The sequence below is a fragment of the Balaenoptera musculus genome, chromosome 8 (assembly GCF_009873245.2).
Source record: "Balaenoptera musculus isolate JJ_BM4_2016_0621 chromosome 8, mBalMus1.pri.v3, whole genome shotgun sequence".
NCBI lineage: Eukaryota > Metazoa > Chordata > Mammalia > Artiodactyla > Balaenopteridae > Balaenoptera > Balaenoptera musculus.
In genome coordinates, this window is record NC_045792.1 from 56,194,596 (window position 1) to 56,482,953 (window position 288,358).

General features: G+C 42.9%; 5 protein-coding genes and 2 pseudogenes across 14 annotated transcripts; 3 read left to right on the forward strand and 4 right to left on the reverse strand.

Moving 5' to 3' along the window:
- Nucleotides 1-9,014: 9,014 nt before the first annotated feature.
- On the reverse strand, nucleotides 9,015-28,380 carry NEU3 (neuraminidase 3). 4 transcript variants are annotated; one of them, XM_036861521.1, is made up of 3 exons: nucleotides 27,992-28,380; nucleotides 23,474-23,685; nucleotides 9,015-14,690 (listed from the first exon to the last, which is right to left on the reverse strand). In XM_036861521.1, exons 1-3 carry the CDS (start codon nucleotides 28,014-28,016, stop codon nucleotides 13,611-13,613), a joined length of 1,317 nt encoding a protein of 438 aa, XP_036717416.1. In that variant the 5' UTR covers nucleotides 28,017-28,380; the 3' UTR covers nucleotides 9,015-13,610. The 4 variants fall into 4 exon arrangements, with proteins under 4 accessions (XP_036717416.1, XP_036717415.1, XP_036717418.1 ...); XM_036861520.1 differs by having other exon boundaries at nucleotides 23,474-23,776; nucleotides 27,992-28,378; XM_036861523.1 differs by lacking the exon at nucleotides 23,474-23,685 and having other exon boundaries at nucleotides 27,992-28,378.
- Nucleotides 28,381-38,251: 9,871 nt separating this feature from the next.
- SPCS2 (signal peptidase complex subunit 2) lies at nucleotides 38,252-63,319 on the reverse strand. The gene is made up of 5 exons (XM_036861593.1): nucleotides 63,170-63,319; nucleotides 50,681-50,764; nucleotides 49,917-50,077; nucleotides 45,208-45,342; nucleotides 38,252-39,144 (listed from the first exon to the last, which is right to left on the reverse strand). The coding sequence occupies exons 1-5, from the start codon at nucleotides 63,281-63,283 to the stop codon at nucleotides 38,958-38,960; spliced, it is 681 nt and encodes a 226-aa protein (XP_036717488.1). The 5' UTR covers nucleotides 63,284-63,319; the 3' UTR covers nucleotides 38,252-38,957.
- Nucleotides 63,320-63,590: 271 nt separating this feature from the next.
- XRRA1 (X-ray radiation resistance associated 1) lies at nucleotides 63,591-148,320 on the forward strand. 4 transcript variants are annotated; one of them, XM_036861587.1, is made up of 20 exons: nucleotides 63,591-63,643; nucleotides 66,188-66,243; nucleotides 68,859-68,956; nucleotides 73,905-74,086; nucleotides 77,339-77,410; nucleotides 78,599-78,671; nucleotides 81,791-81,888; nucleotides 87,121-87,254; nucleotides 101,439-101,567; nucleotides 102,325-102,542; nucleotides 113,544-113,584; nucleotides 116,904-117,029; nucleotides 134,494-134,587; nucleotides 135,357-135,472; nucleotides 138,250-138,594; nucleotides 141,133-141,331; nucleotides 142,099-142,214; nucleotides 142,425-142,530; nucleotides 142,925-143,405; nucleotides 148,231-148,320. In XM_036861587.1, the coding sequence occupies exons 3-19, from the start codon at nucleotides 68,863-68,865 to the stop codon at nucleotides 143,179-143,181; spliced, it is 2,400 nt and encodes a 799-aa protein (XP_036717482.1). In that variant the 5' UTR covers nucleotides 63,591-63,643; nucleotides 66,188-66,243; nucleotides 68,859-68,862; the 3' UTR covers nucleotides 143,182-143,405; nucleotides 148,231-148,320. The 4 variants fall into 4 exon arrangements, with proteins under 4 accessions (XP_036717482.1, XP_036717483.1, XP_036717485.1 ...); XM_036861588.1 differs by lacking the exons at nucleotides 78,599-78,671; nucleotides 81,791-81,888; XM_036861590.1 differs by lacking the exons at nucleotides 63,591-63,643; nucleotides 73,905-74,086; nucleotides 77,339-77,410; ... (1 more) ...; nucleotides 81,791-81,888; nucleotides 87,121-87,254 and having other exon boundaries at nucleotides 66,226-66,243.
- A 2,644-nt stretch (nucleotides 148,321-150,964) lies between these two features.
- RNF169 (ring finger protein 169) lies at nucleotides 150,965-237,595 on the reverse strand. The gene is made up of 6 exons (XM_036861592.1): nucleotides 237,072-237,595; nucleotides 206,566-206,639; nucleotides 182,407-182,553; nucleotides 176,877-176,995; nucleotides 152,625-152,724; nucleotides 150,965-152,172 (listed from the first exon to the last, which is right to left on the reverse strand). Exons 1-6 carry the CDS (start codon nucleotides 237,571-237,573, stop codon nucleotides 150,988-150,990), a joined length of 2,127 nt encoding a protein of 708 aa, XP_036717487.1. The 5' UTR covers nucleotides 237,574-237,595; the 3' UTR covers nucleotides 150,965-150,987.
- On the reverse strand, nucleotides 191,809-194,283 carry LOC118899703 (annotated as a pseudogene).
- On the forward strand, nucleotides 196,404-198,959 carry LOC118898971 (annotated as a pseudogene).
- Nucleotides 237,596-252,336: 14,741 nt separating the features above from the next.
- Nucleotides 252,337-285,902, forward strand: CHRDL2 (chordin like 2). Of its 4 annotated transcripts, XM_036861139.1 has the most exons (13): nucleotides 252,337-252,853; nucleotides 263,369-263,481; nucleotides 267,551-267,644; nucleotides 269,909-270,051; nucleotides 272,298-272,391; nucleotides 274,089-274,144; nucleotides 275,993-276,161; nucleotides 277,095-277,289; nucleotides 278,645-278,818; nucleotides 279,654-279,708; nucleotides 283,199-283,291; nucleotides 284,026-284,128; nucleotides 285,743-285,902. In XM_036861139.1, exons 1-12 carry the CDS (start codon nucleotides 252,772-252,774, stop codon nucleotides 284,114-284,116), a joined length of 1,359 nt encoding a protein of 452 aa, XP_036717034.1. In that variant the 5' UTR covers nucleotides 252,337-252,771; the 3' UTR covers nucleotides 284,117-284,128; nucleotides 285,743-285,902. The 4 variants fall into 4 exon arrangements, with proteins under 4 accessions (XP_036717034.1, XP_036717037.1, XP_036717035.1 ...); XM_036861142.1 differs by lacking the exon at nucleotides 279,654-279,708; XM_036861140.1 differs by lacking the exon at nucleotides 285,743-285,902 and having other exon boundaries at nucleotides 284,026-284,188.
- The last annotated feature ends 2,456 nt before the right edge of the window (nucleotides 285,903-288,358 follow it).

Here is a 288,358-nt window from a genome sequence, read left to right on the forward strand (position 1 = left end):
CTTCTGGCCAGGGAAGCTGGGTGAATAGAGGGAGCACGGGAGGAGGAACGGGTTTGGGAGCAGTGGATGGGTTTGGTGGTTGAATTAGAGGTCAGTTGGATATCTGGGTGTGGAGCCAAGCCCTAGCCTGGAGACAGAGATTTGGGAATCATTGACAAACAGGTGGTCGCAGTTGTGTGAGTAGATTAGGTCATTAGAGGGAAATGTATAGCAAATGGAAGATTGAAGCTGCAACTTTGGAGAATTCCATCCCTTAGAGGATGAGAAGCAGGAAGATTTATAGGGAGAGTGGTGCAATGTGACGTCAGCCCAGAAGGAATGGAATTGCTACAGGAAGGTCAAGGAGTAAGTGGTTCCTGATGCTGCTGAGTGGTCAGAAAGGTGAAAGCCAAAAACTGGGTTTAGGGACCAGCAGGCAGCAGGCACTGGGAACCTTGCAAAGTAGTCTTCATGGGCACAGTGTTACCAAATGGTTGGAGGGGCCTATACACACCCTACCCATGGCCCTGGGGGCATTTTTGACCCTGGCATACTGGTGAATCCTACCCACCCTCTCCCAGAAATCCTGAGTTGGGTGAGGAAGGTAGTGGTGTTAGGAAGGGATGTAGAGATGTGAAGGGAAGAAAAAAGAAGACTGAGGGAAGGAGAGAAAAAGGCTGGGGAATACATAAAGACTGTTATGGAGGTATGATAACTGAGAACCCCCCAAGAAGAAAAGGACACTTTAGTTTGATGCTGTTTTCTAATAAAATTGTAGTTAGCAGGGAAGAAGCCATAGCCCACTGTGGCTGAATGTTAAATGAGTGAAGAAGAGCAAGAACTATGTGTAGGGGCTTCCCTGGTGGCGCAGTGGTTAAGGATCCGCCTGCCAATGCAGGGGACATGGGTTCGAGCCCTGGTCCAGGAAGATCCCACACGCCACGGAGCAACTAAGCCCATGTGGCACAACTACTGAGCCTGCACTCTAGAGCCCGTGAGCCACAACTATTGAGCCCGTGTGCCACAACTATTGAAGCCAGCACGCCTAGAGCCTATGCTCCGCAACAGGAGAAGCCACCACAGTGAGAAGCCTGTGCACCACAATGAAGAGTAGCCCCTGCTCGCCGCAACTAGAGAAAGCCCATGCACAGCAACGAAGACCCAGTGCAGCCAAAAATAAATAAAATAATTTTCCCCAGAGTGGGTGCCAGGTCTACATAAGGCCCAATAATCTCCTTGGAACCTCACGTCTTCCTAGTAAAGTCAGCACCGTCATCCCCAATTTACAGCTGGGGAAACTGAGGCTCAGAGACATTAAGTCCTTCCCAGGACTACATAACCAGTAAGCGACAAAGCTGGGATTTCCCCTCTGGCCTCATGAGTCCAAGTCCAGGCACCTCCTGCTGCTGCAGCTGCCTGTCTTCCCCAGGAATCAGCTTCATTCAGAGAAGAGCTCTCGCCCGGCGCTGCTGTGGAACAGCTGTGGCTCTGGGCCAGTTGCCTCCCTCTCTGGGTCTCAGCTGAGTGCGGAGGGGTCCACTGGATTTCTAAGGTCCGCTCGCCTGCTCTTCCAGTGGGCTACAGTCTCCACCGCCCCGGGCGTCATCCAGGCCGCTCCCCCTCCTCCCTAATAATTAATGTCCAGCCAACAGTCCCAGCTGCAGTGCTTTCATCATCCAATTACTGGAGTTGCTGGCACAATAAATCTTGGTCACACAAATGCAGGCAAATCTGCAGCTATTTTCATGGCCATTACTGTGCATAGGACATTGGGACTCAGGTCATTTGCCTTTCTGACGCGGAGAACTGCCCCCATCCCCCCCTCAGCATCTTTCCTGTCTCTTTCATTTCTCATTGGTAGCTGCCCCACCCCTCCCCTGTCCCCTTTCACTCATCATCCCCCTAAGCACACACTCCTCCTGTCCCCTCTCCTATCAGTAGGCAGTGGGGTCAAGATCAGAAGACTCTGTGTGACCTTGGCCAAGTCAATTCGCCTCTCTGAGCTTCTATTTCTTCACCTGTAAAACCTCATAGGGTTTTGCGAAAATGAAATAACCCAAGTGTGGCACACACCTTACGGGTGGTACATAGGATGTCCGTTGGTGGTCTCTGCTATTTGTTTTAATGGCTACATATTTATTGTGTATTAGGAAAAATATAATTAACATATCAAACTTGTCATCTCCTGAGTATTATTACTTGGGAGACAGTGAAATTAGGTATATACATAAAATGTGCTAAAGAAAAATATTAAGAGTAATACATGGATTTAGCAAAAAATCATGGAGGAGACATGAGACTGAGAGAAGCTTGGAAACCCTGAAATGATAAATATTTGTTCTGCTCTCCACCCCGCCTTCCTGTGGAAGGGAGTGTGGGGAGCTACAGAGCGGGGGAGGACTTGTCCCGCTCTGAGAAGTGACCCGATCTAATCTCAGAGCCCTTCATTCATGTGAGAAACCTTTCCCGATGCCTGTTCTCTGCAGGCCTGTGATGGGTGCTGGGGCTACAGCTCAAATGGCAGGTCTCTGCCCCACTGACGGTGCTCCCGGTCTCCCTCACTTCTGAGTGAACCCCTTTCAGGATCTGCCAACGTTGCTGTCATGACCTTTACCTGACAGGATGTCGAGTAGGCCCTCCCCTGAGCCTCCCATTTGTGGAACTGCCTTGCAGGCCCCAAGCTGAGGACCAGAGGCTCTAAGACCACATACACTCTGTCAAGAGAGACATGAAGGAGCGTGTAGGACACATGACAGGACGTAGGAGGCAAAAGGGAAGAAGTCAGCAGCAGCCTTACTAGGAATGCTCTGTTCATGCTGAGAAGTTACTGCCATGACGGAGGTAGAGAGTGTTCCAGAGCTCCTCAGAGAGATGGGCGTGCCTGATCGTGCGCAGAAAGCTGGGGGCAGCTGGGAAGCCCCAGGCCCACCCTGGGGTGGCCCCTGAGCAGCACAGGGACCGGGACGAAGTTTCTGGTAGAGCTGTCCAGTGGCAGGGCTCCCACGGAGGGCGTCCGTCCCAGCCAGCCGTGATGAAAGGAACACAGAGCGGTATTCCAGGAAGGACTCAGAGGACTCCCTCCCAGTTCTTCTTGGCCATAGGCAGGCATGGCAGGCGATCACAGCAGTTCCCACGCTCCACGCAAAGAACACGCAGGTTACAACAGGGGAGGGATCCGTGGACCGTTCAGATGACCTCCGACCACATAAGGGTGACAGCATCCGTAGAAGGGGCTGCGCCTCGGGCCTCTGACAGAGTCAAAGGAAAGCTCAGCTGCCATCTCTGAGTGAGGTCTTGGCAGCAGAGGGGGCGGGGTGGGTGGTGGGAAAGAACACCGTGCCAAGAAAACCATGCCCACTGGCTCTCAACTGATGACGACGGGTCTGCGGTCTCAAACAGAACAGGACTGAAGCAGATCCTTTGCTTATGCACACCCAGAACTTCCTCCTCTAGAAAGCCACCGCCCATCTCAGGGCATCTCAGTTTCTCCTTGGGGGCAACAGAGTTAATAAGTGATGCCTCAGGACAGTTTTGAAAGACTGGCAGAGACTGCTGTCCTGCCACCACCCCCAGGCACGGCTGTTTAAGATTCCAGGTTGTCTGTGGCCAGCAGGGAGTTGGGGGAGATTGCCACCTGGTGGTCAGTGTTGGCAGTGCCATGGAGCTACAGGCAAAATCCTGGTCTGGGAGACCCCACTCTTAGATCCAGGCCTGACTTTAACTGTATGACCTTGGGCAAGTCACTGATACCCTCTGTGCCTCACTTTTCTCATCTAAAATATGGGATAATGATGCCAGCCTCACAGAGCCATAGTGGGCATTAAACTAAACAACTGTGCTGATGTACCTCTCTTGGGCAGGCCCCTCAGTAAAGGTTTGATACACCTGGATCTTGTCCTAGCCGGACTCAGGGCAAGGGTCAGCCCCAGGAGACAGAAGAGGAGGTGAGTTCCCCATATTTAGATGCAAGGCAGGCATATCCTAGGCCCAGGTCAACCTCTCTCAGGCATGGCAAGGAGGAGAGCCTACCCTTGGCCCCAGCATCCCCCAGAGAAGCCAGGCATGGGCTTCCCAGCCCAGAGCCCTCATGCAGCCATGCTCAGCCCAGCCTCAGACACCCAAACCCAGGGTTTCCCAGGACCACCCTGTACTAATTAGAAGAAGGTGCACCCTCTGGGCAGTTGCAGCCTTACAGGTACATGGCTTGGGGAGCTCTGCACTGACCGGATTTCAGGCCCCACTTGCCCCTCGGCAAGGCACTTTTGTATGATACACCAAAAGCAGCAGTGCTTCCCAAACACATCACTTACCTGAGCCCCTGACTCTGAGACCCAGATGCCCCTAGCTGGCAGGATCAGCCTCACCTCCCCAGCAAGTCTAAGTGTGTCTACAGCTGTGGACCCTAGTCAGGCCCCATTTGGCTCAGGGAGGTCTGATGAGGACCTGAGCTCAGTATGAGGCTTCTGCCCTCCGTCTACAACTCCTGAAGGACTGGGATACTCACTGGCCTGGAAAGCAAGCATGGAACCCTACCCCCAAGCCCGATCGCACCCTCCTGAGAGTTGTGAGAAAGTTGTTACTCTCCTGCAAAGAGAATCTTCACATAAGGGGTGGAAGGCAAGTGACACATCAGACTTTGGCCTCAAGATTCAGCTTCCCCTTTGGGTCTTTTCTCACTGATTCCTGCAGCCACCACCACGCTGGCCTTTGGGAGCCTTGCTCTCCACTTCCAAGGCTCCAGGTCAAGTGTGCTCACCCAACCATCCTTCAGTACCAACAACCCAGTGGAAGCCAGGCTGCAGTGTTAGATCAGGCTTTAGGAAAGGTTTTTGAGTAACAGCACAAGACGTGGCATGAACCTGGATTGCTGGAATGGCAAAGAAGTTGTTCCTCAGCTCTAGCCTGGGAGCCACTTAATGGCCCCTCCCTGAATCCAGGGTTCACTTTAACATGGGCTACCAGGGATCATCCTCTGGGTCATTTAGATGCCATGAAGTCTTTTTTTTTTTTTTTAATTTATTTATTTTTGGTTGCATTGGGTCTTTGCTGCTGTGCGCAGGCTTGCTCTAGTTGTGGCGAGCAGGGGCTACTCTTCGTTGCTGTGCGCGGGCTTCTCTTGTTGTGGAGCATGGGCTCTAGGCGTGCGGGCTTCAGTAGTTGTGGCCCGCGGGCTTCAGTAGTTGTGGCTCATGGGCTCTAGAGCGCAGGCTCAGTAGTTTTGGTGCATGGGCTTAGTTGCTCCGCGGCATGTGGGATCTTCCCGGACCAGGGCTCGAACCCGTGTCCCCTGCATTGGCAGGCGGATTCTTAACCACTGTGCCACCAGGGAAGCCCTGCCATGAAGTCTTGACCAAAGGAATGAGGTCAGGAAAGGCAGAAGTGTCCTATTCTGCCTAAGCCCCACCTTTGAGTTCCCAATTTTGGAGAATCTCTACTTCTCCAAATAATTGAAACTGGAATGGCCATTAATTCATTCATTGAACAAGCATTTATTGAGTACCTCCTAAGCTAAGGGATGGAATAATATTGTGAACAAATGGGCGTGTCACCTTCCCCTTAAAGCTCGTACCTGTCCATAGGACTTGGCCTTAACGTGAACTCCATGGCCTAGAACCATCATTCAACTTCAGTAACAGGAACTTGAACTTTTAAGCCAGGCACATAGAGTAGCAGGATGGGTGCTGCTGCTTCCTGACCATTTTCCAATGTCTTGACCCCAAAGAAACCTGGGTCTGGGGCCCCTGAGAGGGAGTTAAAGAGAGGGGCATCGGGAAACAGTGAGAAACTTTGCCTTGTGGCCACAGTGTGACCACCAAAGGCAGAACATGACAATTCCGACCAGACACAGGATCAGATTACTGTCTGACTGATGGGTACTACACGAACATTAGTGCTAGCAGTCTCGGTTCCTCCCACCCCATGGGCCTGGCGAGAGTGTGAGTACGAGGGGGGTGAGTGATAGATGAAGAGGTAAGTACCGTAACATAGTACCACACAAAGAGTAGTCCATGGACCTCCAGCATCACATTATTTGGGGGCTTGTTAGAAATGCAAATTCTCAGGCCTCACCCCAGACCTACCGAATTAGATTCCTGGGGTGGGGCGGGGAGCAGGAAACTATTAAGAAAAACTCTCCAGATGATCCGTATGCACACATAAGCTTGAAAAGTACCTACTACCACACTGTGTGCATGTGATGGGCTAACATAATTACTACAGGGGAAGATCATAATTATGGCAGTTCCCATTTTTTTAATATCTGCTATGTGCCAGGCACTTTCATCTAAGTTTAAATACCTTATCTTACATAACCTTCACAGCAACCCCTTGAGACACTTTTATTATCCTAGTTTTTGCAGGTGAAGAAATTATAGTTAAGATAACTGCCTGAGTCCTTTAACCTTTATGAGACTCGGTTTCCTTGCCTGTGGGTAGGAGACAATGTCTTGCCTCCCTGGTTGCTGTGAGGATTAGAGACAATGTATGGAGGTCCACCCACATGGTGTGATGGGCTCAGACCTGGCACTGGTGCAGCCCCAGGGACTGGCCCACAGTGGGGAAAGGCAGAGGCAGTGTTGCTATCTCCAACTTGTGGCTCAGTTGGAGACCTGCCCAGAGCGCCTGCAAGCCCTGACCTCACATGGCACTAAGTCAGCTTCACCTGCTATCAAGTTCTGTTTACCCGTCAAGGGAACCTATGCTCTCATTTCTGATTCTATTCCTAGTTGATGACAATAAAATCTATGTTTAGGATGATGCTGGGTCTTGGAAGGCAGCTGCTCTGGAGGTTGAGGGTACTGGAAAGTAATTTCCAGCTAGATCTAGGCTCCCAAGGAGAGAAATTAATGCATTTCTCTTGGATGAAATAGAAGGGGAAGACCTTTGGTTTGAGAGGCCACTGTAGCGACCTTATTACTACAGGGATCATCACAAGCAGCCTCTTACTAACTGCTGAATACCCACCATGTTCCAGGGACTTAAGAGGCACTATCTCTGCTTCATATCAACCTGCAAGGTAAGCATCACCCACAGTTCTGCCTCTTTGCCACATGACAAAAATATAGGTTTGGAATCAGATCTGACTTCATCACCTAAGTTGTGTGACATTGGAATATCTCATGTAATTGTTGAATTAAAGGAGAGAATGTATGTATAACTCAAAACACACAGTAGGCACTTTATAAGTGTTACTCCCCTCACATCTTCTTTCCTGTACTGTGCTATGCCTGACCCTACGGTGGGCACAGGAGAACAGCAATGACTCAGATCAAGTCCCTTCCTACTTGGGGTTGAGATTTCCCTCTTCTGTATACAGACTGGGACATTCCTTCCTAAGAGAGCAAAAGGTCTGGGGCAAAGTCAGAAGGTTGGGCAAAATTATGCGGCCTGTGGTTTGCTAAGGATGTGACGGAGATGAAGCAAGATGGCTGTGCAGCCTTAGAGTGCCCTCCTCAGTGGGCCCTGCCTTCCTCCCCTCCATCTATCACCCTCTTTTTCAGCATTCTACTGTCCAGTGTTGCCAATGAAGAACAATGGGTGAAAGGTAATTTATCCCCTATTTACATGAAATTGCACTATTTCCTCAAACGCTTTTGAGGACTCACTAGGTCATCAGATCCACACAACTCCCTGGTGGCAGGGCTAGAAGCATGCTCCTGCTGTAGCTGAATAAATGGGTTCCCAAAGAGGGCCAGTGGCTGACACAAAATCACCCATCAAGCCAGTGTCAACCCAAAGACAAAGACCCTGGACTCCTGACTCCTCCTAGTCCAGTCTTTTCTCCATTCTATCCCAACGTCTCTCCTGGTAATGTACCCTTTTGGTAATACTGTCAATCAAACGTTAGTAGACTATACTGAAAGTTAATTTCTCATGGCTTGTACTTCTGCTCCAGGTAGTGACTAACAGGTTGTAGTAACAACTAATCAAATTTTCTCTGAGTATGGGTATATTCTTTTGGCTGCAAGCTGTATACATCCAGCCCAAACTGGCTTAAGAAATAAAATAATAATCAAACAATGGTTGGGGGTTATAGGTTCCCATAACAGGGAGGACCCTAGTGGATATCATCGGGACCGTTGCAGCCTGGCTCCAATCCTTTCAGGCTTCTGCCGCATCATCCACCGGCCAAGGAGAAGGTGGCTATCTGTGTTTCCAAGCCTCCAACCTCTCAGTTTAATGCTTCCGGTAGAAAAGAGAGCTTATCTGAAATGGTATTCTTTTTCCTTTGGATCTGCTATTACTAAATCCCTAAGAAGGTAGGGGAAAAAATCTTAAAGATACTAAAACTCCAGAGAGGTTTGAACGTTAGAATTCCCAAAAGGTGTAATAACAATACGTATCAAAGTTAAAACCATGGTATCAGCTTTTTTTTTAATTAATTAATTAATTTATTTATTTATTTATTTTTGGCTGTGTTGGGTCTTCGTTTCTGTGCGAGGGCTTTCTTTAGTTGCGGCGAGCAGGGGCCACTCTTCATCGCATTGCGCGGGCCTCTCACTATCGCGGCCTCTCTTGTTGCGGAGCACAGGCTCCAGACGCGCAGGCTCAGTAGCTGTGGCTCACGGGCCTAGTTGCTCCGCGGCATGTGGGATCTTCCCAGACCAGGGCTCGAACCCGTGTCCCCTGCATTAGCAGGCAGATTCTCAACCACTGCGCCACCTGGGAAGCCCCGGCATCAGCTCTTTTGTACTCTGTTTTGGTATAAGGATATGTTTTATACTCATTGGATTTGTGTATGTTTTAGCTATTATTTGGAATGTTCAAAAGGATCAACTACACTAAATTTGTAACTGGTATTTATGTTTAAGCCAGTTTAATCAAATTTGCCATTGTTTCAATATTCAAGAGGTTTCCAATGTTTTATTGAATATGAGTTTAATAAATTGAGCACTAAAGTTTATGTAGTAGTGCATATTCCTCTCAAGCTCAGAGGTCCTTCAGACATTAAGCAATCTAAAAGAACACACAAAAATAAAATAGATCACTGGATTTTAAAAAAATGATTATATAAATAATTTTTGTAGAACAATTTTAAGAGGTAAATTAGCAGTTCTCTGAACTTCATTTATTCTTTCATCTTTATATAACTCAGTGTTATGACGAAAGGTAGGCCCATTTGAAAGTTTGTCAGTAGTCAATTTGTTTTAAGAGGAGCAGACTAACCTACTGATAGAACTTGAGTTATGTGGAAACATGTCGAAATTCAGCCAGTGCATTGAGCATTTCAATGGAACAAACAGTCAAGTAAAAATCATGAGTTAAGTTAAAGCTATCACCCCACTTCACTGAGGTAAACATTTGCGGACTCTCCAGCTTCAATTTGAGAACCTCAAGGTTATTTTCAAAATAGAAAAAGACGTGCAGTGACAGCACGGGGCTGGTGTCAGACAGGGGTGATTCTGTGCAGCCCAGTTCCTCCACTTAACAGCTAGCATGTAACATGCAACCAAACCAGTCATGCTAATCTCTGCCCTGCTTCCCTCGGTAGGTAACTATGTTCAAATGACAATGTGTAAAAATGCAAAGGATTATGATTAAGATTTTCTGAAAGTAAAAGTTCTTATGAAAAGCAAGAAAGTGCTTCAAAATCCATTTTTTGAAAGAAGCTGGCTACACACTAGACATAAGTATTAGGATGATAATCATCTCAGTTTCTTTAACAAAAGCAACAAAAATCAAAAACAGTAGCCATCAGAATAAAGCTCTTTATTCACCTTCCTTGTTTCAAAGAGTCATGGTAGTTCTTACAGTAGAGAGAGCATTTCTGGCACGTGGTAGCACAGAACCAAGGCACGCTCAAACACGCTGAGCCCCAGCATCTCCCTGGAGGAGTGACAGCTGCAGAAAACCCAGTCAGGGACAGAGGGGAAATGCCAGTGAAATGAGAATCCCAGGTCAAGGCTTGGCTTTAGACTTGGGCTGTGATCCTGGGACATCCAGGCAGGACCAAGCTCAAGCCAGAGAGCAGCTCATTCCCAGGAAGTACTGTGACTGGCCTGGATACAGGCCCCACAGAGAAGACTGATTTAGGACAAGTGTTCAGCAGGCTGAGAGTGCAAGCCACAGAGGGACGCAACATGCTTCTCCCATGGGGAAACTTGCCCTGGCCTCTCAATTAGCTCCAGAAGGCCAAGGGCCTTTGACTTCTTTGTTCATTCAGCATAACTTTACTGCTGTCTATTCTGTGCCAGGCCCTGTGCCGGCTGCAGAGAACTAAGAGAGGAATCAGACACAGTCCTTACTTTCAGGGAATTCCGAATATGAAAGAAAAATCATATATTTATAAATAAGTCATTGTGACTCAAGGTAAAAAGGATGCAGAAAGGAGTCAGACAAACTTGGCCCTTGAGGAGTTCACAGCCTAGCAGAGGCCTAGGCTAGGTTGCAACACGGACAATAACACAGGGCAGCCTGTGATAAGGACCAAAGAGAGGCTCAGGCCGTGTGCTCTGGCAGCACAGGGAAGGATGACACAACAGCCACTGGATGACGCAGTGGGGAAAATTCACAGCTTATCAGAGAAGACTGAGCAGCCTAATCTGGCCAAAGTGGAAGTAATGAATCCTACTGCCTCGGGGAGGGGATTGTGCAGCCTCCGGCTGACCTCTGTGAGTCCCCTGGGCTACCCAACGGGCAGGGTGCAAGGTCTCTTATCTATGGATGCAGCTGCGTGATATCCTGTGGATATCTGAGGGGAGACTGGTGACCAGGAGGAACAGGTCCAAATAACAAGGGCCCATGGTAAAGGTTAGGAGCCTAGGAGTGAGTGAACCAGGAGGGCCTCTGGGGTCAAAGGACCACAGCCTACACAGTCCTCTCTTCATGCGCTAGATTAGCGACCTCCAGTCTGCTTTCCTCTTTTCTTCACAGCTGCCATCACCTGCCCTATCTTTTCCATTCTCCCAACCTGACAGTGGCTGAAATGGGCTCAGTTAGGGGACCAGTATCATGGTATAGGTCCCAGGGCCCTGAAGACCTTGGGTAACTGACACTAACAGAGTTGGAGAGCCTACAGCTGTTTCTGTTGGTCACCTGGCACAGAGACAGCTTAAAGTTACAGGGTTGGGTCGGAACTTGTCTGCAGCCTAAACTGTGCGGGTCTCTTTCCCTTCACACACATTTCGGGGACGAGCTCCAGCCTGTTGTCATTTCTTCTTCACAGCGGCCACCACCTACACCAGCTCTCCAGCCTGGGCTTCATGTCTGCACCCCTTTCTCTCCCTTCCTAAAGGTGTCAGGACTCCTACCTGTTGTTCTTTTCCTCCACAGCTGCCATCACCCCTCTGTTCCTCTCTCTAATCCTCATTCTGGATTACCCCTGTCCCCAATCCTCTTTTTTGGCTATTCCTGAAATATGCACATAGCCCCTGCACCTATTAAGAGTTTCATTGCTAGTCACCAAGGAGAAGCAAACATGAAGCAAAGGGGAAGGAGAAAGGGGAGGGCAACTTAGAGATGGATGGACTTCTTATGAGAACTGGACATCTGTGGTCCACACTGGCACGTGACTGAGCTCCCTTCTTTGACTCCCTTCTTGGATGGCCCCAAAGAAGTCTTTGTATTCTCATTTTCTCCATCCTTTAACTCTGGTTTTAGAACTTAGCCACCTTCCCTATTCCTGTCTATTTGGGGTATGGTGCCCATGACAGCTTTGCTGAACGAGGTTTCTACTAGTCAGGAGGGGACTGCCCTTTCAGTCCTCTCCCCTCCCCAGTTCCTCCCTGTACCACCAACTCTGCCCACTCCCAAACCCCCATCCCCTCCACTTGCCAACTTGACAGAGGCCTTCTCTGATAGTGGCTTCAATATAAAGAAGTAGAGATGAGTATTCATTATTTTGCCCAACAACTGAAGGTCCTACATGCCAGGCTAAATGTAAACACCCTTTAGTAGGCAATTAGGAGCCACAAATGATTTTCAACCAGGGAATGGCAATAGAAAGTATCTCACATTATGCCTAGACACTCAATTATAGAAATATTTAGATAAATGTATAAATGAGTGAATGAATGATCATAACTGTGTATTGGGAAGATAACTTTAGCAAATGTATGAGAGGCTAAGGGGATTTTTAAAAGCCCCTCTAAGCCCTGGGCTTAAGCCATACGCTAAAGTAGGTGAAGTTAATCTCTACTTTCATCCTGTAGGACTCTCTACCATCTGACTGGTATGACTGCAACCCCCAGCCTCCTAGGCTGTGTTCCATGACTAAGACTTGCTCCCCAGGGTCATTACTCAGCACGAAATATATTTACCTGATGCCTGTTTAAGGCATTATCCGCCCAAAATAGGGACAAAAAAGATATCTCTCATGATAGAATATCTGTCACAGTAACAGGCTTATGGGGGAAACAATCAAAAGTAAGAGCGACCATCTGCTTTCGTCTGAGAGAACCAGCACTGGCAAAGTGCAGCCCCTAATCTGCTAGACAAAGAGGCATCCCTACTTCCCCAACAGTGATTTCAGTAGGTCCGAACAAATACGCCTGATTCAGACCTTTGGGAGACCCTCCTAATGGTGAAGACCTTCTCCATGGGTAAAGGAGTGGCTGGGCCAGGACAACATTCTGAGAAAAACAAACTGAGAAACCCAGCAGCCTGGGCAAGCTCTGGGGCAGATGACTCCAGGCACAATGAAGACACAACTGAGATAATGATGTCAGGAGCTACCATCACCCCAAGTTAGAGCCCAACATCTACAAACTACCCTACCAGCTGCATTTATTTTCTTGACTTTTCTCCCTCTTCTAGCCCCATAAACTGTGAACTCCTTGAGGGCAGAGACTGTGGGAAGTTTTGTCCAATGCTTTAAAGTCCTAACCCATGTCCATTTCCCATTAAGAACTATCCTAATAAATGAACTTCAAGTTGATCTTTCATAGGAGTCATGCCATCAGAAACAATAAGTACCATCATCAAGGACCACTGACATTGAGCTTCTCATTTTCTCCCTAGGAGATAATGCTTTCTGGATAAGGGAAGGTTGAGCAGAGCTGCAAAGCTGGAGAAGGTAAGTGACCTCATGATTCTACTATTTTGCCCAAATCCTCTCAAACAGTGAGCCTGTAGAGCTCTGAGCATGATTAGAAGGATGTGTGTGTTTTTGTTATTAAAAACAAAACAATCCACCCACATCTTCCTTTGTGCCATGCCACCTGCTTGTAACCTCATACTTGGATGAGTGGCGAGTCATTTGAAAAGCTGAGTCCTCTGACTTCCATTTTGAGATAAGAGTCCTATATGCAGCCAGGACTTGCTGATCAGGGAGCATGCAGGCACTCTGCCTTTCCTGGGGATGGGAAGAAGAGAAATCACAGACCCAATCCTCTCATTTTACAGATGGAGACCTGAGGCCCAGAGAGTACAGGTGACATGCCCAAGGTTCCAAAGCAAGCCAGTGGAAAAGCCAGGACTACTCTCAACTCACACTTCAGTGCCCTTTCGACTGCAGTAGCTATGGCAAAATTTTCATTTTGCTCTTTGGAGAAGTGAAAAAAGGTAGGGAACAGAATATTACATTTTTGGATTCTCTGCAGACTTCAGTAACCTCTGTTATCCTGGCCTCCACTGTCCTGGCTGTGGTTGCCTCCTATGGTAGCCCTTCTATGGAAAGTTGGGTCCTAAGTCAATTAGTTTTGAGTTGGCTCAGAGTTCCTACCAGGGCTGGTGCAGTCCCCTTGCACGTGGCTCAGGATCTCTCGGTCTGTAAACAGGCGGAAGGCAATCTGCTCGCACTCCCGCTTGGTCCCACATTCAAACAAACACCCAAACAAGGCCTCCTTCTCCAGAACAGCCAAATCAGAGTAGCCACAGGGCCCGCAGTGCAAGATCCAGGGGCGGGACCAGCAGGCAGCCTCCAACGGGCTCTGGTTGAGGTAGATGCCTAGGTCGACCCTCCGTTTCTTACTGGTTGGGTGTGAGTACAAGAGCCATGATTCTGACAGGGTTCCAGCTTCTGGCTCCAGCCTCAGTGAGCCGTCCAGCAGATGGCTCTGCTGAATGGTAGGAGCATCTTTGCCAGCAGGGTGCTGGCACCCATCTGGGGTCTCCAGGGACCGGAAACTCACCACACTGCCTTGGCAGCCACGAGGGGGCTCACAGAGCTGTTGGCTCAGAGCTAGTTTCTGAAAGCATTCACCATGGTCGGTGCTGAGAGCCTCTGCCCGGCACCTGTTTGGTGTCCGGGCACTGCAATACAGCACAGCGTGGCCAGCCTTCCCAGTTACCTCTGCCACTTCGCACTCCACTGTCACCATGGGCTTAATGAGCCTGCCATGGTGCCATGTGGTTCCTAGGTCATCACTATAGATCATCAGGGAATGAGGCCTGGCTTTATATGGTAGCCGAAAGCAAAAGAACCGGTAAGGGATGTAGTAGGCGTATGCAGGGATGATCAGCCTCCCCGACTGCAGCTGGATGCCATGACCTGGGCCCACAGCAAACGTGGCCCAATGCTCCACCTCTGGGCCAATGACCTCCTCGGTCAGGTCCCTCACCTCGCTCCATGAATAGCCAGCATCCTGACTGCAGATGAAGCAGAGGCGGGTAGCATTCCTGCCTGACACAATCTGTTGACGCTCAGTGACACGGCCCCGCACACAGATGAAGAATAGGTACACACGGCCACTCTTCTGCTCCCACACAGGACAGGGGTTCATGGTCCGATGCCCAGGTAATGTGGCTTCCATCAGTGGCTTCAGGGGTTCCCACTAGACAAGGGGAAGGAAGAAAGAGCAGGAATGAAAGACTAATAGGAAGACATGAGGTTCATTAAAAGCATTAATACTGGGGACTTCTCTGATGGTCCAGTGGTTGAGAATCCGCCTTCCAATGCAGGAGACGCGGGTTCAATCCCTGGTCGGGGAACTAAGATCCCACATGCCGTGGGGCAACTAAGCCCGTGCGCCACAACAAAAGATGCTGCATGGAAAGATCCCGCAACAAAAGATCCTGCATGCCTCAACTAACACCTGATGCAGCCACAAATAAATAAACAAATAAATAAATATTTTTTTAAAAAGCATGAATACTTCTCAGAGATAAGACATAAATGGTACTGAAATCTATAAAATCATGAAGGCCCAAGTGTTCACTGAATTCTCAAATATTATAGGCTAACTTATCAGCTGCAAAGAGGCAATGCTAGGTATTGTACATGCTATCTCCTCTGGCTGGAACACTCTTCTGCACTTTGTGTACATGCCCAATTCATCGTCCAAAACTCAACTCAAAGTCACCTTCTTTATGAAGCCTTGCATGAGGCTCCCTCCCCCCACCCCCATTACCAAAGACAATCGGTGGCTTCCTCTTTTTTATTTGTATTCATTTATTTATTTTTGGCTGTGTTGGGTCTTCGTTTCGTGCAAGGGCTTTCTCTAGTTGCAGCGAGCGGGGGCCACACTCTTCATCGCGGTGCGCGGACCTCTCACTATCGCAGCCTCTCTTGTTGCGGAGCACAGGCTCCAGACGCGCAGGCTCAGTAGTTGTGGCTCACGGGCCCAGTTGCTCCGCGGCATGTGGGATCTCCCCAGACCAAGGCTCGAACCCGTGTCCCCTACATTGGCAGGTGGATTCTCAACCACTGCACCACCAGGGAAGCCCTGTTCCTCTTTGTACACACAGAAGAGTCATAGCACATATTATATATCGTGCAGGCACACCTCGGAGATACTTGAGGTACTTGAGATACTTGAGGCTCAGTTCCAGATCACCGCAATGTCGCCATAAAGTGAGTCACACGGATTTTTTTTGTAAATTTATATTTACACTAGGCTGTAGTCTATTAAGTGTGCAATAGCATTATGTCAAAAAAAATAAACAATGTACATACCTTAATTTAAAAACACTTTATTGCTAAAAAAATGCTAACCGCCATTCAGCAAGTTACAAGCTTTCTGCTGGTGGAGGGTTTGAAATACCGCAAGAATTACCAATATGTGACACAGAGACTCAAAGTGAGCAAACGCTGTTGGAAAAATGGTGCCGACCTGCTTGATGCAAAGTTGCCACAAACCTTCAATTTGTGAAAAACGCATTATCTGTGAAGCACAGTAAAGCGAAGTGCAATAAAATGAGGTATGTCTGTAATTTTTTATGTGACTGGCTCCATTCCTAGATTATCAGTCTTTTGAAGGTAAAAACCAAATTATTCTGATTTTGTGTTGCCAGTGCCTAGCACATGATAGGAGCAAAATAAATATTTTTAAAAAGAAAGGACACCTCCCCCCCCCAAAAAAAAAGAAGAAAAGAAAGAGAAAAGAAAAGAAAGGCCAACACATAGGGAAGTTTTAGGCAAATAAAGGGAAATTTAAGACAAAGATTTTTTTTTTCCTTCCTCTACTACCCCAGGAGGCAATTCATAACGACGTCATTAAAAACTCAAGCATGGAGTCAGAGACACCTAGTTCAAACCCTGCCTTCACCACTCATCATGTGATCTTGGGCAAGTTACTCAATCTCACTTTTCCTCCATTTCCTCATCAATTAAATGGAGGATGTAATAACATGCTCACAGAGGGGATGTAAGGATAAAATGAAATAATGCCTAATCAGACATACCACAAAGACCTAATTTCCTTAATATATTTTTAAAACAATATTAGAAATTGGTAAGAAAATTTCCAAAAACCCCAAGAGAACTGGGCAAAGAGCAAGATCAGACAACCCAACAGAAAGAGAAAAAAAAAATGAAAATGTGAAGGAAAAGGACTTGCAATTACAACAAACTAGGTAATTTGAACCAAACTTTCTACTGAGAACTAGGATAGATAAAAAAAAATTAAGACAAAAAAATCATTTGAAAGCACCAGAGAGCAAACAAGGCCATGAAGAATTATAGGCCAAGAACTGAAAGTTCATTCAGAGCAGCTGACTTGGTATTTTGAGTACCTTTTCCCCTCAGGTATCTCTACTAATTCTCAAAGAGGTAACTGAAAAGCTGAGAAACCAAGCAACTCATTTGACAGCCCTATGGGGCTAGTAGGACAAAAATTAGAGGCCCTGGTAAACCCACCAGGCTTTGAGTTGGAACCTTAAAGGGCTAAGTCCCAGAAGTGCAGATGAAACTGGATAGACCAGCCCTCACAACCACCACTCTAGAAAACTGGTTGGCATTACCTACAAAAGTAGAATATAAACATACCCTATAATCCAGTAACGCCATTTCTAGATATCAACCCAGCAAAAAGCACGCACATAGTACTGAAAAACATGTGCAGAATATTCAGAGCTGCAGTGTCTATACACATAATCACTAACCTGAATCGCCAACAGCAGTAGAACGGATCAATTCATTGTGTATAGTCATACAATGGAAAATTATGTAACAATGAAAATGAACAAATAAAGCTGTATACAACAATCTGGATAAACCTCAAGAATACTGAACAAAAGAAGCCAAACATAAAGAATCCATAGACTAAAACCAAGCAAAACTCTAGAGCTATAAATCAGGCTAGTAATTACCTTTGGGGAAGAAGAGAGGGGGCATAAGAGAAGCTTCTGAGGTGCTGGCAATATTCTATTTCTTGAGCTGAGTGTGAGTCCGCAAGTGTTGGCTTTGTCAATTCACAGAGCTGACATTTATGTTTTGTGCATTTGACAATTATGTTGTTTTATGTTTTCTGTATCTGTTATCACTTTACATGAAAAACATTTTTAAGGTAGTATTAAGACTATATACTTGGACTTCTCTGGTGGTGCAATGGTTAAGAATCCGCCTGCCACCACAATGTAATAACTCTAATAGTTACATAACTGTGGAGTTACAGAGTTCACTGAGATTGGTCATGTTGTTTGACTTCACTCATTTATTTATATAAAAAACATATATTGTGCACCTTTAACATAAAAGGCACTGTGAAGGCTTCTCAAGATGTAATATTTAGAATATATTAAAGTTACTCCATCTTTAGTTTCAATGTTATAAATTAACACAGGAAGTACAGTGTTATGATCAGTTGCCTGATATCCTGTCTGGAAAGGGGTTAAAAAAAAAAAAAAAAGAATCCGCCTGCCAACACAGGGGACATGGGTTTGAGCCCTGGGCCAGGAAGATACCACATGTCACGGAGCAACTAAGCCCGTGTGCCACAACTACTGAGCCTGCATGCCACAACTACTGAAGCCCGCGCGCCTAAAGCCTGTGCTCTACAACAAGAAGCCACCGCAATGAGAAGCCTGCGCACCGCAACAAAGAGTAGCCCCCGCTTGTTGCAACTAGAGAAAGCCTGCACGCAGCAACAAAGACCCAATGCAGCCAAAAATAAATTAAAATTTTTTTAAAAAATTTAAAAAAAAAGACTATATACTTGTACTTCGTTTCTGTATGAAGAAGCACTAAAAGGATACATAAGAAACAATAGTGACTGCCTATGAGAGGCAGAGGACTGGGAATCGGATGTATATACCTTTTTACACTGTTTTTATTCTTCAGCAATATGAAAGTATTAACCACCCTAAACAAAAAATAAGATTTTAAAAAATTAACTCCTGCATGAATGAGCAAAGCATATTATTAAGCAAAGCTCAGATCACAGAATCTGAGTTATAAGGACCTTGTGCTAACTCACATCCTACAGAAGATTCTCCTCTAAGTCTTGTGGATAAAGGCCATTCAGTCTCTCCTTGAACTGGTCTAGGGACAGGGAACTCACTATCTCTGGGGCAGCCCATTCTATACCAGAGTGCCTTGTACATTGTAAACACTTCAAACATTATGTGCCAAAGTCAACTTAATTATTGGGCAGAAGCCCACCTTCCTCCATGAAGCTCTCCCAGATTGGCTAACTGATCAAGGATTGCTTCCTAAGTCCTCTCAAATGGTTTTCTTCCTCTCTGGAAACTATATGCATGAGAAGTCCACATCGCTGTCTGATCTGATTGCATTTTAAACCAATGGAGGCAGGGTCCTCAGTTCCTTGTGACTCTTGGGTAATCAAAACTCAGAAGGCCACCAGCAGGAAGGGGCAGCCAGGCCTGCCTCGAGAGGGAGAGAAAAGGCACCCACAGAGCTGACTCCAGAGCCTTGAAGACACCACCAGAGAGAGGAGATAAAGAAAGCACTGTGGATGTCAGAGAAGGAAAAGACTGTGTCTGGATATGGGAAATCCAGGGAGAAATCACCTTCTATTCTGCTCATTTTTAACACACCCACTTCAAGTATCAGCTTAGATGCCATGCCCTGCACAACAGCTTCTCTGATCCCAGCTGCATTTGAACTCCTAAGGAAACACCTCACTCTGCATAAACCTGCCTTGTGACACTTTGTGGATTCTGGGTGGGAGTTTTGGACAGTTATATCTGTGCACAGCTTTGTTTTCTCTCTATAATTTGGTTGTGCAAATTCTTCCCAAAGAGGGGTCAGAGTCTATCAATTTTTGCATCCCCCTCCCTTCACAACATCCCCTGACTTAATGCCTGGTACTTGGTAGGTGCTCAATAAATGTTGAAGGGAAGAAAAAAGGAAGGGAAAGAGAAAGGAAGAAAGATGACAGAGGGAGAGAGGAACGGAGGAAAGTGGGAGGAAGGAAAAAGGGATGGAAGGAAGAAGGATCACAGAAGTGCTCTCAGATGGAAACAATAATCTATAAACAATGTATGGAGGCTCTTCTCCACGTTCCTCCAGTACGTGTCTCCTCTCCCTTCCAAGTGCCAACAAGAGGGTCTGGGGAGCAGATTTAATTTTCTATTGTCACCTTGGGGATAGTACCCCTGTGTCCTTAGCACCCTGTGGGAAACCAACACTTCAGGGATAGCACTGAATATGTGATCTGATGAGAAGTAACAGCTGCAAACTCATTTGGATGGTTAAGATTGCTCAGATCAACAACCTTGAGCAGGATCCAGGAAGATATAAGAAATCCATTAACACAGATACTCCCTTTAAGAACAGGAAGAAAAAAAATTATTGGGCAGTCTAGTCATTGGGAAGTCAGAAGCTCAGCCATCCTTACTAGCTGAGAGGAGAAAATGAAATGGGCCAGATATGTCTAATATAAAGTTGACATGAAGCTGGAAAAAAATGTGAACAAAACATGAAAGCGTTAGAAGCCAAATGATCTCAACCAGGTGGAAGCAATGGCACGCAAACAAGCTGAGGCTTGACAGAGATAAAACAAGTCTTGGGCTTAAAAATTTAGATGGAGAAACGTGATTAAAGAACAACAAATGTAATGGCCAACAAGCATATGAAAAGATACTGAACACTGCTAATAATTAGAGGAATGCAAATCAAAATCATAATGAAATCAGTTCATATCCATTAGGATGGCTACTATCAAAAACCCCCCACAAAATGAAGTAAGTGTTGGTGAGGATGTGGAGAAATACAAAATGGTACAGTCACTGTGGAAAACAGTATGGAGGTTCCTCAAAAATTTTAAATATCAATAGAATTACCACATGATCACCTTCTAGGTCTATATCCAAAAGAATTGAAAGAACCGTCTTGAAGAGACATTTGCACACCCATGTTCACAATAGCCAAAAGGTGGGAGCAACTTAAGTGTCCATCAACCGATGAATGGATAAACAAAATGGATAAAGGAATGAATGGATAAACGAAAGGGATAAATGAAATAATAGATTAACATACAATAAGAAGGAAATCCTGACATAATGCTATGACATGGATGAACCTTGAGGATGTTATACTAAGTAAATAAACCAATCACAAAAAGACAAAATATTGCATGATTCCACTTACATGAAGTATCTAAAGTAATCAAATTCATAGAAACAAAGTACAATAGTAATTTCTAGGGGCTTGGAGAGGGGGAAATGATTTGTTCAATGAGTATAAAGTTACAGTCATGCACTGTTGAATAAGTTCTAGAGACCTGTTGCATAACAATGTAATACAGTTAACAATACTGCAATGTACACTTAAAATGGTTAAGATGGAAAGTTTTACATTAGGAGTATTTTACCACAATTAAAACTGTTTTAAAAAGAACAAAAAATGTGGAAAAGTCTTGGAGGTTTTAGTTGACCATCTACTTAACGTTTATGCAGCTACCAAAAAAGTAAATGTCGGACTTCCCTGGTGGCGCAGTGGTTAAGAATCCGCCTGCCAATGCAGGGGACACAGGTTTGAGCCCTGGTCGAGGAAGATCCCACATGCCGCGGAGCAGCTAAGCCCGTGCACCACAACTACTGAGCCTGCGCTCTAGAGCCCGTGAGCCACAACTACTGAAGCCTGTGCGCCTACAGCCTGTGCTCCGCAACAAGAGAAGCCACCGCAATGAGAAGCCCACGCACCACAACGAAGAGTAGCTCCTCCGCTCACCACAACTAGAGAAAGCCGGCGCGCAGCAACGAAGACCCAACACAGCCAAAAATAAATAAATAAATAAATAAATAAATTTATTAAAAAAAAAAAAAAGTAAATGTCACTTTACCTTAGGCTGTATTAAAAGGATACAAGATGCGATAGCCACCTCACTGCTGAACTGGTCAATCTATCCCTAGGGTCTTAAGTTCAATTCTGAGTACCATACTTTGAAAAAAGACACTGACATCCCACACCAGGTCCCAAGGACAGTAATCACAGTTTTCAAGGGACCAGAAACCAAATCAAGACTGTGGTCTAAGAAGCTGCTAAAAGAACTGAAGCTGTTGAACCCAAAAAATAGAAGACTCAGAGGGTGTGAATACCGTTTTCAGATACATCAAAGAGCAGTTCTCCAGAAAAGGGACTTTACCTATATAATGTACAGAAGGCAGAACAAGACCAATGGGTAATTATAGAGAAGTACAGATCGTCTCATTCAAAAAAAAAAAAAAAGTTAACAGTTGCTACAGGATTAAGTTCCTCATTTGAGGAGTTGTGTAAGTAGACCCTTAATAGAAGATGACTAATGTTGAGTTCCTACTATGTAATTGCTATTATTAATTATATTTTGCAGACAATGAAACAGAGAAGAGTCAGGTATTCAAGTTCACAGCCAATAAATGATAGGTCTTGCCTGACTCCAAAGCCAGGCTCTTAACCACTAAGCTATTAGTAGCTACCAATGGAATACAGAAGATTTCTATATTGGGAAAGAAGTTGGGCTGATAATTCTAACTTTAAGATACTACAATTAAGTAAATGAGAGAATTAATGTGAATAAAATAAAGAGAAGAGAGAATGAGTTAAAGTGGACACATCTGTGAATGTGTGTGACTACTGGGCAGTGAGGTTATGTAACAGGTATGGTCTGATAAAAAACGCTTAACTGCCCAACTGTCTGTGACAGAAAGCAGGGCAACATAACCACAGGCATTGCCTGTCCTGGAGGAAACAAAAGAGCTAGAACTCCAAGTAGGGCTACAGGACACCCGGGATATAAGCAGAGGTTTGACCCTGGGAAGCCACAAGAAAGACTTGTGACAAGGTGTAAGAGCAGGGAATGGAAATTCCCTGAAGTAAAAAACTTCCCTACAGGGAAATGTGAGTAAGTCATCAAAAGCAAAGACAGGAGTTGCTGGCAAGGGCCACCCTCAGCAGAATAGCATTTGCACTGTAACAGCAAAACAAGGCATCCCTATGGACATGAAGTTTTAATGGTGAGGTTTCTGTGAGTAGAAAAGCAGAGCAGGTTAGAGGGATTAAAGTAACTCTTATAAAAAATATATGTATGTGTGTAACTCTCAAATCCATTGTCTCACCTGATCCTCACTTCAGCAATCTCTGAGCGATAAAAGGCAACAATGAGAAAAGTGGGATCTGAAGTAACCCTGTAGTTCATAGGCCCAAGGGCAGCAACCATTCTCTCCCCCATAAAAACACAGTAAACATGTGCTACTTAGGGACAAGGGCACCAAACCCATTTCTGCCTCTTATTAGGTGTGTGCCTAAGGCAAGTCACTTTACTTCCGAGCTCCAGCTTGCTGTTGTAAAACGGGCATCATAATATTTACCTCACATAAAGCATAGGGGAGAGGAAGAGCAGGAATGGGAAGAGGAGCGGGAGTATGGGTGCTGTCATCCTCCCCCGCATCTTCTGGTAGTTGTGGTCTTGAACAAGCTACCTACCTGTTGGAGCACCAGGATCCCTCATCAGCAAAACTGGATTAACAATGCTTACTTCTTTTGATGACTTATGAGGATAAAAGAGAATGTGAATGAAAAAGAAAAGCACACCACATGTTGGCCAAACTGAACAAACCATGGAGGCCTCTAGTCAGAGACTGAGTTTGAAGCCTGCTTTTACTGCTTTATTATAGCTGTGTGACCTTGAGCAAATAGCAACCTCTCTGGGCCTCAGTTTCCTCATCTGTAAAATGTGACTGACAATAGTTCCTACGTCACAGAATGGCTGTGAGATTCAGTGTGCCCCTGGCACACAGTAAGTACTCAGTAACTGACAGCATTGCTGTTACTGCTTTTTTTCCTCCTCAGCTCTGACACAGGGCTTTTCTTGCACTGATGGGAAAAGACACAGACTCTGACATACTCAGAGCAGTGTAGAAACTGAGGCCCAGGCTCAGATCTGGGATAAGCAGTCACCTGTACTGAGTGCCCAGTCCTCAACCCTCGCCTCAGCACCAGGTGGAGAGCATCCTCATCCCTGCTCGAGGAGCGCTTCTCTGCAAAGGCCAGGAAGGTGTGGGTAGGGGGAACATAGAGCAAGGCTGGGATCCGGTAGGTGATCCCTCTCTTGTCCTCCTGCTGGAACAGAGGGCTGTTGATGGAGCACGATGTCATTTCTTCCATGACCTCTGCAAGGATAGGAGGCAGATAAACGTGTGTCCACATTCAAATGCTGGCTTGTATACAAGTTCTGCTCTATCATTCCATTTCTGGAGATCACTGGGAGGCAAAGATGTACTCAAATGTTTATTTTTTTATACAAAAGTAACATCATGATCTCAACAGTACGAAGCATGCAATAGGCATTCTCATCTAACAAGAAGTCTATCCTCCAGACTCTGTGGGAGGCTCCTATGCAGCCTGTGTCAAGTGTCTCTCCAGAGAGATTCTGTATGTGCTTCTGCCAAGCATTCAGAGGTATTACCAGCCCGGATGGTTTCTAATGTCAATTTCTTGGCGTGGAGTTTTTAGGCCATTCAGGTAATATAAACATAAACCCAAATCCATATGAGGGAATGCCTGTGGTTAAGAATTCTCCAGGCAGGTAGATGGGGATGATGTGTGCAAATTGGTCTCAAGTGATTCTGAAGAAATATTAGACACACACATTTATGTGTGTATGTATGTATGTACGTATGTATGTATGTATACATGAAGAGACAAGGACAGAGATAGAGATAGAGACAGAGAGGAAATGATATAGCAAACGGGGTAAAATGTTAAAAATTGGTAAGTCTGTATGAAAGTTATATGGGAATCTTTGTCCTGTTTTTTTTTAATAAATTTATTTATTTATTAAAAAAAAAAAAAAAAAAGAATTCTCCAGGCAAACTTTTCCCTTCTATTGGAGCCTAGAAGAGGCAATCTTCTTTGTCATCTCTGTCAGTAGTACGATTTCTTTTTCCTACTCCACTTGATCAGAGGATACAGATTTTCAAGGCATCTAGCTTCATGCGGGGATCTCACTTCCAACCAGAGTCAAACCCAGGTGGGCCCACAGTTTCATTCACTGTAACAGCAGGTATATTAAAGCCCAAGCTTCTAGGTAAGTGGGACATGCAAACATCTAGGGCAGCTGAGGTCAGGTAAAGGGGCTAACTTCTCCAGTTTTCAGTTTACTCTTGGTTTTTAGGCCTGGGGATTTCTCTTACTTTCTTGCAAATTCAGCTATAAAAGACTTTGTTATATTTATCCACCATTTTACAGGTATCCACCATTTTACAGGTTAGCTAGCCTGCCATAATGCTGAAAATGGAAATCTCTAGGTACATTTCTCACAGAAAACCAGGTGTTCAACTTCTCAGAGGCCCAAAAAGGGAATCCAGTCAGACAGACAGAACCAAGCTTAGAATTATTATATTTTCTCTCACCACCTGTCATCCAAGCTCTGTCTTCCAAGTCATTTGTAAAAATAGTCAGGCTGTAAGAATGAGGCCCATAAGGCCTTACTCATTTATTTAATAAATATTTCTGAGTGCCCACTCAGAAAGTTAGGCCATAAGGTAGGTGCTGAGGAGACAGAAAGGAATCAGAGGTCCCTGCCCTCAAGAAACCCACATCCAGGTGAGCAAAACAGACATATACATAGACAATTACAATATCATGTAGTAAGTGCTACTTTAGAGGTCAACATGAGAGCATGCAGGAAAACAGAAAAGGGCAACTGCCCAGATGAAGGCAGCAGTGGTGGAGTTTTGGAGGGGTAATAAGCCACGGGATCTCCTGTCTCATATCCTTATACTCTGGGCCTGGAACATTCAGATAGGCACAGACCTCACTCGCTCACCTCCTTCAGCTCTATTCAAACATCATCCAATCAGCGAGGCCTTCCCTGACAACTCCCTTGCCCCTCTCTATCCTCTTTTCCTGCTCTATTCTCCATGCCACTTACCATCACCTGTATATTATACTTATTTAATATACCCCACAGAATAGAAGTTCCATGAAGGGCAGGGATATGTCTGTTTTATTCCCTGATATGCCTCTACACCTAGAACCTTGCCTGGTAATTCATAGGCACTTGACAAATATTCATTGAATGATTGAATGAATGGGTGAGCTGGATCTTAAAGGATGAATAGTGGGTTAGCCAAATGAAGTGTGAAAAGAAGGGCAGAGGGAGTGGATGTGAAAAGCCTAAAGGTCACAGAAAACACAGTGAGCTGTGGGGACTCGCGGTAATCCAGTATGACTACAGTGGAGTGCAAAAGCTGTGAGCAAAGGTGGGACTGAAGGGGTCAGGTGAGTGCAAATCCTGGGAGGCTTTGATACCTTATTAAAGTGTTTATTCCCACAGGTAGGGAGCCACTCAACAGTTTTTGGCAGAGGAATGCCAAGATCAAGTATGCACTTAAGACTTCTCTCTCAGGTAGCCTTCTGGGCAATGAACTGAAGGGGAAAGTTGCACTGCTTTGGGCTACAGCCTCATAGTGTCAATCAAGACAAGCTATGTCATTGACAGTATATGAATGATTTATTTAGCATATGAATTCATTTAGCATAGGAATAATTCATTTCACTTGTTTCTAACCTAAAGCGAGAAGAATCACAGCTCACTATCTGAGGGGGTGGGGAGGTGGCCTCCTAAGTCCGGAAGAAAAGCCTCCCCTCATTCCAATTCTGGGCTCTCAGTTGTCTTCCTCACACCATTCCTCACACCATACTTGAGCACACCTCTCTCTCCCCAATTCAGGCTCTCCTGCCAGAGGGTCAGGCTTTCTTCTAAGTAAAGATCTGTCCCTGGGCCAAGCTGGTGTAATGGTTTAGAACATAAGGTCTGGACCAGGCCAGGACTGCATGAACTTGGGCATGTTATTTAACTTCTCTATGCTTCTGGATCCTCATTTATAAGATTCAGTAGAATGGGTAAAAGAATTAAGTTAAAAAGTTTAAGTGTCTGTTACAGGGCCCATGACACAGTATGAGCTCAATATAGGACAGTTACTATTTTTAGACTGTCAATCACTACATATTCTAGTTTTACTCCTTGAAACCTGTGGATGATGATGATGATAACGACAACCACAATTACAACTCCCCTTCTTAAAAGTATTTAAATCCCTCGGCACCTCTGGGAGAGGTCACATTTTAAACTCTTATAAGATATGTAAGTTAATATCAATACTATTAATCATCAGCCAACACATGATTATTGGTTAACACCAAAACAGGATGTCTCTGGGTGGTAAGAAGAATGAAGCACAGAATAAGCATGGGAATGGGCAGAGAGGACTAGGAAAAAAGAAAAGGAGAGGAAGGGAAGAGAGCACGTAAGGAGAAGCACAAGTTCTTACTGCATGACCTTGTGCTAGTCAGTTAATCGCTCTAGGTCTTGGATTCCTTGCTTATAAAATGTGGATGACAATAATACCTACCTAAGATGACTGAATGAAGAACCACTCAAAAATGTTTTATAAACTTTAAAGCACTATGTAAGTAAAAGTATTATAAATTCAGATGTCCTCACAATTTCACTTATGGCTTTGCTATCACTATAACAATTAGAGTCCCTATCATTACTTTTTATTAATTATGCTGATCATGTTGATGACAACGGTAACACAGGTGGTGACTCTGGCATTGATACCCAAACTGCTTTGCACAAACCGTAAGCCGGGAGCTAGGGATAGAGAAGAATCAGATATAGTTCTGCTCTGGAGTTGTTCATTTTAGCAGAGAACTCAACGTGATTAATTGCCGCTTTATATAATCACCTTTCAATCAAGCCCTCCTTGCTCCCTCACTGGAAGAAAGTATAGTGTAGCATGGACTTTGAAGACTGACTTGGCTTTGACACTAGCAAGTTAAATTTACCTCTGAGCCTCAGTTTCCTCACTTGTAATGGAGATAATACCGCCTATTTCTCAAGCTTGAAGAACAGTGTAATTCCACAGACTCCAATGAATCCAGAGCAGCAAGCAGCCTCCAGTGAAGCCTGGAAGGAGGCCTCCTTTCTTTATTCACTGCTAATTACTAATACTTAAGGAGCACCCGTCACACGTCAGGCCTTTGAAGATCCTGTGGTCCAAACCCTTCTCACGGTACACATGGGAAAACTCAGGCCCACAGAGGGGAATAAACTCCTCTAAGGCCACTCAATGAGTCAGTAACAAAACCCGGACCAAGGCCCAGGTCTCCTAAGTTTCAGCTCAGGGCTCTCTGCTGCCCACAGACCCTCTTTAGTAAGAAGGGTTTTCCCAGTCTCAGATCCCTTTCATCTCTAAATAACTTTGGCTTCTGTCGAAGGAAAACAAAAACAGACCTAGCCAAGAATACTTTCTGGCTCTGTCTGAGACCCTAGCCAACTGGGGTGTGTCTGACCCAATATTCCCCGCAGACTGGATTCCCTAAGCCCAGATAGTGCTGCCAAACCTGTCCCCAGAGTCACAGCGCCCCACGTTCTGGGGGGCTCTCCAGTCTCCCAGCCCCACTCACCTGCGCGGGACCCCGGCTCCTCCATGTCTCTTGGTAGGTCTGGGCGCGGGGTCAAGCCCTCACGTCTCGGACACTGAAGCCCGGGAGAATGACCAACGCTGGGGAGACAGGAGAGGGACTGCGGACGCGGACACAAACCACGAAAAGTAAAGAAGCAGGCCGACAGAGACCTCGAGAGGCCGGCACCGGGGCTGACAGACCCAAAACACCGAGAACAGCAGGTAGGAAAGCCGGTCCCGGACGCGCGGAGGCCGCAGCTCGCCGGCGGTTGGGACAGGCCATTGGCTGCGGCGGGGAGTCGGCCCCGCCCCCTCGGGCCGTTGCAGCCAAAGCCCCACCCGTCTCCTTCCGCCGCCTGGTGCCTTCGCGGCCCAGGCTGGGATATCCCTCCTCTCTCCGGCCCCCACTCCCGACCCAGCCGTGGCTTAGGATTTGCCCCTTCCTTCCCACCACCCGACCACCACCCCCTCCAACGGCTGCGCAGCTCCCTGGCGCCGCCCCTCACCCCTCCATTCCGCTCCTCTCTGTCTTTAGCCCCCTTTTCCCACGCTCCCACCTATTGGTTGCAGGTCTGTTGATGGGTATCACGCTTAAAACTTCCCTGGACAGCTTGAGAGTGGAGCGAAGGTTCCGGGCCTCAGAGGGGACTCAACTAAAAGGTCCAGAGATCCAGAGCATTGGGCAACCCACCCTTAAGAAAATAAAAATTATATTTATGTGTTATTTTATATATGTATGTGTGTGCATGTGTATATATTTTTTGAGAAAATAATAGTATTAGATTACGACCCTCTGAATAAGATAAAAACCCACAAGTCCACATTGATATGCACAATTGAATAAATATTATAAACAGGGGAGAAAGGAAAGCTCTTCCTATAGTAGAATTCCAATTTATGAAAGTAGTCCGTGCACAGGCTATTCGAACACATTACGGTTTATGTTAAACACCTGCTTTCCTTCTGAGAGTCTGGAATTTTGAAACATGTTGGGAAGAGAGTGCCCACGTGGCCAATAAAAACCGTGGGTGCTGAGTCTCTAATGGGTTCTCTAGACAGAAACATGGCACACATGCTGCATTTGTGCTGGGGGAAAGTGTGTGCTTAGTGTGATCTCTCATGAGAGGGAGAGAGCATAAGAAAGCCTATACATGGATTCTTTCAGACTCAGCCTGCAGTCCTTTTCTCTTATGATCCAGTGTGTGTCCATACTAAATACATTGCTGTAATCAATCTTAGCCGTGAGTACAGCTATAGCCTAGTGCTGAAACCGTGTAACTCCAACTGGGACTTGAACACACCGGCCGGGACTCGAACCCAGCCAAAATCCAGATTGGGACTTGAACCCACGGTCTTTTAACTGAGATCACACACCTGGTCTCAGGACTTAATGAAGCTCAGGTTCTTGATGTCTCATCACAGAAAGAATTCAGTGAGAGACAAAGTCAGAGGTAAGAAGTGAATTTATTTACAGAGAAACACACTGCACAGACAGTGTGGGCCATCTCAGAAGGTGAGAAAGGCACCAGGGTATGGGGTTGTCAGTTTTTATAGAGGTGGGTAATTGCATAGGCTAATGAGTGGGAGGAGTATTCCAGCTCTTTGGGAGAAGGGGTGGGGATTTCTAGGAACCAGGCCACTGCCTAATTTTTTACCTTTATGGTCAGCCTTGGAACTATCATGGCGCCTGTAGGTGTGTCATTTAGCTTGCTGATGTGTTACAATGAGCATATACTGAGGCTCAAGGTCTAGTGGAAGTTGACTCGTCTGCCACCTTGGACCTATTTGGTTCTAATCAGTTTATGTTGTGTCCTCGGGTTATGTCATTCTTTCAAAGGTTGTGCCCTGCCCCCTTCCCTCCTGTTTCAGTCCTGTGAGTACTTCTAGCAAATCTCTGAATCTAGGGCTGAATCTGAATCTTGGGAACGCTCAACCAAATACAATATATAAAGTTTTAAAACATGTAAAATAATAATACTATGTATTGTTAGTGGACACATGTGTGAAGAAAATGCAAAGGAATAAGAAACAGCAAATTCAGGATCATAGTCACTTCTGGGAGTGCAGGAAGTAGGGTGTGATTAAGAAAACCCAACGGACTTCAATTGTATTGGTAACATATATTTTTTAAAGGTGGCAGTGGGTTCATGGGTGTTCACTTTATTATTCTTTAAACCTTATTATTTGTCTAAAATATTTCATTTTTAAAGATTGCTTCATACAAAGTCCTAGGGTTTTTCACCAGACCTCTCCAAGCACACAATCACCAACTTGGATCACCAAGTCAATTTTAGAAAAATATCTAAAGCTAATGCCAAGTCTCTCTCAGTTCTTCTTTGCTGGTCTCAGTCTAATGCCTGAGGCAGTGAAGTTTAGTAGCAATCTCTATATTTGGAGGTGAAGCGATCTTGACTCCAATCCTCACTTCCCACTTCCTAGCTGAGTAAGCTTGGCAAGTTGTTTAACTTCTGTGCCTCAGGTTCCTCATCTGTAAAGAGGGCACCCTTGGCCCCACTCCTCATCCATAGCTCAGATCAAATACATTTCATTTCCTGTATAAGGACCTTCCAGGCCTCCATGCTAAACAGTTATTCCTCTTCTGTCCTCCACAGCACTTTGTACAGATGGCTTCTGATGACTTTTCTGAGTTTGCCACTTCATCGGCCACTCTGATTAATCTGATGGAGATGGAACCAAATCTATTCTAATGGTCTCATACAGCATTTAATTAAGGATACTATCCAAGTATACATCCAAGCAACAGGATGAGACCAATCTGCAGATTGACCTCAACTACAACCAAGGGCCTGGACCCAACCAGCTGGAAAAACAACCGAAAAACCAACCGTAAGCCATTAAGATCTATCTTGGAAAGCCAGGTGGTATTCTCTAGTTTATGCATTGACCTTAGTACCCTGCCTGAGGCATTAATCCAAGTACAGCAGGTTATATTAGCCATTGCAGACTTTACCTTGGCCCACAAGGAAGTCAAGAACAATTCTATCATTCATAACCACAGTGGCCAGTGAGTTGAAGTTCACCTGAATGCCTTCCAGGGCTGAGGTATATTATTGATGGCTTCAGCTAAAGTCGGGAATGAATTTCATATCAACATTTCTAATAGGATGACTCTCAAGATAGGGATAACCTCCTGCAGAAGTGCATAAATGAGTAGGTCACCCCTCCAGGAAGCTCCCCTGTGTAACCAAGGGTAGCCTCACATTGGAGCCATCTCCACAGTCATCTGAAGGCTACATGATCTGCTGGTGGTGCTTCCTTAAACGCTTGAAGGTTGATCATGACCCTCCCTATGGTGCAAGATACCATGTTTTCAGGGAGGAAGGCAAGTTAATGGCTGGCTTCCACAAAGGAAGTATAGTCCTGGGGACATATATGATGTCCCTGTTTACAATTGCTGGGGCCTCCCAAGTGGGATCTACATCACTCAGGGGACACAGATTGACAATGTCCCTAATGTAACCTCCTGCCCACCTGGTAGGCCTCAGAGTTCCCAGTTCATTTATTTATTTATTTATTTAATTTTATTTATTTTTGGCTGCATTGGGTCTTCATTGCTGCATGAGGGCTTTCTCTAGTTGTGGCGAGCAGGGGCTACTCTTCGTTGCGGAGCACGGGCTCTAGGCACGCAGGCTTCAGTAGTTGTGGCTCGCGGGCCCTAGAGCACGTGGGCTTCAGCAGTTGTGGCGCACGGGCTCAGTAGTCACAGCTTGCGGGCTCTAGAGCGCAGGTTCAGTAGTTGTGGCACACGGGCTTAGTTGCTCCATGGCATGTGGGATCTTCCCAGACCAGGGATCGAACCTGTGTCCCCTGCACTGGCAGGCAGATTCTTAACCACCAGGGAAGTCCCTCCCAGTTCATTTAGAATCATTGAAACCAGTCCTTATTTTTGGAAAGACTGCCTGACAAGTTAGTCCAACCTATCCCATGCATCCACGCCACAAGTCAGGTAGCATCTGTCCATTCCACAGGATGACTGAGCAATAGCTACAAGAATGACGATGAGGGACACATGTCTAGAGCCTGTGACATGTGTTTTTCACGAGACTATAGGAGCTGAAAGTACACCTGATGTTTCTGATAAGACTTCTCAGTAGGTTAAAAGGAATGGTTAAAAGGAATCAAACCGTGGTGAGAGCCATCTTGTGGGGGATAGCAAACCTAGCGGTTAGTTGAGTTTTAAGGAGCTTGCAGTAGTTTGAGATAGTTGTACTAGGCCATTTTCCTTTGAGGGGAAGGCTCCAGGGTTGACTCTTTTTCCAAATGTTATGATCTAGGACTATGTCAAAGCAACAAGAGAATCCAGGTGGCTGAACCAGAATTAAATGTGAAGACTCTAGGCCTCCTTCTGGCTTAGCTGTCACCCGGGGGATGTAGCAACTAGGCTGGCCTGCAAATGCTATTAGGGCAAAGAAACATCATGCCCAACAATGGTCAGGGCATATACTAAATTTTCAAAATAAACCTGTACAACAATCCCCAACCCTTCTCATTCTGATCATTACTCAGTAAACAGCTGTGATAGTTAATTGTATGTGTCAGCTTGCCTGGGACAGATATTTTGTGTCAACTTAACTGGGACAGTCCCCAGATATTTGGTTAGGCATTATTCTAGGTATGTCTGAGGGTATTTCTGGAAGAGATTCCTATTTGAATCAGTAGACTCAGTAAAGCAGACTGCCCTCCCCGATGTAGGTGGGCCTTATCCAATCTGTTGGAGGCCTGAATAGAACAAAAGTCGGGGTAAGGGAGAATTTACTTTCTCTGCCTGATTGCTTTCAAGCTAGGACATCAGTCTTCTGCTTCTGGAATGGAGCTTACACCATTTGTTCTCCTGGTTCTCAGGCCTTTGAATTCATACTGGAACTACACCAGCAGCTCTCCTGGGTCTCCAGCTTACAGACAGAAGATCATGGGACTTCTCAGCCTCCATAATCATGTGAGCCAATTCCTTATAATACATCTCTTTATATATACACAAACATATCCTGTTAGTTCTGTTTCTCTGGAGAACCCTAATACAGCAGTAAAGAGGAAGCAATTGATCTAGGGACAGCCACATTCAGGGACCACACTGCCTTACCAAGATGTATTGACTAGAATGAGATGAGAGGTAGAATCGGAAATGTTTTGAGTACATTTTTTGAGTAGGCTGGTCCAACACTCAACAACACTATATGCTTGTGGATGAAAGAGTGGAAGGTCCATCAAATACCTTGACTATTAGCCCACTATTGGGTGACTTTTGCAATAAAAGTTGTACCATTGTCAGACTGCATATAGACAAGAAAAACATAAGGCAAACATAAGGCAGTTTGGTTTCAAGACCAAAAATAGTGTGGTTGGAGTTGGTGGATTGGACTAGAACAACACCATAACCTGAAAAAGTGTCAAGAGTGGTGAGGCACTACTGGTAATCAGCCAGGAGTGGGTGGAGGCCATGCCCTGTGCTAGGTAGCCTCACTCATGGCTAGACAAACAGGAGTCACAAGTGTGGTATGCAGTGGTAGCCTCTGCCTCAGAAGCATAAGCCATTTAACTTTGTGCCAAGGCTGTGATGGTACATTTAATGCCATGTTTGGTGTGATGATGGATCCATTGGCAGCTTGATTGTAGTTGGCCCCCACTGAATAGGCCCCCACATAAATGACCCAGACAGTTCAATTAATAGCTGTAATTCATTTCTATTTTGGGGCCCCAAAGAAGAGTATCTTTGACAGTCTGTAATCTTCCAAGTGACACACCAGAAGACCAGGCCTTTGGCAATAGCCAAGAGTCAGTGAAAATATAACCTGTCTGGTCCCCAGTAATATTGTTTAGGGTAAGAGTGACAGTTTTCAATTCAGCCCTTTGTGCTGATCAAGCTCTTACTGTAGTCAGTCTTCCAGAATTGTCACTGGACACCAACAGCTTTCAACTTAAATGGACCATCAGTGAAATCAGGCCCAGGAATTTGATTGGAGAAATCCCTTTGGATCAAGGACCCCAGTGAGTCAGTAGCTTTACTTCAGGCAGCCAGGTGGGGACTACACTTCCTCCGAGGGAGTAGCTGTCACTTTTTCATGTAAAACTAAGACGGTGAGGCTGGCTGCATCCCAGAACATGCCATTTCCTCTTGACTAGGGGACTGGTGGGCTCCTTTTTTTTTTTTTTTTTGTCTGTGTTGGGTCTTCGTTGCTGTGCGTGGGCTTCTCATTGCAGTGGCTTCTCTGTTGCAGAGCACGGGCTCTAGGCGTGTGGGCTTCAGTAGTTGTGGCACGCGGCTCAGTAGTTGTGGCTCGTGGGCTCTAGGGCACAGGCTCAGCAGTTGTGGCGCACGGGCTTAGTTGCTCCGCGGCATGTGGGATCTTCCCAGACCAGGGCTCGATCACGTGTTCCCTGCACCGGCAGGTGGATTCTCAACCACTGCGCCACCCGGGAAGCCCCTGGGCTCCCTTTTGTTAGTTGTCAAATCTGAGTTAATATGGCCCAAAATGGGGATGTTAGGCCAGAGTTATGAGGCTTCTATGGGTCAGGTGTTTAGTTTCAGCAGTAGCTCTGTAGTAGCCTAACAGCTGTCCACCTTTTTAAAAGGAGGTACTTGGTGCCTGCAAAGTACACTGCTGTACTGGGAAATGGCCTGAGTACTCCAGCAGTCACCAGGTTTTCAACTAAATCTGTGGCTTTCATCTTTCCTCTTAGAATTCTGTATTATTTTTGTTAGACTACCCAAGAGGAGACAGGGGTCCCTTCTCTCTATGCAGTAGTAGCCCCAGAATGGGAGACTTAAAGAGCATTCACAGTTCAATCAAATATCCAGTTGCTCTCAATAACACATTGATGTGAAATCCATAAAACATTAGTACATTGAATCCGTTTAGAGGCTCCCTCTACGGGTCGTTTTGATTTTCCTTTCCCATTGCAAACTGCGTCCAAACCTCACCAGTTGAATTCAGGTACTTTCCCCCGATCACAGGAACCCAAACCAAGTAGTTTAAAATAGGTATGTTGCAGGTCACAGCCACCAAGAGACTCTGCTCTCTCCCAGCCAAGAGTGTGGGGACATCACAGGAGTGGGAGAGGCTAACCTACAGGGGGGAGGCTGGGTCCGTGAGAACTTTGCTCCTGACTCCTCCTCCAGGGTCAGTGCTGCCTCTTCCCTTGTGTACCTCTTGGCTCCGATAAGCACCTGCAGCTCAGGGACTGTTATTTGGGTTTTTTTGCCCCCCTGCACACCACTGTGCATCTGCCTCACAGTCCTTGGCACTTTTGACCATTCCTGTGCCCAGGGCTCCCTGTCCCCATGGGGCGAAGTAGGATGGTGACTTAGATACTTATATTCAACAGAGCTAGAAAAGAGGAATCCCTCCCCTCCTCAAAGATCCCCCAGCATACACAGTTTCTTTCCTTAAAGTAGGAGAGGGAGCAAGAGGGATCAGGTCATGTACTACGTTTGCTTCAAGTGGTTACCTGCTTGGACTCCTAATATTTTGGGTCCACTCAAAGCTCTACATCCTTATTGCTGACACCACTTATTTCACCTTTGGGGAAGCCTTTACTCATCAGCCAGCCATACTGCCTTCAGCTGGGGCCACAGGCTTGCTGCCTCACTGTCAAAACATCCTTTCCTCCTCCTGCCCCAGAGAGAATGAGCAACAACCTAAGTACCAGGTGGACAATATGTTTCAATCCTACCTCTCACTGCTCAGCCTCAAAACATTCATTAACACGTAGGACAACTAGGGACCCTTATTCCTCTCCTCGCTCAGCAACATGTGCTACCATACCCCAGGTTATCTTCTCATATCCTCACCTGGCCCATGACCTTTCTCTTCTGGAAAGCCTTGTCTGTCAGGATCCCATCCTTGTTACCAAACTGTCAAGAGTAGCCTATGAAGGGTCTCAAATCTTATCCTATTTGCAAACTAACAAGTTAACCTCTTATTTTTTCATGGATACTGGCAGATGACATGAGACTCCTGGATCAAAGAACTTTATTACTTATAGTGCAGCAAGCAGCAATGCCAGTTCCCCCTACCCCCTCCCCCAACAAAAGTGACGCAGATAGGCCTTGATGGATGCCTACACGTGCAGTGGGTTGTACATTGGGAAAAGAACCCTGAGCTTGGGGGAGTCAACACTTATAGTGAACAGTGGGCAAACTTGCTCCCAGGGAAGAGACACTACCTCCTCTCTCAAGATGGCTCACTATCAACAGAACACTGAGATACAGCCCAGCAAAACAGTGGTCAGGGTCTTGCATTCATACGAAGCCAGAACGTGCAGGGATGCTCAGGGCTCATGGCAGATTGCCTCTCCCAACACTTTCTCATTCTCCAGTGGGTCACCTTTGACAGCATTATAAACCAAATCCAGGGCACTAAGAGCCTGAATACTGATACTGAATACTATTCAATACTAATCAGCAGTTTCCCAGAGGAGTTTGTCAGTCACAGGGAAATCTCCCCCAAAGAGCCAAAGCTCCCTTACAGCAGCCAAGACCTACTGCAAAACATTTTGAGACCTTTACTGTTGTCTCTGAATGGATCTAAGGTTGGCACGATAAACTGCAGGAGGGGGCTGGCTGCCAGACAATCTAACAGCTGCCATCCCTCCTCACCCAAGCAAACCAGCCGAAGTTCTAACAATTCACCTGGTTTCTGTTCACAGAAGCAGGGAACTTCCCTCCTTTCATGCTTGTGTAGATGTGTGTCTCTGTAACTGCTGTCTGAAAGGAAGAGGAATCTGCTGCCCGCCAGGGATGAATACTAGTGTCAGCAGTTATAATGGGGCAAATCCGAAGGTGACTGCCAGATTAGTCAGGAAGTCCTCCTGCTCAGAGGAAAGTGAGCACCAACCAGCACACCTTCTGAGCAACTGTCTTTGAACCTACTTCCCAGTACTAAGAGCCTACAACCACCTCCCTAATCCTCATTAGCAGGCAATAATATATTTAAAACATTATTCTGAGAAGGGGGTCATAGACAACACCAGACTGTCATAAAAGATCCATGGCATAAAAAGAGGTTAATTATCCTCATCAATTATTCTTGAATAATTGTGGATATCAGAGGAGTCACCTGAGCACATGTGCTTTCAGGCTGGATTAAGAATATTCTATTTAATAACATTAGAGGCTGTCCGTGGGGACAGGATATTTTACAAAAAATATTGTGGTATTAGCAGTTTCCCCAGATAACTTCATCAGGGAGACAAGGTTTGGGTCAGGGAAGGGGTGTCTAGCCAGGAGTGGTAATATGACAGAGAGTTGGTGAGAGAAAGCTCTAAATTGAGTGGGAACTTGGACCCAGAGAAAAATACAACTTGTGTGTATTCAAAGGACCTTTTGCATTTTCTTCCATTCCATTTGCTTGTTCTGAAGCAAAAAGATTGTTTCTAAAAATACATACAGCACCAATTGTCAAATACACATTAGCAGCTCAAATTTGCAAATAATGAAAAACACAGCTGTCTTTCCCCACTCTCCTCAGCAGTCTTAAATACTTGGAAGACCTAAGTTCTTCCTCAGCAGGTGTGAGGAGTTGAGTCAAGAGGAAAATGTGATGGATGTCAGGGGGAGAGGAAACTAGAAGCTCAGAGAATTACAAGGCCTACCCAAGGTATATGGAAACAGAGTATAGAATCCAAGGCTTCAACTCCCTGTCTAGTGATGTTCTGCAGTCCCCTACTGCGTGGTGCTAAATAGGGCAACATTCCCAAGTAAAAGAGGAAAATGTGATAACTGGGATTTCTTATAAGCTGATTACAGTTTTAGGTACCAGGCTCAGCTGGAATTGTATTTATGTAAGACTAGAGGGACAATATTCCTATAGGTCACAGGATCTGGGCAACTGCCCAGTTCTTCTCTGACCATAATGGGAAAATACTAGAAACGGTGCTGCTCACAACTCTGGAGCCAGACACAACAGGTTCAAATCCCAGCTCTAACGTTAGCCATGTGACAAATTATTCAATTTTTCTGCCTCTGTTTCCTCATCTATAAAATGGGGATAATATCAGTACCTACTTTCTTGGGACAGTTGTGAGCACTAGTGAGTTAATACATGTAAAGTACCTGGAACACTACCTGGCACAAAATAAGTACTGAGTGTCATTACTGTTATCACTGGAAAGCTAGCAGTTCCTCACCTACAGGTTCTCAGGGGCCTCTGACCAGTGAAACAGCCTAGAAACAAAAGGAACCTATAGCAGTAAGACTGTTAACATGCGCTGCTCTGTTCCTTCCATTAAGACTATGACTCCATTTTTTCACATCTTCTTTCCTTTTATTGAAAAAAATTTTAGAAAATGGCAGTTGATAAAGGGCACAAACAAATCAACAGGGATATACTAGTGGAAAACATAGACAAAATAAAACTAAAAATGCCATTGGCTTCTTTAATTGGTTAAGAGCACAAAATGTAACAGGCAGAAAGTCTCTTTTAAACAAATTAAAAAGCTGTGGGTTTTTTTCCCCCAATTCTCCCCAAGTCAGATATATACACACCCACAAAAATGGTGTGTGAAGGAAAACTGTCATACACAAGAAGTTGTATCCTGAATTAAGGGAAACAGCTGTTGAAATGGGAATTAACACAATAAAGTCAGCAACAGGTTAACAATTTAAAAAACTGAGTCTTCAAATGCTGCATGGCACAAAGCTATACTATATAAAGTACTGCTAGGTATGAAGGAGGAAGTCTGTACGGTTTTTAGCAAAAATGCTTTTCCAGAAAAGCAAATCAAAACAATGCAATCAGCAGACCAAAGAGGCTACAGCTAGATATCAGAGCTACAACTTCTCATATCTGAGCTAGAAAATTCTATTTATACAGAATGGACTAAAATTTCAAGACAAAACGGACATTTTTTACATTTCTTACTTTATCCATATTAAGTTCTCTGTTTCTTTCTCCCTCACCCCTCAATTCAGCATGATCCAGCCAAAAGATGGCTGCTTTTAGAAGTGGCTATTTTATTTTTCTTTCTGTGGCAAGACTGTCATGAAGCCTGGATATCTCAGGCTCATATGCATCCATGACCAGGGTCCCGCTGTGGTCAAAAAACTTCGCAATGGACTTGGTGAACTCGGCTTCCCGTTGCTGCTTTGTTCTTCCACTGATGAAGGTCAGCTTCAGAGTGTATTTGTCATCGAACCTAAGCAAAGATAACAAATCAAAAACCAAACACAGACATTCAGCCAGTAACAACAGAGCACCAAGTGTTTTTGAAAAATAGGGCTGAGCTGGCTACCAGTGATATAGGGAACATACAGCATTATCCTTTCCAGAAAAAAAAAAAAAAAAAATTCCAGGGCACCTTCAGGATAGAAGTTCTGGTTCAAAGGCGTTGCCATGTCTTCCCTGATTTAATTACTGTGTGCCTCCTTTACCTTGTCATAGATTGTTAAACCACACGGACCATCTTCTCTTCACTGCTGGCCTTTGCTTCGTTGTTATGCTAGAAGGGTATTCCTAGTAGACACTTTTCTCCAGTCTCACCTGATTAGTGAGACTAATTTGTCTATAGCAAACGTTCCCATTTGTTAAGTTCATACTTGGGCATGAACTTTTCTGGGAAAACCTTCCCAAACTGGGTTAGATGTCTTGCCTTTGTCATCCATGCACCATCAATTAATAGTCAACCCGAATACTGAGTGCCTATCATCTGCTAGGTCTAATGACAGGCTCCTTTGCTGTCAGTGAAATTACCTATTGAAATGATAATTACGTATTTTTGTTCTTCACTAGTCTCAGGGATTCTTTTTTTTTTATTTTTTATTTTTCACGTATCACTTGTGAAATTTATTTTTTAAATTTTTTGGCTGCACCATGCAGCATGCGAGATCTTCCCTGACCAGGGATCAAACCTGTACCCCCTACATCAGAAACACGGAGTCTTAACCACTGGACCAACAGGGAAGTCCCTGTCTCAGAGATTCTTGAGGGCAAGGATTTTGTCTTATTTTCTATTCTTAGCTTGGAGTTTGTTGGGCAATCAAATTTTTATTAATAAATGAAGAACCCTTGTTTTCACAAATGTTCCCCAATTCCAGGCTGCTCAGTCCTTGTTCCCTGTAATCAATCTAGCTCCAGGTTCTACCCTGATCCCAGGCCAGGGATATCTTTTACTACATGAACTCCAGAGATCCCTTAGCTACCTACACCTTAAGGTATCTTGAAGGCTTTTACTATCTCTACTCATTCAAGAGGGTTTATAACATCAACCCCTGGCAGGCTGACATTTCTCCCCGCAACTCCACCTGTTTCTGTCTCCATTTAATTAGGGCATATTCGGTGGACTGTCAGGCTGGTATTATCTTCAGAGGAAGCAGAGGCTTGAGCTTCTGCTTTTTTCTGCATGTTTAAAACAGGAAAAGCACCATCTACTTTTCAGGATCACTGTTATGGTTATAAGTGCCTATCATTAACCAGTGCTCAAAAAAATCATAGCTCAATAAATTGTTGTCTAGCCAGTTACTTCCAACCTGGATAGCCAGGAGTAAAGGTCCCTGAATATTTTCGACACCTCAAAAAATTTTCTCAAGCTCTGATCAACTGCTGCTAACTGATATCACAGTAATTTTTGGACTTTCGAGCCCAGTTCCATGGCTCTGATGGCAGGACACGATCTAATGCATTTTTTAAAAGTTACTCATTAATTCAACAAATATTTATTCAGGACCAACCATATATGTCAGGCAGTTTTGGATGCTAAGGATATACATCAGTGAACACAACAGACAAATCTGTCTTTGAGACTTTTATTTTGCTGTGTGAGGGAACCAACAATAAAATAAAAATTATGATATTCTTTTAAATATGGAAAGTCTTCACTAAGCAGATGTTTGAGCAGAGCCTAAAGAGGTAAGAGAACAAGCTATCTGGAAAAAGAATATTCCAGGCAGAGGACACAGTAAATGCAAAGGCCCTGAAGCAAGCACGTGCCCAGAATGTCTGAAGAACAGAAAGGAGGCCAATGCAAACAGAATGGAGAGGGAGAGGATAAAAGCCACAGGAGATGCGGAGTGTGTGTCCATGGGTGTGGGGCTGCAGAGAACAGATAAGCATGGACTTCTAAGCTATGCTTAGGATTTCGGTCTTTCTCTACGTGAGAGGATTTTGCGCTGAGGATTGAGTTGATCTGCCTGACGTTTTAAAAGGATCATTCTGCCCACTGTACTGGAAAGAGACTGTGGGCAGGGAGAGCAGCTGCAGAGGTCCATTAGGACATTATTACAGTAACCTAATTGAGAGATGATGGCCGCAGTGGAGACAGTAAGTGGTTAGAATGAATATAATTAGAAGGTAGAGCTGACAGAATTTGCTGACAACCTATTCAAAGGATTGAGATAGAGGAGTCAAAATGATTCCAGAGTTCTGGTCTGAGTAACTGTAAGGATGGAGCTGCCATCTATTTAGATGGGGAAAAGCAGGTTTAGGTAGGGGATAGCAGAGTTAGGTTTTGGATATGTTAATTTTGAGATGCTTTTTAGGATCCAATGTCAAACAGAAAGCTGGGACACAGCTGGAGTTTGGAGAAGGTCTAGGATGAAAATACAGATTTAGAGATCTTCATCATTATAGATGGTATTTAAAGACCTGAAAGTCTGGGTAAGATTACACATAGTAAGTGAATATAGACAGAGAAGAGCTGCTAGGAATGAGCACTAGTGGCATTTCAAATTCAGAGACAGGGGATAATGAAGAATCACAGAGGACTCTAAGGAACAGAGACACTAAGATAAGAAGAAAATCAGAAGATTACGGTATCCTACAAGCCTAGTTTAAAAAAAAAAAGTTTAACAAGGAGAGGGTGATCCACTGTTCAAATGCTGCTGACAGGTCAAATACAATGAGGAAAGAGAAGTGAAGATAAGCAAATCCAAGAGATGATGGGAGAAGAAAAAAGGGGAGCAGAGAAATGAGAAGACCATGTGAGGAGAATATGTGAAAAGAAAAACAACTTTTTCAGGTGGGAGAAATTACAACATATTTGTATGCCAGAAAGAATAACCAAGCAGAGAGGGAAACATCAAGTAAATGAGAAGGGATAGAATCTAGTGGACAAATGGAGAGGAGAATTCAGATAGGAACTGAGAAGGAAGGTAGAGTATGATGAGCACTGTGAGTGGGTAACGATGGGAGAATTCTGACTGCTGCTATCTTCCCGGAAACAAAAGAAGCTGAGAGTGAAATGGGGGAGGAGGGCAAGAGGTTTGAGGATAGAGAAGGTATGAAAGATCCTCTAGGACAGTGAGAGAGTAACCGCACTACAGAAATGCCACGGAATCTAAGCTAGGTAAGGAGGAAGTGAGACAATGAAGAGAAGAGGACCAGGGAAAAGGTGGCAGGCTCAATGGATTATGGATGCCATTGGGGCTGAAGAACTGTTTGGACAAGAGAACAAGAAGGAGATAAACTAGAAAAATATAAAGCAATGGTCAAAGAGTGGGATACTTAAAAATGAAATTATTGAAGGTAATTAGTTATCAGTAATAGCAAGATCTAGGGTATGTCCAGGGAAATAAGTATTTAAGACATGGCAGAAAACAAGATAATCAGAGGAGAGGAAGTAAAACTAAGAGGCCAGAGTACTGGAATAATCATCTACTTGGATACTGAAATCATCAATCAAGCCTTCTGAAAGGAGCTATGTTAAAGAGAGTGCCAATGAGCCAGGAGCCATCTCTAAGGAAAGAGGAGTGAGCCTGTATTTCACTACAACAAGAAGGAACAGAGGTGGCATATTTCCTTTCCACAGGCACCAACAATATGGCAGTTGGTAAAAGTGAGCAGTGAATGTGAAAAAAATCAGAACCCTCATATACTGCTAGTGGAATTGTAAAATGGTGCAGTTGTTTTGGAAAACAGTCTGGCAGTTCCTCAAGCAATTAAAAAAGAGTTACCATATGATCCAGCAATTCCTCTCCTAGGTATATTATATGAGAATTTGTCCACACAAAAACTTGTACATGCATGTTCATAGCAGCATTATTCTTAAAGGCCAAAAGGTGGAAATGACTCAAAGGTCCCTCAATTAATAAACGGATAAACAAAATGTGGTATATCCATGCAATGGAATATTATTTGGCATAAAAAGGCATGAAATATTGATAAGATGGCTGAACCTTGAAAACATTATGCAAAGTGAAAGAAGCCAGTTACAAAAGATCACATATTACACGTGATTCCATTCATATGAAATAAACGGAACAGGGAAATGTATAGAGTAGACTAGTGGTTACTTCAGGTTGGGAGAATGAGGGGATAGGGAGATGATTGTTAAAGGGTACAGAGTTTCTTTTGGAGAGGATAAAAATGTTCTAAAGTTGACTGTGGGGGACTTCCCTAATGGCGCAGTGGTTAAGAATCCGCCTGCCAATGCAGGGGACACGGGTTCAAGCCCTGGTCCGGGAAGATCCCACATGCTGCAGAGCGACTAAGCCTGTGCGCCACAACTACTGAGCCTGCGCTCTAGAGCCCACAAGCCACAACTACTGAGTCCGCGAGCCACAACTACTAAAGCCCGCACGCCTAGAGCCCGTGTTCTGCAACAAGAGAAGCCACCTCAATGAGAAGCCTGCGCACTGCAATGTAGGATAGCCCCCGCTCTCTGCAACTAGAAAAAGCCTGCGCACAGCAACGAAGACCCAACGCAGCCATAAATAAATAAATAAATAAATAAATAAAAGTTGACTGTGGTGATGGTTGTAAACATCTTTAAAAACACTAGAAACCACTGAACTACTTTAAATAGTTTAACTATGGTATGGGAACTATATTTCAATAAAGCTGTTTAAAAAATACTTAAGTCAGAATGTAAATAATGAAATCAAGATGTTGCTAGGGTCTAGAATTCTGCAACTCTGCTTTAGGGGCCTGGCACAGGGTGCAGATTTATGACAGCTGAGACCAAAATGGCAGCTATGAGTCCTGCCAGGAGATAAGAACTCAGGTGCAACATCAGAATGAAGGTCTGCTTCTCCTTACAGATATCTCCACAAGTTGGTAATGAGAGGCTGTTTGGCGTTGATGCTATACTTACCTTCATATATGTGAGTAACTGCACTTAAAATTTGAGAGCCTACTATGTGCTAGGAACTATACCATGTGTTTTTAGGATAGTGACTGAGAGCATGAGTTCAGATGTGGGCTAAATTCACTTTTGGGCTCTATAACCCTGGAATAATTCATTAAACCCTTTGGGCCTGGGTTCTTATCTTTAAAATGGGTTGTTCTAAGGTTTAAATGAGACAGTGCAGTTGCCACAATACCTAGTATATAGTAAATGCTCAACAGATGCCATCTCTCATAATGCTTGGTATACAGTTGACCCTTGAACACTATGGGGCGGGGGGAGGGTGTTAGAGGGTATTAGGGGTGTTGATGCTCTGCGCAGTTGAATATCCATGTGTAACTCATAGTCACTCCTCCATATAGGTGGTTCCTCTGTGTCCACAGTTCCGAATCTGCAGATTCAACCAACTGCAGATTGTGCAGTACTTCAGTATTTACTATTGGGAAAAAAAAGCCCATGTATAAGTGGACCCACGCAGTTCAAACCCCTGTTGTTCAAGAGTCAACTATATATACCAGGTGGCATCCTCACAAAAACTGTATGAGTCATTTTTTACTCTATTAAAGCTCAAATAGTTTACCTGTATACCAAAAGTCACACAGCTAGAAAGAGACAAGCTGGAATTTGAACCCAGTTCTAGATACCTAGAAAGACCTGAGGTGTCAGCTGCACAAAGTTACACCCATTGCTGACTGAATTGTGCTTCTCTGAGTTGCCCAGTGCATTGTTTCAGAGATTCCTGATTGCACAGACTGCAGTCAGGATCACAGAAGACATAGAAGCTAATAGGGTTCTTCAAAGACAACTGACTTCATACCTTTGGCCTTTACAGTTACATATATAGTTTATAGTTCTGCTCTCTAATTGGCTCAGTTTATTGGCCACAAGGAAAAAGAGAATCATTCTTTATTCTTCCACCAACGTACTTTCTCCCACAGTTTATCCTCAGAGCACTTCTGTGATAATGGAATCTCAGAAGTGCAATACTAAGGAAAACCTTCTAGTTCACAATCCTTTCTTCATTTTATATGACTAGCACTATGATCTGCAAAGAGTAGGTATACAATAGTCTGTTGATAATGACTAACACGCAGAGAAAACCCAACATCAGGATTTAAGAATCTGTGAGGATAGTCATACCTTTTGAGACTGGATGACAGCTGCCAAATATCATCAGGATCCATCCCTGTGGGATCTTTCCTGTGGGCCACGAGAAAGATGCTCTTCTCCTTATATGAGGTATAAATGGTCAGGATCCCCATCATCACAAAATAGGTTCAGATAAAGTTAAGGGGAAAATACACAAACATACACACAAAAGAGAAATAACACAAACTGACAAGCAAGGGCTACAAAAACTTTCATAATGATAGTCCTAAAGAAGACAGTTTTGTCTTGCTATAAAAACACTGAAAATTTAACTATTTCATTTTCATCCTTATGTTTATGCAAGAGAAGCAAGGCTCTCTCTGGTTAGTTCTGCAAAGAACATCTCAAAAAAGAAGAAAGGAAAAAGGTACAGGGCATAAATCAGCTCTCATCTTTTCTGTTCAAGGACAACATATATAAAGAGATCCTCCAACCTAGTTTGTCAAGACTTGTGCTTATTTCTCCATACAATACAAAACCAATAATCACAGTGGATTTGACCACACTCAACCAATTCCAAGGGTCATTAAAAGAGGAAAACTGACTTCAAATTAGTTTACTATAAGAGTCTCATGCTCTACCAAATGAGCTAGCTGGGTGACTACTACAATTTAGTTTACTATAAGGACAATTACTTCCTCCATACATGTAGGCTTATTATTATACTCAGTTTTTGACAGTATTAACTATCATACTTGAGTACCTGTGTGCCAGAAACTGGCATAAGAGCTTTGTGTACATGTGTCATTTAAATTTTATGAAAGGGACAGGCAGGAAAGTACAGTACAAAGTGTATGAGCTTTGGAGTAAAGCAGTCCTAGATTTGAACTCTGGCTTTTAACCAATGTAACCTTGACAAATTACTCCTTATCCCAAGGCTTAATATTGTCACCTCTAAAATGGAGATAAAACTGACTTTTTAGAATTGTCATGAGATTTAGTGATGGTATATATATTTTTAGTGTACACCACACAGAAGACATTTATAATGGTACTATTATTATGTATAAAAATGACGTGATTATAAAAATGGCAAGATCTTGTTTTGTTTTAAACAAATATAATCAAACAAATGAAATTCCATTAAGGCCATTCTCTTGGGAGGCCATATAACTATAATAAGGTTGCTGTCATTGTTCAAACATCTTTGGAACTCTTTTGAGAACTGTCTCTAGAACCTATGGCATATTCTTTTGAACTGCCTTAATAGTGAAAAAGTTCATACTGGGATGATTTATCTGATACTGTAAGCAGTCAAGGTGCAAATTCTGTGACTATGATTTGAGATCAATTTGGATAATACCACTTTTGATCAGAACCTGCTTCATTCAATGGCTTTCTAACTGCCTCTGAAGAAAAATCCCCGAAGTGGAATTTTTAGAAATATTTCAGGTAGTGGTAAGATTGTTATGAAAAGTAAACTGCCTACGAAAATGATCTGTTTTCAACAACTAGTACATAGCAGTACATAGCAGACATGCAATAGCACGAGGTGGCTATTTAGAATGAGGTAGTCCTATTTAGAATGAGGTAGTCCTATATATACTAATATGGAAAGACATTCAATATATTTTTTAAGTTAAAAAGAAAAGTTCAGTATGTATAGATTGACTTGGGGAGGAAGGAGTGGGGACCACAAGAAAACTATCAACATATTTAACTTTATACTCTAAATATAGTATAAAATCTCTCATTTGATCTTTATAATAATTCTAAGTGTGTACTACTCATATTTATAAGTAAGCAGCATTCAAACAGTCTCCAAAAAGTAATTATCACGAAAACAACTTGAAATTTCAAACCCAGGTTCTCTAGCTGTTACACAAGCCACGCCTATACCTCATGCTCAGTAACTCCCAGTCTAGCCCCTCAGCTTCAAGGAAACCTGACACAGATCTGAACCTCCAAAATCTGATCCTTTCCTAAAACAGGTATACCTTGGAGACATTGCGGGTTTGGTTCCAGACCACCACAATAAAGGAGTGTCACAATAAACTGAATCACACAAATTTTTTGGTTTCCCAGGGCATATGAAAGTTATGTTTACATATACTGTAGTCTATTAAGTGTGTAGTAGCATTATGTCTAAAAAAAACAATGTACACACCTTAATTAAAAAAGACTTTATTGCTAAAAAATGCTAACCATCATCTGAGCCTTCAGCGAGTAGTAATCTTCTTGCTGGTGGAGGGTCTTGCCTCAACGTTCAGATGGCTGCTGACTGAGCAGGGTGGTGGTTGCTGAAGGCTGGGGTGGCCGTGGCAGTTTCTTAAAATAAGACAATGAAGTTTGCTGCATTCATTGACTCTGCCTCTCATGAACGACTTCTCTGTAGCATGCAGTGCTATTTCATAGCATTTCACCCACAGAACTTCTTTCAAAATTAGAATCAATCTTCTCTCAAACCCTGCTGCTTTATCAACTAAGTTAATGTAATATTCTAAATCCTTTGTTGTCATTTCAAAAATCTTCACATCTTCACCAGAAGTAGATTCCAGCTCAAGAAACTACTTTCTTTACTCATCCACAAGAAGCAACTCCTCATCTGTCAAAGTTTGATCATGAGATTGCAACAATTCAGTCACACCTTCAGGCTCCACTTCCAATTCCAGTTCTCTTGCTGTTTCCACATCTGCAGTGTCTTCCTCCACTGAAGTACTGAACCCCTCAAAGTCATCCATGAGGGATGGAATCAACTTCTTCCAAACTCCCGTTAATGTTTGATATTTTGTCTGCTTCCCATGAGTCACAAATGTTCTTAATGGCATCTAGAATTGTGAATCCTTTCCAGAAGGTTTCAATTTACTTTGCCCAGATCCATCAGAGGAATCACTATTTATGGCAGCTACAGCATTACAAAGTGTATTTCTTAAATAATAAAACCTGAAAGTTGAAATTACTCCTTGATCCATGGGCTGCAAAATGGATGTCATGTAGCATGCATGAAAACAACATTAATCTTGGTGTACATGTCCATCAGAGCTCTTGGATGACCAAGTGCATTGTCAATGAGTAGTAATACCTTGAAAGGAATCTTTTTTTCTGAGTAGTAGATCTCAGCAGTGGACTTAAAATATTCAGTAAACTATGTTGTAAGCAGATGTGCTGTCATCCAGGTGTGCTGTTGCCCAGACTTTGTTGTTCCATTTATAGAGCACAGGCAGAGAAGATACAACATAATTCTTAAGGGCCTTAGGATTTTCAGAATAGTAAATGAGCAAGGACTTCAATTTAAAGTCACCAGCTGCATTAGCCTCTAACAAGTGAGTCAGCCTGTCCTTTGAAGCTTCTCTCTAGCTATGAAAGTCCTAGATGGCACCTTCTTTCAATATAAATCTGTTTCACCTACATTGAAAATCTGTTGTTTAGTATATATAGGCACCTTCATTAATTACCTTAGTCAGATCTTCTGGGTAACTTGCCGCAGCTTCTACATCAGCACTTGCTGCTTCACCTTGCACTTTTATGTTATGGGGATGGCTTCTTCCCTTAAACCTCATGAGCCACCCCATGTTAGCTTCAAACTTTTCTTCTGCAGCTTCCTCACCTCTCTCAGCCTTCTTGGTATTGAAGAGAGATGGCACCTTATTCTGGATTAGACTTTGGCTTAAGGGAATCTTGTAGCTGGCTTGATCTTCTATTCAGACCACTAAAACTTTCTCCATAGCAGGATTAAGGCTGTTTCATTTTCTTATCATTCATGTGTTCACTGGAGTAGCACTTTCAATTTCCTTCAAGAACTTCTGCTTTGCATTCACAACTTGGGTAACCAGCACAAGAGTCCTAGCTTTTGGCCTATATTGGTTTTCAACACACCTTCCTCACTAAGCTTAATCATTTCTAAGCTTTTGATTTAAAGTGAGAGACATGTAACTCTTCCTTTCACTTAAACTCTTAGAAGCCACCGAAGGGTTATTAATTGGCCTAATTTCAATATTGCTGTGTCTCAGGGAATAGGGAAGGCCCAGAGGAGGGAGAGATGGAGAGATGGAGAGATGGCTGGTCTGGAGCAGTCAGAACACACACAACATGTATCAATTAAAATGTTAGTTGTCTTACATGGGTGTGGTTTGTGGTGCCTCAAAAAACAATTACAATAGTAAAATCAATGATCACTGATCACAGATCACCATAACAAATATAAGGATCATGAAAAAGTTTGAAACATTGTGAGAATTACCAAAATGTGACAGAGATACAAAGTGAGCAAATGCTGTTGGAAAAATGGCGCCGACAGACCTGCTCAACACACAGGGTTGCCAAAAACCTTCAATTTGTAAAAAAAAAAAATAATGCACTATCTATGAAGCACAATAAAGCAAAGTGCAATCAAGTGAGGTATACCTATACCCTGGAATGAGTGGCTTGAAGCAACCTGGTCTAATGGGTTAAGTTCTAGGCTAGAAATGAGAAAAGCTGGGTCTCACTATTCCTTTGTGTTTTCCTATTAGGTGCTCACACTTGGATTATAACCTCTACATTAATAACTAAACAGAATCAAAGATAAAATAACTGCATTGAATCTAAAATATCAATGATAATTATGACATAAATTTACAGATGCTCACATTTCATAATGTTAAATCCTAACATGAGCAGGCCCCAAGATGAAAGTTTGTTTTTTGTACGGAGCAGAGAAGAGTACCAGTAGGGATTTTAAAAAACTGTCAGTCGAAAACAAACCCGAGCTTAAAGGATATGATATAACGCACAAAGCCAAAACAGGTTTGGACTCTGGAAAGGGGTGCATATAATCCCAAATCAAAGCCACTATGGCGAAGAAACAGGAGATGGTACAGATGGTGAGGCGACCGTCAATTAGACCAAAATTCTCCACATACTTGTACTTTTCCAGAAGTACCTAGTGAGAAGAAGAAGGAAGCAAGCTAATAGGAATACCTCCCTCTTTGTATCTGCTTTTATTCTTAATTTCCATGATGAAAGTTATGTTAATCATATAAATGACCAAGTTGTTATCTCCAATCAGAATTTTGCCACTCCAAGCAAAAAAAAGATTCAACCTGTTTACAAAGATCCCAGAGAAAAAGTTCATCAACTTCTCATACATTTTTTTTTTTAAATCCTCATCTTCTTCCCTAGAATGAAGCTAAACTTTTCTTTTCCCTTTTAAAATACAGAGATGACCCATCATGGCTGAATGTCCTATATTCCCTCAACCCTCTTGCCTCTAGGCTAATTAACCTCAAAAATGATAGATTACCAGCTTTCTGGAATTCAAAAATTAGAGACTCTGAAGAGAAATTTGAGGTAACTAACAATTATATTTTAACACCTGTTCCCCTATATACAGTGTAAGGATTTTAGAAAATGCTTTCTGGTTCAATTCCTAACACTGAAAACTAAAGTCATTCTAAGTCATAGAAGGAAAAAACCCTGCAAGAGATGTGCCATCAGCTGTATACATACTAACAGGCTCCCCGCTCCCCACCCCCAAAGAAAGTACCTTTTTGGCAGAATCATCCAAAGAATTTTTCACAGCTGATCCATCCCATTTGTCAATTTTTACAGGCTTATCATCAATCTTCCACTGTAAAACAAACAGATAAGTTGTGCGTTAAGAGATATGGCATCTTACTAAAAGTAAAATGAACTACTTCCTTAAGAGCATTCTCAAGTATATATAACATTTATTCTCTCTTCTGATGTTGGACAGCTAAAAGACAAGACACTTGAAAATGAAGTTGAAGGAGACTAGGTCACTAGAATCAGGTGGTACTCGTATGATGTTGCCAGTCTCCATGCTAGAAAGTCAAATGTACAAGGCCAAAACCAGAACACTTACATAGGCTGCAGAGACTACAGTGTGAACTCAAATATCCCATCCCCATTTTACTAAAATGTGGGAATAGAAAGGAATTGCACTTGTTCATCCTTTCATTCTGTGACCACAAAACCCAGACAATATACATCCATGAACTTTCGGATGCTAACAAAATGACGAAGGTCTCCTTTAATACATTTTTGTCTGCTAACAACTTTTATATTTTATTAGCATGTCTTAACTGTAGAAAAACAGCAAATCCAGTGTAGTCTGTTGGAAAGAACATTTTGAACTGAGTCCTATCACCAGTTAGGTACATGACTTTGTTCTGACTGAGAACAAGTTCAGAGATGCTGCATACGAGAAATAAAGATGGAACAAACATCTGTAAAACGTGAGAAGATTTTAAAGGAGTGTAGAAATATAATTCATCAAACTTAATTTTGTGATTCTATATACTATTACACAAAAAAGAAAAACTATTCTGTGAAGTTTGTTGGGGGAAAAAACATGAACTAAAACAGTCATACTTCAAGTGATTAAAACTCAAGCAAGGCCTTTCCCCTTTGTGTCTCATAAAAACAAGAATTTTCTTTGAGAAAATTACTAGTGGAAGCATGTTGTAATAATGATTCTCATAGCCTGCCAGCCTACAAATCAAACATGACACTTAATTTTAAAAATACAAATTGAACCAAGAAGAAATTCACAGGCTATCTAGCTAAATAGCTCACTTACACTTAGTTTAGTAAATCCCATTTTGACAATAGCAAGCAAAAGAAAGAACTTGTACAGCCAGAATCCATAACAGAATTTGAATTATTTGTGAATCAAAGTCATTAAAATTTTTTGGCTCGTTCCAAAAAAAAAAAAATTATGTTCTCATAGAAACCCAGCCACACATCACTACCTGCAGTGCATCACAGAAAAGAAACTTGCCTCTACAATTCAGATGATAACTTCTTGGCAATTTGGGGGGATAAAACACAGAAGAAGCCATTACAACATATGCTAAAATAGTCTCAGCTCTAACTCCACTGGTACCTAGAAGGATCTTCAGTAAGTGGAACAGGAACATTTCCAGTGAATTACATAAACAAGAAAGTTTATAATTGATTTCTGAAGAGATAGGAGCATCATCCATTCTGTGTATATGAAAAACCTTAGCCTATATCAAAGCAAATACCACCTCTGCTGTAGTACAGAGACACATCTGGAAAAAAGGCAGGAGGATGGACATTTTCTATCATTCTCAAAAACTGCCCATCAACTGAAATGTACGATACTGGTCATGTACCCTCTATTGCTATTCAGGGTATTTTAAAAACTATCTCCTCTTCCTCACTCTTCTCTTCCTCAACCCTAAGTGCAAATTACCTTCCTTTTGTAAGGATGTGGTAACTCTGCACACAATTCTTCTTCCCCTCATTCCCTCCTGTGTATTATAGATATGTGTATATTGAGCACAATCAACAATCACAAGTATTGACTTATTTAGTTATTATTTGCACCAACATCATATATACACACACACACACACACACACACACACACGGTTTAAAGAGTTCTGTAAGTTATAAAAAAAAAACAGCAGTCCTGCTTCCCCTCCCCTTAAGACTCTTTCTATTGTCATTTTCCACTCCCCAGAGACAGGCACTAATTTCAACTCCTTTGGCTGATTTTTTGGGTATCCACATCTCTGGGGGGAAAAAAAAAAGTTTATATTATTATTTTCAGTTCTCAGCATTAAGTCTATTGACTTTTCACCATGAAAGATGAGATTTAACTACTTCATCCCCTGCCACTTTCACATTTATTTTTCCTGCTCCTCCCTCACCATCTTTTTAATATAGTTATAGTAGATCAATATTGATTTGGTCTTATACCTTAGTTTTTGCTAGATCATTATTTGGAGTTTACAATATGACCATAAATGCTATTGACAGATGAGTCATGTATATTAGGATTATTTTTTCTTTCCTGCATAGCTTTTTGCTTTTCTTGGAGCTACTATTGTTTTTGTTGCTGTTTTTAATCATACAACGTATTTCTCACCAATATATTCTCAAATTCTCCCTCAATTGTTTAACTCTCCTTTCAATATTTGCAATCATATTCAGCATTCTGTGAATTTCATCTTCCTGGAGAAATCTCTCTTGGAGCCTTCGGGACTGCTTCAATCTGGGTGGATTTCTTTCCAGTCCTGCTGTATTAACTGTCATCCTGGAATCTCCCTTTACTATGACCGGGGGGTTCCCTTAACCTCCTCTTGGGCTAATTCTCCTTTTCTTAGATACCATGTCTTACTCTTTTCTTGGTTTACTTATTCCAGCCTCTGTCCATCATCTCCACCCTCCTCCCGCCACCCAAATTCATAAGTTGAAATCCTAAACCACAATGTGATGGTATTAGGAGGTGGTGCCTCTGGGAAGTAATTAGGTCATGAGGGTAGAGCCTTTGTGAAAGGGATTAGTGCCCTGATAAAAAGACATGAGAGAACTTGCTTTTACTCTGTTTTAACCATGTGAGGATACAAGAAAGTTGTCTGTAACCAGTTAAGAGGGCTGTCACTAGACCCAACCATTCTGGCACCCTGATCTCAGAACTCCCACCCTCCAAAACTGTGAGAAATAAATTTTGGTTGTTTAAGCTATCTAGTCTATGGTATTTTTGTTAGAGCAGCCCAAACTGACTAGCATCCTCCTTTTACAGATAACACTAAGGGTTTAAGAAATTTGCCCAAGGTGAAAGCTAGGAAGTGGTAAAGCTGGGACTCAATCAAGTTTTCATAATTTCAAAACCTGTGCTCTTTCATTATTCTACACTGCTTCCCACAAAATATAAGGAAAGGAATTATTAGCCATAAAAAAAAAAGGACACAGACCCCTGAAATGACAGCCATACAAAGTATCTTGATTCTTATCTAATAAGTTATAGTTAATAACAAAAAAAATCTTAAAAAGATTTTAATCTTGAATATGCCAACAAAACCTGCAGGATACAAAATATTTGGAATTTTCCATTTTCCTCCATTTAAAACCAACTGCTATTTGACTGAAAATATAGTTCAAAAAAAGGCCTATCTTAAAGAAATTACTTCCCTGCCACTATCAACATAAAACACTTTATCAAACCAGCACACTGATGCCAGACCTGGATGATGAACCATACACAAAAATTATGCATTTGATGGCTTTGATAGAACATTACAAAGACTTACTTCAGTTATTCTCCACTGCAAATTTGAATAATAAAAAGATTTTAGTAGCAGTGAAAACAGAAGTAAAGTTATGCAGTGATAAAGATCTCAGTGGATTGGTTCATAAAGTTCCTTAGCTTGACAACTGGGCAGTAAGACTCAAAGGATTCCTCAATTCACACTGAAGAGATGAAGGATTCCAGAAGTGAGCTGTGCCAATGGAAGGACCCTGCTCTGATTTTAAAAGAACTGAACATGGCTCTAAGAAAAATTAATAAACCTTTTTTCTCTCTTCTTTGGTCTCTCTCAGTTTACAAAGTGGATGTAGGCTGCAAAGGGGGAAGGTAGTAGGAGATGAGGCACATGACAGAGGGAGCATATTCTAGATGGCCTTATTTACTAGGCTAGGGGACTTGGGACCTTATTCTGAAACAAGCAGTGGAGAATATTTTAAGTAGGTGAACAACACAATCAAACTTATGTTTTTTAAAAAAGTCATTTTTAGTGGCAACCTAGCAGATGGTCTGGAGGGGAGTAAGACTGGAGATAAACACATCAGATGGGGTCTGATTTAGATGCAGGGCCTGAATTAGAGCAGCAGCAAGGGGATGAAAGGGGATTATTTATGAGGTAGAACTGGCAAGACTTAACATCAGACTAGTTATAAGAAACATGAAAGAGAGAAGATAGAGATGACCATTCTACTAGAATTCTGGCTTAGATAACTCTCTGAGCTGCCATATTGTTTTCCAAGAGAAGGAACAGAGGAGGAAAAAGGAGAAATACCCATTTGTATATGATGAGTTTGAGATGTTTAAGCTCTACAGTTACATTGATTTCAGAATTTTCTAAACCAAAATAAGATTATGAAAACTGATGGCAGACTCAGAAGCTGAGATACTTTTTGAGTTGGAAATATGCACCCCTACCTCCCATATGCACTTATTTGGGAAAAGATCAGAAAGCAGTAAGTTTAAAATAAGGAAAAAATGTTCAATTTGGGGAGCAAACGATGTCTGTCTTGAGAATGCTTACTATCATCTAATTTAGATTCCAATTCAGAAATACCAGGATAGCTCAAAGAGAGATATTATAGCTCCTGGCAACATACTTCATCTTCAATTTCCATCTATTTTTTATAAAAATGGGCAAGAAATACTGCAAAGAAAATTACTTGCTTAATAGTGGCTTATTATTGGCTACAGTTATCACTGGAGTTAAGTTGGAAGTTAGAAATGACCACACGATAATTATGAGCATGAGTATTAGTGGCAACACCAGAGTAACTGGAGGTAAGTAGACTGGCTCTGGCTACTTAAGTCTAATACACCTAACAGATATCAAAGTGGAGATGACAAGTAAGCATTTAGACATATAAATCTGGGCTCAGAGGAGACGTCCAGGTTGTAAATATAAATGTGGAAGTCATCAACTTAAAGATGGAATTTAAGCCATGACACTGTTTATCTCCTTGGGATGAGTGTACATGGAGAGGGCCAGGGGCTTGCTGATATTTACAAGTCAGAAGAAAAAATAACAACAGTAAAGACAGATAAGTGGAGAAGGAGGAAAACCAGGGCACATGGTGTTCTAGAAGCCACATAAAGATAATATTTCAAGAAAGAAGTGATCGATGAGTCAAATACTCAAGGCCAGGTAATAAGAAAAACCACTACTGAGATTTGACAAGACGGAGGTCAGTACAGAGAAATGGTGCAGGCAACAGCTAAAGAAGGGACTTGGGCTGATAGAGGTTGTTAAAACCTTTGATACCACTGTGTATATAGTGGTAAATAGTTTAAAAAAATAATAGTTTGAAGCTTTAAAGGGTACTCAATAAACCCTGTAAAAATAAAAAGAATGTTTTTAAAATTGAGATCTAATTCACATATAAAACGCACCATTTAAAAACGTACAATTCTGGCCTTCCCTGGTGGCACAGTGGTTAAGAATCTGCCTGCCAATGCAGGGGACAAGGGTTCAAGCCCTGGTCTGGGAAGATCCCACATGCCACGGAGCAACTAAGCCCGTGCACCACAACTACTGAGCCCATGCGCCTAGAGCCCGTGTTTTGCAACAAGAGAAGCCACCACAATGAGAAGCCCGCGCACTGCAACAAAGAGTAGCTCCCGCTCACCGCAACTAGAGAAAGCCCGCGCAGCAACGAAGACCCAACGCAGCCAAAAATAAATAAATTTATTTTAAAAATAAATAAATTTATTTTAAAAATAAATAAAAATGTACAATTCAGTGGTTTTTATTATAGTCACAAGGTTGTGCAATCATCACCATCTAACTCCAGAACATTTTCATCACCCCCAAAAGAGACCCTATTCCCATAAGCAGTCACTCCAATTACCACCACCCCACCCCCAGCCTTGGCAACCACTAATCTACTTTCTGTTTGCATGGATCTGCCTATTCTGGACATTTCATATCTATGGAATCATATAATATGTGGCCTTTTGTGACTGGCTTTTCTCACTTAGTATAACATCTTCAAGGTTCATCCATGTTGTAACATGTGTCAATATTTCATTCCTTTTTATGGCCAAATAATGTTCTACTGCATGGATATACCACACTTTTATGGGTTGCTTCCACCCTTTGGCTATTGTGAATAATGCTGCTACGATCATGTGTACAAGTTTTTGTGTAGACACACATTTTCAATTCTCTTGAGTTTATAACTAGGAGTGGGATATACTGAGTCATATGGTAACTCTTCTTAACTTTCATCATTTTACATTTCCATCAGAAATGTAGGAGGATTCCAATATCACCACATCTTCACCAATAATGGTTATTTTTCTTATTTTATTATAGCCATACTACTGGTATCTCATTGTGTTTTTTTTTTTAATTTTGAACAATTTACCAGCCATTATTGTAATCTTTTTTTTTTTTAATGATAGTATTTTTTTAAAATTAATTAATTAATTTATTTATTTTTGGCTGTGTTGGGTCTTCGTTTCTGTGCAAGGGCTTTCTCTAGTTGTGGCAAGCGGGGGCCACTCTTCATCGCGGTGCACGGGCCTCTCACTATCGTGGCCTCTCTTGCTGCGGAGCACAGGCTCCAGACGCGCAGGCTCAGTAGTTGTGGCTCACGGGCCCAGTTGCTCTGCGACATGTGGGATCTTCCCAGACCAGGGCTCGAACCCGTGTCCCCTGCATTGGCAGGCGGACTCTCAACCACTGCACCACCAGGGAAGCCCCTCATTGTGGTTTTGATTTGCATTCTCTAATAGCTAATGGTGTTGAGCATCTTTTCATGTGCTTGCTGGCCATCTGTATATCTTCTATGGAGAAATGTCTATTCACATCCTTTATCGGGTTTTTTTGCTTTTTTTAAAATCAATGTTGGGGAAGCAATGACAGGTTCTTTTTTAAAAAAAAATTATTTATTTATTTATTTATTTTTGGCTGCACTGGGTCTTCATCGCTGCACGTGGGCTTTCTCTAGTTGCAATGAGTGGGTGCTACTCTTTGTTGCAGTGTGCAGGCTTCTAATGGCAGTGGCTTCTCTTGTTGTGGAGCACAGGCTCTAGTAGTGCAGCCTTCAGTAGTTGTGGTGCATGGGCTCAGTAGTCGTGGCTCGTGGGCTCTAGAGCGCAGGCTTGGTAGTTGTGGCACATGGGCCTAGTTGCTCCGCGTCATGTGGGATTTTCCCGGACCAGGGATAGAACCCATGTTCCCTGCGTTGGCAGGTGGACTCTTAAACACTGCGCCACCAGGGAAGTTCGACATCCTTTATTCTTTTAAAAACTGGTTTGTCTTTTTATTATCGAGTTATAAGATTCTTTATATAGTTTAGATACTAGACCCTTACCAGATATGATTTGCAAACATTTTCTCTCATGCTGTGGACTGTCTTTCCACTTTTTTTTTTTTTTTTTTTTAATTTTGGCTGTATTGGGTCTTCATTTCCGTGCGAGGGCTTTCTCTAGTTGTGGCAAGCGGGGGCCACTCTTCATCACGGTGCGCGGGCCTCTCAGTATCGCGGCCTCTCTTGTTGCGGAGCACAGGCTCCAGACGCGCAGGCTCAGTAATTGTGGCTCATGGGCCTAGTTGCTCCGCGGCATGTGGGATCCTCCCAGACCAGGGCTCGAACCCGTGTCCCCTGCATTGGCAGGCAGACTCTCAACCACTGCGCCACCAGGGAAGCCCTCCACTTTCTTGATAATGTCCTTTGACACGAAAAGGTTTTTAATTTTGATGAAGTCAAAAATAATGAGTTTTGAGATGCTTTTAAAGTTTAGTTTGCAAAATAGTATTAAAAGCCTGCATCTTGTTTCTTTAAACACAAACACACATATCACAGTACTGCCATAAGACTGTTCGCCCTCTTTGTCAGAGCTGGGTTAGGGTACAGGCATACTACCCTGTTCGAGTCTGGCAAGCTAAGATCCCATCGAAGAGAGCAAAAGAGTACATATGACCTGTCTAAGGACACACGTTGGTGGGTGACAAAGCCAAGGCTTCAGCCTAGGTCTTCCAACCTCAAAAACAGATGCTCTTTCCACTACTACATTAGCTAGCACATAGTCTGCTCCAGTATGAGAGGCAATGTACTAAGTAAGGTAAGAGTACTGGATTAAGAGCTGGGAAGCCAGGTTCTGGAATTGTAACTAACTCGCTGTGTGCTCTTGGACAAGTTGCTTCATCTTCCCCTCTCCAACTGTGTCCATGTCTATAAAATGAGGAGGCTGAACACATGAACTTCAAGGTCTCCTCATTATAAACATTTTAGAGAAATCACTATTGATTAAGCAGAATAGTTAAAAACCAAACAAGAAAAAAACCCCTTAGTTCTCAACCTGGATGTAACTGTTAAAATGTAGAGGAAATAAATAAATAAACAGCTATGTGTGAAAACATGCAGCTGTCCAGGCCCCACCCCCAGAGAATCTGATTCAGGTCTGGGATGAGGTCCAGAAATCTGTATTTTTAACTAAAACCCCAAGAGCGTCTGATGTAGAGTCTTCATATGTTATAAAAAATATTATCTAAGGAAGCTGAAATCCAGAGTAACAAGCTAGTTAGTGGCAGCTATACATGTTTTGCTGAGTGCTTACTATGTGCCAGAAACCACTTTTTAAGGTAAATACTATTATTATTGCCACTTTACAGATGAGGAAACTGAGATACAAAGAGATTTATTAACTTGCCCAAGAACATATATCTGTTAAGTGGCAGAGCAAGGATTCAAAGCCAGCCAGCCAGCCTGGCTCCAGAACCTATGTTCTCAGCTACTAAGGTATAAAAGCTGTACTTTAAGATCAGGTTGACAGTTCAGCCAGGAGACAGAAATCCACGTATGAAGTTAAAAGGGCCTGGATATAACTTCTAGAAAGTATGGTTTAATACCACATGTCAATTTTAATAGCCAAAACAATTTTAATAGCCAAAAGAAATCCAGCCAAGAGACAGAAATCCAACTATGAGGTTAAAAGAATTTGGATATAGTTCTGGAAAGCATGCTTTAATGCCACATGTCAATTTTAATAGCCAAAACAAATAAAGCAAACAATTTTTATAGCCTGCTACGTAGAACAAAATGCTTTGATGTATTTTGGGAAAAATAACTTACTGCAATGATCTAAGTTATTCTGTGATGGAAGCTGGAAGGTTATATTTGCATACCTATCTTTAAGATCAGGAAACTAAAATTGCTTTGTTCTCAAAGTCAGTTTCATAGAAGCAGAAACTCACATCTGCTTAGGGAAAACTACAAGCACATTTGCATCTCTGTTACATTTCTTCATGGCAAGTAAAACCAAAGCTGCAAGAAATAAAATAAAAACCCTCCAAAAAATCAAGACAAATCAAATTAAAGAAACTGTAAGGTAACAGCCTCTCATTCCCACAGAGCAAAAGCGTCTGTATTCATTCAGCTCCTGCTCCACTGAGAGTAACATTTTTTCCCCATTTTCTCTTCCACAGTACCCTCAGTTTTCAGACAAATAGAGGCATCATCCTCTAAGGCAGTTTCTGAAGACTGGGGTGGCAGATCTGAAGTTTTTTCTCTGCTAAATTCAATGCTGCAAGTATTTATTCTGTGTCGATCACTATAGAGAACGTCTCATGGGAAACCGGACAAATTGGTAGAACAATATAAAACAGTATGTCATATTAAGTGACAGCTTAATTCCCATGTGCAATAAATGCCAGAGACTTCGGAGGAAAAACAACTCAGTGTAAGGCTGAAATGAAGCTCTCCAAGAAAAAGCACCTAAACAGCTCCTGACTTATTTTCTCTCTCCTCGGCCCCTCACTTCTTAGTTAATTCTGCCAAGTGCTCCTTTCTGAGGCGTTTTAACTCAAGTTAGGGTTCCCCTCACCTTATCATTCTATTTTTATAGCCCTGTACAAAGAACATTTACCAATATTATGACTTAATATTGACAACAAGCCTGCAATATGTATGGGCATCCACAATGTACACATAAGGAAATTTAAGTTCAGTGATATCATAACTTATCCAAAACCATGTAGTTTTTAATATGCTGCACTAGAACTCAAACTTGTCTTTCTTTTTATATTAAACCCCATATACTAGTATGGTATGAGGCCTTATTAGAAGACTTCTAATTTCTACCACTCCAAACTATTTGAATAACTTTTCTAAAACCACTTTATATATTAGGTTCAAAAACCTTCAACAGGCTTCCTTCTTACTTCTACTTCAAGCAATCCATGCCCTTCTTCATCTGATTCTACCTATTTGTCATTACAGGTCTCTTAGAGCAGCGGTGCCCAACCTTTTTGGCACCAGCGACCAGTTTCGTGGAAGACGATTCTTCCACAGACTGTGGTGGGTGCACGGGGAAGGTTCAGGCAGTAATGCGACCGATGGGGAGCGACAGATGAAGCCTTGCTCGCTGGCACCCCATTCCTGCTGTGCGGCCCAGTTCCTAACAGGAACTGGGGGTTGGGGACCCCTGTCTTAGAGATCAGTCAGTCAACTCAGTACCTGAGAAACATCAGGCACCGTGTACCTTTGTTCAAGGACATTCTTAACTCGTATGCCGTCTGTCTCTGTCTCTCTCTCAAAATAAGGTCCCAGTTCCACTCTCAAACATGAGGTCTTTCCCTAGGGCTCTCATCCCCGTCTCAATTAGATCTCAGGGATCATTCTCTCACTTTAACTTCTGTAAAAAGTACACAAGTGAATACCAAATAGTTTTATGTTTAATATTTTGGGTACCTCATGTCCTATACTCAGCTATACTGAGTACTTTCTGACAGTAGGATTCTCGATTTTTTTCCTCTGCCATCACACCTCTGTATTAGATACTACAGGTTACAGAGATCATTAACGTATATCATCTCATTTGATTCTCCCCAAAACCCTAATATTTCAGGTGAAGAAAGGGAAGCTTGGTGAGGTTAACTGACTTGCCAGTCTTCATACAGTTTAAAACTAGCAGATCTACGTCCAAGCCCAAATCTTATGACCCCCAAACACAGGTTCTTCCAAAACACACTGATGCCGTACACTTTTCAGTAATCACTGCCTTAGCAGACTGTCCATGCTTAATGTTTGCTGGTGATGATCCAAGTGGAGCAAAGAGCAAGAGCACTCAATGGGACAGAATGAACATAGGCCGTGAGGTGTTCACCCAGCAGGAAGGCAGGATCTGTGTATGAAAATGACCGTCAATTCTCAACACTTTCACATACCTTGGAGCGATTTACCATCCCAACTCCCAGAACATGTTCCTATCTCTTAAAAAGGGTTAAGAGTGTGAGAACCATGTAATTCAAAACCAATGACACCCGAAAAGAGAAGCAAAAAGATCTGGATCCAAACCCCTCGATATGATCATGTATTCATTTCTTAAGCACCTACCATGTGTTAAGTACAAAGAAGTCTGAAAGCTGTTTCCAATTAAAGTAAACAATCCTGACTATTTACTATGTTAAAGACCCCATGCTTAACATTTCTCATCAAACTGGCTTAGGGCCCTACAATGAGAGAACTGGAAGGAACCTTAGGGTAAAGGCTAAGTCCCTCATTTTACAGATGAGGAAACAAAACACAGGGAGAACAAGCACATTTCAAGGTCACACAGCTAATCAGAGGCAGAACCAGTACTAGGACCCAGACCTACACGCAATTGTTTCTCTCAAGATGCTATGCAAAGGGTAAGAAGGGCCAACCCAGGAAAAGAATCTTCCTTTTTTTCTTTTCTTTTAAGCCCTTGTTGTTAGGACCACATTAACACAAACAAACAAAAAACAAAACAAAAAAACACAACTGGATGGGTGGAGAGGGAGAAGAGGTAAACCTGAGCAGGCAGCAAGCTCATGAATACGAGTCACCTAGGGCACTTGGTGGCAGGCGTGAGGGGGGAGTGAAGGATGGGGGAGGGTGAAGAAGGAGAGAGGAAAAAAAGATAAATCTTAAAGGCTTCCTGTCAGCGCGTAGGGGAAGTCAATACTCGAAGCTCTGTATTCGGGGTACCGAGATAAAACGCCTAGAAACTTCAGTAAGCAAAAGGCCAAGAGCACTCTAGAATCTGTAGCAGCACACAAGTGTGGCGGTCGTGATGGGGAGATTGGAGACTAATGACTTCGAACATTGGCTTTCATTCAGTCAGGATTCACATTTCCCTATCGGTAAAATGGGCACATTCAACAGTGGCCCCCAGCACCACCAAGGAAAAGCGATGGCCGCACTGAAATGTGAGAATAATCGAATATTCCTAAGAAGCTGTAGTGGCCGGCATTAAGGACCAAACACTTCCGAAAAGAAAAGAAGTCCTAAAAAGGAGAGAGCCCGGGTTTGAGGTGTGTTAGGAGCGGACTACAAGCGCCCGTAGGGCTCTCACGGTGGGCCAGACGAGAACTCCCCCTGGGAAGCCGCAGAAGGGGGGCGAGGATGGGAACGGGGGCGAGGATGGGAAAGGGGGCTCGCCGCCTCCCGGGCGTCCCCAGGCCTCGCCTGCCCCCAAGAACCGATTTCTCACCTTGTCCAGCAAGCCGCTGCGGCTACTGCCTGTCCCACAGCTGGAACCACCGCCAGCCCCACTACTGCCTCCGCCACCACCGGTTCTCCCTCCCTGAGCAGCCGCCGCCGCCATCTTGCTTGCTTCTGCGTCTCTCTCCCCTCCTACTTGTCCGAAGCCGATTGGCTGGAGCTGACGGCGTGACGTGCCGCGCAGAGTCAATCGGGATCCGTAGTTGGGGCTGGCTGACGCGAGATTGCCAGCGGAAGTGGCCGCGGGGCTTGCCGGAACTTGTACTAATTAGAAGCTCCAGTCATCAGTTGCGGCCTACTCGGGCAGCCGGCGCGTCGCGGTTACTAAGGGGTGGAGAAGGTAGTGGCAGGCGCCACCGTGGAGCGGCTCCGAGTTCCCCGGGAGGCTCGCAGGCGCGCATCCCGCCAGACCGGGCCGTCACCCCCGCGGACGTCTCGGAGGCGGAAGCGACGCCGGAGGCAGGTGCGGCTGGAAACTGGAAACTTAGTTTGCGTGACGGGTTAGAGTCTCCCCCGCCCCAGATGTAGCGTTTGGCAAAGAGGGGGCAGGAGCTCGTGCTTCATCCTTCTCTAGCCCTGTAACTGCACGTACTGGTTCTTTGGTGACTGTCATCTTAGCTGTTAGCGTTGTTTTCGTGTTACAGAGAACTCACATTCGCTGAGTGCCTACTGCCTGCCAGGCGCTGCCTGCCAGGCACTGTCTTAAGTGCATATATATCCATCCTCTCATTTAGTCCCCAAACGGACCAGTCAGATGAGGAAACTAAGGAACTTAACCGAGGCCAGATAGCATGTATCAGAACCTAGTTTAGCAGCCAGATTTTTTTAAAAATAAATTTATTTATTTTATTTATTTATTATTTTTGGCTGCGTTGGGTCTTCGTTGCTGCACACGGTCTTTCTCTAGTTGCGGCGAGCGGGGGCTGCTCTTCGTTGTGGTGCGCGGGCTTCTCATTGCGGTGGCTTCTTTTGTTGCAGAGCACGGGCTCTAGGCGCGCGGGCTTCAGTAGTTGGGGCTCGCGGGCTCTAGAGCGCAGGCTCAGTAGTTGTGGCGCACTGGCTTAATTGCTCCGCGGCATGTGGGATCCTCCCCGACCAGGGCTCGAACCCGTGTCCCCTGCACTGGCAGGCGGATTCTTAACCACTGCGCCGCCAGGGAAGCCCCCAGATGTCTTTTTTTTTCTTTTTTTTTTTTTTGACATCAAACCAGTGTCATGCTCCCTTTGTTACCACCTGGGGTCCTTGGACTCTTTAATCAATAGAAATTGGTAAGAGGCCAGGTGGGGAATTCAGGCAAGGCTTTATTGGGACTCGTCCTGCAGCAGGAGGGAGCAAAACAAGAAACAGGTGGGGGTGCAGGGGTGGGGGGTGGCGGGTGAGCTTGTCCCTTAAATGGAGTGAGGGTGGGGGGGATGGGGGTGAGGTGGGAGGGGTGCCTTAGGTGGTCTGCCCACCCCCTTGGTGATGCTGTGTGCAGGGGTCACGTGCAGCACCCTGCTTTTGCTCCTAACACCTCAGAAGTGGCAGTTGGCTTTTGGCCTTTTTGTGTCTTACTGTTCATAATTTGCCCCAACTGTGCATGCATGCAGTTACTTTTAGTCCCTTCGAGTTTCTTTGTATTTTGTTGTTCAAGGAGATGTTTGTCCAGGTGCAAGCACTCTAGTAAAGGGTCACAGGTCTCAACCTATCTCACCTTTGCCACTCTGCCTTTACAGTTTTAGGATGTAATAATATTCCAGATTTTTATTAATTCTTTTTTTTTACACAAATATTTATTGAGCACCAACATTGCTTGGAACTGTACTAAGGGATACTAGGGGATCAGAAAAGACCTGTTCCCTACTTTCATGGAACTCCTACTCTAATGACTTAGAGTTATCACATAACAGGACTTAATACACTATGATCTACTACACTGCTTCATTTTTTTTTAACTCCCCACGAATTCCTCATATAAGTGTCCAAATGATTGAACAAACTGAGTACCTACTATGGAGCGGTCACTGTTCTGGTCACTGGGCACATACCCCTGAATAACAGGCAAAACACCCGTCTTGATAAAGCTAACACTCACATGACCATAATTATTACTAAAAACTATTAGATGCAGTTTCTTCACCTATGTGAAACAATCCAGTCAGATGCCCCTGTAGCTTTTTATCTTTTTATAACTTATGTTTCAAGACCCAGCTCTAATGTCACCTGCTCTGTGAAACCTTCCCTGATCCTTCTTCCTTCTTTGCAGACAGAATGAAGAACTCCATAGTATTGTGTTCATGGTTCCATTTAGTTCAGTAAGCACTCAATTGAGCCTCTTCAATGGACCAGACCCTGTTTGAGGCGCTGGGGATAAAGATATAGGTAGGACCCAGGCCTGGCCTTAGAGAGGCTCACTGAGGTTAGGGTGTGAGGAGTGGGGAACAGACAGGTAAGCAGGCCATTATAATACAGTGTGGCACGGTGCCTTCATTAAGAGGTAGGCTGAGGTGGTAACACAGATAAGGGTCAGCCTGAGGAGGGGGATATACAGGAAATTTTTCTGTATGCGTCAGGCAAAGAAGAGGGGCAGAAGTGTGATAGACCAAAGGAATGGAAAAAGCAACTGCATGCAGATGAGAAGCATTATTCTGTGTTTGCGTGTGTATGTGTGTGTGTCTTACCTTTCAACTTTGTCTTTGCTGGTTTTATCATGCACATGCATAAGTTTATTTTGTGTAAATGGTCATATAAATGATCCTTTCCTTTCTAATTTGTGATTTGCACTTCCTATTAAGCACTCTAGGCCCACCCCATTGTCATAAAATTATTCTCTTGTTCCACCCCCCTGTCTATGTCTCTGTCTCTATTTCTTTTCTATCTGTTTCTGGGATCTTTAGTCCTGTGGTATTTTTCTAGGCCCCAGGTGAGACACATTTTGGAGCAAAGGGTCACAGTAGGATATAATTAATGAGAAAGTTCAAGAGCTCTAAATGGCAAACTAAGAAGGAGTGCAATATCTATTTTACAGGTGAAGAAAAAAAAAAAAAAGGAAGTCAAGAGGTCTTTCCCAAGATCAGAGATCAAGTAAGTACTATGCAAATCAGAGCCAAGGTCCCCATATTCTGTAAGTTACTGGAGTTTTCTCCAGAAGTCATCTTCTCTAACATTTTCCAGGCAGCTATTTACTCATTCATTCATTCATTCATTCACCCATCTAGCAGATAGGTGTGACTGGTCACAAGAGGGATTTCCTGAAAGACAGATTGACTGGATGACTGTCTTCCCTATCCAACCATCCATCCATCCCTTCATCTTCCCAACACATTTTTAATGTGTTCTAGGCTCTATGCTAGGCTCTGGGATTATATAGGTCACTAGGTATTATAGGCCCTATAGCAGGTGGGAAGTTGGTAAGGGGAGAAAACAATTATAATAAAGTGATAAGTGTTATACTAGGAGAAGTATGGAGTATCATGGAAGCACATAGAAAGGGCCCCCAACCCTTTTCAGGGTGGTCAGGGATAAGGAAATTCACAGTGCCCTGTGTTGAACCAAAGGACATGTCAAGATCACTCATTCATTCCACAGGTACTTATGGAATCTATTATGTGCCAGGTGTTAGGTACTGGGAGTGAAGAGATGAACACCATAGATGCTGTCCTTCTGGAGGCGCTCAAAGTCTAGTTAGGGAGATTAGAAATATGTATAAAAACTCTTGGGCCCTGGGAGTACCATTGTACCCTTCATTTGGCTCACATATGTTTATTGGGTGTTTCCTATGAGCTTTCCAAGAGTGGAAGAGAGACAGTGAATTGGACATGTTTCCAGACTTGGAGGTTGGTTCAGAGACCATTGAAACAGCCCCCTCATGACTGTTAGTAATCTTATGAGGTAGGAAGGGGTCTGGCCATGAAAGACTTACAGAAGAAAAACTCCAGAGTTTAGCTAAAACAGCAGTTATGTCCCTCTGGTTGGTTCAGTGAGGACTTTATGGAAGGGATGGCATCTGGACTGGGTCTAGAAAGAAGCTTGTTTTTTCTATTACCTCATTTAATTCTCACAACAATTCTCTGAGGCACAGGTTTTAATCCTCATTTTATATGTGAGAAATCTGAGGCACAAAGAGGTAAAGTGATTTGCAGAAGGTCACTCAGCTTAGTAGTAGAAACTAGTCTCAAATTTAAGTCTCTTGTCTCTAAAATTGTTGCCGCCTCCTACTGCACCCCTCTACTTTTCATATTTGTCACTTCCAGGAAACATTTTCTCAGGACACCTGATCCCAGCTCTCCACTCTGCTCCTTCTTTGTACTGAATCTCTTCCCAGACCCTCCATCTCAGGGTTCCACACTCTTGCCAGGGTCTCCCTTCCCCTGGCCAGGTTCCCAAACCTCTGCTACCCAAATTGTCTGAAGCTATCCCAAAGCAGATTAGGGAATGACTGGATCCTTTTAAAGAAAAATCTCAATCTCTAAGAGCTTAAGGTTCAAAAAAATTTAGATCTTTGATAAGAGATTTTTTGCCTAAAGGAAGTGGCATTTGAGCTGAATCTTAAAGCATGAGATCAGCCAGACGAACACGGTGGAAAGAGCTATTTTAGGCCAAAGGAACACTAAGAACAAAGGCATGGAAGACCGAATGTGTTTGGGGGAATAGAAAATGATTCTGTGAGCCTCTTGGGCGGAATGGCTGGAGCTGGAAAGTTAGGACATAGGTCTCCAGGGGCCTTCAAGACCAGGCTCAAGCTTGCTCAGTGGGAATCCAGTCAGAAGACTGTTTCAGTGTTCTAGGTGGGAGACGATGAAAGATTTAATGAAAGCCGTGAGTGTACTTCTGAGCTGGAATTTTCGTGACTCCTGACCAATGGAATCCCATTTCACCAGGCATTATATTTGTCAGACCTCTCTTTCTAAAGCACAGCTTGGGTCATGGCTCTCCCCAACTTAGATATCATCCACGTCTCTCCATTACCTGCAATGTGGAGCCTGGGCTCCTAGCCTGGCACTGAAGGCCTTCAAGAAGCAGGCACCATCCTTCCCATTCAGCCTTATTGTCCAAGACTCCCAAACACACCTCCTTCCCCTTCCTGGGTCAGGTTCTTTCTTTACTGTGCCAGATGTACCCACCACCATGCCCTTAATCCTGTGGCCCTTTCTATTAATGCTTATCCTTCTCTCTATCAGAAAACTCAGTTCATCTCTCAAACCCCATTTATCCAGTTCACATCTCATTATTTGCACATCATCTTGCCTAAAGTATGAGAGCCCTCTTCCCTGAACTCAAAACGAAGAACATAGCTTGTGAACACTTAATATGTACCAGGCACTACCTTTCCAACTTGATCTTCTCCTTTGTCTATTAAGGTAGACATTTTACAGGCAAGGAAACTGAGGCTTAGAGGGGTAGAGAATTTTCCCAGTCAGTGAGTCAGGCAAGAGCCAAGATTCAAACCAGGTCTGAGCCCAAAAGTGATGGTTTTTCTAGTGTTTCACTGAGCTACGGTTGATTTGAACCGAAAAACCCAGGGCCTATCTCCCTTGTTATCTAAAGGGTCGGCCCATTTCTGAAGTAGGACAGTGGGCCTCTAGGGCCTCGGAGCTAGGGTGTGTGTTAGGGGTGGTCCTGGTGGGCTCACAGACTGTGTTGGGGTGAGAGAGCAGCCCTGTCCCTTCTCACTCCTTACTTTCTTGCTTGGCTCTTAGGGACATGGCCTCCTCAGGAGTCTACAAACTGGATGATGGGAAGCCTTATCTGAGCAACTGCTTTCCGGCCAAAAATCTGCTTCGAATGCCAGAGGAAGGTCAGGTGACTTCTCAGATCAGTATGTTTGCCTCACACCCAGCTCCTGCTTCAGAATGTCCCTGACACCCATTTCTTCCTCTTCAACGCCTTCCCTGCTGTTCCCTGCCCCTACACAATCCCTCCCTTCCAATCCATCTCCCCCCAGCAGTCTCAGGGAGCCTTATTTTTTTTAATTTTATTTACTTATTAGAATTCTTTTATTTTTATACAGTTTTTCCAGGTTACTTTCCATTTACAGATATTGGCTGTATTCTCCGTGTTGTACAGTACATCCTTGAGCCTAACTTACACCCAGCAATTGGTACCTCCCACTCTCTCACACCTATATTGCCCCTTCACCACCCCCCCACCCACTGGTCACCACTAGTTTGTTCTCTGTATCTGTGGCTCTGCTTCTTTTATGTTATATTCACTAGTTCGTTGTATTTTTTAAATTCCACATAGAAGCAATATCATGCAGTATTTATCTTTCTCTGAGTTATTTCACTTAGCATAATGCCCTCCAAGCCCATCCATGTTGTTGCAAATGGCAAAATTTCATTCTTTTTTATGGCTGAGTAGTATTCCATTGTATATATGTACCACAGCTTCTTTATCCATTCCTCTGTTGATGGACACTTGGCTTGCTTCCATGTCTTGGCTGTTGTAAATAATGCTGCTGTGAACATTGGGGTGCATGTATGTTTTTGAATTAGTGACTTTGTTTTTTTTCGGATATATACCCAGGAGTGGAATTGCTGGATCATATGGTAGTTCTGTTTTTAGTTTTTCGAGGAAACTCCACAGTGTTTTCCACAGTGGCTGCACCAATTTACATTCCCACCAACAGTGCACAAGGGTTCTCAGGGAACCTTCTAAAGTGCACATCTAACCATAGTGTTCCCTTCTGTTTAGTGACTTCTCACTGCTGGTTCCTTTACCTTCTGCTCTAACCCCCCTTATCCTTTTTTACAACCCTTTTCCTTGATTTATGCCCTGTTCCATAGTGTTTCTAATATTTCCACATAGCTTTTTAACATTCGCCCAGAATGTTCCAGCCCTCATCCCAGTTATCCAAACTCCTCCCATACCGCAAGGCCCAGCCCTTCTCCCACTTCTTCCAGTAAGCCGTGTCCAGCTACTCTATCCCTCAGTGCCCATTCTCTCTTGTCAGCCATCTTCCTTTCTGTGTTTCTTACTTGATGCGTAATTATAGTCTGCCCAGCTCCTAAATAAAATGGCTTAAAGTTGAATCTGCTAAGTAGTTTTTCAAACATTTATCTAGTGAAAGACTCCCCTGGGGCAGGGACTCCTCCTCATGCTGCGCGGAGTCCTGCTGATGGAACGCTGCCGAGAAGTGTGGGTTCACTGGATTGGATTTGCTGCTTTGAAAGGGTAGAGCCAGGGAGAAGTACCCCTAGCTTACCCTAGATGAAATGACGTGCTGGTCACTCTGTACATGGAACAGTAGAAGAACCTTCTCCTCCAGCCTGTGCTCCCCACTTCTCTTGAGTGATTTCATTTTTCACACAGAGACCTTCTTTGGCCACCTATCTGTTGAAAACCCTCCCATGGAGCTCTCAGTGTGCACTCATGATTTCACATCCACACCCCCTCACACACACATAGATGGACAGATAGAGAAATAAATATAGCCGTATGTATCTGCATGTGTTAGTATATGTACATGTATTTCCTGGCCCACTGAGGGCAATGACACCTCAGTCGCAAAGAGCATGCCTGCCGCCTAGATGTTGATTTCTAAATACCATTCTCCAGTAAACAAAGCCAGGGCTCCTCAGACAAAAACCTGTTTCTAGGGCTGAGGCAAGAAAAATACATATTGAGCCTGGAACATTATGTGGTGCCAGAAAATAAAGCAGTGCTCAGAAAAATGATGGGGGCAATTTGAAAGGACATAGGTGCCAAACTGAAGGAGCGCCCAATGGCCAAAGCTGGAACAATATGAGCAGCAAAATAAATAAAGGTAGAATTGTGTTGTAATCCGTAGAATAAGTAAATAGTCATGATCCCATGCTGATATAATTAAATTAAGAATACATAAGTGGGGGAGAAGGAAGAGTCCTTCCTTACAATAGAATTACAGTTAATAAATGTAGAAGGAATGAAGGAAATAGAAAATTACTTTTTTGGGGGAAAATCACTTTTTTGGGGGAAAATCACTATTGAAACATCACAGTAATAACTTTTACAGGCAAGAAACTTCTATGGATGCTCTATCAGTCAGGGTTCTTCAGAGAAATAGACTCAATAAGATGTGTGTATGTATGTCCGTGTGTGTGTGTGTGTATCTCCTACAAGTTTTGTTTTCATATACGTATATGTGTATATACATATGGACCAACACACATATATAAATTATGTATTTTTAAGGAATTGGTTTATGAAATGTGGAGGCTGGCAAGTCTGAAATCTATAGGACAGGCAAGCTGAAAACTCAGGGAAGAGCTGATGCTGCAGTCTTAAGGCAAAATTTCTTATTTCTTTGGGAAGCCTGTATTTGCTTTTAAGGTCTTTCAAGTGAGTGGGTGAGACCCACACATCATCAAGGATAGTCTCCTTTACTTCAGGTCAACTGGTTGTGGATGTTAGCCACACCTACAATATACCTTCACAGCAACACCTAGTTAGCGTTTGATTGACTAACTGCTTATCATAGTCTAGCCAAGTTGACACAAAATTAATCATCACAGATGCTAGGATTAGTGGGTCAAAGTATGATGAGAAACAGGATATTTGTATAGTCTTGAGCTATCTTTATTAATTACAAAGGGACTTCTTAGTAACTAAGAGAAACTAAGCCGATACCACCTGGCCAAGTGATCAAAATAAACATCACCAGTAATAAGACATATTGACATCATGTATGCGCTGACATTTTGTGCTGAGGAGGGCACAGCATCACTTCTTGCCAAACTACAAGGCCTTAGTCTAATTATGGGAAAACATCAAACAAACTCAAATTGAGGGACATTTGATAAAGCAGTTGACTAGTACTCTTCAAAAGTGTCAAGATCATACAAGAAAAATAGAGACTACAGAACTGTCACAGTTTGGGGGAAACTAAGGAGACGTGACAACTAAATGAAATGTGAAATCTTGGATTGGATCCTGGAACAGAAAGAGGGCATTAGTGAGAAAACTGACAAAATCAAGAAGGGCTGTAGATTCATTACTAATATTATGCCAGTGTTAATTTCTTGGTTTTAACCATTGTATTATGATTATATAAGATGTTAACATTAGGGAACCTGGGTGAAAGCTGTACAGGAACTCTGTATTATTTTTACAGCTTTTCTGGAAGTCTGAAATTATCTCAAAATGAAAATTTACAGGGGAAAAAAACCTTCCCATGAATACTCTTCCTGCTAAAAGCCTACCCCATTAAAACCCAAACTCCTTATTCTGGTCCTCAAGACCTTTGAGATCTGACTCTGCTGACCTCTGCAGCCTCATCTCTTTTCCCTCAGGTCTATCTCCCCACACACTCCAGGCCTTCCTTCCTGGCTCTGTTGGCGGTTTTGGCACCAACTCAGGCTGGAGGCTCTAGGAGTTTGGGCTATTGGGATAGGACAAAGGTCCATGGCCCAGATGGGGGCAGCCCTGGGAAATGAGTGCCTGGGCTGTCAGACCCAGGATGGGAATAGGAACTGGCTCACCTCAGACATAGGATGGGAGCTGCATCCAAGAGGCAGGATTAGCAGCAGTGGTCAGGTGAGCGAAGGCAAGCCCTTGAGGCAGGGGTAGCGGGCTATGCAGGCAGAGAGCCAGTGGTCAGGGGCACCAGGCTGGTTCCCACAGCTCTGTGCTGTTCTTCTGTGCAGTCCCAATCTTTCATACATCTGAGTACTGCTTGTGCTCTTCCCTCTGCCCAGGCTGCTTGGTTTTTCCATCTCCACCTAGTCAACTTTCAACATACAAGATCTAGCTCATGCCCTATGCTGGTAGCTCCCCGCTCTGGGCTTCACAGCACCCTTTACATTATTGAGCTCCTTCGAATCCTCCGTTGTATTCTTCTCCATAGCCCCAACTCCTGGCACAAAGTAGATGCTCAGAAAAGGTCTGAACGGATGATTGTGGGTGAGAGCTGTGGCTCAGGGTAAGTTCAGCAACACTCACAGTGTGGTAAGCTCTGTGCAGGCCTTGGGAATACTGAGATGAATGAATCAAAGTCTGTGCTCTCATGGAGCTTCCACTCTAGAGGGCAAGACAGACAATAAACAAGCGAACAAATACAATAATTACAGATTACAGTGAATAAACTAGTGATGAAGGAGAGAACAGATTCCAGAATGTTGTCATGATTTTTGTTAGGCAGGCTTACTAGTAAACCTCATATTCTTCTTTTTACTTAACATACATTTTCTAGTTCGTTCTACAGTGAGCATGTATTATTGGGTCTTTAAAAAATGCCTGAGCTCCTAATGCAACTTTTGCCGTATAATGATAGAATCCAGGGTAAGTTCTGGGAAGATGTAGCCCATTGAGTTGGTGTCACACAATGGGCTTTACCTTTACCCAAGAGATGACAAATGGGGCAATAACTAGCTGGCCCAGGAAAAAATGATCAGCTCTGCTGAGGAGAGTCAGGGAAGGCTTCACAGAATAGGAAATACCTGACCTACAATCTTGAAGGAACAATTAGAGTTTGGAGGCAAAAATGTGGAGGAAGGAATTGGGCAAGTCATTCTACACTTTGAGTCTTAGCCTTTTTGTCTGTAAAATAGGAGCAGTAGCATGTCTTCACTGGGTTTGGGGTTGGGGGCCAATTAAATAAGACAGGTATATAGCCGCTCCCCCTCCCCAGCTGCAGCACGGTATCTGGTGCATATTAGGTAATGAGGAGCTAATTTTTGTTTTAGTATTAAAGATAAACATTCTGTAAGTGCACGAGTTGTGGCTTTGGGGGAGTTTGCTCCTTGTCACTGTTCTGATCTTCTCAACAGGCCGAGGACACTGGTTAGTGGCTCGGAAATGTAGCCTCAAGAAGAAGCCCAGGGGTGTGGTTGAAGCACGAGCTGAAGGTCAGGAAAGCCAGAAGGTTTCTTTTGAGGTTGGAGGAAAGAAAGGGTCTCGACAGGAAAACCAAGTGGACACTCCGGGACACGTGCTGGACCAGGCTTTTCTGGTGAGAGTAAATGCATCCTGAAAGGCTGGCAGCACCAGCTGACGACTGTCTTGGTGGGGGGCAAGGACTTGCCCTGCTTCCCTCTGGTACAGTTACCCCCAATCCACCCCAAACTATTAGAGTGATCTTGGCAAATTGAGTATAGCCAGGATGATGAAGGGACCCAGAGCTTTCTTTATATGTAAAGCTTTCTTTACATCCACCTTATGAGATAGGTATTATCATCCCTATTATGTTGTTGCCATTGTGCAGATGAGAAAACTGAGGGCCCAAGAAGTAATTTGCCTTGGCCAAGGTCCCTCAGCTAGTAATTAGGACTCTGGTTTACCCAGGATTAGAACTACTCAGAATTAGAACTCTGGTCTACCGACTGCAAAGGCTGTGCCTTTATATTTTATCAAGTAAAAAGTCTTAATTGAGCCAGAGAGGCAAAGCAGTAGGTCAGGTGGAACAGTAAATTGAAAAATCGTATTCTAGCACCTAGTAGAGTGTAAAGATTCCTGCTCTGCTCTGGGGAGATCTCTCTAGGAGCAGGGGAATTGGGGAGGCCCCACATACCACAACCTTTGTCCTTTGGGTTTAGTGTCTGGCTGAAAGCCAGGGATGCCAACTAGATATACCCAGTGTCTGGGGCAGGCTTTACAAAGGGGACTGGGGTGGCTGTGTTAGAGACCAGCCAGGTAATTTCACATCTGCTCTGTGCAGTGCTTCAGTGGCTTTGCAAAGCCAATATTCATGTGCAGTCCAGTGCTCATAGCTCCCTAGGAAGAACTCCCTGGCAGCCTACTTTGTTCCCAGGCTTTGCTTATGGTTCCCAAGAGATAAGTTTCTGCACAGATCAGATGTTGAAAGAGAGCTTCAAAGAGGCAGCTGGTTACATCTCCCCTCAACGTGGATAGTATAAGCTTTTTGCAGAGTCCTGTGGAATTTCTTTGATTATTAGGTCCACTTCTCACTGGGAATGAGGAAGACTGAAGCAGCAGTACTGAGGAGGGGCAGAAGCACTTCCCATAGGACTCTTCTTTTCCCCTTTGTTTTCAACATATACATCCCCCACTAATTGAGATAGCTCGTTACCCATGTTGCCACTTTGGATAGCAGAAGCATCAAGGATGTTTTTCAGAGTAATGGGGTACCTACCCGCTTATTGGATATGAATGTTTCACTGGCACTTCATATTGACCTACTGCACCAGTCCCCTTACTCCAAGTCCCCAAAACACCTCTTTTCTAGTGTTTAATATATGGTCTCAATGATGGTCTCAATACTATCTACCCAGTCACCAAGCAAGTAACTTGGGGTTATCCTTGACACGTGCCTCTCCCTCACCACCCTCATCCCTGCCATTACCAAGCCCTGGTACTTTCATTAGTTGTCAAATCTGTATTCTTCTCTTCATCTGCCCTGCCACCACCCTAATCTGGGCTACCATCATCTTTTATTGGACTAATTCAGTAACTTCCTAACTATTATAGTTTGAACCAACTAGCATGCTTTTGTTTCACATAAAAAGAAGCCAGAGGCATTGTTATTCTAGGGTAGGTTAATTCATTGGTTTAATGACTTCTTCCAAGTCCCAGGTTCCTCCATCTCTCTGCTCTTATATCCTCGGCACATTAGCTTGTCCTCTTGGGCTGATTGCCTTCATGATCCTGAGATGGCTGCTGAACTCTGGTCATCACATTTAAAGGATAACGTCCAGAGGTAGAAAAGGGATTGTCACTGTCTTATATCGATTTTTAAAGGTAAGAACTTCCCGGAACTGGCCTCCCACCCCCAGCAGCCAGCGTCTCCTTGGCCAAACCTATATCACAAATCCCAACAGTCAATGGTTAGGGGAACATGACCACCATGACTGGATTAGACAAAGTCAAGACTTAGCCTGTGGAGCTGGAGTTGAAGGATATATCCACTCAGAGAAATGTGAACGATATTGGGGTTCTTTAACAAGGAAGAAGTAGAGAAGTGGCTCTGGAGAAGCCAGTTAACAATGTCTAGTACAGTGGTCTCTCACCACCCTTTCCTGTCTTCTCATCCTTTCTGCGTGTGTCAGACATAGCAATTTTTATAAAATTTCTATTAGCCCCCTGCCAAAAAACCTCTGACAGATTTCCATTGACTATAGGATAAAATCCACGCTCCTTTACAGAGCCAACGTGGACACAAATGATCTAATGACTGCCTCCCTAGCCTTACCTTGTTTTTCATCCTCTCAAAAGCACCTTGCTTTCACCTGCCTTGATAATTTTCACGACCCCTGCTACCCACTTTCATGGGACCAGCTCCTACTTAGCACTTAGGTATCAGCTGAAATATTACTTCCTCAAGTGAGTATTTCCTCACTTCCACACTGAGGTTAGGACCTCCTGTTACTGTCTCCCATAGCATCTTGAATTTCTCCTTTAAAATATTTACCACATTTATAAATACTTGCTTACTCCTTGGCTTCCATGCAGTTTTAAGCTTTCAGAAGGCATGGAATATTTCTGCTTCTTATTCATTGTCTTTTAAATTCCTAGTTCCATGCCTAAACATAAAAGGTACCATAACTAAATGATTAACTGAAAAAAAGAATGGGGTATGATTAAACAGAAATAGAAACTCCAAAGCTGAGATTTTCTTCTGACTTTTTAATTGTGAAGGGCAACATATGGTAGTCCTAAGAGCATAGTGTTTAGTGATTACAGATTTGGATTCAAATCATAGACCTATCACTTACTGGCTGTGGGACCTTAGGGAAGTCACTTTATCTCTTTTAGCCTTGCTTTTCTCATTTATGAAGAGACATAATCATACTTATGTCAAAGAGTTCAGTTAGGATTAGGAGAAAGTTTGTTGATATATTTAGCACAAAACATGGCCCAAAGTAGTGCTTAGTAAATATTTGGTGAATAAATGAATGAATGAACAAGCACACAAATTATGACAAATGTATGAGATTAGTAAAGCCCCAGAAATACAGATTTTTTTAAGAGCCAAGTAGAGGAAGTGGGGCCCAGCAAAGACAGAGAAGGAACAAAGAGGCAGGAATCCTCCTAAGAACCACGTAAAGTCAATGTTTCCATCCCCACCTTACGGGTGGGAAACAGAGGTGGGAGAGCTGAGGTGGCAGCTTGATTCTGAGCAGCTCCGAAGCCCGTGCTCTTTCCACTGTGCCAGGCTGCCCTCCTCAACAGGGAGTCATTTGTTGTCTTGGCCAATTACATAAGCTTTGTTGGGGCCTTGACGCTGATTGTCTGCACTGTGTTCCAGCTGAAGCACCACTGTGTAAAGAATCCGTCCGACCTATGCAACATTAACGTGAGCGGCCTGAAGTTCTCCAAGGTAAGGCCAGCCAGCAGAGATGTGATTGGGGTGAGCCAGACCTGAGGTAGCTCCTGGCTGTTTGACCATTGTACTTCCAGAGTCCTTGGGGACTGGGAATCTGGTCATAGGGAGGGGGAGGGTCAGACAGGGACTCACTGGGCGGAAACAACATTCACAGACACAATCTTTTGCTATAAATTTGGTGTTGCCATTATCCCATTTGAAGTGAGTTAAAGGAAATAAATAGCCTTATGGAAGTGGTTTGAATGTGCATAGAATTTTACTGGGGTGTGATTCATTGTATGACCCTGAGTTCCCATCAGAAGAGCCTACAGGAGAAGTTTCTCTCAGGTTTCAGTGCCAGGAGTGGTAGTGGTTCTCCCAAGATGCTGGTTTGTTCTCAACTCGCAGACTCTGTGACTTACGTAATGAGTCATGTTTCTTTGCACTGGCTAATAGGTAGCTTGGAGCTAGATTTGTGGCCTACCATTAGCCAGTGTACTGCTGTATACCACATAGGGCATATATTTTCGGTTTGTAGGCTTTCCATGGCATATAAAGAGAGATTGCTTATATAATGCCACATAGCAGTTAAAATGTATCAACATAAATAAATCTAAAAAGATCTATGTGTCTCAACACAAGTAAATCTCAAACACATAGTGTTGAGTGAAGAAGGCAGGTTGCCGAATGATAACTACAGTATGATGGCATTTGATATAAAGTTTTAAAACATGTAAATAACACTGTATAAATGGTTTATGGATACACATACATGTAATACAAGTATAAAACAGGTATGGGAGTGATAATCACCAATTCAGGATAGCTGTTATCTGTGGGAGAGAGGGAGAAGAGTACGATTGGGGATGGATACGTTATGGGGAGTGGTGGTGGTCAACTCTCTGTAGTGTTCTGTTTCTTTAAGGAAATTTGAAGCAAAGACAGCAGAATATTAGGATTTATTAAAGCTGGATAGTGGTTACACGGGCCTTCAGGGTAACATTCACTATACTTTTCTGAACATTTGAATTATTTCATAAGAGAAAAAAAAAAGAAGCAGAAAAGACCTTCCTGCCTTCAACAAGTATCTGCTCTTGTTCTTACCCCTTGAGGTCTTTGCTCCTTCTGACTGCAGCTCTGGAGCTTCAGCAAGGCCTGCAGGCAGGGAACTAACCTTGTGTTCTTTGAAATGCCTTCTCACAGGCTAAGGAAAAGGACTTCAAGCATTTTAATTCTGTGATTTACATCAATGCCTCAGAAAACCTACTGCCTCTAGGTAAGTTTTCTTCCTGAAAACTACCTTCTGCCTCTTGGCTGTCACAGCCAGTCTCTCGTGTTAGAACTGGCCTGTCAGTCCACCTGTGACTGGCCACGCATCCCTTTATTTGGAGTGCAGTAGGCTGGGTGAGGGAGAACACACAGACCTGATTCCAGCGCAGAGCTGGCACTGCATACTCAGAACATTTCTCTGTGAGCTCCTGCTTCTCTAACTGTAAATGGAGATAATGCCCTTCCTTTTTTCCTCCCCAAGGCAGGATACCTTGTAGACTCAGATGAGATAAGTACAGTCAGCCCTCCATATCTGTGGATTCCACATCCACAGATTCAACCAAATATGGATGGAAAATATTTGAAAAAAAATTCCAGAGAGTTGCAAAAAGCAAAACTTGATTTTGCCATGCACTGGCAACTACTTACGTAGCATATACATTGTATTTACAACTATTTACAGAGCATTTACATTATGTTAGGTAGCATTGGTAACCTAGAGATGATTTAAAGTATACAGGAGGCTGGGCACAGGTTATATGCAAACACTGCATCATTTTATACAGGGGACTTGAGCATCCACGATTTTGGTGTCCATGGTGGATGGTGGTGAAGGTGGGGGTTAAGGTGGGAGCGGTGGACCCAATCCCCTGCAGATACCAAGGGACTGCATGTAAGAAATTGTTAAGTCCTTGAAAGCTCCTGTAGGACTGTAAAGCCTTCTTGTTTATTCAGCAGATCCACAGCGACCCCTGCTGGGTGTCAGGACTATATGACTGCTTGGCTTTTAGAAATCAGTGTGTCCAGTTCCTGTTCTGGTGAGCTCAGTTATAGCAGGGTACGGTCAGTGCAATGATAGAGGGAATCAGAAAATCAACCAGGCCATCAACCGGGCCTAGAGTGTCAGAGGAAACTTCTGAGAAGAAGAGTACATAGGCTGAGACCTAAAACACGAATAGGAGTGACTCAGGAATTAGAAGGTGAGAAGGCATTTCAGGCCAACGGAGCAGATGTGGGCTGGCAGTGCCTGATCAGGGGCCCTGAAGAAGCTTTGTATGTGTGCAGGGTATATAGGTAGGGGAGAATGGAGACTAGAAAGGTGGGCAAGGACTATATTATCAGGGGCCCTGGGTGACTTGGACTTAATCCTGCAGGCAAAAGAGAGCCTTGGAAGGCTTTGAAATAGAGAGGCTCAGTGGTGGCTGTGAGGAGCGTGGATTATAAGATGGAAGCCAGGAAACCTGGAAGATGGTTTCATTTTTCCAGGAGAGAGGAAGTGAGACCTCAACCAGGGCTGTGGCAATAAGCGTGGAGGGGATTGAGAGAGTGAGAGAGATTCAAGAGGAGGTAGAATAACCAGACTTGGTAACTAATGGGCATGTAGAGAAAGGGAGGAACCAAGAGGATTTACTGAGACAGACAGCACTACAGGAGAGGCAGGTTTAGGGAGAAGTAAGATGAATTCAGTTTTGAATGCATTGAGGTTGAGGGGTGTTTTTAAAGAAGGATGTGACGAAGTCCCTGCCCTTGAGGAAACAGCATGGTCTGTCAGGAGCATGGGCTTGAAAAACAGGCAGCAGGCATATGAAAAGATGCTCAACCTCACTAGTAAATAAAACAGCATCAAAGTACCATTTTCTGCCTATCAAACATTGACAAAAATGAGAAGGACTGATGACTGCCAGCATTGGTAGGGAAATGGGTACTCTCATAATCAAGTGTAATAAATTGGTGCAACATCTTTGGAAGGTAGTTTGGCGATGTCTCTTAACACAGTCTAGTAGTTCCACTCCCAGGAATTTATTCTACAGAAACACACTTGTACAAGGATGTTCATTGGAAACATCCCGAAAGCACATCTTTCTATTAGGCTCTACAGAACATTCCAACTCACAAAACCGCCATAGGCCACACTTGACACCAGGTTCACTTAGAAGACTCTGAGTAATTCCACACAGTATGCCAGCGGCACAACGTCAGCAGTTCCTCTTCAGTGGACTCCTCACTGCAGTTCATGAGCAGTTCACATAGCTGTTCACGTAGCCATCCATGAGCCATTCTCTGTGGCCCCTAGCTCAGGTCCAAAACAATGAAACTCTCATTGGGTGGATGCAGGAGCCACTCTGGCTTAGACACCTTGTTCCCCATAGGATCAGGTAGCTGTTCTAACACTCCGTAGACATGGCTCCCAGAGTTCCTGCAGAGGCCATGTCCAGTTATAGGCATCACCACACACAGCGAAGCCCAAAGTTATGGTGCCCCCTTGAGATAGTTACAGTTCATTTACAGTTTCTCCTAGTCCAGATGTGGTTTACTAACCTGGGGTCATTTTACCACAGCAATATTGCCTAATAACACAGTGACCATACCGTTTGTTTCATGTTACCAAGGGAAGAAGGCTAGAAAGTTAACCCAAGGTCCAGTTCTCGAGCAGAAGGGGAAGAGTGTTCTTAACCTTTTATCCAGATAGTCTAGCGACTATCACTAGGGGAATGGTTAACTAAAATAGGGTATGTCTATACAACAGAACATAATTCAGACATGATGCAGATCTATATGTTTTGACTTGGAACAATCTTTCAGTCATATTGTTAAGGGAAAAAAGCAAGTCACAGTACAACGTGTGTAGTATGATTCCCTTTTTGTAAAAAGAAGCTGTGTGTGTGTGTGTGTGTGTGTGTCAGTAGACACATGAGAAAAAGTTGGGTATTATACATGAAGCTTTGAATAGTTACCTCTAGGTGTTGAGATTAAAGGGAACTTTTATGTTTCTATGTTTTTTAAAGCTTTTTGGTGGGAATGTTTCACTTTTATAACCAGAAATAATAAAGATCATTTTTAAAATGGGCTTTGGAATTAGGCTTAGATTCAGTTCTTGGCCCTTCCACTTACCAGCAATTCTATTTCTAGCAAATCACTTAGCCTAGCTAAGCCTTGGTTTCTTCAGCAGTGGAATGGAAGTAGTTATCCCTATTTTTCAGGGTTTTTAGAGATTTAGTGTCCATGTATGTAAAGCTCTTTACACAGTGTCTGGCCTAACGCAGTGGGAACCGAGTAAATGACCACTAATATCTTTCTCTTACGTCCTTCACAAGCTACCGTTTCTCTCTTTCTCCTCCCCCTTAGAGGCATTTCACACATTTCCAGTCTTAAAGGAACTGGAGCTCGCATTTAATGGCATCAAAACAGTGTACGTGAAGTATGGAGACTTTAAGTCCTTGGAAGTAAGTTGGAGGTAGGGAGTTTTTGGTGCCCACCTGTATCCCTGTAAGGAATGGGTGTAAGGAGTCTACTGATTAAAATTGTTGGGAAGGGGCTCTCTGGGCCTTTATAGCCACCTTGCTTCAGGGTGTTCCTCTGGGGAGGGTGGTGGAGTTGGTGGTGGTGATAAGGGAGTGGGGTTTGTGGAGGTGGTGGCCAGTGGGTGAGAATATATTATACTTATGGCCACAGGGCATGGTCTTGGAAAATAAATGCCAAAGGTCATGTCCAAAGGAGTCTGTGCAGAGGAGTGGTTTTGAATAGAGTACTATAGGAAGGAGAATTTGAGGGGAGATCTGGATCCAGTGGGGGTTGAGCCATGGAGGTTAAGTGCTAGGCACAGCAAATTGGACCTGCTGAACTAGAGGCGTTATGGACCGATTCCAGAGACCCATCCTGGTATGAGTGAGCCAGATTGGTTCTAATGAGCTCGGATAAGGTTATGGGCCATAGGCCCAGGGATGAGTGTGAAATAAAGTAGAGCTGCTATAAGTTCTATAGCAGACTCTTGACATTTGTACATCCACAGCTGTTTTGTATTCACAAATACAAAAAACTTTGTTTGCACTCTTGGCTTTCTCCTAAATTAAAATTCCCATCGTCATGCATTTTCTATACATGTTCTCATACTTCAAGTTAATCACCTCTTCAACATCCATGAAAACTTTAAGACCATTTTTCGCAAAGAAACAAAGCTTTTGTCACCACCCGAGAGTCTGCATACGTGGAGAGTAGAGAACAGTAGAGCTGGCTTGAGGTGTGGGGCGGGCATCTGGCCAGGCTCACTCACTGAGTAATGGGCTCTTCCCCACATGTTGGCTTTCTAGAAGAGCTTCAGAGTCACACCTCAGCAAAATGTCTGCATGTCATGAGCCTTGGGGTTTACCCCAAAGAGCTGGTAATTTAAATTATTTAATCTACAAACATCAAGAGTCGGCCATTCTTCATAAAAACCTCATTTAACCTGGTCTGGCCAGGGAGAGACCTTCCACAACACTGAACTTTTAAGAGTTGATGCCTTTTACATGCCAAAGTTTTAAGAAGTTTTAACTGCTTGGGATGGTGATCTTCCTAAAATGGATTATAAGTCCTTGCATTTTTAAAGCATGCTATACTGAATGTAATGGTACCTTTTCTCCGTGGTTTCCAGCCATATTGAGGATAACAGTGCTTTACTATGATTTCTGACAGGAGTGGCCCTCATGCTTATCCAGGAAGCAAAGCTCTTGAAAGTCCAATAATACAGGGAGAGGGAGAAAGTAAATTTACAACAACTGATGCAATTTTGTGCTAGGTTAAAAACATTTTATACCAGAGTTTATTATAGACAGTGGGAAACTGGTTCCAGATGCTCTAGAGATACAGGGAGCCACTTCCCTCACCTACAGGCCTGGGAGCTTATTATAAGCTTCCATTAATTTTTTATTTTGCTTTTTTAAAAAGTAGTTATTGAGCTTCTGTATATCATGCATTGTGCCAGGCATCCTACCTTCGTCACCCTTACCATTTCAAACCCCTACTTCAAGTGCCAGTGGGCCACAGGGAGGGGACATGACTACAGGCTCTGACCCCACAGCTGACTTACTGGTTGATCATAGTTGACTTTTGGGAGGCCCTACTTCATAGTTTGATAGCAACTGATGAAGATTATTTATCCAGCAGACCAGCCCTACCCAAGGGAATTTATTTACATAAGAGAGCAGACCAAAGTCAAGATGCAGAACATAAATGAGAAGAGGAAATCTGGCCAATCATTTGTTTCCATCTCTCTGTGGTTTGAAAGGGCTCTCTAAGAAAAAGGATAAACCTGTCAAATGTCCTAAATTTGCAGCTCATGGCAGTGAATACTTTGATGTGTAATAAAACTTGATGTGACTCAGCAGATGCAGAATCCAAGTTAGGAATCTTCTGTCCTTGTTTGCCAGAAAGGCTGTCACCAGAGTAGAACTCTTCAGGAGTCAGTTTAGAAAAACAGCTTTGTCATGATTTGATTCTCTGCATACAGGCCTGAAAAAGAGTCAGCTGGACCTCTGCCTTGAAAGTCAGGAGACCTCGTTTCTAGTCTTGGTCTGCCACTACTTTGCCATACCTCCTCAGCCAAATAACTTACCTCTCTGGAACTTAAGTTTCCCCCTCTGTAAATTCTGGGCCAGCTGTGAAATTCTGCGACCTGCAGCTCTAAGACTGTTCATTTCTTTGAGCTGCCCTTACTTCCATAGAAAGCAGATTTGGACCCGACATGAAATAGCCAAAGCAGCCAGAGCAAGGGTCAGCAAACTTTTTTGGTAGGAGGCCAGACGGTGAATATTCTAGACTTTGCGGTCCATACGGTCATAACTAGTCATAACTGTCATAACTAGTCCACTCTGCTGTTGTAGAAGGAAAGCAGTTGTAGATAATATGTAAGCAAAGGGGCAGGGCTGTGTTCCCATAAAACTTTATGATGCTGAAATTTGAATTTTACATAATTTTCATACAATGTTATTCTTTCTGTGTTTTTTTCTAACCATTTAAAAATGTACAAAGCATTCTTAGCTCACAGGCCATACAAAAGAGGCAGCAGGCTGGATTTGGCTTACAGGCCTTTGTTGGCCAATTTCTGAGCTAGAACACTGATGAAACAGCTCAGTATGGTTGGAATGGAGTGAGACACCATAGAGTGTGGCGATAGAGGAGCCTGGCGAGGTAACGGAAGAGAGACTGTAGAGAGCCTTAGAAGGACTTTGAATCTTATCCTATGGATAACAGGGATCCATTGAAGGATTTGGAACTGAGGAGTAATAGGGTCTGAACTGTATTTTAGAAAAACCACTGTGGCGTGGCTGCTGTATAAAGAATGGATTGGAAGGAACAAGTATGAGAGATATTAAGGAGGTAGAATCCATTGCTGACTGTCCACATATGTGTATGAAGGAGAGAATGATCCCCATCTTTATCTATGTTTATCCAAGCCAGCTTTCCAGGTCTTCATCCTTGAAGGCTTCTCTCTCTGCCCCTGCCAAGTGGGATCACCCGTTTGTGTGAACTCTCAAAACTTGGAATTTACTGATGGCAGCATGAACTCAGCATTCCTTTGGTGCTGGGCATCTTTCATGGCCTGTGCAGTCCTATCAGGCTCTCTGTATACCATGGACACTAGTCATACCCAAACCATTTGCAGTTCTCAGAATAAGCAAGGCTGCCTCCTGGCTTCTATACATGCCACTTGCTGTGCTGTATGTCTTTTTGCCCTTAACAATTTGGTGAATACCGACTAGTCTCTGAGGACAGCTTAAGCATCACCTGCTCTGTGAAGCCCGTCTGGACCCTCTGGTAGAGCTCAAACGTCTATCCCAGCAGCATTGCTACTTAGCAGACACATATATGTATCTAGCTGCCCAACTAGGCTGTGAGCTCACACAGGGCAGGGACTGGTTCAAAGTAAGCCTTCAGTATAGGGGCCTTGAATGAAGGGATTGTGATGACCATGACAGCCAACATTAAGCATTTACTGTGCACTAGGCTTCATGCTAAAGGCTTTACCTACATAATTCCTCATAAAAATCCATTATTATTTCTACTTTATAGATAAGGAAGCTCGGTTAAGTATTGATAATTTGCCCAAGATCACACAATTAGCCAGGATTTAAACCCAGGTCTACAGAGCCTGTCAATTAAGTACTAAAGTGGAGTACCAAACCCAGTCCTCCTCCAGCAATGACCTGCAGTCATTTGTGTATGTGTGACTGACTGTGTTTCACTGAAGTGGCAGACCAGAAACCTTGTCCCTGCACCAGTGGGATAAGATGCGGAAACTGGCCCCATTCAGTAGGCGTCTATGGGTGTGTGTTGGTGGAGGTATTACCGAGTACTGCTTGCCACACAGCAGGCCAGTAAATTGAGAGATGAGGTGTTGGGGCAAGGAATAGCGACTTTATTTGGAAAGCCAGCAGACCAAGAAGATGGTGGACTAGTGTCCCAAAGAACCATCTTACCTGAGTTAGAATTCAGGCTTCTTTTATACTAAAAGAGGAGGGAGTAAAGTCTAACATTTCCTGGTTCTGGTCAGCCTCCGGAGGGGATGTGTTAATTTCTTCCTTCCTGCAGTCATTCACAGGTGGGCCTGGTCAGGATGTTTCCCGTGAGATAAAGGTATTTTAGCTTAATGCTCATTACCTGGGAGACGGGGTTCCCAGAGATGGGCCATTACGTATAATTTAAGCTTATAGGCAACATTCCTTTAGTGATTAACTTGTAATAGAGTACAAAGTTTCTTCCCTATTACAGAGGGAGAGGGAAGGGAGCAGACTTGTACATAAGAGCTAAAGTGAGTGTCCAGAGAGACTCTTCTAGAAGAGGGAGACCAGAGACTGGGGTGATATAATTTATCACAGTTGCCTTTGTCTTTGCAGAGAGAAACTCAGTTTCCTGACTGGTCTCCTAACTCAAGTCAACTATCTCATGAATCTAGGTGGCTAGTTAGAAGGTGCTTTATGATGAGGTGTCAGTTTGGGTCATTGTCCTCATAAGCCAGTTCATTTCAGCCGGTTTTTTAATGTGCACCTACTATGTGCCAGGTGCTATGCTAGATTATAAGGATACATCGATACAGTGACAAGGTGCTTCACCTCAGAGAGTTTATAGCCTAGTCCACCACTGTGTGCCAGGACCTGCTCAGCACATCCATGTACCAGTACCCTATTCCTCAGGCTTATATCCAGTTATCACAGTTACCTGGCTGATTGTGAGAAATAACCTCAGAACAGTCTAGATAAAGCACTCAAAGTCAGAGGAGGGAGAGATTCCATCTGGCTGGGGAATTAAGAAAGGTTTTATAAGGAGGCAGCTTTTGAGCTGGCCTTTTAGGGCTTGGATTCTGATACATGGAGAAAGGGCATTCCAGAGTGAAAAGCTCAAGCAAAGATCTCTAGGTGGGGTGCGGCAAGGAATGGGGAGCGGTCACTTTGGCCAGTACCACGGGGTAAACCAAAGCTTGCAGTGTGGGGGCTGAGGCTGGCAAATAGGTTGGACATAGTAGAATGACTCTAGTAGACCTTGAAAGTTCATCCTGAGAGTCAGGAGGGTTTTAGCCTGTGGGTGATGGGCCCTCCTGGAAGGTTAAAAAAAAAAAAAAGTAGCCAGCTCCCACCTCCTGTATGAGCATCATTGTCACGAGTAGTGCTTCTGTTTCCCCATCTTATATCTTTGCGCCGTAGTTCCTGGACCTTTCCTTCAACAGCCTGACTGCGGAGGCCATCTGTGATCTGGGGATTCTGCCACACCTCCGTGTCCTGCTCCTCACAGGCAATGGGCTCACCTCCCTGCCACCCAATTTGGCTGTCACAGAGCAGTAAGTTCTACATCCCAGAGTCTGTCCCATGTGTTTCCCTCCTGAGCCTTTGTCTGGGTACATGTGTCCAAAGAAATAGTCCAAAGCAGCTCAAAAGGCCTGTAAGGACAGGCTGTGAGTGCTCAAAGCAGGTAGAATGCCACCTACTGAAGCTCCCAGAAAAGGCACTGGTGGGAACAGAGCCCCAGAGGTTCGGGAGGCCTCAGCTGGGTGTCCCACACTCCTCTGTGCTATTAGGAGAGACGCCGGTGTCTGGAGAGTCACTTTCCCTCCCTCTGATTTGTCACTGGTAAGTTGTGGCTATTGCTCTTGCCAGACTATTCCCCTTCAGGAACCCTCTAAATAAGCTTTGCATATTCCCATTCTGCACATTTGCTGAGCCATGCCTTTTGGCCAGAATGTACTGGTCCTTCCTCGCTTAATAATAGCGATGACTCTGTCATACAGAGTGAAGTAAGTCAGAAAGAGAAAAACAAATACTGTATGCTAACACATATATATGGAATCTTAAAAAAAAAAAAAAAAGGTTCTGAAGAACCTAGGGGCAGGACAAGAATAAAGACACAGACGTAGAGAATGGACTTGAGGACACGGGGAGGGGGAAGGGTAAGCTGGGATGAAGAGAGAGAGTGGCATGGACATGTATAACAAAATATAAAATACCAAATATAAAATAGATAGCTAGTGGGAAGCAGCCACATAGCACAGGGAGATCAGCTCAGTGCTTTGTGTCCACCTAGAGGGGTGGGAGAGGGAGGATGAGAGGGAGACGCAAGAGGGAAGAGATATGGGGATGTATGTATATGCATAGCTGATTCACTTTGTTATACAGCAGAAACTAACACAACATTGTAAAGCAATTATACTCCAGTAAAGATGTAAAAAAAAACAAAAACAAATAAGATATAAGTATATAATGTACAGCACAGAGAAAATAGCCAATATTGTATAATAACTTTATGTGGAGTATAATTTATAAAAATATCAAATCACTGTGTTGTACACCTGAAATTAATACAATATTGTAACTACACTAAAAATTAGTATTAAAAAAAATAATGATACGTGTGTAATGCTTACTATGTGTCAGACACTCTTCTGTCACACTAAACATATACTAACTCATTTAATCCTCACGACCCTATGAGGTAAGTGCCCTATTATTATCCCCATTTTATAGATGAGGAAATTGAGGCACAGATAGGTTACATAACTCAACCAGAGTTACAAAGCTAATAAGTGGCAGAGCCAGAATTTGAACCAAGTCCGTCTGACTCCAGAGACCCTGCTTACGACCATTACATTCTCTTCTTATGTAGATTCTGTACATATTCCGAGGGCTATCTCAGACTGTCCTCTTTTCCCTATGAGAAGCCTTCCCATATTAACCATTTTTAAGTGTACAGTTCAGTGACATTAAGTACATTCACATTGTTGTGCAACCATCACCATCATCCTGCTCCAAAACTCTGTTCCTCTTGCAAAAATTCCATCAACTTTGACTGATGGTTATGAGCCTTTTAAGAAGAACACCAGAGAAGCAAGAAGAACTACAATCCTGCAGCCTGTGGAACAAAAACCACATTCACAGAAAGATAGACAAGATGAAAAGGCAGAGGGCTATGTACCAGATGAAGGAACAAGATAAAACCCCAGAAAAACAACTAAATGAAGTGGAGATAGGCAACCTTCCAGAAAAAGAATTCAGAATAATGATAGTGAAGATGATCCAGGACCTCGGAAAAAGAATGGAGGCAAAGATCGAGAAGATGCAAGAAATGTTTAAAAAAGACCTAGAAGTATTAAAGAACAAACAAACAGAGATGAACAATACAATAACTGAAATGAAAACTACACTAGAAGGAATCAATAGCAGAATAACTGAGACAGAAGAACAGATAAGTGACCTGGAAGACAGAATGGTGGAATTCACTGCTGCGGAACAGAATAAAGAAAAAAGAATGAAAAGAAATGAAGACAGCCTAAGAGACCTCTGGGACAACATTAAACGCAACAACATTCACATTATAGGAAACTCAGAAGGAGAAGAGAGAGAGAAAGGACCAGAGAAAATATCTGAAGAGATTATAGTTGAAAACTTCCCTAACGTGGGAAAGGAAATAGTCACCCAAGTCCAGGAAGTGCAACAAGTCCCATACAGGATAAACCCAAGGAGAAACACGCCGAGACACATAGTAATCAAAGTGGCAAAAATTAAAGACAAAGAAAAATTATTGAAAGCAGCAAGGGAAAAACGACAAATAACATACAAGGGAACTCCCATAAGGTTAACAGCTGATTTCTCAGCAGAAACTCTACAAGCCAGAAGGGAGTGGCATGATATACTTAAAGTGATGAAAGGCCAGAACCTACAACCAATATTACTCTACCCGGCAAGGATCTCATTCAGATTCCATGGAGAAATCAAAAGCTTTACAGACAAGCAAAAGCTAAGAGAATTCAGCACCACCAAACCAGCTCTACAACAAATGCTAAAGGAAATTCTCTAAGTGGGAAACACAAGAGAAGAAAAGGACCTACAAAAACCAACCCAAAACAATTAAAATGGTCATAGGAACATACATATCGATAATTACCTTAAACGTGAATGGATTAAATGCTCCAACCAAAAGACACAGGCTTGCTGAATGGATACAAAAACAAGACCCATATATATGCTGTCTAAAAGAGACCCACTTCAGACGTAGGGCCACATACAGACTGAAAGTGAGGGGATGGAAAAAGATATTCCATGCAAATGGAAATCAAAAGAAAGCTGGAGTAGCAATACTCATATCAAATAAAATAGACTTTAAAATAAAGACTGTTACAGGAGACAAGGAAGGACACTACATAATGATGAAGGGATCAATCCAAGAAGAAGATATAACAATTATAAATATATATGCACCCAACATAGGAGCACCTCAATACGTACGGCAACTGCTAACAGCTATAAAAGGAAATCGACAGTAACACAATAATAGTGGGGGACTTTAACATCTCATTTACACCAATGGACAGATCATCCAAAATGAAAATAAATAAGGAAACAAGCTTTAAATGACACAATAGACCAGATAGATTTAATTGATATTTCTGGACATTCCATCCAAAAACAGCAGATTACACTTTCTTCTCAAGTGCTCATGGAACATTCTCCAGGATAGATCACATCTTGGGTCACAAATCAAGCCTCAGTAAATTTAAGAAAATTGACATCATATCAAGCATCTTTTCTGACCACAACGTTATGAGATTAGAAATGAATTACAGGGAAAAAAACATAAAAAACACAAACACATGGAGGCTAAACAATACGTTACTAAATAACCAGAGATCACTGAAGAAATCAAAGAGTAAATCAAAAAATACCTAGAGACAAATGACAATGAAAACACGATGATCCAAAACCTATGGGATGCGGCAAAAGCAGTTCTAAGAGGGAAGTTTATAGCTATACAAGCTTACCTCAAGAAACAAGAAAAATCTCAAACAATCTAACCTTACACCTAAAGAAACTAGACAAAGAAGAACAAACAAAACCCAAAGTTAGCAGAAGGAAAGAAATCATAAAGATCAAAGCAGAAATAAATGAAATAGAAACAAAGAAAACAATAGCAAAGATCAATAAAACTGAAAGCTGGTTCTTTGAGAAGATAAAATTGATAAACCATTAGCCAGACTCATCAAGAAAAAGAGGGAGAGGACTCAAATCAATAAAATTAGAAATGAAAGAGGAGAAGTTACAACAGACACTGCAGAAATACAAAGCATCCTAAGAGACTACTACAAGCAACTCTATGCCAACAAAATGGACAACCTGGAAGAAATGGACAAATTCTTAGAAAGGTATAACCTTCCAAGACTGAACCAGGAAGAAGTAGAAAATATGAACAGACCAGTCACAAGTAATGAAATTGAAACTGTGATTAAAAATCTTCCAACAAACAAAAGTCCAGGACCAGATGGCTTCACAGGTGAATTCTATCAAACATTTAGAGAAGAGCTAACACCCATCTTTCTCAAACTCTTCCAAGAAATTGCAGAGGAAGGAACACTCCCAAACTCATTCTGTGAGGCCACGATCACCCTGATACCAAAACCAGACAAAGATACTACAAAAAAAGAAAATTACAGACCAATATCCCTGATGAATATAGATGCAAAAATCCTCAACAAAATACTAGCAAACAGAATCCAACAACACATTAAAAGGATCATACACCATGATCAAGTGGGATTTATCCCAGGGGTGCAAGGATTCTTCAATATACGCAAATCAATCAATGTGATGCACCATATTAACAAATTGAAGAAGAAAAACCATATGATCATCTCAATAGATGCAGAAAAAGCTTTTGATAAAATTCAACACCCATTTATGATAAAAACTCTCCAGAAAGTGGGCATAGAGAGAACCTACCTCAACATAATAAAGACCATATATGACAAACCCACAGCAAACATCATTCTCAATGGTGAAAAGCTGAAAGCATTTCCTCTAAGATCAGGAACAAGACACGGATGTCCACTCTCGCCACTATTATTCAACATAGTTTTGGAAGTCCTAGCTATGGCAATCAGAGAAGAAAAAGAAATAAAAGGAATACAAATTGGAAAAGAAGAAGTAAAACTGTCTCTATTTGCAGATGACATGATACTATACATAGAGAATCCTAAAGATGCCACCAGAAAACTACTAGAGCTAATCAATGAATTTGGTAAAGTTGCAGGATACAAAATTAATGCACAGAAATCTCTTGCATTCCTATACACTAATGATGAAAAATCTGAAAGAGAAATTAAGGAAACACTGCCATTTACCATTGCAACAAAAAGAATAAAATACCTAGGAATAAACCTACCTAGGGAGACAAAAGACCTGTATGCAGACAACTATAAGACACTGATGAAAGATATTAAAGATGATTAAAAAAAAAACACCAGATAATTCCCTGGATTCCAAACATATTCCTTTTTGCCCTCAAGGTATAGCAGCAGTCATACCTATTGTTGGTAATATCAGTCACCTAGCCAATATAATAAACCCCTGTTTTCCTGCCTGTTGATTCAGTGGAATGAGGAGCCCAAGTGGCCACTAGTAAACTTAACTTCCCATTAACTGGAACTATTCTTGTGTCCCCTGTAAAAGTGTTCCTCCCTAGGAAACTAAGACCTCTAACTCAAGAGCTCAAAGCTGCAGGAATTACAAGCTGCAAGTGGATTGTTGTGTATAATTATAAAAGGAGCTGCTTTCATTTTCATTCATTCATTCCTAGGCCCTTATGCTCTGGTTGTGAGAAAAACAGCATCAGTCTTGGTTGCTAGTTTGTGTGACACTCCATTCTGTAAGTCCGCACCCCAACCTCACAGTGGGTAGTCTGCTAGGTAGTGCAATAAATAAGTTGTCAAAAGACTATCTTGCCATTCTATTAGGTCAGCTACTTCTGCGTGATGGAGTACATGGTAAAAAATTAAACTCCATGTCTGTGAGCCCATTGTTGTACTTCTTTGCCATGAAATGTGTTCCATGGTTAGAAGCAATGTTATGTGCGCTACCAGAATAATGAATAAGACATTCTCGAAGTCCACAGATCGTGATGCTGGCAGAACATTGTGGTCAGGGATGGAAAATCCATATCTCAAATACATATTTATTTCAGTAAGAGAAAAATCACTGCTCCTTTTATGAAGGCAGGTGTGCACTGTAGTCATCCTGCTACTGGGTGACTGGCTAATCCTCCCAGAAATGGTGCCATGTTAGGGTTTCAGCATTGGCCTCTGCAGGTGCTCGGCAGGGGTGGTAGGCAGATGTGCTTTGTTGAGGGGGAGTGTGTGGCCTCCTTCCCTGCTGCCAAGGCCATTTTGCAAGCACCAGGGTATCCAGCTGACATGCATGGAAGGGTCATCTCATCCACCTGATCACTGAGAGTCCCCTCTGCAGTGGAAGTCTTTGGGAGCATTCACATGGGATAGAAATAGTCCTTACACATCCTATTCATCCTGAGAGGTCTGTTCATATGACTTCCCCTCAGACCTCCCTGTCAGCAGTTTTACATTATTTTTTCCAAACTTTGACTCTTCAGCTAAACCACTGCCCATGAATCAGCATAGACCTATACTTCTGGCTATCTCGCCAACCAAGGAAAATGAGCAATCAGATATGTTGCTATAGGTTTTACATATTGGGAGGATTTCCCCTCCCCTGTCTTTCAGAGCCACCTTTGTATGGACTTACAATCCTGCAACAGTCTGGTTTTGGTTAGTATCAGCATATCATGCAAAATCATTTGTAAACCTAGCTGCAGATTTTTCTCCTACACCCGATGGTCATAGGACGTTTGTTATGGGTTGATGGAGAAGTAACAGTACAGCAGAAGTAGGTATCACAGTAATCTAAGCAATATTAGTTCATGCAACTTTTCCAGATTTGCTTGAGCCTGATCTCCAATGTTGCGTTCATTTGATGAGGGAGTTCTGCACATTCAGTTCATGTTGAACAGCTCAGGAGGCATGGTCACCTTGGTGTCCCATGGTCAGGTGTTCAGTCTCTACCAACATGCAATAGTAAGCCAGAAACTTTTTCATAAGGAAAATAGTTGTCTGCAGAATAGAGCATAACTTTGCTCAAAAATGTTTCTGTAATTGGTGCCTTTAAAAGGTTCTATTCATCGAATGAGCAACCATTAATTTATCATCCAAACCAAGACATAGTTGAGAGGGAAAAGTACCACTATTAATTATTTTGGGATAACAGGTGAAAACTCAGACTGTCCTTGAAAACCAGGGTGTGTGGTAACCCTATCTATGCAGCCTTAGACATTTAGAGCACAACTGGACCTACCGAGTAATAACACCCAATGCCCTTGGCCAAAGACATAATGCCCAAAGAGCAGCTTGCATGGCAGTTGGACTTGTTGCAGAGCCTTGCCTTTCTCTGGATCCCACACAAAACTGGCAGCCTCAGTAAATGGATCAGAATAGCACAAATGTTTTATGCGTAGCTGCCCAAATCAAAAAAGGCCAACAAAGCTTTGTGCCTTTTTCTTAGTAGCAGGTGGTGAAAGGTGTCTTTCACATTGGAGGTATATTCCAACATGCTCCAGATACCTGGACATCAAGAAAATTAATCGGGGTGTCAGTTCCTTGAATTTTTACAAGGTTTACCTGCATCCTGTGGTACACTCCATACTGAGGCATCTGAGGTATTTGAATTTCCTGCCCATCAGCTCCAATCAACATGGTGTTCTGTGGAATACCAAAATAATCAAGATCCCTGTGCAATAGATTATAATAGGGCTAAAGAGTTGATGTAGCCGCCAGAGAAGAGGACAAAGATATACTGCTGTCCCTGTCAGGCGAAAGCGTACGGCTTCTGGTAGTTCTTGTTCATTGATAAAGAGAAAGAAACATCTGGCACGTCCTTAGCTGTATCACAAGTGCTAGGGGATGTGCTACAGTAAGAAGAGTCTACATATGGAACAGCAGCTGAAATTGGAATCACCACTTGATTGAGTTGATAGTAATCTACAGTAATTACTCAAGACCCGTCTTCTGCACAAGCCAAATAAGTTAAACAGGGATGTCATAGGACTCATTATCCTTCTACCTTTCCAGTCTTTAGTGTTTGCAGTAATCTCTGCAATTACCTCAGGGTTGTGGAATTATTTTTGGTTTACTGTTTTGGAAGCAAAATTCCTAGGGCTTCAATTTGGCCCCTCCTATTATAATAGCCCTCGCTTTGTTGGTCAGTAAGAAAAGTGTGGTTATTCTGTCAGTTGCTCAGTATGTCTATTTACACATTCAGGAACTGGGGATATAACCACACAGTAGGTTTGTGACTTCACTGGGTCCATTCACAGGCTAAATTTCCATTCTCCCATCAGATCTTCACAATCCCCCACTTTGCATGGTGGGCCACCCATGCCTTTCATATCCCCAAACATTAACACCAATTTGCAGATATTTTCTAGTAACTAGTAATCCTTGAAAGCAGTGTTCATTAGAACTTTCTGTAATGTTGGAAATGTTCTATATCTGCATTGTCCAGTATGGTAGCCACTAGTCATATTGAGCACTTGAAATGTGGTTAGTGTGACTGAGGAGCTGAATATTTCATTTTATTAAGTTTAATTAGTTTTAATTTAAATGTAAATAGTCAGGAACTGAATGAGAGACCATGACTCTCCCTTCGGGCAACTCAAATCACTTTTTTTTTCTCACCAGATCTAGAGTTTTTGGTTATATAGATCACCAATAATTCCAAATCATCTTAATTCATTTACAGAAATTGAAGTTGTTTGAAGCTAGTCTTCAATCCCTGCAAGGAACACACTGTTTCTAGTTCACACTTCCTCCTAGGATTTAGTCCTCCACTGCCCTAACTTAAAACAGGGGCAGTTGATTAGGGCTCCCTTTCTGTAGCACACCCTGGACTCCAATTTTTGGCCTCCTGGGCTAACAAGGGTGTCAGAATCTCTGCTCAGCTTCTTAGCCTCTCACCCACTTTTGTAGTTAGCAGGGAGCCCTAGGGGAAAAGTGGCCCCAAATGGTACATGAATCCCTTTGGGTTTCCTCCTTCTTCTAAATCTTGGTCCCCCAACTTTTCACAGCTTGTTAGTTCCCAGATGTCTTAAAGAAGATTATTTCTAATGTATATATTTTGTCTGGATTTTATAGTTTATACTTAGGGGAGAGTTGCCTCACGTTATTTAGTCTGCAGGACCCAAAGCCTTTCCATTTATTTTGGCCAGGTGCCTAGGTGCCTGGTATGGAACGATTTTAAACTAAACTTAACTAGTTGGATATTTTATGAACCACTCTGACAATCCAAATTTGGGCTAGAGTTTTCAAGAGGACCAGCCTGCCCTCGCCCCTCCCCTTCTCTGTTCACTCCAAGGTAGTTTTCCACTGGTTGTGGGATGAGGGGAATGGGTTTAGTTCTGGTTCACTCTGTCCTGAGGGTACCTCTCTTTAGGATCCCAGATTCACGTGGGGGGGTCTCCAATTACATGCCTGCCTTCTCTTTGTATAAGATAGCAAATATCCTTAAGGCAAAAGTGGCTTCTTGTGCTCAGTTTCTGTCTCTGGAGTTTTAGATAGTGGCACACTACTTCCTTACTGTCTTTGCATCTCTTACATGGTTTTATTTATTTATTTTTAAAATTTTTATTGGAGTATAGTTGATTTACAATGTTGTGTTAGTTTCAGGTGTACAGCAAAGTGAATCAGTTATACGTATACACGTATCCACTCTTTTTTAGATTCTTTTCCCATATAGGTCATTACAGAGTATTGAGTAGAGTTCCCTGTGCTATACAGTAGTAGGGCCTTATTAGTTATCTATTTTACATATAGTAGTGTGTATATGTCAAGCCCAATCTCCCAATTTATCCCTCCCCCCTCCTTTCCCCCTTGGAAACCATAAGTTTGTTTTCTCCATCTGTGACTCTGTTTCTGTTTTGTAAATAAGTTTATTTGTACTCTTTTTTTAGATTCCACATGTAAGTGATATCATATGATATTTGTCTTTCTCTGACGTACTTCACTCAGTATGGTAACCTCTAGGTCCATCCATGTTGCTGCAAATGGCATTATTTCGTTCTTTTATATGGCTGAGTAATATTCCATTGTATATATGTACCACATCTTCTTTATCCATTCATCTGTCGATGGATATTTAGGTTGCTTCCATGTCCTGGCTGTTATAAATAGTGCTGCAATGAACATTGGGGTGCATGTATCTTTCCAAAGTATGGTTTTTCTCTGGATATATGCCCAGGAGCAGGATTACTGGATCATATGGTAGCTCTAAATGATGGGTCTTTTTTCTTTTTATACTTTATTCATCATTCTAGTTGTTTTCAAGTGGAAAGTCTTATTACATAAAGTAAGGCAAGTCTCCACCACTCTGCACTTCCTAGTTCTTTACATATAAGAAAAGGAGAATAAATGTACTCCTGCTTACTCCTGCTTACATCAGCAGAATAAATGTACTCCTGCTTACAACTGAAATAATTATGCTTTGAAAGCGATGAGACTCCAGACAACTGCTATGGTCATTTCCTCCCTGCACATCTGTCCACACTCAGTATGCTCTATGGATTCCCCTTTTCTGCCAATCTCTTAAATCTTGGTGGTCCCCCATTGTCCACTCTCAACCCACTGTTTTTCTTAATCTTTACAGTCTTTCTTAGTGGTCTCATCCCTTCCCAAGTCTTAGTTATTTCTCTACTTCACTTCTGTCTTCTGAGCTGTACGCCCATGTATCCTGCTTATCATACCAAACTCATCAGACACATGCCCATGCCAACATCTCCTCCTCCTGCGTCCCTGTCCTCAGTGGTGGGCACTGCTCTTCATCTGCTGTGCAGTTGTGCAGGCTAGAAACACGGTCAGCAGCCTGAATTCTTTCCTTCCTCACCTTGCACATCCATTCAGTCGCCAGATTCTGTGCATTGTACTTCCTAAATTTTTCTTAAACTTGCCCTTTTCTGTTATCCTCCTGTTTGGTTTCAGTCTCCAGTTTCTCACCTCCCAGTCCATCCTCCTCACCATCAGCCAGAGTGATGTTTCTAAAATGCACATCTGATTCTATCACCGCCCTGCTTAAAGTCCTTCAGCAGCTTCCCAACGTTCTAAACTCCATTAACATTGATTACAAGGCTTTTCACGACTTCACTCTGCCTACTTCTCCATCCCCTGTTCTCCTTCCTTTTTTCCATTTCACAACATACCTCATCTATTCTGAACTATTTATATCTCCATTTCCGGGTAGATCACAGTCTGTCTGGGTGAGTTAGGGGAATCATATTTGACCTACTCCATCTTTAGACTGCTCTCTTACTTGTTTTGACTGACAGCTGATACTTTGCCTCTCCCATTAGGCCTATTCCCTTTCCCCCTTGGACCTCAAGAGTCGGCTCTTAGGCTTGACCAGCACAGAGCAGAGGGGCATTGTGACCTCCTTTTTTCTCATCACTATATGCCTAGTAATGCCACTTGAAAGAGCACTAGCTTTTAGCAGCCACATCATAAGTCCTTTCTTACACAAACAAGCTGTTAAGCCATGTCTCCCTCATCCTGTGTTTGCGTGGTGGGTTTTCTGTATCTTATCACAGAAGCTGAACTGAATTTGAACAAACATTAGTGTTTGCTAAATTTTGTCTTGTTTGCTATAGTCCTTGGTCTAGTCTGTTGAACAATAATTTTAGCCTAATACAAAGTCTTACAATGTAAAGTAAAAGAAATCCTCTTCCATCATATAGATAGAGGGAGGAACTGACTGGGCCCAGAGATGCTTGACACCAACTAGAAATCACACAGCAAGCAAAGCAGCAGCACCACCAGAACCAGAGCTCAGGGCTCCTGATCCCCACTCCCATGCTTTTTCTAATATGGGACACGAGTTCCCATTCCTGAATGGGAATCCAACCACTGGGGCATACTTCTACCTGCTAAAAAATTCCTTTAAAGCCATCAGATTTTAAATCGTATCAATTCCTTTTGCCAAGAGAAGGTATAATAAAAATAGCACTACTCTGAACAGCTGGAAACCTCGGTTTCTCCGTTACTGACAGACTCCTGCCACTTCAAAAAGCTCTTCTCCCAAAACTGCCATGGGAAGGGCTCACTGGGGGAGTCTGATGCTTTCCTGTGAAGCTTTGCATCTTGTCTTCCTCACCTACCTATTGATGGCCCCCCTATTTTAAGACATCTATTTTAGAGACAGAATGAAACTTCTCTATGTTACAATTAGAGTTGAACTTTAAGAAGGTTTGTTAGGGGGCTTAAGAGGAATTTTTTGAAGGCTTATTTCTTAGCTGTTTCATATTCCACTGGAGCAAAATAAAGATTGGCCAGTTATTTATAAATCAACAGAGTTTCTGGGCACCGTCCTGTAATTGCTTTCAGGTAGATTAAAACGTCAGTGTATGAAAGTTGGCCCTTTCAGGAAGAGGCAGAGAGTCATCCATGACCCTGAAAAGTACCATGAACTAAAGGCTTCTTTCCTTCTCTGTTGAGTTTCTCTGGTCTTTGGACTTCAAGCCTCTTCCCCCACACCTTGCCAGGGCTCTTTTGGAAACCATATCTGACCTGTGCCTTTTTTTTAGTCAGAACTATCATGGTTATAATCTACAGAAATCCATCAATATTAGAGTAACAGAAAAGGAGGAATTTACTATAAGAACAACGGGGCATCTAACAGCCATGCCTTAGGGACATACTGAATGTAGGTCCTGAGCATCGTGGAACAGCCCAGAAGTTCTGTCTCTCAGCTTTCACATATGCTCGTCCCTGTGACTCGCTCCATTTGTCTTTACGGGTGAGCACCTGTCTCTCTCTGGGCCCTGTGATGGGCCACACATGACCGGCCAGAGCTCCTAAAAATATTACAGCTCCAGCCACAAAGCAATGATTTTTCTCCTGTTCCTCTCCCTCTCTCGCAGTTCTTAAGAACATGGCAAATTCCCTCTCCATTCTTTTTTTTTTTTTGGCCACACCATGCAGCTTAAGGGATTTTAGTTTCCCAGCCAGAGATCAAACCCGGGCCCTCAGCAGTGAGAGCATGGAGTCTTAACCCTTAACCGCTGGGCTGCCAGGGAATTCCCTCCCTCTCCATTCTTCATGGTTTCGCTTAAACACTGCCTTCCCTGGGTCCTCCCCACCGGGGTGGGTGACTCCCATCACGCGTCATGCCTGCCTCTGCCGGAGCATTTGTCTCACTGTGTGCTGTGCATCCGTCTCCTCCACGAGACTCTAATAAGCACCTTGAGAGGGAGATGTGTTCTTTTTCTCTTTGTATTCCCAGTCCCTGGCTCCACAAATACGTGTTGAAGAAATTCATGAGTGTGAATGAATGAATGAATGAATGAATGACTACACGGCTGGATATATGCTGTCTCTAAATTCATCTTTGAAATATTCCTGCCTTTAGGTGTACTCTTACAATCCTTTTGGACTTTTGAACTCATTGCCTACCTTTGTCAAGTTCTCTCCAGCCCAGCCAACAGCTACCCTTCCACTTCCCCACCCTTTAATCCACAGAGAGCTTGAAGATGTGATGTGAGAGGCGGGTGCTGCAGTGGAAAGGGCCTGGGGTTTGGAGTCTAGTTTGAGCTCTACCACTTTCTGGCTGTGAGATTTTGGGCAAGTGACGCTGAGTTTGAATTTCTTCATCTGAACAGGAGATGGATAACACCAGTCCTTCTCAGTGCTATTCTAAGATGACATGTATAAAACAGCTAACAATTCCAGGAATGCAGTAGGCTCGGAAGAAAGGCTGCTTTCCTGTCCTCTTATTGTAGGCACGTCTGTGATTTACATATGTGTATGTATGTTTTGTGACTGGATATCCCTATGTGTTTGTTTTCGTGTATACAGAGGATGGAGTTGGAGGGAGGAATGAAAACACGATGTGAGTCATCTGCCTTTCGTGTGCTTAAAAGTAAATACCTAGGCCTCATCCACCTGGGGACACAAATGAGGTCACATCATTGATGGTAGTACCACCATCAATGATGCCACCACTTCCTGCCCCACCTGTGTGATTCAGGACTTCAGCCTGTTAAATCCCACTCTCAAGTGTTTCTGGGAATCCTCAGAGAGTTTGAATTTAAGAAAAGACTTCCCAATTCCATACTGATGTGTGCACTTTACAAAGTCACTTTAGAGGAGAGCCTCACTGCGGCTAGGGATGGTGCCCTTCATCCATCCTACCTTACCCCACTTAATCTCTGCCAAGGGCATTGTCTCCTGGTACTTCCATGGTTACCACTTCTTGGGGTGACACAGCATACTTGGGAGTCTGCCCTGACCCAAAATTGTGTAGTGTTGTTCCTACAGAATGCTTCCCCTAACTCTGTCACCCTGGTGTTTTCCGTGAACATTACTAGTGCCCCTCCATCCTGCTGCAAACTGGTCTCACTGAGTCCATCAGTGAATATGTGCAACCTTTCTCCATACAAAAGATTGTATGTGTGAGTGGGGTTTGGGGAAGGGGGTCAGTTGAAGAGGGAATTACACCTTTTGGTCCCTCACTGCAGAGACCACTCTTGGGCACTAGAGAAGTTCCCAAGCTGGTTAGGCCTCTTGATTGATTTCCTATCCTCCATTTCTTCCTGGGAGTGGTAGCGCTTGTCCCCTGCCCTTGTTCATTACCCAAGGTCTTTGCACCCACAGGGAGGCATATGTAACATCGCTGACCAGCAAGAGGTACATCCTGAGGTTCCCGGCGCTAGAGACCCTGATGCTGGATGACAACAAACTCTCCAACCCCAATTGCTTTGCCAGCCTGGCCGGGCTCAGGAGGTAAAGCTACAAGCCTCTCTCTGCAGGGCCCTCTATAACCCCCAGCCTTGCTCACACCTTGAGTGCTGCTCTGGAAGCCAAAATGCCTGGGTTTAAATCCCAGCTCCATCACTTATCTCTGCTGTGTGGCCATGGGTAAGTCATCTCCCCTCTGAGCTTTAGCTCAAGCCAAAAAAGTGAGGCATCAGTAAAGATATTTCTGATCATGTGACTGGATTAGAAGCAGTAAAGAGAAAGGAGGGTAGGAGGTGATATGGGATCCTGACCCTAAGAGAGGAGCCAAAAAAAAAAAAAGAATCAGAATCAGAAAGGTAAGTTAAACTCTGAGCTCTACCTGTAGTTGGCCCTCTGTATCTGGGTTTTGCGTCCACAGATTCAACCAACGTAGAACCCACAGATATGGAGGGCTGACTATATTTGGTTAAAGTAATGAAATGCTGGCATTTAAATGGTTAAGTTTTAGATCCCTGGAAAATTTACTTTGGATTCAAATACCATTTACTGAACACTACTTTGTGGCACCGTTTACATATTGTCTCATTTAATCTTCACAAGACCCTTGAAAGGTTAATAAATACTATCCCCATTTTAGAGATAGGGACATTGAGGCCCAGAGAGGGTAAGTCACTGGCTCAAGGTCACGCAAGAGGAGTAACTGTCGAAGCCTGATTCCATGTTCTTTCCCTAAAGTTGCTTGGTCAATGTCCCTGAGGTATCATTACTGCTGTGATTCTATGTTCACTTTCCTTAATTGAAGACTGAAGAAGTTAAGCCTGGACCAAAACAAGATTTTCCGGATCCCGTACCTACAGCAGGTTCAGCTCCGAGATGGGTCTGGAGACTGGGTTGGAGGCAGGGGGAGTCCCAGGAAAGAGCCCCAATCCATGCTGCAGCCCAAGTCGTGGATATTTGAGGCCTCGGATGACCAACCGGATTATACTGTACTGCCCATGAAAAAGGATGTTGACCGGACAGGTTAGTGATACCACTTGTTGCAGATGCTAGCCCCACGGTGTGAATAAGCTTCCAAGAGTTTATTCTGAGAGTCTGTGGCTCCCTGGGGAGCTGCTGCTTTTCAACTGCTGGGCCAGGGGAGATCGCGGTCCTACATGAACTATTTCTATGACTTCCTAACTGGTTCTGTCAGTGAAGATGCTTTTACAACCCAGTTACAAGTGGATTTTTTCCTTTTTATCTCAAATAACGAGAAACTGAGAAGTAAGGCTTTCCAGAGATGGTTAGTTCTGGGGTGCATTGATATCCTCAAGGGGCTCAGGCTCTTTCCATCCTCTCCTCTCCATCCTTGGCCTGCTTGCTTGTCCTTCTTGCTTGTTCTTTTAGGCTGGTTCCCATTGAGGTCTCAAGGTTGCTACCACAGTCCCAAGAATCACATCCAGATGGCAACATTTGGAGGCAGAAAATGAAAGAAACGTTACCTTTATTATAAACCAAAATCCCTTTAATGCATGAGTGTATTTGTGGATTACATATTCTGCTCCACTGATCTAATTCTCTATTACTGTGCCAATACCACACTGTTTTTCCTTAACATTTATTTTAAATTGAGGAATAATTTACATAGAGTAAAATACAGAAATCTTGTGCAGAGCTTGAGTTTTTACATATATATACTCTTTTAACTATCACCCATATTACAATATAGAACGTTTTCAGCATCCCATGTGGTACCTTCCCAATCAGTATCTCCTCTAAGAATAACCACTGTTCTGACTTCTGTCACCACAGATGAGTTTTGCCTGATTTGAAATTCATGTATCACTCAACGTTAAATCTGTGGGATTCATTCATGTTGTTGCCTATGTCAGTGGTTCCCTCTTTTTTTTTTCTCTTTTTTATTCCATTTATGCCACAATTTATTTACACTTTTTACTGTTGATAGACATTTTGGTTATTTCTATTTGGGAGCTATTATGGATAAAGCTGCTGTGAACATTTTTTTACACATCTTTTGGTGGACATAAGCACTTGCTTCTGTTGGGTATATACCCAGGAGTGGAATTGCTGAGCCGCAGAGTGTAAAAGTTTGTTTAGCATTAGTGGATACTGCCAAATACTTTTCCAATGGGGTTGTAGCAATTTTCAATCCCATATTAATGTAAGAGATTTCCAGTTATTCCATATCCTCACAAATACTTGGTACCATCAGTCTTTTTCATTTTACTGGTTTTGGTAGATAGGTAGTGATATCTCATTGTGGTTTCGATTTGCATTTCTCAAGTGACTAATGATGTTGAGTACCTTTTTATATGTTTATTGGTCACTTTGATATCCTCTTTTGGAAGTGCTTACTCGCCTCTTGCCTGTATTTAAATTGGGTTGTGTATCCTTTTTGTTGTTGTTGTTGATTTGAGTCCTTTATATATCCTGGATACAAGTTCCTGGTAGATCCGTACATCACAAAAATCTTTTCTCAGTCTGTGGCTTGCTTTTTCATATTACTGGTGAATTTTGGTGAACAGAAGTTCTTAATTTTAATGAAATTCAATTCATCAATCTTTATATATAGTTAGTGCTTTCTATTTCCTGATCAAGACTTTTTTGCGTGTCTCAAGCCATGAAGATATTTTTCTATATTTCCTTCTAGAAGCTTGATTATTTTAGTTTTTACATTTGGTCTATGATCTATCTAGAATTAATTTTTGTATATAGTGTGAGGTAGAGTCAAAGTTAACTCTTTTATATGGATATCTGATTGACCCAGCACCATTTGTTGAAAAGACTATATCATTTTCCCCACTGAGTTGTTGGAGAGGCATTGTGGTAAGGCGGGTGACAGTGTTATGTATCTAAACGACTGTAGCTTTGTAACAAGTTTCGACAACTGATGGTGAAATTCTACAGCTGTGATGTTATTCTTCAAAATTGCTACAGGTATTGTAAGACCTTTGCATACAAACAGTATGCAAATTCTATGCAAATTTTAGAATCAGCTTATCAACTTCCAAACAAAATCCTGCTGGGATTTTGATTGGAATTGCATTGAACCTACAGACCAATTTGGAGAGAATTGCCTCATTAAAATAATATATCCTACCGTTTTTTAGATCTTTTAAAATTCTTCTCAACAATGCTTTGTAGCCTTCAATGGCAAGGTTATGCATATCTTTCATTAGATTTATTCCTAGGTATTTGGTCTTCTTTATGCTATCATCAATGGTATTTCTTTTTTATATTTCATTTCCAATATTGAACATGTATCCAGTAACCTTTCTAAATTCACTTATCACTTTTAGTCATTTGCAGGTTCTTTCGGATTATCTATGTTCATGATCATGACGTTTACAGATAATGACCATTTCATTTATTCTCTACCAATCTTATGCCTCTTATGCCTTTTTATTTCTTTATTTCACTGGCTAAGACTTTAGTACGATGTTGAGAGAAGTGGTGATAGTGAACATCCTTGTGTTGTTCCCAACCTCAGGGGGAAACTTCAGTATTTCAAAATTATGAGTTAGCTGTAGATATTTTTGTAAACACCTTTTATCAGATTAAAGAAATTTCTTTGTTTTCCTAGTTTGCTGACAGTTTTTATTATGCATAGGTATTGAATTTTGTCAAATGCTTTTTCTGCATCTATTGAGACAATCATGTGATTTTTCTTTAATCTATTAATATGGTTCATTACATTGTTTTTTTTAAGTTCAGTTGGTATCTGTCACCATACCTAGTTACAAAAAAATTTTTTTCATGTAATGAGAACTTTCAAGATCCACTCTCCTAGCTACTTTGAAATGCACAATACAGTATTGTTAACTCTAGACATCGTGCTATATTCATTACATTCCCATATATAACTGGGAATTTGTACCTTTTCACCCCCTTCACCCATTTGGCCCACCCCCAACCCCCTGCCTCAGGCAGCCACCAGTCTGTTCTTTATATCCATGAGCTCAATTTTTTTGTTTTGGTTTGGGTTGGTTTTTGTGTTTTTCTTTAGATTCCACATTTAAGGGAGATAATATGGTATTTATCTTTTTCTGTCTGGCTTATTTCACTTTACATAATGCCTTCAGGGCCTAACCATGTTGTTGCAAATGGCAAGGTATCATTCTTTTTTACGGCTGAATAATTTACTTATGTGTGTGTGTGTACATATATATAAAATCACATTTTCCTTATCCATTCATCCATCGATGGACATTTAGGTTGTTTCCATGTCTTGGCTATTGTAAATGATGCTGCAGTGAACATAAAGGTGCATTTTATTTTCTTTGGGTAGGTACCAAGAAGTGGAACTTCTGGATCATATTGTAGTTCTGTTTTCAGTTTTTTTGATGAACCTCCATACTGTTTTCCATAATAGCTGCACCAATTTACATTCCCACCAACAGTGCATAACAGTTCCCTTTTCTCCACATCCTCACCAACACTTGTTATTTCTTTTCTTTTTGATAACAGCCATTCTAACAGGTGTGAGGTAATATCTCATTGTGGTTTTGATTTGCTTCTCCTTGATGATTAGTGATGTTGAGCATATTTTCATGTACCTGTCGGCCATTTGCATATCTTCTTTGGAAAGATGTCTATTCATATCCTCTTGATTGATTGTTTTTTTGCTATTGAGTTTTCTGAGTTTTTTAAAAACATATTTTTGGATAGTAACCCCTTGTCCAGATATAGAATTTAAAAATATGTTCTCCCATTCAGTAGGTTGTCTTTTCATTTTGTTGATGGTTCCCTTTGCTGTGCAAAAGCTTTTTAGTTTGATATAATCCCACCTGTTTATTTTATATCAATTTTTGAATGTTGAACCAGCCTTGCATTCCCAAGATAAACCCCACTTGGTCATGATTTAACTTGCTAATTGATATTTTGTCAAGGATTTTAAAATCTATGTTCAGGAGATATGTGGGTATATTATTTTCTTTTGTTACAATGTTCTTGTCAGGATTTACAATCAAAGTTATGTTTGCCTCATAAATGCGTTTGGAGACATATTCACTGTTTTTCTGTTGCTTGGGAAAGTTTGTATAAGATTGAGATTATATCTTCCTTAAATTTTGGAAGAATTCACAATGAAGCCATCTGAGCCTGGGCTTTCCTTTGTGGGAAGAGGTTGGAATTATTAAAATTCAGAAGCTTGGAAGAGAAGCCCTTTAGAGCTTGGCTGCTGGTGTTTCTGAGCTCAGAGGGGCCTCATGGAGCTGAGACCCCAAATCTCTGCAAGGAGGAGACTGACTGGCTGGTGCTGGTATCCCTGAAGCTGGTTTATAAAGGTTGGAAAACTGCAAACTGGATTCAGCTGCTGGGGAGAGACTTGCTGAAGCTGGGATGAAGTGACATTACTCCAGCGACATTCATATCACAAGCAGTCGGGAAACCCATGGGAAGCAGACTGGTGGAAGCAAGCCTCTTCTTCCTCTTCCAGCTTTGCAGTCTCCTTCTAGCCCCAACCCCTATTGTCAGAGTCTAACAGGAAAGCAGCTGGCAAAGCAGAAAAGTGGTTTTCAGAACCCCAGCTCCAACATCCCAAAGCAGAATAGAGAAGGGTGGGTTTGGAAGTAAAAAATAATAGCTTAATAATTGGCACAATTATGTTATTCAGATTTTCCCCAAGATTATTTTTGTGTCTACTTGGTTTGCTAACTTTGGAAACAGGTGTATTAAAGTCTCTTACCACTATTTTGGGTTTGTCAATATCTCCTATGTTTCTGGCACTTTTTATTATTAAATTGGTTCAGTTCCATTATGAGGATCATGACTATTACCTAGTACATTGTATCTTTTAATCACTGTAAAATACTCCACCTTATCTTAATACTTTTGGCCTCAGCCTGGGCCTCCATTTTGTTTGATATGAACACTTATTTTGGAATATCTCAAAAACAATATAACCCTCCTATTTTCCCCAATATGGGTCTTTTACTTTTAATAGAAGAATTTAACTCACTCACATTGTGATTATTGATGTTTTGATTTATTTCTATCATCAGTAGTGTATATTTTCTTTTTTTAAACGTTTAATATATATTCTTTTTTTCCCTTTTTTAAATTAAAATATAGTTGATTTACAATATTGTATTAGTTTCAGGTGTACATCAGAGTGATTCAGTTATACATATATATGTATATATCTATATTCTTTTTTCCCGATTATTTTCCATTTTAGTTTATTACAAGATAGTGAAAATAGTTCCTTGTGTTATACAGTAAATCCTTGTTGTTTATCTACTTTATATATAGTGGTATGCATCTGTTAATCCCATACTCCCAATTATGCCTCGCCCTTCTTCCCCTTTGGTAACCATGAGTTTGTTTTCTATATCTTTGTGTCTGTTTCTGCTTTGTAAATAAGTTCATTTGTACTGTTTTTTAGGTTCCACATATAAGTGATATCATATATTTGTCTTTCTCTGTCTGACTTCCTTCACTTAGTATAATCTGTAGGTCCGTGCGTGTTGCTGCAAATGGCATTATTTCATTCTTTTATATGGCTGAGTAGTATTCTATTTGTGTGTATCACATCTTCTTTATCCATTCATCTGTTTATGGACACTTAGGTTGCTTCCATGTCATGGCTATTGTAAATAGTGCTGCTGTGAACATTGAGGGTGCATGTTTCACTTTGAATCAGAGTTTTCATCTTTTCTGGATATATGCCCAAGAGTGGGATTGCTGGATCATATGGAAACTCCATTTTTAGTTTTTTAAGGAACCTCCATACTGTTTTCCACAGTGGCTGCACCAATTTACATTCCCACCAACAGTGTACAAGGGTTCCCTTTTCTCCACACCTGCTCCAGCATTTATTATTTGTAGACTTTTAGATGATGGCCGTTCTGATTGGTGTGAGGTGATACCTCATTGTAGTTTTGATTTGCATTTCTCTAATAATTAGCAATGTTGAACATCTTTTCATGTGCCTGTTGGCCACCTGTATGTCCTCTGCTTTTTCATTTTTCTTGTATATCTCAGACTCTGTGAATTCAGGAGAAACAGTTATCTACCGTGGTCTTCAAGGGCTGTTTTCATGTGGGAGCATCCCTGTGTAGCCTGCTTGTGTCCAGTATTTTTGGTACGAGGGCTGTGTTTAGTATGGATGCCTGCCACGTCTTTCCTAAAGGTCTCCTGGCCTTTGTCCCCTTGATAGAGGGCGTGCGTTTGGTGTTGTGGTGACCAGAGCCTGCACTGGGTATTAGGCGGGGCCTCCTCTGTGCTCTTTGGTTGTCTCAGCCCTGTTGGGGGCAGGGTCTGCTCCCCAGCAGGTCGAGTAGAAGCCCCCAGATCCGGTTCTAAGCTGTGGTGTGAGGTAGGCGGGACTGGAGTGCTCCTACTGGGAAAAGAGCCACTGAGTGTTCTTCCCTAGGAGCTCTCTGCCAGAACGTGTGATTCTATGATGCCACCTGCCACCCGGTGTGAGTGCCCACAGAGATCACTGTCGCTGGCATTGTCCTGGGTGGTCGCCTCTGCTTAGGAGCTCCGGTATTCAGCTCAGAGGTCCCTTAGGCACGCATGTGCTCTCACAAAGCCGCTGGCGCATAAACCTGCAGGAACTGTGTCCCCTAAGACCACAGATAGTCAGCTCAGATCGCCCTCAGGCCTGTGTGTGCAGTCCTGGCCCCCAAATCCGCCAGTGAGAACCCACCACAGCTGCATCCTGGGCACCAGCAGTGGGATTGCCGGTAATCAGCTCAGACATCCCTCAGGCGTGCATCTGCCCGTGGGCCCACCAAGTGCACAGAACCTGCGGCGACCAGAGCCACACCTGCTGTGAGCACGCTGACAATAAGGCTGCTGTGGTGGACCCATGCCCCTCCTTTCCCGTGTTGACAGTGGGGCTCCTCTGCTGGACTCACGCTCTGTCCTGCATGTGCCCCCAGTTGCGGGCTGGGCCACGCTCCAGGTGCTTCGGGCTGTCTCCGCACAGCCAAACCTAGTCCTTTCCCGGGTCTGTTCTCTGAAGCCCAAGTTTCAGCACCCAATACACACACACCAGCAGGCGCGTGTCTCGGTCTGGGAAATGCAGCAGCGTGGCCAGGACCATCTGTGCTGGTCAGTCTCTACACTGTGGGGCTGCAGGCCAGCTCCCACACTCTCCTCTCGGGCCTCTGAATCTCCTTGTCTGTCCTGGCGGACCTCGCAACTGGTGAAGGAGGTTCCCAGGGTAAGGGAAGCTTTCCTCTTTCACAGCTCCCTCCCAAGCGTGCAGGTCCCATCCCAATTCCTCTTCTTCTCCCTTTTCCCTTCCTCCTACCTGGTTACATGGGGATCTTTCTTGCAGTTTTGGTTGTGTGAGATCTTCTGCCAGCTTTTAGTAGGTATTCTGTGAGAACTGATGTGGGAGGAGGTGAGCTCCACGTCCCTCTGCTGCACCATCTTGATTTCCTTCTCCATATGTTTTCTATTTACCATGTTCTTTTCCTTCTTTTGTGCCTCCTGTGAGCACTGAATGAGTTTTCTTTTAATTCTACTTTTTCTCTAGTTGTTTAAAGTTATACATCTCATTTCCATTTCAATAGTTACCCTAGACCTCTTAATCCACATATTTAAACTTACCTTTGTCTATCAATACCTAGAATCAACCAAATTCAAGTGTTATTCTTTAATAAGAAAAAAATCTTAATATGTGTTTACCTACTCCGCCCTACCCCATCACTTCCCATAAAGTAATAAACACTAATAATGATTTGAGTGGTTTTAATTTTTTTTAATTATGCATCAACAATTACACTGAGAGACTGAACTTTCAGTTTTACTTACTTCTGTACTCACCACGGCTGCTCAGGTCTCAGATCTTCCTCCTTCTTACATTCCCTGTTGTGTGTCTGTGTATAACTTAGGAGCAGAGAGTTGATTTAATAATAAAACTCAGGTTATTAGCACTTTAACCATTAGTCTTTATAAAGCTCCTCTTGCCCTATTTTATTTTTTCTCCTTCATTCTTAATCCCTACCCCCATTTCCCATTTTCATGTAAGTATCTGTTTTTTTTTTGCTGGGTATATTTTCCTGGATATATGGATGTATCTTGTAAAGTATATATTATTTTGTGTGTAATGTGTTTTTAGTTTATATAGTGGTAATATGCTGTTGAGCTCATTCTGTTACTTAAGTTTTTTCACTCAGCACTGTTTTTAAGATTGTTCTTATTGCTGTATGCCCATCCAGTTCTTTCCTTTTATCTAATGCGTACTATTCCACACTATGCTCTAACCACGCTTTAATTCATCTGTTTCCTTGCTAATGGACACCTAGGTCACCTACCTTGTGTATGTTTCTTGCATTTACCTCTGTGCCAGAGTTTTTCTGGAATATTTACCTAGGAGTGGTTTTGTTGGATCACAGAATATATGCATATGTAGTTTAAAGAAGTGCCACCTGATTGTTCTTCAAAATGGTGGCTCTAGTGTACACTCACACCAGTAGTACATCAGGGTTCCTGTTTCTTTACAACCTTGCCTGCACTTGATATTCCCCAACTTTTTAATTGTTCTAAGTTCTGTTATTTTGTAGGTATAAAGTGATATTTCATTGTTTTAATTTCAATTTTTCTAAATATTTGTGATGTTAAGTATTTCTTCATTTACTTAGCCATTTGGTTTTCAACTTTTATGAATTGCTATTTCATCTCCCTTGATAATTTTAATATTTTCAATTTCTTCTTTTATTCTGTCATCACCTGTCTGTTTACTTCATCTGTAATGGTAGAGATGACATTTTGAAGAGAAGTTCTTAATTTTGATTTAACTAAATGTATTAATTTGCTAAGACTGCCGTAACAGAATACCATAGGCTGTTTGTTTTAAACAACAGATATTTATTTTCTCACGGTTCTGGAGGCTAGAAGTCCAAGATCAAGGTGTTGTCAGATTTGGTTTCTTTTGAGGGCTTTCTTCTTGGCTTATAGAAGGCTACCTTCTAGCTGTATCCTCATTTGGTCATCCCTCTGTCTGAATTGTCTATGTCCTAATCTCCTCTTCTTACAATGAGACCTTTCATATTGAATTAGGGCTATCCTAATGACCTTATTAACCTTAATTACCTCCTTAAAGGCACTGTTTCCAAATACAGTCACATTCTGTGGTACTAGGGGTTAGGACTTCAACATATGAATTGGGGTGGGGGGGAACGACACAGTTCAGTCCATCACACCAAATCTATACAATTTTATCTTATGGTTTATGCCTTTGGGTTCTTGTTTGAGAAGTATCTCCCTTTCTCATAGTCACAAAGATAGTTTCCTATTCTGTATTGCTTTTCATTTTGCTGTTTGAATGATTCTTTCAAAGAGGGTTTACATAGAGTAGATTTTTCTCAGCCCATAAAATATCCAAAATTACCTTTATTTTGTTATCATACTTGAATGCTAGTTTGCTGAATAGAGAACTCTAGCCTTAAAATAATTTTTACTGAAAACTTTGAAGATATTACTCCATTGCCTTCTAAATCCATTGCTGCCAATGAGAAGTCTGACACCAATCTGATTCCTATCCCTTTGTAGGAAACCTATTTTTGCTCCCTGGAATCTCTTAAGATTTCCCTTTTTTCCTTTGGAAATTTGACTAAGATGCATCTGGGTGTGCAGTTCTTTTTTGTTTATCCTGTTAGATACTTTGTATTCTTTCCAAGATGGTTTCCATCATCTTGGAAAAATTTTCTTTCTTATCCCCTTTCCATTCTCCATTTTATGAATTAGCTCTTCAAATGGGTCTTTTCTTCTGTACAACACATTTATTAAATCTTTTATTTGATTATTATACTTTAAAATTACAAAATTATTAATAGTTTCTCTTCCATAATGACTGATTTTGTTCTAGAATGAAATAGCCTTTTGAATTCCTTAGAGGACACCAATTATTCTATTTAAAGTTTTTATTCTTTTGGTTAAATTTTGTTTTTTTCAGATGCTAGTTCTTCTTTTATATTTCATAACTTTCTTTCATATTGTTAATTTTCCTCAGACATTAGGAAGTGCTTGATTGTGCATCTTTCTCTTGAACAGTCTCCAGTCTGAAATTTAGAATACATGTTCTGGTTTCTGGAGTTGTTTCCTGTAATTTTGGGGAGGGCCAGGACATGAGTTTGGATAGAGTGCACCTCAGTTCATCTTTCTATATATGGGGGCTCTCTATCTGCCCAGAAGATCACTGCTTAGCACCTACACTTGTGACCACGGCCCATCTTTCAGCTAACTCCTACTTTGTTCCTTGCACAAACCTTTCCCAAATTCCTTTCAGACCCTTGTCATAGGAGTTGTTTATGCCATGTGATGTTCCACCCATACTATTGCTTATTTCATTTTAATGTAACCTTCTCAGCATAATATCATTAACATGTGGAAGGGATCCCATTAGTCAGGGCAAAGGTGAGCGGTCCCTGCACAGGATCCAGTCCCAGCAGAAGCTTTGCTTTATTAGGTTGAACTGAGCTCTTTATTGGCTCATCTTAGTCTGATGATCCCAAGAATGAAATCACTCTGCAGCCTCCTCCTTAGTTACTTATCTCTCCTGAATTCACTGTCTTAACACACTCTATTTGTACTAATATAACAAATAGTATTTTCAAATCCTCTGATAGACTATCTTTTATATACATTTTTCTCTTCTAAGACAGTTGGTTTGCCTTCTGATCAATACTGACTGCCCAATAGTTCTGAGGCTCAAAAGAGCGTGCATGTTGCAAAGTCAGGAAGAAGGTCAGTGTGGCTGAAATATAGTGAGTGAGGGGCAGGGTAGCATGAGATAAGATTAGAGAAGTAGGCAGGGGCCAGATCAGGCAGGACCTCAAAAGCCTGGCCAAGGAGTTTGAATTTTTTTCTAAGCGCAAAGGGCTTATTACCTGACACATGTCACAGCTGTTCCTCTTCCCAGTTAGCACTGAACCTCAGGACCAATGAGTACTCCCTCTAGGAGGTACCCTGCTGCATACAATGGGTGGTAGACCCAGACCCTGGCCTCTCCGGGGGTCAGTTAGTGCTCTCACCAACCTTCATTCTATTTCTCTTTTATTTCAGAGGTTGTGTTCTCATCTCATCCTGGATTTTCAACCTCAGAGGTAGGAACTGCCTACTTTATATTTGCATCCTTGAGTCAGAACATTAATTTTAATAAACAAAAAATAGGTTAATGGAGCCATGAGAGGCATTTACATATATAACACTGAGGAGGCCCATTCACTGAACCGACCATGTTCCAGGCACTATGCTGGCCTATGGAGATGCAGCAGCGGACTCAACAGACAGGTCCCAGCCCTCACACTGCCCACAGACTAGCTTCCACTGTTCTCAGATGCTGTTCAGTAGTAATGGTTGCTGCCTCAAGTGATCAAGCTGGCATTGAAGTGAGACTGCCACCAGGATGAAGCCCAATAGCTCCCTAACAAGAGCCCCCGCCCCAAAGCTAGAGTGAAAAAGAAAAACAAAAAAAAACCCAAAGCTAGAGTGATCCTGGCCAAACACACCACCATCCGGGGTCTAATCCTTGGTGTCACAGGCCTAGACACTTGATTTTTGTCAGCACAGAAAATTGTCTTTTCTGTCAGGGTAGATGCTCACTAAGCAAGCTCACGAAGACTGACACGGTAACTGAAAATTTATTTATTTATTCATTTATTCATTCATTCATTTATAGTAAGAAGTACCACTATACAGTTAGCCAACCTGCATCCTTGGGATGCAACTCAGTATACCTCCTCCCCACACATACAACTGGGTGAGAAATTGTATCAATTGCTATATTATTGCCACTTAACAAACCAACACAATTGTTGACTTCAAACAATAGCAATTTATTATTTCTCACAATTATTTGGGTTGGTTATGTGGTTCTATTGGTGTTTAGCCAGGGCACATGCCTGCAGCTGGCTGGTTAGCTGGGAGCTGGACTCATGGACAGCTGGCACGGCTTGGCATCCTTTGTTGTCTTTTCATCCTGGACTTCTTTACAGCCTGGTGGCATCAGGGTTCCAAGAGAGCAAGGCTCTGAAATTCAAACAATGGCATTTTCTGTTGATCAAAGCGAGTCATAAGGCCAGTATACTCCTGCAGTACAATTCTGATGCTAGTCACCTGGAATTAGCATGCGTCCCACAAGTTAAGGGCACAGTCCCCAATAAGACTGCCCTCACTTTAGACACTAGCTGCAAGTTTGGGGGCCCCCAGGCTACTTGACCTACTGGCAATAAATTCTAAAGTTCCAGTGATCCCCTCAGGTTCAATAATTTGCTAGGACGACTCATAGAACTCAGGAGAGCACTATACTTACAATCACAGTTTGGCTATAAAGGATACAAATCAGGACGAGCCAAATAAAAAGGCACATAATGAGGGCTGGGAGGGTTCGAAACGCAAAGCCTCTTTGCCCTCTTACTGTGGAATGAGAGTGTGTCACCCTTCCAGCACATCTGATGTGTTCACCAACCAGGAAGCTCACTTGAGCCTCAGTGTCCAGAGCTTTCATTGGAGTTTCATTACATAGCCACGATTGATCGAACCATTGGCCACATGATTGAACTCAGTTTTTAGCCCCTCTCCCTTCCCCAGAGGTCAGGCTGGCTCAACTCCAATCCTCTGATCACGTGGTTGTCTTTATAGTATGACCAGCCGCCATCCTAAGTCATCTCATTAGCGTGAACTCAGGTATGATCCAAGGGTCATGCATAACAAAGACATTCCTATCACTCAGGAGATTCCAGGGGTTTTAGAAGGTCAGTGCCAAGAACCCAGGACAAAGACCAGACAAATTCTTTATTATACAGCAGCCAGTCTAGTTTCAAGGGATTAGAGATACAGACTCCACGTCTGAATGGGAGGAGCAGCAAGGTCACACAAGCGCATGCATAAGGGATAGAGGGGCTTATGGCCACAGAATTAGGTTGCTTAGTGCTCAGATCCCAACTGTGTGGCATCTGAGAATGTAGAGACTGAGTTGAATGGTTGAAACTTTTAGCGGCCTCTCTATCAATGTCAGATACATCCCCCTCTAAGACAGGGCCCTTTCTGTCCCCAGCAGAGCCAGTCATGCCCTCGGATCAGGACATTCCTGCCACTGGACAGGGCTAGATAACCCCCAAGCCTGTCTGGCTTTTTCTTCTCTGTGCTCCAGTCTGACTTGCCCCCTTTGGCTCACACAGCCTCGCTCCAGGTAGGGAATTGCACAGTTGAGGAGATACCTTACCAGACTGCCACCACATTCCACTCAGCCTCTTGGAGATTGCATTCAGATTTTCTTGAGAGGAGAGTTCCCAAGCACCATCACTGGCTTCTGTTTTACTGTCACCCATGACTCATCCGTCTCACTTGTGGCTGTACAAGTTGGACCCCAGGAGGGGACAAAAATACTTGGCCAATAGTAGGTGCTCCAGGGACTTCCCCAGCGGTCCAGTGGTTAAGACTCTGCCTTCCAGTGCAGGAGGCGTGGGTTCGATCCCTGGTCGGGGAACTAAGATCCCACATGCCGTGGGGTGCGGCCAAAAACTTAAAAATAAATAAATAAAAAAAAAATAAAAAGGGATTGCTGTAAAAAAAAAAGTAGGTGCTCCACAAATGGTCATTGAATGAGCAAAGGAAATTTAAGTGACTTGCTCGAGATTACACAGCAATTAATGGAGCTTCGATGAATCTAGTTCATCTGAACCCAGTCGTTAGCCCAGCATCTACCCTGTGATGTCCTTTGGCTCCATCTAACTCAAGGAATCAGTGAGTGAACTGAGTTTGGCATCGTTAATCCAGCGACTTCCATTTTCTACTTGATCAACCATGTTGACCCTAAGGCAGGCTGAGTTGTGCTGAGAGACCATGACGCTGCAAGTGAGCTAGATGCACTGGCTACACCCAGGCCCCACAGCCTGCCTGAAATCGCCCAGAACTTAGCTGTTGTTTTATCTCGGAACGAAGAGCCTCCACTGTAGGAGGTGGACTAGCCCGTCAGAGGAGGTGTTCAAGGCTCAGGTCACTCCTGCTCCGTCTCCTCACTAGGAAAAGTCCCCTTAACAATGCAAGCCCTGCCCTTTCACCTTCTGGAGAAACTTTAACCCAACTGTATAGAGGGGCTTGTTCAGGATAAGCCACTATAGGGCAGAAAGTGGGAGGTGAGAGCAAAGAGCCTCAGCAGCGGTACACTGCTGTATTGTATGTTGGCTTCAGAGAACTTGAAACTGGAACTTTGGGTGCCAGAGAACTAGCTCACCATGTGACAGGAAGCTTGGAGCCAGAACTCTGGGCCCTTGGTGACACCCCCCCTTATGACCCTGGATGTCTCTTTTGACCCAGCCTCTCTAGAGTGGTCACTCTTTCCACCACACTCCCTAGGAAGGGTCTGTTGGCCCACTTCTTATCACCAGGGCACTTTGACTTTGACTTTCTTTTCCTTCTAAGACAACCAAGGTATGTGCACTTCCTCCCATATTCGAGACTCTTCCCGTGAAGTCACTGAAGGCGAGGAACCAGACGCTGGCCCTGCCCTTCCCAGAGCTGAGGTACCTTAGCCTGGCCTACAACAAGGTGACTCTCTGCTTCTCTACCTCTTTCCTCAGGGGCACAGACGGGAGGGTGGGGTGTGAGCTGCTCTGGCCTGAAAGCCAACCCTCCCGTTCCCTGCATCAACAGTATTCAGGCTCAGGAACTCTCAGGGTAGGGGGAAGCAGAGGGCATGCAGGCCAAGGCAGGAGTCCATCCATTCAGTCACAGATATTGATTTAGCACTTAACATGTGCCAGGCTCTGTGCTAGGCACTGGGGATACAGCTGTGCAAAGAAAGATTCAGCCTCTGAATCTGAAGACTGATACTGGACAAATAATCACAATATAAGACTGCTCAGTGTTACAAAGACATTCACAGTGCTATGAAGTATGTGACAGGGCAGGGGGTCTCACCTAATATTTGGGATCAGGGAAGGTTCTCCACAGAGTGGTGTTTAAGCTGAGATGGGAATCAGTGAGTTTAATGAGGTGAAGAGTGAGGGTAGAGTGAAGTGAGAAATGTTCTAGCCTAAGGGAACAGCAGAGGTAAAGTCCATGGGACAGATTTAACATGTGTTTCCTTAACATGTTTTATGTTAACATATTTTTCCAACAGCCATGTCCTATAAACCTTCCAGTAAACCCCACTAATTGAGCCCTACTCAGGTGTGAAATGCAGGCAACTTTTAAGGTACTCTGCTTACATTCCTTCTGAGGCAAGTGATTAGTACAGCCAAACTTCCTGCGTGTTTTCTTCTAAGAGTTATAATTTTAGCTGTAACATTTAGGTCTTTGATCCATTTTGAGTTAATCTTTATATATGGTGTGAGATAGGGGTCCGGCTTCATTCTTTTGTATGTGGATATGCAGTTTTCTCAACACCATTTATTTATTTTTTTAAATAAATTTATTTATATTTGGCTGCATTGGATCTTCGTTGCTGTGCGCGGGCTTTCTCTAGTGGCAGCGAGCGGGGGCTACTCTGTTGTGGCGCGCGGGCTTCTCATTGCAGTGGCTTCTCTTGTTGCAGAGCATGGGTTCTAGGCACGCGGGCTTCAGTAGTTGTGGCTCGCAGGCTCTAGAGCGCAGGCTCAGTAGTTGTGGCGCACGAGGTTAGTTGCTCCACAGCATGTGGGATCTTCCCGGACCAGGACTCCAACCCGTGTCCCTTGCATTGACAGGCAGATTCTTAACCACTGCACCACCAGGGAAGTCCTTCAACACCATTTATTGAAAAGACTGTTCTTTCCCCATTGAGTGGTCTGCTCACCCTTGTTGAAAATCAGTGGATCATAGATGTATTATGGGTCCTCCTTTCATTCTTGAAACTGGTAATTTGTGTCTTTTATTTAATTGATCCAAAATAGTTAGAAGTTATCCCTTTTATTGACTTTTTTTAGAAAAACCACTAAGCTAGGTGCTGGTTTCTTTGGATTTCTCTATAGTCTGTTTTCCATTTCATTGATTTCTGCTCATAACTTTATTTCTGTCCTACTCACAATGAGCTTAATTGGCTCTTCTTTTTCTAGATTCATAAATAGTATAATATTAGATCATTGATTTAGACCTTTCTTCTTTTTAATATAAGCATGTACAGCTATAAATATCTTCTTTAAGCACTGTTGGAGCTGCATCCTATAAATTGTGTTTTGATTTTCATTCAATTAAAATATTTTTATTTTTTTGTGATTTCTTCTTTGACCCTTGGGTTGGGTTGTTTAGAAGTGAGTTGTTTTATTTCCAAATACATGGGGATCTTCTAGATAACTTATATTTGTTGAGTTCTAATTTAATTCTGTTGTAGTCAGATAACATAATCTGTAAGATTTCATTCTTCTGAAATTTATTTAAACTTATTTTATGGTCCACCCTATATTTTAGCTTGGTGAACATTCTGTGTGCACTTAGGAAAAAAATGTATATTCTGCGGTTTTGGGGGATAGTGTTCTATAAATATCAACTAAGTTAAGGTGGTTGGTGGTGTCACTCAGATCTTTTATGTACTATTGTTTTATTTGTTCTGTTAATTATTGAGAGCAGTATGCTAAAATCTCCAGCCATGATTGTGGATTTGTTTATTTCTCCCTTTAGTTCTGTCAGTTTTTGCTGCATGTATTTTGAAGCTCTACTCTCGGGTACATATTCCTTTAGAATTTTTATATCTATTTGATGTGTTTATCCTTTTGTTATTATGACTTGTCTTCCTTTGCCTCTAATAATACTCCTTGTTTTAATGTCTATTTTGTCTGATTTTAGTATAGATGCACAGCTCTCTTATGCTTACTCTTTGCATGGTGTATCGTTCTTTCCTTTTACTCTCAACCTATTTATAGCTTTGTATTTAAAGTGTATCTCACTGAGACAGCATATAGTTGGTTCTTGCTGGGATGCTGCAGCATTTTCTCAGCATTCCTGCTCTATCCTCATCTTGCAGCCTTTTCTGTGTTCCTACACCTCAGAGGGTTTATCTCCACACTCTTGTTCTTCCCCCAGCAGTGACTGCTTTTGCTTGTTACTTAGTGCTTGCTAGTCTGGTGGTAGGGTGCCAGTGGGAGGCCCCTGTCTTAAGTAGGCCCTGGGTTCCTGTGTCTCAAGGATGGACCCTTCTCAGTGGTCCTACCCCTGTCCCAGCAGTAGGCGACTTCTAATGTAATGGGCCAGGTTGAATTCCTCCCCTACCCCAGGAGTAGCAGGTTTTAATTTTTTCCCTCCCCAGATGCAGGGCCCTGGGCCCAACAGGGTTTGCTGACCTTCCTCAGCAACTTAAGGCTTTTGTTCACTAGGGAGCAGGGTTGGCAGGGCTTCCTGCCTTTCCTACAATGGCAGCTGCTCTCCTCCTCCAGGCCTACACCCCAAGGAAGGCTTTCTCCAGTCTCCCTCACTGTGTCCAGTCTTTTGCCTACAAGTGGGCGTGAATTCCCCTTGTGTCTGCAGCTCTCAGGAGTTCTATTCTCCTACTGTAGCCCACACTTGGCCTTTAGCAATTCATTAAAAATTTTAGCTGACTTCTTCTTAAATACTTAAATGGCACTCATCATCTCTTCCTCCCACGTTCTGCCACAGGTGAGCCAGGGTCCGTGTCCCATCCCTCCTTGGAGGTGCCCTACTTTCCTTATATTTCAGGCCACTTGATTGCCCTGAGACCTTAGCTCTCTGTTGGACTCAAGAAAAGTTGTGCAGGTGTAGGTTATTCAGTTTTTATATTGTTGTTAGGAGGCGAGCAGCAGTCTTTCCTTTTTTCTACATTTCACTTGAGTTTGTAAACATTTTTCCCCTTACATATATCTTTTTGTCTGTGATCAGTTGTCTACTGCCAGAATGTAGGTTCTTTTGAGAGCTGTGACTTTGTTTTGCTTACAACTATTTCATCATCTTTTCAAATAGCACCTGATACATGTTAGGTGCTCAGTATGTTTGTGAGATGAATGAGTGATGTTCTGATCATGTCAAGGAGTACTCAGGCAACCTGTGTTGAAATTAATATTCAATTTATTAAAGTTAAAAATTTTAAAACCAGTTATGCCTTCAAACAGAACTTATATACATCTAGAATATTCACTTAGAAATCTAGTAATTTTTGTGCCAAAAGTAAAATAATCACTTTCACTCCACCTTTAACTAATATTTACTTACTTCATAAGTTTGACTATTAAGTTATATTCACCCTAACCCACTGAAAAATTGGGCAGAAATTTCAAGGTGTCATTGGAATCTGAATTTATTTCCAGGGGCATTAAACTCACCTTATAAGGAACAGGCTAACCTGATGGTCAAATTCTGCTTAAAATAATCAGCCAGAATCCTAAGCCCGTAGCTTTCAGCTGGGACTTAATTTCACAGAAAATATGACACACGTGCCCTGAATATCTTTCAACTTTCCACCAGTTTTTTTTTTAATAAATTTATTTATTTATATTTTTGGCTGCGTTGGGTCTTCCTTGCTGCCTGCGGTAGTTGCAGCAAGTGGGGGCTACTCTTCGTTGCAGTGCATGGGCTTCTCATTGCGGTGGCTTCTTCTCTTGTTGTGGAGCACGGGCTCTAGGCGTGTGGGTTTCAGTAGTTGTGGCACGTGGGCTCAGTAGTTTTGGCTCACGGGCTCTAGAGCGCAGGCTCAGTAGTTGTGGCGCTCAGGCTTAGTTGCTCTGCGGCATGTGGGATCTTCCCAGACCAGGGCTCGAACCTGTGTCCCCTGCATTGGCAAGCGGATTCTTAACCACTTCGCCATGAGGGAAGTCCCTCCACCAGTTTTAATTGTAACTTGCTTCAACTTTTTAGCTACCTGATTTGGATGGATGTAATTTTGCATCCTGACAAAATTAAATTCTCCATCCCCCATTTTGTGCTGACTGCTTCTTGACTACTTGATTTGCACAAAAGTGACTCTGCACCCTCTTTAACCATCATTATATAGTCATTTATCAACACATATTAGGTTTCTTCGTAGATTCATCTTCCTTCCCTCTTTTTCTACAGTCTAGATAAGAAGTCAGCAAAACTTTTTCTGTAAAAGAACCAGATAGTAAATATATTACTCTGTCACAACTAGTCAACTCTGCCCTTGTAGCACAAAAGGCAATATATAAGTGAATGAGCATGGCAGTGTTCTAATGAAACCTTATTAAACAGATAGGGACCTATATTTTGGCCCACAGGCTTTATCTGCTGACCCTGGTTTTTGTATATTCTTTGGCTAAGAGTGATTCTTACATTTTTAAATGGTTGAAAAAATCAAAAGAAGAATAATACTTCATGACCCATGAAAATTATGTGAAATTCACATTTCAGAGTCCATAAATAAAGTTTTGTTGGAAGAGTCACCACACTTATTTACTTATGAATTGTCTATGGCTGTTTTTGTGCTACAACAGCAAAGTTGAGTAGTTGCAACAGAGACCGTATGGCCTGCAAAGCCTAAAACATTTATTATCTGGCCTTTGACAGAAAAGGTTTGCTGACCCCTGGTCTAGATGATCAAATGTCAAAGTCCTTCAAGGCCTACTTTGAGTCCCTTTTCTCCTCTTACTCTGTGTTTTCTCCCGAGGCTGGCTTCACATACCCATTGCCCATGACCAATGCCTCACAAACTTATAACTCCTTTGTACCCGAGACCAGTGTATCTACTGTCTACTTGAATTTCTACTTGGAGGTCTAAAAGGCACCTCCAAAAACACATATCCAAAGTGAATTAATGATCTTATCAATTCAAAAATGGATGTTCTTCCATGATTCCATATCGTAGTCAATAGCTGAGTTACTTAAGCTGTTGACTCTGTTCAGGTACTTGAGCCAAAACCTGGTTGTCGTCTTTGATACTTCTCTCTCCTGTACATCCCTCCTCCCCACCCATATCTAATCCAAGTCTTGTCAAATTTAAGTCTCCATATTTCTTTTTTTTATGGAATTATAGTTGATTTACAATATTGTGTTAGTTTCAGGTGTATAGCATAGTGATTCAATATTTTTGCAGATTATATTCCATTACAGGTTATTACAAGACTGAGTATAATTCCCTGTGCTATACAGTATATCCTTGTTGCTTATCTATTTTATATATAATAGTTTATATTTCTTAATCCCATACCCCTAATTTGTCCTTCCCTGCTTCACTCTCTCCTTTGGTAACCACAAGTTTGTTTTCTGTATCTGTGAGTCTGTTTCTGTTTTGTATATACATTCATTTATATTATTTTTTAGATTCCAATATAAGTGATATCATACAGCATTTGTCTTTCTCTGTCTAACTTATTTCACTAAACATAATATTTTCTAGGTCTATCCATGTTGCTGCAAATGGCATTATTTCATTTTCTTTATAGCTGAGTAATACCGTCAGTTTACATTCCCACCAATAGTATACGAGGGTTCCCTTTTCTCCACATCTTCTCCAACATTTGTTATTGGTAGACTTTTTTTTTTTAATATTTGTAAAAATTTATTTATTTATTTACTTTTGGCTGTGTTGGGTCTTCGTTGCTGCATGCAGGCTTTCTCTAGTTGCAGCGAGCAGCGGCTACTGTTCATTGTGGTGTGTGGGCTTCTCATTGTGGTGGCTTCTCTTTTTGCAGAGCATGGGCTCTAGGCATGCGGGCTTCAGTAGTTGTGGCTCACTGGCTCTAGAGTGCAGGCTTAGTAGTTGTGGCGCACGGGCTTAGTTGCTCCGCAGCATGTGGGGTCTTCCCAGACCAGGCTCAAACCTATGTCCCCTGCATTGGCGGGCAAATTCTTAACCACTGTGCCACCAGGGAAGTCCCATGGTAGACTTTTTGATGATAGCCATTCTGACAGATGTAAGGTGATATCTCATTGTGGTTTTGATTTGCATTACTCTATTAGCGATGTTGAGCATATTTCATGTGACTGTTGGCCATCTGTATGTCTTTGGAAAAATGTCTATTCAAATCTTCTGCCCACTTTTCAATTGTATTATTTGGGTTTTCTTGATAATGAGTTGTATGAGCTGTTTGTATGTTTTAGATATTAACCCCTTGTTAGTTGCATCATTTGCAAATATTTTCCCCCATTCCACAGATTGCCTTTTTGTTTTGTCAGTGGTTTCCTTTGCTATGCAGAAGCTTTTAAGTTTAATTAGGTCCCATCTGTTTATTTTTGCTCTTATTTCTTTTGCCTTAGGAAAGTGATGCAAGAAAATATTGCTATAATTTATGTCAAAGAGTGTTCTATGTTCTCTTCTAGGACTTTTATGATTTCAGGTCTTACATTTAGGTGATTAAACCATTTTGAGTTTATTTTTGTATATGGTGTAAGAGAATGTTCTTTTTTTTTTTTTTTTGGCCGTGCTGCGCAGCTTGTGGGATCTTAGTTCCCCAACCAGGGATTGAACCTGGGCTCTTGGCAGTGAAAGCATGGAGTCCTGGACTCCAGGGACTGGAGGGAGTTCCTCTGGACTGGACTGCCAGGGAGTTCCCAAGAGAATGTTCTAATTTTTTTTTTTTTACATGTAGCTGTCCAGTTTTCCCAGCACCACTTACTGAGGAGACTGTCTTTTTTCCATTTATATTCTTGCCTCCTTTGTCGTAGATTAATTGACCGTAGGTGTGTGGCTTTATTTCTTAGCTTTTTATTCTGTTCCATTGATGTATGTGTCTGTTTTTGTGTCAACACCATGCTGTTTTTGATTACTATAGCTTTATAGTATAGTTTGAAGTCTGGGAGGGTTATACCTCCAGCTTTGTTCTTTTTCCTCGGGACTGCTTTGGCAATTCTGGGTCCTTTGTGATTCCATATAAATTTTAGTATTATTTCTTCTAGTTCTCTGAAAAAAGTAATGGGTATTTTGATAGGGATTGCATTAAATGTGTAGATTGCTTTGGGTAGTATGGCCATTTTAACAATATTAAAATCTTCCTATCCTCCAGCATGGGATATCTTTCCATTTCATTGAATCATCTTTAATTTCCTTCATCGATGTTTTACAGTTTTCCAAATACAGGCTTTCACTTCCTTGGATAAGTTTATTCCTAGGTATTTTTCGCATGCAATTAAAAAAATTTTTTTAATTGAAATATAGTTGCTGTACAATATTATATAAGTTACAGGTGTACCATAGTGATTCATAGTTTTTAAAGGTTGTACTCCATTTATAATTACTATAAAGTAATGTCTATATTCCCTGTGTTGTACAATATATCCTTGTAACTTATTTTATACCTAATAGTTTGTACATCTTTCTTCTCTACACCTATATTGCCCCTTCCCCCTTCCCTTTCCCCACTGGTCACCACTAGTTTGTTTTCTATATCTGTAAGTCTGCTTCTTTCTTATTATATTCACTAGTTTCCTGTATTTTTTAGATTCCACAACTAAGTGATATCATACAGCATTTGTCTTTCTCTGACTTATTTCACTTAAAATAATATCCTCCAAGTCCATCCGTGTTGCTGCAAATGGCAAGATTTCATTCTTTTTTATGGCTGAGTATTAGTCCATTGTGTGTGTGTGTGTGTGTGTGTGTGTGTGTGTGTGTGTGTGTATACCACGTCTTCTTTATCCATTCATCTGTTGATGGTCACTTAGGTTGCTTCCATATCTTGCCAGTTGTAAACAATGCTGCTGTGAACACTGGGATGCATGTACCTTTTCAAATTAGTGCTTTTGTTTTTTTCAGATATTTACCCAGGAGTAGAATTGCTTGGTCAATGGTAGTTCTATTTTAAGTTTCTTGAGAAACCTCCATACTGTTTTCCACAGTGGCTGTACAGTTTACATTCCCACCAACAGTGCATGAGGGTTGTCTTTTCTCCACATCCTCTCCAACAACTGTTATATTTGTGTTCTTTTTGATGATAGCCATTCTGAGAGGTGTGAGGTGATATCTCATTGTGGTTTTGATTTGCATTTCCCTAATGATTAGCAGTGTTCAGCATCTTTTCATGGGCCTGTTGGCCATATGCATTTGCTCTTTAGAAAAATGTCTTCAGTTCTTCTGCCCATTTTTTAATCGGGTTGTTTGGTTTTTTTGATGTTGAGTTGTATGAGCTATTTATATATATATTGGATATTAATCCCTTATTGGTCATATCATTTTCTCCTACTCAGGAGGTTATCTTTTCCTTTTTTCAATGGCTTCTATTGCTGTGCAAAAACTTTTAGGTTTAATTAGGTTCCATTTGTTTATTTTTGCATTTATTTCCTTTGGTTTAGGAAACAGATCCAAAAAAATATTGCTATGATTTATGTCAAAGACTGTTCTGCCTTTGTTTTCCTCTAAAAGTATTATAGTATCCAGTCTTACATTTAGGTCTTTAATCCATTTTGACTTTATTTTTGTATATGGTGTTCGAGAATGTTTTAACTTCATTCTTTTACATTTAGCTGTCCAGTTTTCCCAGTACCACTTATTTGAAGAGATTATCGTTTCTCTATTGTATATTCTTGCCTCCTTTGTCATAGATTAATTGATTATAAGTGCATGGTTTTTTCCTGGGCTCTCTCTACTGTTGCATTGATGTCTCTTTTTATGCCAGTACCATAATGTTTTGATTACTGTAGCTTTGTAATATAGTCTGAAGTCAGGGAGCATGATTCCTACAGATCTGTTATTCTTTATCAAGACTGTTTTGACTATTTGGGTTCTTTTGTGTTTCAATACAAATTTTAATATAGTTTGTTCTGGTTCTTTGAAAAATGCCATTCATATTTTTTTTTGAATTTTAATATCCTTATTGGAGTTTAATTGCTTTACAATGTTCTGTTAGTTTCTGCTGTACAACACAGTGAATCAGCTATATGTATACATATATCCCCATATCCCCTCCCTCTTGAGTCTCCCTCCCACCCTCCCTATCCCACCCCTCTAGGTCATCAGAAAGCATCAAGCTGATCTCCCTGTGCTATGCAGCAGCTTCCCACTAGCCATCCATTTTACATTTGGTAGTGTACATATGTCAGTGCTACTCTCTCACTTCGTCCCAGCTTCCCCTTCCCCCCGTGTCCATTGATATTTTGATAGGGATTGCATTGAATCTGTAGATTGCCTTTGGTAGTATGGTCATTTTAACAATATTGATTCTTCCAATCCAAGAACACGGTGTATCTTTCCATCTGTTTGTCATCTTCTTTTTCTTTCATCAGTGTCTTATACTTTTCCGAATACAGTTCTTTTGCCTCCTTAGGTAGGTTTACTCCTAGATATTTTATTCTTTTTGATGTGATGGTAAGTGGGATTGTTTCCTTAATTTTTCTTTATGATAGTTCATTGTTAATGTGTAGGAATGGAACAGATTTCTGTAGATTGATTTTATATCCTGCAACTTTACTGAATTCAGTGATGAGCGCTAGTAGTTTTCTGGTGGTGTCTTTAGGATTTTCTATATGTACTATTGCATCAACTGCAAATGGTGACAGTTTTACTTCTTCCTTTCCAATTTGGATTCCCTTTATTTCTTTTTCATCTCTGACTGTCGTAGCTAGGACTTCCAAAACTATGTTGAATAAAAGTGGCTAGAGTGGACATCCTTGTCTTGTTCCTGATCTTAGAAGAAATGCTTTCAGCTTTTCACTGTTGAGTATGATGTTAGCTGTGGGTTTGTCATATATGGCCTTTATTATGTTGAGGTACATTCCCACTATGCCCACTTTCTGGAGAGTTTTTATCATAAATGGGTGTTGAATTTTGTCAAAAGCTTTTTCTGCATCTATTGAGATGGTCATATGGTTTTTATTCTTCAATCTGTTGATGTGGTGTATCACACTGATTGACTTGCGTATATTGAAGAATCCTTGCATCCCTGGGATAAATCCCACTTGATCATGGTGTATGATCCTTTTAATGTATTGTTGGATTTGGATTGCTAGGATTTTGTTGAGGATTTTTGCATCTCTGTTCATCAGTGATATTGGCCTGTAATTTTCTTTTTTTGTCATATCTTTGTGTGGTTTTGGTATCAGGGTGATGATGGACTCACAGAATGAGTTTGGGAGTGTTCCTTCCTCTGCAATTTTTTGGAATAGTTTCATAAGGATTGGTGTTAACTCTTCTCTAAATGTTTGATAGAATTTGCCTGTGAAGCCATCTGGTCCTGGACTTTTGTTTGTTGGACTTTTTAAAATCACAGTTTTAATTTCAGTACTGGTAATTGATCTGTTCATATTTTCTATTTCTTACTGGTTCACTCTTGGAAGATTGTACCTTTCTAGGAATTTGTCCATTTCTTCTAGGTTGTCCATTTTATTGTCATGTAGTTGATTATAGTAGTCTCTTATGATCCTTTGTATTTCTGTGGTGTCAGTTTTAACTTGTTTTTCACTTCTGATTTTATTGATTTGAGCCCTCTCCCTTCTTTCCTTGATGAGTCTGGCTAAAGGTTTATTAATTTTGTTTTTCTTTTCAAAGAACCAACTTTTAGTTTCATTGATCTTTTCTATTGTTTTCTTCATTTCTATTTCACTTATTTCTGCTCTGATCTTTATGATTTCTTTCCTTCTACTAACTTTGGGTTTTGTTTGTTCTTCTTTCTCTAGTTGCTTTAGGTGTAAGTTGGGGTTGTTTGAGATTTTTTCTTATTTCCTGAGGTAACACTGTATTGCCATAAACTTTCCTTTTATAAGTGCTTTTGCTGAGTCCCATAGGTTTTGGATTGTCGTGTTTTTGTTTTCATTTGTCTCTAGGTATATTTTTAATTTCATCTTTGATTTCTTCAGTGATCCATTGGTTGTTTAGTAGCATACTATTTATCCTCCAAGTGTTTGTGTTTTTTACAGTTTTTTTTTTTCTTGTAGTTGATTTCTAATCTCAGCGTTGTGGTCAGAAAAGATGCTTGATAAGATTTCAGTTTCTTAAATTTACCATGGCTTGCTTTGTGGCCCAGCATGTGAACTGTCTTGGAGAATGTTCCATGTGCACTTGAGAAGAATGTGTATTCTGCTGCTCTCAGATGGAATATTCCATAAATATCAATTAAGTCAATGTGATCTAATGTGTTATTTAAGGCTTGTGTTTCCTTATTGATTTTCTATCTGGATGATCTGTCCATTGATGTAAGTGGGGTGTTAAAGTCCCCCACTATTATTGTGTTACTATCGATTTCTTCTTTTATGGCTATTAGCATTTACCTTATACATTGGTGTGCTCCTATGTTGCATGCATATATATTTACAATTGTTATATATTCTTGGATTGATCCCTTGATCATTATGTAGTTTCCTTCTTTGTCTCTTGTAACAGTCTTTATTTTAAAGACTGGTTTTTCTTTCGTAATTTTCTTATTTCCACTTTTGGCCTTTTCTTTTTTGCCTAGTGAAGTTCCTTTCAGCTTTGTTGTAAAGCTGGTTTTGTGGTGCTGAATTCTTTTAGCTTTTCCTTGTGTGTAAAGCTTTTGATTTCTCCATCAAATCTGAAGCACTGCCTTGCAGGGTAGAGTATTCTTGGTTGTAGATTATTCCCTTTCATCACTCTAAATATATCATGCCACTTCCTTCTGGCCTGCAGAGTTTCTGATGAAAAATCAGCTGATAGCCTTATGGGAGTTTCCTTGCTGCTTCTTGTATTCTCTCTTTATCTTTAATTTTTGTCATTTTAGTTACAATGTGTCTTGATGTATTCCTCTTTTGAGTTAATCCTGTATGGGACTCTCTGTGCTTCCTGCACTTAGATGTCTATTTCCTTTCCCAGTGAGGCAAGTTTTCAGCTATTATGTCTTCAGTTATGTTCTCAGCCCCTTTCTCGCTTCTCTTTCTGAGACCCCTATAGTGCAAATATTTGTGCACTTGATGTGGTCCCAGAGGTCTCTTAACTGTCCTCATTTCTTTTCTTTGTCTTTTTTTCTGTTCAGTGGCAGTGATTTCCACTACTCTGTCTTCCAGCTCACTGATTTGTTCCTCTGTGTTATATAGTCTACTATTGATTCCTCATAGTGTTTTCATATTCCATTATTGCATTCTTCATCTTTGTTTGTTCTTTATATTTTCTAATTCTTTGTTTAAAAACTTCTAACTTCTCTCTCTGTGCATCCATTCTTTGTCCAAATTCTTTGATCATCCTTATGATCATTACCCTGAACTCTTTCTCAGGTAGATTGCCTATCTCCACTTAGTTTTTCTTCTGAGGTTTTAGCTTGTTCCTTCATCTGGAACATGTTCCTATTTCACCTCATTTTGCCTAAGTTGCTGTTTTTATTTTTATGGATTTGGCAAGTTGGTTCTGTTTCCCAACTTTGGAGAAGTGTCCTTTTGTAGGAGATGTCCTGTGTGTCCCAGCAGTACACTACCCTCTCATCACCAGAGCTATGTATGCTGTGCGGATCTTTTGTGGCAGGCTGACTGTGTGCCCAGTCTGAGCATGTGGGTGGTCTGCTAGGCTTGGTTGGCCCCTGGTCCTGTTGGTTGCCAGACCCTGCCTTGTGTGGAGGCTGCCTGTCGCTGGTTCATAGGACCCAGTCATGAGGTGGCTGACTGCGGAATCTTGGCGCACCCTGGGTCCAGCTTACTGGTGGGCAGAATCAGGGTCCAGGAGGCCTCAGTCTATTGTGTGTCCACTGGTGGGTGAAGGAAGGTTCTGGGGCTAGTGCTGGACTACTGGTGGGCAGAGCTGTTTCCTGGGGTCTGGTTGCAGGGTGCAAAGGTCCTAGAGGTGGTGTCAGATTGCTGATGGGTGGGCTGATTCCTAACACAGTTGGTTGTGGGGTCTGGGGTATCCTGAAGTGCATGTCGGCCTGCTAGTGGGCGGGCTAGGGCCCAGCCATTCCCAGGGCAGGATATGGCCTACTAGTGAGTGGGCTGGTTCCGCAGGCTGTGGTTTTCTTGTGGCTGGTGTCTGCCTGCTGGTGGGTGAAGCTGGGCCTGACGCTAGACCAGGTTCTCTGGTGGGCAGGGCCAGGGCCCAGCAGGTCCCAGGGCAGGGTCTGACTTGCTATTGGGCAGGCCATGTCTGCAGACTGGGGGCTGCGGTTTTCTTATGGCTGCTCTCTGCCCACTGGTGGGTAAAAATGGGCCCGAGGCTAGAGCAGAATCCTTGGAGGGTGGGGCTGGGTCCAAGGGATTATGGGGCTGGGGCCTGTCCACTGGTGGGTGGAGCTGGTTCCTGGGGCCTCAGGTCTAGTGCCTGCACTCTGGTGTATGGGGCCAGGTCCTGGGCCCTCTGGTGGGCAGGGCCATGTCCAGGTGTGGCTATGGGCTCAGGGGTTCTTAAGGCAGCCTGTCTGCTCATGAGTAGGGCTGTGTCCTTTCCCAGTTAGTTGCCTGGCCTGAGGCCTCCCAGTACTGATGTCTACAGACTGTTGAACCAGGGCAGCACTGCATCCTGGGACTAATAAGCTAGAGGGAGGATTCTAAAATGGCGCTTGCCAGCACCAGTGTCCATGTGGCAGAATGAGCTCCCCCAGATGGCTGCCACCAGTGTGTATGTCCCCATGGTGAGCTCCAGTTGCATCCTGCTTCTCCAGGAGACTCCAAGATCAGCAGATGGGTCTAATCCAGGCTCGTACCAAATTACTGCTTCTGCCCTGGGTCCCGGAGTGTGAGATTTTTATGTGCTTTACGAGTGGTCTCTATTTCCCCCAGCCCTCTGGGACTCTCTAAAGTAAGCGCTGCTGGCCCTCAAAGCCAGATGCTCTGGAGGCTCATCTTCCCAGTGCAGGACCCCTGGTCTGGGGAGCTCAGTGTGGGGCATGGACCTCTCACTTCTTTGGGAGAACCTCTGCAATTGTCATTATTCTCCTGTTCGTGGGTTGCCCACCCAGGGGTATGGGACTTGACTATATTGTAACTCCACCCCTCCTACCCATCTCATTGTGGTTCCTTCTTTATATCCTTAGGCATAGAAGACCTTTTCTGTTAGCTTCTGGTCCTTTTCATCAATGGTTGTTCCGTAAATAGTTGTGATTTTGGTGTGCCTGTGAGAGGGGGTGAGCTTAGGGTCTTTCTACTCTACCATCTTGGCCAATCCCCGGTCTTGAATGATGTTTTTATGTGGGAGCATCCATATGTAGACTGGGTGTACCCAGTGACTTTGGGGTGACGGCTGGATCTGATGTGGATGGCAGCCACGTCTTTCCTCAGGGTGTGCTGGCCACTAAGATGAGGGTGTGGCTGGTGTTGGATTAGCTAGAGCCTCCAGCAGAGTGTGAGGCAGGACTTCCTCTCTGCTCAGTGGCCACCGTCACTGTGTCGCGGGTGGGGCCTGCTGCCTAGTTGCTGGAGCAGAAGCCCTGAGGGTCCAGCTTGAGCTGGCTCTGTTCCCTTTAAGTGTGTGTGTTTCCCTTCTCCCCACACTGGGGCCTTGCCCTGAAGGAGGGGAGTGCTGAAGTAAGCGGGGCTTGTGCGCTTATAGAGGTCCAATGCTCCGCCTGTGTAGGCGTCTGCAGCTCCACGCAGCTGCAGCCCAAGGTCACATCTTTTCCCCGTTATGTTTGGCCCAGATCCAGTGCAAGGTTGTGGCATAGATTGGCTAGGGCTGGAGCCTTCCCTAGGCTGGGACTGGGGATCACGGTGTTTTGGTTCAGGAATTGAAGCTCTGCGCAGCTGTGGGAAGTTGGGCTGCTTCTGTAGTGCTATTTGAGTAAGTGCGAACAGTCGCTGCCACCACCCACCTAGACCACACCCCAGGCCCCCGAGCCACCTAGATGGAGTCTTTTCCCGGACCTGACTGCCCTAGATCCCGTGCCAGGCTGTGGCACGGAAGAGCGGGACTGGGGTGTTCTCTCGGCTCACACTGGGGAGTGCAGTGCGGCGGCAGCTGCTAGGCAGACCTCTCTCCACCGTGTCTGGGGGTGAGCCTGCACCCGTGCACTCCTCACAAGTGGAGTCTAGGCTTCTTCAGCCTTTCTATCTGTCCTGGCATTTCTCCAGACAGCCAAGGGGCTTGTCTCCTCCCTGCAGGACCCCTCGTCCCCTCCGGGGACACCCTGTCTGTGGCTCGACCCGCTCACTCCCCATCCATGCGATCTCCCTTTTCCTCTTAGTCCCCTCCCTGGGGCACAGGTCCTGACCAAGTGCTTTTCTTCTGTCCTACCTGATTACGTGGGAATCTTTCTTGCAGCCTTGGTGGTTTAGGAGTTCTTCTGCCAGTTTCCAGTTAGTTTTCCATGAGAACTGTTCTGCATGTAGATGTGATTTTGATGTGTTTGTGGGGTCAGGTGAGCTCCACATCCTCTTACCCTACCATCTGGATCCCCCTCCTGAAGCACTAGCCTAGGTCCTCATATTTCTAAAAATTCATCTCATGGCTTCTAATCTTTGGTCTGGCCCATACTTGCATCCCCAGCTTCATTCTGCACCAGCCACCCTTTCCCTCTGCTTTTAGTCACACTAGCCTTCTTTAAATCCTTCCAACAGGCATTCCTCCTCTTTGCTGTGAGACCTTTCACACATTCTCTTTGTACGGAACATTTCCTCTCTGCATTAGAGTAAGTTTAATACTAGCTGCTGCGACAAACTTAAAAATGTCAATGACTGAACACAAAAGTTTATTTCTTGCTTTTACAAAATCTATTGTGGATATTCCTGGTTGGTAGGTGGCCTTCCACATGATCCTTCAGAGAGCCAGGTCCCTTCTGGCTATGGCTCTGTCATCCCATGGGACCTTAAGAGTACTTTATTGGATCCTATGCAACTGGTGGATAGATGGTTGAGTGAGGGGAGGGTGGTGAGAGACGTAGAGGATCCTACAGGAGGTTTTGAATGGGCTGTACCTGGAAACGGCATTTATCACTTCCACCCAGGTGCACTGGCTAGAACTGAGTCATACGCCCACATCTAGCTGCCTAGGAGGCAGGAAGAAACAGTCTAGCTGTGTGCCCAGAAAGTAGAGGGAATGGCTTCAGTTAATCCAGAGATTTCTTTGACACATACTACATCCCCAGCTGCATTCACTGATTACCTCCTGCCCGTCCTTCAGATCTCAGGGACGCCTTCTCTTACCTCTGTGACTAGGTCAAATCACCCTAGTCCTTCATGCGCCTCTCTTTTGTGGCAGTAACCACTGTTGTAAATTCATGCTCCTTTGTGTTACTGTTTCTTCTGTGCTTGTTTCCCACTAGGTACTGTTCCTCGAGGATAGGAATTGTATCTCTTTTGCTCAGTCCCAACCCAGTGCTTGGTACATGTAGTCATTCAGTAAATATTTGTTGACTGAAGGAACGAAAATGAAAGAAAATGAATAGGTAATTGCCCCATGGGCATCTACTGCTACCCAGTGTGGCTCCAGAGGAAGTCAGACTGAAATACCATCCCACTCCCAGCCCTTAGTGCTATCTGTGGGTCCCAAATCTGACTCAACACCTTTCAGTGTGTCTAGGCATCTGAAAGGCCACTGCCCAGCTCCTGGCCCCTCTGATACTATTTCATTGCTAATAGACACCCTGCCCAAGGTTGTCCCCAGATGTTCCAGCCACTCTTCTCAACAAGGATTGTGTATTTTTGCCCTTCAGAGGCTGGCCTCATAGGGGTAGGGTGGCGTCGGGGCCCCAGACAGCCACGAGGTCTCCCTTACCCCACTGGCTCTGCTTATCCCTTAGATGCGTGTGTCCCCCTGACCTCCTGTCCCCTATCCCTCCCCAGAACAGGCTTTAGTGAAAGAGACTATCAGTGCTGTTGACAGACTGACCGGGTGTGTAGAGGTTGCACTGAGGAAGGTGAAGTGTCAGACAAAACGTATCCTGAAGTCAAAGTCCACGCCTTGCCAAATTTCCAGCCTCCTTGGGAGACAAGTGCTAAATGTATTTGTTCTTATTATTTTGTCACCAGCATCCTTAATATTTGGTATAAGCTACCTATCCAGTGTGGAGAAGGGAAAAAAATTCTTACCTTTCAAATGTGTAACAGTGATGGTGGAATTCTGAACAGGAGGGGCAAAGGTATTCTGAGTGTGAACAGGGGAAACTGCAGGATAAGACACTGCCCAGCAGTAAGTCCTGTCCCTAGCAGCCTCACTCCTCCAGCCCCACCCTCGCCCCAGACCTAGCAAGCATGCAGCCCTGCATTGTGGGGCCTTGAAGCACTTGGGCAGAGGTGAGGGCGGTGTCGATCTGATGCTCTCCCGCATTCCTTACAGATTGCAAAGGAAGATGCCATTCTGCCGGTAGCTCTCTTCCCATCTCTCTGCGAGCTCATCTTTCATAACAACCCTCTGGTGGCCCATACACAAGGTATGGTACCCACAAACCTGCCCCCTGAACCCAGTCTCCAAGAAGCAACGTGGGCATCCTCATCCCTACCTCAGTGCCGAGCCCTGCTCTGCTCTGCATCGTGGGTGGACAAGGTTCATAGTGCATTGGGGGCTGTAGAAAGCAACAGAGACCTCTGAGCACATGCTCTGCACTAACTCATCCTGACGGCAAACCTGTGAAGCGGGCATTTTTGTCCCCGTGCACAGTAGATGAAACTGAGGATCAGAGAGGGTCACAATCTACCCAACGTCACACAGCAACAAAGAGGCAGCGCTGGGAATGGAGTGCAGAATTATCTAGATCCTGCATGGGCTCTATAACAACACTTTGCTTTGTGGAACAGGTCTGTCGTGACTTCACTCCCCACTTCCCAGTTGGGGAGGAGTGGGAGGCCGAACTGCTGAGCCCTCCCCACCCAGAGCATGCTGAATGCAGTAGATGCTCTGTCAGTACTGGAACCCACTGTCAAAGATGCAGCAGCTGGAGGCATTTTAGAATCCTGGGCCCTGGAGTGACACTAGGGTATTCTAATCTACACTACACTGTCTTCATTGCCTTGGGCAAATTCCTTAACCTCTCTGTGCCTCAGTTTCCTCACCTGTCAAATGGGCATAATATAGGTACCTACCTCCTAGAGCTGGTGCGAGAATTAAGTAAGTTTATACATGTACATGAACAGTGCCTGGCACACAGAAGACCCCAGTAAATGTTAGCTAATAGTCATCTTATTTTCCCACCGTGGCTCCAGGCGTCCCTCCACTGCTAAAAAGCTTCCTCCAGGAGCGGCTGGGAATCCACTTAATCCGAAGGAAGATGGTAAAGGCTAAGCATCACATTTTGATGCCTCGGAAGGACTCTCGGAAGGTAAGGCTTCAAAGGCAGGACCCCCCAAGCCCAGGGGGAGTGGAGCCTATTTTAATGCCTGCAGACCAACCTGGCAGCAGAGCTGCTCCCTCCCACAATATCTGGGATCCCTCCGTTAGGTTTGTAGCAGCAGTTTTGTCTTCTCCTTCCCTCACTCTCTTACATACAGATATACCCAGGAGAGACAAGACAGCCAGCCAGAGACCCAAAAGTCAGAGTAGGGAGGAGCCTGGGAGGGCATTGAGTCTGACCCCCTAACTTTACAGAGAAACTGAGGTCCAGAGAAGACGCTGTGGAGAAGCGGAGAGAAATCAGTCAGAAGACCCAGGTGTGAGTCTGGCTCCATCATTTTTCTAGCTGCCTGAACTGGGGCAAGATTTCCACTCTCTGAGCTTCAGCTTCTCAACTCTAAAACCTCTCAGAGCTGCTGAGAGGACTGGATGAAGCAACAGATACAAAAATACTTTATAAACTCCCAAAACCCCTACGAATGCAGGTTACAGTCACCTGTGGGAATCGTGAATGGCTGCTCCAGGCCTACAATACACATCTCCTGCCTGAATCTTGGGAAGCGTTTCCTACCGTTGACAGCAGTCTGCTCCCTCAGTACCTCCCCCAGCTAGTGGTCTTAGATTTGCCTTCTGGGATGCTGTAAAGTAAGTCAAATCCCTCTTTCATCCGAAGGATTTCAGAAATTTCTGTGAAATGCTGCTCCCTCCTGAACTTTAGTCTTCCTACAGCCAAAAGCTGGACTGGGCATTGCTGATCCCGAAAGTTAATTACAGTTATTCCCTGCCCACCCCCCACGTCTGCTTCTGTACAGCCAAGCTCTTGTCTTGAGCCCTCAGAGGACCAGAGCAGCATGTAAAACCAGAAATAGAAATTCAGAGGGTTTCCATCATCTTTCCCCTTGTCTGTTGCCTCCTCTAAAGATCCTGCTACTTCCCTTCCCATCAGCCAGCTGGGGAAGGGCAGTCAGTGAGCTGGATGCTAAGTACGTAATCCCCTCTCCCACGTACAGAACACCCATGCTGAGAACTTGCACACGTGCTACCCTGTAACCCTCACCACGGACAAGGAAACAGGCTCAGAGAGGTGAAATAACTTATTTGTTAAAAGGTAGTGTTGGGGTCCAGGGGCACCGCTACAGTTCCAACTAGTAGAGGATAAACACCAAGTATCAGTGGCCAAATGAGAAGCACATCAATGCTTTGTGAATCTAGGCAAACACCATCTAACCTCCAATGCAGGCTAGACTGGAGTGTTGTGTGGCCTGCAGGCAGGTTGGAGATGCCTACATGTCCCCTGTGTGCTCCCAGAGATGGGCTGGATGTATAGCCTTTTACTCACTCAGTTACACAGACCAAGGTTGCTGGCCCTCCCTCATACTAGGCATGGACAAGACAGGGGGGAAATGGAGAACCTGCCAGAGCAGGCCTGGACCCACCCAACGTGTAACCAAAATGCTGTATGAGGCCTCTATGTGTGAGAACACAAAGGGAAGATCAAATGGCCTGCCCTTGATGCTCAGCAGTCCAGCCCATCTGGGACACAGGGTCCAATGACTCTCAACCTCTGACCAATCAGATTATCCAGTCTTCCCTCAGGAAAGTGGTGGTGGGATAGAGAGTGTCCCCAGCACTCCTCCAGCACAGACCTGTGAGAGGGAGGAATAAATGTGGCCCCTTCTCCACCAGCCGGCAAATGACGGCACTTGGTGTTTTGGACACTGAGGCATGAGTTCTGAAAAAAGACTCTGGGTCCCTCAGGCTTCAAGTCTAAACACTGAGATTTTACATATTTCAAAAAGGAAATATTTTCTTAGAATCCTATTTTATAAAATCCTATTAATCCTATTATATAAAAGTCATCCGTCACACTCCCTAGTTTGTTAGGTACATTTGTGCTCACAATCTCATTTGGGAGAACTCTGCGAGACAGGCAGGCAGGGACTATTCTCCCATTTTGTAAGCTCAAACGATAGACTGTGCTTGAGATCTTTCCACTGCACTGCATGCCTGTCAAAGTACAGATATAAGTGGACCAAATACCTTTGACAAAGAATAAAAACAATTCACTGTATAACTAGGGAGGGGAAGCAGAACTAAGCCCAGCTGAGGGAGACCGGGCCCATGGCTCTCTCCTGGCAGATGAGGCAGAGGAGGAGGAGGCGGGAAGGATGACAGGCTTTTGCTAACTAAGGAAGCTGAGCAGTTCAGTGGGAAAGAAGTTATTGCCTTGGGTCTAAACCCTGAGAGAGATTTGCCTTATATAGGGGTCTTTATATAAGGTGCACGGACTAGCACCCTGAAAGGGGCCTGGTGCTGCTGCCTTCCAGAGAATGTGGGACCACCTCCCCCAGGCCCTCCTAGGAGTCCCCGAGGGGAGTCAAGGGCACGGTGGGACACCTTGATCAGAGGAATGAGGCTGCTGCAGGCCAGAGTGATATGGTCAGGCATCTAGAATGAGGCCTGGAGCCTCTGCCACTGAACAACTCTGTGACCTCGGACAAGTCATTTTACCTCTCTGAGCCCCAGTTTCCTTATTTATAAAATGAGGACACTTATTCACTGGGTAGTTTGAGGTGTAAATAAAACTACATGCCACGTATGGGGTACATCGTAGATGCCCAATAAGTGTGGTTTTGCCCCCTCCCTCCCCCTATGAGACCTCACCCAGTGCTTTGACCACTATACCAGTTAGCCTTAGGCTGGTGATATCCAGGAGGAGAGATTCTGATTAGGAAGCAAGCCAATTCAGCCCTTCTCCCATGACAGGTGAAAACCCAAGTCCCAAAGGTGCCAAAGCAGCCTCTGATTCTCCATCACCCACCCATGACCACAATCAAGTCTTCCTCAAAGGAGATGCTGGAAACAGAGGCAGAGTTGACTAAAGAGTTGCCCGCCACCAAGACCATTTCTGTGGAGCGAGAGATGCCCATCGAGGGCCCGGATGGCCTTCCCCTCTCCCACCGGGCCTTCGTGCCACTGCCTCCCATCTGCTCCGACTCCACTGTGCATAGTGAGGACACATCCCGCCAGAGCGACGCTGCTGGCCGCCTCAGCCCAGACCGCCCGTCAGATGAGGACACCAAGAGCACAGAGTCCATCTTCTTGACCCAGGTGCCTGGACCCACCTGCCCCTGCCCACTCGTTCCCAGCTCCCATGGGTTCCTGTCCAACCCTTAGACGGCTGGACTGCTGTAGGCAGCTGGAACTAAGCCCAAGGCAGTTCTGGAAACCAGAAAGCAGCAGCCTTGGCCGAGCCTGCAACACCCTTCTGGGAGTTCCACTGATCCAGGGCTACTGGTAGGGACACCCATGGGGATAAGTCATGGTCCTGTAGCACAGACAACATCTGGGATTTGGCTGGGGCGTTGGTCAGACCAGTTTCTTGGAAGGATTTGCTGCTGCCTCTGCCTATCTGCATAAGGTCACCTCACTTCTGATGTTGCATCTGAATCCTGGGAGCACAGATGGATGAGACATGGGTCCTGCCCTCAAGATGTCCTCAGTCTAATAGGGGAGATGGTCAGGAACCATGCATGCAGTCAGTGCTGAGACTGAGGAAAACTCAGGGGCTGGGAGCCTAGAGGAAGGAGGGATGCCTTTGTCCTAGACCAGGAGGGCTTCCTAGAAGCAGTTCAAATGAGCTGAGCTTTGCAGGCTGAGTAGGAGTTAACAAGGTGAACAGCTGGGCAGCAAGGACATTCTGGGCAGAGAGAACAGCGTGAAGCAGGGTACAGAGGAAGGAAATTAAAATGGTACGTACAGAACCATGAATGATTCAGTGTAAATACAGTAGAAAGGTGGCAGGTAGGAAAAGGGAAGTTTAGGCTGGAGGAGTTGGCAGGGCCCCCTTGAACTTTATTATTGTAACATTATTATCCTCCCTGATCTTCCTGCCTCCAGTCTTGCCCCTCCAATCTGCCAGATCTTTCCAAGATGTACATCCACCCATAAATTATCTAACTCTCTATCCATTCATCTCGTACTTGTTCCACACATGACTTATAGTGACATACAAATTCGTACAATATAAAAGTATCTTTATGAACTAAATCAGAACCTTCTTGGAACAAAACAGTATAAACAAACAAGTATTAAAAAATAATTGAGATAGTTGGATAAAAGGAAGATATGCACAGGAAAGGAAATAATAAGTGCAAGGCCAATTCTGTCACTCCAATGTGCACATCATGCACTGCCACTCTCATAATAGAGGTCTATTGCCAAAATGCAGTTCGAGCTTCCTAGCGACCTAAGCAATACAGTCAATTATGAGTCACCATGATTGAAAAAAACAATCCCCCAATTGCCCAGGCTATAACCTCCAATACAGTGTTGTCTTTTTCCTCCTGATCTTAGCAGACAACTGTTCAGTCTTTCATCATTAATTATGATTAACTGTGGGTTTTTCATAAATGCCCTTTATCAGGTCAAGGAAATTTCTTTCTATTCGTAGCTTGTTGAGTATTTTCTATCATGAAGGGGTGTTAGATTTTGCCAAGTGCTTTTTCTGTGTCTGTTGCAATCATGTGGTTTTTGTCCTTTATCTATTGATATGGTATATTACATTAATTGATTTCCAGATGTTAAATCAACCCTGCATACCTGAGATAAATCCCACTTTGGATGGCATATAATCCTTTTTATATGTTGCCGGTTCAGTTTGCTAGTATTTGGTGGGTATTTCTGTGTTTATATTCATAGGGATATTGGTCTGTAGTTTTCCTTTCTTGTGATGTCTTTCCCTAGTTTGGGTTTCAGGGTAATACTGACTTCAGAGAATGAGTGTTCCCTCTTCCTCTATTTATTTTTGGGAAGAGTTTATGAAGGGTTGGTGTTAATTCTTTAAATGTTTGGTAGAATTCACTACTGAAGCCATCTGATCCTTGGCTTTTCTTTGTGGGAAGTTTTTAAATTACTAATTCGATCTCTTTACTTGTTAAAGGTCTACCCAGATTTTCTATTTCTTCTTTAGTCAACCATAAGTTTTAATTAAGGGTATAACTACATTCCTACTGGTTTCATAAAGATGCTTCTTATAACACCATCACAGTAAGGCTAAAAAAGTGAATTCAGACAATGTTCACTCACCCCTTTTAAAACTCTTCCATGGCTTGCCATTACAGTGAGGATAAAGAAAATACAAACAAAAACAAAACAAACACCCTCAGCTTGGCATTTAAAGGTCCTTACCGAGCTGGGCCCTGCTTATTGCTCCAGCTGCCTATCTCTTTACAGTACCCTCCAACCACAGCAATATTTTACTCCCCGCAAATGCACTTTGCTGTGTCTTAACTATACATCTTTGCCCATGCTCTTCCCTGCCTGCAACAGTCCTCCTTTCTCATCACTTGCCGTCTACCTGGGGATGGCTCTCCTGGTTCTTCAAGACTTCGCTCAGGCTAAGGCAACAACCCCTCCAGTGAGCTTCCTGGCCCCCCAGGCTGTTTAGGGCTTCCTGTGGGCTCACCCTGAACCCTTGTGCTCTCTCCTGTGACAGCATTTATCACAATGTATGGTAACTGTCTATTTTCATGTCTGCTTCCTCTCACCCCAGTCTGGGTTCTTGCCCATAACAGGATCCAGCATGGGGACCCACACAGAGCTCAGAAGTGTTAAGGGAATGCATTTTCTTTTTCTTCTGGGGCACAGGTCAGTGGGCTGTCTTCCTCCATCTTCCAGAGGGATGATACAGAGATAAAGGAGAAAGACCAAAGACCACCACCCACAGCACCCAGAGAGGTGAAGAGGACTCAGAAGAAGCTCCCATCTGCCTCCTTCCCCAGAAAGTACCACGGCTCTGAGGAGCTGCTGACAGCCAAGCCTGATCCAGCCTTCACTGAGCCGAAAGGTACGTGAGGAGAATGGCTCCGGGCAAGGGGCTCTCTCCATGGCCCAGAGCAAGTCAGGGCAAAGCCAAGGCGGGTGCCAAGCCTCTTTTCCGGGCCAGGGTGTCATCTTCTGTCTGAATGTCTGTCAGTCAAAGGGCCCCTGAGGGTGTTCTGGTTTGGAGCCCTACTTGTCAGGACCCCTGGCCTGGACCCTCATTGGCTTTTGGGGAACCACAGCTGTTCAGAGATTCCAGCCAGTCTGGACCCAACTGCTTTGGTTGGAAAAGTCTCTCCAGGAAGGGTGTGATGAACAAACACCCAGACTGGTCAGATTCCCAAGGTCCTCCCCAGCCCAGTTAATCTCCAAAGCGAACACCCAAAATCCTCCCTGTGTGGTTTGAGACAAGGGAGGCAGTGCCTTCTCCGGCCCCTTATTTCAGACTCTGCTGTATTAACAGTATCTGCAGTGGTGCTCAGCTGTGCTCTGTTGGGTGTCGTTCTCTGCAGTGTAACCCCCTGAGGTTAATGGGTTACTTGGGGTTACTCCCTTTCCCCACTCCTATGCTATTTTTCCATCAGGATCTGTGCACATAGGAAACAAGTATTCACTGAACAAATGATGGAACTTCTGGCACCACAACAGATCAGGGCAGGATATAGGAACAGTGTTTTCTTCTTGGAGCCCCTCATCTTTTTACCCAGGGCTGCTATGAAATGGGGAATGAAGAAATTGGGGGAGGCATCCAGGAGGAGGGGGATGGGCCTTGACCTTGTCTTTTTGCCCTAGGAATCCAGAAGAATGCACAGGCCTTGCAGCACATGTTGAAACATCCGCTCGTGTACCGCTCCTGCAAGCCCAGGCTGGACGCTCTTCAGAAACACTATGTTCCCAAGGAGAAACGGGTAAACTTCCACCTCACTGTGTATGTGAACTGCCCCTCAGGACCCACGGGTACAGAGGTGGCTGTCACCTTGGGACCTTCAAAGAGCCATGCTTTTCCCTAGTGCCCCCAAGTTCTCCCCTGCCTGTCACTGTGACTGTATGAGGAGGTGAGGCCATGAAAGTCTGAGGAGAAGACTGGGATAACACTGTGCTCTCCTACCTCCCGCCAGACCCAGAGGATCCCTATTCCACCCCCCCGGAAGACTCGAGCCCAGCTGCTGGATGACGTCCTCATTCGCATGCGGGACCCCTGGAACATTACTGAGGCACCACTAGGTACGGCTCTGACCCCCAGTCCTCAGCTGCCAGGATCCAAGATCTAGAAGTTTACTCACCTGCTGGTATAGGCAAAGGGCTTGTGTTGGAGCAGGAAGGGCCCTTAGAGAGCATCTGCCCCAGACCTTCCTGTGTGCAGATGGAGAAACTGAGGCCTGAGTGAGGCAGAGAGTTGCCCAAAGTCACACAGCATGTTACCAATGGCTTGAGACAGAATCAGAAGGGGATACCTCTGGCTTTCTAGTGCCCAAACTGGAGAGACCATTTTCAGGCCCTCAACATCCTCTTCCCACCCCTCCCACTTTCTGGGGGGCTCTGGACCCAGTCCCCGCCGCTTTGGGCTAGGTGGGACCCAGGGTGACCTTGGGGGCCCTCGCGGCTTTTCTCCCTGCAGGAGCTGTCCTGTGCCAGCGGCCAGAGCGGCGGCTGGTGAACCAGAAGCAGTACCTGGAGGCCAAAAGGCTGCTGAAGGAGTTTCGTGCGCGGTACCGGCGGCTGGTGCGCTGCTCACTGCGGTCGGTGTTCGGGGCCACGGCACCACCCCAGGTCCGCCTGGCACTGAGCGAGGGCCAGCCTAAGAAGTTCGGCCGCTTCCTCGAGTTCATGGATGAGTTCTGCCAGGAGCCCACGGCCAGTGACTCGAAAGGCTAGGGCTGCGCACGGGGCCACGTGCGCCGCCCCGCCTGCGCCCCACACCCTCCGCAAGGGCTCCGTGCCCTTGACTGCTCCTTGGGACGGGTGCGGGCCTCCGGGCTCTGCTCAGCCTCACTCGCTGGCCGCCGAGAGTGGGGAGCTCGTCAGGACCTCCCCTCCCTGGGCCGGGCAGGAACCGGCACGTGGCCCAACAGCAATAAAGAGTGGGTGCATAAAGCAAGGTAGGCCTCATGCCTTTTTGGAGCCTAGGCCAGGTTGTCGCACTGGGGAAAGAAACCCCAGCTGATGCGCATCCCTAGAGTCCTGTGGGAAACCTGCCCGAGTCACACAGAGTGGTAACACTGTGTTACCCCACGGAGCTGGGATAAGCACTAGGACGGAAAACAGGGTTGATGAAACAGAAACAGCACAGAATCTAAAGCTCAGAGACGTTAACTAACTTGCCCACAGCCACTAGTGAGTGAGTGTGTGTGTGTGTGTGTGTGTGTGTGTGTGTGTGCGCGTGCACGTTGGGAGCAGGGCGGGTACAAAACTGAGGCCTCTAGGCCCCCAAAAGCCTCTAGGCTTTCTCTGTTGGGCAGCTTTTTCCACTGTGAGGGCAAATGTGGGAAGAGGGAAGAGAGGATTGGGAATTTCCTTATTAGATGGCCATGACCACAAAGTTGGGACAAGTTGAGGGGAGGGCTTACATGGAATTTCCCAAGGTTTTCTAATCCAGGACATAAGCTGAAGTCCCATATGCAAATACAGTGGGATGTAGCTCTAAAACAGACCCTGGGACTGTGCAAGGTCAACCTGGACTCAGGTTAAGTAAGCTAGTTCTGGCCAAAGCAGCCTATGGGGTTGCCCCATTCTCATGAATGCATAGTTGTCAGCACCTACTATAGAGGAGGATCAGGAGAAGGCCACTGGGGCTGATTCCAGAGATGTGCATTTGGGTGTGGGTGCTGGGTGTGACCTAATCACCTGGGCAATGATTTCTCCTAAGACTGCTTTCCTGGAGGTGCCTACAATTCAGACCTGGGGAGCAGGCCTGCAGTTCCCAGGGTCCAGGAAGCAGTGGCATAAGGATTAAGGACCCATAGCAAGGCACAAACTCCCACAACCTAAGGTGCAATTAAGGCGATTATAGAAATACAGTCTTGTAGCCACAGGTCTGTGGTGCAGTATCTGCTGTATTTCAAGTGTGAGACTATTAGGACACAAATGTTCGCATATTATCACACTCAACCAACCACAGTCACATACATGTGGCCAGTTACATATTTACACCAAGCTGTAGTCATACCAGACACATATTCAAGTTCAGACAGTCACATACACGATCACATACAGTCCCATACACATATCAAGTTAAAAAGTCAGTTACGTCTCACTCATTCGCACAGGCACCTGGACAGATTCAGGTAATAAACACAGTGCTACCCTCAGCGGCACTCATGTGCTGGGGCATGTTGCTGACTTACCACGTTGGATCTCCTAGGCCCAAAATCATCCTTCCACTAATGTTAGGAAGGAGAACCCACCCCAACATTCACACTGTAAACCTCGCTAGGTTTAAGTTCGGGAGATTTGGAATGCTCCCTTCCGCCAGAAACACTATCAAACCATAAGCTCTCAGGCCTGAAAGGCTCCTGGGAACATCCTATCCCAGCCTCAAGGCATGAAGCCTCTTGCAATCTCCCCAACAGATCATTCAGCTCCTGCTTGCACATCTAGTGACAGGGCGCTCATTCCCTACAAAGGCTGTCCCTTCCTTTGTTGGGAAAACTATTGGATGGCTCTAGCCATTGGACTAAGCATCTGCCTAAGTCCCTCAGTAGTCCTAACTCTGCTTTTGGGCCCAGAGTATATCTGCTCTCTCTGCCCAGAGTATATCTGCTCTCTCTGCCAGGCGGGCCCTTTACCAATACGAGACTATCCTGAAGAGGCTATACCTATCTAGGCCAGACGCTCTTAACTTTCTCAGTTATTCCACATGGGATACCAACCATCTGAATAAATTGGTTCTCCCATCATTCTGAATGCCGAAGCAAGACATTCCAACACAGGGCATCTCCCAGAGCAAAGATAGCACCAAAACTCAAACACACATAGTTTAAGCTCAGCTCAGATTTGCCTGAGATTGCTCTCCAGAAATATGACTGACTAGAAACAGAACATTCATGAGTTTGCTTTACTGTATTCTCAACTTGGGCCTCTCCTCAACCTGGCAAGCCTACACTGAAGAATGCACTTTGGTGTTGTTTAAACAGCACATCATCCCATTTGATCCCTTAGCAGAAGCATCCCTGACAGGGCACACCTGTTCTGAGTCCTCTGTCTTTGTCAAAAAGCTCCTTGTAATGAGCTGGAGAGGAGGCAGCCAGCAATGGCAGTGCCAAGGGTCTGGGCCCCTTCTGCAATCTAATGCAGACAGCAGGTTGAATGAAACCAAAATCCAAACCATTTTCTACTTCTAGGTTGGAGGGGATAAGGCCCTAAGGACAGCTGTTTATATGAAGAACTAAGAGTAAATAGTACATCAGTCACACACAGACAAAAAAATCCATTAGTTGGCATTTAAGATAATCATTTTTCCTTTACATAGTTACCCATTCTCATTAGGACTCGAAGGTTCTGCTGGAGGTTAAGGGTTGAACCCACTGAGGGAAAGCCCTGCTCCTACTGGTGGCACAGCTTGGAGAGGGGGGCAGGGCCAGCAAGGGAGAATCTGCTGCCGCCGTCTGGAGCCAGTCCCGAAAGCTGCTCCTGAGCTCTCATGGCTTGATCTTTGAGGAGTACATTCCCTGTTTCTACCCCTTATTAAATGAGAGGAAAGGAAGAAGAACAAGCCTGGCCTTACCCTGGCTTCGTCCAACTAGTTCTTGACTTAAGACACCAGAAAACGTAGAAAGAGAGCCTGCCCCCAGTTTGAGGTTGCCTCCCACAATTACTGAAACAAGGCATTAAGGAAGCATTTTCTCACAAAGCAAAATGTGTAAATATTTCTCTTAGGAAAAAAAATACTGATAATACATAGAACAATGTGCACATTCAGTCTTGGTACTTTTCCTTCATCCAATTTAACCAATTTCTAAACGGGTGACTTCTGTATATATTCACTGTGGATAACGTGTAAAGATGCATTTCTGGATCATCTTTAGAGGAAAGTCTATTCAGCATCCTCTTTTCCTAGAATCCCACCCCCACCCCTCAAAAAAAAAAAAAAAAAAAGACCTGCTTTCTCATTGAGTCACAAGAATTTATAAACAGCTATACTCACTTCTAAAAGCCAAGTCAAAGGAACCAATCTGGGTTGATAAGGAAAAGGCTGGCTGAGAAAAATTAAGTCCCTAAGGAGTTCTTGATTTTCAAAGAAAAGTGAAGGGTTGGTTGGGTTCTAATCCTTGGTAGTTTAAATGACGGCTATTCCAATCAAAATATATCACTTCCCAAGATTTCACATTCACATTACTCTCACTATGGGGGTTTTCCCTGCCTGGGTGTGTATTCAGGGGATCTGGGTACATTTTAATTCTAACTGTAAAAAGCAGGAAGAAAAAACTTAAAACAATCATTTGGGTGTCCCCCTCATTAGCAGATTGTGTGTGTGTAACTTAGAGGACTATTCATTCAGACCCTAGACAACTACATTACAAATATGACACAGGGCACTGAACCTCAAGTTCCTCATTTCTTAAAAAAAAGAAGAAGGGCATCAGGGGGTATAGTTTGACTTGGATAATTTCCATGCCCATTCCAGCTACCTAACATTTTATGATTATGATCCAGCCTTCATTTTTCTTCCCTTCCTCACCTGCTCGCCTTCCATCTCAATGGAAAGCCATGCAGGAAAAAGGAAAGGAATCCCAAGTTGCTGCCAGCTCTGGTGAGAGGTCTGGTTGGGGAAGAGGTTAGTAGGTTACTAAGTTGAGAGTGAGCCTCCTCTGACCATGTCAGTGACCCACAACCTTCCTCATTTCTTGGGGCTTTACGCTAAAAGCAGCTCCTAAAGAGATGCTATTGTCCTATAATCACTGGAGGAGAAAAATCATTCTCCACTGGTAAAATTACTTAAGAAATGGAGAGCAGTATTGCAATCAAATTCACAAATACTGATGGGGGTATCTAAAATGTTCAAGGGTGCTGGACAGTACCTTCAATGGGCCATCCAAGATCATCACTATGGTCTTTCATGAAACCATTAACGAGCTCTCCAGCCACACATGCATTCAAATACATTCCAGTAGACACTGAGCTCATCAAGAGCAGGGCTGTCCTTTCCATCTTTATAGCCATGACTTTGCACAGGGTTGGCACAAGTCCGAAGCTCAGGAAATATCTGTCAAATGGAACAAAAAGGACAAACGGCACAGCCTTCGGTCATCAGCTTCACCAGTCAAGCACAATGGCAGCTTTCCATCTTAGTTTGTCTGTTTGTAATAACATAGCAATTAATTAAGCAGCTTTAATCTCTTAAGGGCATTTTTCCTTAAGAGAAAATGAACAAAAAACACAGAAAGCATTCATCACCAGTGCTTCCTCCAGGCAAAAATTTAAAGATTAAGTTTAAAAAAATAAATGAAGCCACTTAAAAAAGGTTTTCCTGGGAAGCTTCAGCCAAGAAGCAGCAGCCTTCTAAAAAGAGGCAATTACATGAAAGGGGCCAGGGGCTAGATACATAATCCCCAGATTTGACATTAACCCAACAGACCCAGATGACTTCTTTCAGCAGATACAATCAACGGATCATGAACATGTTCCCGAAGTATCTTTCCCACTTGATAAAAAAAGGGCTGAGAGCCCCCTTCTTAGGGCATTACATTTCTTGGATTTCCCATCAGAATGACCTCTACCCTCCAACCTCTCATAACTTCCCCTTCAATAAGAAAAAACACAGAAAGCATATACACAAGGAACAGAGTTAGGAGAACATGGGAAATTTCTATGGTGAATCAGATTCCAGTGATTTGTGAGAAATGTTTGTTTTCTGAGATACCGTATCTTTCATTCTAGCTCACAAACCCTCCCCATCATTGTTTTCCTTTGTCTTTTTCTCCAAAGAATTCACGCCAACAACTCCATTTGTGACCAACTTCACAATCAAGCAACAGGAGAGGGAAATTTTCCAGAAAGAAGTGTTCAGGTTTTAGTTGTTAAGTATGGGAAGCATCTTAAAATATAGATAATACCTTAGTGGTTTTACCCTCCTCCAAAGCCAAGCAGATTAAAGATTAAGCCTCCTCCCTCCTTAACCTAAACTGCTTTGTCTATATTTGAAGGACTGCTGCTCAGCTGGAAGTTTGGAAACAACAACTGTCAATACCATTCGAGGTTCCACAGTAGGTGGTCAGTAAGCTGGATCCAGCTTTTGGAATATTTGCCTAACAAGAAATTTTCACTCTGCACCTGATGCTAAAACTTGTTGCTACTGCTAAGCAATTTCTTAAAATGAAAGTATTATTTGGGGGAAATATTTAAAATATATATCTTTTGTATTAAAAATATTTATCTTTTTTCCAAAACCAAAAATCAGTTCCAACTGAAGTGTTTTTCAAATGATTGAAGATATAGAAAAAGGTGACAAGTGGAAAAATAAGTGTCTTTGCTACTACCAATGAGACTAGCCTTCCAATAACATTTACTAAGATCGAAAAGGAACTCCATGAAATGGCAGTTAACTGATGTCTTCTCTGAGGGCATTTAGTAAGTCACCCTCCCTGTCCTCTACAAACCAGTGCCAGCTCTTCTATCTTGGGCACCAATATGCCCTCCAGCAGCCTTTGGAGGGCGTATGTTGCTGGTAGGACCTAAAACTGAAGTGGTATGAATATAAAGTACTGATGTATATTTTCTAAACAAACATCTGCACATGTGCACGCACAAACACACAGAACACAGAATACATACATTCAGGTAAGTGACACTCCCCACCAAAGTAGTCACCGAGGAGGTTCCACATATCTCAGTGATTACCAAAATACTTAAGACATCTCTGGAACGCCTCTTTGGGAACTGTTTATGAGCTGCCCAAGAAAACGGCTCTGACTGCTTTACAGATGCACCTCATTTCTGACTCCAAACCCTCTAGGTAACCTACCTTCTCTTCCAGAAGCTTCAAATAGCTTCTGACTAGTTTCAAACTAAAATTCTCTTTCCTATAACCCCAAAGATTAAAGATTTGCCGAGAAGAAGGGAGGCAAATCTCCTGAGAAGAAGCAAAAGTAGGTGATATAGTAAATCCTTTGTGATCTTGATAAGTGAGTCGTTGTTCTGGATCTTAGCTTCTGCCTTAGTAAGAGGAGGAAGTTGGAATAGATGACCATTAACGTCCTTTGCAGTTCGAACATTAGATGTCTAGATGTCTCTAGACTTTGAGGACAGTTCCAGAGATGTTTTCACCAATGGCAACATCATTGGAAAAACTATGCAGCATCCTGCTGAGGCCACCTGAGGGGAACAACATACACTGGGATATATAAGATCTGAAAGGTTTGTTAAAATGCCAGTCACATGACTTTATAGTAACAGCTCGTACATGCACAGGGAATGCCAGGCCACCTGAGATTCCCTAAAATCGTATCTTAATCCCTACTCTCAATGAACCCAGATGGGCAGAAGCACCAAGCACCACCAGAGATGCAAAAGACACATGGTGTCAGCTGCTAAGGAAAATAAACCCCAAAGGTCCATGGGACTGAATTTACCAGCTGCATCCAGCTAGATTCCTTGTTTCCACAGTAGGGAGTTTCAGTATTGTTCTTGCCTGACTTCTGGGCAAATTTTTTGGATTTTAGATCAACACTGCAGATAACTCTTGGCCATATGGAGAGTAACAATGAAGTCCAATCGTAGTTTATCTAACAGAGTGGAACCCCGGGAAAACAGAAGGCTATACACTGTAAGGATGGGGATAATTGCACAGTATGTGTTTACACTTCCAGTCAATCTCAATTATCTGCATGTGGATTTTGCACAATCAACATTCAAAGCCCAGCTAGCTTTCTCTAGGCTCCCCTGGTACGTCCTTGGATCGCTGTCCATTATGGCAACCTCTTAAGTGTGGAAAATCCATGGGATTTGTTGTTGGGAGACCCAGCAGTCAGTCTGGGCTATGCCCTTAGTAGTTGAGAGAACCTGAACATCTGCACTGCAGTTTCATCATCTAAAAATGGGACTAATACCACTTACATGTTAGGTCTCCTGAAAAGACCAAATTAAGCAATGACTACGAATGTGGTCTGTCAACTATATAGCATTAATCAAATGTTATTTTTTAAACAAGGAATGTAAATTAACTTTTGTAGAAGCATAAAAACTGATTTAATTAGGAATATTTACTTGTGGCAAGGGTAAGAAGGGGGAACATAATCTTTTTGGATCTGCCAAAGAACTACACTGTTCCACTTCTCTGAAAAAAGATGGAACTAATTTTTATCTGCACGGTTGATATAAAACAACACCTGTTGAAAGAAGTCAGGAGGTCTATCAGTTTGAGAAGGTATCCCCTTTTCCTCTACCATTTCTAACCCTGGCCATTGTGCTCCTGAATCTCATTCCAAGCAGGTGCTGCCAGCTTTGGCCCAGACGCCCTAAGGGGTGGGTCACTTAGGGGGTGAGGAGCGCTTCTGGCCTGGGTCACAGGGAGGCAGAGATGCAGCTCCCTTGGATATATATACTACGAAGGCCCGAGACCTCTCAGAATCATGCTAGACAGTGTTTTGCCATTAAAAGACACCCAAAGTGAGAACACTCATTTCTTCGAGGTGAATGATCAAGCCCAAAGACCTCTGAAAAATAGGCAACACTGTTCAGCGGGTGCTACTTGGCCCCAGCCATGCTACTGGACCGCAAGAGGTACTGATCCACGCTTCCTTTCCGCCGACTCACAGTCCGCCTCTCACTGTCAAACATGCGCTGCAAGTGCAGAGCGAGCTGCCGGTCCTCTTCCTCTTGCTGCAATTTCTGCTCCATCTCTCGCAGTACTGGGTCTGCTGGGGCCAGACCCACCTCACCACTGCTTTGTCGCAGTTTCTTAAGGGAGCCATTTTGTTCCAAGTGCTTGGTCTTACAGCGTCTTTTCCTGCCCCGACGCAAGGAAGGAAGTGGCTCCTCACCTAGGTTGTCTGCCAGAACACCGTTAGGCAGATCAAAATGATTCACTGTCTTCAGCTGTTTCTTTGTTTTGAGGACCCCGCCCAACACACTGTTTTTAGGTAGCACTGAATTAACTGCTGAGATTCTCATAGTTGTTGTTATACAGGTTTTATCTAACTTGGCATCTGGAGATGACCCTGACCCTTCAAACTGCTCTCTCTCCAAAGAAGTCCCACTGGCTCCCACTCTGAGTTCTGAAGAACAGCAGGTTTCTAATGGGATCTCAGTGCTCCTTTTACTGTCACTGCCCTGTTCTGCTTTTGTCTGGCTAACAGAGGGGAAATAATCAAGGTCAGTGGGGGTAGGTCCTGTATACTCAGAGAGTACTTGCCCACTGGACAGTCTTGTATTTAAAGCCAGAAGTGGCTTCTCCTTGCTAGAATGGGTAACTTCAGTGACGAGTAAGTCTTCCCCTGTTTCTGGAGCCAGGGAGGTGAGGGTGGCTTTCGAAAGGGTCTTTTTGATCTGCCGCTCCTGAAAGATCTGTTCCCACTTTTTGAGGATCCGTGGACTAGCCTCATAAGAAGTCTGCTTCTGCAGGCTTCTGTTTAGGTTGCGGGGTGTTGATTTGATGATGAGGGGACTCAGTACACGGCCATCAGGGAGCCTCTTGGGAGGAGTACACGGTGAGCAGACAATGGGCTTGAAATGGTTTAGTTCTTCGGAGATGCTGTCGTTGCTCTCAGGGCTGATGGAGCGCTCTGGCTTATGCAAGGAAGCCAAGGATGAGAGGGAGCTGAAGGGCAGACGCTTTTCAATGGTTAAGTCAGGGGCCGAGAGGCAGCGGTTGTTTTGGGTGGACAAGAGGACGCCAATGATAGGGTTGGAGGCTGGGGTCATGGTTGTGACCTGAAAGAGATTTAAAAGATTACAGATACATACATATATATACATATTTTTTTTTCGTCGTAATTCCTTCTTGATGGTAGAGGGATAGGGAGGAAAAGGGTAAGAAAAGGGATAAAGGATCATATGAGCCTAAGAAATGTGGAAAATCCCTAACCTAGAACGCACCCACCATTTGCAGAAATTCCTACATACTTAAAACAATTAATGAAATTGAAAATTCTGGGGGAAAAATAACTCATCCAGAACTTTTAAGAAGGTTCTTCTAGTGGCCCTCATTCCACCCATCTGGCTACTAATTCAAACTCTCTTCCTTCACATCTATTTTATAAAATTCTCCAACATAATCAGTATGCCCAGGACCCATTCTGCCTCTTCTCATCTGGAACAGTTTCTCCTGCGGCCGTGTGCAGGACGGGACTAGAGAGTCCCAGAAGCCTGTGTCTGAGGTCTACCTTGGCTTTGCTGGTTGGGGCTGCTCTCAGTCTGCCCTTCACTCTGTCCTGACCAGTGTCACTGCAGCTCTGACTCCTTTCCATCTTGGAATTTAGGTTCCTAAAAGAGAATAAATAAAAGACAAATAGTCAAAAGTAGCCCATGATTGCTAAGGAAAAAGAATGACAATCTCTTCTGTGCTTTCAAAGCCACGCAGCTACAATAGAAAATGAATTAATTTATTAACAAAATACATTCTAAGAACAAATCCTGTCCAAAGAGAGAGGGAATTCTCCAGAGAGGACATCTGGTTTAAGCCTTTGTTTCCAAACTCAGATCCTGCCTAAGTAACGCAAGACCAATGGCTATTTCACTCACGCTTAGAGAAATGTAGGGACACCTCACCTTCCTTAATAGGGTGGATACAGTATTAAATCACCTTTACAAACAATACATTTTTTTCCTTTGATTAGGCCCAAACCTCTCCTCAAGCAATCTAAATCAGCTATGAAACAAATATTTAAGAACTTATAAAATGCATAGCAATGCACTAGATTCCTATGCAAGGAGTAAAAATTAAATATAGTCTCTCCCTTAATCCATTACATTTGAGCTTCCAAAGGCCTACATCCTTTGGAATTAAGAGGTTTCAAGAACACATGACTTTTCTTTTTTTGTCTTGTGCATGTATTACATTATGACTTTACAATGCAAACCAAAAACCAAATTACCTATATTATAACATTAATCTTACTGTGTAAGAATTATGTACAGATGACTGTCACCTGCCCCAGAGACTGTAAGTAGGGATTCTTGACTATCTTATTACTCACCTTTGTTTTCTACTCTCCAACTCTTGCCTAATACATGTCTGGTGAGACTAATGCTTTTACAAATGTTTGCAAGAGATATTTTACCTGTGATACAACTCCGCTCTATAAGCATTTAACATACACTTACTATATGCCAGTCACTGATTAGCACTATCTGGGCACTGGAAATACAGAAAAGAATGAGGTACAGTCTAGGTCTTCAAGGAATCAGAGTCCAGTGAAGCAGACAAATAATTCAATACAATACAGTGAAATGGTACAACAAAAAAATTATGCCTAAGAATGGCATAAAAGAGAGAGTTATTAATTACCTGGGATGGAGTGAGAGCAGGGTTGCAAAAGCCTTCCTATGGCATATATATTTTGAAGGATAAATAAGAATTTGCCAGAAGGCAAGATGGACACATGGCCACATAGATGATCCCAAACAGAAATTATTTCCTTGAGTGATTCTATTTAGCTCTGGAATGGAATAATCATATCTACTCTTTTGAGCAAAAGATTTAAAATTTTACTATGCCAGATTAGTTCAGAGAAAACTTATAAAGGAGGTAATAAGGTACATTCCCAGAGTTCCTCTCCTCTCCCTACATCTCTAGTGAAGGCCTAGCCTACCTATTCCAGCATTTCTGTGTTATTCCTCCCATTCAAACCCCTCTCATCCTATGTCTCATAGCCACATCACCTTGCTAGATGGCTCCAATCTGATGAACTAATCTATGCTATGGTATTAATAGGAGAAAATGATGGCCAACCTGTATCACATGTTTGCATTTTACCAAGAAAATTCAACACTGAACCAAAAAATAAAAATAATGTGAGAGTTGTACCATCTGGTGGGAGGTATATTTTGGAGCAAGTAGGAAACTTCAACATTACCCTATAAAGGCAGCTGCTTACAAGTCAGCTTGGTTTGTATTTTACCTAGAATAATACTGAAATTCATTTGCATTCCCAGAACTCACACAAACTGTCAGTGGTGCAAGTTACCCAAAAGTAAACTGTACAGTATGTTAAAATGCTGGGATGAATAACATTTACTTTGGGTCAAGAGGAATGGATATAGAGCTGAAAGAGACAGCATTACTATGTCAAATATGTGACTTGTTTCGCATGATTCCATTGGAGAAACAAGTACAAACTTAAAGGAAAAGATTTCCTGATCAACATAAGAAAGAACTTTATAACTTTCAATAGTAAGAGCAGTTCAATGATATCTGCCTTGGGAAGTACTAAGCTCCATGTCATTAGAGGTGTTCAAACTGAGGCTGGATCTGTACTTTAAGGTCCAAACATTCCAAAATTTAAAATTAGCTTAATATATATACTTTTTAAAAAACAGGCTATGCATCCATTTTGTCAGCAATAACAGTCAAATTTAAAGACGCTGGCGACATGCCCAAGTTATCTGATGTACAAATGACAACTACTTGTTGCTGGGGAGAACTTCTTAACATACCCTCTAAACTTTGTTTTGGTGAGAGAAAAGGCCCAGGGAAGAAACTCACACTTGCAGCACTCAAGCACACAACAAGGACACCTAAATAGTTTCTGACAATCTAAAATCTTTTTGGTAAACCTCAGTATGGCTGAAACCGTCATTATCTCTTCCATTCATTTGATCAGCAGACTTTACTGAGCACCAACTCTGTGCAAAGCACTTGAGACAGGTTGATGAAAAGATAATTTTGACCCACAGAAGCATCCAGTCACTGAAGTTCACCACAACATACCACAAAAGGGCTATAAGAGAGCAGTAATTATACAACTAAACTCTTCAAGTGTTTTCTTTTAAAAGTTTCATAGTTTTATCTCTTACATTTAGGTATCTAAACCAGTTTGACTTAATTTTTGTACATGGTGTGAAGTTGGAGTCCAACTTCATTCTTTAGCATGTGGATATCCAGTAGTCTCAGCACCATATGTGAAGAGACTCTTCTTCCCTCCACTGAATGGTCTTGGCACCATTACTGACAATCAACTGACCACAGATGTATGGGTTTATTTCTGGACTCTCAATTCTATTCCACTGATTGATATATCTTCCCTTATTTCAGAACCATACTATTGATTTCTGTAGCTTTGCGGTAAGTTTTGAAATCAGGAGATGTGAGTCCTCCACCTTTGTTCTTTTTCAGGATTGTTTTAGCTATTTGGGATCCTTTGCAATTCCATATGTGAATTTCAGGGTCAGCTTATTCATTTCTGTGAAAAAAGAGATTGGAATTTAAATAGGTATTGTAATGAATGTGTAAAAAACAAATTGGGAAGTACTGCCATATTAACGATATTAAGTCTTCTAATCCATGAGCACAGAAAATCTTTTCATTTCTTAAAGTCTTCTTTAATTTCTTTCAACGTTTTGTAGTTTTTAGTGTACATGTCTTGCACCTCCTTGGTTAAATTTATTCATAACTATTCTGGGTTTTGTTTTTGTTTTTTTGTTTTTTGATTTTTGTATTTTAATTAATTTATTTTTTATACAGCAGATTCTTATTAGTTATCTATTTTATACACATCAGTGTATACATGTCAATCCCAATTGCCCAATTCATCACACCACCACCCCCACCCCGCCGCCGCTTTCCCCCCTTGGTGTCCATATGTTTGTTCTCTACATCTGTGTCTCAATTTCTGCCCTGCAAACCGGTTCATCTGTACCATTTTTCTAGGTTCCACATATATGTGTTAATATACAATATTTGTTTTTCTCTTTCTGGCTTACTTCACTCTGTATGACAGTCTCTAGATCCATCCACGCCTCTACAAATGACACAATTTCGTTCCTTTTTATGGCTGAGTAATATTCCACTGTATATATGTACCACATCTTCTTTATCCATTCGTCTGTCGATGGGCATTTAGGTTGATTCCTAATTTAGGTTGATGGGTTTTTGTTTTTTTGATGCTACTGTAAATGAAATTACCTCCCTAATTACAGTTTCACATTGTTCACTGCTAATATACAAAAAATGCAACTGATTTTGTGTGGTGATCTTGTATCCTGCAACTTTGCTAAATTTGTTTATTAGCTCTAATAGTTTTTTCATGAATTCCTTAGGATCTTCTACGAATAATACCATATCATCTGTGAATAGAGATGTGAAAGGAAGAATACTTCTTCCTTTGCAATCTGGATGCTTTTTCTTTTCTCCCATTTTTATTGAGATATAATTGACATATAAAAGTGTGTAAGTTTAAGGTGTACAATGTGATGATTTGATAAACTTATACATTGTGAAATGATCACCACAGTAGGGTTGGTTAACACCTCCATCACCTCACATAATCATCATTTCTTTTTTGTGATGAGAATATTTAAGATCTACTCTGTTAGCAATTTTCAAGTATAGAAATACAATATTGTTAACCATTATTGCCATGCTTTGCATTAGATCTCCAGAACTTATTCATCTTATAACTGAAAGTTTGTGACTTTTGACCGACATCTCCCCATTTCCCCATCTCTCATCATTCTACTCTCTGTTTCTATGAGTTTGGCTTTCTTAGAATCCACATATAAAGAATATCATGCAGTATGTGTCTTTCTCTGTCTGACTTACCTCTTAGCATAATGCCCTGAGGTTCCATCCATGTTGTTGCAAATGGCAGGATTTCCTTCTTTCTCCTGGTTAAATAATATAAACACACACACACATACACACACACACACACACCCCCATATCTATCTCACATTTTCTTTATCAATTTATCCACGTATGGACACTTAAAGATTGTTTCCATATCTTGGCTATTGTGAATAATGCTCCAATGAACGTGGGAGTGCAGGTATCTCTTTGAGATCCTGATTTCATTTCTTTGGATACATACCCAGAAGTGGGATTGCTGGATCATATGGTAGTTCTATTTTCAATTTTTTGAGGACCCTCCATACTGTTTTCCACAGTGGCTGCACCAGTTTACATTCCTACTAACAGTGCACAACGGTTCCTTCCCTTTCTCTACATCTTTGCCAACACTCATCATCTCATATTCTTGAGGACAGCCATTCTAACAGGTGTGAGGTGATATCTCATTGTGGTTTTGATTTACATTTCACTGATAATTAGTGATGCTGAGCAACTTTCCATGTAACTGTTGGCCATCTGTATGTCTTCTTTGGAAAACGTTCAGTTCCTCTGCCAATTTTTAACTGGATTGCTTGGAATGTTTGCTTTTGAATTGTATGAGTTCCTTATATATTTTGGATATTAACCCCTTATCAAATAGAAAATTTGCAAATATTTCCTCCCATTCCATAGGTTGCCTTTTCATTTTGTTGATTTTCTTTTGCTGTGCAGAAGCTTTTTAGTCTTATGTAGTCCCACTTACTTATTTTTGCTTTTGTTGCTTAGTGTCATCTCCAAAATACTGTTGTGAGACCAATGTCAAAGAGCTTTCCCCTTATGTCTTTTTTTTACTAATTTTTATTTTTGGCTGTGTTGGGTCTTCATTGCTATGCACGGGCTTTCTCTAGTTGCGGTGAGCGGGGGCTACTCTTTGTTGGGGTGCGCGGGCTTCTCATTGCAGTGGCTTCTTGTTGCAGAGCGCGGGCTCCAGGAGCGCGGGCTTCAGTAGTTGCAGCATGCGGGCCCAGCAGTTGTGGCTCGCAGGCTCTAGGGCGCAGGCTCAGTAGTGGTGGCGCATGGGCTTAGTTGCTCCACAGCATGTGGGATCTTCCCGGACCAGGGCTCAAACCCGTGTCCCCTGCATTGGCAGGCAGATTCTTAACCACTGCGCCACCAGGGAAGTCCCATCATCTTTCATTCTATTAATGTGGTGTATCACATTTACTGATTTACCTATGTTGAACCATCCTTGCAACCCAAGGATAATACCACTTGGTCATGGTGTATGAGCCTTTCAATGTGCTGTTGAATTCAGTTTGCTAATATTCTATTTGGAATATTTGCATCTATATTAATCAGGGATATTGACCTCTAGTTTTCTTTTCTTGTGGTGTCCTTATTTGGCTTTGGTATCAGGGTAATGCTGGATTCATAAAGTGAGTTTAGGAGTGTTCTCTCCCCTACAATTTTTTGGAAGAGTTAGAGAAGGACCAGCATTAAATCTTCTTTAAATGTTTGGTAGAATTCACCAGGGAAACCATCTGGTCTTGGGCTTTTCTTTGTTGGAAGGTATTTTATTACCGATTCAATTTCATTACTAATTTCAATTTCATTACTCAATACTCAATTTCATTACTCTGTTCAGATCTTCTGTTTCTTCATGATTCAATCTTGGTTGGTTGTATGTTTCTAGGAATTTATCCATTTCTTTTAGGTTATCCAATTTGTTGGCATATAATTGTTCACAGTAGTCTCTTGGGATTCTTTGTACTTCTGTGGTATCACCTGTGATGTCTCCTCTTGCATTTCTGATTTTATTTATTTATTTTTTTATTAAATTTATTTATTTATGGCTGTGTTGGGTCGTTTCTGTGCGAGGGCTTTCTCCAGTTGCGGCAAGTGGGGGCCACTCTTCATCGCGGTGCGCGGGCCTCTCACTATCGCGGCCTCTCCTGTTGCGGAGCACAGGCTCCAGACGCGCAGGCTCAGCAATTGTGGCTCACGGACCTAGTTGCTCCGCGGCATGTGGGATCTTCCCAGACCAGGGCTTGAACCTGTGTCCCCTGCATTGGCAGGCAGATTCTCAACCACTGCGCCACCAGGGAAGCCCTGATTTTATTTTTTTGAGCCTTTTTCCTTAGTTAGCCCAGCTAAAAGTTTGGTAATTTTATCTTTTAAAAAAATCAGCTCTCAGTCTCATTGATCTTTTCTATTTTTTTTCTGGTTTCCATTTATTTCTGCTCTGGACTTTGTTATTTCCTTCCTTCTGCAACCTTGGCCTTAATTTGCTCTTCTTTTTCTAGTTCCTTGAGGTATAAAGTTAGGTTCTTTACTTGAGATCTTTCTTTTTTCTTAACATAGGTGTTTATCACTATATATTATGCTTCCCTCTCAGAACTGCTTTTGCTGCATCCCATGAGTTTGGTATGTTGTGTTTCCATTTTTGCTTCTTTCAAGATATTTTTTATTTCCCTTTTGATTTCTTCTTTGACTAACTGGTTGACTAATTGCTGATTAATGCCCCTATATTTGTGAATTTTCCAGTTTTCCTCCTGTTATTCATTTCTAGTTTCACACCATTCTGCTCAGAAAAGATACTTTGTATGATTTCAATCTTCTTAAATTTGCTGACTTGTTTTGTGACTTGTAAAATCTATCCTAGAGAATGTTCCATAGGCACTTGAGAAGAATGTGTATTCTGCTGCTGTTGGATGGAATGTTCTGTATATGTCTGTTTGGTCCATTTGGTCTAAAATATAGTTCAGTTCCAACATTTCCTTACTGATTTCCTGTCTGGATGATCTATCCATTGTTGATTTAAGTAAGCTGCTGGAGTCCTCTACTAATATTGTGTTGTTGTCTATTTCTCCCTTCAGATCTGTTAGTATTTGCTTAATATATTTAGGTGCTCCAATTCTGGGTGCATATATATTTACAACTGTTTTATCTTCTTGATAAATTGACCTCTTTTTCATTATATAATGCCCTTCTTTGTCTGTTGTTACCATTTTTGGCTTAAAGTCCATTTTCTCTGATATAAAATGAGCTACTCCCACTCTCTTTTCCCACTTCAGTTTTCATTTGTATGGAATGTCTTTTCCCACCCTTTCACTTTGAGCCTATGTGTATCAGTAAAGTTGAAGTGAGTCACTAGTAGGCAGCATATAGTTGAGTCTTGTTTTTTTATTCATCCAGCCACTCTATGACCTTTTTTTTTTATTAGTCGTCAATTTTATACACATCAGTGAATACATGTCAATCCCAACAGCCCAATTCATCACACAGACAACCCCCCACCGTTTTCTCCCCTTGGTGTCCATACATTTGTTCTCTACATCTGTGTCTCAATTTCTGCCCTGCAAACCAGTTCATCTGTACCATTTTTCTAGGTTCCACATATATGCGTCAATATACGATATTTGTTTTTCTCTTTCTAACTTACTTCACTCTGTATGACAGTCTCTAGATCCATCCATGTCTCTACAAATGACCCAATTTCGTTCCTTTTTATGGCTGAGTAATATTCCATTGTATATATGTACCACATCTTCTTTATCCATTCATCTGTCGATGGGCATTTAGGTTACTTCCATGACCTGGCTATTGTAAATAGTGCTGCAATGAACATTGGGGTGCATGTGTCTTTTTGAATTATAGTTTTCTCTGGGTATATGCCCAGTAGTGGGATTGCTGGGTCATATGGTAATTCTATTTTTCGTTCTTTAAGGAACCTCCATACTGTTCTCCAAGGTGGCTGTATCAATTTACATTCCCACCAACAGTGCAAGACGGTTCCCTTTTCTTCACACCCTCTCCAGCATTTGTTGTTTGTACATTTTCTGATGATGCCCATTCAAACTGGTGTGAGGTGATACCTCATTGTAGTTTTGATTTGCATTTCTCTAATAATTAGTGATGTTGAGCAGCTTTTTATGTGCTTCTTGGCCATCTGTATGTCTTCTTTGGAGAAATGTCTACTTAGGTCTTCTGCCCATTTTTGGATTGGGTTGCTTGTTTCTTTAATATTGAGCTGCATGAGCTGTTTATATATTTTGGAGATTAATCCTTTGTCCGTTGATTCGTTTGCAAATATTTTCTCCCATTCTGAGGGTTGTCTTTTCGTCTTGTTTACAGTTTCCTTTGCTGTGCAAAAGCTTTGAAGTTTCATTAGGTCCCATTTGTTTATTTTTGGTTTCATTTCCATTACTCTAGGAGGTGGATCAAAAAAGATCTTGCTGTGATGTATATGTCAACGAGTGTTCTTCCTATGTTTTCCTCTAAGAGTTTTATAGTGTCCGGTCTTACATTTAGGTCTCGAATCCATTTTGAGTTTATTTTTGTGTGTGGTGTTAGGGAATGTTCTAATTTCATTCTTTTACATGTAGCTGTCCAGTTTTCCCAGCACCACTTATTGAAGAGACTGCCTTTCCTGCATTGTATATCCTTGCCTCCTTTGTCATAGATTAGTTGACCATAGGTGCGTGGGTTTATCTCTGGGCTTTCTATCTTGTTCCATTGATCTATATTTCTGTTTTTGTGCCAGTACCATATTGTCTTGATTACTGTAGTTTTGAAGTATACTCTGAAGTCAGGGAGCCTGATTCCTCCAGCTCCGTTTTTTCCCTCAAGACTACTTTGGCTATTCGGGGTCTTTTGTGTTTCCATACGAATTTTAAGATTTTTTGTTCTAGTTCCGTAAAAAATGCCACTGGTAATTTGATAGGAATTGCACTGAATCTGTAGATTGCTTTGGGTAGTACAGTCATTTTCACAATATTGATTCTTCCAACCCAAGAACATGGTATATCTCTCCACCTGTTGGTATCATCTTTAATTTCTTTCATCAGTGTCTTATAGTTTTCTGCATACAGATCTTTTGTCTCCCTAGGTAGGTTTATTCCTAGGTATTTTATTCTTTTTGTTGCAGTGGTAAATGGGAGTGTTTCCTTAATTTCTCTTTCAGATTTTTCATCATTAGTGTATAGGAATGCAAGAGATTTCTGTGCATTAATTTTGTATCCTGCTACTTTACCAAATTCATTGATTAGCTCTAGTAGTTTTCTGGTGGCATCTTTAGGATTCTCTATGTATAGTATCATGTCATCTGCAAACAGTGACAGTTTTACTTCTTCTTTTCCAATTTGGATTCCTTTTATTTCTTTTTCTTCTCTGATTGCTGTGGTTAGGACTTCCCAAACTATGTTGAATAATAGTGGTGAGAGTGGACATCCTTGTCTTGTTCCTGATCTTAGAGCAAATGCTTTCAGTTTTTCACCACTGAGAATGATGTTTGCTGTGGGTTTGTCATATATGGTATTTATTATGTTGAGGTAGGTTCCCTCTATGCCCACTTTCTGGAGAGTTTTTATCATAAATGGGTGTTGAATTTTGTCAAAAGCTTTTTCTGCATCTATTGAGATGATCAGATGGTTTTTCTTCTTCAATTTGTTAATATGGTGTATCACATTGATTGATTTACATATATTGAAGAATCCTTGCATCCCTGGGATAAATCCCACTTGATCATGGTGTATGATCCTTTTAATGTGTTGTTGGATTCTGTTTGCTAGTATTTTGTTGAGGATTTTTGCATCTATATTCATCAGTGATATTGGTCTGTAGTTTTCTTTTTTTGTAGTCTCTTTGTCTGGTTTTGGTATCAGGGTGATGGTGGCCTCATAGAATGAGTTTGGGAGTGTTCCTTCCTCCACAATTTTTTGGAAGAGTTTGAGAAGGATGGGTGTTAGCTCTTCTCTAAATGTTTGATAGAATTCACCTGTGAAGCCATCTGGTCCTGGACTTTTGTTTGTTGACAGATTTTTAATCACAGTTTCAATTTCATTACTTGTGACTACTCTGTTCATATTTCCTATTTCTTCCTGGTTCAGTCTTGGAAGGTTATACCTTTCTAAGAATTTGTCCATTTCTGCCAGGTTGTCCATTTTATTGGCATAGGGTTGCTTGTAGTAGTCTCTTAGGATGCTTTGTATTTCTGCAGTGTCTGTTGTAACTTCTCCCTTTTCATTTCTAATTTTATTGATTTGAGTCCTCTCCCTCTTTTTCTTGATGAATCTGGCTAATGGTTTATCAATTTTGTTAATTTTCTCAAAGAACCAGCTTTTAGTTGTATTGATCCTTGCTATTGTTTTTTTGTTTCTATTTCATTTATTTCTGCTCTGATCTTTATGATTTCTTTCCTTCTAACTTCGGGTTTTGTTTGTTCTTCTATCTCTAGTTCCTTTAGGTGTAAGGTCAGATTGTATATTTGAGATTTTTCTTGTCTCTTGAGCCTATACAAGTAGGCTTGTATAGCTATAAACTTCCCTCTTAGAACTGCTTTTGCTGCATCCCATAGGTTTTGGATCGTGGTGTTTTCATTGTCATTTGTCTCTAAGTATTTTTTGATTTACTCTTTGATTTCTTCATTGATCTCTTGGTTATTTAGTAACGTACTGTTTAGCCTCCATGTGTTTCTGTTTTTTACGTTTTTTTCCCTGTAATTCATTTCTAATCTCATAGCTTGTGGTCAAAAAAGATACTTGATATGATTTCAATTTTCTTAAATTTACTGTGGCTTGATTTGTGACCCAAGATGTGATCTATCCTGCAGAATGTTCCGTGTGTACTTGAGAAGGAAGTGTAATCTGCTGTTTTGGGATGGAATGTCCTATAAATATCAATTAAATCTATCTGGTCTATTGTGTCATTTAAAGCTTCTGTTTCCTTATTTATTTTCATTTTGGATGATCTGTCCATTGGTGTAAGTGAGGTGTTAAAGTCCCCCACTATGATTGTGTTACTGTCGATTTCCTCTTTTAGAGCTGTTAGCAGTTACCTTATGTATTGAGGTGCTCCTATGTTGGGTGCATATATATTTATAATTGCTATATCTTCTTCTTGGATTGATCCCTTGATCATTATGTAGTGTCCTCCCTGGTCTCTTGTAACATTCTTTATTTTAAAGTCTATTTTATCTGATATGAGTATTGCTACTCCAGCTTTCTTTTGATTTCCATTTGCATGGAATATCTTTTTCCATCCCCTCACTTTCAGTCCATATGTGTCCCTAGGTCTGAAGTGGGTCTCTTGTAGACAGCATATATATGGGTCTTGTTTTTGTATCCATTCAGCAAGCCTGTGTCTTTTGGTTGGAACATTTAATCCATTCACGTTTAAGGTAATTATCGATATGTATGTTCCTATGACCATTTTGTTAATTGTTTTGGGTTTGTTTTTGTAGGTCCTTTTCTTCTCTTGTGTTTCCCACTTAGAGAAGTTCCTTTAGCATTTGTTGCAGAGCTGATTTTGTGGTGCTGAATTCTCTTAGCTTTTGCTTGTCTGTGAAGCTTTTGATTTCTCCATGGAATCTGAATGAGATCCTTGCTGGGTAGAGTAATCTTGGTTGTAGGTTCTTCCCTTTCATCACTTTAAGTATATCATGCCACTCCCTCTGGCTTCTAGAGTTTCTGCTGAGATATCAGCTGTTAACCTTATGTGAGTTCCCTTGTATGTTATTTGTTGTTTTTCCCTTGCTGCTTTCAATAATTTTTCTTTGTCTTTAATTTTTGCCAGTTTGATTACTATGTGTCTCAGCATGTTTCTCCTTGGGTTTATCCTGTATGGGACTCTCTGTGCTTCCTGGACTTGGGTGGCTATTTCCTTTCCCATGTTAGGGAAGTTTTTGACTATAATCTCTTCAAATATTTTCTCGGGTCCTTTCTCTCTTCTGTCTTCATTTCTTTTCATTCTTTTTTCTTTATTCTGTTCTACCGCAGTGAATTCCACCATTCTGTCTTCCAGGTCACTTATCCGTTCTTCTGCCTCAGTTATTCTGCTATTGATTCCTTCTAGTGTAGTTTTCATTTCAGTTATTGTATTGTTCATCTCTGTTTGTTTGTTATTTAATTCTTCTAGGTCTTTTTTAAACATTTCTTGCATCTTCTCGATCTTTGCCTCCATTCTTTTTCCGAGATCCTGGATCATCTTGACTATCATTATTCTGAATTCTTTTCCTGGAAGGTTACCTATCTCCACTTCATTTAGTTTTTTTTTCTGGAGTTTTATCTTGTTCCTTCATCTGGTACATAGCCCTCTGTCTTTTCATCTTGTCTATTTTTCTGTGAATGTGGTTTTTGTTCCACAGGCTGCAGGATTGTAGTTCTTCTTGCTTCTGCTGTCTGCCCTCTGGTGGATGAGGCTATCTAAGAGGCTTGTGCAAGTCCACTCTATGCCTTTTGATTGGAGAATTTAATCCATTTACATTTAGAGTGATTATTGATAGGTAAGGATTTACTAATGTCATCTTAGTCATTGTTTTCTAGCTGTTTTGTAGTTCTCTTGTTCCTTTATCCCTCTCTTGTGGCCTTCCTTTGTGAATTGATGATTTTCTATAGAGGTATGCTTTGGTTCCCTTTTTATTTTATGTGAATCCACTGTAGGTTTTTGCTTTGTGGCTATCATGAGGTTTACATAAAACATCTTATAGATATAAGAGTCTATTTTACGCTTGATAACAACTTAACTTCGATCGCATACAAAACTTTACCCTTTTACTCTCCTCCATTTTGTTTCTAATGTCACAAAACATCCATTTTGTTTCTAATGTCACAAAACATTTCAATGTCACAAAACACTTGATGTCTTTTTATATTGTGTATTCATTAACAAATTAGTTTAGCTATAGTTATTTTTAATACTCTTGTCCTTTTAACATTTATACTAGAGTTAAGTGGTTAACATATCACCATGTTAACATTATTAAAGTATTCTTAATTTGACTATATACTTACCTTTACCAGAGTGTTGTATATTTTCATATGTTTTCATGTTACTAATTAGTATAATTTTGTTTCAGCCTGAAGAACTCCTTTCAGCATTTCTTGTAAGGCAGGTCTAGTGGTGGTGAACTCCCTCAGCTTTTGTGTGTCTGGGAAAGTCTTTACCTCTCCTTCATATATGAAGTGCAACTTTACTAGACAGAGTATTTTGGTTGGCAGTTTTTTTTTTTCCTTTCAGTGCTCTGAATATATCATCCTACTCTTCTGGACTGTATCGTTTCTGTTGAGAATTCTACTGATAGCCTTATGTGAGTTCCCTTGTAAGTTATAATCCTTTTCTCTTGCTGCTTTTAAGATGCTCACTTTGTCTTTTATATTTGACAGTTTTATCATAATGTGTCTGTTGAGCCATACCCTGTAGGCCTGCAAGCCCTGTACTTGCCTGGCCTCAAGACGGAAGAAAGATCCCAGAGTCAGCAACAGAGACATCAACAGTTTAATGGGATTAAACAGGGATCTCACATGTCTGAAGCAAGGTCCTGGAGTGACACCCCACTGGGTGCAGCAGACAGTGGGCAAGACATGGCAGTGGTCTTCACTACGAGGGGGAGAGGAAGGTTACCAGTTATAGGGGGAATTGATGTCAGGTTGGCTCATCAGTTACCAGGGAAACGAGCAGAGGAGCATGCCCCTTACTGCCCCTTTGATAAGCTATCATGGTGGAGATGTTCTGATCTAAAGATTAGAACAATCACTAGATGGGGAGGGGGGAGGGGGTACAAGTATATAGGCATTTACTGATTAGGCTCTATGATTAAGAGGGAAGGTCGGTTATGTGAGTAGGGTGTAGGTGAAGCAGGGACTGGTTGAGCAGGGGATGTACAGAGAGCAAGAGAACAGCCATCTTGGGTGGCCTGATAATACAGTGTCTTGGAGAGAATGGCTTTAAGTTGAGTTTGTTTGGTGACCTATGAGCTTCACAAACTTAGATATCCAAATCTCTCCCCAGATTTGGGAAGTTCTCAGCTCTTATTAATTAATTAATTTAGTTTTACATCTTTATTGGAGTATAATTGCTTTACAGTGTTGTGTTAGTTTCTACTGTACAACAAGGTGAATCGGCTATACGTATACATATATCCCCATATCTTGTAGCTCATTGAGCTTCCTTAAAACAGCTAATTTGAAGTCTTTGTTGGATAAATCACAGATCTCCATGTTTTTTGGGATCCAATACTGGAAGACTGTTGTGATCTTTTGATGCTGTCATGTTTCCTTGATTTTTCATGTTCCTTGACGTTTTGCATTGCTGTCCTCACATTTGAAGTAGCAGTCACCTCCTCTGAACTTTACTAACTGCCTTCAGGAGAGAAAAACCTTCCAACAGCTTTGGTAGGGATGCTGGGATTTTCTCAGATCTTCTATGGATACATCAGCTCCTTGCTTTCTCCCTCTGTGGCAAAATTCTCAAGTTTGTATGCCTTCTCTTGATCCTCCAACACACCAGGCCGAAAGCTGACAGCCTCCATTTTGTTTTCCCAAGGGTGGCAATAAAGCTCATTTGTGGTCTCTCCCTTGCCCACGGATTCTAGCTGGCTTTCTACACATGCTTACTGGCCATCTGCCAAAACTCGCTCACTGCCACTGGGAGCATGCACAAGGAACTGGCCACAGGGTGGAAGCATGTGTGAATGAGGCATGTGGAGCGATGGGAGTGCCCATGGGCCAGTTGGGAGGATCCACAGGTGAGGCTTCCCCAGTGACTTGTGGGTGGAGTCTGTAATGTAGTTAGTAAGATCCTCATCCCTTTAATGCCCTCTGAGAGTCCTATCTGCTGCTTTCCCAGACTCTTCCTTCCCCTAGGTCATGTAGATCATGATTCAATACTCTGGTTGAGGCAGGAGAGAAATGGGCTTCTTATACAGTTGGAGAAGCCAGGTGTTCACTCACATGCTCTTACTTTCTCCCACAGGGGCAATCACCAGCCAGGAAAATCTCTCTTGAACCTGAGTTCTGCTGCCTTGGGGTAGGGGTGATGCAGGTTAAGTCAAAGTGTTTCTCTTACCCTCTCTAATGCATCAAAGCTTGTACTTTTTTTCCTCCAATGGTGTGCTGGAATATAGATTCATAAAGGATATTGGTCTGTAGTTTTCTTTTCTTGTGATGTCTGCATATAGCTTTGGTATCAGGGTAATACTGGCTTCAAAGAATGAATGAGTCGGGAAGTGTTCACTCCTCTTCTAATTTTTGAAAGAGTCTGAGAAACATTCATGTTGATTCTTTTTTAAATGCTTGGTAGTAACACCAGTGAAGCCATCTGGTCCTGGGCTTTTCTTTGCCAGATGTTTTTTGATTACTGGTTCAACCTTTTCACTTGTTATAGGTCTATTCAGATTTTCAATTTCTTCTTGAATCAGTTAGGTATTTTGTTTCTAGCTAGGTATACAGTATTATTCAAGTCTTCTATATCCTTTGTTTATCTTTCATCTGTATAGTCTACCCATCATTGAAAGTGGGTGTTAAAGTCTCCAACTATTAATATTAAAATGTCTATTATTTCCCTTAATTCTTTCAGTTTTTGCTTCACATAATTTATGGACCCATAATTAGGTGTACATGTGTTTACAGCTGTTATATCTTCTTGCGGATTGACCCTTTTATAATTATACAATGCCTCTCTTTGTCTCTTGTAATAATTTTTGTCCTGAGGTCTACGTTGTCTGATATTGTATAGCTATTCTAGTTCTCTTTTGGTCACTGTTTACATCTTTCACTTTCAACCTACCTCTGTCTCTGGATCTAAAGTGAGTCTCATCATATATTTGGACTATACTGTTTTAAAATCCATTCTGCCAATCTCTGCCTTTTAATTGGAGAGTTTAATTCATTTACATTTAATGTAATTACTGATAAGGAAGGACTTCTGCAATTTTTCTATTTATTTTCTGTATGTCTTATACCTTTTTTGTTCCACAATGTCTCCATTAATGCCTTCTTTTGTGTTAGATATCTTCTACTGTACCATTTTGATTTCCTTCTTATTTCTTTAACTATGTATGTTTTAGTTATTTTCTTAGTGGTTGCCCTGGGGAATTACAATTAACATCTTAATTGAAAACAATATATTTCAAATTAATACCAACTCAATTTCAATAGCATACATAAACTTCATTCCTATATAACTATATTCCCCCAATGTTGTTATTGTCACATGAAGAGTCACAAAAATCATGAATGTGAAAATATCGTGTAAACCATCAACATAATATATAGATATTATTATTGTAGTATTTGGTCAGGTTAAGATGCTTCAATGCTGGCTGAGAATCATCAGCAGTAAACTTGATAATGTTCCTAAGATTTAAGAGCTCAAACAATACTTTTGCTAAAAAATAGAGGAAGTAACTACTCCTCCCACCTTTGTGCACATCCATTTCTATATTCCCAAACCCTCATACAGTGCCTAGCACACAGTGGATATATCCAATAAATTTCTTATAAGTGAATAAAAATATATACAGAAATGCCTATGACATCCTTAAGGAAAGGAAAGAAAACTTCATCATTTATTAGGAATCTATTATCTGTCAGGCATTGTGTGTTTTAAATATACTGTATCTCATTTAATCCATATAGAAACCCTATAAATCAGCATCCTCAATTTACAGACAAAGAACTGAAGGAAGTGATTTTTCCAGGTCACACAGCTGAAGCCAAAGTTTAAACCTGTATCTCCAAGACTCTAAGGCCTGTGCTCTTTCTACCACAGCATACTGATCTTACATTCTACTCTACTCTGCCATAGAATAGACCCAGCACGTCTAGAGAAGTTCTCTCTTCCAAACACATAATGAAGTCATAAACAAGAGACAGCAGCATTGTCTGAAAGGCAACTAGCTTAAAATTTCCACTGCCAAGGGACCAGATGGTTTCTGGGATTTCTAGTTAAGCTAAAAATACCCACAACCACAATGCATCTGACTTACAAGCAAAGAAAAGGAGGAGCAGCCAGTATAAACATGCAGCTGGAAAGCTAGAAGATTTAATGCTTATAAAACACTGCTTAAAGGGTTTTCAAATGGTATTACATGATATAAAACATTAGATAGCTCATGTTATTAATTGCTCACTCATCACTCTCTCTGTCTCTCACATACCCATACCACATTAGTTTTTTAATCAAACTCTCAGGGGTCTGGCAGAGCTGAGTTCCACCAAGAAGCTGAAGGTCTGAGAGGATCCTCCTCCCAGCCCCTAGCCTGGGTGTGTGAGGCCTCCCACCCCCACACACGTACTTGAATAAAAGCAGCAGCTTCCTTAGGCCTAGCTGTAGCTGCCATGCACCCAGAAATGGGTAAGATTTTGTTACGATCCTTCCGTTGTATATTTATTGTTGGGTTATCTGCCTTGTGTATACTAGCATTCTTTCTTTCTTTTTTTTTAACTAACTAACTTATTTATTTATTTGTGGCTGCATTGGGTCTTCGTTGCGGTGCACGGGCTTCTCATTGCGGTGGCTTCTCTTGTTGCGGAGCACAGGCTCTAGGCGGGCGGGCTTCGGTAGTTGTGGCACATGGGCTCCAGTACTTGTGGCTCACGGGCTCTAGAGCACAGGCTCAGTAGTTGTGGCGCACAGGCTTAGTTGCTCCGCGGCATGTGGGATCTTCCCGGACCAGGGCTCGAACCCGTGTCCACTGCATTGGCCGGCGGATTCTTAACCACTGCGCCACCAGGGAAGTCCCTCTTTCTTTTTTTAAAGTGTAAAATTTAATGGTTTTTAGTATATTCACAGAGTTATTTAACCATCACCACAATTTTAAAACATTTTCATCACCTCATAAAAAAACCTCATACCCTTTAGCTATTACTCCTAAACCCCGCCTTCTCCTCCAGCCCTAAGCAACCACTGATCTAATTTCTGTCTCTACATGTTTGCCTATTCTGGACATGCACTAGTATTTGTTTGCTGATGGATAGGAACATTGTTTCCACAGCTGTATTTCAAAAGGCCTAGAGTAATGCAAAAGGATTTGAGTCCCCTCAAACAACAGGATAACTGGACAGCTTCTTACCCACCTCTGTACAACCTTGTGTTTTTTTAGAACAAGACAGGGTATAAATTCTTTAAACAAACAGAAGGAAGGAAGCCTTCTGTTGTAAAGGTAGATCATTTCAAGACAAAGAGCTAAGCACAGAGCCTTCTGTCACAGGGTTCTGACAATGGTTTGCTAGAAAGAGCACAGGTTTGGAGTCAAGAGAGACCTGAGTTCCAATTCCATCTCTGTCACTCTACTCAGGTGAGAAGTTCTGGGGCGAGTTACTTAACCTCTTTGAACTGCATTTTCCTTAGCTGAAAAATGAGAATGTTATAAATCTTATAGGATTAATGTAAGAACTAAAGGAAACGAGGTCTGTAAAGTACTGAACATGGCAGGAAGCCCTGGGAAAAAGCTAGTTCCCTGATGCTACCCTTCACCATCCTGCCAGACCCCTCTGAAAACCACCAGTATATTCCTATTTTAGTATGGCAGAGAGATTACTGACACCTCTAAAACCTGCTCCTTAAATTCCACATCACTTCTGCTTAAGCTATCTTCCTTTTCCATCTGTACTCCATACTCTTAACAAGATTTGTCCACTTAACCAGCTCATCCACTTGATTCGTTTCTATTCTTTTATCCCTCCCCCAACACACACACACGCATACACACGCACACACACGCACACACACGACCTGCCCCAGGCCATCATCAAGCCTTGTGATTTCTTTTAAATCGCTACCTCATTTTTCTCTCATAGTCTCCTATCCCTCATGGTTAATGTTTGGACTATTCCCCACACATAACTTGCTAAGTCTAATCCTGAGATTTTTACAGAACTCACTAACTGCCCTTACCCTTTCCTTTTCATGCCCTGGTCACATTTCCTCCACCTTTTAAAACCCTGCTCTAAGCCACTTCTAGACACTTCAGTTTTAGAGGTGAAAAGAATCTTAAGAAATCATTCAGGGAAATCCCCTGCCCAGCAATAGGTAGGGCATAACAACTTGCATTTTACATAAATGATACAGAAGGAGGTCAACTGATTTTACTCAAGCTCACACCACTACTTCCCTAAAACTCCCTAGACTGGTTTCTCCACCCTCACCTCTCTGGTTTGCCTCCTTTCATCAATTCTAAAGCTAGTCCTCCAGGGCTTCCCTGGTGGTGCAGTGGTTAAGAATCCGCCTGCCAATGCAGGAGACACAGGTTCAAGCCCTGGTCCAGTAAGATCCCACATGCCGCGGAGCAACTAAGCCTGCGCGCCACAACTACTGAGCCTGCGCTCTAGAGCCCACGAGCCACAATTACTGAAGCCCGCGTGCCTAGAGCCCACGCTCCGCAACAGGAGAAGCCACCGCGATGAGAAGTCCATGCACCACAAGGAAGAGTAGCCCCCACTCACTGCACCTAGAGAAAGCCCGTGCACAGCAACGAAGACCCAACACAGCCAAAAATAAAATAAATTAATTAAAAAATAATAAAGCTAGTCCTCCAGTATCACATCATTTATGTGTCTGGTATCTGTCTGCTGAAAACATTTATATTTTCATTCATTCATTTTAAAAAAGAGGAACAAGTCTGCATATTTTAATTCACTCCAACACTGGCTGGGCATGCAGTTAATATGACTGAGTCTGCAGTCAGTCTCTGTCTCTATCTCTCCTTACACACACACCTTAGAGGAAGCACAGACACTTCAGGTCTCTTTTGCTGCACCCCACTCTGAACCACAGACTCAGGCTTAAAGTATTTGGACATTAGAAAACAAAATAATGTAGTTAATTTCTACTTAATTAAGGCTTAATTATTACTCAGTGTAACACAGATTTTTCTTTTACAGAATCTATAAAAAGGATCCTCATAAGCTACTGCTAATGTATTAAACAGCTAAAGGCAACTTTATAGTATAAAAGCTTTATCAATGTGGTTATTAGACTCCCCCTAAATCCCATATTAATCCTATGGAATCTAGTCTAAACAACAGCCACCAGCCAATCTGTTTCCTCCACAGCTCTCAGAGTCCTCCCTCCTAGAGACTGCAAGTTTGACAATTCTGACAAAGCCCCCTTTAACCTACCCAAGGGCACAAGACCTATCTCATTAAACATTCCACAAGTATTTATTGAGCCTCTACTATGTGCCAGGCACTGTACTAAGTACTGTGAATACAATGGTAAACAAGATTTTTGTCCCTGCTTGCAAAGGATTTAAAGCCTAGTGGGAAAATGGGCAGAGGCAGCATAGGGATCTATAAGAAAGTCATGGGGGACAAAAGGGTATAGTGGAAAGAGCCAAGAAATCTCAGTTCTAACTCATCGTCCTACTACTCTAGCAGTCTAAGATTTGGCAAGCCATGGTCTCTCCCTGAGCTTTAGTCTTCTCACCCATAAAACAAAGGAATTAGATAAAACAATATTTAAGATCCTTTTCAGTTCTAAGAGTTCTAAAAGAAGATAACAACAAAATAGCAGCAGCTATACTCACTGAAGGCTTATCATATGCCGGTAATCTCACCATTTACTTAAGATACAGTTTTGTACAGAATGGCAGTACTGGCATTACTGCATCACTTTCTTTTTTTCATTTTTTAAACTGGAAGGAGGATAGATGGTTTGATTATATTTCTTTTTATGGTTATACCCTATTCCCAAGAAGAATTTTAAGTGACTTACAGTAAAAATACATAAAGAATGAGCGTTAATAAAGACCACATTAAGTAATAAATATGAGAAGAGTATACCAAAAATTATTTTTTTAAATTATATGCCATGTTGGAAGGCCATGATGACTGAATTGAAAACTCTGTCTTAATTCTAAACTTCCTGACAGCCAAAGCAAAGAGGAAAACACAACTGAACGTGTAGCTCTTAGAAAAGACACTAGCTCAACAGAGAAAGTTTTTCCAGACTGAGCTTTTAGAATAACTTGCAACCACGTTTTTTGTTTGATTCTTCTAGTGGTGAAGAGGGCATGAGGAATGAAGGGAAATAAATTTAAACAAATAAACAAACCAGTTTTTCAGATATTTAAAATAAAAGCCTAACTTTATAATTATATATCTTATGGTTCAAGTTAATTCTTTTCAATTCACATATATTTTATAATTAACTTAGAAATGACCTTGGGTTAACTATTACTCTATGTGCCTATTTGGAAAAAGTTTCATTTTAAAAGGGCTATAGAACTTTATTAATAGTGCTGCAAAACATTCTTTGCTTTGAATGTTTCAAATGAAAATAGACTGAGCTACTGGCAAGACTCGGCCAGAATCTATTGATGGATTCCTTCCAAAATAACCATCCTATCAGGACTACTCACTCTTAACTCCATGCTTTTGGGCTTAAGAAAGAAAAGTTTATAAAGTAGATAAGTAAAATAAATGCAGATTAATTTGATTTAAATACAGATGTAAAAAACTTTAAAGCTTTTACAGATAAACTCTCTTTAGGAAACAAACTTGCAGAGAAAAACCTATTCTTCTGTTATTGCTTAACAGACAGAAAAAAATGCATTTGAAAAATCCCAAAACTGTTAACAGTGCTAATTCTTTTTTTCTTGTGGTAAAATATATATAACATGAAAGTTACCATTTTAACCATTTTAAGTTTACAGGCACATCGCTATGCAACCATCACCACGCTAATTCTTTTTTTAATATATCCATATGCCTCATCTCATTGTCAGCACTAACAACTTCATATTGTTTTCCTAAATATCATTTAGAATTGAAACTTAATATTTTCTTAACTAAGAAGTAAAACATGTTGACTAAATAAGAGATGCAATTCACAGTATTACCATAATAGATTTTCCAACCTAAAGTTTCCATGACATCAGCAAACTATTTCCTAAAAAGATAACCCTACCAACCAAATCCAATTAATTTTTTAAAAAACTGTACTAATAACTGAACTCAGCCCACAACCTTGGATATTTGGAAAAAATATATGCTGAAATCCATAAATGTATAATACTGATTGCAACATTTTTTAACAATAACATGTTAAGTAAATATTTTCCTATAAATTAATCCCATTGTGACTCAACGATACATACTAAGGGCAAGGATGGGCCAAGGAGCAGGAAAAGAAGATATACTACACATATTCCAGAGCCACACATAATCAAAAGCACACCCCTCTGTATAGACTTTACATTTTGCCCTTTAGAGAAGAATTTTCTAAGTTCCTTGGTAGGCATTTCTAAGTAACAACATATTAACCTTCTACCCACTTTAAAAGAATGAATTACAGGGGTAGAGACTGGAATTGGTAATAAGTAGTTCACCTATCCAGTGTCCACTCCAATTAATTGGGGCAATTTGGCCTTGGCATCATATTTGGGTTTTAATAAAATTTTCCTTTTTCCCAAGTAATTTCAAATGAAGAGATATTAATTAACTAATCACAGACTGCATAAAGCAACATTTATTTGTTTCAGGGGATACTTATTGTGACTTGATTGGAATTAATATGATCTTTTTCTCTTTTCAGTAGATCCCTCTAATAATCATTAAGATACACCCACTATAAATGGGGAAAAATCCACGTACACATTCAGAAGCTGACGATTCTTAGTCAAGCAATCTTGAATTTTTTAACTTTACAGGGCATCTATAGTTCAAGCTCATATGCAAAGAGCAAGAGTTTCATCATCACCATAAACGGTTAAGTACAACGGCTTACATCTTACGTATTGGGTTCTCATTTCATCAGTCAAGCTACAGTGGCTACAATCCAGTGGCCATTCAACAAATGTCAAATGAGTGAATAAACAGTTTAGGAAAGGGCCTTCCTGGAAGGAGTTACCATCACCCAGAGAAGGGGAGGCATTTAAGAGAAGGAGAGGTTTAGTGAATTTTACTCACAGAAATAACAGGAAATACTCAATATTCTGTAATAACCTATATGGGAAAAGAATCTGAAAAAGAATGAATATATGTATATGTATAACTGAATCACTTTGCTGTACACCTGAAACTAACACAACATTGTAAATCAACTATACTCCAATAAAATTTAAAAAAAAAAAGAAAGAACAGGAAAATCAGAACATATACCAAAAGGATTCAGATATAAAAACAACAGGGATCACAATAGTATGAACTTTATAACATTCTTAAACTTGGTAGATTTTTTTGGTCATATTTATTAGTGAGTAGCAATAAAAAGCCTTAAGATATAAAGGGTCCAGGTATATGTCCATAGGAACAGCAAGAGAGGTACACTTCATAGTGCTGTGGGAAGGAGGAGAAGAACCCTAGAAATAAGGGTGAGCAATGCCAGCTTTAAATCAAAAAAGACAACAAAATGGGGTAAAGACTGTGTCTTTTTATATTAAAAGAGAGGGCATGGCACATAGTACCTACTGTCTGTTGAATAAATGATTCCTTCCAGTCCTTCCTTCTTTCATTTCTTCCCTTCCTTTCCCTCCTGCTATCTATCTATACCTACCTACCTATCTATCCATCCATCTATCCATCCTTCTTTCCTTCCTTCCACCAAGCCCTTCATTATTCTTCCATCACCCAACATTCATCCAATTCCTCCTTCCTTTCCTCCCCAGGGCCTGCAAAGTCTAAAGGAACAAGAAATGCCTTGACAAAGGTCTTAAAAACTTTTTAGTTTGCCCTCTTGAAACCTATCAATATATATTTTAGTTCCAGGCATTGTAAATAAATCAACTCTGGCCTCAAGTTCCTATTAAGAGAAAAAAGTCCACAAAGAAAATCCATGGATATTGTCTTCAATATCAATGGTTGTTGAAGAAGGCTTTGTTGTTTCCTCCCAGAAAAGAAAGTTCAACTCTGCAGCAGAGCAATTAGTACAATCTTATCCTGAGGATACCCGAAATGGGTAAAATTTACTTTTCTTTAAAATTTCAGGTCGGCCCATTATTCCTAACCCATATTTGAAAACCAGTTCCCCCATTTTCCCTCACTCCCACCTCCCCCAAAGTAGCTACAACAAACACTTTAAAGCTCCCCCAGTCCCTTTTGTCTCATATCCCAAAATGAAAGAACCCTGACTGAATTCAGTATCAGTCTCTTACCCTGCCAGGAAAGATAAGGAGTAGGAGTTGTTCTTGGAAACAAATGCCGAGCGGTGTGTCTGTATCATCTTGCCTCGAGAAGGTTCTTCATTCTCTGAATCTGAGAGACGTGCAGGACACTGGCAGGAGACAAGGGAGACAACACTGTCCATTTGGGGTTCCCACGGAATCTCCCAAAGCTATTGTTCAAATCTCTCTTTCTATTATATGTTCTCTCTGAGTTCCAATCTATGTTTCCAACTGCCTCTTGGGATCCCAATCTGGATATCCCAAATGCAGCCCAAACTTCATATATCCAAAATCAAACTCAGTATTTCTCTTCTCTAAGTCCCCCTACCAACCCAGTTAGAAGCTTCAGTGTCACCCATGACTCTTTCCTTTCCTTTCTTCAAAGTCATAATAACATTGTATAGAGGTTTTGAGTACCCCAACACATCCAAATATTTTATTTCATCTACTCTTTAACCTACCCCACTAAGAAGGGATTATTACCTTTTACAGATGGCAAACTGAGGCTCAGGGTAGTTAATTTGCCTAGGATTGTAGAGTTAATAAGTAGTTAACGTTGGCACTGTGATCCAGAGCATCTGTCTCCAAACTGCCTCCACGTTATTTCTACTTTGCTCCATTCTACTCCTCGAATGTCTTTCAGATCTAACTCTTCTCATGTATACTCATTGTCACTGCCTTTCCTTAGATTCTCATCATCTTCTGCCTTGACTACTGCAATAATCTACTTATGGGTCTTGCTCTCTCCAGCCTTCCTTCCCTCCAATCCCCTCCATGTTATCAAACACACAGACAGAATCCCATCACTCCCCTGCTTAACCGTTGGTGACTTCAGGATAAAGTCTAAATACCTCAGCATGATCCAATAACCTTCAGAAACTAGATCCAATCTTCTTCCAAGTTTTTCTCCCACCAGTTCCCACACAGGGAACTCCTTGAGCTCTACTGTAATCATACTACTTTCTACTCTCCACATGTACCATCATAGTCTTTCAAAACTCCTATTCTTTTGTACATGCTATTAGTCCCTTTGCCTAAGATTCTCCTTCCACATTCTCTGCCTAAAATACTCACTGGCCTTTCAGAGGCATCTTAAATGTCACTTTTGCTTCCAAATACCCTTAGATCAGCTTTTTCCATCTTGCTGACACTCATTCATTTACCTTCATTTTATTTTAGAGTCTCTTTTTGAGTCTTTAAATTTACATTCAAAGTTTCTTTTACGTGTGTCTTTTGCATACACATATGAGGATTTGCTCATGATTCAATATGAGTGTCTTCTTTCTAGGGGGAGCAACTAATCACACTGAACCGTAGCTTCTTATTTAGGAGTCTGATTTCTGCTGTAGACAACAGACTCTTTGAGAGCAAGTGACCACCTTTTCTTTAAAACTTCTGATACCATTATATAGTAGGTAAACAAAAAACGTCTAATAATCTAATGATTAACCAGTTTTCTAATGATTAAATGACTATCAAAGTTAGAGTTGTAGACAGAGGCATGCAAGGCATCTTATGGCTCAGAGTACCCTGTATTCCTTAAATGCTTTGTTATTCTCTAGGTTGACAGGCACATTCATACAACAGGCTATGTTTCCAACAGCCTTTGAGAAACAGTTGAAGGATTACAATTTACAGAGAAGCTTTTCAATTTTGTAGGGTATCTATCACTCCTTAAAGAACCCTGTTGTACAAACTATTCACTGGAGAAACTTTAATAGCACTAACCCATTACCAAATTTATTGGAAAGAAAGAAAAAGTTTTGACATCAACAGACTCAACAGGGGATAAATAATGGCAATTTTTTTTTAGGTCTTTCTGCATAATCAATTCAGTACCAAATAAAAGAATGCTCAAATTCCAGCTCTATTACTTAGCTATCACTGTCACTATAGGTTAGTTGCTTTACCTTTTTGAGCCTCGGTTTCTCATCTATAAAATTAAAAATGATCTGTCTACTACATATATTGTGATAAACCATTAAAAACACATAGTGCATTAGCTCACAAGTAGTAAGTGCTCAACAAAAGACAGATTTTATTTATATCAATTTTAATACTATTAATCTTTTAAGAAAAAACTCTGGTATTATAGTAGGTATATGCCAGGTTCCTTTTAATTGTTGAAAATAAATTTACATTATTATAAATAAATAATTATATAAACAGAAGGTACCCTGACCCCCAATCCCTCTATATTTCTACCCTCACAAAACCTAGAGCCATAAGATAGGAAAATATTTACCTCTCATCTTTAACTTTGGATAAAAACAAGCCTATAGGACAATCGATTCCTAAAATGGAAATCTCTAAAATGATATTTTTTTAAATGTTGTGCCTAAAAAAAATTAAAAGAATGATAATACCCAGGGTTGGCAAGGGTGTGAGGAAATTAGTTTAGCACATTTGTTTACTATTGTTTAATACAAACTTTAAAGTTCAAAGTTTAATACAAACTTTCTGGAGGTCAACTGAATAATAAGTACCAAAAAGTCGTAAAAAGTACACTCCCTTTGATCTGATCATTCCACTTCTAGTAATTTATAAGGAACTAATGAGACACGTGGATTTCATCACAGCAGTGGTTTAAGACAGCAAAATATCAACAGATTAATTAAACAAATTAATTGGATAAATTCTACAGTAAAGAATAACTAGCAGACCACTAAATAATGATATGGGATTCTTTATTTACATGGAAAGACATCCAGGACTAAGAAAAACAATATATTTTATACACACACACACACACACACACACACACACAAACACACTTAGAAAAGAAGTCTGGAAGGATATTCACCAAAATGTTTATAGGAGTTATGTCTAGGTTATGGGATGACAAGCAATTTTTCACTTTCAACTTTATAACCTTTGGTATGACTATAATTGTTACACCAAATTGTTTTCCAACAATTTGCACTATTTTCGGTATTAACTGCACCATAACAAATCGTAATAAATTAAACATCGTGCCTATTTTATTTTCTTTCTGAACAAATAACTGTTTCTAGAATAAGCACTTTTCTTCCTCTGTTTGGATTCAACTTGATAAACACGTATCAAACACTTGTGATGTGCAAGGTACTATGGGAGATTTAAAAAACGGTAAGACACATTTCCTATACTTAACAAACTTACAAATTAAGTAGAGAAACACAAACACACAAATAACCATAATGTAAGGAAGAATGAAATAAGTCCTATAAAAGTTACAAAGTGAGGAGAGGAAAGTTGAAGAGAATGGATGATGGGAGTGGAGAAAAAAGTGAGGAATCCCTATAGGTTCCAGGAAGGTGACAGCTTTTGAACTGGACATGGAGAGATAAATAGCCTTTCAACAGGTAAGGTCAGTGGAATTTCAATGAGATGAAATGCAAGAGCAAGGATTCTCAGGAGGTAAAGCATAGATTATACATTTGGGGGAAAGCAAACAGCTCTGTTCCCTGGAGTTCTCGGATGTAAGCAAAAATGGAAAGATAAGCTAGAATAATACTAAGGACCTGAATGTTGGGGTGAAGAGTTCTCATTTAATTCCACAGGAAATGGGGAGCCACTGAGGTTTTTGGAGCAGGAGGGTGAAATGATCAGTCCAGCTCTAATCATAATAGTCTCTCTATAAAATATAATCCTTCAGCTGGCTTTCCACTGAGACCACTTGAGCTTCTTTTCAGTCCCAATATGAATATATCCTTGGCCAAACTAAATGAAATTATTTGTTCAACACCAAAATTTCTTAAGACATATTTAAAGTAAAATTGTAAAAGTCCTCAAAAATATAAAATATAAAAGCAAACAGAAAAAAGGTAAAATCACAAAAATCTAAAACTTAAAGTGTTCATAGATCTGATTTTATTCAATGTACAGGAAATTTTGCAAAACTGGCCATTGCCAATCAGGATTTGTACTTCCTGATTCCTTTTAAGATTAAATTTTAGGTTGATGTAATGAATTTCTACTTCAAAGATTATAGTGGCAAAAGAAAAAATAATTAGAGCAATTTCCCATCCTTGCTATGAATTAATACTAGAGATCATTTCCTGGAGGAAACCTAGATCTGGCAAGGCCGAAAACAATAGGTTCTTTCTATCAAAGGACCATAGTAAAGAGTAAGCTCTCTTTGTCAAAATTGGTTTGTCCTAAAAAGAAATGCCTTTCTGGGCTGTTTTCCCTAAGGACACTAATGGACAGTCCTGTTGGGGTGAAGAGGCAGAGTTTGCGGTCTTTAGAGACTACGGACAACAGTTGGGGCTATTAGTCAGAAGACATACTATATGCACAAGACTATCATATATTTTATTCTTGCCTTCCAAGATAAACTGTATTCTCTCCAAAAGCAGTCTTTTTCCTTTTGTAGTTCCCAATGAACAGAGCATTGAGAGTACATAAGCATTTCATATTTGTTAAACTGAATCTTTTAGAAGGTTGGAATGCAAATGGTTGCTTTTAACAATAATTAAATAGTAACAATTATTATTATTATAACTGGGTTAAAAAACCCCACATATACATTGACAGTCAGCAAATACTATCAGTCCAAGAAAGCTTAAGTAATCTCAAATTTTGAAGTTCAGGGAAAATGCCTTTGCAAAGAGTAAACCTAAAGCACAGAGAAATTAAGTAATCTGGCCAAAGTTGTACAATCTGTAACAACGCTGGAACCTGTTTAACAGGCAGACTTCAGGTCTAGAGATTTTTTTCCCCTCTATTCTGGTATGTTGTCTATCTTTATATATGGCAAAGCTTTATTAAATCCACCTAATTAAAAATATAGCCTGAAATACTAATGAGCCTGAATCACAAAACATTTTAATAGATATGACTCTAAAGGTATGCTAAGTACATATAGCAAGTAATAGAAGATGTCTAATCCAATATGAATTACTAAATTAAAAAAAACAAGTATAATCATCCATTTGAGCCGTAATCAGTGGATCCTCCAAAAGTGCTTTCTTGTATTAGTTAAATATACCATTTACAACATTTTCCAGTAATTTGCTTGGTAAATAAGTAACGAAAAAAAATTCAGGCAAGATTTGGCCCAATTAGAAGTATAATTAGGTTAAGTTTAAACTAAGTAATCTAATATTGAGGACCTACTTTGTAAATAGAACTGTGCTGTTTGGGGCATTATAAAGAGCAAAGGGAAGTAAAATACAAACTATAAGGAAATCTAGTTGAGGATATAACACATTCAGAACTCAGATGTCAAATAACAACTCATAAATCAAAATGACAATATATGTATAAAACTTACCACAAGTAGTATACTATACTAGGTTTTTCCTCTCACTCACCTTTTTCCCCCACTGTTCCCCCTTAATCTTTCCACAGAAGTCTCATTGTCCCATTCACAAATCATTTTCTCCAGCTCTCCATCTGAATGCTAAGTTCTTCACTACTCTTAAGCTGCACAGTCAATGACTGTTACTGTTCACCAACAAAGGTTTTTCAGATCCACATCACCTGGGCCAACTGCTGATTTTGAGGCAGGTGTCCATCAAAAAGGTGATCTACTTACGCGCTCTAGATTTGTCTTCAGTACTAATGGCTCATCTCTTTTTTTCTGTTCATCCATTTTCCTTTTTCCCATTTCTGTATCCTCTGGTAACAGCCTGTGGATTTGATCTTCAGAGGTTTTCTCCTCTTGTAACTTTTCTTCTCTCAGCTAAAAATACAAATCACACCAAGACAGTAGTTTTAGGCAACTATAGACTTAAAAACATCTTTTACGCAGTAGTCTATTAGAACAAACAGGAAAGTTTTGAGACTATTTTCTTATTTGGTATAAAGCCCTCTTAATTTTTAAGTCTACTTTTACTTGAATCTTGCCAAACATTCCCTTCATGGCTTAAGATTTAACTGCTCTGCATTCTTGAGCAATATGAAATCACAGAGGCTAAGATAATACACATAATCAAAAAATAAGGTTTATTCACTTAGCCAAAAAAGGCAGAACCTAAAAACTTTCCTTACTCTCATAAACCAGATATAACTGCACTGGACCAGGAGAACAGCAAAGATGTAGGCCACAGAGGGCCAGAGAAGTTGGTCTAGGCAAGACAGGTCTTTGGGCCTACTGGAAACAGAAAAAATGGCTTATCACAGTTCCAACGTCCTACAATTTATGTGGATCTTGTGATCCACAGGATAGGTCAAGATACATGGTGTACAAAGAAAGTTAAGGCAGACTAATATGCTCCTCATTTGGGGGAGGTAGCACGGCATTATGAAAATAAGATGGGTTTTGGAATTTAAAACCTGGGTTCTAGTGGTTCTGTCACTTATTTAGCAGCTATATGATCTTGGGCAAATGAACCACCATATGCTCACCTACAAAATAGGACAATGCTACTTACTTTGCAGATATTGCTGTAAGAAATAAATGAGATAATAATATATTTACTGTAGTATCTTGCTATATACTTACAGTATATCAAGAGTTCCCTTTCCTAACCTCCCTTTATTCTCTTTTCATTGCCTGGGATTTTAATAAAATTTAAATGACAATGTATATGAAAACAATTCTAGGCTATTAATATTTTTAATCATACTTATAAAATAAAATTAAAGAACAAATAAATATTTTTCATTGGCTGTCAACTGGGTTAAAAAACAAAAACAACAATAACAATAAACAACAATAAAGATTTAGTCTTATCTTTCCAATTTCTATAGGTATGATTCCAATAAGCCAGAACTAGTCTTTAACATGCTGAGTCTAATTCAAGAGGTTATGAATATGCAAAGAACACCATAAACAATGTTACATCAGGAGGAGAACACAAGAGGAAGAAAGCTAATCCATAGCTAGGTAGAAAGCAAACCTGAAGTCTATGCTAACTGCCCACATGAAAGATCAATGCCTTTTAATGATCTTAGATCAATGCCTTTTAATGATCTTAGATGACCACAGGCTACAAAGGGGCATTTCACTTTTAGAGGATAGAAAGCGGAGTGGCACACACAAAAAACAGGTTTTAGCATCATGTTATCATCTACTGAACTCTATGTGTCAGATGCAGAGCTAAAGCACTGTTAAATTATCTCATTATCTCTACTTTAAAAATTAAAAAACAAAACTAAGGTTTAAAAAAAACTATGGCAAATTCACAGAGCCATAGCCTTGGAGCTGGAATTCAAATCTATGTTTACCTCGGTTGTTCTCAACCAAGGATGATTTTGCCTCTCAGGATACATCTGGCAATGTCTGGAGACACTTTTGGCTGTCACAACTGAGGGGATAAGGTGTGTGGTGCTACTGGCATCTAGCGGGTAGAGGCCAGGAACTGCTACTAAACATCCGAAATGCATAGGATAGCCCCCAACGATATATACATACACAGACATTGCTATTTTTAAAAAACTAAATATTAAATTTCCTGTTTTACGTATTTTAGTGTTATTTTGTTTTGTGCTTCATTGTGTTTACATACTATGTTCTCTGGCTTTTCTAGTGTTTTAGAATGCATCCTTTGCCTCCTAATAATGTTTATGGCTGCTCTCAAAGTTTTTGACAATGAACTTGTGTGTTGTTGGCAAAACAACCTTCTCATTGCCGTGTTGAGTCTCTGCTAACACAGCATCACCTTAAAGCTAAAAATTTACAAAATTGAAAAACCCATATACACATTTAAATCTTCACATGAATCATGTTGGTGTTTTCTCTATATTGGGTTCTGCAGATGCTTTTTTTTTTTTTTCCTTTTGATGGTTACTTATAAGGACTTGAGAACTTGGTATCTAGGAAAGAGTTTTTATACTCAGCGAAAATGACTGAGAGTGTCAGAAAATAGCATATAAACTTGAATAAGAAGTATCAATTGCTGCTGTTTTATTGAACTCTTCCATGTTTCAGGCATTAAGTTTATAGAGCTTACCTTATCATTATCATTTTATAGACACAAAAATAGACATTCAGTGGTTATTTCCTGAAGTCAGTGTTTGAATATCGAAGAGCTTAGATTTTAAAGCAAACCACTGGCTTCAAATACCATGGTTTCTCAACCTCAGCACTACTGACATTTTGGGCTAGATAATTCTTTGTTATGGGGAGCAGGTCAGAGTCTGAGTAGAAGGCTTATTCATGAATACTTTATTGGGGAGCAGGAGTTAAGGATGGAGTAGTATAACAAGGAGAGACAGCGAGCCAATAAAAGTGGTTGGCTTGACAGTTGGCTACAGAAGACAGTATGAGAAACTGTATGCAATGCAGCTCAAGACTATCAATCAGAAGTGAGAAAGGGGGAAGCATATATATATATATATGTATATAAATAGACTCCCACATCCTGCTGACCAAAGTTTGCTCCACTGGATGTTAAATACCCCTGACACTGGCTTGTACAACTCAAGTAAGTTCTCATGGTAGGGACTGCAGCAGCAACCACAGAGAAGCCCTAGAGCTAAAAGCAAGAGGCAAGCAGTAGGAGCCAAAACAAAAGAGATCTCAGCTTGTACCAAGTGAAGCCGCCCACCACTGCAAGTGGAATGCTTATTACTGCCCCCATTTTTTTTTTTTAATTTATTGGCCACACCCAGCAGCTCATGGGATCTTAGTTCCCTGACCAAGGATGGAACCCATGCCCCCTGCAGTGGAAGCGGGGAGTCCTAACCACTGGACTGCCAGGGAAGTCCCTGCCTCCATTTTTAGATGCTAATTATTAAAGAAAAACTATTGACTTCTGTACGGTAATCTCATTCTCAGCCACACTATCAAGAGTACAATGTAATTTTTTTCCTCAAAATATCTTTACTTTGTCATCATTAATTTTTAAAAATAAACTTTTTTTTTTGGCCAGGCCACGTGGCATGCGGGATCTTTGTTCCCTGACCAGAGATCGAACCCCTGCAGTGGAAGCGCAGAGTCTCAACCACTGGACCGCCAGTGAATTCCCCAAAATAAACTTTTAAAAATCAAAGCATTATACATAATGTACAAATCATAAATGACAAATTATACAAAATAAGCACATCCATGTAACTACCACCCAGATCAAGAAACAATATATTACCAGTACCCCTTGTGCCTATTCCTCACCCCAAAGTAACTATGATCCCCGTTTCCCACACCAAAAAGAATCATTTCACCTATTTCTGAAATTTATATAAGTGGAATCTTATATATGTATTGAATCTGTCTTGCTTCAGTCAACATGCCATTTGTGAGATTCATCCATGTAGTTGCATGTAGTAGGTTGTTCTTTCTCATTGTTTTATAGTATTCCATTGTTTGACTACAAAACAACTTAACAATTCTATTGTTAATGGATATTTGTGTAGTTATTAATTTATAGCTATTTACAAATAAACTGCTATGAACATTCTTGAATATGTATCCTGATACACATACCGTTCTGTGAGGTATATTCTAAAAGAGAAGCTGTTTAGTCATAACGCACGGGTACACTGCCATAGTTTCCCCAAATTGGTTGTACAAATTATACTCCCACCCCAACCTGCAATGTAGCAGAATGACAGTTGCTCTCAACCTTGTTAACACTCAGTATTGTCTATTTTAGCCATTTCAGTTCATATATATTGATACCGTATTATGACTTCAATTTGCATTTCTCTGATGACTAAAGATCTAGAGCAGTTTTTCATGTCTTTATTGACTATTTGGAAATTCTCTTTTATGATGTGCCTATTCACATTGTTGCCCTTTCTCCTTTAAAATATTTGGGATTTTCCCTAGTAATCTGTAGGAGTTATTTATATTTTTTGAATATGAGGCAATTTTCAAGAAAAAAAATATACCTACAAGATACATACATACACCCATACACACACACACACACACACACACTTTTTTTCCCCCTCTCACGGTAGCTTGCCTTTTTCACTCTCTTGTTAGTGCCTTTTAAAGACAAGATGCTCCAGGTTTTAATAGTTTAATTTAACATTAGTGTTTTTTATATCCCATTTCAGAAATTCTCTCGTGGTATCTTTAAGGAGCTTATTATTTGACCTTTCACATTTAGATCTACAATCCACTTTGAACTGATTTTTAAAAAATCAACTATGTTAAGGCATAATCTACATATGATAAAATGATCACATGGAATGCACAGCTCGATGAATTTTGACAAATGTATATATCCATGTAACTGTATCCCTAATCAAGATATAGAACATTTTTTACCACCCAAAAAAGTCCCTTCAAACCCACTAGTGGGAATTCCTTGGCGGTCCAGTGGCTAGGACTCCGTGCTTTCACTGCCGAGGGCCCAGGTTCGATTCCTGGTCAGGAAACTAAGATCCCACAAGCCTTGCAGCACAGACAAAAACAAAAACAAAGACAAACGACAAAAAAAAACCCACTAGTAATCAATCTCCCATGCTACTCAGCCCTAAGCAACCCTTAACCTTATAACTATGACTACAGATTAGTTTTACCTGTTATAAAATCATACAGGGGCTTCCCTGGTGGCGCAGTGGTTGAGAATCTGCCTGCCAATGCAGGGAACACGGGTTCGAGCCCTGGTCTGGGAGGATCCCACATGCCGCGGAGCAACTAGGCCCGTCAGCCACAACTACTGAGCCTGCGCAACTGGAGCCTGTGCTCCGCAACGAGAGGCCGCGATAGCGAGAGGCCCGCGCACCGCGATGAAGAGTGGTCCCCGCTTGCCACAACTAGAGAAAGCCCTCGCACAGAAACGAAGACCCAACACAGCCAAAAATAAATAAATAAATAAAATTTTAAAAATTTAAAAAATTAAAAAAATAAAATCATACAGCATATATTCCTTTATGTCAGGATTCATTCACAGCATATTTTTGATATTCATCCATATTACTAAGTTTATTATATTATATTCCTTTTATGGATGAGTTATATTCCATTGTATGAATATACCACAATTTGTTTATCCATTCAAGTATTGTACATTTGGGTTGTATTCAGTTTGGGGCTGTTATAAAGCTGTTATGAACATTCATGTCTTTTTGTGAACAGATGTTTTTATTTTGCTTGTCTAAACAGCTACAAGTGGAATTGCTGGGTCAAGTAGTAAGTATATGTTTAAATTTATAAACTGCCAAAATGTTTCCCGTGGAGGTTATACCATTTTACACAGTCAGCCCTCCACATCCGTGGGTTCCACCACCAGTGGATTTAACCAACCACAGATGAAAAATCAAAAATCAATCTGTCTTTGGTAGAACCCATGTACACCAAGCCCACAGATACCAAAGGCCAACTGTACTCTGCGATTTTATATAAGGGACTTGGGCATCCATGGATCTTGGTATCCACGGAGTTTCTGGAACCATTCCCCGACAAATACCGAGGGAGGATTATATTCCCACTAACAATGCATGAGAGTTCCAGCTTATTTACATTCTCATACTCATCTGGACACGTGGAATTCTTAGCCTTTTAATTTTAGCTATTCCAGAGGATGTAGGGGATATCCTATATGTGATTTTAATGAGCATTTCCCTGCTGGTTAATTATGTTGAGCATCTTTTCATATGTTTAGTAGCATGTCTTCTTTTGTGAAGTGTCTATTTTCAATAAAACCTTTTATCCTATTTTTTTAACCTTATTATTAGGTGCATGAGTTTTTTTTATAAATTCTGGATAAAAGTCCACTGTTAGATACACATTTTGAGAATATCTTCTCCCGGTCTTTGCTTTGCCTATTTCTTAAATGAGTGGAGGTTTTTAACTTTAATAAAATTCAATTATCATTTTTTTCTTCTGTGATTAGGATTTTTTGGGTTCTTGTCTAGTAAATCTTTGCCTACCCCAAGGTCAATAATTTTTTCTTCTGTTTTCTTCTGCATAGTTTTAGCTTTTACATTTAGTCTATGATGCATTTTGAATTAATGTTTGTATATGGTATAAAGGAGAGATCAAGATTGGCTTTTACTTATTCATAGGATATTCAGTTTGTTCCAGCACCATTGTTGAAAAGACTGTTCTTTTGCCACTGAATTACTTTTGTGCCTTTGTGAACATCAACTGACTATATATGAGTGGGTCTATTCCAGGACTATACTCTATTCCATTTATTATATGTCTTTTCCTTATGCCGACACCATAGTGTCTTGATGACTATCATTTTAAAATCTGCAAGTAAAGTCCTCCAATAATAACAGTCATTATTCACAGACAACATGATCCTCCATGTAGAAAATCCACTAGAATCTACAAAAAAGCTACTAAAACTACTAAATGAGTTTAGCACAGTTGTAGGATAAAATATCAAAATATAAAAACCAACAGTATTTTTATATACTCGCAAGAATTATAATACTTACAGTAATATCCAAAAATGTGAAATACTTAAGATAAATCTGACAAAATATCTGGAAAGTGAAAACCACAAAACACTGCCAAGAGAAACTAAAGAAGACCTAAATAAATAGAAGAATACCATGTTGACGGATATGAAGACTCAATTATTGAGATGTCAGTTCTCCCCAGATTGATCTATAGACTCAATGCGATCCCAATCTTTGTGACTTTGGGCTGGGAAAAGAATTCCTGGATATAACACCAAAAGCAAAATCCACAAAGGAAAAAAAATGTATAAACTGTATTTTTTTAAAATAAATATATATATTTATTTATTTATTTTTGGCTGCTTTGGTTCTTTGTTGCTGTGCGCGGCTTTCTCTAGTTGCAGCAAGCGGGGGCTACTTTCGTTGTGGTGAGTGGGCTTCTCATTGCAGTGGCTTCTCTTGTTGCAGAGCATGGGCTCTAGGCGCACGGGCTTCAGGAGTTGTGGCACGTGGGCTCTAGAGCGCAGGCTCAGTAGTTGTGGCCCACGGGCTCAACTGCTCTGCGGCATGTGGGATCTTCCCAGACCAGGCCTCGAACCCGTGTCCCCTACATTGACAGGCGGATTCTTAACCACTGCACCACCAGGGAAGCCCTAAACTGTATTTTTTGAAAGTTAAAAACTTCAAAAGTTAAAGCCATCAAAAGGCTCTAAGAAAATGAAAAGACTGACACACACTGGGAGAAAAATATTTGCAAAGCATATACCTGTTAAGACTTGTATCTGAAGATCTTTCAAAATTCAACAGCAAGAAAATACAAATAAACACATGAAAAGATGCTCAACATCACTGGTCATCAGGGAAATACAAATTAAAACCACAATGAGATACCACTACACACCAATTAGAATTGATAAAATTAAAAAGACTGACCACAGCAAACGTTGACAAAGATTGAGAGAAACCAGAACTTTCATACTCTACTGGTAGGAATTAAAATGGTAAAACCACTTTGGAAAAGTTTGGCAGTTTCTTAAAAAAGCACACACACCTACCATATGATCCAGCCATCTCATGCCTAAGTATTTACCTAAGAGAAAAAAAATGTTATTCTATACAAAGACTTGCATGTGAATGTTCACAGTAGCTTTATTTGTAACAGCCAAGAACTGGAAACAACCCAAATGTCTATTAACAGGCAAATAGATAAATAAATGGTGACATATCTATACAATGAAATAGTACTCTGCAATGAAAAAGAATAAACTATTTATACATATAACAAGTGAATGAATCTCAAAATAATTATGCTGAGTGAAAAAGCCAAATAGAAAAGCATAAACAACTTATGCCAAAAAGAACAAACAGGTTAATTGGACTTCATCAAAATTTAAAACTCTTGTGCAAAGGACACTATCAAAAAAGTGAAAAGACAACCTATAGAGTGGGAGAAAATATTTGCAAATCATGTATCTGATAAGGATTTAATATTCAGAATACATAAAAAACTCTTACAACTCAACAACCAAAAGACAAACAACCCAATTCAAAACTAAGCAAAAGGGCTTCCCTGGTGGCACAGTGGTTGAGAATCTGCCTGCCAATGCAGGGGACACGGGTTCGAGCCCTGGTCTGGGAAGATTCCACATGCCGCGGAGCAACTAGGCCCGTGAGCCACAATTACTGAGCCTGCGCGTCTGGAGCCTGTGCTCCGCAACGAGAGGCCGCGATAGTGAGAGGCCCGCGCACCGCGATGAAGAGTGGCCCCCACTTGCCGCAACTAGAGAAAGCCCTCGCACAGAAACGAAGACCAAACACAGCCATAAATAAATAAATAAATAAACAAACCCAAAGTTTAAAAAAAAAAAAGAAAAAAACTAGGATGTACATTAAAAAAACAAAAACAAAAAAAAACAAAAAAAACTAAGCAAAAGACTTGAATAGACATTTCTCCAAAGAAGAGATATAAAATGGTCAATAAGCACATGAAAAAAGGCTCAACATCATTATTCATTAGGGAAATGCAAATCAAAACCTAATGAGATACCCACTAGAATGATTATTTTTTTAAAAATCAGAAAGTAACAAGTGCTAACAAGAACATGGAGTAATTGGAGCCCTCATACATTGCTAGTAGGAATGTAAAACGGTGCAGCTGCTGTAGAAAACAGTATGATGATTTCGCAAAAAATTAAACATTCAATTATTCCCATGACCCGGCAATTCCACTCCTAATTACATACCCAAAATAAAACCAGGAGTCAAACAGATACTTGTATTCCAATGTTTATTGCAGCATTATTCACAAGAGCCAAAAAGTGGGAAGGAGATGAAAGGATCAACAAAATGTGATATATGCATACAATGGGATATCCAGCCAAAAAAAGGAATGTAGTACTAAAACATGTTACAATGTGAATGAACCTTGAAAACATTATGCTGAGTGAAATAAGCCAGGTCACAAAAGGACAAATATGATATGATTCCACTTACATATCTAGAATAGGCAAATTTGTAGAAAGAAGGTTAGAGGTTACTAGGGCCTGGGGTGATGGTAGAATGGGGAGATATTAATGGGTACCCAGTTTCTGTTTGGAGTAATCAAAATATTTTGGAAAAAGAAAGCAGTGATGATTGCACAACACTGTGAATGTACTTAAGGCCGCTGAATTGTACACTTAAAGCGGTTAAAATGGCAAATTTTATGCCATATATATTTTACAGCACAACCTATTATATAAGTATCATGAAGTTCCAGCTAGCTTTCTATCCTTTTAGATACTACAATAAACAATCTGTATGACAGGTTTACTCAAGGCAATATCCTAGTAGGAGGCTTCAACTAGTCTTCTGATTAGAATCAGGTAGTTGAATGTCTAACAGCTAAACACAGGGGCAAACAGAATTCCTAGCCATAGGGCAAGGCGCCATCAAAGGAATAGACGGTTGAGCTCACTAGATTCTTAAATCCTGTTCATGCAAGGGTGGAGATGCCTATAGAATATTTGTAGCTAATCCATATGTCTTGGAATAATATTCATTTCACCACGAAAAATTATTTATCTTCATAATTGTAGAATCTGAGTGATGGGTAGACAGGGGTTTTATTGTTCATTTTCTTGTTCTTTTTAAATATTTGTTTAAATATTACACAAATTAAAAATTTAGAAATCATTTATAACATGCATTGTGCAAGTTAAAAAACCTCAGATGCTGGGTGATTATAGAAATAATTGAAGGGCTTATAGGAGCCTATGCAGAGAAAGTTCTGATTGTAGTCTCTCAAATGCTAAGTTACTACTCCAGAGTATGTATTCCCTGTTAGTACTTCAATGTTAACTAGCCATCCTTAGAGTTTAAAGTAAAACACATGTACACCACACTGTTTCAAATGAAATATTTTAAAATACATTTCATAACATCCAGAACATACTTCTTTCTATCATGGATTTTTAACACAAATTGCTTGTGTCCAGTTGCTTGTTTTCAAATTTTCCTTCCCTCAGACACTATGAGCTTCTTTCAACCTGGAACCATTGCTATTCATCCTTGATTTCCCCCCTCCCACTTTAGTTCTGGACATAGGGCCTGTATTCAATAAGTTTAATTCCACAAATATTTACAGAGCACTAGAGTCTATGTGTTAGGCATTGCTTTTAGTGCTGAGGATACAGCCCTGATCAAAAATGACAAAGTTGTTTGCATGGTGCTTATATTCTGTAAGAATGTGATTGAGATGAAAGATGTGATTGGACTAATCAATTTTTAAAAGGTCTTCCAACAAATATTCTCTACAATACAAACTATACCTATTTTGGTGACTCTACCAGTCCCCATGCTTTGGGGAGCTTCTCTCAATTCCACAATAAAAGGTAACCAACCCGACAGTGCTATGAACACAGGGCTCGTGGGAAGAGTGCTGCTCAACGGCATTTTTTTTTAAATTTGGATTTAATTGTTCTCATTAAATCTACATGCTTATCAAAATTCCCTCCATCCCCAACCAAAGATAATGTTCCATATAGCTGTCCCAGGCTGGAGAAGAATTTATGACTTATCTAACACAGTCACACACAGAATGTGGCCTTACAGTGACAGCGCAGATGACAGCAAGAGTTCTCCTCTAAATGGACTGATAATGATAGGATTTTCTCTCTAAAATATATCAGAGCTCTCAAAGGTTAAAATACACAAATCTTCACCACCCCAGCCTCTTTGCCTGTATAGGAAACCATCAAGTTGTGAGAGCATTTATCACACATCAGGCCTCACAGGTGTTCGACAGGAATCACTAATGCTTGTTCCACGTGATGTCTTCAGTTAACCTGAAGCCTTTGGTTTATTTTGTGGAGCAAACCATTCATCTCTTTTTACTTCTGCCATTGCATCAGCCAATAATTTGCTTCCGTCTGGATCCATCTTCGAGAGTTCTCGAAATGCTTCATCCCCCACAAAGCAAATTTCATGTCCATCAGGGTCAGTCAGAATGATCACTTGCACTGTTGCTTTCCCTGGAATGTCCAGACTCACGAGGAGTGTCAGAATCTTCTGGTTCTCCCTTTTTATCAAGTCTTCTAAGTCTGACAACTCTTTCTGGGGGCAAGAAAAGGCAATTCGTCCAAAAGCTGCTGCATGATCAACTGCCCCCTGGATGCCCTGTAGCTCCAGCTTACACTGGTTATCAGCATAGCCCAGCAAAACTCTCTGCTTCTTTTCATCTTTTTCATACATTTTCATTCCCAGCAGATTAGACCAGTAGTTCAAGGACTTCTGAAGATCAGAAACCGCTAGAGTTACTTTTAATACAGGATCTGACTGAGGTGGACTGCGGTTCTGCAAATAGAACTTATATCCTCTGGGGGCTTTGGTTTCAAAAACACCTACTGCAACTTCATTGAGTGGCCACTCCAGCTTCCTGGCTTTGCAGACAGCCTGGCTAGAAGCAAGCGTGATACCCATGAAGTCATTGCCAAGCTACAGTCTTCGATGCCATAACTGTTAAGTCAGTTCTGCAACAAAATGATCATCCTCAGGTCCAAATTTTATCACTGATTTACTCCATTTCCCATCATAAGGCCTTCATCCCCAGGACATCACAATAGAAACACACCATCTGGAAGCGGTTTCCCACTTGGAACACAAAGTGCAGAGCCCTGAGAGTCGCCATGAACACCTACACTACCCACCCCTCACGCGTACAGCGCCGCACTGCCCACAGATGACACCAGCACAGTAATCCCAATGGCACTTTAAAGATTAGAGGCTCATGCATCCATAATTTTCTCATTTTCATATCTAAATTGGTAAAATGGTCCACCATCCTATGATAGTAGACTACAGAAATAATTTGTGAGAGTTGTAGGACCTTCTAGCCTCATGGTGTTTCCTTAATCTTTCCCCTAACACACAACTAACAGATTTTTCCTATAAAATATGATTATATATAAAAACATACAGTAAATTATATGAGTTATACATATATAACTCATTTCTTACATTTTCTAGTTATCTCTGGGCCAAAGGTTCTCAAACTGGGACCCCAGACCCTTAAGAGGATTCACAAAGGTAGCGATGGAAATCTTTAATTTTCAATATATTTTTAACAATCTAACAAATCATATACTTACAGTCCATAAGGTTCTACCCACTAAATACCTCAATAAATAGGTTGAATACATTTTTGTTGCTTATCTAGGGCTTATTCTTTAATAGAAGACATTAACAATATTTTAAATTGTTAAGGGGGTTATGAAAAGAGTATATATTATAAGCTGATAAAGTTGGGGACCACTGCTTCAGAAACACTGCTCCAGACCATGATGAACTTGTTAGATATTCAAATTAATGTCAGAACATTTCAATTTACTTTGGTATCTATAGTGATCAATGCTTTGCATCTTCCATCTGGTTCCTAGGCTCTCATTTGATACTAACAGTTACCACTTATACAGGGTCTAATTGGTGACTATTGCTGATGCTACCCACAAAAAGAAAGTGTTCGGGGTAAGTAAGGACTACTTGACGCTTCCATCTCACAGAATCAAGAAATCATAGCAAATCTTGCATACAAGGCAAAAGCCATGACTTCTACTTGAACAATCACATAAATAGCACCAAAGCAACTATTTGCTCTTATGATTCTTACTTAATTTTAACAAAATCACACTGATGACACTATGCTCTCTTCACTTTAAATTCTTAAACACCTTTCAATTTAAATGTTATGTTTAGAATAAAGTATATGTAAATATTTATGCCAATATAACATTTTACAAATTTTCTCCTTTATGTAATAAAGTGTTTTAAATTACTTCAATATAGGTTTTAAATTATTACATGTGCTCTACAGAAATGCATATAAAATTAATTTTAAGTGTTAAAGTTTATACATAAATGGAACCAGCAGATACTAAGTCATATGTTTAGTTGCCAAGCTAAAAGGCTAAATGAAGGGGCGTGCACTCACAAGAAGTATAAAGTAAGAGCTCTAAGTCATTGATTATGAAAAGGCAAAGACAGGTCTTCACTGTCCAAAGTTAAAGAAAACTGGGAATCATTTATGGTTCATACCACTAACTTTCCAGCTTCCAACCATGACTTTTTGACAGTCAGCCACTTCTCACTCAAATGAACAAATTAAAAAATGTCAGTAATGGAGGGGGGTTACTTTGTGCTAGATTTTTTTAAATTCCAAATTTTAAAGAATAATAATAATTCTTATATATTGATTACTATGTGCCAGGCACTATTTCACGATAACCCTATAAGCTAGGTACTATGGGGTCCATTTTACAGACCAGGAAACTAAGAAGTGGAGAGATGAACTAACTTGCCCAAATTCACATGGAGAGTCAGGATTTGAACTTAGACAGATGGCTCTTAAGCACTTTAATAAACTGCCTCTCACAGCTAAGGGCAAAATAACACATCATTTGTATTGTGATTTACTGAGCACCTGCAATTTTTTTTTAAAGTTTGAGATAAACAAACAAAAAGTTGACTCTCAGATGTAAACAGCAAAAGGAGGTTTTAAACTCTCATCTGAATCCAGAAAAATAAAACCAAGCTTGCAATTTTACTCAAAGCAGATTACCAGTGAATTTTTACACAGATTTGGATAGAGATGGGAAATTTTACAAATTATCTTGTGGAATCGTTTTTAATATCATATTTTTAAAAGTGATTTCTGATTCTTGAATGGTTTGGCTTTAAGTAAAATATTGGCACGCATGTAATATATCACAATGATATTTTCTGTTATTTTATATCGCCATTAAAAATGTTGGCATGGATCGAAATACACTGATATGGAAAGCTTCATATGATATGTTAAATAAAACGGTCAGTAAAAATAGCATGTAAAGTGTGATCCTAAATCTATTTTGTAAAAAGTCTTAAGCTTAAGTTTATGATAAACATTTTTCCTTCCAGTTTTATTGACATACAATTGACATTGTATCTCAATTGACAGCACTGTACAAGTTCAAAGTGTAGCATAATGATTTGACTTACATACATCATGAAATGATGACCACAGTAAGTGTAGAGAACATCCATCATCTCATACAGATACAACATTAAAGAAGAAAAATTTTTTTCCTTGTGATGAGAACTCAGGATTTACTCTTAACTTTCTTCTTTTTTTAAAAAATTAATTAATTTACTTATTTTGGGGGGCATTGGGTCTTCGTTGCTGCATGCGGGCTTTTTCTAGTTGCAGTGAGTAGGGGCTACTCTTTGTTGCGGTGCACAGTCTTCCCATTGTCGTGGCTTCTCCTGTGTGGAGCACAGGCTCTAGGCACGCGGTCTTCAGTAGTTGTGGCTCGTGGGCTCTAGGGCACAGGCTCAGTAGTTGTGGCACATGGACTTAGTTGCTCCGTGGCATGTGGGATCTTCCTGGACCAGGGCTCAAACCCGTGTCCCCTGCATTAGCAGGCAGATTCTTAATCACTGCGCGACCAGGGAAGTCCCTCTCTTAACTTTCATATACAGCAGTGTTAATTATATTTATCATGTTGTACCTTATCTCCTTGGTACTTATTTATCTTATAACTTGGAACTTTATACCTTTTGACTGTCATCATCCAATTCCCTTTCCCACCACCTCCTGCCTCTGGTAACCACAAATCTGATCTCTTTTTCTGTAAGTTTGCTTGTTTGTTCTTGAAGTACAACTGACCTACAACACTATGTTAGGTCCTGTTACACAACATAGTGATTCAATACTTCTGTACTCAAAAGGATCACCATGATAAATCTAGTTATGATCTGTCACAATACAATGATATTACATAGTAATTGACTATATTTCCCCACACTGTACATTTCATACTCATGACTCATTTGTTCTGCAACTGTAAGTCTGTACCTCTTAAGCTCCCTCACCTATTTCTTTCCTCCCCTCTCCCCTCTGGCAACCACCTGTTTGTTCTCTGTATCTATAACTGTTTCTGTTTTGTTATGTCTGTTCATTTGTTTTGTTTTTTAGATTCCACATATGAGTGAAATCATACAGTATTGGTCTCTCTCTGTCTGACTTATTCACTAAGTGTAATGGGGGTGGGGCATGTTTGGCAGAGGATGTACTACCCCCATTGTATTCCCACTTCAGCTTGTTTCTTCACAATGTTTCCAAGTGTTTGGGGGACCCTACCCCTTTGCCCCCTTTCCCACCTCCCTTTGTGCTCTGGAGGCCCAGAGGAATTGGTAGCTGCGATTTGTGTTATTTCCTTCTCTGAATATAACAGTCAGAACAAAAAAATAATATCCAAAGATATTTTGGTACTAACAGCATGATCTACAGCAAGAAAGATAAGATTTGGCTCCAATCCATGAGATTCCAAGGAGAGAGACAGCCAAGACAGTGTAAAGAAGAATAAGAAAAAAGACTTGATAAATATTATCAAGGGCATGAAAAGTTGAAAGCACAGTAAATGTACAAACAACAAAGCCGCCCAACAGAAGACAACTTAGAAGTGTGGAGGCTACAACTAGCAGACTTCAAAAAGCTCCAGAAGATGCCCCCAAAAGAGAAGTGAGTCCCTGAGCCCTGAGTTGGTGGTGGCTGCATCTGCTGTTGCAGACTCTCCCTTTTGACAAGCAGATGACCAAGTCAGAGCTGCTCCAGCAGCACAAGGAAGACTCAAGGGCACAGAAAGAGGGCGAAAGACCTAAAATTAGTTTCAGTAACATCATATCAGCTACGAAAGTTGCCAGATCTGCCTGCCCCAGCTAGAGTTAGTACAAGACTAGTGAATCAGATGCAGTTTGATGAAGGAGCTGATGATGATGTTGGTCAGGAACTTCAACCTGATCTTAAGACCACTGAGCTTAGAACAAGTTTTAGGAAAAATATATTCAAAGGCAAGAGGCTTAATATTTTTGGGCTTAAGGCAGTTACTAAAGAGGCACCTGACACACAGAGACAGCACCTTCACTTTGGATTGTGGAATTTGCGAAGCAGTTAGCGCAGTCAATGAACAGTCCTTTCAGAACGATTCCGAAGAGATGAGCCAATGGACAAAAGAGGAGAATCTGTGGGAGTCCCAATTAACAATGAAGCAGGTTTTGATGATAAGGGTTCAGAATTTCATGAACATATATTTCTGGATAAATACCTGGAGGATTTTCCAAAACAAGGATCAACTCGCCACTTCATGGAGCTGGTGACCTGGCCTTTCCAAAAACCCACATCTGAGTGTTAAGCAGAAGGTCGAACACGTAGAGTGGTTTAGAAATTATTTTAACGAAAAACAGGACGTTCTAAAAGAGAGTGGCATACAGTTCAACTGGAAATTTTTATTTCAAGCTATTGGAGATTGGTATTATAACCAAATAAAATAATTTGACTAGAAAAAAATATGATAAACATTTAAATATAGTTATTAGGTGGCAGAATTACTGGTAATTTTCCCTTTCTCCTTTAAATCTTATAATTTTTTATCTTTTTACAATTCACAGAATTTTATAATTCTGCTTACTTTTATAAATAAGAAAAAATAAAGCTGTTTAAATTTACTATAAGCTTCACTAATCAGATACTTGAACAAGTATTATTTTGTACTAGGGACAGAAGAGTTGTGACTGTTTCTAGAAAATTCTCTCATTTGGCTTTCAAGTAGCACTGAAATGATTTTATTTAAACTAGTCTCTAAACCATATAAAATATTATACTAATGTAGTAACCTTATAACTATTGATCGTCTCCTCTCATAAATGAAAGAGACAAGGAAAAACAGGGCATTACAGATATAACATGAATAACCTGCAATTCTAATTAAATTTGATCATGCTTTGAATTTCCCAAATGTGTTGTTTTCTTTGAAAAGCATATAACTTGATAAAGTTGTTTCTCCTTGTCTGGGTAGTTGTAAATAGCAAAAAACAACCACGTTAACATTTTCAGATTTTGAACATCCTATAAACTAAACAGTTGTTCCCTCGTGCAGTCAAAATTAAAACATTCTTTTGAGAGTTTTTCCTTTTTAGTACCATACAGCTTACCTGCTCTTAAAGATGTACTATGAGATTCTGTATTTATTTCTTATTCTAAAAGATGCACATCAGCACATACCCAAGTATGCATTTCCTCAAAGATTACATATTAACATTTCAGAGGAAGAAGAATAGAAAATAATGTAGTAAAAAGAACTCTAGAAATCTTAAAATACATCTAGTTCTATCATGAACCAGCTGTATATCCTTACACAAGTCATTTCTCTTAAAAGAAGGGGCTTTGAAACTGGATGATCAACAATTCAATCCGTATGTAATAAATATATAAGTGCAAGATATTATATTAGAAGTGGTGGAGAGTTAAAGAGACTAAACAAACAGATCGATCTTGAAAGATTTTACAATCTAATAGGAGAAAAATTTTTTAAATAAGCAAACAACCTGCTGCTTCCATGGTACAACAGAACATATTTTAATAAATACAAGCTTCTTTTAAAATAAGTAAATTAAAAAAATAAGGGAAAGGCCAGCTCAATATTCAGCTCATGATGCACTGTACAGCCAAACAGATTTAAGTGAAATGTTCGAGCTTTAATAAAGTACATTATATTTTACAGTGTATGGCAGAAAAATAATAAAAGGAACTTTAAAGGTATATTATTTCAAAGATAATTAGGCCCTAAAAGTTTACTTACCTTTAAAAAACTCCTTCAGAAAAGTTAATGTCTGCCTTATAGAGTCATTACTCACTTCAGTAACCCATTGACCGTATCTGATGACTCTGTGCTCTGGCTAAGGACTAGAACTGCATGCTTACTACTTGAATAATTCAGCCAGCAATGGGGAGAAAATACTCCTCAAAAACGAACCAGTGGTGAGGGAGAAAAAAGAAAATGGATAGGTCAGGAAACCAATTCAGAGAAAGCCTAAACCACTCATGTTATCCGCAGAATTATCAAAAGTAGTTCATCTTTCCCACTACAGAAACAAGGGAGATAAGCAGTCTAGAAGCAAAGGCTGTTTTTTTTTCCCCTAACTTTAACCTTTCAGAGTCTAATGATTCAAAGAAGACAAACAAGGGCATGCTGGATTATATGTTTCCAAAATCTAATATAAAGCAACTATTATTTAACCATGTGGTCAAAGTTAAGCACCTAACGAACTGTATAAGCAGAAGGAAAAATGGTGTAAATAATAAGCTTAATGCAACCAATATATAGAATTTATAGGGATGAATCAATTATTTCAAAACACAAAATGACTAACAGTCAATCTTATATAGATTAGAACCATAAAGAGATCAATATTGAAATAATTTCTCCATAAAACTTATTTTTTCATTTCAACATATATTTACTGCAGACAAGAATATAACAAGATGGGCAATTGGGATTGACATGTATACACTGATGTGTATAAAACTGATGACTAATAAGGACCTGCTGCATAAAAAAATAAATAAAGTTAAATTTAAAAAAAGAGAATATTAATAAGAATATAAATATTCAAGAATGAATACAACAAAATTCTTTCCCCAGTCAATGTAACAAGATGGAGGACTGAGCACATGCTAATTTTCTCCTTCTACTTAAAACACCGTAAAATGTCAGAAAACTTCTTTTTAATAGAATACATCTATAAAAGCACAGAAAAAATAGCATGCCATTAGCAATCAAGATCACAAATATCCAAAAGATGGAACTAGTTTTCACACCTAAAGGTTGTAAGAAAGCAGTTCATAGAAAACCTGTAAATGGCCAGTAAGCACAAGATGCTCCTTCTCTCTGGTAACCAGGGCAACGTAAATTAAAACAATGAGATATTTTATTCAGCAGATAGCAAAATATTAAAAATAATGATAAAGGCTTAGCAAGGATTTAAAGAAAAGGGACTCTCTTTTACTGTTGGTAAGAGAGTTAAGTTGAAAAAAGTCTTTTGAATATCCACCAAAATACAAAGTGTATATACAATCTGACCTGCACTTTCACTTCTAGGAATCTAACTTAAAGGCAGTATTTGCTCAGATATGTTCATGTATGTTTAGTGCAACATCTCTTCAAAACTGGGGGAAATGGAAAACAATTTAAATGATCGATGGTTAAATGAATTATGCCTCACCCACACTATGAAATACCATTCAGTATGAAAAAAGTACCTATATGAAAGCACCTGCTGCCCCTCCATAAAAAAAGCACATATTGTTAGAGGAAAAAAAAAAAAAACTGGCTACAGAATAGATCATATTATTCCTCAAAATTCCTAGCTTCTTTGAAGTATTTACCATCAGACTGTAATACCCACAACCCCTCTTTGAGGTAGTCACCTGTCAACTCCCCTTATTCACAGAAAACCTTAGCACTTAAGTTTCTGCCCAGCTACTCCAGTGATATTCCTGAAGATTTCAATATCAGTATATTCTCTCAGTTTCTTCACTTCCTTCTAGATAAATCTTTTCTTCCATCCTACTTCAGTTACCTCCTCCCATAATCATACCCTAAACTCTGTCATGTTCAACAACTAAACCACCTCCCAGTCTCACATTTAACCCTCTCACATTTAGACCACGACTTCTAGGTTTCCAACTTCACTTATATGCTAGTCACCCTACTTTTATAATTCTTTAGCACCATCAAAACTTCCAGTCCACTGACTCTACCACTCTCATTGTCCATCATGTCCTCAATTCCTTCCTCAAACAACCTCCTTAAAATAACCATGGTCCAAAACTACAACAACTTCCTTGTATACACCTTCAAGTCCACTGCATCATTCCCTCTGTCATACTTTTGGTAAAATCCTAACCCTCGTTAAACCCAACCCATTGCTTACTCCAAAATTATTCTAATTGGTCTTATTTCCATTCTTGTCCCATGAGGCAGAGACAGCTAGCTGCCTACCCAGTATTCATTCTTTCATTTCTTACTAAAACAACCCTAGGGATTTCCCTGGTGGTGCAGCGGTTAAGAATCTGCCTACCAATGCAAGGGACACGGGTTCGATCGCTGGTCCAGGAAGATCCCACATGCCACGGAGCAACTAAGCCCGTGCACCACAACTACTGAGCCTGCGCTCTAGGGCCCGCGAGCCACAACTGCTGAGCCTGCATGCCACAACTGCTGAAGCCCACGTGCCTAGAGCCCATGCTCCACAACAAGAGAAGCCACCGCAATGAAAAGTTTGTGCACCACAACGAAGAGTAGCCCACATGTGCCGCAACTAGAGAAAGCCCACGCAGCAACAAAGACCCAACGCAGCCAAAAATAACAATAAATAAACAAATTTATAAAAATAAATAAATAAAAGAACCCTAATTTTACTTAGGAAGTTAATGTACCCAGCTAAAACACTATGCTTCCCAGCTTTCCTGGCAGCTAGAGGGAGTCTGTGACACTAAACTACAAAATACAGGTGAAGTCACTGGGTGCGGCTTTGGAGAAGGCTCTTTAAAAGACCCAATTCAGCTGACATATGCCCTTCCGCCTTACCTTCTGTCTAGATGGGATTCTACAGAAGGATCAACGATGGTTGACCCACATCACAAGGAGACAGGCAAACTTGAAGATGTCTAAACAGAAAAACAAAAGGAGCCTGAACCCCTGATATCCTAGAGCTGCCATAATCAGCCCTGGACAGCTTACCTCCAGCTTTTTGTTACTGGAGAAAAGTAAAACTCCTAATTTATTTGAGTCACTATTTTGGGGTCTCTACTATTCACAGTAAATCCAATTCCTAATTCTTAGACCCATTACAGTTTATTCCCCACACAACAACCAGAGACCTTTTAAAAGTATAATTCAGATCATATTACTGGCTTCCTTTAATGTTTATAAAACATTAAATTTCTACATGTAGAATGATTATCTCCCAAGGTATCCTTCTCTCTCCCAAGGTAAGGACCCTAAAATAAATTTAGGGTCCTTACCAAGCAACTAGGCCTTCTTTGATCTGGCCCTCTATCTCTCCCAACTCACATCTTACCAAATCCCCATACCACCCTTCCACCCTTCCACAACTTGTACACTCAGTTAGAGCCACAGTGTTCCTTAAACAAGCCAAACTTGTTTCCGTCGCAGGGCCTTTGCATTTGCTGTTCTCTTTGCTGGGAATGCTCTTTCCTCATTAAGTTTACTTGGCTTGCTCCCTCATCTCTTTCAGGTAGCAACTCAAATGTTGCCTTCTCTGAGACTTTCCCTGATCACTGTATCGAAAACAGTCTTTTTGTGTCTCAAGTTTCCCTTCCACTCCCCTCTAACTCTCCTTACCCTGCTTTATTAATATATATTAAATTTTTTTTGCTTATTTACTATACATCTTCCCCACTGGAATGAAATCTCCCTGAGGTCAAGAACCTTGGGTGTCTTCTTCAGCATCATATTCCTAGTACCTGGCACACAGTAAGGACATAATAAATATATGATGAATAAATGAATATACATCATGATCTTATTTATACTAAAAAAGACTAAAACATATGTGTGTGTGTGTGTGTGTAAATATATAAAGGATCTAGGATATACACGAAACTGTTGACACTAGTTATCTCTGGGGAAGAAAGTAGAAAATAAGAAAAAGGAGAACTTTCACATTTTGCTCTGCATATTTCTGCATAAAAAAGACAAAATTAACTACAACACATGGCAGGAAGAAAATATTAAACATATTTAGAAATATAAACCTATTTATAGAATCATAAAATTTAGAAACATAGTAACCTCAGTAAGCATAACACTACACCATGGGTAGAGGGATCTATGATTAATAAGCAAACATCTTTTAAAAGAACTAGAATTAGGGTAATAAAATTTCCTGTTAACTTTTTATAGCCCTTATAAAGGTTTTTACTGTCATTTAAACAAAATAATAAAGTATACTAAATAAAAAGTGTATTACACATCAAATTAGTAATGATGAGTTGTATAGAATTAATTTCCATCGCTTGCTCAGTAGAAACTTTTAAACATCACCCTCCCCCAGGGATTCATCTAGATAATTATATATTTGTTTTGTTTCAGAAAATATGCATTCTAAGAGACATCTTTTTTATCAAGTTCTCCATCCAAATGTCTAGTGCCTTAATTTTTTTTACTTTATTGAGGCATATTTTTACATATTATATAATTCATCCATTTCAAGTATATAATTCGATGATTTTTAGTACATTTACCAGGTTGTGGAACACACCATAAATCAGTTTTAGAAATCTTCATCGTTGTAATAAAATCACTCATGACCATTTACTGTTAATCCCCATTCTCACCCCTTCTCAATCAACCATTAATCTATTGTCTGTCTCTATACTTCTGTCTATTCCTAGACATTTTCTATAAATGTAAACATATAATATGTGGTCTCTTTTATCTGGTTTCTTTCACTGAGCATCTTTTTGAGGCTCATCCATCTGGTAGCATGTATCAGTGGTTCATTCCTTCTTATTGCTGAATAGTATTCCATTATATGGGTACGCCGTATTAGTGCCTTTTGATTTTATGACTTGGGATTTCCATTTTCCAGGTTATACAATGAGTGTAGGATAACCTGGGTACTTGGAGTATGGGTGGGGGGAAACCTATTTAACGTTTATTTAACACAAATGACACAGGTGAGTGTTTTTCAAACCCAATCCAGTTTATGCAGAATGAGATTGTCCTAGCTTCACTCAACAGCATTATGCTATCAGTCGCTTTTAAAGCCATTTTCCTGTCCTTCCTTCTTAACAGGAATGAAAGAACAGTTCCCCAAGGTATCCTTCTCTCTCCCAAGGCTTATAAAAAATCTCTACACTCACTATGCCTTCTGCTTTACCTCCTTTTTCTACCTCCAAGTCCCTGTTTTCTCATTATCTTCAAGCTGACAGCTTCAAAATTTCCATATTCTCCAAGTTTCTGAAGTTATATTAAAACTAAATATCTGCATATTCTGGAATTTTATTTAAGAGAAATTTGTGGTTCTTTTGATGTAGCCCCTGAGAATAATTTGTTTCTATGTGGAAAAAAGCTTTGTAACTGATTTAAAACGAAAAACAAAAAAACTCACAACACCGATACAAAAGGAGCATGAGGACCCAAGTCAACATTTGACACTCTCATTTAAAAGAAAAGATCAGAAATATACAGTAATTAAGCACAGCTTTTTATCTTTTCTTTTTAACATGACCTTATTAAATACTGATTTTTTTTCATTCAGTCTAAAATGCCACCATAATGTTATTGTCTTGCCTCTGTTTTATGATGATGTCTGATTCAGATTAAGTGGATTATTTGCCTTTATAAAACATTAAATTTCTACATGTAGAATGATTATCTAATCATTTATGAACTTGGGTAAGGGATGGTGGTTCAGGGAGAGGGCTGGGGAAGGATGATTCAAATCTTATAACATACTTCTTATTACCAGTCTTTCTGAAGTCTTAATTTTCCAAGTGATTCCCAGACTATTAGCTTGAGAACATCAAAAATAAGATGATGTGGACACAGCTAAAAGCTTTCCCAATGGTAAACGTTCTCTAACTAGAAAATTATTCCACTACCCTTACCAGTCTAAGTTACAGTTCTTCTGGAGTACTTAAGAGAGTGAAAGCAGTAAAAGATAATACCAGCTACATGTAATTAGAAGAACCTTGCAAGATCAAGAAAAATAAGACAAACTATTATTATTAAAGCTTAAATGTTAGCTTTTATCTAACACTTAAATGCCAAGAACACCTCTCTTGGTGGCGTTATTGCAGCAGGTGTGTGATAGGCCGTGTGAGCTACATTTTCATCTTTGAAAGGACAGCTTAAAAGGGGTTCTGAGTTAAGGTTTACTCTACTTCCATTATAGCTACAGAATCTAACTAGACCAGTGTAAGGTAGGGTACAGAAAGACAGGCTCTGCATTATAAATTTTAAAAATCCCTAGTAAATCAAAACTCCCACTAAGCATTCTTTAATGTCATCATTTCAATTAACTTTAAGAAAATGAATGGCATAATGATATGTATACTGTTATACTGTACCTTTCGCAGGCTTTCATATTCCTCACGAAGTTCCCCAGGCTTGCTTAATTTGATTGGTGCTCTGAATATAAACTCTGGAGGAAAGGGAAAAGAAAACACTTTTTAACAAAACTTTCTAGGAAGAAACCAAGATCTTGTCCTACTGCTGCCCCCACATCATAAACCACATAAAAATTGTGGTCATCTTCCACAATTTGAATACTCATTCATTTATTTAATGAATACTTATTAAAGAGTATAAACCAGGCACAGTTCTAAGCACTGGGGAGAAGCACTGAACAAATAAAGTCCTTACTATCATGGAGCTTACAATATTGTGGGGGGAAAGAGACAATAAACAAACAAGTGTGTGTATATAATACAACTGGTGGTACTAAGGGCTATGGAGGAAAATAAACACAGGCTGGAAGATTACTTTATCAATATATAGAATGGTCTGAAGGGTTTCCCTGATAAAGTAACATGTTAAAAGACCTCAAGGAAAACTATATTTAAAGCTCCTAGTTCAACGTTACCAAGTAACATTTTAAATAAGCTGAAGTTTTACTCATAATACTTTGTTACTAATGTTTCTTTCTACTTCTTTTTCAACATTGCCAACAGACTATTTTCCTGTATACAACTTATAAATATTTTCAGTATATAACCGATTTTTTATCCTCAAAGCCTTCAGTGGTTTTGATCAGCTTACAGAATAAAGTCAAAACTCTTCAACATGTCACTCAAGGTTTTCCAGAGACTGATCACAACTTTATCTTTCTAAAGCACTGTGTCTCTCATCTCTTGACTATCTGGTTACAATATATATATGCCATATACTTCTAACCCTTTTATGCTGTTTCTCAGCTGAAATTCTCTTTTCTCCCCTTCTCTATATCCAGGCCCACAGGAGGCACACAATACACACTGGTTATATAAATGATAAAAATCCAACTTAAGAAAAGGAATAAAAGATAAGTCCTAAATGCTATCAAAAAGGAAGGAGAAAATATGCACTTCTCTCTCCTTAAATGTACACAACACTTCGATATACCCCTATGTATATTTAGCGACTTAAACACAGTATTTATTTGAAGACTTACTAATAACTCTATATCCCATTCAGGTTGATAATATTTGTTGTAGAAAAGTGGGCTCCTCAAAAAGTTGACTTTTGTCCTTTTTCAGTTGTCTCAACTACCTTAAAAAGACTCATATACACCAGAGAAATGTGGAAGATTCTTAGACAGAAACACTGGACGTAATACAGATGCAGAAAACAGTAACTTAAAGCTCTACCAAGCTGCAGAGAATTATTAGAACCGGGGCTTGGGAGGCAAACACTACATCACCTTCACCCACTTAAACAAAAAGTCCTGATGACTATTTTAATCATATCTCTTAAGTACATTTCTAATTATAGGCAAATAGTATCTAAAACCAGATGCTTTAAAAGAGGAGGGGAAGAAGGAAGAGAAAAGCAAAACCCTTAAGGCAAAAAAATACTTTTAATCCATTTATGGAGAACCTATTACCTGAACGATACTTTATATTTTCTCAGTGAATCTTCACAGAAACTTTATAAGGTAGGTATTATACCCATTTTACAATAAGGAAAATGAGAGGTTAGTGACTTGCCCAAGGCCACACAACTAGCACATGGCAAAATTAAGAGAAAAAGAATTAACAGGTATAAAGAGGGAAATTACATAATGATGAAAAAGGCAACCCATCAAGAAGCTATAATAATTATGCACTTGTATGAACCTACAGCAGAGCAAAAAAAAGATTATAAGAGAAATTAATAAATCCAAAATTATAGTAAAAAATTGTAACACACCACAATTAAAAACAGGTAGATCAGGAGGATCAAGAGGTAATAAAAATAAAGAAAAATTGAACAATAAAATTAACAAACTTGATTATCTATATTTATGAACTCAATGAACAAAATATATATTCCTTAAAGCAAACAAGGGACAATTAAAAATACACTAGGACTCAAAGAAGTTGCAAAAAATTTCAAAGTATTCATATTATACAGACTTTGCTCTTGGATCTTAGCTGCCATTTTCCAAGCCAAGTTCTGTAGCTACCTGGCTGATTACTTTGGATTACTCAGTATTCTTTCCCAATAAATTCCTTATCTGCCTAAATTTGGCAGAGTACATTTCTGCTGATTAAAACTAACAACCACTGGCTGATTCTATTTTTCACATGGTACTATGAGATGACTAATAAACAAAACTCTACTAAAACTGGTTAAGAAAAAAAAGGAAAGAGACGACAAATTAATACTAAGAATAAAACTGAGGACCAAATTAGAAATATTAAGGCGAGTTTAAATCTCCAGCAACTATCAAAACAATGTTATAATGAGTGATCTTGCACATACACCATTTTGCATGTCTGCAAGTATATCCATAGATTAAAGTGTTGGAATCAGAACTGCTGAGTCAAAGAATATGTGCTTCTGTAATTCTGACAGACAATACCAAATCACCCTTCATAAAGCCTGTACAGATTTATAATCCCACCAGTGATGCATGAGAGCGCCATTTCCTCACACCTTTCCCGGCACAATGAGGGTTGAAATTTTTTAGCTTTGCCAATCTAATTGGTGAAATTCTGTATCTTATGCACTGAATGAGTGAAACTGAATACTTTTCACATGTTTGAGTAATTTGCATTTCCTTTGATGTGAAAAGTATATACATTTCCTTTACTCCTGTTGGAGTTAACTTTTTCTTCTTGATTTGTTAAAGCTCTGTCTAGGTAAGGAAAATTACCCTTATGTCACATGAATAGCAATACTTTTCCTAGTTTATCATCTGTCTTGACTTTGCTTATAGTGGTGATTTTTGTGTAGTTATATTAATCAAACTTCTCCTTTATGGCTTCTGCATTTTGTATCATATTTGGAAAGACCTTCCTCAGGCCAAGATACAATAACAAATTCTACCACAGTTTCTTCTGGTACAAAGTATAAGATTCTTCTCATATCTACTTTTAAAAATTCTAAATCTGTATATTTATTTGGAAGCAACATAAGGAGCAAAATGTTATTCAGTCTTTTACTAAGTCTACGATCCAACACAAGGGACCAAAAATATTTTAATGATACACTAGTAAAAATGATTATAATTTTTACTTACTGTTAGAGAATTTGCTTTCTCTAAAATAGTTCTTGCTGACATTTAGAAGAAAATGTCCAAAGAGGTTAACATCTTCATTATATAGTGTAAATAATACAAAATTAAAAGCCTGATCCCCAAAACTTAGAAGCTTCCAGAGTCTTGGATAAGTCAGTCTCAACTTCCTCTTCTGTAAAACCAGAATAATACCTATTATGACAGGCCATTATGAGGATCAAATGAATATAATGAGAGTGAAAATACTTTGTAAACTATTTTCAGCCAGTAGAGTGGCTTGCAGTAGAATCTGATAACTATAAAATTGTCTCTGGTGTTGGTGAGATAAAGAAATGGTAGTTTGGTTTGATTTATTTGCAAGTACAACTTACAAGAAACAAAGATAATGACCCAACTGCTTTGATACATATATTATACGAAAAGTTAAATTCACTTTGGGATACTTAAGAAATCTCAAAGTTCATAATATAAGGCCAAGTAGGAACTCGGCACACTGACTGAAATATTACTATGCCTTGACTCACCTGAGAGTGAAAGGTAATGGCAGGGGTAGGGGTGGAGTACTAATTTATATTCACCAATATTAGTACTGATATAGATTAGCTTACTCTTGGATTAAGATTAATGATGTTTAATGCTTTAAAAATACAAAATGCGAAACAGTCACTTTTTGCAACTTCTTCCCCCAACAGAATTGTGCTACATTAACTGGCATCATGCCCAAAAGCTCAAAAAATTACATAGTCAACAAAGTAACTCTTGAATACAAAAACAGTTAAGCATAACAGGTCATGAATTGGTCCGATATGACATTAATTTAAATATTTAAGCCTATTTCCTATTTTAGTAACGCCCTCTAGAAATGTCAACAAGGCAAAAAAAAAATTCTTTTTTTTTCCCTACTGGCTTGCAAAAAGAGCATATTAGGTTCTGATACCTGCTCTGTCAATTAAGTGAGAATATTTAGATATATCAAAGCTTCTCTTTGTCTTGATCTCACCTATCAAATGGAAATTAAAATACTGGCCAAACCTACCTCATAGGAATGCAGAAGACCACAATTAATAGTAGTAGTAGTAATCAGTGAAGAATCCCTATAATAAATAAAAACAGCTAACATTTAATAAGAGCACACTATATGCTAAATGTTGCACACATACACACACAGAGAATGCAGAAAAGACTTAACAATAGCAGGCCTAACTTAAGATAGGCCTAACCGATCTTAAGGCCTGCTTACAGGGTTGGCCCTTGGCTGGTGCCTAGGAACTTGGATTTCAGGAGAGTTCCCACCCTCTCTGATTAGGTACAGGTTCATTGTACCTAAATTGTTTGTAGTACAATGTAGTTATGCTGAATACCTTCTTTCCTGATGGGATTCTGGAATTTTGGTATATGCTAGGCAGACAGTCCTTACATGATCAGCCACTAATAAACACTCTGGGCACTAAGTCTCCAAGAAGCTTCCCTGGCTGGCACCATTTAACACATACTGTCACAACTTGTTGCTGGGGGAAGTAAGCATGTCCATGAGACTCAACTGAGAGAGGACTCTAGAAGCTTATGCCTGGTTTCCCCTGGACTTTGTCCCATGTACCTTTTCCCTTTGCTGATTTTAATCCGTATCCTTTCACTGTAATGGATCACAGCCATGAGTAGGACTATATGCTGAGTCCTGTGAGCACTCTCAGTGAATCATCGAACCTGTGGCGGGGGGCCGGGGGGCGGGGTGTCTTGGAGCCCTCCTGAGACACACATACACACATATCATGGACTAAAATCTCTTTAGATCTCAGTTACTACTAGAGAAATGAAGTCAACACACTAGATAACTTCTAAAGTTAATGATTCAACACAGGCATTCCTTGTTTTATTGCACTTCACAGATACTGTGGTTTTTACAAATTGAAGGTTTATGGCAACCCTGTGTTGTCAGATGATAATTAGCATTTTTTAGTAATAAAATATTTTTAAATTAAGGTGGGTATATTGTTTTTTAAACCATGATGCTATTGCACACTTAACAGACTACAGTATAGTATAAACCTAACTTTTATGTGCACCAGGAAACCAAAAAATTCATGTGACTCGCTTTATTGCAGTATTCACTTTATTACAGTGGTCTGAAACCAAACTCTCAATATCTCCAAGGTATGCCTGTAATAATATTTTTATTTCATTTTCATTTACTACTCAACAGGTTTCTCTAAATTCTGAAATACTCTATTAAAGTTTAATATAATAGGTAAAAATGATATTAGGATTTTAAACTTATATAACAGTAGCTATAACATGAAAATAATTTCTTTGAAGCCTTATGAAATATGGTTTCAATCCACCTGGAAAAAGGTCAGAAAAATGAAAATCTCCCCTTTTAAATCAAAGTCTTTTACAGTGTCTCTTAAAGCTTACTGGAGAACATGTATACACTCAACATTATTAATTATACTAAGATATTTATCAGTCACGATTAACCTTTCAGGTTCCCTGACTTTTAGTACAGAAAGAACACTCATTTATAATAAAATAGTTCCTGTCTGCTGATGCGGGACTTGACTTTTCTTAATATTCTCTTTACTTCCCTCTGCCTTCGTAGAGTCATATGTCAGCTCCCTCCACTCCAAAAGTTGAAATTGTGATTGAAACTCCTGCAATACTATCATAAAATCAGAGCAACAGGAGAAAACCTAGATGACTTGGTATGGTGATGCCTTTTTAGACATAATATCAAAGACATGATTCATAAAATAAGTAATTGATAAGCTGGACTTCATTAAAATTAAAAATTTCTGCTCTGCAAAAGACAATGTCAAGAGAGTGAGAACAAAAGCCACAGATTGGAAGAAAACATTTGCAACAGATGTATTTGATATAAGACTGTTATCCAAAATAAACAAAGAACTATCAAAACTTAATCAGAAAACAATCTGATTTTTTTTTTAATGGGCAAGAGACCTTAACAGACACCTCACCAAAGAAAATATATGGCAAAGAAGAAGACACAGCAAATAAACAAATGAAAAAAACGCCCAACATCGTATGTCATTAGGGAATTACAAATTAAAACGAGATGGCACTACACCCCTAATTAGAAGGGCTAACATCCAAAACACTGACAACACCAAATGCTGGTGAGGATGTGGAACAACAAAAATTCTCATACACTGCTGGTGGGAATGCAAAATGGTAGAGCCACTTTGGAAGGCAATCTGGCAATTCCTTACAAAACTAAACATAGTTTTACCATACAATCCAGTAATTGCAGTCCTTGATATTTACCGAAACGAGTTAAAAACTTACAACCACACAAAAACCTGTAAATAAATGTTTATAGCAGCTTTGGCCATAACTGCCAAAACTTGGAAGCAAACAAGATATCCTTCAGAAGGTAAATGGATAAATAAACTGAGGTACATACAGTGAAATTAATTAAAGAAACCTCAGCTAAAATTAGAGTAGGGACAGGCCTGTAGGGGGAGCGGTCATGCCCCCCCATGCATCCGTCAGTTACTCCAAATAGGAAGAGCTATACATCTACACCTATGACAGGAAGGTGTTGCTTACTTTACTATCCAGCAGGAAGAAGAAAACTTCTCTCCACCCAAAAACAGCTCCACCAATCAGATATGCAGCAGCTCAACTGATGAGAAGCCTCCATACTTCGGACTCCCAGCTTCCTCCAATGGACTCTTTGGTTATTACAGCCCTTCCCAACTCCCCTCTTTTCCCTATAAAAGCAAATTCCGCTTCCTTGTTCTCTGGATTTGTCTCTGGTCTGCCATAGTTTGCATATCCCAAACTGCAATTCCTCTGGCTATTCCCAAATAAACTCACTTTTGCTGGTAAAATAACTGGCTATTATATTATGAAAGTTGATAATCCAGACAATGGAATATTATTCAGTGCTAAAAAGAAATGAGTTTTCAACACTGATGAAAAAAGTCGGAGATAACACAAACAGCTGGAATGATATACCAGGTTCTTGGATTGGAAGAATCAATATTGTCAAAATGAATATACTACTCAAGGCAATCTACAGATCCAATGCAATCCCTATCAAGTTACCAATGGCATTTTTTCACAGAACTAGAACAAAAAATTCTATAATTTATATGGAAACACAAAAGACCCCAAATAGCCAAAGCAATCCTGAAAAAGAAAAATGGAGCTGGAGGAATCAGACTCCTCAACTTCAGACTATCCTACAAAGCTACAGTAACGGAAACAGTATAGTACTGGCACAAAAACAGAAATATACATCAATGGAACAGGATAGAAAGTCGAGAAACAAACTCACATACCCATGGTCGACTAACCTATGACAAAGGAGGCAAGAATATACAATGGAGAGAAGACAGTCTTTTCAATAAGTCTGGGAAAACGGGACAGCTACATGTAAAACAATGAAATTGGAACACTAACACCACATACAAAAATGAACTCCAAATGGATTAAAGACCTAAATTCAAGGCCAGACACTACAAAACTCTTAGAGGAAAACATAGGCAGAACACTCTTTGACATAAATTGCAGCAATATCTTTTTTGATCCACCTCCTACAGTAATGAAAATAAAAACAAAAATAAACAAATGGGACCTAATTAAACTTCCTCTGCACAGCAAAAGGAACTATAAACAAAACAAAAAGACAACCCTCAGAATGGGAGAAAATATTTCCAAACAAAGCAACTGACAAGGGATTAATATCCAAAATATACAAACAGCTCATGCAGATCTATGTCAAAAACAAACAACCCAATCAAAAAACAGGCAGAAGATCTAAATAGACAATTCTCCAGAAAAGATATACAGATGGCCAAAAAGCACATGAAAAGATGCTAATTACCAGAGAAATGCAAATCAAAACTACAATGAGGTGTCCCCTCACACTAGTCAGAATAGACATCATCAAAAAGTCTATAAACAATAAATGCTGGAGAGAGGGTGTGGAGAAAAAGGAAACTCTCCTACACTGTTGGTGGGAATGTAAATTGGTACAACCATTATGGAGAACGATATAGAGAGGTTCCTTAAAAAACTAAAAACAAAACTACCATATGATCCAGCAATGCCACTCCTGGGCATATATCTGGAGAAAACTCTAATTAGAAAAGATATATGCACCCCAATGTTCATAGCAGCACTATTTACAATAGCCAAGACATGGAAGCAACTTAAATGTCCATCAACAGATGAATGGATAAAGAAGATGTGGTACTTATATACAATGGAATACTACTCAGCCGTAAAAAAGAATGAAATAATTGCATTTGGAGCAATATGGATGGACCTAGAGATTATCATACTAAGTGAAGTAAGTCAGACAGAGACAAATATCACAGGATATCGCTTATATGTGGAATCTAAAAAAATGGTACAAATGAACTTATTTACAAAGCACAAATAGTCACAGATGTATAAAACAAACATGGTTACTTGGGGGAAGGAGAGAGGAGGGATAAATTGGGAGACTGGGATTGACATATGCACACTACTATATATAAAACAGATAACTAATAAGGACCTACTGTATAGCACAGGAAACTCTACTCAATACTCTGTAATGACCTATATGGGAAAGAATCTTAAAAAAGAGTGGATATATATATATACATATAACTGATTCACTTTGCTGTACACCTGAAACTAACACAACATTGTAAATCAACTATACTCCAATAAAAATTTTAAAAAATAAATAAAATGTATTATGATTGAAAAAAAAAGAAAAAAAAGGAGCTTTCAAAGCTATGAAAAGACATGGAGGAAACTTTAACGCATATTACTAAATGAGAGAAGCCAATCTGAAAATGCTACATACTGTATGTCTCCAACTATATGACATTCTGGAAAAGATAAAACTTTAGAGACAACAAAAAGATCAGAAGCTCCAAGGATGGAGAAGGTAGGGATGAGTAAGCAGAGCAGAGGATTCTTAGGGCAGTGAAAAGACTCTTTCTAATATTATAATGATGGACAAATTTCATTATACATTTGTCCAAACCCACAGAATGTACAACACCAAGAGTCAAATCTACCATTCTGGTGAGTGACAGTGATAATGGGGGAGGCTATGAATGTGTGGGGGCAGGGATCATATGGGGTATCTCTGTACCTTCCTCTCAATTTTGTTGTAAAACTAAAACTGCCCTAAGAAATAAATTCTTGGGCTGCGGGGGGGGGGGGGGGGGTGGCGTGGGGGGGAGCACAGCAACAGCACGTCAAAAGCAGCAGAAAAGGCAACATCACTCTCCTTAGTCCAGAGGAATTAGTCCCCAAACCCACCAATCCCTCCACCAGAATCTATAGGGATTTTCAAGTGTTTCAGTAGCACAGAAACAACCATTCACCCTTCCTTCATCTCACAGAAAAGAAATACTAGAAACTATTCCAGGTGTCACTGAGCTGCTGAGTATTTTAGTATTTATAAATTTATCCAGTGGTGGAAGTACTTTCTTAATGCCTGTCCTCTGACAACTACAGTTGATCCTTGAACAACATAGGTTTGAACTGCGCAGGTCCACTTATATGCAGATTTTTTTTCAATAAATACATACTATGGTACCATATGATCTGCGGTTGAATCTGAGGTTGGTTGAATCCACTTATCCACATAAGGTTATACACAGATTTTCAACTGTGCAGGGGGGTCGGTGCCACTAATCCCCATGTTGTTCAAGGGTCAACTGCACCATGTTTAAAAGAGAAACTCTCTAAGGATATGATATCCTAAGAATGACAAACACACATGGCCAATGACCAAAGCTGCGTACTACATTCAGTCTAATGTGAACTGTAGGAGCAGCTATACTTCCTTGATGGTCCTTCCTGAAAAAGATTTTCTCTAGGGTGGGGTGACTGGTTATTAATAAAGGCAAACAAACAAAACAAACTATAAGACTAGCATTTTGCTAACTGCACCAAACCCTCAGGAATAAAGTATCATTGTCAAAGAATCCACACTCAATACAAAATTAGAAAAAGAACCTCACTGAACTATATTGGGAAGACGCTACCCCAATAACTCTCAAATCCAAAGGTAAACATCCCTTGGTACCTGGCTATGCTTGAGTTTTTACCCCTGTACGTTCAATTTCTTATTAGTGCAGCAGAATGAAAAAGAACTTTGGACTTAAGAGTCCCAAGATCTTGATCCTAATTTGAATACTCCCACTTACTAGTTATTTGTCCTTGGGCAAATAAAAAAATCTCTTTGCTAATTTCCATCTCTATCTCCATGACCAGTATCATTCTGATGACTGGCAGTTATATAGAACTTTCATTATGCCAGGACCATTTCTAAGCACTCTATATTTTAACTCATCAAATCTTCATAATGACAATGGGGAGATGCTATTATCCCCACTTTACACATGAAGAAACTGAAGCACAGAGCATACAACTTGCCCAAGGCTACACTGCTGTAAATGAAAGAGCTATGATTTAAACTCAGGCAATCTGGCTCCAGAATCGGTCTCCTTACCCACTGTTCTTTATTACCTCTTTAATATTAAAAAAAAAAAAAAAAGAAAGAAAAAGAAGCTGAACAACCCTATATGACAATGGGAAAAGGACATGAACAGGCAGTTTACAGAAACACAAATTCAGATGACTTGTAAACAAATTAAAATATGTTCAATTTCACTCATTTCAAGATATTAAAACTTCTGAAACAAAACACTTTTATATATCAGATTGGCAAATATCAAAAAAATTTGATAAAGACAAGAGTTAGCAAGGGTATTCGTTATCTTAATGATGTATCGTACATGTGTACAAAGATGTACAGACAAGAATATTCACTGCAGATCAATCACAATACTAAAGACTGGAAACAACCTAAATGTCCTTCTATTTTAGAATGACTGAATAAATTATAAGTGACTGGGATACAATGGATCCTTTCCTATACTGTCTGTTTTTATTCCTGGTCTGGCTTCTTGGTTTACCACGTAATTTTTGTTAGAATGCCATTCATTGTGTTATGAAAAACTATAAAGGCTGTGGATGATATAACACTCCTACAGAAGATTCACCATCTTCTCTGACAGGCAATTAGACTAAGGGTAGATCACCTCACAATCCATTCAGGACATGAGCTTATTCAAGGTTGGCTGCAGGCTTTGTAAAGCTTGAAAAGTTTGATCTACCCTAGTTTGTAGCCCTCCAAGGATCCAACTGAGAGTTAAGGGTATCTTCCAAGCCTGCCTTCCTTGGAAGGTCCTCAACTTTTCTCTCCTCAAACACTGAAGAACTGCTAAAAGAGTGCTCTGCTTTTCATTAGGCTTCTGGGAAGCTTCTTAACCTTTTACCCTACACAGTTAAAGAATCTGCAAATGCCTCAAGAGAAAAAAAAGCAGGTGGAGAGGCTGGGGCGGGGAGGAGTGGGGGCGGGGAGATGCACCTCCCTTCTCTCTGGGATCTTGGCCTCTCAAGTTTTGGCTGCCTTGGCAGCCCTGAACTATAATTTTTGTATCCCTAGCCCCATGAAGAAAGCTCTGCTGGCTTTTTTGCCTCTTAATAGCTATACTCTCCCTTTGCCAAGAATCCACAAATGTCTGAAGTCCTGGCTGCCTTGGCAATTTACCAATGCCTTCATATAGATTTTTTTTTAAATCAGGCTTTTCTAGTTATTCTCAGCAGGAGTTTTGGTCTGCTACAATCTGCTCCATCATAGCCAGAAGCAAAATCTACATTCTTCATAAGCAGTGGAGAAGACGAGATTTTCGTCATGAAACCACAAACCATTAATAAAGAGGGAACAAGCAGTGAGGAAGAAGACAAAAGGAGAAAATATTCTTTTAAGAAAGTCAAGAAAGGAATCTAATAAAGGTAGAAAACGTGTGGTCCAAGTACTAAAGAAACTTACAATCTTACTAGGGAACAAAAAACATACGCGAGTGAAACTACTATAGAATGTCAAAGAGTTATAAAACTAAACACCTGACTGCAGCTCAGAACAGAATGAGGTAGAGGTACACATAGCAAAAGAAGACAATTAGTCAAAGTACATCTTCTACAACAAAACCTATGTAAGTGCAAAGATACACAGGAAACAAGAGGCCATTATCCATACTAATCTCAAGGTTACCTGTTTATACTACCCACCAAACTTCTGAACTATCTTCAAATGGAATATTCGAAAGGAGAAACTTTAATGTTAAATTAGGCATACCATTTAGAAGTAGGAAGGTGGAAACATGGGGAGTGAACCACAAATACGTTCTAAAACCAAACTAAAGTGCTTTCCATTTTATCTACTATTTTCTTGGTTTACTCCTTTTAACTCTCCAAGAGTGCAGATGACAGCCAAGTACCAACTGTCTTAAACTAACGCAATTGCTCCTGTACCTACTTGCCCAAGACATTAACAATTTACAGTAGGCAATATAAAGAGCGTTTACCTGGAAAGAAGAGGAAGTGCACAGAGAAAAAGTTAAAAGTTAAGAAAATATTCATATCAAATTTTAAAGCTGCTTACCTAAGTACCATAATTAACACCACAGATTACTGCTATAGTAACTCAAACTGTGTTTTAAAACTATCCTTGGCAAAGAACTAATTAAATCAAGATGTCACAACTCACATACCAAGAACTTAAAACATGTTTGTAAATTTCAACCTAATAATTTCTAGGAATCTTAGAAAATAATCTAAAATACAGAAAAACTTTTACATAAAAAGATTTTCATTGAAACATTGTTCATAATTGCAAAACAAAAACTGAGAATAACCTAAATGTCCAATATTGAGGGAATGATTAGGCTAATTATGGACAGTCCATACAATGTACTATTATCCTGGCATCAAAATTATATAGAAAGATTTTTTTAATAATATGCAATATTGGGTTTCCCTGGTGGTGCAAGGGTTAAGAATCCGCCTACCAATGCAGGGGACACGGGTTCGAGCCCTGGTCCGGGAAGATCCCACATGCCACGGAGCAACTAAGCCCATGCGCCACAACTACTGAGCCTGTGCTCTAGAGCCCGCGAGCCACAACTGCTGAGCCCGTGAGCCACAACTACTGAAGCCCGCACATCTAGAGCCTGTGCTCTGCAACAAGAGAAGCCACCACAATGAGAAGCCTGCACACTGCAACAAAGAGTAGCCCCTGCTCGCCGCAACTAGAGAAAGCCCGCGCACAGCAACAAAGACCCAACACAGCCAAAAATAAATAAAATAAAATAAATAAATTATTAAAAATGCAATATTGCTTTAATTAGATAGGAAACCATTTATGTTAAATGAGAGATGCAGACGCCAGACTGAATATGCCTTATAATTTCAAACGTGAACATTAAATATAGAAATGGAAATAACAAATGGAAAAAGAAATAACAATATAATTGTAGAAGTCACAAAGGGAGAAGAAAATATTAATGATAACATATCAAGTTATCATACATAAGTGTGTAAGAATAATGAAAACCGTTATCAGAGATCAGGAAGTTAAAGAGGGAAGTGAGCAGTGAGGAAGAGGGAGGTGCTGTGGAAAGAGAAAATACACCAAAAAAATGCATGAGACCCTTTCCCCAAAGCACTTATTAACACAGTTTATTAGCTAAGACAAAGTCATAAAAAGTTGTAAGAAGAGATTTAAATAATTACAGAGACTATGACAAATGCAAAGTCACAAAATGAACAATTGCCAAATGCATCTTACAAGCAAATGTTCCAACAGACATCTGTAGGAGCAAGAGAACAAGGGCTGGGAAGGAAAGTCAAGGCTTTAGGAAGGTTGGATGAAGCTGAGTCTAACTGGTAAAACTTAGATTAAGTTAAAAGACGGAAGGGTACTTTCCTGGTGGTCCAGTGGTTAAGACTCCGCACGCCCAACACAGGGAGCCCGGGTTCGAAGCATGCCACAACAAAGAGCCTGCACGCCACAACACAGATCCCTGTGCCACAACTAAGACCCGGTGCAAGTGGTTAAGAATCCACCTGCCAACGCAGGGGACACGGGTTTGAGCCCTGGTCTGGGAAGATTCCACATGCTGCGGAGCAACTAAGCCCGTGCGCCACAACTACTGAGCCTGCGCTCTAGAGCCCGCGAGCCACAGCTACTGAAGCCTGTGCACCTAGAGCCTGTGCTCCTCAAGAAGAGAAACCACCGCAATGAGAAGCCCGCGCACCACAACAAAGAGTAGCTCCCGCTCGCCACCCGCACGCAGAAACGAAGATCCAACGCAGCCAAAAATTTAAAAATATAAATAAATAAATTTGTAAAAAAAAGAAAGACCCAGCGCAGCCAGATAAATTTTTTTTTAAGTCTTTAAAACAAAAAAAAGATGAAGAGCAATCCATGTGAACAACAAAGCATGACCAAAGTGTGATAACACTACTGAACTGCACGCTTAAAAGGTTAAGACGGTAAGTTTCAAGTTATGTGTTTTTTACTCCAATTTTAATTTTTTTTAAGTGTGAAGGCTGGATAGTAAATAAATACATTCTGCTAGAGCAGAAAGTTTATGTAGGAGAGTTGTATAGGCCAGAAAGGGTAGGTTGGGGCCAAATTATAGAGGACCTTCAACATTAGGCTAGGGAATCTAAACTCATCCTGTCATCAACAAGGATACTACCATATTTAATGGTATTAATATTAATAAAACTATTAATAAACAATAAAACTTCAGTTATCCAGCATGCTTGGGGAATAAGATGTTCCTTAATTTTATGTGGTAACAATGCCAAATTTGGGCAGGATCTTCCCCATACACAGTTACAGCACTTCACCATCCACACGTGTTTGCCGGATAACGTTCGAAAGTACAAAGATCCCAGGCTGTGGAGACCAATCAGACTCCATCACTTATCAGTGTGACACTGGGCACACTACAACTTCTCTAGCCTTCAGTTTCCCCACTTCCCAAATAAATTGTTATGAGTGATTAAATGACATGATTTAAAGTAATGTCTTGTACAATGCTGGATATATAATTGATATTCATTAAGTGTTAGATACATCCTTATAAGGAAAAATTCTACTTAATCTTTTCAGGGATAGAAATTTCTCAGAATTGTAGGAAAGTATAAGGGATTCAATGAAAAAAAATGGCATCAGAGATTTCTCTATATATAAGTGGGACAACTAGATAGTGCTTATTAACTGCTAATAAAAATTAATGATAAATATTCAAATTCCAAGTTGCATCTTGCTTCCTTAGCTTAAAAAATTAACCTGATTTGTACCTCGATCTGGAAAGAATAATGAGTCTTAAGCAGCCTAAGTCTGTGTAGACTTACGGCCAGATAGTAAATATTTTCAGCTTTGCAGACCAAAAGACAGCTGCTCAATTCTGCCATTGTAGCATGAAAGCAGCCATAGATAATATGAATAAGTATGGCTGTGTTCCAATAAAAATTTACAAAAATAAGCAGTAGGCTGGATCTGGCCTGCTGAATGTAATTTCCTAACCCCTGGTGCTATAGATTGAATGTTGTGTCCCCTACACAATTTATACGTTGAAACCTAATCCCCAATGTGATGGTATTTGGTGGTGGGGTCTTGGAAAGGTGATTAGGTCGTGAGGGCAAAGCTCTCATGAATGGGATTATGGCGCTTATAAAAGAGACCCCAGATTCACTTTGTCATAAAGCAGAAACTAACACACCATTGTAAAGCAATTATACTCCAATAAAGATGTTAAAAAAAATAATAAAAGAGAGACCCCAGAGAGCTCCCTTGCCCCTTCCACCAAGTGAGGACACAGCAAGAAGACTGCCATCCATTAACCAGGAGGCAGGCCGTCACGAGACACTGAATCTACCAGTCTTGATCTTTGACTTGCCACCCTCTAGGACTGTGACAAATAAATTTCTGTTGTTTTTAAGCCACCCAGTCCATGGTATTCTGTTATCACAACCCAAATTGACTAAGACATCTAGATTAGAAAAAGACAAAGTAAGAGAGTAGAGATCAATAGAATTTGCAAAAGCAGGTATTAACCAAGAGTAGAGTCAAAGTGTAAGGTTCCTTGCTGAATCCAGAAATGGCCCAAACAACAGGCACAGCAAGGCAGCCCACACTGGATCAGCACAGTCCAAGCATGAGGCACACAATAAGGGAGGTCGCAAAAGCAAATGTAGGTACAGCAATGCTGCAGAGATGAAGGCCGTGCAGACCTAGGCAGACCAAGACCATGTGGGTGTCCCCATCTCTATATCCACCACCACCCTGGACAAAAGCCTTTGGACTTAATTTCTGCTCTTTTTGAGGTGAAGAATCATCCACAATAGTCCACAAGGTGGAATGGTACCAAAATTAGAAAGAGTGTAGGATTTCGAACCATACCAACCTGCATTCAAATCTACTACCCACTGGCTTTGTATCTACCAGTATTTATCCTTGCTAAGCCTGTTTCTTCATCCATAAAATGGGAGTAATACCTACCTTAACAGGGATGTTTACCTCATCTAATCCTCCAGTACCCTCTTGGTACAGATTCTGTGCACATTAAAATGGTAGCCTAACTGGCGGGTCTCTTAAGACTCTTTGCCTTTCTATCTTCAACACTGCTTCCCTAGTTCTTTATAAAGCAGAGACCTGACCCTATCATCCTCCTGCTTAATAACTTTCATTGGCTTCCCTCTGCCTCCAAGATTTATAAACAAGACTCAGTCTACCACCCCATATTTTCTCATATTCCCTCAATACTCTCCCCTCCCCAGCCTTCACACAGTATCACTATTCCTAGATATGCCAGACCCTGTCTCTTTACATATGCCACTTCCTCTTCCCACAATGTTTTTTCTCTTTTTCACTATATGATAATTAGTTCAAAGCCCTGTTTATTGCCCTCTCCTTTGCAAAGCATTTCTCACTTAACCCAGGGAGAATTACATTAGCCTTCTGCAGGTCCTCACAACATTCTGCACTTACCTCAACTGTAGCAGGATTTATTACCTGTGTTATAATTATTTGTTTCTGCCTCTGATTCCCCAAACTAGGAGATTTTCTTGAACCCATGGGGATGATCTCTAGGTATGTGTCTCAGTATAAAACAGTGGCTTAAGATTTTTTTTGTTGAATGTACCAATGAGAAAGTGCTTTAAAACCAGCACCATTTTGTACTAAGATCTTTTAAAGAATTTGCTGTCTGAAGGAAGATCAATTTGTAAAGCTTTTCTTTATAATGAAACCAAAAGTAAACTTTAGTAAAGTCCAAGTCAACACCAAATTAACAGGGTCCAATCTTTTGAGGTTTTATCATAATAGTTTTACAGAACCAAACACTAGACAAAACACAAGAGAAATGGCAAAACAGAAGTAAAGGGAAAATAGGTCCACTGCTATTTAGAAAAATAAAAACCAAAACTGGATATAAGTTGTCTTCAGGCTTAAAAATTTAATTGTACACACATGTAATGAGGAAGACTGGCTCAGTTCTGTTCTGAGAACTGAGTTGCTCATCCTGAATCTGTAGTTCTATTGCCTACAGGATAAGCAAGGCCAATGCAATCTTTGGCAGCATTAATAAGAATTTAGCATCCAGATGGAGAGACGGTAAACCTCACTAAATTTTCCACTGGTCAGGCATTATTTAAAGCATGAGGGTCAATTCTGAGTGGCATATTTAAAGATGAACAGAAGGATAAAGGAATCATGATATATAATCAAAAATCTTTTTTTAAAGGATTTTTTTTAGGACTCTTTTTCCTTTATTAAACATTTACTGAGTATCTAAAACATTCTAGGTACCATATTAAGTGCTGAATACACAAAGACATAGTCCCTGACCTCAAAGAGTTCAGTGTAATGCCAGAGACAGACACACAAACAAGGAACTGAAATCCAGTGACATGACGAATACACATACTCACGTGGTGGCACAAAGGAAGGCAATTAACTCCTATTTGAGAAAAAAATTCACAGAGCACTTGTTTCACCTGAGTATAATCTGACAGAAGGATAAGAGGGAAGACTATTCCAGACAGAATAATCATAGGTGACAAAAGGTCAGAAAGGTTTCAAAAAGCATACTATATTACAAGAACTGTAAGTAGTGTAGCATGACCAGAAATTTGGGAAAGGGAGAAAGAGGACCAAAGAGATGAATTTGAGAAGTTTAGCCTAAAAATTTAGATAGAAAAAATCATGGTCTTTAAATATTTGAATATTGAAACTAGGGAAGAATATTTTGATTCACTAGAAACTTAACTTTCAAACAATTAACATTGTCCAAAACTAGACAGCAATGAGTACAGAGTCACCAGAATGGGAGAAATATCCCTGTTCATGTATAAGCTCAATCTTCCCTTGGTATTCTAGATCTCATCCCTAGCTACTAACGATACTGAGAATCATTCCAGGTGTTTTATTGGCCTTTCAGTTTCCCTCTTCTGTGAAATGTCTGTTCAAATCCCCTCACCATTTTTCTAATGAGGCGTCTGTCATAGTGATTTGTAGTTCTTCATATATTTTGGACATTAATCTTTTGTTAATTATTACATTGGAAGTATTTTCTCACATTCTGTGGTTCATCTCCCTACTTTATCTTTTATCATACAGAAGTTTTGATTTTAATGTGACCAAATTATCAATCTTTTCCTTTACTCTGTATTTTTTGTTTAAAGAATTCTTCTTATCTCATTTTCACAGATACTCCTAGTATTTTCTAAGTTTTATAGTTTGACCTTTAATCGATCTGGTATTAACTTTCTGTGTATGGTGTGAGGTAAAGATCTATTTTTCCTTGTTTTCTGTAAGGTTAGCTAACTATCCACAACTGAAAATATTTTTGTCCCATTGATTTGTAATGCCACCTGTCATCTACCAAATTCAAATATATGAGGACATGTTACTGGACCCTTAATTACTTTTTAAACTATTTAACCTTGCTTCAGTGTTCTTGGCCACTAATCATTCGTATTGACAAGTTCCACTAAAAAAAATTAAAATTAAAAAAAAATTCCCTTCTATTCCAAGTGTTCTAGCTTTTAAAATAATAAATGAATGGTAAATTCTGTCAAATGTTCTTTTGAGCATCTACTGAGATGATCATATGGTTTTACTCTTTATTAATATGGTGAATTACATTAGATTCTTAATGTTAAACTGAACTCTCATTCCCAAAATAAATACTACTTGATTGTGATTTAAAAAAAAAAAAATACACTACTAGACTAGTGCAGATTTCACTTGGGACTTTTAAAATCTACATTCATTGGCCTATATTTTTCCTTTCTTATACTGTCTTTGTGGGATTTTGATATCATGTTGTAAAAGTCCCCCAAAATGAGTCTAGAAACATTTTTTATTCCCTGGAATGGTCTGCACAAGGATTATCCATCCTTCAATATTTGGGTAACCTGTAAAACCATCTGTGCCTTGTGTTCCTTTAATGGATAGAATTTTTTTCCTGCTTTTTACTATGAAAATGACTCACATATTTATTAGAGACACCAGTACAATGAACCCCAACATATCCATCACCCAGCTTCAACAGTCAACCCATTGTCAATCTTATTTCATCTATTTCCCAAATCTTTACTTGTTCCCTCTTCCCTTGAATAAATTGTTTTGAAGAAATCCCAGACACCATATCATCTTACCTATGAACATTTTAGCATCTCTCTTAAAAGTAAGGACTCTTTAAAATATGTAACCAGAAAAAAGATTTCACACTAAAAATTTAATAATCTTTAATACCAACAAATATCCAGTCAGTATTCAAATTCCTATCAAATATTTTTATACAGTTTTTCAAATCAGAATCCAAATTAGTCCATACGCTTAAATTGGTTTTGTCTTTTAATCTGCAGGCTTCCCTTCTATGTATTGCTTTTCTCCCCTTCTTCTTCACATATTTGTGGGGAAAAAAAATGGGCCATCTGTCCTGTAGTTTCCCACATTCTGGATTTTGCTCACTGCATCCACATATTACTTAGTGGGTAGATTTTACTACTCAATTTCTTTTTCAGTTACATTTCTATTAATATTTTCTACTTATTCTTGACTCAGTTGCAATAGGTTGTATTTTTTAGGAAACTGACTATTTTACACAATCTTCCAAATTCACGTGCATAAAGTTTTCCATATTCAATATGTATGGGTTTTTAGAAATCCTTAGCATAGCTATAGTCATATTCCCTGGTTCATTCCTAACATAGTTCATGCTTTCTTGTGTTTCTTTTTCATTGACCAATTTTGCCTGAGATTTGTCTATAACATAGAGCCTATATTAATATCTTCAATGAGTTAGATTTTGGTTTTATTAATCCTCTTCACTGTTTTCTACTCCATTAATTTCTATTCTTATCTTTATTCTTTCCTAACTTCTACTTCCTCTGGGTTTAATCTGCTGTTACTTTCCTAGCTTCTTCAGTTGGCCACTTAATAATTTTCAGCCTTTCTTCTATTCAAAAACCGTACAGATTCTAGGACATAAATTTTTTCATATTAATATTGCTGAAATTGGGATGTTTCTTACAATCAGTCTTACAATCACCGTCAGTCGGGCAAGCAGTGATGGTGCAACTGTCATTGCTTATATATGTATGAACATAAACAATTAAAGAATAAGCTTGCAAAAGTAGTAGTTACTTGGCAGTTATACCTGCTGGCATGACTAGACAACTGTAACTTCTCAATGTTAGTCAATAAACCTATTACAGACCATCTGACAAAGAACTATGAGTCTCATCTGAAAACCTTTTGTTGATACCTGCTGGCCAGTTCAAGAAAACATCAGTATCAAAATTTGATGGGGGCTTCCCTGGTGGCACAGTGGTTGAGAATCTGCCTGCTAATACAGGGGACACGGGTTCGAGCCCTGGTCTGGGAAGATCCCACATGCCGCGGAGCAACTAGGCCCGTGAGCCACAACTACTGAGCCTGCGCATCTGGAGCCTGTGCTCCGCAACAAGAGAGGCCACGATAGTGAGAGGCCCGCGCACTGCGATGAAGAGTGGCCCCCACTTGCCGCAGCTAGAGGAAGCCCTCGCACAGAAACGAAGACCCAACACAGCCAAATAAATAAATAAATAATAATTAAAGGTGCTAATAATTAAAAAAAAAAAAAATTTGATGGGTGCCAGCAATTTGAAAGAAAATGCTGGAGATAGCTGTGGAGCACTCTTTTAAGAAATGTTCTATCACCAATGCTCTCAATGACATAGTGAGCAATACTATGTAGAAAAACACAAACCTCTGTGATTCCATCAGAAAGTGATTTAGAAGAATCAAACTCTGCATATGAAGTCACAGGAATATTCTACTAATTTGTTACTTCACTTCCTTTTATAAATATATGCATGAGTGATATGCTAAATCTATATCTAAGTAAACATGTAAGAGTTCTTTCAGTAAGCATAAAGTTTCAAAGTCTAAGTGATAGGAAAGCACTGTATTTGAAAAGTAATAGTCCAGGGCTTCCCTGGTGGCGCCGCAGTTGAGAATCCACCTGCCAATGCAAGGGACACGGGTTCGAGCCCTGGTTTGGGAAGATCCCACATGCCGCGGAGCAACTGGGCCCGTGAGCCACAACGACTAAGCCTGCGCATCTGGAGCCTGTGCTCCGCAACAAGAGAGGCCGCGATAGTGAGAGGCCCACGCACCGCGATGAAGAGTGGCCCCCGCTTGCCGCAACTGGAGAAAGCCCTCGCACAGAAACGAAGACCCAACACAGCAAAAAAAAAAAAAAAAAAAAAAAAAGTAATAGTCCATCTCACAAATGATGACATCTTAAGATTCAATGAAATATGATATAGGCACTTAAATTTTCCTCTTAGGAAATTAAGGAAACACTCCCACTTATCACTGCAACAAAAAGAATAAAATACCTAGAAATAAACCTGCCTAAGGAGGCAAAAGACCTGTATGCAGAAAACTATAAGACACTGATGAAAGAAATCAAAGATGATACAAACAGATGGAGAGATATATCATGTTCTTGGATTAGAAGAATCAACAGTGTGAAAATGACTACACTACCCAAAGCAATCTACAGATTCAATGCAATCCCCATTAAATTACCAATGGCATTTTTCACAGAATAAGAACAAAAAATTTTACAATTTGTATGGAAACCCAAAAGACCCCAAATAGCCAAAGCAATCTTGAGAAAGAAAAATGGAGCTGAAGGAATCAGGCTCCCGGACTTCAGACTATACTGCAAAGCTATAGTAATCAAGACAGTATGGTACTGGCACAAAAACAGAAATATTGATCAATGGAACAGGATAGAAAGCCCAGAGGTAAACCCATTCACATATGGTCACCTTATCTTTGACAGAGGAGGCAAGAATATACAGTGGAGAAAAGACAGTCTCTTCAATAAGTGGTGCTGGGAAAACTGGACAGCTACATGTAAAAGAATGAAATTAGAACACTCCCTAACATCATACACAAAAATAAACTCAGAATGGATTAAAGACCTAAATGTAAGGCCAGACGCTATCAAACTCTTAGAGGAAAACATAGGCAGAACACTCTATGACATAAATCACAGCAAGATCCTTTTTGACCCACCTCCTAGAGTAATGGAAATAAAAACAAAAATAAACAAATGGGACCTCATGAAACTTAAAAGCTTTATGCACAGCAAATGAAACCATAAACAAGACAAAAAGACAACCCTCAGAATGGGAGAAAATATTTGCAAATGAAGCAACTGACAAAGGATTAATCTCCAAAATTTACAAGCAGCTCATTCAGCTCAATAACATAAAAACAAACAACCCAATCCAAAAATGGGCAGAAGACCTAAATAGACATTTCTCCAAAGAAGACATACAGATTGCCAACAAACACATGAAAAGATGCTCAACATCACTAATCATTAGAGAAATGCAAATCAAAACCACAATGAGGTATCACCTCACACCAATCAGAATGGCCATCATCAAAAAATCTAGAAACAGTAAATGCTGGAGAGGGTATGGAGAAAAGGGAACCCTCCTGCACTGTTGATGGGAATGTAAATTGATACAGTCACTATGGAGAACAGTATGGAGGTTCCTTAAAAAACTAAAAATAGAACTACCATATGACCCAGCAATCCCACTACTGGGCATATACCCTGAGAAAACCATAATTCAAAAAGTGTCATGTACCACAATGTTCATCGCAGCACTATTTACAATAGCCAGGACATGGAAGCAACCTAAATGTCCATTGACAGACGAATGGATAAAGAAGATGTGGCACATATATACAATGGAATATTACTCAGCCATAAAAAGGAACAAAATTGAGTTATTTGTAATGAGGTGGATGGACCTAGAGGCTATCATACAGAGTGAAGTAAGTCAGAAAGAGAAAAACAAATACCGTATGCTAACACATACATATGGAATCTAAAAAAATGGTACTGATGAACCTAGTGGCAGGGCAGGAATAATGACACAGGCGTAGAGAACGGACTTGAGGACACAGGAGGGGAAGGGGAAGCTGGACGAAGTGAGAGAGTAGCACTGACATATATACACTACCAAATGTAAAATAGATAGCTAGTGGGAAGCAGCCTCATAGCACAGGGAGATCTGCTCAGTGCTTAGTGACCACCTAGAGGGGTGGGATAGGGAGGTTGGGAGGGAGACACAAGAGGGAGGGGATATGGGGATATATGTATACATATAGCTGATTCACTTCGTTGTACAGCAGAAACTAACACAACATTGTAAAGCAATTATACTCCAATAAAGATGAAAAAAATTTTCCTCTTAGTACTGCTTTGCTGTATTCAACAGATTTTGACATATAGTGTTTCCATTGTTATTTAATTCTAAATATTTTCCAGTTTTCATGATTTTGTTCTTCATCCATTTATTTTTAGTTTATTTTTGCTTTTACTTTTTAAATTTCCAAACATGGATAGGAGGTGAGGGGAATCAGTTATATTTGTTATTAATTTCTAATTTTATTGTATTGGGGTCAGAAAACATGGTTTATATATCAAGCTTTGGTATTTGTTGAAAATTTCTTTGTGCCTAATTACATAAATTACATAAAATTACATAAATATTTCACATTTAATTAAAAAGAATGTATATTCTCTAATTTGGGAAGTGTATGGTTCTATATATACATAGTAGATCAAGTTATACATTGCATTTCTTTTCTTTTAGTGATTATCCTTCAATTTTTAATATGCATCTGACTGAAAGATGCATATTACCCCTATAGGAGTGATCTCTCTAGAATGCAAAGATGTACTCCTCTTTCAAACTCTTCCGTGGATCCCCCCTTCTTAGCATGGCATTCAAAGTCCACTATTATCCAGTAACTGCTTATTTCTGCAATTCTGCCTCCTTCCACTCTCCCACATGTACTCTATGCTCCAACTACCCATATTTGCAATCCCTAGAACTCTCCTTTTGTTTCATACTCTTATGCTTTTAAAAGTACTTATTTCCCTCAGTTTCATCCTGCCTTCATCTGCCTACTGAATACTCATGGTCAAGTGTCTGCCTTTCCAGGAAGCCACTCCTGACCCATCCAAGCTGGGTTCTCTTTTTTTGTGAAAAGAGCTAACATTCGTTGAGCTCTTTATATGCTAATAACTCATTCAGTCTTAACAACAACCTTATGATTTTGCTACCACTACTATCCCCATTTTCAAAATGAGGAAACTAAGGTACAGAGAAGTTAAGCAATGTGCCCAAAGACAAACAGCTATAAATGGCAGACCTGGAATTTGAACACAGATTGTCTGTCTCCAGATCCTGCTCCATTAACTTGCTCGATTAATATATACCATATTGCGTTCTACAATTATATCTTGCGTTACAGTTATTGCATTTATTACCCCACATTCCAGTTACACGTTTATATAGCAATCTTCTCAACTACACTGACCTTAAGAGACAGAATTATGCTTTATTTCTATTTGCAGCCCCAGTGCCTAGCACACAGAAGGCCCTCAACTCAGATGGTTACTAAATTAATGAATAACTAAAGGAAACATCCCCATAGTCACTGCATTAGTCCAGCCCGTCTTCACCTCTTGTCTGAACTACTGAAACAGTCCCCTAACTAGACTCCCTTCCTCCAGTTTCTATTCCCATCTTTCCTCCACACTCCAACCAATACTGTCTTTCTAAAGCACATTATGACAGTGTCATTCCATTACTTAAATATTTTTAAGGGCTCCACACTGTCTATAGGATAAAGTCCCAAATTCCTTCAGCATGACATACCATGACCTTCATGATCAAACTTCTGTAGTCTCTTCTCTCCTCCTTCCCCACTCCAGCCCCACATTCCATCTATATTTAACTTCCTGGCAGTCTCTGAATATGCCAAATGCCTTCATGCCTTTGTGCGTGCAGGTTCTTTTGCCGAGAATGGCCATCTCCTCTTCCCTCACCTGGTGAACTCCTATTCTTTTTCCAACACACAGCGCAAATGCCTTCCTCAAGTTTCCTCAAAAGACTGTCAGTTATCCCACTGTTCTATTCTTCTTGGCATTATGCATTTACCTCACTTACCACTTTGTATTATTATTTGATAAGGTGTGTTTCCCCAACAAGACCGTGGAATCTTATTAAAGGACAGGAACCATGTCTTACTCATCTTTTTTATTGTATTCTCTTACACAAGTGTGTACCCTAAATGCTCACTGAATTAGTGGAATGAAATTTGACAAACATATCCTACATCCTACACTAAAGCAAACTCAGATTCAAATGAATTCAAGGCAGTCAAGTCTTCTGAGATTAAATGAAAGTTAGACAGGGAGTAGAAACATGAATGAAAAACAAGTATCACCTAAATTCCTGCTGCTCAAACCCAAATTCTACAGAATGGAGCTATTCTGTCAACGGTAATTAAGGCTTAGTTTATGAGGTAATCTCATCCTGAGTTTTAAAAAACACAAGGCAAATATTTCCACATTAGTAAAACACATAAGGACACTCAAATTCTGGAATATGTGTTACTAGGATAAAAAGTTGAGTCATTTTACATATTTAAGACAAATCCCTTCAGACAAGGGAAATTCCTGTCCTTTTACACTACAATCACATGATTTCATTATTCATTAGTCTTACATGCAATTTAGGTTTGCACACATAGCAAACATTGTCTGCCAGCTGAGTAATAAACCAGAACTACTTGTTTTTCACAGAAAGAAGAAATTTTTTTAATGGATAAATGTCAACCCTAAGTGAACAGGGAGGTTGGGGTGGGATAAAGGGAAGGAATAAATGGGGCACTATTCAATTTTTTTGAATTATTCAATTTTTGAAATGCACTTTTAACATTACAAATAGAAAAAAAATTAAACTGCCAATTTGAAAGATTCATCAGCCTTTGTCTAGCTTTTCTCTTCAATTATTACCCATGGTAAAAGGAAAAAGAACTGTCCTAAAAAGGTCTTGGTTTCAAGTTCAAAGGCAGCATAATTTAGAATGATCATCCTTGATTTCAAATCAAAAGACTAAATGAATTCTTAAAGTTAATTATTATCAATGAGGCTTGGGACTTCCCTGGTGGCACAGTGGTTAAGAATCCACCTGCCAGTGTAAGGGGACACGGGTTCAAGCCCTGGTCCGGGAAGATCCCACATGTGGAGCACCTAAGCCCCTGCGCCATAACTACTGAAGCCAGCGCGCCTAGAGCCCGTGCTCAACAACAAGAGAAGCCACCGAAATGAGAAGCCCACGCACCGCAATGAAGAGTAGCCCCCGCTCGCTGCAACTAGAGAAAACCCGCGCGCAGCAACGAAGACCCAACTCAGCCAAAAACAAGTTAATTAATTAATTAATTTAAAAAGAGTATTATCAATGAGGCTTAAGTGTTCTTATATTTGTAAATCTACCTATGTATGTCTGTATGGTAAATCTTCTTTTTTAAAAATCAATGGACCAGGACTGTTTCTAAATTTAGAATATAAGCTCTAAGAGGGAGGGATCTTTGACTATTTCATTCACTGATGTCACCCAAGTATCTAGAACAGTGTCTGGCACAGAGTAGGCACTCATTACATACTTGCTGAATATTGCTCAATATGGTCCAAATACTTAATATGTCAATACATACAATGAGCTGCAGATCCTCAAAGAACATACAGTTGAAGTCTAGGTTCATCTTGAAATGATCACCGACTTAGCCTTCAACACACACTGCTGCACAAATTAACTGATACTGTATCCAGAAGCAAACTGACAGTGTATGTAAGAATAAAATAAAACACTTAATACAGAAGTTATTAAGGTTCTGAACTTTAAATCTTGCCAAGAAGCTGACAAAAAACAAAAATATCACCAGCACAACCAAAATTTTCAACACACACAAACTCTTCCACTTTTTTCAGAAAAAATTCCAAAATTCAATTTGATTCAATTCCAAAAGAGCCATGGGACTTCAAGAAATAAAAAAAAAAAAAAAAAAAAGTAAGAATTTCACTTAAATACCAGTGAATTTACTACAAAATTTTATTTCCTGTTTTATAAAGCAGGTCTGCCCTTTCTTTTATCAATTGACCTAATTATGCCAAAAGAATACTGCTAAGCAATATACTTCTGTATTTACCTAAAATTGCTAATTTTGTTGCTGTTTCCCACTCATAAAAGTGTGATGTAATTATTATGAAACTGGTATTTTTACTCTGTCTATTACAAACCATCATGAACATTTAACTGTGAATTAGGTTATGTTTTAGCCCTTATTTAAGGGTTAGCCTTTCAGCCCTTGTTATCTGCTACTAACCCACAATGACCTGGTCACTCTCTTCTCTGTTCTGGGCCTCAGTTCTCTCTTCTGTAGAATGAGGGAACTGGGTTAAAACAAAAGTACTTAACCTTTTTTTTTTGCAACCCTTGGAGAATCTGGTGAAAGCTACAGGTGAACTATTCAGAAAAATGTACATATACATTGTAAAACAATTTTATAAACAATAATTCATAATGGTAAAAGACTGGAAACAACCTAAATAGCCACCAATAGATGATTAAGTAAATTATGTTACATCGGGGCTTCCCTTGTGGCGCAGTGGTTGAGAATCCGCCTGCCAATGCAGGGGACACGGGTTCGCGCCCTGGTCTGGGAAGATCCCACATGCTGCGGAGCAGCTGCGCCCATGAGCCACAACTACTGAGCCTGCGCGTCTGGAGCCTGTGCTCCGCAACAAGAGAGGCCACGACAGTGAGAGGCCCGCGCACCGCGATGAAGAGTGGCCCCCGCTTGCCGCAACTAGAGAAAGCCCTCGCACAGAAACGAAGACCCAACACAGCCAAAAGTGAATAAAAAATAAATAAATTTATAAAAAAAAAAAAAAAAAAATTGTTACATCCATTCAATGAAATTCCTTGTAACTATAAGTACAATGAAGAAACCTTCTATGTACTGATATGAAAAGATATCCATCATGTATTGTTATATGAAAAAAAGCACCAGTGCATATAATATATAACCTTTTATGTAAAAAGATCAAAAAACAAAATAAATATATTTGAATTTCCATGTATAAGCATAACGAAACTGTGGAAGAATCAACATGAATCTTTGGTGAAAATGGGAAATGAAGAAAGGAGTAGGAGGAACATTTTCATTGTATACTTTCTTGTATTTTTGTTTGAATTATGTGAATTGCCTATTAAAGCTTTAAATTAAAAAATATTGCATATAAACTCAAGAGGTCTAGACAACTTGCTAAAGCTAGAAGATTATTCCCAAACCCTGTTCAGCAATACTCTTCTATAATGTTTTGACTTAACAAGCATGTAATTATATACACTCAATGATCCAACAATAAGAACATTTAAGGAAAAATATTTTTCATGATGGTCCTCATACAAACATACAAAGTAACTGGTGGATATTCAGTGACTCAACAGAGCCTAATTTGAAATCTCACTTTATATTGTTTTTCTTAATCACTGATACACAAATTTCTTCAAGGAAAAAGTTTGCACAAATCATCAAGTCATACACCCTCTCATGGTTCAAATCTCAGACCTGATATTCCACAAGGGAGTACAGGCTTCGGAAATAGAAATTTCTATCCTACGGGACCATATCAATAGTACTAGTATGGAGACCACATAAATACTGTCTTAATTTTTTTTTTACCATAATCTCAGAATTTGAAGCAAATTAAATAGCATAGATGATGTTTGGGGAGGTCTTCATCCCTTTTCTGAGCAGGAATCAGGTGGAACTGGGTTTTCATCCTTGGGCAACTTACTTAACCTCTCTTGGCCTCAGTTCCATCTATAAAATGGAAATACAAGTACCTATCTCATAAGGATGCTATGAAGCTTAAAAGGAATAATAAGGAACACAGAAAGTAAGACAGAAATAAAAATAAGGTATCCTAGGACAGTGGCAGGTGTCTGACTGCTTGAATCAAAACAGACTGCATTCTGGAACCTGTAGATTCTAGTGACTGCACTTTCATACACAAGCAATGTCTCCTTTTCCCTACTGAAAATAGCACATGGCAGAATTCCCAACACAAAAGGTGCAAATATCTGTTCTTTCCTAATTATGTTTCTTGAAAAATCTCTTCCTAAGTAAGCTTTTATCAAAGAACTCTAGCTGTTGTGTTGACTGGGTGTGTCTCAAAGAGTCCCAAGTTATAACACAGTTTTGTTTTGTGTTTTCAACAGGGCACTTTCTATGTCAAGCTCAGCACCAAAGAGTGGCAGGCTGCTGGGGGGTGGGGACGGGGACGGGGGGAAGGCAAAGAAGTTGAAGACAACAGTCCTTCAACGGACTCCTAATTGCCAGGAAAACCTACACTGCCATCGAGACAGACGCAGCCTCCGCAAACCAATCTCCGCTTCCAAAACTTTTAAACCCCATCCATCTTTTTTTGTAGAGCACTGCTGGAGCTTATTACTAGTTATTATAGATATAAATAGCCGTCATTTATTACGCCTTCTCTACGTGCCAGGCTCTTGCGTTTTTCAAGATTTTGTGAAAACTGCACATATGAGCTCAGACGCTCCAGTCTGAAAAGCTCCCTTCGCATCCTCAAAATCAATCTAATCTGCCCCTCAAACTCCGTATATGCCACACCTCTCACTGACCCATTCAGGCCCAGGGATCACATCTTTACAAGCAATTCAACCCCAAGCTCTTCACCCAACACTAAATCAAGCACTTCTCGGATCCTCCACTGCCCCTACAAAGTTCAGTACCCTCCTCCACTCACCAATTCCAACCTGGCCCTAACTTGTTCCAAGAAATCCTATGGCTCCCTCCAAACTTCTGACTCCAAATCCATCGTGCCCGTACTTCATCCCGAAGTTCAAAATTCAGAAACACATCTGCACCTGGGCAGAGCCCGGTTCCAACCCTACGAGAACTCTCGACACCCGCTCGAGCAGGGCCAGGGCCAGGGCCTGGGACCCTCCACCCCCTAACCAGGCCAGGCCGGGGCGCGGCGGCCTCGCTCCGGACCCCAAGGGGAGGAGAGGAAGCTCCACCTGGCTCCGCGGGCGCGGCGCGCGTCTCCTGCTCGGGCCTGGGCCCCGCGGCGGCCGCGCCCCCGTCACGACGCGGGCGGCAGCGCTCGGGTGGGCCGCGGCGGGCGCGCTCGCCCAGCACCTCCGCGTCGGGCTGCCAGTTGTCGCGGGCCCGACGGCGGGCCCAGCCCGGACCGCGGACGCGGCAGCGCGGGCAACCCGGGCCCGCCGCGTCGGCGGCGCGTTGGGCGCAGCCTCGGCACAGCGAGTGGCCGCACGGCAGGGCCGCCGCTTCCCCCGGGGTCTCCAGGCACCCAGCGCAGTCCGACTCCTCCGACCGCGGCGGTGGCGGCGGCTGCAGCACCGGCGGCGCCAACACCAGCAGCGCGGGGCCAGAGGCCGGGCCCGGGGTCCCAGTCTTGGCTGCCGCCATCTCGTCACAGCGGCCCCGCCGACCCCGCCGATTCAGAGCTGCCGCTGCCGCCGCGGAAGAGGCCCGAGTACTCGGACCTGCCGCCGCCATCTTGTTTCCCGTTTGTAGGGAGAGTCCGTTGCGAGGGAGAAGAGTAGAGGGCGGGGCAGTGCGCGGCGGGCACCGCTATATACATATTCATGAGGGGCGGGGCTCCAGAAGAGGGTCTCTCGAGACCTGGTTGGCATGAGGTGAAACCTCATTAATATTTATTAGTTATCCTTTATATGTCTGGTCTTCGGCCTCGCCTTCTAGTCTTTGCGATTTCCTCTTGTTGAGCCAAATTAAGTTGAGGACTGAGGGGATTTATTTGGAAACTGAAAGATATTAAACTTTGTGAAGTAATTACACTTATTTATCCTGCAATACCCTGATAACTGAGGCTAATGTGATTGGGGAGTATGTGAATTACTCAGAACCCTGCCTCTGCTTCACAGCTGTTGTGACTGAGACCAGTCCTACCCTGACCAGCAACTAACTGCCAAAAATAGCAGCTTCTTGTCAGTCCACATCTCAATATACTCTCTCTCCAGATTCCTTCCTGAAACTTCCCTCCCTTGGCTGGCAAAGCCACACTTTCCTTGGTTTTTTTCCCCCCTCTCAGCTCTTTCTCAGACTCCTTTCTTGAGCCCTCCCCCTTGTTTCGGGCTTCAATGTGGGTATTCCTCTAGGCTCAGGCCTCAGTCCTCTACTCCTTTCCGTGTATTGCCCCCCCAGCCCATACCCCACCTCACATGTTCTTCCAGCTGAAACTCTCGAATTGATATCTGCAGTCCAGACATCCTGAGTCCAGCCCTGCATAGTCAACTGCCTGATGGAAGCATCATCTTGAATGTCTGCATCCCTCATGTACCAAACTAAAGTCACTGTCTTCCACCCTCCTTTCAAAACAGCTCTTCTTATTTCCCTCATTCCAGTAAAGGTACTATTCTCCCACTTCCTCAAGCTCCAAACCTGGTAATCTTTACTTCTTCCTCATCTCCCACATCTGTCAGTTTCTTAGTTCTGTCAATTCTCCCACCAAAATGACCATTTTCCTACCTATCCTCTCCTCTTCATCCCATTCCCACTGCCCAATTCAGGTCTCATCATCTCTCACCTAGATTATTGCAGAAGCTTCTATAAATTGTCTCCCTGCCCACAGACTCTCTTCCTCCAATCCATCCTCCATAGTTCTTAGAGTTACTTCCTAAAGGACAGCTCTGACCACACCATTCCTGCTTGACTTAGTCACTGAGTGAGGTGCTCAAACTTTGGTGCCAGTCCCCTTTCTGGATGCAGAGGGTACAAGAGAAACAACGGCTTCCCTCTGACAGAGAGAAGCTTCTGCTACAGCAATTCTCCCACCCTTGGCTTTTTTTGCACTAAAGTCGATTTGGAGCAGGAAGGCATTCAGCAAATGGCATTTCCTCTTGGGAATCTTTATAAGAAAGCACAAGTTTTGTATGGAGAGCAAAAAAAAAAAAAGTAACATAATATAATGGAAGGCATCAGAGGCCCTGGGTTTCCATGAGATTGCCTGGAAACAGTGCCTGAGCTGATAGTAAACCAGTCCAAGGCAGAGTGATTGGTGGAAGTCAGCAGAGCAAAGAAAGAAGTGGATTCCCAAAATGAGAACCAGATGGCTAAAGGACAGTGAAGAATTGAAGAAGGGTCAATGAGTAATTGAAACAAGGGCTTGTGTGCACAGAGGCCCAGACAGTCAGAATCCTGACAAACTCAGAAGTATGGCTTCACCTAGGCTGTCCTTCCAAAGGTCCTCTTCATTTCACTTCCCACTTGAGGTTCTTGAGGATGCTTTGCCCAGATTCTGACAAGGGAGGCCTGTGGTCCAGAGATCAAGCCAATTACTCTTAGAGACGGGGCCCTTGGTATGGGCTGTTCACTCTTGACAGTTTGGGGCTCTCAATCTGAAGTCTACTTTCTATTGGAGAAGCTGAACCATAGCAGTGTAGGATGCTTTCTCGAATACAAATAAAGACAGGAAATTTCTTTTTGCAGAGGGAAAAAGCAAAGAGTTCTGAGTAATGCTAGACCAAAAGCCAGGAAATCTAGGATTGGTCATGACCACTTTCTCCATTTCATTAATTTGGATAATTTCAAACAGATAAATTCTCTCTGGACCTTAGTCACCTCATCTTTAAAACAAGTGTACTGGAATTCAGCAGTTCTCAACCTGGGATACACTTCAGAAAGACACACACATGCGCACACACGAACACACACATATATACACATATGCCAATGTCCCTTTTCAGATCTACTGAACCCAAAAACTGAGGATGGGATGCCAGCATGTAAATTTTTATAATGCCATAGGAATTCTAATGAATACTCCTAGATAAGACCACTACAATAAATAAATTCAAAGGTCCTTTCTAGCTCTAACATTCTAGAAGTCTGACTCCCAATTTCCAGTCTCTTCTCTCCTCTATGCTGTTGCCAAAGTAATCTTACTAAAGCAGTATCTGTGACAGAAGGCAAGGCAAATCTAAGAAATTTGGAGAGTTATTCACTATGTGGGAAAATGAGGGCGATGAGGATGGTTTTAAAGTGTCAAGCCTGGGAAGCCTGAGATTATGATCTCAAATCACAACTAACAAAAGAGAGTAACTGGGAAGGAAAAACAGTCTGAAAGATGAGGGCATGGTAGACATTTTGCTTTATTTAGTTACCATCAGGATCCAAAACTTCCTCCTGTTTGGGGGAATGACCCGTTCTGTGCAGTTTTGCTGAGACTAGGGAAGCTGAACCAGGGAGAGAGCCTTCTCCCTGCCCCGGGGCAGCCAGAACATGAAATATGACCTAGGCTCAGCCACGTGGCCACTCCTCTCTGAACTTTGAATCTTTAGGGGATGACACAAAGGCATATTGACAAGTTTAGAATTATTCACAGGAACGGAGACAGTAGGTGTCCAACCACAGTGGGTCCCTTGGGGGTTGGGGTAGACAGGGGAGTGTCCCTACCATGGTGATGGTGGCCATGCCAGATTGTTCCTGAGGCATGAACTTGGCCGTAGTGCCTGCTGCCTGGCCTTCCTAGGTTACAAACCATTTTCCACAATCCAGCTTGCCAACCTTCCTGTCAACTCTCTATATCCTTTGAGTAAATGTCTTTTTTTTTCCTTAAATTACAATTTCTGTTGTTTGCAGCAAAGTACTCTGACTGAGACGCTGGTTTGTTGTTTTTAAAATGTCACCTGAAAGGACTTCCCTGATGGTGCAGTGGTTGAGAATCCGCCTGCCAGTGCAGGGGACACGGGTTTGATCCCTGATCTGGGAAGATCCCACATGCCGCGGAGCAGCTAAGCCCGAGCGCCACAACTACTGAGCCTGTGCTCTAGAGCCCGCGAGCCACAACTATGGAGCCCATGTGCCACAACTACTGAAGCCCGCGGGCCACAACTACTGAAGCCTGTGTGCCTAGAGCCCATGCTCCGCAACAAGAGAAGCCCCTGCAATGAGAAGCCTGTGCACCACAACGAAGAGTAGCCCCTGCTCGCCACAACTAGAGAAAGCCTGCGTGCAGCAACGGAGACCCAATATGAAACCATCTGAGAAGCTTAGTCAGACAGCCTAGAGTAGAAGAAGCCCAAGTTGCATGTGTTGCTTTTTCCCGAAGCCCCCACCTGTACCACAGCCCACCCAGGGAAGAAGGACTTACAGGCTTGCTCGAATGCCGTCACTGAGGATGCCCACTGGAACAGGTCGCGGTGCAGCCACACCTACAGTGCTTCCTCTCCAGCTGTCTTTTCTCTGCCACTCCTGCCATACTTTCTGACGGTTGCATCACTGCCAAAATTCCCTGCCATCCTCCTCATTGTGTGTCCCTAACTAGCACTCTATGGTCCATACCACCGCCATCACTTTAGCTCTCCTCATCCACATCACTGCAAACCTACCCTCTTCCCTCCAGCTGGAGGCTCCAGCTACTTCCTGCTGGACTGAAAGACTCAAATGTGAAGCAAAGCTACTTGGCTTCGTTCCAGGTGGAGACAGGCTGTTCCTCCCCGTGGGCCCCCAAACCCCTTTGTGCCAGCCCAGGCACTGAGTCCCTCCTGAGGCCTCAAACATCTAGGAAGGAGAAGGCTCAGGCCCTCAGACCCCACCAGCCCCACCCCTCCTTTGCCCTGTTCATCTCTCCTGGTGGCCTCTTCTTCCTGTACTCTTCCTCCCTCAAGCCAGATTTCCCCTTGTGATTTGGCCCCCTTCCCTTTTGCTTTAAAGGTTCTTGCTACATTCTTACTGTCACTCATCTTCAGTTCCTTCCCTTTTGTTTCAGGGGAAGAAGTAGTTCTTTTTGCAAAGCTCATCCTTCTACCTGTCGTCTTTCCAGCCTCCTCCAGATTCTTTCCAAATGCTCTACAAATACAAATAAGACTTGGTTCCTGCCCCCCTCAAGGTCACAGCCTAACAGAGAGGCAAAACTATACATAAATAATTATCACAGAAAAAAAAGAGACAATTATAACAGAATTACAAGCTCTAAAGCTGAGACACGTACAAGGTGCTATGGAAGCAGAGAGCAAAGTTGGTGGGGAGGGGGCAGTAGGAAAAGTTTCCCAGAGGAGGAGACATGTGAGCTCTGTTTTGGACGATGAGGAAGAGTTCACTAGGTAGACACAGGAAAGGCATTCCAGGCAGAGGAAAAACAAGAGCAGAAGCACAAACGTATGAAAGTTCAGGATCTGTGTGGAACTAATGAGCAATTTGATGTGGCTAGAACACTGGGTTGGACATGAGGCTAGAAAATTGGAGAAGAAAAGGAACTAGAATTTATTGAGCAACTACCACGTGCTAGGCACATGCCCAGCAGTAATCTATCTATCTCATTTAAATCTAAAGTAACCCTGTGAGCTGAGTATATTATTATCTCCATATTACAGAGAAATAAATTCAGGCTGTTGGGGGACCATTGAAAAGTTTAATATTTGGACCAAGGGAGTGTTAGGTATAGATTTGTATTTTATAAGGATACCTCTCGATCTTATAATTACCAGTGAGGAATAAAAATAATCTAAGCAGACTTCATCCCACCTCCATGGAGTTGAGATGTCATTGGAGAAAGTATAGTGCACTTAACATTCATATATTCAACAAATATCTAGAGAGTACCTACTATGTGGTAGGATAATATAGGTGCTGAGAATTCAGCAGTGAACAAGGCAGGCAAGGTGTGGATGCTGGGCCAGCTTTGGTGGGACCAGCTTTAGGTACAGTATTTGGCGCATTCTAGATGCTGCGGAATGAATGAATGTTATACCCTTAGTTATGTCTTTAGTGTTTAGCAAGGTTCAAAGAGCAGTGCATTGCCAGAAAAGAAAAAAATCTGTTTAACCAACAAGCACGTTGGTGGAGAAAAATAATTCTTTAATTTCTTTAAACTCCCCCCTCTAGATACCTATAAATCCACCTAAAATCCACAGCTGGTTTCACTCTCTCTCTTTCACTCTCTGCACCTCCCTCCCATCCCCTTGGTCTTGCTTCCTCTCTTCCCTACCCTCAGGCTCTGGCCCAAGATTCCAAGCAAAGAATTCCCTCTTTTATTTGGTTGTTCTTCTCTTAAGGGAATAGAGGTGGCTCTAAGAAATCCTTTAGGTTCAACATATAGAGAATAAGGAAATAAATGGCCCTTCTTAACTCCACTTCAGAGTGAGGCACCTAAAAGGCAAAACTTTGGGGTCCATTGGGAGCCCACATAGGTCAAACTTCTGGGACACAGAACAGGTGGAGCAGGGTGGAGAGAATATCTGGAGAGGCAAACAGAAAATATACAGCACATTTTCCATCTAGTCCTGCCTTCTTCTATTTTCTGTCTTGCAGCCAGAATGAATGATCTTTCTAAAGTATGAATCTGGGGGGCATGGAGGTGGAGGCGGAATTAGATGAAGGTGATCAAAAAGTATAAACTTCTAGTTATAAGATAAATAAGTACTAGGGATGCAATGTACTACTTGATTAATGTAATTAACACTGTTGTGTGTTACATATGAAAGTTGTTAAACCCTAAGAGTTCTCACCACAGAAAAAAATTTCTTTTTTTTAAATTTTGTATCTATATGAGATAAGGGATGTTCCCTGAACTTATTGTGGTAATCATTTCACGTTGTATGTAAGTCAAATCACTATGCTGCACACCTGAAACTTATACAGTGTTGTATATGAATTCAATCTCAATAAAACTGGAAGAAAAATATAAAGCATGAATCTAAAAAAGAATGATAGTAAAAGACAAACTTTTCTCTGCTATTATTGATTACCTTTTACAGTATAATAACATGTCTTATTCTAGTCTGTCTGTTTTTCTCATCTCATCAAAGAAATCCTTCTGCTACCTTCACTTTTTCTGGACCGAGTGCCCCAGAAGGAGGGGCTCATGGCCCTACTCCAGGAAAAGAGTGGAAAGGAGCAAAAACCCTCATTTTGTCATAAATAAATGGGTGGATAGTAATACTGACCAGAATGAAAAATCTGCCTCTGCTTTCTTCTGGATGTTCAATTGCTCTCCTGTAAAATATGTATCAGAAAGCCCAAGGGGGAGGGGTAGAGTTGGAGGACACTGGGGTTCAGAACTACAACTTCAAATTCACCTGTCCTTAGACTCGAATTTGGCCAAGAGGGACAATGGATTATGTACTCATATCACTGTCCAATTCTTCTGAACCCAAACTAGCTGGAGACAAGAGGCGGTGCTCTAAGGATCGGTTTCTTTCCATGTGAAATAAGAACAAAGAGAGAATGGAGGAGTACAATTCCTCAATTATTCTGAAAATAGAAAAAAAAATTGCCTTAGAGAGAGTACTGTGATGGGAGCAGAATAAAAAGTCAGGGGGGCTACAAAAGAGCCTCTAAAGATTGACTTCCACTGGTTTGAATAGAAACAGATATGAGATGGATTTAGCTGGAGGCCGAGAACAGAGAGCATTATCTCCCAAGTTCCTTCGTCCTGAAGGAGGATAGGATTCTATACCAATCCACCAGTGACCATCTGATTGGTTCTCTTCTAGAATGGTCATTGTTCCACAGTTCTTTGTTTACTAGGCTCTGGGCTCTGCTATCTCCACCCGGGAGAAAAGCCGGGTCTCCCGGGATTGTGATGTCGCTGAGCGACCACCAGGGGGCAAACCAAGACTACTGAGCTCTCCCTGCCATCTCTTACACCCAGTTTCCATGGAGCCAAACTCGGAATGTCAGAGCTGGAATCCGCTTTAGAAACCATCCAAGGCTTCTGATCAAACATCTTTCTTTACAGGGAAGAAAACCAAGGCCTAAAGAAAAGAAATCATTTGTCAAGGCCACATAGTGAATTAATGGTAAAGTCGGAAACAGAAACAAGTCTACTGGCTATTCCAGTCCTATACGTGTTCTACCACACCAAGCTTTCTCCTGTCTCATATTTAATTCTAGAACACACTGGTTTTTAATAACATCCTTTCCATAAAAAGGACTTGTCTCTCTAATTAGATTGTAAATCCTTGGGGCCAGGGACCATGTTTTGCCCAACATTGTACATCTTCTCCTTCAGAACCTAGCATATGCCCCTGTAGGCAGCCTATGCCCAATACCAGATGCAGGATTTCAACAGATATTGTGAAACTGCTATGTGGTAGGCCCAGCAATGGTTCCTGAGAACACAGAGATGAAAAAATATTGTCCCTGTCCACAAGGAGCTCACTATCTGGAGGAGAAGGCAGATATGTCAACAAATGACTATAATTCAGGAGATGAGTTTTTAGCAGTGGTGTAGACAAAGTGAAGCACAAGAAGAGGAAGTGACTAACTACCTGGATGGGATACAAAACTGGGTCCTAAGGAAGAATGAGAACTCATCGAAGACAAGGAATGGGAATTCTAAATAGAAGGAATAGTAGAATAAGCCAACACACAGAGACATGAAGATATGGTGTGTCAGGTGAAAACGATTGGTTTTGAGTAACTGGAGCTTAGTATATATAAGAAGCTGGACTGGGGATGGAGTAGCAAATAAGGCTAGGAACGAAGTTTGAGGTCAGCTGTAAAGTTGATGTCTATTCATTCACTCATTCATTCTACAGACCGTAAGTACCCCCATGTGCCATGCGGCACTGTTGTAGGTTGTGAGATGATATTAAAAGTGAGAGCAGTAATAATAATGATGAAAATACAAGCGTGGTTGAATTCCGAGGATTTGGAGTCTTGAGTTTAGGGTCCATTCCTCACAGGAATCAGATAATCCAGATAAGTATTCTATCCTCCATTTATTTTCATTTATTAAAAAAATATTCAGTAAGCCCCTTCTATGTGCTAGGCACTGTTCTACCAACTAGGAATAAAACAGAGATCAAGAATTAGGGTCCATGGGACTTCCCTGGTGGTGCAGTGGCTAAGAATCTGCCTGCCAATGCAGGGGACACGGGTTCGAGCCCTGGTCCAGGAAGATCCCACATGCCGCAGAGCACTTAAGCCCCTGCGCCACAACTACTCAGCCTGCGCTCTAGAGCCCGCGAGCTGCAACTACTGAAGCCCGTGCGCCTAGAGCCCATGCTCCGCAACAAGACAAGCCACCACAATGAGAAGCCCGTGTACCACAATGAAGAGTAGCCTGTGCTCACTGCAACTAGAGAAAGCCCGCGCAGCAACAAAGACCCAACGCAGCCAAAAAAATTAATTAATTAATTAAGTAAAAAAAAAAAAAGAATTACGGTCCAGGCTGTTATAGAGCTTTCATTGCTCATGGCAGAGGCAGATGGTATAACAATGAAGAAATACATTGCAGATAATGATGTGACACAACGGAAATAAAATAAGGCGATATGATAGAAAATGACGGGAAGGGGACATCATTAGACAGGTTGCACAAAGGAAACCTCATTGAGGAAGTGACATCTGAGCTGAATATAGTGTCAGCTGGGGAAAAAAAAGCTGAGGGAAGAGCATTCCAAGCAGGAGAAACTTCCAGGCCAAAGACCCTGCCAAGGGTCCAGGCAGCTTGGTGTACCCAGGGACAGAAAGAAAGCCAATGTACTAGAACCTTGCAGGCCCCGGCAGGATGGTCTACAGTTAGAGGGCAGGCAGAGGCCAGGTCATGGAGGGGTTTTCAAAATATGACAGAGGGTTTAGATTTTATTCTAAGTGCACTGGAGAGGTTTTAAGCAAGAAGGTGACACTGAATGATTTACATTTTTAAAAGATAACTCTGGTGGTTCCTCACTCTACCTTTGGGTGGATACAGTGCCTGCCACTGTCTGGCTATAGAACCCAAGTCGTGTGGCACTGTTTACTGGTGCTCTAGCTACATCTTCACAGACCTACGGAAAGAAGCCTCTGAGGACAAACTGCTTTTCAAAAGTCTCCCTGAGCTTGGAGGAGGTAGGAACAGAAGATCCATTCTCCTTGGTGCTTGGTTAGTGATGACGCCAGCAGTGGAGGAGGCCTCTGGTCGGTTGCAAAGCTTAGGACCTGGATGAATGATGCTCCCACTCCATGCCTTCCATTGAAGACACTTTGTCCCCACTCAGCTTCCCTCATGAGGGTCTGTGAAATTAAGGGCTATGTGTTCTCCCATCCTGCTTCCCTGATACCTCCTCCATCAGAATCTCTGTGTGCAGGCTGTCCTGGGAAGAGATGGCCCACTGACGGAGGAAAAAAAGGACTTAGGAATACTCACATAGCCACATAAGTACCCATACAAATAAATATGGGTGAGCCTCACGTTCATTCTACAAACATTTATTTAGGCCAACTACATGCACAGTATCTGGAGGTCCAAATGAACATGTCCTAAAATAACGGTAGGTCTTAAATAAATATTTTTTACATGGATGAATAACTCTGACCTGGCTGAAGAGTAGAAGTGGAGTGGGGACTGTTCACTTTACAAATAACATCAACTTTAACAGCTCCTATAAATAAGACTCTCCTCTTAATGTATCTAAATTGGACACAACTTTCAAGAGTCAATTTGTTCACCCTTTTCAGGGCATCGCATAAAGGCAATGTACTAGAGTTGGCTTATAAGGGCTTGGGAGAGCCCAGTGGTAAATTTTCAGGAATTTTGCAAGCTGATGGTTAAACTTGATCGTTACTAAACAGTAACTTATATAAATTTACAGTTAAATAATTTATATTTAAAACATTCAAATTATTGCCTCCTAATTATTTTACTACATTTTATTACCAACGTTCTTGACGCTATTTACATTTATTGTATCTGTATGATGGAAGCACTGCATAATGATGTCCTACTGTGCATCTCAACTCTGCATCCAATGATGTCCATCAGTAGCCTGAAATTGGCCCTGATGGGAATATTTACACCATGGAAATTGGCAAATGCTATAAACCAGGGCTTTTTTCCTTTGGAGAACTGGTTGTTAAACGTTTATCAGCATACCACTGTTGTAGTATGTATTATGTAGTCCTCTTATATTGATTCTTATATGGTAAGTCTGCTTTTAGGATCTTACTTACAGAACTAAGTTGACTGAGTTAAGAAAACTTTCCTTGACTCTGAACTCGATGGTCCTTATTGCTATATTAATTTTACATAATCAAGCAGCCTGCAGTCCAGGAGGAGGCCTGTTGGCCACAAATAACAAGTCACAAAAGGACTGTTTGAAAGAACAAGAATTCTGTTCAACAAACCTTTATTTAGCAGCTACTATGTACAAAACTGTGTGCTGAAAGCTAGGGAGGATATTAGACAAATAACAGTGAATGTCCTCACTTTAGAGGAGGTGACATAAAACCTTTGGTGATACAGTGCGATAAGGGCTATAATGGAGATACAGAAGCATGGAGGAAAGAAGGCCATTAGAGGGACTTCAGCGAGAACCTAGACTATAAGGATCAGTGTCTGTCTTGTTCTCCACTGTGTCCCTAGCACCTAGCACTGTGCCCAGCACAGGGTTGGCTCTCAATAACTATTGGATGAATGAAGGAGGTTACCTTGATCCTAGAAAAATAAGCCAGACAGATAAGAGTGGGTAGAGGGAGGTGTTAGAAAAAAACATACTGTGCAGAGGCGTAGGGAGAAAAGAGCTCAGCACATCTGAAGAGAGAGAAAATTTAATGTGGCATGAGGGGTCCAGGGGCCAGAACTGGTAAAGATGAGAGTACGGAAGAGTTCTCTGCCTCACATCTCTGTAGAGATCTCAAAAGACCAAAGGACTTGGCTTGTTCTGTGCAGCCCTGAGGGCAGAGCTAAGAGCAAAGAGGGGAATCTCAGAGAATCAGATTTCAGTTAAAGAGCTTTCTAACAGAGCTGTCCAACAGTGCAATGGGCCACCTAGGAAGGCTGTGAGCAAGTTCCCTAAGGCAGAAGCAAGCAGGTGCCAGCCAAACTTGGTGCAACAAATTGCTATGGGTAATTTTTTTTCCTGACTAGATTTTGGAAAAATTTATCAAATCTCCTTTTTAAAAGGATATTAGATAATATATGGACAACCATCCTCAACAGCATTTCTACAGATGACACAGAAACTTTCCTCAAGCGCTTGTTTCTTATGTCAATCACTGATTAAAGCTGAGGGCAATAGGGGTGCTGAAGGCTCTCCCATGAGAGAATAATATCACTGAGGTCTTCATTCCTTCATGAAGCAATTATTTACCCAGTATCTTTGTGTATCAGGGACTTTGCTAAATGCTGGAAATATAGATATAGATGAAAACAAACAAACAGGGCTTCCCTGGTGGTGCAGTGGTTGAGAATCTGCCTGCCGATGCGGGGGACATGGGTTCGAGCCCTGGTCTGGGAGGATCCCACATGCCGCGGAGCGACTAGGCCCTGCGCGTCTGGAGCCTGTGCTCCGCAGCAAGAGAGGCCGCGACAGTGAGAGGCCCGCGCACCGCGATGAAGAGTGGCCCCCATTTGCCGCAGCTGGAGAAAGCCCTCGCACAGAAACGAAGACCCAACACAGCCATAAATAAATAAATAAATAAATAAAATTAAAAAAAAAAAAAAAGGAAAAAAAAACAAACCCTTCCCTCAGAGTGCAGGGTAGAAATGCAAATATTTACACTTCAACAGTTAAAATACAAATTGCTACCAAAAATTCACTTTGCCTGGGGGACTCAGAGAAGGCCTGAGAGAGAAATGCCTCAGAGCTGACTTTTGAAAAGTAAAACAAAATTCACTAGATGAAGGAGGAGAAAGATAGTCCAGGCAGAAGGAAAACATATACAAAGCTATGGAGGTGTGAAAATGCACGGCCAGTTTGGGAGGTGAGTGGCTGGTGAAAGTATAGGGTAGGTGGCAATGGTGAGTAGGAGCCAAAATATGTGTGGTCTTGAATCCAATGCTAATGATTTTGGATTATAATCCATAAATGATAGGAAGTCAATAATGTTTTATCTTGTTATATATTTAATAAACTTTTTATTTTGGAAGGGTTTTAGATTGACAGTAAAGTTGCAAAGATAGTACAGAGTTTTTATCTAAGAACCATAGATCTTTCACCCTGTTTCCCCCAATGTTATCATCTTAGATAGGCATGGCACATTTGTCAAGACTAAGAAACCAATGTTGGTACATTACTATAAACTAAAGTATGGACTTTATTCATCAGTTTTCCCACTAATGTCCTTTGACTGCCCCAGAATCCAGTCCAGGATATCACATTGCACTTAATGTTATATATTTTTTATTTCCAATAATGGGTTTTAAGTGGGAAAACGATGTGATCAGATTTGTCAGTAGAAATGATCAACATAATCCTTATGGCAGGTGTGAAGAAAATAGATTGGAGGGGCCACGCTAGGGACAGAAGACTTGCTAAGAGGCTGTTAAGAAAGTCCAGTAGGGGATGAAGATGGCCTGACCTCTGAGGACAATAAGGATGGAGAGGAGTGTTGAGACCTTTTTTGTCTCGTGGTAGAGACCTTTCCTGAAGTAGAATGGACAGGATGTAGGGGAGGCCAATCTCAATCCACCTCTTTTACCTAAGACATGAATATATGTGTAGAGCAGACTTTAAACAAAGATGGAGAAAGGAAAAGAGCTCTGTCCCAAGTCCTTGGGATGAGGTTATTTCTGCAATTAAACACTAAAATGGGAATTCCCTGGAGGTCCAGTGGTAGAACTCGGCACTTTCACTGCCAAGGGCGAGGGTTCAATCTCTGGTCAGGGAACTAAGATCCCACAAGCCTCACGCAGAGTGGCCCAAAAAAGGGGGGCGGGGGGGAGGGAGGACGCAATTAAACACTAAATTTAACTCTGAGTGCCCTGAAAGCCTAAGCAAAAAGGGAAACTCAAGGGAGAGGAAGTGGCTGGCCATGTTGGAGAAGGAGAAATTAAGCCTGAAGGGCACCCAGGGGCAGATCATGTTTGTCTCTATTTCGGAGAGCCCTGGGGAAACTCTGTTTCTGGGATCACTCGTTCCTCCAGTGCTCTCTGTTCTTGGAGAGCATGGACTGGCCACACAGTAGATGGGGAGCACAGCCATAGCCCAGGAAGTCATCTTTACAGACACAGTCAGAAGTGTTTCAACCTGGAAATGTGATTCCCTACCAGAGTGGGATGTGATTCAACATCCCATCTTATCTCTTACTCCTCCCAGTCTTCTCCCCTCCAACATTCACTGGAGTTCCCAGCAGCTCTGCAAGAGAAGCTGGGCAGGAAGCTGAGGTCCAAATTGGGGATGGATGAACTTACACAAGATGTCCAAGCTAGGGAGAGAGCCAGGACAAGGGCCCTGCCCTTTTGAGTGTTTCTTATCTGGACTGAGCTGGTGGTTCTCTTCTTAGGTCCTATTAATTCATACACTCATTCAACACGAGGTATGGAGCACCAACCATGGGCTGGGATGGGGAGCTCTAGGCTTTGCCCTCCCAGAACTCACCTTCTGGTAAGAAAGACAACACTTTGACAAAAAGCTCTTACTCAAGAGGACTGAGTATGACAAACATTCTCAGAGAGGTGCAGGCCTCACCTGCAGAGGCAAAGGAGAGATTGTGTCCTGCTTCAGGACTGGGAGGGGGAAGCAGAGGAAGACTCCCAGAGTAAGAACCAAGGATCCCTCTGGGCTGGATTTCAGCTTGGGCATAGTGTCTGTGGGTTCGGGGGTGGGGGGTAACTGCTAAAAGCATTCCAGGCTCCTGGAATTAGGACCCCTTCCTTTCGAGATCTGAGTGCTTTGACGTTCATTATCTCATTTCATGTTCGAAATAATTGTGGGAAGACATTAAAATATCAAAAGATACTGACGATACTAAGATCCCAATTTTAGTATCGGGATCTGGGAAACAGACTCAGGTGGAGTGGCCAAGTCCACAAACAGAATTAAGAAGAGCAAGTGTCCCGATTTCATCCAGAGGCGGAGTTCCGTGCACGCACCGCCGAGTTCCCTAACCTGAGCGCCTCTCGGTTCCTCAGACCGCTTCCCCTCCCCGACTCGACATCTCATCCTTCCCCACCCCCACGTCCCACCTGAAACCTAACTGGGTTCGGTCCTCCTGCACTCTGGGCGCCGCGGGGAGTCAGGGGTTAAAACCCGTGGCCCGGGTGGCTCCTTCCCCCTCCCCAGCCCCCTCGCCTCCACTCGGCGCCGCGCCTGGAGCGTCTGTCCCAGAGACCGGCACTAGAGAGGAGGGGGAAAAGTGGGCCTGTTTCTCGGGTGGCCAATCCACCGAGCCCGCGGTGCCCCAGAGGAGGCGCCAGCGCTAGGCCAGCGCCAGGCCGGGGCTGCCTGCTTCCCGCGGCAAAGTACAAATGCGCCCGAGCGCGGCGCCTGGCGCCCTTGGCGTGCACAGCCGGCCCGCGCGCAGCCTCCCCCAGCGGCCGCCGCGCCGTCGCCGCCGCCGGTACCGCCGCCCCGCCGGGCCCCAGGACCCCGCGGCCCGACCCCGAGCCCAGCGAGCAGAGGGCGCCGGCCGCTTCTAGCCCGCACGCCCGGAACAGCCCGCCGGTCCCGCGCGCCTCGCCCAACGCTGCGCGCTCGGTGGACCCCTGTCCTCTCCTGTCTTTCTTCTCCACCCCTCCCTCTCACCTTCTCCTTTGCTTTAATCGCTTTCCCCTCTTGCATACCTTCCTCTATCCCTCCATCTCTTTCCCTCCGTTCTCTTTCCACCTTCCCCTTATTCCCACCTTGGACCTCTCTTTTTGTCCTCACCACCTTCTTCTCGACGCTTCTCTGAATCTCCACTGTAGCAGCCGCCCTCCCTGTGTCTGTGCATTGCTTTGTGGCCCTGTGCCTCAGTGACCCCCTCATCTCATTTTCTCCCGACTCCCCCTCCCGGCTCAGCGCCTGGGGGCCTGGCCCTGGGGAAGGAAGGATGGTTCCCGAGGTAAGGGTCCTCTCCTCCTTGCTGGGACTCGCGCTGCTCTGGTTCCCCTTGGACTCCCACGCACGAGCCCGTAAGTAGCGGGGTGGGTGTGCTGGATGGCAGAAGAGGGATGGGAGACCCGGGATGCGTGGGAAAGTGCCAGGACTTGGGACCCCAGACTGTTCTGACAGCCATCCAGGGAGCACCTGTACCGGGAGGGTGGAGACTTCTCTGCGGACCAGTATGGGCTCATGAGTCTGGGAGACTGGGGGGAACTTGGCAAGACTCAGAGCCAAGGGGGCTGCAGCCATGGACCCGAGGAGGAGGGAACTGAGAGCAGTGGGAGAGTGGGCAGGGCACTGTGCTTTTTGTTGGGGAGGTGGTATGCTTATTCCTAGTAGAGAGTCTGGTATGTTTGGCTGTAAGGGTGTGATGAAGGCGAAGAGGCTATTGCACTTAAAGAGAGCCAGTGGAAAGAAAGAAGAGCTAACTAGGATAACTTTCCCATTACTTTTCTCTCTTGATGCTCACAACACTCCCATGAGGTGGGTATTATCATTTGCATTTTACAGATGAGAAAACTTAAGCTGAGAGAAGAAACGCGCTCAAGTTTACAGAGGTAGTGAGCTATCCAAAGCCAGGACTCTCCAGTTCCAAATCCTATGCCTTCTTCCCCCGTGTCCCACAGCATGTGGAAGGAACCCTGATTTGGAGTTGTGAGACACTGGAAGATAGCAGGGCACAGTGAGATAGACCAGGGTCTTCACTATCCCAGATCTGTTGAATACCAGCTGGTAGGAGGCAGGCATGGAGGGCATGTCTCGGAGCCTCAGTTTGCTAATCTATAAAATGGGAGTGAAAAATCCTAGGACTGTTCTGAGGATTAAATTCAAGAAAACATGGAAAGCAACCAGCACCAGCAACTCGCTGGTCCATGGTAGGTTCTTGAAAAACATGTTCCCTAATTCATGCTTTTCCACTTAGACACAGCGTAACCGCAAACAGTTTATATAATCTCTCTGAACCTCAGTTTCCTCACTGTTTCCACAATAGGCTGGTGGACCTCCTCCCCGTCTTCTGCCAATCTCTTGGAACGCTGTGAGGATGGAAAAACAAAACCAAAGATTCTCTTAAAAAGAAGGAGCTTAGTTCAAACCCTGACATACCCAATAAAGAAACCGAGGCCCAGGGCAGTGGTCTGCTCCAGGTTACACAGGGCGGAGCCTAGGATGAAACCCCAGTTTCCCAGCCTAGAGCTCTTTCCTCTCCACAGCTCAGCTCCCCCACCTCTGCCTTCTTTTGCACGTGACTTTCTGGAGCCGGCAGTGCTGGATTTTGTTTCATTCTTGTCTCTGATCATAATGGCAGGCTGCATGTCTGGTCGTCTCTGGGCTGCCAGCAGCATGAAACTCATAGAAGTCCTTAGTAACAAGTCCTGAAAAGAGCCCAGGGTTGGTTCAAGTCCTGGCTCTGCCTCTTAGTAGCTGTGTGACTTTTCATAAGTGACAACTTCTCTGAGCCTCAATTTCTGCATCTATCTAAGACCCATACTCACCTGGAACCCGAACACTTCATGGGAGGATTAAACGAGGTGACTGTGTTAAGTACCCAGCACAATGCCTACTACTCAATCAATGTCTCCTCCCCCTCTTGGAGCCCTGGAGGTTTCCTCCTAGTACCTTCCTGTTGTTTCTTAAAAGAGACTTAGCACAGGAAGCCCTCCATGCCTGCCTCCCTTCCACTTGGCACATGGCTCTTAACCCCCAAGGCTTTTCTCCAAATTTCGTTGCCCTGGATGTGTCTTAGAAAGATGTCCTAGAATCAGATCTTTCTGCAGATTGCTCATGTCCTACCCACACCTCTCCTCCTTGCCTCCCACAGTTTGTCAGCCCTCTACAGCCTTGCTTAGGTCACACCTCTTCCAGCAAACTCTCCCTGCCACCTGATGCACTCTGATCTCCCCTCCTCTGTGCCTCCACTGGCCTTTGGGCCATGTTTCTCACTAGGTGCTGCCAGTATTCCATCTCCCCTAGTCTGGAGCCTGGTTCCCGACATGCAAGAAGAACCTCAGAGCAGAACTGTTGAGTTAATGTGAGGTGGACTGGTAGTCAGAGGGGTGTAAGATTCTGGGATGTCAAAGCCAGAAGAACCTTTGAAAATCTTCTACCCCTCGATGTACCAATCCTTATAGTTAAACTGAAGCCCAGAAAGGGGGAGTGACTTGCCCAAAGTCACAAAGCAAATTTATTAAAGCAAAGAACAGAGGCCTGGATCCTAGTCCCCGATTTGTCACTTACTGGTTGTGTGAATTAGGACAAATCACTTTCCTTCTCTGAGCCTCATTCTGTGTAGTACTAACAACCTATGAATCTAGAAACAATCCTATAGTCATTTGCCCAGATCTTATGTGAAGATCTCCTAAGAAGACCCTCATCTTAGTTTAGTAAGTTTAGTTAGTAAGGTCTCGGGCCTGTTATAGGTAAGAAATCTCCTGGTGACATCTTAGGTGCTTTCAGAAGTGGTACCAACAGATGGAAATTCTCAAGCCCGTGTGGTGTCTGACTCCTGAGGTGGCCCAGTCCTGCAGAATGCCTAGGTCCTGTGAACATGCGTGGCAGCTTGCTCCTTATTTAAAGCACAAGGGTATTCAAACAAAGGTTATTCTATCCTTGGCTCTATTTCCAGCCACAGATTGAGCCTTGATCCTAGCCCAAACTGAATCTCAACTCCAGCCACAGGCTGAGGCCTAATCCTCAAACACTACCATAGATCAAACCCCTATTCCATTCCCAGCTAGAGCCCTTAGCCAGGGTGAGGTCCCTGACCTGGTCACTGACCAGTACTGTTGCCAGTCCCAGGCTGAGCCGCATGCGTACATGATGTCAGTCGCTTTGGGCACCCATCCCTCCCTTCTGTCTGTGGAACAAGAACCTGCCTAGTACCTTGACTCCCTCTCCAGTGCTCTTTCTCCTATGTCAGCTCCTCTTCTTTGTGCTCTTTCCTTACTAATTGTGCCCTCCACACCCCCCTTTAAGGTGTCCAGCACACTTCTGCTTTCTCATCTCTCCCTCCAGCCAATCCTGACTTCAGGAGAGAGTCAGTTATCAGGTAAAAGCATCGGCTCCTCTATTCTATCTCCAAGGGTTATATATACTATGGGAATCAAAGTTTTTGTTCCCAGGTGACAAAACCCCAGACCCCATAGGCAGAGATGGGGTGGGAAGGGAGCTCCCATGGTATGATATGGTACAGAGGGCAAACTTGGAATCAGGAGGTCAGGGCTCCAGCCCTGGCTCTGCCACCAATTCCAACTGTGACCCAGGGCAAATTGCCTTTCTCTGCCCCTGAGATTTCCCCAGCTGTAAAGTGAGATGGTTGGAGTCAAATAGATAATCACTGAGGACCATTCCAGCTTTAACATCCCATGAATCTAAGACTCTAAGAACCAAAGATGCTGTTGCCTTGGTTCTGAGTCTGCTCTGACCTTTGGAAAAGGGAGTTGGGAGAGTGTGGGTCGGCAGCCTGGTACTCCTGCCCTGCCAGGGAGGACTGGATAGACAGACTGATTCTCAGACACCAAGAGAAAGTGCCTAGAGGGCCTGGCACAGTGAGTACAGAGGGCTGACATCTGGCTCCAGTCAGGCCCCTCTCTGGGTCTGTCTAGGAGGTTCTGCACCTCCTCTCTCCCACCAGTAGAGGTCTCTGTCTCACTCACTGGCTTGCCGGCTGCCGAGCCGAGCAGGGCAGCAGCTGTGCAGTTGCTCCAGCTGTTGCACCTGTTCCAGGACTGGCCTCTCAAGTTCCCCCAGCCGCTGGCCACGGTGCCAGGCTCTGGGAGAGGGACCTTGAATCCCTTGGACTCCCAAAGAAGAGGACTGGCACGGGAGCAGTGCTGCTGGGGGGTGCAATGCAGAGATCATTGCAGGCATCCCCCTGCCTCTGGGCAGGATCCCATCCCAGAGAAGGCTGTTCCACACTCTTCTGTTGCAGTCAGGATTCTTCCTTGTGTCTCAGCTAAATCCTTTTGTTTGCAATTTAAAGCCATTTCTTCTGATCCTGTCCCTTAGGGTATGGGTTTACCTATAATCAGCCCCCACCTACCCAGATCTGAAGACTGGCATTGGAGTTCTTGCTAGCAAAAATCAATGATCTTAGACAAGTCCCAATCCCTTTCTGGGACTCAGTGTCCACATCTGTAAAACAGGGGATTGGACATCATCTCTCAATCCCTAACTTTCTAAGATTCTGTAAGTCTATAAATGTACACGTCCAAGGCAGAATGGAATATAAATAGGGTCTTCTATGCCCCCTGACCTTTGCCAGGCAACAGAGCTGCCTTTCCTGGTTTGAGGACTCTCTCCTTTGAGGTCCTTCTATGCTCCTGAACATCTGCCATGTGCCAGGTAAGAATTCAGCTTCAGGGAAGTGAGGGCCCTTTCCCTAGGTTGCACAGCTCAGCCACTGAGGAGCCGAGGTTTGTACTTCTGATTCCCTTCGGAGGCCTCCCCCATCGAGTGCCAGTGCCCAGAGCAGAGCTTATGTCTCAGAGGGGAGCAAGTTTGTTTGTGTGAAAAGGGAACTATACATAAATAAAGTATGGCTGACTGGGCGTGAGGGAAAAGATGTGAACGTTCTCACATTCCCTCGCAGGCTGGCTCTCTCTAAGGTTTCCTGAGTTCTCTCAGGCTGGGGACAGGCCAGCCACAGTTCCAGCCCCAGCTCCACCTGGTGCCATTTTCGTGGTCTTATCCAGCCTCTCCTGCAGCCCAGAAGTTTCCTTCTTGTCTTTTCTGTCTCTTTTTGGAAGAATTCCCAGCCACACTACCCACTCCTGACTACTCCATAAGGGAGCTTTATCGCAGCATGAGGGTTTCAAGGCAGAACGTGCATTGACCTTGGATGGGGCAGCTTGGGAATTTTGACTTACACGTGAAGATCATGGAATCGCTCAGCCGCATACCTCCCCAGGCTCCTGGCCTTTTTGTACATGGTGTTTGGTTTGGTGGGTAATTTAGGAGTTCAGATGATGGGAGATGGAAAGGGGAGGTCAAAGGCTAATTCCCATTAGGTGGCAAGATCAAAGTGCCTAAAGGGATTTGGCCCTCCTGTCACATCCTGAATTTCCCTTTTTGTTAAAGCAAGAGGTTTCCAGGATTAAGGGCCAGCGATCCCCTCCTCTTCCAGAACCTCCCTCAACTCCATTCAGCCTCTCCCTGGTCTCTCTGATGTTTAAAGCACAACATCATGCATTCATTTATCAAGTGCCAACTCTATGTAGCCTCTGCACGGAACACTGGAGATACAAAAATGAATGAGATCTGGTTCTTGCTCTCAAGAAACTCACAGTTTAGTAAGGAAGAGGAACCCATTCAATAAGTATTTCTAATCTAGTATGATGAAAATTGTGACAGAGGGCTGAACTCAGTTCTGTGGGACCCCACAGGAAGGACTGGCCAGTGGCCCAGAAGGTTTGGGTGGCTTCACGGGGTGGCATCTAAACAGGCTTTGGAAGAATGAGGAGTTGGTCAAACGTTGGAGATGGGGGATCACATTCCAGGTGGAAGAAACAGTGTGTGTAAAGGCACAGAAGCCTGAAGGAGCGTGGGTGGGGGCTGGATGGGGGGAGTGAGAAATTTAGCAAGAGAAGGTGAGGCTTAAAAAAGGGCCACCACAGAGAGTTCTGCTGGAAAAGCAGGTGGGAGCCTGCTCGTGACAGGCTAGGGTGACGTGATAACATTGTGACAGATCCCAGAGTCTGATAAACGTTGCTACCCTGAATTCAGATTAGGTCAACCCGTCTCTACCTTGTTAACTCCTTCAAGGTCCAGCTCAGGAACCTTCTCAGGGAAGCCTTCCCTCAAGCCCCCATGCTTCCACTATTTTAGAACTTGTCAACTGTATGTATCCTATCTATCTGTCTTCTTCATTAGGCTGTAAGCTCCTTGAGGGTGGGGTGGGTGTCTTATTTAGTTACGTACCAGGCCCATGGACATGTATGACTTGATATACAAAATGCTCAATCAGTGAATGAATAGCAGGAACTAATGTTACTATTACTAATGATAATAATACATCAAAACTAATGACAATAACATTTACTGCCTGTTGTGCTAAGAACCCCACATTCACCTGTTTATTCAGGCCTGAAACCTCAATCCCAGCCTTGACTGCTCTTTCACCCTCTCCACCCACATCCAGTCTGTCTGAAAGCCTACCTACTGTACCTACTTAGTGTTCCTCAAATCTGTACTTTTGCCAATCAGCACTGCTCCTGCCTTGGTCCAGGCCAGCATTATCTCAAAACAGATGACTGTAACAGCCTCTCCCTGGTCTCTCTGCCTCCAGTCTTGCTCTCCAAACCATTCTCCATTCCTGCAGACGCAGTGATGATTCTAAAATGCAAACCTGACCATGGGCACACCCCAGTTTAAAGCCTTTCTGTGGCTTTCCTTTGCCCTTAGGGGTCTCAAGGCCCTTCGTGAGCCTCTGCCTCTTTCTCCAGCCTGATCTCTGGCCTCTCAGCCCTGCCCTCCCATTTTCTCCTCCAACCTTTCTGACCACTTTCGTGGCCGTATCCCAGCCCAGATCTGTGTAGGCAGAGGTGGTGTTGAGGGAGTCTGGCTTGTGAGTGGGGCTAGGAGAGTGCAGGAAACCACAGGAAGCAAGGTTGGTGAGGTTGAGACCTGGGAGATTTGACCTTAATGGCAGGCACCATGATGTTCATGCCCTAATAGAATTCTGGGAGTAGAAGGAATACCATGAGGAACGGACAGTTAGGGAAGTTTGGGGTCAGCACCCAGGTCTGCTTTCTGTCTGTTTGTTTTTAACCTATCATTTAATTGAGCATCTAATACGTGGCAGGCATTAGGCATATTACACATATTATTTGATTTAATTCTGCAATAACCCCCAAAGATTATTACTAATCTCATTGAACAGATATGGAAACTGAGGCCTGGAATGTTTAAATAGCTTGTCTAAATGCAGGCTGCAGATAAAAGCCAGATCCAATTTGAACCCCAGCCTATTGGATTCTGAAGCCAGAGTTTGGGAACTACATACACACTGGGTGAGGGGTTTTGAGGGGTATGAGACCTGTCCCACTTTAATTCTTCTTTGTCTCTCTAAAGCCTGGAACAGGGCCAATCGTCCTCCTCAAACAGAAACTTCCTCCACTAATGTCTTTTTCCTGGGTTAGACATCACTGGCGGGGCACGTTAACTCCGAAAGTCCCCTGAGAGAAGGCGCAGCTGGCCCCTGAGTTGGAGAAAGAGATGATGGGTGGGATGAGATATGGTGGCGGGGTGGAGAGAAGAAGCAGGGCAGGCCTCAGGCCAGGGCTGGAGTGGGAAGGCCACAGAGGACCAACAGAGAGTGGATGGGAAGGGAGGGGATATGAGAAACAGACTTTGCCTCCTTCTCCATGTCATCAGGATCGGCTGCACTGGCTACCTGAGCCTCATCCTAGCCCCCCTTGGAGCCCCTGAGAGCCTAGGTGTATGGGACCATCAACACATCCGAAATCATGGAAGCCTGAAATGATCGAATCTTAGAAGCACAACATCCTACAACTCTAGAAGCTTTGTGTTCTAATGAAATGTAGAATCTTAGAAACCTAGAACCTTGGAATCTTAGAATTTTGAAATCATGGATTCAGAAACTATCTGTACAGTAAACCCGTGAAGATCCAAGTTCACCCCCACCCCTTATTTTGCAGATGGGAAACTGAGGCTCAGAGAAGGAAAGGAGGAGTCTTCCTCAACATCACACAGTGATTTTGTGGCATAAGGAGGCTAGAGCCCCTTCTACCAGCCACGTGCAAGGATGGGGCGAGTGCCAGGACTGCGGGGACGGAGGCAGCCTGAGGTCTTGGCAGTTCTTCCTCCTGCCTGGTTTTGGCGTGGCCTTGGGCACTCACCTCCCTAGAAGAAGAGGGAACTCTGGGCAGTGCTTCTCACCTTGGAGGGCGTGGTGGGCCTGGGACTCCTGGGGTTGGGGGACGGCTTGCCAGGCCTCCACATTCTTAGCTGCTGCCAGGTCCGTCTGTGGCAGGGAGGGACCTCCTGGCCTGGGCATGGGCTGAGACATTCTCTCTGTCTTCATGCTCTGAGCCGGCGGAGAGGGGGAGGGGTTGCCAACTGGCACAGGGGCCGGGCTACAGGGCCGCCCCAGAGAAGGTGGGACAGGTTTTCTTCAGCAGCAAGGCTAAGACGTAAGGCCGCAGCGGTGTTGCAATCGCTCCCTTCTCTGGTGGGGGAGGGACTGAGGAAGAAAGACATTATTCAATCCTCGGAGCATTGGGCTGGCTCTGCCGAGCACCCCAGCTGGGTCTGTGTTCTGCCCTCTCTGCCAGCAGCGGCTGAGAGATAAACACAGCTCATTTGATACGGGCCAGCCGGGGCCTTGCTGGGAACGGGATCTGCTGTCTGATCCCCCCTCTACTATGCGGGGCTGGAGAGTGGGTGGGGAGCAAACCAAGCCTTGGCCGCCCCAGTGGCCACTGAAGCGCAGACTCTGAGGGCATCACGACCGCGGCCTCAAATCCTTGTTTTGGGGAGGCCCAAGAGGCAGAGCAGAAGCAGTGCAGGGAGCCGGGGAGGCTGCTCTCAGCTTCTCACAAAGGAAACTTTCTAAAGCTCCGCAACGGCCCTTAGCTCCTGTCCTCCGCTCCAGGCCATCCCCAGCACGGAGAGGGGATTCTGGCCTCGCGGGTGAGCTGCCCTCGCTACTGTACTGCTTTCCATGCTCTGTGATTCTGTGAGTTTAAACATCTAAGAGAATGATTCAGAAAGTGTGAGACTCTAGAAAGTGTGCAGGAGGAGGCATGAAAGGCAATCCCCTCTAGATTCTAGACCAATAGGGGACCAAGAGAAAAAAATAGCGAATGGGGGATGGTGGCCCGTGGGACCGAGAGAATAAACCTCTAGGCCCTGAGTTTGAGCACAAAGCCATGGCAGGTGAGGTGAACTAAAGGGATCTCCGCTTGGGAACCTGTGGTCCTGGGTTCAAATCAATAGGTGGGTGGCCTCAGGCAAGTCACTCCGTCTTTGTGATCCTCCGTTTTCTCATCTAGTTTTCTTATAATCATGGTAACGATCCCAATGACCCTGCAAAACTGACCTTATCCTCTTGAATCTTGAACAGATGACAATGTCCATCTTGCAGGGTCATTGTTACCATAATTATCATAATAATAGCATTCAGCTAAGTGTCAGGAACGGGGCTAAGTAAGCACTTTCCAAGCATTATTCAATTTAATTCTCAAAACATTGATGTTAATAAGATAATTAAGTAATTTACGTAAATAGAATATCATCAACAAATGTTGGTTCCTTTCTCCAAATTTCAATCTCATTTAATTCAACACGTCTTTATGGATACTTAGCTTGTGCTGGGCCTCCCAGTTTCCCCCTGAAAGAGCTTAGATTATTCTTTGGATAATGGAGAGGTTTTTGTAGGAATGATAGCAACCCTTCTGGGTTGTAAAAATCAGCAGGTACCTGTATGGAGGAGGGTTGGCAGGGATAGGGCCAGAGGCAGAGGAACACAGCAAGGGGGCCTCAACGCCTGAGCTGGAGCCCTGACCTGGGGCTAGGTGCTGAGCTGGTGAGAGGTGAGGACATGATTGTTCTAGACAGAGCTTGAAAGACTGGGCAATTGACGGGCTGTGGGAGGAGAGAAGGGGTGGAGGTCTCAGGAAAGCAGGATTGCAGGAGAGATATCTAACCCACATAAGGAAATAAACTATTTTAGTCATTCTTAGAAGCATTCATCTACATATTGACGACTGATACGCAGATTACAAAAGTAATCAAGTGATGTGCACAGTACCAATGGCTATATTTAAGGATATTTAAAAGTCAGTTTTCTAACAACCTTTCACTAGGCAGCACTTTGTTTTCCCAATTCAAGCACTTTCCATCAGAGCTCAATGAGATATAGGGACACAGTAGAGTATGAAAGCAAGAAAGCTGCTGTCATTGGCTTTATTCGAAAGATAGGTCACATGGCCCAGAGAAGGGGTGTGTGTGTGTGTGTGTGTGTGTGTGTGTGTGTGTGTGTGTAGGCAGGGGAGCAGCAGAGGGCAAGGGAGGGGAGGGTGCAGAGATGTAGTAAATAAATAAGCAAAATGGGACAAAGGAAAAGGAAGCAAGTGTGATTATGAGGGCAGAAGGAGCACTGCATTGTGAGTCAGGAGACTTTGGCTGTCATCCCTGCTTGATGACTGACTTACTATGTGTTTTTCGAGGTGTAGTTTGGCCTCTCTGGGCCTCAGATTATTCATCTAATTATAATAACTAACATTAACACCACAATTTAAATCTGTAAAGCATGTTCACTGCTTAATCCCCTAACCACGCTGTGAGAGAAGTGTTAAGGTTCAGAGAGGGACAGTGACATGCCCAAAGTCACACAGCAAGTGTGTGGTCAAGCTGATATTCAAACTCAGACATTCTGGCCCTCTGACTAGGAGAGCACGTCCTGTGGATTCTCTTTCACTTGAGTGGTCCAGATGACATCCTTCCTAGAGCCAGAAAGGAGGGAAGAGGCAGGGACTTCAGGCTGGAGCCTCCTGGGACTGATAAAGCACTGGTTGGTTTGCCAGGCCCAGACATGTTCTGCCTTTTCCACGGGAAGAGGTATTCCCCCGGCGAGAGCTGGCACCCCTACCTGGAGCCCCAGGGCCTGATGTACTGCCTGCGCTGTACTTGTTCCGAGGTAGGTTCCTCTGGCCACCTGTGACAGGTATGTCTGGGAGACCTCCAATGAAGGCACCCCGGAGGGAGGGAGGACAGCCTGACTCTGAGGGTCAGGGGCACTCTGGAACTGGGTCCCCTAGAATTGTGCTCTGTCAGCAGCAACTGAGGGACTTGGGGCCACACCACTTCACTACTGGGTATCTAATACATAGGCAAAGATGCCTACTGTGCATGCCTCCCAGAGATAAATCACACAGTGGGTCGGTAGCTGGGCTGGGATGAGGACCCAGGCCTCCCATCTCTCATCCAGCCTTCTTTCCTGCTGGTGCCAGCCTCCCTGTGCCCATGCAGCAGAAGACAGCCTTCCTGACCTGACCTCCTAATCCTTCCTTTCCTCGGGCTATCTCCTCCAACCACCTCTCTTGCCGCCCTGCCTTAGGATGCGTTCTCCCAACACCACTGGTCCAAGTATTTATTCTTTGCAGCTTCACCCAAACGCCACCTCCACCAGGAGCCTTACTTGATCCCTCACCTGGAAGTATTTTCTTCTGGGAGGCCACCTAAGTTTCTCTGTCCCTTTCTCCTGATCACTGTTGGCCAAGTAACATGGTTGTCTGTGTCTGTTAGTTACTGCCTCGCCTAGATGGAGCCCTGGGAGTAGGTCTTCCTAGGCATTCACTCATGCCCATTTCGGGGTCTTGCAGAAGGCTATACCAACTGGGGCAGAGACCAGATCTTCTGTTAACCTCTGTCTCCCCCCAGCCCACCCCAACCCAGTACCCTCCACAGGCCCTTGTACAGTCAACTGGGTGGAATAAACGAGAGCCCCACGTGGTCCAGAATTCCCAGATCAGGTATGGGGTTAGAGGATGGCGAAGGAGGGAGTGATTGAGAACAGGGGTCCCCAACCCACGGTACCGGTCTGCGGCCTGTTAGGAACTGGGCCACACAGCAGGAGGTGAGCGGTGGGCGAGTGAAGCCTCATCTGCCGCGATGCTCCCCATCGCTCACATTACCGCCTGAACCATCCCCCCCATTGCTCGCATTACCACCTGAAGTAATATTCCCGGCCCTCACCCTGCCCCGTCCGTAGAAAAATTGTCTTCCACGAAACCAGTGCCTGGCACCAAAAAGGTTGGGGACTGCTGATTTAGGAGACTTGAACCCCCTCGGCCCTGGCTCAGCTGCCGGTGGCCCAGTCTCATTGGTGTGAAGTCTGCAGCTCTCTCTGTCCAGGCGAGGGTGCTGGGGGGAGGGAGTACCTAGCTCCCAGCTGCAGCCAGCCCCTTAGCTCCTCTCTTTCCCTGCACAGCCAAGGCTGTGAGAGCCTCCGTTGTTAAAACAATCCTCAGGGTGGGAGCAGAGAAGAGCTTCTGAGGAAACACTGGGACATGGAGGGGGCGTGGGCCAGCCCCTCTCCTGACTCTGACCACTGGGGTCTCACTCCTCCTGGGGTCTTTCCCTCTGATTCCCCACTGCTTCTACCATGCTGGCCCCTGGTCGAACCTGACGCCAGTGGGAGCACAACCCCCCATCCCTGCTTCCCCTTGGTTTTCCTTAGCACATCTGAGGCCAATCAGCTTTTTCAAAAAGAACTTTGTGAAATATAGCCAAAAAACAGGAAGGAAACCATAACAGAAAATTCCAGACATATCATGCGGTCCAGTTGACAAAGTCCAAGTTTTGTGATCCAGTGGAGCTAATTCATTTCTCCCTCCCCAGAGTTCACACATACACAGTTTCCTCACCCCAAGGGGCTGTAGCTGGCATCCCCCCAATACATCCTGAATCCCTTCCTTCTCTCCATCATCACTGCTCCCCCCTAATCTAAGCCACCTTCCTCTCTCACCTAGGCTGCTATGTGAGCATCCCATGAGGTCTCCCTGTACCCCTTTCTAATCTGTCCTCCGCACAGCAGCTAGAAGGATCTTTTCTGAACAAAAAACTAATCATGTCATTCAAAAGCTCTTAAAACCCTCCAATAGCTTCTCGTTGCACCTAAAGTAAAATTCAAATTGCCTGCTGTGGGTGCTATGTGATATGACTCTGCCTTATTCTCCAACCTCATTTCCTACCTGCACCAACACTTCAACTCATTCCGACTTGTTCCTCCACCCGGAATGTTCTTCCCCCAGATCTTCCCAGGAACGGTTCCTTCTCATCTTGCAGTTTATAACATAAAGTTGCCTCCTTATGAGGCTTTCTCTATGGCTGTTTCTAAAATAGTCTAACCTTGTTAACGCAATCACATTACCTTGTTTTATTCCTGTTATAAATTTAACATCTGACATGATCTTGTTCCTACTTATTTATTTTTTATAGTCTGTCTCCCCCTGCTAGGGGGGAGCTCCGTGAGAGCAGAACTCTTGCTTCTCGCTCACTGCTATGCCCCTAGTGCTCAGAAGAGGATGTGGCGCCAGCTGTCATGCAGTAAACATTGAGTGAATGAATTAGTCCCCGCCCCCTCCACCAGAGGCACTTTCATGGAAAGTGCACAGACCCTACACAGTGCTCACCTGCTGTGTGTCTTAGGCAACTTGACCTCTCAGAGGCTCTTTTCTCGTTTTGAAATAGTGGATAATAAATAGTATCTACCTCTAGGGTTGTTGAGAGGATGAAGTGAGAGAATGCATTTCTATATAACATAATGCCCATACCTAGTAGCCACTCAATAAATGGTAGTTATGACTTTCCTGAGAGGCACCCTTTGGCTGCAAGGCCTCCTGCCTTGCCCCTGCCCTTTCGCCCCCCTAGCCTGTCTCTGCCTTACTTCCTGCTGCATGTCGCTCATCATCTCCACCCCTTGGTTCCTTCAAGGCCAGAATCAAGAGAGAGATTCTAACTCTTCAGACAACACAGTTCCTCATACTTTACCCTAGTTTCTCACCTGAGAGGCTCCGTTCACCCTCTGGACATTTATCAAACACCCCTGTGTGCCAGGCCTCTAGAAGGCCCCTTTTGGAGCTCAGACCAATCCTGTGGACTCTAGGATGTCCCTTAGCACTGATTAATCCTTGTGATCACCTCTGGCCATCTGGGGAAGCAGTGACCCCAGAGAGACTAAGGCCTGCTCCAGGGTTCTCCATGAGGCAGGAGGCTGCCTTGGGAGAAGTGTTTCGGGGGCACTCAGCTGGGGCTGGAAACACTCTTGCCAACTCCAAAGTTTAAACAAAGCTGGCTCCATTTGACTAAGGGAGAGACCATCTCTCCTTCCCCTCCTGGCTCTCATTCATTCTCTCATTCGTTCATTCGAACTTCAGCAGGCACTCGTTTGGAGCGAGGCCCTGTGCCCACAATTCAGAGATGAATAGAGTGAGGCTTGGCCCTTGTTCTTGGGAATTCGCGGTTGAATAGAAGAGACAGATGTAATGGTTTGTTACAACACAGGGCAACGCCCTTACAGCAGAGGGAGAGGAAAGTGTGGGACGTCTGTGACAGGCTGACACACTGCCTGGGAAAACCTCCAGTGGTGGCCTCTCCCTCCAGTTCTGTTTCTGCTCATCTCTCTGAATGCTTCTCTGCCCCTTCCCTCTCGTTTGCTGTATTTGAAAAAGTCCAAGATTTCAGGCCCTTCCTCTGGTACCAATCCCAAGGCTTTGTGTGGGATCAACCACACCTCCCAGAGACTTAGAGAGCAGATCACAAAGCCCTGAGTCTTCTCCACATCCTGTTTCTAGCTGTGTCCCCATCCCTGTCACCTCCCTTTGTGTGTCACACTCCTCTCTTAGCCCTGAGGCTCAGGTCCAGAGGTAAAAGAACAAAGCCCTGGAGTTAAAAAAGCACAGTCAAGATCAATGTTAGAATAACCCAGTCTTTTACTTGTATTTCTCAAATACCACAAAGGGACACAAGATCTGTGCAAATCCAGGCACACGGTGCCCTCCTCCGTGGTGGGGAGGGACACGGATGGGCGAGCCAGACAAATGAGCGGGGGAAGGGGAGAGACTGGGCACACGGAGTTTATCACTTTTATCCCATCGCAGGCTTAAAACGAGTACAGTGCCCTGCAGTTGGGAGGGGGTTTGGGGAGAGGACGGTGGGAGACAGTGGCTCCTTGGAAGTAGGACTGACCCCTGTGTCGCCTTCAGAGTGCCCATGTGAGCTGCTACCGCCTCCACTGCCCGCCTGTCCACTGCCCCCAGCCTGTGACCGAGCCACAGCAGTGCTGCCCCCGGTGTGTGGGTAAGTAGCCGCGCTCCTGCCCTTGTGCCAGCCTCCCGCTGGCCCCCTGACCCTTGACCCACTCCTGGCACAGGCCTCCGGCTGAAGGAGACCCCTGGAATGAGAGGGGCAGTCTGCAGACACCAGAACTGTTGAGACACCAAGGTGCTCAGGGGAAGACATCCTCCATGGATCCCCAGGGAGGGCTGGGGTAGCCACAAACTTCTCGTACTTAAGCAGCTGTGTTTGGCAGGAAGACAGAGAGAATGTGGAAAATAGCTGAAGGAAAATGGGCATGCTTGGCCTGTTGACGGCACACATGGTCTCCTATCGCTCTTGGGCTGGCGGCCAGAGCCTGAGCGAGTGGACGTGCCTTGTGTAAGTGCAAGTGAGTGAGCTGGGGCTGGGAGGCCCTGCAGGGTCACCCCAGGGTTACCAGCAGGGGCTGGGACTGGCCGAAGGAGTTGGAGTACATGTACTCTGAGATTCCTCCCAGGGCTGGGGTTTAGGGATGCTGTGCGCCATGATGCTAAATGTCCATGACTTTAAGAACCTGCTAGGAGCCTCTGAGACTCGGATTCGAGGAAGCAGAGGTAAGAGAGAGGAGAGGAGAGGTGGTCTGGGAAGAGACTGGCATAACCAAGTGGCAATGAGGAGCAGCCAGTGGGGAGAGCAACTCAGAAGCAGGGACACGTTGAGAGGAGCGTCCACGTTTAGTAGCGTTGGGAAGGTGATGCGTATAGCTGATGCACTTTGTTGTACAGCAGGAACTAACACAACGTTGTAAAGCAATTATATTCCAATAAAGATGTTAAAAAAAAAAAAGTTAAGTTGGGTGAGAAAATAAAAAGAAGGTGATGATGGGAGGGAGGCTCCAGGTTGTAGCCTCAGCTCCGGACTCTGGAATCAGGGCTCTCCTGGGGAGCTGGGGGCCTGTGTGGAGTACGTACGTAGAGGGGCTCCTTTTCCAAGTGGGACCCCAGTAGGGCTCTGACCATGACTCCAGCTTGGGTCATAGTTTCCTGATTCTGGGTTCCCTAGGGGAGCAGAGGCTTTGTGCATCATCCTGCCCAGTGAGGGGGCATCACGCCTCCTCCCCGGCTGAGGCTGACCCCGGGAGTCCTGACCACGCCTTGCGGACTGTGCCTTGGCCCAGACCCCTTCTTCCTCACAGCCTCCCTCCCTCTCTCTTTCCCAGCCTTGCCCCTTTGCCTGCCTGGTCTGCGAGCTCCTCAAGACTCAGCTCAGCCATCAGCCCCTTCAGGAAGCCTTCCCTGACCACCCTCCCCGGCTGAGTTAGGGGCGCCTCCTCTGTGCTGCCACAACTTCTGTGCTTCCATCGCCCTAGCCCATACCACACCAGTGTCACTGCTTGGGGCCTGTCTCTACCCAGTGAGACTGTCAGTTTCCTGATGGGAGGGGCCGGGTCTTATTCGCACTCCATTCCCAATGTGTAGCAGGGCGCCTGGTGCAGAGAAAGTGCTTAGTAAATATGTCTTGAAAGAATGAGCAGGTTGTGACCACCTAGAGGGGTGGGATAGGGAGGGTGGGAGGGAGACGCAAGAGGGAGGAGATATGGGGATATATGTATATGTACAGCTGATTCACTTTGTTATAAAGCAGAAGCTAACACACCATTGTAAAGCAATTATACTCCAATAAAGATGTTAAAAAAATAAAATTAAAAAAAAAAAAAAAGAATGAGCAGGTTCCCCCTGGACAGGAGGCTTACCCCTCTACCCAGCAGGGTGAGGGCCGGCTAATTGGCAGGTGATGGGGAGGGGGCTCTGGTGGCCAGGGAATGGCAGGAGCTGACACCAAGCTTACACAAGCACAGTCCATATCATACCAGCTGACTCCACTAGGATGAAACTCCATGTGGGACCTTGTCTTGTTCACTGCTGTATCCCCAGCACCTAGAACAGTGCCTGGCACTAGGAGGTGCTCCATGGATGCTTATTGAACGTTGAATGAACTCACACAGGTCCCCACTGAGTGGGGCTCAGTGTACCTGAAGCATCTGGCCTTGCCTTCTTGCTTTGATCAGCGCCAGCTCTGAAACTGAGGGGCTCAAAGGCCATGGGAGGGAGTGACATAGTCAGACATAGGTGTCCCGGGGACCTCTTTGTTCACTGATAGGAGGTCTGGCTGGGAAGGCTGAGGCCAGAGCTTGGTTTAAATGATAGCAAGGGATAGGATACAAAAATTTCAGAAAAGTGACCCAGTTAGTTCTGGCGAAGCTCTTAGACCATTTTCTCCTTCCTCCTTCCCCTCCCCACCTGCAGAACCTCACACCCCCTCTGGGCTCCGGGCCCCGCCAAGGTCCTGCCAGCACAACGGGACCACATACCAACATGGAGAGATCTTCAGTGCCCACGAGCTGCTCCCTTCCCGCCTGCCCAACCAGTGTGTCCTCTGCAGCTGTACCGTAAGACCTGCTACTTCCCTTTAGCACAGGCCAGTGGTCTGGGCCTGCAGAGCACAGTGGTGTGGACCGGGGCGGGTAGGGGGAATTGTTCCTCCTGGTCAAAGGACAGTGAAAGTGAATGGGCTCACGGGGAAGGGAACATCTGGGACTTGGAATGTCCTGCCTTTCTCTGGGCTTCTGCACCCTCCTAAGCTGCCTGGTCACCTTGCACTGACATTTGCCATTACTGTGTCCCCCAGTAGACTCTGCACTCCTTGAGGGGAGGGGATATATTCAACTCATTTCTATATCCTCCACTACGCCCAGCTCAGGGCCCGGCCCACAGATGTCTGTAATGATTGTTGAATGAATGAGTGAGTGAATGAGTGAATGAGTAAATGATCAGTTATTAATCCTGGGGCACAGAGACAGGGCCAGACTGTCTGCAGCAAATGTAATTTAATCTGAAGCTGCTTAAACTCCCCTGCTGTGGTCGGAGTTGGGCCTAGGGATAGGCAGGGCTGAACCAGCAGTGTTATCAGGGGACAGAAACTGAAGCCAAGCAGGGCCTGAGCTGGAAAGTCTTCCCCTCCTCCTCAGTGGGGGTTCTAGGCCTGGCCCTGCTGCATGTTTGCAGGTGCCCTTCGGCATGTCACCCTCATCCTTGGGCTTAGCGCATCTGTGCTTTGGTGGGAGAAACTCCTGCCCTCCTGATTTCCCTACTACCTGATCATCGAACTTCTCTGGGCCTCAGTTCCTCTGAGTGTGTAAGGGAGTCTGACCAGGTGATCTCCAAGGTCCTCTCCATTGAAGATAATAATCTGATTCAGTGGTGATGAGAGGATAAGAGACCGAGACCCATGTTTCAGGTCCAGCTCTGCCATGGTTCCCTGTGTGACCTTGACAGAGTCACCTCTCTCTGGCCTGCCTCCCATCTTTTCAGTGAGAGGATCTCATCCCTCCAAGAATCTGAATTTTAAGGTATCTGTGCTGCAGAGCAAACAACTTATAATAACAAGAGTGACCACTTAGAAATCAACTGAGAGAATGGTTATTTTTGCAGGGCCTGGGCCTCTTGCAGTGAACTAGTACACTGTACCTACTAGGAAATGCCTTATGTTTATATACAGCATCCCAGTGGCCCTATGAGGGGGATATCACTATTCATATTTTTTAGATAAGAAAACTGAGGCTCAGAGCAGTTAAGCAATTTGCCTAAGGTCACACAGCTAGTTAAGTGGCAGACTCAGAATTCAGACCCAGGGCCACATAATTCCAAACCCACATTCCTTTACCTGCATTGTGTGGCTTCCTGTGAAGGGATGAGCACCTAGATTAGGAGGCGCTGTGAGAAGAGACAGAACTGATGGTGGTGGGGTGGTGAGAGCATTCTTGTGACCCCTTGTCTCCACTCCCTGGATACTTGGGTCTCCCCTTCTTTCTTCTGATCCCTGTTTATATGGGACTGGTTTGAAGGATCAGAATCCTTACTTCTGAGACTCACTGGAAAAGGAATAGGGAAAGGACTCAAGGTAATATCACTTCCTCCCAGGTACACATTGTGCCTTGCAGTTTAACAAGGGTTTTCGTAACCATTCCCTCATTTGATTTCACAACCCAGATGGGAGTGTCCCCATTTCACAGAGGAGGAAACTGAGGCCCAGAGAAGAGAAGTGACTCACCTAAGGTCATCTGGTCTCTGACTCCCAGAAGGCCCTTTCTCCTGCAGTCTTGCCTTTGCAAGCTGGGTCCTGAAGTCTGGGGACCTCGAGTTTCAGTAAGAGCAAGATGAGCCCAAGTAGTCATGCACTCGTCCCCTCCTCTATGCTGGGCTCCCTGTTCTAGGCCAGGGGAGAAGGACACTGATAGCAGTAGGAAAAGCCTGAAGACGGGGTTCTAGCCCATTCTGCCCAGTTGTGTCTCTGACTTCAGAGGGTCCAGGCCCCTCCGCAGTCCCTCCCCATCTGTAGGATGGGAGAATCTCACCTTATTGGGTTGCTGTGAAAGCCTAGGGAGAGACTGGGTACAAAAACACTTTAGAAGCTGAAGGGTAACTGTTACCTCAGGGCCTGGAGTAAGAGTGGGAGGGGTACAGGGACCCCTCCTCTGAGATGGCTGGGCCTTGCCCAGGACACTCTGCTGCTCCCTCCCTCCCCACCTCAGAGGGCACCTCAAGGCCATTTGCCCCCAGGGCAGGGGCTCTCCCAGCCCCTGGGCTGGTCCTCATCAGAGCTCGTCTCCCAGCTCCTGTTTGCTCTGTCTGTCAGGAGGGCCAGATCTACTGCGGCCTCATGACCTGCCCAGACCCGGGCTGCCCTGCGCCCCTCCTGCTGCCCGCCTCCTGCTGCCAGGCCTGCAAAGGTGAGTCTGTCCCTAGATCCGGCAGTGCCCGCCCATCCCACCGCAGGGACCTAGCCATGGACTGTTAGGGGGGAACCTCAGGGGACACCAAGCATGTAGCAAACCATTCTTTCCTCAGGGCGGTGGCTTAGCTGCAGCCTCTAGAAAGCTAAGCCTGTGTCAGAGGCTGATGTGCATTATTTTTTATTGCAATCTCAGGGAGCAGGAAGGAGGGGAAGGGAGAGTGAAGCAGGGAGGGAGGGAAAAACAACACAGGAATGTGCTGGGGAGCTGGCCTTTGCTTGAGATCAAGTGTGACCTCTTGCTCTAAGTGGCCTTCTGCTCCTCAGAAAAGTCTGGAGGTGATAGCGGAGGAGGAGGAATTTGCCCGACAGCCACCAGCTCTCACTGGTCAAAGATTCACCCCAAGGCGGGGTGATTCCCTCACACTCCCCGGTTGTGCTAGGCTGTCCTGGGAGTGGGAGGTGGGAGTGGGGCAGGGTAAGAAGTGGGGGCAGAGACATGGAGGAGGTGTGGCACGAGGGCACCCGCTGGCAGGTTGAGTCTGAGGGAAGTTGGCTGGAGCCCATGTGAAGGGCGTGTTGCTGCAATGCCTGCAGTGAGGGGACAAAACCCCTGCAATCAAATGAGGCCAAGAGGATCAGAAGAGGCACAAGAGAGGGTCTGTACAGGCAGTGACCGTCTCTCTTCCTGTCTTCCTCATGGCAGAGCTGGGCACAGGCCTGGGCTCACTGGAGCTCAGGGCACCCGTGTCAAGCAGAATCCAGGTAGCATCTCTGTATAGCACAGAGAGAGGCAGCACACTGACGAGTGCGGGGCAAGCAGCTTGGGCAGAATGAAGTGCACAGGTGGCCGGACTGTCCCCTGTGGGCAGGACTTGAGGGGAGTGCTCCACTATAGAACGTTTCCCCAGATGCTGGCACTGTGGAAGGGCACCGGACCAGGAGCCAGGTGATCCCAGTTTAGTCCTGGTTCTTCCAGCTAATTCCTGCAGATTCCTTCCCCTCTCTGGGCCTCAGCTGTGCTGTGTGTGCACTGAGAAATTGGCCTTGGTGATTTCTAATGAACAGGCTGATTCCAACGTTATGGATCTTTGAACCCAGAATGCTCAGTGGTAGACACTCTGTATGTGAGGCAGGGGTGAAGGGGAGAGAATCCCACTCAGGGATCTAGGAAGCTGCAGGACTCCAGGGGGTTTTGTGTGCTGGTGCCCCAGGGTGTAGGGGATGGAGGAGTCCTAGGCTGTTCCAGTTGGAGGGGCAGAGGGGCTAGAGGGCAACCACGGGAGCATATAGTGTAGACCAAGTCTGGTGACTTCATGCGTGGCTGGGCAGAGAGGCTGCCCAGGGGACTGCAGCTAAGCAGGCTGGGATTCAGAGCCCTTGGGCCATCCGTGACGACACTGAACAAGATGCTCTGGCCCAGCCAAGTGGTTCAGTCTTAAGTGACCAAGAGGCCAGTGTGGGGAAACTGAGGCAGTGGCCCAGTTGTAGGGACTTCATCAACCCAAGGGTGAGGCGACGCTATAATGACAAGTAGAAATAAGTCCCCACTGGGACAAAGGGACCTACTGGTGTGGGGGGCTGCAGAAGTGGCAACAGGCCTTGGAGGGGCAGAGCCTAGAGGTGGTGGCCTGCAGGGCTCTGGCCCCAAGGCTGAGGAAGCGGAGGCTGACCCGACTCCCTTTGGGTTTCCAGATGGGTCAAGTGAGAAATCAGCTGAAGAGGACGCCACGCAGTCACCCCGTGGGGTGGTGAGTGCACAGCTTCAGGGACAGGGTGGGGAGAGGAGGGGAGGGGGCTGGTATCCAGGGCCTAGATCTCCTTGCTCTGGAGCAGGCAATACCAGTTGTGGTCCTCATTTCTCATCTGTGCCCTGGGTCAGCTCCATTAGCCGCCACCAGGTTCCAGGCCCTCTCCTTAGACTTCCATCCCGGCTCCCACCGTGGGCTGATGAGTCAGGAGGGGTCTGGGAAAAAACACCACACAGGGCAGGAGCAGGCCCCAAGCTTCCCGATTTCCCTCCTGGAAAATTCTGACGCTGCTCCGTCCAGAGCCTGTGTCTGTCCTTATTCAGGCCGCCTCTGGGCAGCATGCCCCACCCTGGGGAGTGGCCTCTGACTTGGGCCAACCTTCCCCATCTAGCTCCTGAGGTACCAGTTCTTTGTCTGGGGCTGCCTCACTGTTGCTGGCTCCATCTTGACCCCTCTCGATCTTGGTCTAGAGTTAAGCTGAGCTAACCTGCCCAGCGCTCTCTGGTCAGAGAGGAAAGAGGTGGGAGAATGGGCGCACACACTGACTCACGTCCCTGTCTGCCACCTGTGCTATGTCTATGATGTGAATAGCTCCACCGGCTCTTTCATCCTGGGTCACCTGGACCCTGGGGGACTCGAAGGGGGGAGGGGGTTCCCCTTCCCAGAGACTCCCCGGGGGTCTGAACAAATGAGCTCTCCCTTCTCCCCTGCCAGCTCACCCCCATTTCCCAGGCTGGGCTTTGTCTAGCGGGTCCTGGGCCATGGGACCTGACCATGTCATCCCCCTTCCTCCCCATCCTCTCCCCAGGAGGCAGCTAAGTGAAACCCACCAGACTTAGTTCCAGGCCCCGAGCAGCTACTTACTGACTTGCTGGATGCCGTGGGCAAGTCACCAATTAGGGGGCTGGGCTCTTCAATTCCTTTCTGCCTCTATTCAACTTGACAAGCATTTCCTGGGTGCCTCCTGTGTGCCTGGGCCTGTGCTGGGGCCTGGGACACAGTTTCCACTCTAGGAGCTCTTGTGGGCTCAGTCCAGCCATCAGAGGACTGACTCAGAGACTGTACAGTCAGAAAGGGGCTGCAGAAGAAGGCATGTGAGTGACTCAGGGTCAGTGGCGGGGTGGTAAGCTCTGCCCCTTGCCCCCAGCCCACTTGCTCCTCTCCCACGGCCTGGAGCTCCCAATCCCCAATCTCTGGACTGGGGAGTCCCTGCCCTGTTAGGCTGCCTTCACACACACACCCTTTGTTCTCACTGCCAGCCCTCCCAAGACCTGATCTGGAGGGGTGGGGTCTCGGGATGTTGGATTCCAGGGACTCAGGAAAGGAGGCTCCCAAGACCCATCACCTCCGGACAGGGCCTGCTCTCAGTCCTCCTGCCTGTGGGATTCCGGGGCCTCGTGGGATCTTCAGAGGCCCATCCCCTGTCCCATCACCTAAATCTTCTTGGACAAAGAAGAATTTCCTGACTCATCCCCACTACATTCTCATCTTCCATTTCTTACATATTAAGTTCTCCAGGTCCCTGATCACTTATGTCTCCCAGATCAAGACCTCAGTACCCTTGCCCATCTCAGCCCCAAGGCTCTGGCTCTGCCAGCCTGAGAAGGGCTCAGTGGAGGCTGGATTTCCAAACCACTATCCTCTGAGAGTTTTCAAAGGCCCATTGCCTGGGAACACCTTCGACCCCATCCAGATCTTCTTTCTACCCAGAGCCTATGCCCTGTCTTCCCTGGGCCGTCAGGCTCAGTCACTCGAGCCATCCTCAGGCCTCTCACCGCAGCCTCTGTCTGGCTGCTCCTGCACTGGCAGTGGCCTGTCGGTGAGCTGCATCCTTCCTGCCCTTTGCAGAGACATTCCCAGGATCCGTGTTCCGGGGACGGTGGGAGAAAGAGAGACCCGAGCACCCCAAGCCCCACTGGCCCCAGCGCCCCCCTGGGCTTCCTCCCTCGCCACTTCCGACCGAAGGAGGCAGGCAGCACGACAGTCAAGATTGTTCTGAAGGAGAAACATAAGAAAGGTGGGAACTGGAGCCTCTGCCCACCCCTGAGGTGGGAAAGGGGGGCCCTGACTGTTCCCACTTCCCATCCCTGCACCTCCACCGAGTAGTTCCCCAATCTCAACTTGGCCATGAGCTTGTAGACCCCTAGAACGTCGGGTCTAAACCCCCATTTGATAGATGAGGACACAGGTTCAGAGTATTGAGTCAGAGACAGAACCAGTCCTGGAACCAGGACTACGGGCCATACAACAATATTTTTTTAGCATCTGCCATGTCTTTGCTGGGAATTGAGGGACACAGAACAGAGAGATGAAAATGGTCCCTGTCCTCCAGGAGCACATAGACTAGTAGGGGAGACAGACATGTACATTAATTATTATTAGATAAGGAAGTGGTGAGGGAAAGTTTCTGATGAAGGAAGGAGGAAGCAGAGCTGGGCTGCAGGAGGATGGTTGGGATGGATCAGGGAAGGAGGCTAAGGGGACAACTGTGGCAGCAGAGGGGGAGGAAAGAGGCCTCACTGCAGGGCACCCTGATTGGTGGAGCGGGAGGGGCTGCAGAGGCATCCGTCCAGCCCCTCTCTGTACAGATGGGACACTGAGGCTGAGAAGGGAGAAGGGGCCTGACAGAGCTCACATGGCCAGGCAGTGACAGCACTTGATCACAGGTCTCCTACTGTCAGGCCATCCCTCCCCGTGCCCCACTGGAGGTGCCTGTGAACAGCAGGACTCTCCATCTGTGGCAAGAACTTACTGGCCCATCTCGGCCCTGAGTGCTGAGATGGGGGATGTCAGGGACAGAGGACTGGTTTACTCCCTGGCCTCCACTTTGCAGGCAGTGTGGCTGGGCCAGACTGGTGGAGCAGGGGCGCCCCAAGGACCTACTCCCAGCCGTTACTGGACTCTGACCCGAGTCCGAGACACTGACCCTCCTCCCTTCCTGCCCTCCCAGCCTGTGTGCATGGCGGGAAGACGTACTCCCATGGGGAGGTGTGGCACCCAGCCTTCCGCTCCTTCGGACCCCTGCCCTGCATCCTGTGCACCTGTCAGGACGGCCACCAGGACTGCCAGCGGGTGACCTGCCCCACTGAGTACCCCTGCCGTCAGCCCAAGAAAGTGGCTGGGAAGTGCTGCAAGATTTGTCCAGGTACAAAGAGAGCCTGGGGGCAGGGAGGGCACTGGCCAGAGTGAGCCATGGGTCTCTCTCCCCAGAGCACAGACACTTGGAACATCTCTGACATGGATGGGGCATGGACTCAGAGCCAGGGGATGTAGGGGTTATTACATGCACAGAATGTTAGAAGCACAGCAGTGAAAAATGCCCAACTCATAAAATATTAGACTTATGGAACCATCTACTGTTACAGATTCAGAGACTTTCAGACATACATAGAATCAAATAATGTCCTGGATTCTGTGAAGTCATAAAATATTAGGCTATTAGGACTTTTAAGAGGAATGGCCAACATTTATTGAGCACTTACCATGTGCCGGGTAGGTATTTTGGCTGAATTCATGTAATCCTCACCAAAATGGACAAGGCAGGCATCTTTATCTCCATTTTACAGAATGAGAAGATAAATACCTTGTCCCAGGTCCCAAAGCTGTAAGTGACAGAGCTGGGATATGAACCCTGTCTGTCTTATTCCAAAGACAATTCCCTCTTTTAATTTACTTATTTATTTATTTTGGCCGCGCAGCACGGCTTGCAGGATCTTAGTTCCCTGACCAGGGATCGGATCCCGGGCCCACAGCAGTGAAAGCGCCGAGTCCTAACCACTGGACCGCCAGGGAATTCCCACAAAGACAATGCTCTTGACCACTGCTGTCTTCCTTCAATCCTCATCAACATATGGGAAAACTGAGACCCAGAGAAGGGAAGGGAACTTCCTAAGTCACACAGCAAAAGAGCAGTGGAGCTGGAACTGGAACTCCTTCTAGAACCTGTCCCGTATCACACTCATCGTCATCATTACTGCCATCGTCACCTCAATCCCTCCCAAACCTTTCATTCTATGTGTGTTCAGAGTGAGCCTGTGCTGGGTGGTATGAGTGACTCAGAAGACTTGGAGAACATGATTCCTGCCCTTCACCCTGTGGGTTTATTTTAGAGAGAAAACATACCCAAGTGAAACAATTACAAGGCAATGCAAGGCAGTGTGGGATTAAGGGCCTGAGGGAGAGGCATAAGCAAGAAGGGTTTTACAAGCTACGGGTGGGAGGAAATGATGCGCTGAGCTGTTCCAGGTGGGCTGCCTGGAAGAGGTGGAAGGTGAGCTGGGCCCTGAAGGGTGAGAAGTTTCCTGACATGCTAATCAATGGGAGGTGAATGGGGGAGAGGCCCCCTCTCTCTTCCCTAGAGACCTCCTTCTCTTCCCAGGGGCACCAGAACTTTCCCAAGGATCCTATTGACCCTGAGGGGGATGTCAGACCAGTGGCCCCTCTTCCTGGGCTACCAGGGGTGGGGAAACAGAGTGTTCATAAGCTCCTTGTCTCTCGCAGAGGACAAGGCAGACCCTGACCACAGTGAGATCAGTGCCACCAAGTGTCCGAAGGCGCCGGGCCGGGTCCTCGTCCACACGTCAGTATCCCCAAGCCCGGACAACCTGCGTCGCTTTGCCCTCGAGCGTGAGGCTTCTGATCAGGTGGAGATCTACCTCTGGAAGCTGGTAAAAGGTGAGCAGTGGCCCACTCCCCCTCTGGCCTGTCCCCCTTCCTTTGCTCCAGACCCGCCAAGGGTGTTAAGGGAGTTTTGTTGATCAAGTGCCTCTGGCCCAGGAAGACCTGCCTTGGGCCACCTTCCAGCTTTGAGTCCCAGATTCCGAGATAGAGGGAGACTGATTCTATCTGACAATTCTGATAAGCTCACCCACTCTGAAATGCCAGGGCCTTGAAGTGCTCCCTCTCCTGGGGGAAAGGGGTTTTTACACTTTGTGAGGAGCCAGGACAGAGTAATGTCTACCCTGATAAAACAAAGAGCTGTCTATTGGTAGACTTTCAGCAGACTGGGAGGAGAGATCTTTTCAGGCAGGAGGGCCCTCACAGCATCCTCAAATCCTCAAGGCTAGTCTCATTCAGCCTTTTCTATAAGGTGGATTCTATCCCTCCAAGGTAAGTCGACATCAGAATATGTTTCTCATTCTGTGAGAAACTCACCCTGTTCATCAGGCTGCCAACTGAAGGTCAAGAGTTTTCAGTGATAAGGGAATTGCCGAGAGTTCAGTTTCGGGGCTCTTCTTGTAAAACATAAATCCCCTGAATAGAGTAAAACAAATTAAACCCTTTAACTGGGAATTAGCTCTAAGGTCAATTTACTGATGTGTTTGGCTGGCAGTGGGGAGGTGGGGGAGATGGGGGGTGGTGAAAGAGGGGATGATAATAAGAATGATGACAATGATAATAACAACCAATGTGTGAAGCACTTTGGAGTTTACAAAGTGCTTTCACGTTCATTATCTCATTTGATCCTCAACGATCCTGAGAGTTAGGTATTATTATCCCCATTTTACAGATGAGGAAACTGAGGCTCAGAGAGGTGAAGTACCTGGCCCAAGGCCACACAGCCAGTAAGTGGAGGACGGGAGCTAGAGCCCAGGTCTTGTGACGTCAGATGCGGCTCTTTCCCTGCTCTACTCTGCCCCCTGTCGTAGGAGGAATGGACGAAGAAAGCGGAGCTGTTCAGCCTGGAGAAGAGAAGACTCAGGGGGACAGGACCGCTGGCTTCATGGCTCTGAAGGACTGCCCCAGGCAGAGGGAGCAGTTGTGTTCTCAGTGACCACAAGGGTCAGAACAACAAGCAGGGGCTTTGGAATCAGACAGACCTGGGTTTGAATCCCGGCTCTGCCATTTCTTAGCTGTGTGGCCTTGGGCAATCACTTGACCTCTCTGGGCCTCAGATTTCTCTTCTGTTAATGGGGGAGAAGGGGTTTTGGAGGATTAAATGAAAGAATATAGGTACCACCCCTGACCTATAGTAAGTGCTAAAAATGTCAGCCTCCTTCTTATCCCGCCTCATCAGTTGGTTAGAATTGCAGAGAGGCAGGTTTCAGTTAATGAGAGGAAGCACCTTCTCAACCATAAGGCCTTCCTGCAGTGGAAGGGAGGAAGCAAGTTCCATTCACGCAAGTGTGCAAGCAAGGGCTGGGTGGGGATTTGGCCACTGGCTGAGGAGTAAGTTCAATAAGCTTCATGATTGTTTTGAGCCTTGAGATTCCATCTTTCCCTGGACAGGTGGGGCTGCATGTTTATGCTGGGCCTCCTCCCACCCCTCTGTGACCAAAGAGAGTAACAGGCCCAGGCTCTGTCCTCAGGACCTCATGGCTCTGTGCCCTGGGTGCAGGAAGAGCTCCCTGGGAGCTGAGCTGGTCAGGGAAGGCTTTGTGGAGGATGGGCCTGAGCTGGACAGGATTTAGAAAGGCAAGAGGGGCACACTACAGGCAGGCCGACAGTGACAGCCTCAAACTCTGGTGCCAGAGCCCATGTTTACATGCCTGGTGCTCTGTGATTGGTATTTAGCAGGTACTATATATAATGTGCTTCAATTCACCCACATATAAGAAAGCTGAAGGGTATGTATTAATGCCCCATTTTGCAGATAAGAAAACTGAGTCTGAGAGGTAAAATGACTTGCTCAAAACCACACGGTTTAAACAGTAAAGCAAAGATTCAAACCCAGGTCTTACTGTCCCCAGTGCCGCCTCCACAAAGGTGACCTTATGCTTTTAGGGAAGGGCCTAAGGAAGGCCCAGGATGGCAGAGAAGGAGGCATGATAGCTCAAGGCAAAATCTCATTACCAGGCGGCCCAGCAAAAAGGAACAAGGTGGGGAGGACTCTTCAACTTCACAATGCCAGGCCCTGCCATCCTGTCACTAGCAAACCTTCCCCCACCCCCGCCCCGCTATCTCCTGAGCCTCTGGGTGCCTGAAATGCCCCATCAGCCTCCCTGTCTGTTACCTCCCTGTCCCAGACTGTGAAAGTCAAAACAAACTCTCCCAAGGTCTGATCGTCAGTGGGAAATCTTTCCTGTTTCCTCACCCAGACAAGTGGAAACAGCAGGCCTTGGGGGCCAGGAGAGGAAGAGGGCAATTGGCCTGGACACAAAGTGAGCAGGTGAATGCTGAAAGCTGGGCTGAGGCCACACCACAGTGGGACCAGCCCCAGGCCCAGAGTCTGAGCAGAGAGTTGGCGCAGGGTTAAAGGGCTTTTTAGAGTCTAGAATTTCAGAGTAGAAGGGACCTCAGGGGTCTCAATTCCTCCCCCAACCCCAGGAAGGAAGTCCCCCTGCAGCCTCCCTGATGGTCTCTAGCCCCTGACTGCACACACCCCCTCCCCACCTCCAGACAGGTCGTTCACTTGCCATTCTGGGCATGGCTCTACCCAGAGAGGGTTCTTCACACTAAGCTAAGCCTGTCCTATCTCTTGGAACTCGCCCACCACCGCCACCTCTGCCCGGGACACACAGAGCCCAGCCACTCTCAGGCCTGGCACGCCCTTCAAAGAGCAAGAGGCACAACCATGACCCTCAGGCAAGCTCTTGATTCCAGGCCCAAGATCTCAGACCTTTCAATCGTGCTTTATAGGCAACAGCGTGGGGACCTGCCCTCATTCCCGTTACCTCTCCAATTTGTGTTTGGGGGTTTGTGCAGTGGCAGGACTGGAGCACCAGGACCTGTCCCCATCTCATGCTTGTGATGTGGCCTGGGCCTTTGGAGCAAGTCTCTCCCATATTCTGGTCCTTGGCATCTGGACTGGGGGGCCTGAAGACAGTGCTGGGCATTCCCAGCTTCCTGGGCCTCAGTCCCAGGACCAGTGCTGTCTCTTCCCCTCGGTGGGATCCCACTTGGATTCCCATAAGCAAGGCCAGTTCTTGGTTTTCTTGAGGGCGGTGCTGGCCTAGCAGAGGTCTTGCTGTCACATCTGTTCTTTCTGGACACAGACCCCGGTGGTAACAGCCGGCACGACATCACAGCCCATGTGCTCAGGGCCTCAGCGCCATGTGTGGTGCCTGTGCTCCCCAGGGGATGCAAACATCAGGAGATCCAGCTAATACCTCATCCCCCCTCAGGGCCTGGCCTACACAGGGTACACATATATTTGCTTATCCATCCATCCATGGATTCATTCATTCATTCATTCAGCATGCCTAATGTGGGCCAGGTGCGGGGAACCCAAGAGGAACACCCTCCCCGAGTTCCCAGTCTGGTAAGGGAGGCAAGAGCAGACACAATGATAGCACATTAGAAATAGGAACAATCACAAACAGAAGCCAAGAGCTGTGGGTAACCCAAGGAGGAAATTATAACTATTTGGGGGAAGAGGGAGAATCGAGGAAGACTTCCCAGGTGAGGCTGGGAGGATGAGTAGGAGTTCACCTGTGGCAATTGGAGAAGGTGTTTCAGCAGAGGGGGCAGCATATGTAAAGGCTTGGCCCCCTCAGGGACCTCAAGTAGCTGATTAGGACTGGAGCACAGGCAAGGCCACTCAGAGGGATGGGGTAAACTGAGCCTTGAGCTGAAAGGGAGACTACAACCCTGACACCTGTAGTGCTTGGGTGTCTGAAGCAAATCACCTATTGATTTTTATCATACGTTCTATGTCCAGAAAAAAGCTTGACCAGGCCCTACAGGCCTGGCAGCTTTTCTTCCTTCTTTCCTCCCTCCCTCCTGCCTTCCCCCTCTCTGCATTGTGGACAGGTGAGTGGTGTGAGAGCAGGAAGGTGACGGTGACAGGAGCAGGGTCACAGAAGGGGAATGACGGGGTAACATGCATATTTTCCAATGACCACAGCCAGGATCATAGATTAGAGGCGGGGTTAAAGGGGTCAGAAGTCTAGTGCAGTGACCCAGGCAAGGCATGATGGGCCTGAATGGGAAGGGTGACAGTGGGGATGGGAGAACAGATTCAAAATATTTAGGGAATTTAGTCCACAGGATTTGGTGTCTGGTCAGAAAGGGGGAGGGGAGGGAGGTGACGGGGTCTGTCCCAGGTCTAAGTCACCCTGTTTCACTGACCACACACCCTGCCTTTCCTGCTCACGCCCTTGTCTCTGCCCTCAGGAATCTTCCACTTGATTCAGATCAAGAAAGTCAGGAAGCAAGACTTCCAGAAAGAGGCACAGAACTTCCGGTTGCTCACTGGCACCCACAAAGGTGGGACCCTGGGCTGAGGACTGGGGCCTGGGAAGAGAGCCGGGCTAGAAGCTGGGGCCTCCTGGGGAGTTCCAGGCTGCTGGTGCCGGGAGGAGGGCGGCTGTCAGCCACAGACGTCAGTTCCCGGCACAGGAATCCAGTGGGCGTCTGGGCCAGAGATTTCCCAACTCAGACGCTCTCGGGAGCTTGGGAGCGGGAAGGTAAAGCAGAGCCAGCTGGATTTGGTCTTGGGGGTGAGGGAGACAGGGCTGTCAGAGGTGGGGCTCTGAGCCCCTAAATCCTGGTGCTGCTTAGCGTCTCTCCACTGGAGCCTTTCCCACTGAAACCTTCTAACCACGTTCCTTCTGATGCCCTTAAGTTGCTCTACACTCCCCTGAGGAAGATGGACCCAGGTGGGTCTTCAGGTGGGGGAGAGGAAGTCACAGATGGGAGGGTCACCAACAGGAGTCAGGATACCAGCCCGGCCCACACATGTTGGTTGTTTGAAGGCGGGGTCATGTGTCAGAACCCTTTGGGATTTGGGGTGTGATGGGGTCTCCACCTCCCTCCTCCCTGTGGGCTCCAAACCCAGGCTACACAGTCCTCGTTGTCCTAAGTTTGCCCCACCCCAGTCACCCTGTCTCTGTTGTGCACATGCATGCACACACACACAACACACACACACACCCCTGCACATACACACACAGCACACATCCCTACACACACACGCGACTCTTCCTCTTTTCTCCATGCAGGTCACTGGAACGTCTTCCTAGCCCAGACCCCGGAGCTGAAGGTCACGGCCAGTCCAGACAAAGTGACCAGGACCTTATAGCAAAGACCTGAACAGTTGCAGATGTGAGCTTTATTATTTTTGTTGTTATATATTAATAAATAAGAAGTTGCATTACCCCTCAACTCTGCCTGCTGAGTCCATATCCAGTCTCCATGTGTTCTCACAGTGACTGCAGGCAGGCAGTCACTGTGAGAACTGTGGTTATCCCCATTTCACAGGGCTGGAAACTGAGGCAGAAGGGGCAGAGACTGGCCCGTGTCCTCACGGTGAGTTGTTATGAGAGCCAGGGCTAGTTCCCCCAGCCTTCTGATGCAGACCCTTGTCTGCCATCGTGGCCTCTCCCCTGCTCTGTGCTGCTTCTGTGCCCAGCCCCCAACTACGGCGCCTCCTGCTTTTGTGGGCCGTCCCCCTCCCATAGCTCTTTGGCAGTGAGCCTAGGAAGGGGGACTGACTGGAGTTAGCCAGCGGAGGGGGGTGCATGGAGCCTCAAAGTGCTTTCCCAGCAGATATTCCAGGGATCCTTACAATTGTCAGCTACACTTTACAGTGAGGATGCCGAGTTTAGGGAGGAGCAGTAATCTGCCTGAAGCCACAGAGCAGGGTGGTAGCAGATTTGGAATTGGATGCCCGGTCTCTTGCTCCAAGCTAGCGCTCGTCCCCGTTCCACCGTGACCAATGTTATAAACCCAAATATTCTCACCTCAGAGGATTTCCAAGACTTGGCAGTCAGATTGCCAACCCTGGCACCACGGTCTGGGAAGAAAGCCTAACAGTTACAATTAAAGACAACATCAGTAATTTATCCTGCCCGCGTGTACAATTCCTTGCCATTTCAAAGATGTTTTAATGCCCATGATTCTACTTAAGGTGAACTAGTATAGGAATTACCCCCGTTTTAGAGACGAGAAAACAGAGGTTCAGGATCGGCCACAGTCTTCCCCAAAGCCTCACAGTGATGAGTGGTGAAGCCAGAACCAGAATTCAGACCTACTGACTCCTAGACCTGTGCTCTCATCCCACGGCCATGCCCACTCCCACCCCAAGCCTGACTGGAAGCCGTGGAGAGACAGTGTCAAGTGGGCTTTTGGTTGGATTCTGCCACCTGCAGCCACTTAGAGGGCTCTGCTCCGAGCCCTGGTCTTGTACCTGGGCGTCTGAGGTCTGGGAAGTCGTCTAAGCAGCCTCCCAATGCTGCCCTTACTGAGCAGGGATGGGTATCACCCTCCCCAAACTCCCTCTGCCAGCTCCCAGGGGGCCTGGTTTGAGAGGCTGGGGTTTGAGGAACATGGTTGGAATCTCCCCCTCATCCTCTGAGTCAAAAGACATCCAGCTCCTCCCAGCCTCTGCCTGTCCCTCCTGGAGAAGACTCGTCATTCTGGCCTTGTTTGCGCACCACGTGGGGTTAACTTGGAAGTCCAGGCATGGCTTCTGAGCCTCCTGAATTTAAAGCATAGGAGCCAGCCATTCACACCATGAACTGGTCATCCTTCAACCTAGCTCAGATGTCTCCTGCTCAGTGGGGCTTTTCCTGCCACGCCACCCCCACCCCTGCTCCTGTACAGGGTCCCCTCCCCTCAGCTGGAGAATGGAGTTGAAGGCAAGGCTCTGTAATCAGAGGCATCTCCGGGGCCTCAGGACAGGAATGACTTCCCTGTATACTTTTCCTGGTGTTGCAGGCCAACTGCCTTCCTGGTTTCTCTGATGGACTTATCTGAAGCCTGTGATGTTCACCCCAGATCTTTCCCACCATGGGAGCATGTTCAGCCCGTCAGCACCTCCGGACTTTGGTCCAGACTTTTCTGAGTGTATCAACATAAGGCTTGCCTTGGGAATCTCTAAGCAGCTCTCCCAGGGCTTTACATCACTCTGAGTTGTCTTCTCCTTCCCTGTGTTCATTCATAAAACACTTTCTGATCTACACTGGCCTAGGCCTTGTGCTAGATGACTGACACAGTGTAAGGAACCAATATGGCCCTGCCTGTCCCTAGGGAGCCAGAATCTTGAGCAGGAGATGAGGCCTCACAACACCATGAGTACAAGGGCTGTGACAGCAGGGCTGTGGGGACCACAGCCCCTGCCCAGATGGAGGACACTTCAGCTAGCTCTGAGGGATGAGCAGGAGTTAGAAGAAAAGGTGGAGGCAGGGAGAGGCGGGTGGGACAGTGGTACAGGAAGAGACAGCTTCATGGAAGACGAAAAACAGCATCTTACAAGGAGAACCACAAACAGCTCACTGTTGCTGGATAATAAAATGTGAGGCAAACAGCAGAGGGAGGTGAGGCTGAATGCCCAGCCGAGAAGCTTTGGCATCATCCTGAGGGCAGCAGAGAGCCCTGGAAGGGTTTCAGTGCTTTGGTCAGATTTGTGGTTTAGAAAGCTGGCCCTGCCTGCTGGGTGAAGCACGGTGTGGAGGAGAGAGGCGGAGACCAGGTAGGGGGCTGCTGTGGGATCCGTGGAAGGGATGACAACGCCTGGGCAGGAGAGAGGCGACGGGGATGGGAGAGAAGGCAGAGCTGAGGAAGAGGGGGGAGTCCGGGTGCAGCTGGTGCCTCACGTGGTGACTGAGGGGAGCACCCAGGAGTTTCAGCTGAGCTGAGTCTCAGGAGAGAACCCCAGCCCTTTGGATATATTATGGTCTGGAGAGGAGGCTGGGCCAGAGACAAGGATTTGGGAGCTGTTGGCCTGCAGGTGGTAACTAATGCCAGGGGATGGGAGACATTGGCCTGCAGAGTGAAAAGAGAAGGGTCATTAGGACAGAGCCCCGGGGCATCAGCAAAGGAACTGCATGGAGGCGAGAGACAAGCCAGGAGAGTGCACGTCTGAGAGTCCAATAGGTGAAACCTGGAAAGGGTCCTCAGCGGGGAAAGGGGGCTTCTGGTGACCATGGCCGTGGGCAATGTGAGGGGAGCTGGGAGGCAGGAGCAGGTTGTGGAGGGCTGAGGCGGTGTCTGGGAGGTGAGGAAACAGACGAGCCTTTGAAGAACTTGGGTGGTAAAGGAGAGGAGAGAGGCAGGGCAGTGGATGGCAGTGAACATGAGATGGAAGAAGGGGGTTTTTCAGGCGGGAGAGATTTAAGCAAGTCTTGCTGATGAGGAGACCTCACAGGAGAGGGAAAAGTAGAAGAAATAGGAGTGAGGATGGAGGAAGGGAAGATTTAGGGACAAGTTAAAATCCATTCTTCCTCAGCCACTAACTCGTTGCATAACCCTGGCTGGTCTCCCCATGAGTGTGACGGGGGAGAGGGATGGTCTCCTGGGGCTGTGGTGACCTGGGGCTGGTGGTCTCCTGGGGCTGTCCAGCTCTATCCCTGATGGGGCTCTCTGAGACTGCAGCAGGGAGTCCTGTGGGATCCACTATCTTGGTGGCCAGGCTGGGCTCTGGATGAAGTAGGGACATCCCCTCCCACATGCACGGTCAAGTCCGTTGTCTCGTCTAATCCCCGGAACAACCCAGTGAGGTGGGGCATGTCAACCACATTATGGAGATGAGGAAACTAAGGTTCAGGGAGAGGAAGTGACCTAATTAAGATCACACATTAGTAAATGGAAGGCTTGGATTCCAGCTGAGGTCTGGGGTTCTGCACCCTGATGGATCCCAGAGCACTGGAGGGGCCAGGTCCTGGGCTGGAGCAGGTGCAGGCTCTGCTCCACTCAACCTTCCCAGGTAGCTTCCTGGCCCCTAAACTTGATCATCCTATTATGAGGCCAAGCCCGGCCTCCAGGTTTCCTGGAGAGGCTCCCTCCTCCTCCTCCTCCTCCTCCAGCAGCTGTGAAGCCACCTCCCCCTGTCCCCCAACAAACCCTGGGCTCTGGGAAATGGCAGTATTTCTGAGAAACAGGACATGGCCTGTGGTTTGGGACTGGCCTGGGGGTGAAGGAAGGCCTGGGGCCCCACCAGGCACAATGGCATCTCTCTCCAGGGCAGGCCCGGCCACCCTCCTTCCCTTCACCCTGGTCCCTGGAAGACACCCACTGCCTGCCTTCTTCACCCACAGGGTCAGTTCGTGGAAGATGAACAGGAAGCGCCTTAGGAGGTTGGCTGAAGTTGGGTGGGGCTGGGGGGGGTGGGTTTCTGTGCACAGGGGTTATCTCAGACCTTCTATAATGGGAGTTAGGACCTGGATCTCTGGTCCCCAGCTCAAGGCTGTTTGAATGACCACATGACACCTAATGTCTCTCCCCACCTTCATCCATCCCTGGCACAAAACAGAGCCCACATAACTTGCCCGAAGTCAAACAGCAATGAAGAGTTGGAGCTGTGACTGGAACCTGCAGGGTCTGGCCCCAAAGTGT

Bases quoted from the DNA above. Each gene is read 5' to 3' on its own strand.
- RNF169 (XM_036861592.1), bottom strand. From the start codon at position 237,573: ATGGCGGCGGCAGGTCCGAGTACTCGGGCCTCTTCCGCGGCGGCAGCG. The intron at 206,640-237,071 runs GTGGAGCTTCCT...CCTTTCCTCCAG, and splicing joins CGCCGCGCCCGCGGAGCCAG to AGTTTATATTCAGAGCACCA. The intron at 152,725-176,876 runs GTAAGAGACTGA...ATTCTCTTTTAG, and splicing joins TCCTTATCTTTCCTGGCAGG to GAACCTAAATTCCAAGATGG.
- CHRDL2 (XM_036861139.1), top strand. From the start codon at position 252,772: ATGGTTCCCGAGGTAAGGGTCCTCTCCTCCTTGCTGGGACTCGCGCTG. The intron at 279,709-283,198 runs GTAAGTGGAGGA...CTCTGCCCTCAG, and splicing joins GGCCCAAGGCCACACAGCCA to GAATCTTCCACTTGATTCAG. The intron at 283,292-284,025 runs GTGGGACCCTGG...TTCTCCATGCAG, and splicing joins GCTCACTGGCACCCACAAAG to GTCACTGGAACGTCTTCCTA.
- NEU3 (XM_036861520.1), bottom strand. From the start codon at position 23,722: ATGTGGACACACGTTTATCTGCCTCCTATCCTTGCAGAGGTCATGGAA. The intron at 14,691-23,473 runs GTGACTGCTTAT...CCCCTTGTCTAG, and splicing joins GGACTGGGCACTCAGTACAG to TGGGAACCCCTGAAGCCACT.
- XRRA1 (XM_036861587.1), top strand. From the start codon at position 68,863: ATGGCCTCCTCAGGAGTCTACAAACTGGATGATGGGAAGCCTTATCTG. The intron at 117,030-134,493 runs GTGACTCTCTGC...CATTCCTTACAG, and splicing joins TTAGCCTGGCCTACAACAAG to ATTGCAAAGGAAGATGCCAT. The intron at 135,473-138,249 runs GTAAGGCTTCAA...CTCCCATGACAG, and splicing joins CTCGGAAGGACTCTCGGAAG to GTGAAAACCCAAGTCCCAAA.
- SPCS2 (XM_036861593.1), bottom strand. From the start codon at position 63,283: ATGGCGGCGGCGGCTGCTCAGGGAGGGAGAACCGGTGGTGGCGGAGGC. The intron at 50,765-63,169 runs GTGAGAAATCGG...TTTGTTTTACAG, and splicing joins GCAGCGGCTTGCTGGACAAG to TGGAAGATTGATGATAAGCC. The intron at 50,078-50,680 runs GTACTTTCTTTG...TCTTCTCACTAG, and splicing joins TGGATGATTCTGCCAAAAAG to GTACTTCTGGAAAAGTACAA.